This window comes from Acartia tonsa, chromosome 13, assembly GCF_053477335.1.
Source record: "Acartia tonsa isolate MP-2025a chromosome 13, ASM5347733v1, whole genome shotgun sequence".
Taxonomy (NCBI): Eukaryota; Metazoa; Arthropoda; class Copepoda; order Calanoida; family Acartiidae; genus Acartia; species Acartia tonsa.
Window position 1 is genome coordinate 33,160,023 of NC_137272.1, and position 213,924 is coordinate 33,373,946.

Below are 213,924 nucleotides of genomic sequence, written 5' to 3' on the forward strand. Positions count from 1 at the left end.
TTCCTCTTGTTTAAGGTGAAAATAGAATGGAACAGCAAAATTCAGATGTCGTTACAAACATCAAATTAATCAACTCAAAAGGTATATAGCTTATATTATACATAATTTCTATTATATAAAGAAGTATGGTTTTTTGTCTTTTATAACTATTGGGGAGGGGGGGGGGGACCACCACCTCCCCAAAAGAAATCGCAAAGATAAAAGAATGACCCCCCCACAACAAAATTTATTTACTTTTGAGTGCGTCCAAAAATGATGAGGGGGGGGGGATCAATACTCCCAAAAAAATTAGGTGAGCTAAATTTTAAAAATATATATAAAATACGCATCCCACCAAAAGTTGCAGGGGCCAAAAAAATATTGGGATTGACATAACCCCACCTTCCTTAAAAAATATTTTACTATTTAATAACACATTAGAAACTAAGTAAGTTCATAGAAAGATTTAATTATACACATTTAAAATAATCATCTTAATTAAACCTAAATGTCCTCTAAATTTACTTAACTAACCTACTAAATAAACACTTGATTGCCTAAAAATCAAACAGAGGTAAAATATCAATAACTATACCTACTATCCAAACCTATTTAATTTACAATTCTGAACCCCACCTAAACTAAAAATTTTATTAAAGAAATTAAAAAAATTACTTACAATTAGAGGCATTAATAAAAACATATATTTAAATACATTAACATATAGATAATTTTAAAAAAGAGAACATTACACAGACAGTTTTCAGTTTAAGCTAAAAAAAACTTTAATCAAAATACATTTTATAAAAATATGTATACAAAGTAATCTTTAAAACTTGTTATAGGGACAGTTTTCAGTTTAATTAAGCAAAAGTAATTTTTGCTGATTTTCAATAGATTAGATGTCATATATACAGTGTGTTTTTTTATGAGAACTTTTTTGAAAGCAATGTTACCTCACTCACAGTTATCAGAATTTAATGATTAATGGCTTATTTTCTTTGTTTTTTTAAGACCATTAATAGAACAACTACAAAATATTTCAGTTTTTAGTTAAAAAGTACAGTAAAATCAAAAATTCAAAACTTCTATATAAAAAACATCTAAAAAAGGTTTTAGCGCATTTTTCTTATGCTCAAATCTTCTACCCTCTGCAAGAATGGCTGCAAAACGCTTCAAAATCGTACTTTTAAAAGAAATGAATTATTTTTGTTGTTGTTCTATTAATGGTATTAAAAACAAAGAAAAAAAACCATTAATCATTAAATTCTAAAACTATAAGTGTGGTAAAATTGCTTTCAAAAAAGTTTTCTTAAAAAAAAACACACTGTATTTACGTTAATTCTTACCAACTGACCTAACCTATTCAATTAAAAATCATTACCTGACCTAACATAACTTAAACTACAAGTCTTATCTATAAAAGTAAACATTTTCATAATCTTAAAACATTGATGAACACATGTAGAATTCTAAGAATACAAGATGTAATAAAAGATTAAATTTCCTTTCCTTCACTTAGAGTGTTTATATTTCTATCTCTCCAAAAGTCTGTTTGTTTTTGTGTTTTTGCAACACTAATGAGTTTTGGTATCAATGAAAGTATTTTCTTTGCATTGCAGTGTAAAACTCCACCAGAGTATCAAAGATATTAAGAGCACTAAGACCAAGCCATAAGCCCAGAGAACTTCCCAAGTCAACCACAAGATTGAATATATCATATGAATATACATCAGTGTGAACTTTTATTTCATCTTTAACATTGAGATCAACAATTGCAGTGTCAACTCTATTTTTAATATGCATGACTTTATTCAGCTTGAAGTGCATAGTTACACATGGGGGCAAACATGGCTGTAAAATTTCCATTCTCAATTTTTTGATAAATTTTGTAAACTGATCCAGCATTGTCAAGTTAGCATCATCAATCTCCATGGCATCACTCTTTTGACAAGTAAGAGTACTGTTTTTAGGAAACCAGGGAGGTAAACATTTGAACCATTCAAGCAAAAATGTTTTCATCTCATTTTGAACACATGAATTATAGCTAGTACCCATTTTTTCATAGTTCATACAAGTCTTACCATCATGTATACTAAAATCATGGATTTTGACCTCAACCTCAAAGACCATACGATCATAGTAACCCACATCTGTTGGTCCAAAATTAATATTGGCATCATTTGATTCAAACATTCTCAATTTGTTAGCTCCAGCTGGATCCACAAGATAAAGTTCTGATTTTTCTGTGTTTTTAACAATGTTAAACTTTTTTGTTGGCATTATATTTATACAAAAACCAAATGGTACAAAATAAACCATTTCAGTAACAGCTATTTGAAAATCAGAAATGACCCCAGTTTTTGAATTCTCTACAACTACATTACTATAGTCAGTGTTGTAAATCCTATCTTGAATCTCATGATAAGAAATATTACCATATCTTCCATTCCAAGTATATTTGTTAGAATCAATAAGATTTCCCATTGAATAGTGTGTCATGGTCTTATATCCAATGTTTCTAGCCTCTGTGTAGTCAAACTGGTCTTCCTGGCACAGGTAAATCAGAGGTTTCTGGATCTTATCAAAAGTTGTGGTTGAAGTTTGTGTAGTTATTGGTCCTGTTATGTATTTGATGATAGAGTTTTGAAATTGATAAACAAACAGTCCTAGAGCCAATAGCTGAAACAATGTTCTTGAAGTTTCAAAGTTTCTCATTTTTAATTATTCTTTTCCAAAATAATGAAAAATATATTATATTCACGATTTTCAAATGATAATTTAATGAATCTTAGACTTTTTGCTTAACAAACTTTACTGAATAATTTTAGTGTAATTTCAGTTACAGGAAATAATTAATAATTATGCCATTTTACAAATTATGTGTAATATACACTTTCTTGTGAAAGGTTAAACGGTACTTGCTTACATGTGGTAGACTGGAGCACCGAAAACCCCCCCCCCCCGCTTATTTTTGACAAAAATCAAAAATAAGGGGGGGGTAGTTTTTTAATGTCTGGAAAACGGCAAGGAGGAAAAAAGCACGGCAAGGCAAAGAATTAACCCCCCGCTTATTTTTGACAAAAATCAAAAATAAGGGGGGGGTAGTTTTTTCACTGTACAACACGCCAGAAAGTTGAGTGAGGTAAATCAAGTAAATCCAGTATGCCAGAGGGGAAACCTTATTACGAGATATTCATGTTTTGGGGCATAATTTCCTTATTTATTGACTGATTTTAGTAATTGATGTATCCCTGAACAGGTAGTCTTAAGGAGAATATATCAGAAGTGTTTTCATGGGGACTGTCCCCATGAAAACACTTCTGATATATTCTCCTTAAGACTACCTGTTCAGGGATACATCAATTACTAAAATCAGTCAATAAATAAGGAAATTATGCTCCAAAACATGAATATCCCTGTTATAAGGTTTCCCCTCTGGTATACTGGATTTACTTGATTTACCTCACTCAACTTTCTGGCGTGTTGTGCAGTGAAAAAACTACCCCCCCCTTATTTTTGATTTTTGTCAAAAATAAGCGGGGGGTTAATTCTTTGCCTTGCCGTGCTTTTTCCTCCTTGCCGTTTTCCAGACATTAAAAAACTACCCCCCCCTTATTTTTGATTTTTGTCAAAAATAAGCGGGGGGGGGGGGTTTTCGGTGCTCCGGTCTTCACATGTAAGCAAGCACCATAGTTTTTTTCGTATAGATGAGAACCTTTCCACCGGATTCGAATGAATACTAGAAAACTATTTCTGTTTTCTAAAAATTTTCCAGAAAGAAAGGAAAAGGACTCCGAAAAATAAATTAATATCCTTTTAAACAATATATGTAATTAATTCATTATATGTTAGCAGAGAGAAAAGGGACAGTGGGGTATTTATTACACTAGTTTTCTTATTCGTTGGCTTAACAAATAAAGTAACTTTAGTGAATTTTGCTTGGTTAAGTAACTGATTTAAGTGTTCAAACGTTTCAATCACTAATTTTATCCAAAAGAAGGGTAAATTTGTGTATAATCATTGGGGATGTACATCATTTTATCGGGCAATATCTACGCATCTATGACCGTTTTCTGCCTTGTTTTTGTATAATCCACATTACTCTGCATAAAATATGTCAGAATGTAAAATATCTTTATTATTTATGTATTTTTTTTCTTGTGGTAATATCCAAGCAATCATTAGTGAAACAACAAATATTTTTTTTTATAAACGACAAGAACGATTACGTCCTATAGAGGCGAAGTAGTGTGAAATGATTAGCTTATTACAACAGGGAAGAAAATTAAATAAAGCAAGTGAGAACTGTATGTTAGTGAAAAGTATCAGAAAATAGTCTAAAACCACTCTAAGGGATTTATAAAGGTTCCTCGAAAACACAACCTATTAGACAAGTTATTAGCGTGATCTTAATTAGCTTAAACAGAACAAACAACCTTAGATACTAATTCTTATAATAATAGGATAATACATCTTTGGCAACCTTTTTAGTGCCAGATAAGAAGAATGACTATTTGAAATAGGTAAAATCGATAATGGCTGTTAAGAAGTTATAGACAAAGCCCAAATTGTGTCAAAAATGACCCATGTGACGTAATAAAAATGAGGGATTATCCATCTCTTTTTTAGGGTTTTTTCCCACTTCTCCTCTTATCTCCCTCATTTTATTACGTCACGTTTTGACACAAAGTTATAACCTATTAGAGAGCAACATCGCCAGGGAGGGAGAGGATATTGGACTTTAAATTACACTGGCCCCCAACGTTTTACACCCACGTTATCCCATTCGCTGGCTAAAAACTTTGGGTACATTTACTGAAATTGTTTGGGATTCTTTAAGGTCAGATTAAGGTTCTGATGGAGACCCAGGGGACTAAAAATAATTAGGGGGGGGGGGGAGGGGTTAACTTATCCACTAGTCATTCAAGAAATTCTACCATATTTGAGTTATAGAAGAAAAATTTTTAATCTTGAAATTCTTTTCTTCATGAATAATAATGTTTACTTTACAAATTTTTTTTATTGTGCTGGTAATTAATTAATTCGTAGAAATTTTAGAGTGATTTCCTTTAAACGTATTTTTGACCACAAACCTTTGTAAATTTTCAGGAGTAAAAAATATTTTTTTAGCAATTGCGGGTTCTTTTTACGTTTACTAAATCTAGCTTAACCTAAGATAAAAAATAGTTTTTTAAAACAAAAAACATTTGTGACATTAGGGAAATAGTAGGTAATAATTTTGGGGCAAAAAAATCTTTTCTTTTGCTCTAATTATTGAAAAAGCATTTCTGTCATAATTTTAAATCTACCCATCGCTTTCTTATTCTTTATTAATGTATTTCACTTTTTTGTATTTTATGTGATAACAGTTATTCATCGCGTGGTATTTTAGACAGCTTTTCACGGATATAAAAGATTAATAAGATTAATTCGAGTTTTTTAAGCTTCGAGTGACCGAAAGATCGATTTAACAAAACTGGTATTAGCTGTATGATTTTTAATTTATTATACTTGAAAAATTGTCTATAATACGATTCGATACATGATTTTTCAGTGTGGCTAAGAACCGGTTTTAATCTAGTGGGTATTGATCGGTTTCAAAGCCACAGTGAAAACAATTATATTTAAACAATGTCAGATTGTTGTAACTTAATGGTAAATAAATCTAAATTTATTATGTTCTATATTATTTTTTTAGCAAAGTTACTCTAGTAGGCTGAAACTTCTGTCTGTATATGGCCTTTTTCTTCAATTGACTACAACATAAAAATTTAGGCTATCCTAGGAGTTAGTATTTCTGAGCCTTACAAAGATATAAAGAGAAAAATAAGGCTTATGAAACTCTGACTCTCAGGCTAGCCTTAGAAAGGAAGAAGTAGCTTGTGTTTGTATTGCATAAAATCGGGAGTAAGCTTCAGTCAAAAGCCATTATTAAGTCTAACTGTTATGAAATATGCGTTTGATTATACTATGCGTTTTGTCAATATTAAGAACAGTTAGACTTAATAATCGCTTTTGACTGAAGCTTACTCCAGATTTTACGTACAAAATACAAGCACAAGCTACTTCACCCTTTGATATACTTTGGTCTAGCTAATGAATGCATGATTAAAAAATATGAAGATGAACAAAATCACTTTGTTTGCTTATCAATCATTTTTTTTCCTTTGACCATTAGAGTAAAACGCTAGAGAGGGAAAGTGTTAAATAATCTCCCCATCACACTGTCCTTGTGCCGTTGTTCAATTGGGTGTGTATTAACAAAGCCAAGTAGCAGGAAATAACTTGATAGCAGACGAATAAGGTCATTAAAATAGGAAGGGAGGTAGTTATCTGTATATATATATATTATCTATACTATAGATATGTTCTTTAACTAATATGATGGTAAAAATTGGGAAGTACCGATCAGGGGCGTCCAAGCTTTTTTTTTTAGGGGGGGTAAAAAATTTTAGGGGGGGGGTAATTCGTGTTTGGGGGGGGTAAAATGGCGCGCGAAGCGCGCCGAAATTTTTTTTTACCCCCCCCAAAATTTTTATCCCGGGGGTAAAATTTGATTGGGGGGGGTAATTACCCCCCCTAAAGTCTGTTGGGGGGGGTAAATACTCCCCCAAATCTGTTGGGGGGGGGTAATTACCCCCCCCAAACTAATTTACCCCGGGGGTAAAATTTTTGGGGGGGGTAATTTAATTATGTAAAAAAAGCACCTACCTAATCTATTAAGTTAATAATAAGTACTATCTTATAACATAAAGTAGTAAGTAAGGTTTATTTGACTATAGCTTCAGATTTCATTACTTTTAATACTGAGTTCTCCTTTTTAGGAAAGCTTCACATAGATCCCATGATGGTTCCACACTATTATAGGTCAATCCTTTGAGTGGTTTTAGGCTATTTTTCTCCTCCCTTTTTACCCTTTAGAAAACACGAGTTCTTAGATGCTAAGGGCGCCACTACTATTCAAATATATAGTAGTATCTCATTCTTTAGAACATAAAAATACAATAATTAACTCACTAACCAATGAACCAATATGATTTTACTTTAAAGTGAAGCGTCTTATAGGTCCTGGTAAGTTTTATAACTAGTTTTGAGACACCCTGACATCCTCCCAAAAGAAATCGCCTATAGAAATTCTTTTTCATTATTTAATGAAATATTTAATTTAGTTAGGTATCTATTTTATGGAATCTTCAGTGCTTTACAATTACATCATAGATCCCCGGGATGGTTTTAGCCCTTATAAAGGCCCAAGCAAATAAAACATGATCAAACTATTAAATTTTTTGTTATCATGGTTAAGAACTGTTTTAACTGGTTGGACAGTAAAATTTTTTTTTTAAGAACATTCAATTTGGGGGGGGTAAATACCCCCTCCAAAAAATTTTTTTTAAAGAACATTTATTTTGGGGGGGGTAATTACCCCCCCCAAAATCGTTTGGGGGGGGTAAATACCCCCCCCAAAATCGTTGGGGGTGCCTACGGCACCCCCAAGGTAGGGGTAATTTTTTTTTGGGGGGGGTATTGTTCACAAAATTTTGGGGGTGCCTACGGCACCCCCAAAATCGTTTGGGGGTGCCAAATGGCCCATTACCCCCCCCCTTGGACGCCTATGGTACCGATCCTCTTAGTTTACTTTTATATAAAGAATAATAACCTTTTACTTATTTAATACTTTAATAAGTGATATTTTTTTAGTTCTGATATTTTTATCCTGTACTTTTTAACATCAGAACTATAGTTTTTTATAATAAATAAAGAAAGTATAGATCCGTAATCTCTTAATTGGACCAATAGGATAACAGTGAAGAAACATACATACATAGAGAAAAAAAATAAAAGAGAGGAATCAAGGTATTTAGAAGACTAAAATAGGCAGTGGGCCCAGAGGCCTATATTGAGCTAATGCCACGCTGAATTTTTATTGTTATTCCACCACTTTTCAAAATGGGAATATTTTAAAATAAGATGTAATTTCCAGACAATTATAGTTGCTATTTGAATCATACGTCTGATTTTTATAGAATGATATAAAAATTTTTGAAAAATTATAAATTCTGATAAAACCTGATAAAAGAATATAAAATTATCATTATTAATTTCTCTTGAAACTTTGCTACTGACTTCAATCATTACACACATTATTAGTTTTTAAGATTTATATTGCAGTCAATCTAACTTTTATTTCTTAAAAAATAAACGTTTTTACAAATTAATATAAAAACTAGATTGCTCTGTTATTTTTATCCTATATACTTAAAACTTTAGTTCTATCTAATAATAAAAAAGTATGGATCTGTAATCTCTTAATTGGACCAATAGGATAACAGCGAAGAAACATTTAGACCATATTATTGGTTAGAAACAGAAAGTGTACAGTACATACTTTAGTATGAAAAGGCAGTTATTTTTTCATTCGTCCATTTAATATTAGGCAATCATAAATAGTTGAATTTCTTGGGTAAAGTTAAATCAAACGTCTGAAACTTTCCTCGCTCATATTATTGGAAAAATCCAGAGAGAGATGGGACAATGGGCTGTTTATTACACTTGTCCTCAAAGTTTTTAACTAATGTCTTCTTATTCGTTGGCTTAACAACTTTGGGGACTTTAGTGAATTTTGATTGATACATTCATAAAGTTGAGTGTTCAAACGATTCAAACACTAACTTTAATCTACAGAAGGGATAATTTTGTGTATCATCTAGGGTACTAAATCTATTATCTATTTATTTAACCTCTCTATTTCTTATTGCATATGTTACGTTCTCAAGAAGAGAAACATGGTTACCCAGTAGTCCTAGACTGTGCGCTAGCTTACAAAAGTAACAGGATGTCTATGTGTTAGTCCTCCTTTACAATAAAGCTTCTCATATGTCCAGGGAAGGTTTATATCTATGGTGGGGGAGGGTACCGTACACCCTCAAAAGAAATCACTCTGTCTGTCAGTAAAATATACATATCATTTTGATGAAATAAGACAAAAGATAAGAATGAATAGAGAATATGAAAAGAATATTTTTAATATACTTTCAATAAGAAAATATATGCATTAACATCAGGGAGGGAAGGGACATTTTACAGTTAATTTTACTGATACCAAAAGTTTGGCAAACATGTTCTTTAATTCGTTGGATTCGAAACTTTGGGTAATGTCATTGAACAGGTAGGTTGTGTATTTTAAGTTAAAAACAGTAGTAGAACAATAAAAATTTATGTTAACTTAAAAAAAAGATTTTGTCTATAGTTCTTTTCAATAAGAAATACACATATTTAGTGAATATTATCGTTCTACTACTATTTTGAAGCCTTAAAACACACACTTTTACGGATTTTACCCGCAACCTACCTTTCCCTTTTGATGGTTGCTTCATTCTTGAATTTTCATCTAAACGGAAGGGGTAGGATTGTTTATCCTAATTTGGAATGTATATCAATTTGTCGCCAACTATCTTGTTTCCTAAGATCACTGATTTACATAAAATAAAGCCCCCCCCCCACTTATTTTTTTTATTTCTAGGTGCAAAGCTACTCTATAGTCAGTGTGGTCCTAATGTTTTCCTATTATTTTAATATTATCTCTATAATTGTAGCGTTTTCTGCGTTTTACTATTATTAGATTATTAGAAAATTTACAGTTACTTTCACTGTTAAAGCAATTTGAAAAATTGTTTTATATTACGATCAGTGATTTATTTTTTTTCTTCAGTTCCGGAATCTCTGTCTAAGCAGGGAGGGAGGGGACATTGGACTGTAAATTACATTGATACCTAAACTTTTGGGTACGTGAATCTTAATTGGTTGATTCTAAAGCTAGTGCGTCTTAACATTTCAACCAAGCAGCGTTGCGGAGCCGTTTGATTTTGGTGCGGCTCCGGCTCCGCGGAGCCATCAGTGATGATGGCGGCTCCGGCCTAAGATCAAGAAAAACTCGACATATTTTTTCCCCCCATGTCTATTTTTGACTTTTGAAGGTTTTAAAAGTTCAATTTTTGATGAAAATGGACTAAAAGGGGCATTTGCACAATATGACAAAACAGAGTTACCAAATTTTAATTTATAAAAATGTCTTTTTTTATTTAGTCCGGAGCCGTTTTTTAACGAAAATTTCGTCTGGGTGAAGATTTGTATAAGTGTTGTTGAGAATAATGGATAGTATTCTCGTATTCATTCGAATCCGGTGTATAGGAACCGGTTCTCATCCATACGAAAAAACTATGTCTAGCATCGTATCATATCCAGCTTTTTTACGAATATAAAAATGTACAATCATAAGATTAAAACCAGTTTTTTTAGCCGGTGCCTTCGGCACCTAGGGGCTAAAAAACTAGTTTTCATCTTTTAATTGTACATTCTATATCCGCGGAAAGCCGTTTATAATACGATGCTAGAAATAACTATTATCTTATTCGTTGGTACAAAAATTATGACAACTTTTACTAAATCTTAATTAGTTGGTTATAAAAAAAGTGCGTCTTAACATTTCAACCAAAAAATTACAGAAGGTGTAATTTTGTTTATCAGCATTGAGTTTGTATATTATTTTATCGTCTATTGTCTTCTCCCTTAAGACTCCTGCGTATAAATTTGGATAAGTGTTGTTGAGAATAATGGATAACTGTATAGTAGTAGAGAGATGTATACTTGAATAGTAAACAGGGGTCAGCTGACTTTGAGTTGCCAAATGTGTACACAGTTTCCTTGGTGTTTCCTCATCCTATCTCAATATTTACTACTTGCTAGAAAAGCTTCATACTTAAAAAAAATACATATTTTAAAAATTTAAATTTTGAATGTATCCTTATATTAAAGTAACAGGATGTCTAACTGTCTGTACCGAAGGATCTCGCTAACCGCTGAACCGATCGGGTTCTCCTTTACAGGGTAGCTTCTCATAGGCGAAGCTAAAAAAATAATAATAATGCGGACAAAGTTATTTAAAGACAAAATGTTTAATGTCATAAATAAAGAATAAAGGGGGGGGGGGGGGGGTATTGCAACCATCTCGTAATCAATGTGCAAATGGCACAATGCATGAGTAATCCTGAATCGAAAAAAAGTTAGAAAAGTAACAACTAGAACCGGTTGAAAACGTCTGGGAGGTGCCAAAATAATCATGTGTAGATATAGCTTGCGACGGATTTGCCCTGAAAATAGCCGGAAAATGGCTAAACGGCTGAGCCGCCAGCCGTTCGCCTTTACTTTTCTAACGTTTTGTTCAATTTAGTGAAAATAGACCTACCAAAGATAACTCATGCCAAGTTTCATAATGAAATTTGGATTCTAAGTGTCATTTTCGCATTGATTACGAGATGGTTGCATTAACCTCCCCCTCCCCTTTAGAAAAAAAAACCTTTCATATGACTGACAGACCTATTACTATAGGCTTGATGCTCATTTGTATAGGGAATCTTCGCAAAAACCAGACGTCCGTCTCGAATAGCATTATAGACAGTCAAATTTCCCCTATAATAATTTTCAGCCTTCTACATTGAATAGCACACAAGAAAATAAGATTTCTCCCATAGCGTTTCGGACTGACGAACAGACAAAGTTAATTTTTGAAGAGCAAACAATTTTGCTTTGAAATAACCAAGCTATAGCAATCTTCCTTATAGAAATAAGTTTTATACAAAAGAAAAAAATTAAGATTTACAGCGTGTTTAAAAATTTAGGGCACTTTGGCGGACAAACGGATATTACCTAATAATATAAAAAACATCTATACTATCAGAACGTATAGCAACATAATAAAGTAAACACAATCATGTATAGCATTACTTATCCTTTTATATAAAGTAGTAAGCGTTTTTTGTTTTTACTGGATGATCTCGCTAACTGCTGAACCGATTTTGTTCTCCTTTACGGTGAAGCTTCTTATAGGTCCTTGGAAGGTTTTAAACTATTTTGGGGGAAGGTGTCTTTACCCCCTTCCCCCCAAAAAATATTTTTTTTATCTTTTTGAAACTCAAATTTTAAATGGGATGAGGTCGACTTTTCCTCCTCCTACCTTAAGTAAAGTGCCCCTAGATACTTCTAGGGGCGTAGCCGCTAGTCTTATGTATAAAGGCATAAGAAGGCAATTTCCCTTTACAATAGTAACAGGATGTCTATCTATCTCTTGAACTAAAGGATCTCCTTAGCAATCTCATTTACAGTGCAGCTTCTCATCAGTCCTGGGAGGGTTTATAAATATTTTTGGGGAGGGTACCACCACCCTTCCAGGAGAACTCGCCCCTAGAAATGATGCCCCCCCCACCCCAAGAAAAAAAGAAGAGATTACTTTTCATTTTAAAACTAAAATAAAAAAGGAAAGAGGCATAATAGATTTTGCCGAATATACCAAAAACGAAATTAGTTCGAAAAAAATCACGAAACCTATACTTGATTTAGCTATTGTTGGGCGTCAACACACAGAAAATTGACGACCTTTTTACCTGCCCCTCAAATATTATTTTAGATTTATTTCGCTTGACCTTATTCCTGACAAGTTTGTACATTAGAGTAAAACACTAGAGGGAGAAAGGGTTAAATAACTGTATCTCCCCATCACAATCGCCTTGTGCAACTTTTCTATTAGGCCATTGAAATCAACCAATGGTGTGGCTTATAACACAGTCAAGTAGCAGAAGATAGTTTAGAAGCGACAAAAGAGGTCTTTGAAAAAGGAAGGGAGGTAGTTGTCTGTACATACATCTATACTATAGATCTGTTGTTATGTATCCAAAGTAAAAGAACTCGCAAACCGCTAAACAGTACACAGATAAAATAAACACAAATATTTGACAAAATTCTATTAATATAATAAAATAATTACAATAAGTTAAGTAACTAATAATTATAAATTTATTAAATATGATTATTTCATAAACATTTATCACAATTAAGCAGAACGAATTTTTATTTTTCTACTGAAACTAATATGAAAAATTAAAAATCAATAACATCAGTCTTAGTAAAGCAATACTTTTGTTTATACCAGCTGATAAGCCCCTCTACCCCCCCCCCCCCCATTTCTAAATTCAATTTTTTTTACATAATTTTGTGTAGGGGTAATTTTTTTCTATAGGTGATTTCTCTTGGGAGGGTGTGGTGCTTCCCCAAAATAGTTATAAACCTCTCCAGGACCTATGTGAAGCTTCACTGTAAAACGGAGAACCATATCGGTTCAGCGGTTAGCGAGAACCTTCAGTACACACAGAGAACCTCTTACTTTATATAAAGATATAATAACTCTGCCATTTTTGTTTTAAATTTATAATTATATCCTTGAAGGGCTACACTTTTTAACATAACCAAGCCTAAGGTCAAACAACGAATGACTACATTCCCCTTTTTTCTGATTTATTTTAAAATAAGGGGGGTGGAGGCATAGACGTCCAAGGGGGGGGGGGGGTAAAGTGGGGTTTACCCCCCCCCCCCAAACGATTTTTTTTTACATTTCACCCCCCCCCCCCTCCATTTAAAATTTACCCTACCTTCGGGGTGCCTACAGTTTTGGGGGGTAAATACCCCCGCCTCCCAAACAGGAAGTGGTATTTCCCCCCCCAAACAGTTTTGGGGGGGAAATACCCCACCCCCCAAGCAAATTTCCCCCCCCCCTCAAAAAAAGCTTGGACGCCCCTGGGTGGAGAGGTGTTTTAGGTACTCGACTACACAAGACAGACACTGAGGGAAACCACCTAATATTAAAACAAACACTGCTTGTGAAAATTGTTAACATTATCTTATGCTATTCATTTGAATATGGACGGATTTATTTGATTATCAGTCTAACAATATTTTGTTTATCGCATCGTATTATAAACAGCTTCCCGCGGATATAAAAAGGCACAATTATTATATTAAAACTAGTTTTAATATTACTATTGTACATTTTTATATTCGTAGAAAACTGGATATAATACGATACGATGCATGGTTTTTCAGTAAGGCTTGGAACCGGTTCTAATCCAGCAGATATTAATCGGTTTCGAAGCCATACTGGAATAATATTCTCAATATAAAACAATTTCGAATACTACTTTTCAGTTAAAAATTTAATCCTATTTTAACTAGCTATAAAATAATATTACAATATTAAAATAATATCATTTTCAGCATGGTTCCGAATCCAAATTATTTATCCTTGGTTCAAACCGGTTATGACAAATACTGATAACATGTATAGTATCGTAATAAAGATAATAATCCGCGGATAGTACAGTGAAAAATCTAGTTTTGCCGGCAAAGGACTTAGGCCCCTAGAGCCAACAAAACAGGAATCTATCCTAAAATTTTCTAATTTAATATCTACGGAAAACTGTCTGTATATCAATGTGATAACTGATAATTAAACATTCCTTGCAGCAAAATAGATTTTCTATAGTTGAACTTCATTTATCCTTGGAAAAGATGAATTTGATCAGAGCTAAACTTGAAATCATCCTTCAATAGCCTAAAATAAAACTTTTCATCCTTAAAATAAAGAAACAGGATGTCTGTCTGTTTGTCTAGTTAAAATTATAATGATCTCCTATACGTAGTATATTTACTACTAGCGGCTACGCCCCTAGAGGCCTCTAGTGACACTTTAAATGTTTTTTTAAATATCTAAAATATGTCTATTGCGTTAGACGTTTATGTTTGCGTTGAACACTCTTTCTAAAATCGAGAACGTAAAAAAAATTCAATTTTAAAAAAAAATTTCTCTTGGGAGGGTGGTGGTACCCTCCCCCAAAATAGTTAAAAACCTTCCCGGGACATATGAGAATCTACCCTGTTAAGGAGAACCCGATCGGTTCAGCGGTTAGCGAGATCCTTCGGTACAGACACACTGACACACAAACAAACATCCTGTTACTTTAGTATAAGGATTCCAAAATGTTTCCTAGCTTAATTTTCTATAACAGTTAAAATTTAGAATGTTCATAGAAATTTTGGATCAAGTGCAGTTCACGGTAAAATGTTCCTAGTAACGAATATTTCTAAAATCAATGGATTTAAAGGCTTCTAGCGGCCAAACGGTGGAACGTATACATAGATTATGCGCGCACAAATTAAATATTAACCGACAAAAGAAGACCTGTAAATAATCTGAAATAGTCATTAATCAAATATACACACAGTTATCTCGCAGTGCACATAAATGCGCAAAATAGACTTCTTGTATGCATTCCTTGTGCATCATTGGATCTTGGCTAGTACAGATTATTCTTCTTATGCCGCTTTCCAGTGTGTAGGCTTGATATGTATGTTCAGCCGTTTGGCAGCTAGCAGCCTTTACAATTCATAGATTTTTGGGGATTTAGTTCTACAAACCTGTCGACAATTGAAAACTTATTATTTCCGCTATTTTTACCTTTCAGCTGTAGAAACAAAGCCTTTAGGACCACAAATACATGCTAATCTTGGGTCGTTCTGAAAATATTAGCAAAATTAAACATTAGATATTACTTATTGTAAATTTTTTTTTTTGATAGTAAGAGGGTCATTTTTTTCAAGTATTATTCACTAAGTTGTATGTTAGCGTTTAGTCAAATGCGCTGATTACGTCAAACTGTACTTAATTTTGACCATTTCATATATTATATACATATGGTCAAAATTAGGAACAGTTTAACTTAATAAGCGCATTTGATTAACCGCTTACACTAAACTTTACGAAAATACGCGAAAAAATTATCCTTTTAAGGCATACAAAACTAGTAGGTATATATTGGATATGTTAATATTAAAGGTTAGCTCATAAAGAAACATAATTTTTTAAGATCTTACAAATTGTTTCCAGTATGATTGCTCTCATATTGATATACTAGCAGCTACGCCCCCTAGAAGCCTCTAGGGGCACTTAAGGTAGGAGGGGAAAAAGTCGACCTCATCCCATTTTAAATTTGAGTTTCAAAAGAGTAAGTAAAATATTTTGGGGGGGAGGTGGGTGAATTCACCCTCCCCTAAAATAGTTAAAAACCTTCCCTGGACCTATAAGAAGCTTCACTATAAAAGAGAACGATATCGGTTCAGCGGTTAGCGAGATCCTAAGGGACAGACAAAAAACGCTTACTACTTTATATAATAGGATATCATTAAGTCCAATATCATCCATACAATATAGTAAAATGATCTGTGTGTGTGTGTCTGTCTGTTTGTACCGCATAGTCTCGCCAACCGCTCAACAAATATTGTTCTCTTTTACAGTCTAGCTTCTCATAGGTCCTAAGAAGGTTTAAAGCTATGTGGGGGGAAGAGAACCCGCCCCTAGAAAAAATGACCTCCCCCCCAATTTTCTTTAAAAACTACAAATGAAAATGGGAGATAGTCTCCCCCCCTCCCCTCTTCAAGCGTCCCTACACGCCTCTAGGGGGCGTAGCCGCTAGTAAACCAAAGACACTCTAACTTGTAATAAGACATAGAAACAACGAAGTTTGATTGTTCAAAGATTTTTTACTGTACCTGAGATGTTACTATCTTGGTCAAAAGATCTTTGCTGATTCGTCCAGTATATTCACTAAAAATAAAAATAAAAAGCTAGGGGGTGTTCATTTATTTAGAGATCTCTAAAAACATGATGTTTAGTATATTTAGAAACTTTCTACAAAGCTAATAAGTTAATAAGTTAACCTCCTTAACGGGTAAATCAAAGAAAAGATTTAAATTTTTAAAATAATTTTGGTCAATGTTTTGCTTTCTTCAATGCTCTCTATATTAATAAATGTATAAAATTGTCCAAAACATCGTGTTTTTAGGAATATCTCCAAATATAAATAAACCCCCTTTTGAACTATCTTTGTAGGTTATCTATAACTAGACAATATATTAAAAAGTTTTCATATTTAAGAGAGAAGGGGTAGGAAAATGGTCACGACAAAAGTCTAGGTACAAAATTTTGCTTATGATTAAAGTTTGGCTAAGTTTGGCATTAATAAAAACTAAGGGGGGGGGGGGAAGTTTGTACACTTATAGGAAATGAAATTTAGTACCAAAGTTTGGGAGGGTCGTATGGGCTTGTTTTTAAAGTTATCAACCTAATTCTTTTTGTAGGCTCTCTTACAAGACTTGATATACACGGAAAACTTTGAAAATTGAATTTCGGTACTTTCCTTCTAGGGGCTTGTGGAGCAAAAGACCCCCCAAAACACTAAAAATATGAGTTCTGACCTTATTTTTAAAGATATCGACCTGATTTTTTCTTTATAATACTTTTTTAACATACCCGAATCAACGAACCATTACAGATTTCATTTTTGGACTTTCCTTCTAGGGGCTTGTGGATCAAGAGACCCCCAAAACACAAAAATATGAGTACTTGGCTTATTTTTGAAGATATCGACCTGATTTTTTTTTATAATACTTTTTTAACATAACCGAGTTAACGAACCATTACAGATTTCATTTGGGACTTTCCTTCTAGAGGCTTGTGGAGCAAGATACCCCAAAATCACAAAAATATGAGTACTGGGCTTATTTTTGAAGATATCAACCTGCTTTTTTTATATAAAAATAATATTTTAACATACCCGAATCTACGAACCATTACAGATTTCATTTTGGGACTTTCCTTCTAGGGGCTTGTGGAGCAAGAGACCCCCAAAAATCATAAAAATATAAGTTGTGGGCTTCTTTTTTAAGATATCAACCTGATTTTTTATATAAAAATACTATTTTAACATAACCCAATCTACGAACCATTACAGATTTTATTTTGGGACCTTCCTTCTACGGGCTTGTGGAGCAAAAGACCCCAAAAACACTAAAAATATGAGTTCTGACCTTATTTTTAAATGTATCAACCAGATTTTTAGGAACACTTTTTTTTAACATAACCGAACTAAGAAACCATTACAGATTTCATTTTGGGACTTTCCTTCTAGAAGCTAGTGGGGCAAAAGACCCCCAAAAAATATTTTTAGAGATATTGAGCTGATTTTTTTTTCATGAAAACTTTTTTCACATGTTTGAACTAGGTAGCCACTAATAATTTCATTTTGGCACTTTCCTTTTAGGGGAAAGTAGGGTAAAACACCTCCAAACCAAAATAAATTGAGTTCTCAGGTAATCTTAAAAAATAAGCTCAGAACTCCGAACATAACCAAATTAAGAAAACATTACAGATTTCATTTTGGGACTTTCCTTCTAGGGGCTAGTGGAGCAAAGATTCCAAAACCACTAAAAATATGAGTTCTGAGCTTATTTTTAGAGATATCAACCTGATCTTTTTAAAATAATACTTTTTTAACATAACCGAACTAAGAAACCATTAATGATTTCATTTTGGGACTTTCCTTCTAGGGGCTTGTGGAGCAAAAGACCCCCAAAACACTAAAAATATGAGTTCTGAGCTTATTTTTTAAGATAACCTGAGAACTCATTTTATTTTGTTTTGGAGATGTTTTACCCTACTTTCCCCTAAAAGGAAAGTGCCAAAATGAAATTATTAGTGGCTACCTAGTTCAAACATGTGAAAAAAGTTTTCATGAAAAAAATCAGCTCAATATCTCTAAAAATATTTTTTTGGGGTCTTTTGCCCCACTAGCTTCTAGAAGGAAAGTCCCAAAATGCAATCTGTAATGGTTTCTTAGTTCGGTTATGTTAAAAAAAGTGTTCCTAAAAAAATCAGGTTGTTATATTTAAAAACAAGGATGACAACATCCATAAAAGCGAAGCTCTGAAACGGTAGGACAAACGGACATTAACACTTGTGTAATGTCAGAACTGAATAATCAGAATGCGAATGTATAAGAGTTAAAGCAAAATTGTAAGTAAATTTGTTGAAAAACTGCTTGATACAAGATAATGATTATGGACATACTTACATTTTTAGGACTTGATTATAGAGTTGCTTCGCTTATAATATTGTACTTTGTTGTCCCAGGAATCAGTATACCAAAAATCAGACCAATCGGATAATTAGGTCACATACAAATTTGTTGTTAAAAATGTAAAAAAAATCAACATGTTTAAAATGGACGTACGGACATTCTGGTAATGATTATAGAGTTGCTACGCTTTCTAACTCGTACCTAACTATTACAGGAATCACCATGCAAAATTTGAAATCGATAGGACAATTCTAACATGCATAAATTAACGAAAAAAAACTATTTAAAAAAGTAAAAAAATCAACATGTTTAAAATGGACGTACGGACATTTTGGTAATGATTATAGAGTTGCTACGCTTTCTAAATCGTACCTAACTACTAAAGGAATCACAGTGCAAAATTTGAAATCGATAGGACAATTCTAACATGTCTAAATTAACAAAAAAGCTATCCGTTACGGACGGACGGACGGACGGACGTACGGACGGACCGACCCTAATTATAGAAAAGCTTCGCTTTTAATAAGGTCAGAACTCAAATTTTTAGTGTTTTTGGGGTCTTTTGCTCCACAAGCCCCTAGAAAGAAAGTCCCAAAATGAAATCTGTAATGGTTCGCAGATTCGGTTATGTTAAAATAGTATTTTTTTATTATATAAAAAAATAAGGTTGATATCTTAAAAAAGAAGCCCACAACTCATATTTTTATAATTTTTGGGAGTGTCTTGCTCCACAAGCCCCTAGAAGGAAAGTCCCAAAATGAAATCTGTAAAGGTTCGTAGATTCGGTTATGTTAAAATAGTATTTTTATATAAAAAATCAGGTTGATATCTTTAAAAATAAGCTCAGAACTCATATTTTTAGTGTTTTTTTGGGGTCTTTTGCTCCACAAGCCCGTAGAAGGAAAGTCCCAAAATAAAATCTGTAATGGTTCGCAGATTCGGTTATGTTAAAATAGTATTTTTTTATTATATAAAAAAATAAGGTTGATATCTTAAAAAAGAAGCCCACAACTCATATTTTTATAATTTTTGGGAGTGTCTTGCTCCACAAGCCCCTAGAAGGAAAGTCCCAAAATGAAATCTGTAAAGGTTCGTAGATTCGGTTATGTTTTTAAATATTATTAAAATTTATTTTTGTGTTTTGGGGGTCTCTTGCTCCACAAGCCCCTAGAAGGAAAGTCCCAAAATGAAATCTGTATTGGTTCGTTAATTCGGTTATGTTAAAAAAGTATTATAAAAAAAATCAGGTCGATATCTTCAAAAATAAGCCCATTACTCATTTTTGTGTTTTGGGGGTCTCTTGCTCCACAAGCACCTAGAAGGAAAGTCCCAAAATGAAATATGTAATGGTTCGTTGATTCGGGTATGTTAAAAAAGTATTATAAAGAAAAAATCAGGTCGATATCTTTAAAAATAAGGTCAGAACTCATATTTTTAGTGTTTTGGGGGGTCTTTTGCTCCACAAGCCCCTAGAAGTAAAGTACCGAAATTCAATTTTCAAAGTTTTCCGTGTATATCAAGTCATATAAGAGAGCCTACAAAAAGAATTAGGTTGATAACTTTAAAAACAAGCCCATACGACCCTCCCAAACTTTGGTACTGAATTTCATTTCCTATAAGTGTACAAACTTCCCCCCCCCTTATCGCGTTCATAAGCAGAAATATAAAAGAATTAATGCGCTAAAGCCTGACTCACAAACAGAGAATCTAAGCTTTAAAAGATATACTAAACATGTTTTATAACAGGTCTGCTAAAACTGCCTAATTGTTAATAAAGAGGTATTTGCACGAAATGCATTTAAACTTTAATTAGTAAACTTAACTACATATTTAATGGTTTAAAATACATACATAGGCGTCCAAGGGGGGGGGGGGGGTAATGGGGCGATTATCCCCCCCAAACGAATTTTTTTCATTTTACCCCCCCATTTAAAATTTAGGAGGGGGTATTTACCCCCCCAAACAATTTTGGGGGGGTAAAATGTTAGAAAATTTCTAACAAAAAAAAATTTTGCGCGCTTCGCGCGCATTTTTAATACTAAATTTTTGATAAAATTTAACTTACCCCCCCCAAAAATTTTACCCCGGGGGTAAATTTTTTTTTGGGGGGGGGTAAACAAATTTTATCCCTGCCAACAGATTTCAGGAGGGGTAATTACCCCCCCAAGCAAATTTACCCCCGGCTTCGCGCGCCATTTTACCCCCCTCAAAACCGAATTAACCCTCCCTTTAAAAAATCTAACCCCCCCCCCAAAATAAAAAGCTTGGACGCCCCTGAATACATACATAGGTCATATATTTCAAAGAATTTCAATTTTCTACCACGTAGTTTTAAAAATATAGAGACTTGAAAATCGTTTTCGTATAATATATGCAACTTATATGGCTGTTTTTATTTTCATAAGAACAGTATGCCGGCTATTCTAGTGGTGCCTAATTATTAAATATTTATTGTAATACAATATTACATATGTTAGACTGTTATTATTTCAATCAGTTGTAATCTAAAATGCACCATGCAACTATCCCTTTTATAAGCATTTGTCTGCGAAGTTGGAAGTGTTGCTGAATATTTCAATTTACACATCATAACAATAATACTATATTAATGTCAAACTTTGTATGAAACCATTTTCCACGTATAATAAAATCGTTGCAACTGTACAACACAAAATAAACGATAGCCCTTAAAATGCATTGTTTTAAAATAAAGTGAAAATAAGGGGGGGAGGTTACTTTTAAGGTTAGGATATATTGGGTACTGGTTAGCTCCGCAGGTTTTACGAATGAGAAAAAATACCTAACCCCTTAGGCTTAGGTAATTCCAATTTACGTCAAAAAAAAAAAAAAAAAAATAAAAAAAAAAAATAAATAAATGGAGGGGGTTGGGGGGAATTCAGTAATCGATAGGCGTATTTTATTAAGAACATCCCTATGATACTTTGGCTACCGTGTTTATTCACAATTATTCAAACAATGCAGATGTAATAAAACATTGAAATCGCATCGAAAGGAACAGATTCTACGAGGAGTTTTATTTTATGTATTTTGGACTTGATAAAAGCTTTTGATTAAATTGAAAAATTAAAAAAAACATTATATCTCATTTAATTATTATTTAAATATAATATTACCTTTTTTCAGAAGACATATTTTCTTCGGAATAAATATTAATAAATTGACAAGAATTTTCTCTTTTGGCGAAAAAATGCTCCAACCTTTGTTTCCACATAACATCCTACATATTTTAATACACAATTGTAGTTATTTATCATATCCTATTATAGACAGCTTCCCAAGGATATTAAAATACAAAATATAAGATTAAGATCAGTTATGTTAGGCCCAAGGGGCCGAAGGCCTTTTCTAACAAAACTGGGATTTTATAATTTTTATTTCAATATTCATAAAATATTGTATGTAATACGAAGCTATACATGATTTTTCAATATGACTCAGTAACAGTTATTTATTGGATTCAAAGTCATACTTGAAAATAGATTCTGCCATTTAATCGATTTCAATTCTAGAATGTTTTTTTATGTGTTATATAAAGTGAATCTACTGTATGACTTACATGTCTATCCGTCCGTGAGTCTGTAACTGTTAGCAAATTTATTTACTTGAAAGCAAACCTTATATGAAAGTAACAGGAAAGTAACCTGGACCGATATGGTTTTCCTTTACAGTGAAGCTGGAATGTTTATAACTAAATTTGGGGATGGTACCTCAACCTCTTCAAGAGAAAACGCACCAACCCCCCTTATATGTAGTAAAACTTTTTCTATTGAACCCTCATCATTTAGGTCATGCACCTAACATACTATTGTAGTATATACCAGCCAATCAAACTTAATTGTGTATTTTTTGCCTGACTAGTCTTATTAAAGTTGAGAAGATAAATTTTGGTTGAACTTGAAATTTCTGGTAGGATGCTCATCATTGGGGTTATACCTGAAAAAAAAAACATTGATCTCAAGGGATAAAACAATATACGATATATTGATATTCATCCCCAATGATTATAAACAAAATTACCTACTCCTCTAAAATAATTATTGGTAAAAAAGTTTGAACATTGTAAGATTTATAATAAATCAATCTTTTACAAAATGCAGTATACAAAATTATTAATATTATAATAATGATAATTATCAGTTGTAACACAAAATAAAGCTTTAGGGAACCAGTGTATTTTACATTCCAGTATCCCCTCCCTTCCTCCCCTGGGTAATGTTAGTAATTCTCCCATTAAATTCAAAGCCAATGTTGTATGAAAAATTATATCACTATTTACTAGAGCGTAGGGCTAACCTAAACTAATCTATAATACAAAGTAGAATGATGTCTGTCCGGTAACCACTGAACCGATCGGATTCTACTCTTCAGGGAATATACCTACTGGTCCTGTGGTGGTTTTAGGCTATTTTCTTGGGGGGTGGGACACCCCCAACCTCCCCCCCAAAACTAAAAATTCCCCCCCCCATTTTTTTTTGCTGGTTTTTGATTTCCTTGGTCCTTTTACGAATTTTGCCTAATTTTTTTTTGATCTTCTCTTGGGGCAAAGTCCCTAGAGGATAGGGGCGAAGCCGCTAGTCTATCATAAACCAAACCAAACCTAATCTATGGCTATTTTCTAAAAAGGGACAATTCAACGCTTATTAATCTAAAAAGTATCTATTCTGTGTTGAAATATATTTTTTTCTTTTGTACCTAAATATCTTTATCTCCTAATAATGTAAATGTTTTAATATTTTTTAGTAAGCATCATGGAGGGAGGGGACATTGGAATGTTTAATACACTAGTCCCCAAAGTTTTATAATAAAGTTTTCTTATTCATTGCCTTAACAACTTTGAGGACATTAGTGAATTTTGATTGGTTTGTTCATTAAGTTGAGTGTCCAACGTTTCAACCACTAATTCTAATATACAGAAGAGGTAATTTTGTGTATCATCATTGGTGATATACATTTATTATTCAGCCATTGTCTTATCCCTTTAGATCCCTGTGAATGCTACTATTAAGATTATTGCCAGTATAATCTTATTAAAACCAAATACCAACAAATTGCACATAAAAACTCTTGGATAGTGGCATAGAAACAGGAATAGGGCAACCGAAAGAAAAAGAGTATCTCGTATCTACTTTTTTGATAGTTATCTTAGATAAGGGTCTTTTAACCCTTTACAGTCGGGCCCCTTGCCGCACCTTAATCAGTCGGGGGGGGGGGGTGGCGTTCAACGCCCCCCCCTATTATCTCAGTTCCTATTAGAGCTAGAGGGCTAAAATTTTTTGTGCAAGTCCCCTGTGTCATGATGAATTTTCGACCTTAAGTAAGTCAAGGTCAATTTTCGCTTCATTCACCCTTTTATTTAACAACCTTTGTTTTTAGGTCCTTTTTTACTTAAAAATTTCAAACGGCTGTAATTTTTTTATTTTTGAAGCTAGAAGAAAATTTTTTTTGCAGAAAATGTTTATTTTTATGTAAATTTTATGTTTGAAATATCAAAACATAAATTTCAGCGGCCGCAGCTGTACTTGGCAGCTGCCAGCCACCGCAGTCGGCGGTCGGCGGGAAAACGGCGGCGGATCTTTATGAAATTTAATACATTATGTAGACATGTAAGAAAAGCTTAAGTTTAAAATTTGAAGTCTCTAAGTCAAAAATTGCGGCCACAGGAGCCTTTTAAAGATTTCTGGAGACCTGGAGGATCAGGACCTGCAGGATCATACCTGGAACCTGAAATTGACTTGAACACCTGTATTTAATATGAGGATGTACTACTAGAGGATATTTTAGTATTTTGGTAAGATAAAATGCTTTGTTTAAGTCAAAAAAAATATTTTTGATCTTTACCTGGATGACCCTGCCAGGTTTGCTGGCATCCTGTGCCCGCCAGGATGGAGATATTCAAAAAATTCCAACTCTCAGTTATGTGTCATACCCAAACTTAAAAAGTCAAGCAGTTTGGGCTCTTTATCTTTCACACACATAAAATGAGATAGAAAAAACCGGAGGGGGGGGCGTTCAACGCCCCCCCCCCCCCGACCGTTAAGGGTTAAACATTGTCTGTCTGTGTATACCGAAGAATCTTGCTAACCGCTGAACCGATATAGTTCTCCTAAAATAGTGCTTCGCATGGGTCCTGGAAAAGTTTAAAACTAATTTGGAGAACATGTACCACCACCCTCCCAAGATAAATTAACCCTAACCCCCCCCCCCACACACACACAAAGTTGCGCTAAATGCCTCTATAGTTGTAACCGCAAGTGCAATAACAAAAGGTAATTATAATGATCTTTAATGACTAAACAGATAAAATACAAATGAATATTTTTAATTGCAAAAAGTGTTTTATTATTCTTAGAATCCCTCACATTATCTGTCTGTAATGCATTATATGTAATAAATGTTTATTTAGAAATTATGCTTTTTTTAAGTATAATTTTCCCTGACTACATGTTAGGTTTATACAGTTTTTGATATAACTACAATCATAAGCAATACTTTTCTGCCATAAGAATTTTATATTATAACCGTTTTATTTAAATTTTAGTTTAAAGCTAAACCAACATCTTACCATGCACACTACCCCGTCCCGGATTTTAAAAATTTTGTTAAAATTTTTGCCCCCAGCCAAAATATGGTTGATTTATGCATAAAAATGACCCATGCAAAATATTTTTTCTGTAATGCAAAAATTGCGACGGTACAAGCACTGCAAAGTTTTTAAAATCTGCAAAAAACCTTGTTTTTATGGCATTTTTGGGGCTTTTGTACCATCCCAATTTTAAAGATTTTTACAAAATTTCAATTCACGTGTGTTGATATATACCTGAAATTTACCAAAAAAAATGGGGGCAGTCTCAATTATAACATATGAAGGTGTAGCAAGTAATCTTCCAAATACAAAATTGTCAAATTGCATACATATATAATAGGGTTGGGCCGGATACTTTTTGGACGGATATTGGATATCTGGCTGATGTATAATGCTGGATATCCGACATCTGGCCAGATATATAGCAAATATCTGGTAATTTGGCCGGATATCTGGTTATTCGGCCGGATATCCGGTAATTTGCCGTATACCAAATATGTTGCATTATAAATCATCCGGCTAAAAAATTATCCGGCCTACCTCTATTATATAAGTATGAAATTTGTTTGATACACAAAACTATCCCTTCTGTAGATTAAACTTAGCGGTTGAAACGTTTATACACTTAACTTAATAAACCAACCAATTAAAATTCAATAAAATTCTCAAAAGTTATTAACCTAATGAATTAGAAAAACAATTATAAAACTTTGGGGACAAGTGAAATAAACAGTCCAATTTCCCCTCCCTCTCTGAATTATACCAGAGTGTACCAAAAGTCTAATAATAACTAGGGAGGCAGAGCACAATGGGCTGTTAATTACACTAGTCCCCAAAGTTTTAAAAACTTTTTCATTTGTTTGCTCAACAACTTTTTGATTGTTTGAATTTTTAATTGGTTTAATAAGACGTTCCAACCACCTATTGTAATCAACAGAAAGGGTAAGTTTGTGTATAATCATGGGGTATAAACGTCCATTTATCAACCATTGTCTTCTCTATCTAGATCCCTGTACCCAAAGTCTAATAATAACTGGAACACTTATATTTTTATTACATAACAAGAAATAACATGTTATTCAAGAATCTAAAGGGATAGGACAATGTCTAATAAATTGATGTACATCCCCAATAATGATACAAAAAATTATCCCTTCTGTAGATTAAGACTAGAAGTTGAAACTTTTAAACACTCAACTTAATAAATCAACCAAATAAAATTTACTGAATTTCCCCAATGTTTTAACCCAAATATAAGAACACCGTTATAACACTTTGGGGACTAATTTAATAAACAGCTCAAGGTCCCATCCCTCCCTGAACTATACAAGAGTGATCACATGTCTAATAATAACTAGGGAGGGAGTGGACATAAAGCTGTTTAATACACTAGTCCCGGAAGGTTTATAATAACATTTTTTTTTATTTCTTGGCTCAACAACTTTGGAGACTTTTATTGAATTTTAATTGGTTGGTTCATTAGGTTTAGTGATCAAACGTTTCAACCACTATGTAATCAACAAAAAAGGGTCTGTTTGTGTATCATCATGGGATATACAAATAAATTTATCACTCATTTTTATTACATAACAAGAAATAACATGTTACTGAAGGATCTAAGGGATAAGACTATGGCTAATGAATTGATGTACATCCCCATTAATAATACACAAAATTAACTTTTCTGTAGATTAAAATTAGTGGTAGAAACGATTGAACACTCAAATTAATAAACCAATCCATCAAAATTTATTGAAAGTCCCCAAAGTTATTAAGTCAACGAATAAGAAAAGGTTATTTTCAAACTTTTGGGACTAGTGTATTAAACGACCTATTTTATCCAACCTATTTCTGATACTTATTAAATGCAAATCTTTTCTATAATATGAGTCTGAACGAACTCCGTAAAGGTTAGCTCATTTATTTAATCTAAGCAAGTTGAAATTTTTTGATTGAAAACTTTGGTTGATGATTCCTGTAACAATAAGGGTTTAGAAAGTGTAGCAACTCTGCAATCGGTACTTCTGCTTTATAGCTTTAGTTTTTGATATATTAAGACGTAAGTTTAATGCAAATTATTGCCAGTTTCCCAAGTGCCAAGTCGAGCACATACAACCCCCCCCCCCCATCTCCCGACCTTGAAAAAAGGAAGGGATACTTTCTAGTTTGTTTCTTAATTATATAAGGTCAGGTTAGGATAGTTTATATTTGGTACCAGGGACCCTTGCAAGTTAATATAAGGAGGGAGGGGTTGTCAGTGATCAAAAGACACTTTGAGGGAAAGCACCGAACATCTTTTTTAAGCTAAGACATCTTTTTCCAAAATTAACAGAGATAAACTAAAATAAGTGGTAATAACTGAAACATTCCCTGGATCTATCAGTAACTTTACTGTAAAGAAGAAACAATTGCATACATATATAATAGGGTTGGGCCGATACTTTTTTGGCTGGATACCGGATATCCGGTTGATTTCTAATGACAGACAATCGTTATATGGCAAATTACTGGATATCTGGCCGAATAAAAAAACATCAGCCGAATGACCGGATATCTGTCCGAATAACCGGATATCCGGCCAAATAACCGGATATCCGGTCGAATAACTGGATATCCGGCCAAATAATATATATTTGCCGGATATCCGGCATTATAAATCAGCCAATTATCTAGTATCCGTCCAAAAAAGTATCCGGCCCAATCCTATTATATATGTATGCAATTTGACAATTTTGTATTTGGAAGATTACTTGCTACACCTTCATATGTTATAATTGAGACTTGTACCGTCGCAATTTTTGCATTACAGAAAAAATATTTTGCCTGGGTCATTTTTATGCATAAATCAACCATATTTTGGCTGGGGGCAAAAATTTTAACAAAATTTTTCAAATCCGGGACGGGGTAATGCACACCATTTTTTTTCTTTTTCTATCTTAATACATTCCCCCCCCCCCCCCCCCCCGGCTGTTTAGGGGTAGTGCATCAATGCGCTTATTTTTTTGCCAAGGGGTTGGCTATAACTCTATAGCTAGCTTAAACACTTTTGTGGTTTATTGATATGATTGGGAAAGGGTAGTTCAAACAAACAATGTCGAAACTGTAAATCTACAGAATAGATAATTTTGTTTATCATTAGGTATTAGGAATGAACATCATTTCATAGTCCATTATTTTATCCCTTAAGATCTCTAAAATTACTTCTAAAATTGTCATCCTTGTTTTGTATAATACAAGGGGGGGGGGGGGGGTTTTAACGCAACCATCTCGTAATCAATGTATAAATGGCACTTAGAATTCGAATTTCGATCTAAAATTTTGCATGAATAATCCTTGGTAGGTCTAGTTTCCCTAAATCGAACAAAAAATTGGAAAAGTAACGGCTAACGGCTGCCGGCTCAGCCGTTTAGCCGTTTTAAGGTTTTTTAAGGGCAAAATTATCGAAAATAACACCAATAAACTTTTTAAAAATTTTTTAGTACCAACTGTTTAACTGCTAGAATCGACTAAAAAAGGCTGGTAGAAGCTATAAAATGCCAAGAGTATCATTTTTAGACCGAATAATGTAATATTATCATTCAAAAAGTTGATTCCTCCGTATTTAATGATGGATTTGCCCTGAAAATAGCCGAAAACCGACTTAACGGCTGAGCCGCCAGTCGTTACTTTTTCCAACTTTTTATTCGATTTAGGGAAAATAGACCTACCAAGGATTACTCATGCAAAATTTCAGATCGAAATTCGAATTTAAGTGCCATTTATTTTATACATTGATTACGAGATGGTTGCATTAACCCCCCCCCCCCCTTACACAGAGACAATAATAAATAGGAATAGCTGTCTTATTATTGCAAATATTATACTAAATACTCTTAGCTAATAAAATTAAATATCAGGGATCTAAAGGGATAAGACAATGGCCGATAAATTTATGTACTTCAATAATGATGATACACAAAAGCATCTCTTTAAATGTTTAAACACTCAATTTAATGAATCATCCAATAAAAATTCACTGAAGTACCCAAAGTTGTTAAGCCAACGAATAAGAAAACGTTATTATAAAACTTTGGGGACTAATGTAATAAACAGTCCATTGTCAATAATAAAAAAAAACAATAGAGGGTCATTTTTTTGGAAGGCTTCACCCCAGAGTGTGTTGGGGGTTCCTCCCATAGCTTAAAACCACCGCCGCAAGACCAGTATAGTAGCTATATTCCCTGAAGTTGGTTTATGAGATCTAAACTTTCCTACAGACGGACAAACAGGCAGACATTATTCTTTTTTATATTATAGATCATAAAACAAACCTGTGCCCGCCGCCAAAAGATAGATTGTACTTGTTTCCAACTTTTCTGTTGTAAAATCTCCAGTGTAGTCGCTAATCTCCATTTCATCGCCTATATATATTTATTACACAACCTTTATCTAGAAGTCTTAACTAATTGCACAATAAGTAATAGTTATTTCTCGCATCGTATTGTAAACGGCTTTCCGCGGATATAGAATGTACAATTAATTATAAGATTAAAACTAGTTTTTTAGCCCCAAGGTGCCAAAGGCACCGGCTAAAAAACTGGTTTTAATCTTATAATTGTACATTTTTATATTCGTAGAAAGCTGGATATAATACGATGCTAGACATAGTTTTTTCGTATGGATGAGAACCGGTTCCTATCCACCGGATTCGAATGAATACGAAAAAGTTGTTTCCAGTATGGCTTCAAATGTGGTTAATTTTCACTGTATTAGACTACTGAAAAATCATGTGTTATATCGAATAAATAAAAACCCTAATCCCATAATATCAAGGACAGCTTTCCGCGAATCGTGAAATCAAAGTGTTTTAAAGATTAATTCCAGTTTTGTTGGCTCCTAGGTACGGGCCAACAGACTGATTGTATTATAATATCCGCGAAAAAATTCTCGGTAGCCGTCATGCACCTGATATAACAGCAGTATTTATAATTTCAAATTTCTTAATAAAGATAATGTCGTAATTTAATCTATTTGTCCTCGCTATCTTTGTAAAGAATTTGAGATTAAATTCTTGATAATAGGTAGTTTACTGGAAAATATTTTGTTCTAAAAAGCAGGGCTCGGCAGCCGCGCGTGAAAGAATGTTGATTTCTATGCAGCTAAATGGTTGTTTATGTGAGCTACCGAGCAAATTAAAATTGCTACTAAAAGATTTGTGTTAAAAAGCAAGGAATCTTTCTAAGTGAGAAACCTAAAATAAATGAAATTGAATAAATATTGAGACCTCTGGCGGCTCAATTTTTTAGTATTTTTTCTAGTAGTGATTTTCTTTGGAGGGTGAAAGTACCCTCTCCCAAAATCTTATAGTAATACCCTGGACCTACAAGTATCTTCACTGTAAAGGAGAACCATATCGGTTTAGCGGCTAGCGAGAACCTTGACTACAGACAGGCAGACATCATTCTGTTGCTTTTATATCAAGGTACTAGTTTATATAATACTTTAGTATAAGGATGACCAGTGGCTAGGCACCTAGAATCTAGGGGCTCTGTATTTGAAGATGAAGGAAAGAGCATCAAAAATAGCCTCAAACCTTCCAAGGCTTAAACAAAAACTCAATTAGTGAAGTGGTTAATCAGATCTTAAGCTACAGGCAAAAATTCTTGCTACTTTATATAATAGGATATAATATAAGTCAAACTTAATAGGATATAATATAAGTCAAACTTTACCAAGCATAAAATTACTTCTAATCACCTGAAGAAAAACGATTATTTCTCGGGCCAAAATCAAATCATACCTTTATTTAATTGATCAATTACAGGAGTAACGGCCCCGTCTTTGTAGATTTTTATCAGAAATTCTAAGCGTCTACCATTTTCATTTAAACCTTAAAAAAAAAAAAAAAGAAATCAATATTGACAGAAATACTGGGATCTTTATCCCTAAAACCATCCCTTCTATCTTTAGATTACAATCATTGGTCGACAAGTTTGGAACCATCCAAAAATATTTAATAACACGACCCAAAGTTTTGAGCAGACCCATTTATCACATGATTTAACTTTGGATACCAGAGTTTTTTACAGTCTGTTTACAATGTCTGCTTATGTCTGTCAAATAAGATCACTAAACTTTTATTTATATTACTTATTGTATGCTCCTAACATTAGATGACACAGTGATATGTCAATGTCACTAAAAAAGTATCAATAAACCTTCCCAAACAAAAACCAGTAAAACTGTTTAAATTGTTATACAAGCCCGACAGACTGACAAACGTATTATACAGTAGGTACACTCAAGAATCTAAAGGGATAAGAAAATGGCTGATAAATTGATGTAAATCCCCAATGATGATACACAAAATTACTTCTTGTGTAAAGTAAAATTAGTGGTTGAAATGTTTGGACACTTAACTTAATAAACCAAACAATCAAAATTCAATAATAGTCCCCAAAGTTGTTAAGCCAACGAACAAGAAAACGTTATAAAAAAACTTTGGGGACTTGTGTAATTAACAGCCCAATGTCCCCTCCCCCCTGAGCTATATTTCTAAAGTTTATAAAAACCTGAAAAGTTGGTGACAGGAGTGTAGCTTCTCGTTATTTCCATCCCTTCTAATATTTGCTTTATGTGAATATGTTGACCTAAAATAAAATGATGTAATTTTTTTGCGTATTTTCCATAAAGTTATGTGTTTGCTGTTCTTGTATGTTACATGAAATGTCATAATTTATAACAGTTTGACTTAATAAGCGCATTTAACTAAACACTAAACACACAACTTTACGTAAAATCCGCGAAAAAATGACCCATTTAGAAATGTTAGCACAATCACTGGAGCAGCCAAGAATATCCAAACTTATAAAACCAAAGAATAAAACAAAAATGTTTTAAAATAATTTTAAATCATTATATGTATCGAACAAAATAGTATAACTATGAATATTTTATTAAATAATTGTGTCTATTACCTAAAAAAAACATTCCATTGCAAAAAACGCGATATTGGGTTTGTTAAAATATCCATTTATTTGGCATTTTTCAAGAATGTCAAGCGTGGGAAAATTTTTCGAGTGTGGGAACCATTTAATTTGATTTAAATGGTACATATGATTTTCATTTAAATTCATTTTTAGGACCCGTGAGAAAATTTTTTTAACGTGAGAACCATTTAATTTTCATTGAATTTAATTTTTTGGAAGTGTGGGAAAAAACGGGAGAAAGAATATGTTTTAGTATAAAGAAATGTTCTATCAGTTTCAAACCTTTTCCATTCGATAGATCATACTGACTTTGGAAAAACTGTCAGACCGATTTTTGAAATTCAATCTGTGAAAAAAGATATTCAAGTTTTAATTTTTTGTTTTAAAAATATTATTTTACATGTATTGACGCCATCTTGGATTATGATAATTTTTTTTTGTTAGAAGATTTTTTTTCTAAAATATTTTTAAATAATTAACTTTTTACAATAAAAAAATCTTTGAACTTAAATTGACCAATAATTCAAAGATTTTTTCTCTATGATTTGGAAGATTTTTTATGATTTTTATTTTTAATGTCAAATAAAAACACAACAGTGAAAAAAATGAAAATTAAATGAAAAAACGTTTTATGATTTTATTCAAGAAATTATTTGCTAACATCACCTTTTTGTTGCAATAGAATGTTATTTAAGCAAACAAAATTTAGCATAAATGGATATTTAAATCCCTCGGTATTAAATGATGAGCTAACGCTCGATCATTTAATACCTTGGGATTTAAATATCCATTTATGCTAAATTTTGTTTGCTTAAATAACTCATTTAAAAATGTCGATTCAATCCAAATTTTAAAAAATAACCTTTTTATTATGCATGGAAAAAATGTTCATTTTAAAGGGGAAAATGTTATATATTTATCTGTTATAGTATAGCTTATCGGCCAAAAACTATAATTGCATCGTATTATAGACATCTTTCAACATATATCAAAATAAAACTTGTAAAACGGATATTAGTTTTATGATTTTTATTTTAATGTTCGTAGAACATTGTCTGTAATACGATGCTATATATGACTTTTTAATTCGAAGTCATACTGAAAAATTGTGTATCAACATTTTATTATATAGCAATTTTCTACTTTGGCAGATATGAGATAAGGAACACAACAAATTTCATAATTGCCTTGTTACCGACTGATTATCAAGATAAAAAATTATAGCTGCGATTTTCTAAAATATACTTTACCTGGTGGAACAATCATATGAGAATTATTTAGTGATGCTAACTGTAGGTATATAGTATCATGTGTAACTTTTTCTTTTACTTCTATCCTGTATTTTCTGTAGCTTACTTTCATATCCTTAATACAAAAAACAATATACTATTATAAATAGTATCATGTGTAGCTTTTTCTTTTACATCTATTCTGTATTTTCTGTAGACAACTTTCATATCCTTAAAACAAAAACAATATACTTTTTATATAAAGTAATAAGGTTTTTTTGTCTGTAGCGAAGAATTTTGCTAACCACAGTGTATTTTATAACTATTTTGGTGGAGGGTACCACTACCATTTCACCAAGAAAAAATTACCCCCTCCCATTTTTTGGGGGCAAGGGTCAATACCGACCAACCACCTCAGGTGCCACTAGAAGGCTCTAGGGCATGGCCGCTATTTCATATTAAAACATCATTAAAACAGACCATTATAATGGACCCAAAGGCAACAATGTCCCCAAAAATTAATGCAGACAACCAACCAGGGTAAACAATAGAAAAACATCAGGAGATTGAAATACAGAATAACTTTACTTATTTTCAGTTAACCTAGATTCCTTATTTGATTTGATTCTTTAGAGTTTAGATAACTACACTTCTTGAAACTAACCCTTTTATCACAGAAAATAGTTACCTTTACAAACCCAAACCAGTTGTGATCACTCTGAGGGACACCTAAAGACTGCCACCTTGCGGCAACATTCTTAACCAAACCAAGCTCCAACTTGCCCTGTCCGCTCAGCTTCATGCTATACTCGCTTGTGATTGGCTGATACAATTGATGATGGAATATGAAACCAGTTTTGTCAGAAAACAGACATATTACTCTGTTCAAAACATTCTCAGTTTCGATTTTTTAAAACTTACTAACTAGGTTGTCAACTGAGACTGTGGGGAAATAATTAGCGTAGGTGATCTCGTGGTATATCCCGTCCTAAAGGCTGTCAGTGTCCATGATATCAAATGCGATACTAAAGTCTAGAATATAGATGCTTCTAAGTACATCAAAAACTAAGCATAAACTATATTTATTTCAAAATTAATAAAAATATTTCTAATAGGTAGGTTATTACCTTTTTTTAAAATTATTTGAAATTAGTGGTGGCAGCTCCAGAGGTACTTAATTTTCTTTTAATTACCTTTTGGGGCAAGGCTTAGAGGCTAGGGGCAAAGTCGCTAGTTGTTATATAATACAATTGGAGAGGAAAAAGGAGTTAAATTATAAAAAGCTATATTAGTTTTGTAACGTTGCTAATAATCGAATTAAACAAAACATCCTTATTGAATACTAGTTGCTTCATCCCTAGCCTCTAGGGGAGTTGGGGGAGGCCAGGAAAATATCCTAACACCATCTGAAAAGTAAATCACATTCGTACAAGCAATTTCTAAGATCTTAAGCTGGGTTAGGATACAGAAAGCCCGACTCAGAAAGCCAGTAATAAACTTTTTGTTTCAAATTTCAGAAATCCCATAAATCTCAAGGCAAATTATTGGTAAAGATAATATTCAGTCAAAAATTAGCCGTCTATCATGAATAGCAGTAAAGAAATTTCCCCATACTGTTTCAATGGACAAAAAGACAGACAGACAAATGGAAAGATGGAAGGAGATTCTGTAACAGAAAGCAGCTTCGCTATTAAAACAAAGCCTTCGTTTCATCTATTATTATCTTTATACCATGCATAATAAAATATATGCTTTTACAACGTTATTGATGAATTAGTAACTTCTGTAACATAGAGCAGCTTTCCTATTAAATCAATGCCTTTATTTCATATTTTATAATCTTTAAACCATGCATAACATTAGTATTGCAGTTTCTACAGCAACATTTTTATATACACATTTTACATAATATTTATTTTTTTATAAAATATTTGTATTTTTTTTTGGCACAAAACAACATAACACATTTTGTACAAATTCTATCTATAATGCTTATGAGCGCTATTCCGGGTGTTCAACCCCAATAATTAGCCTTGAGACCTTCAAAATGAGGTGTGAAATTTAAGATCCCCTATTGCTGGGTAACTCAGGCCCGGGGTATCTGATATCTCGTTCCTTAAGCTTAAGACAAAAAAGAAACCTTACTGCTTTATATTATAGAATACTCAAACTAAGAATGTTCCTGAGATGTGTTGTAAAATTGTCTATAATAAAGTTATGCTTCTGTAGGCCTTTTCTGAAAAAATAACAGTTTTAGATTGTTGAAACCAAAACTAAAAATCAAAGGAACTCAATTAAAAAAAAAAGTTACATATATTTATTCTGTTTGCTAGTTTTTCTTTGTGTGTCAATAAATATAATATAATCTAATCTAATCCTCCCAATAATGATTCACATTTCTAACTCAACCATGGAACAAGAGACACATAAAAAAATTTGTGTATAGCTATCAGAAATCTTAAGGGATAAGACAATGGACGATAAAATGATATACATCTTCAATGATGATTAACATAATTACGCCATCTGTAGATTAAAACAATAAACTGAAAGGTTTAGACGCCGCTTAGAGAAACAAACACTCAAATCAAAAAAAAATTTTTTAGCAAACAAATCAGCTATCGTGGAAATACAAGGGGAGGGGGGGGGGAGGAGGGTTGTGCTAAAATTTCGTAAAGGTGCGAGTTTTAAGACTTAGAAACAGTGGTAGAGCGATTATATTCACTAAATATGTATAAATATATAATTTTTTTTGTCTATGGTTCAATTCAATAAGGAATACACATATTTAGTGAATAAATCGTTCTACTACTGTTTTACAGCCTCAAAACTCACACCACAAAACTCTCATAACTTATGGGCAGCACCAGGAATTTGTTTTTTTTTTGGGGGGGGGGAGGGGGATTTTCATGTTTGCTGGGGTGGGGGGTGTCTCACCCCCCAGGGAAATAGCTTAAAACCACCACAGGACCAATAGGTATATACCCTGAAGAGTAGAATCCGATCGGTTCAGTGTGGTTCCCGAGATCTTAAGGGATGGACGGACAGGCAGACAGACGGACAGATATCAAGCTACTTTGTATTATAGATGTCCCCTCACTCCCTAATAAGACATAAAAATTTGACACTTACCTTTTACAATAAATGTTAAGTGTGAGTTTGTCATCAGATTGAAAATAATCAAATGATGGTTTTTCTGGAGGCGCTGGTTGACATTTGCTCTGTTTGGTCACAGGACTTAGTTTGATTCATTATTGTAGAAAGATTCGAAACAGATCAATATCTGCTGGATTAAAAGCCGTGACGGAAAATAATTTATAGTATCGTTTTACAGAATTACATAATGTACAAAATCTCTTATTGTGCAATACCTTCTTTAATGGATTTCAAATGTATCAAAGTAATGGAAGTGTTTTTAATTTAATAATTAAACCTTTTTTGAAGATTTTTTTATATATTCCCAATACCTATTGGACGATTTTTTCATACAAAAACAATATTTAGATGTGTAGATACCTTTTTCAAACTAAGTTTTTCTATGGACAAGAAAGTCGTTGTTTAAAAGTAATTGGAGTAAAACATTAGAGGGAGAAATAACTGTATCTCCACATCACAATATCCTTGTGCCGACTCTCAATAGGGTCATTGAAAATCAACCAATAGTGTCGGGGATATTAACACATCCAAGTAGTAGAAAACAATTTGCTAGCCGACAAAAAATGTCATTGGAGAACGGAGGGAGGTATTTATCTGTATATACATCTATACTATAGATCTGCTGTTTAAAACAATAATCAATGAATCATGCCTAGTTGACACAGTAATCATCGTGCTAGAGTCATTTATTGGTGGTAAGCTCGTACTACTCGTTTCAGATGCGTCTAAAATAAGAAAATTTTGTAAATTTTGGATGTAAAAATCTATAATTGTTGTTTAATTTATTAGATTATTAGATGTGTATTTTTTAATTGAAGGATGTGTAACATTTAACATAAATTACAGGGATCTAAAGGGATAAGACAATGGCCGATAAATTGATGTACATTGTACATCCCCAAAGATGATACACAAAACTTACCCTATCTGTACATCTGTTTGACTTTCAAATTAATGAATCGACCAATTAAATTTAACTTAAGTCCCCAAAGTTGTTAACCCAACGAATAAAAAAACGTTATTGTAAAACTTTGGGGACTAGTGTAATAAACAGCCCATTGTCCCCTCTCTCTCTCTGCATAAATAGTGATTGCAAGTTAACAAGTATGATAACATCCATAAATGAGCTAGAAAAATTAGACGTAAAAACAAACATTGAGTGATGAATTTTCCTGTGAATTTTATAAGGGGGGGGGGGGTAGTTTTGACACATTTGCGTAAACCTGGTGTAAAGGCTTTATCTTTTGACTGAGAGGATAAGTTATTTAAGATAAAATCATTTTTATATGATGAATTTCCCCCAGATTTAAGATTTTTTGGATAGGCCTCCAGGTTTTTAAAAAATCTTTACCTGTCCAGAGACCACCTGGAAGCCTGGAGCTCCTCAACCTGGAGGCCTATCCAAAAAATCTTAAATCTCCTTATTTTTAAAAGTAACACATATTTTCATCTAATTATAACTGATACAATGTTGACAAAAATTAGATGCTTTTAAAGGTGCTTTCCCTGAATTTGCATATAGAGTACTGTACTATCTCCTTCTATTTCTAAATAAAATTGAAACTAAAGGTGGGGGGCGGACGTTTTTTTTCTATAGCTGACCTAACCTACATTAATAAACAAACAAAACACTAACCCCCCCCCCACACACACACACCTTATTTTCATTTAGATGGGGTTCTGTGCTCATTAAGGCGCTTTGAGGTTAATATCCCTTTGAACATTGATTGTGAGTTGCAATATGTGAACATGAAACAAACCCTGCATAGTACATCCAAAGAAAATAGAAGAGAAAACTTGTTTTAACATTCTTCGACCTGCATACAAATTTGGGTTGGGCCGGATACATATTTAGATGGAATCGGATACCGGATTTTCGGCCGGATAACCGGATATTGAAGAAACAAAAAAAGTTGCCTTCATAAAATGTTTTATTATGTAAAAAGGTTACAATTTTTACGACCGTCTATACGTCATATAAGTCCGTCAATCTGTAAAATTAATGAAGTGTTAATTATTTATTTTTGCTTCTAGTTTTTTTCTTCAATTTCAACATCAAAATTGTAGTTAAATTTTTTGTTTATAAAACCAAACCTTTTGATTGTGAAGATTTATTAAGGCTGGGGCCGGGTGGGGGTAACGGCGGGAGTAGCCTGGAGGCTGCAGCTGTCGGCGGCGGCAACAGATTGGCAGCTGCCGATGCTTTGGGCTGGCTGATGGTGGCGGGAATGCCCTCGACTAGTTTGCCGACTAGACACGCGGCCATAAGACTTTCATAGTTCACCCATCTACAAATAGATTATTATAAACTAGCGGATACGCCCATAGAATCAAGGTGTTCTGTATTCCAAGTAGGGTTGGGTCGGATATCCGGTCTGGCCGGTTATCCGGCCGGATATCCGGTAATTTTGGATATCCGGCCGGATACTAGATAATAAAACTATCCGGTTACATGATATCCGGCTGATTTTTGACGCCGGATATCCGGTAATTCGCCGGATATCGAACGTTGGCCAGATATCCGGACAGAACCGGATATCCGGGTTTAGAAATCAGCTGGATGTCCAGTATCCGGTATCCAGCCTAAAAAGTATCCGGCCCAACCCTAATTCTAAGGGGCAGAAAGAGGTTAGAAAAATATTTTAAAACCATCCAATGACTTAAATCTACAAATCAAATAGTCTAAAACCATCCTCGAACTTATGTGATGTTTTATTTAAATGGAGAACTAAATCGGTTTGGTAGTTCTTGAAATCCCAGGATTCAGACATAAAACCTTATTACTATTTTATTATAGAATAGGATATAAAAAAATAGTTGGATGTTGATTTTTGATAGATCTAGAGAAACACAGAAACAAACAATCAATTTCTTTAAGGTTTTATGTAAGAACCATACCTTATTAAATAAAGAGTAGCCACGGTTGCAATGTAAATATTCATTCTAGCAATGCCTAATTATTTATCAAATACTTTGTGCAGTATAATTACATAATTGAATGCATCTACACACATTAATTTATTACATTTAATTATTAATGTATTGGTTCTTTCACACAAACTTACTTTGACAAGGTAGGTAGATAATGTTTCTCCCCTATTTTTTTTTATTAAAAAAAAATATTTATTGCTCCAATGGGTGCTCTAACCCTGCGGGGGTCTATCCCTAAAGGACTCTTTTAACTTACACTTAAACTAACCTGAGGCGAATTCTTTTTAAAAAATTTGCCTCACTGAAATCAGTTTGCCTCACTAAAATCAATGAGGATCACTAAAAATTTAGAGGGAATAATTTTGTCTCAGTAAAATTTTAGTGAGGCAAACTGATTTTAGTGAGGCAAAAGTTTTTTTAAGAATTCACCTCTGAAAGAAAATAAGCATCAAACTGTGTTTATTCCCTAAAAGTTTTTTGTAATCCAATGCATTTTTATTTAGAGTTATAGAGATGTTTTTTGACATTTCAATCGAATAAGTTGATCAGAGTTCGAATTATATTTTGTGAAAAGAGCCGCAGATTGCCATCCCTGTTAAATTCTTTCCCCTCTTTCTCATTAAAATAATATTTTTACATCTTGCACTCTATTAAACCAACCAACACAATGTTCTTAAAGAAGTAGCTTTACTTCTACTAATATATTAAAGTTCATTAAAATATAATAATTTCAATTAATACGATACTTTTTCATTATAAATTGAAATAATACATCAGCAAAGTAAAAAACAATTAAACTTTTAATTAATGAGAGTAATTTCAGCAGAAATTTGGGAAAATACATCAAAGTAAAAGGCAATGGATACACGTCGGTTTCTTCTAGAGTGCCTAATAGAGCATAAAATCTCCCTATCTTTTTTCACAAAAAAATCGAAAATTAGGGAGAGGGGTTCATTTGTTTTCCTATAACTTAGGGTCAAGGTTAGGTTATGTTGGGTACTGGGTACTGAGTGGTCACCTGCTTGGGCGAGGCATAATAAAACATCACACCCCCCCCCCTTTATTTTCAATTTATTTTTGAAAAAGGGGGGGGGGCACTGTTCGACAAGGCCCTTTGAGGGAAAGTACCGAATACTCGATTTAATTTAATGCCTTTCATTTAAAATGTAAAGTTTAATAGAAATTTCTAGCGTTGCTCGACTAAAAAGTTTCAGCAAATCTATCGTAATCCTTATATAAAAGTAACAGAAGGTCTGTGTGTTAAGAAGACCCTTTAGTGCCGACTGAACGCAAGACAGACAGGGTTGATCCAGAAAGGGTGATACAGAAATAAAATAGGAAATACAATTTTACCTATGAACTTCATTAAATAAATCTGTTGCATCCATTCCAGCACCTCGAACTAAAAAAAATAAACATTTGTAACAACATTGAATTAATATTTAATATTAATATGAAAAAACAAAAACAGAGCTGGATCTTTAAATCCTTTTAATGGTGCGCTAGATCGGGGTGCGCCAAATTTAAGCAAATCACAGCGCGGCATTCCATACAATGCTGTGCTCTCATTGGTGGAAAGTTGGATCGCCCCGATCTGGCGCACCATTAAAAGGATTTAAAGATCCAGCTCTGAACTACATTGACTTATTGAAATTCATATTTTAGACGCAAAATTTTAAAGATCATATAAAATTATGACAGACAGACATACAGCTAAGTACTAAGGCCTCCTTGATTCTTTTGTTTGCAACTCTGCCTTTTAATATTGTTGACACTTATACTAAAGTAACAGGATGCCTGTTTGTCTGTGTGTTTGTACCGAAGGATCTCACTAACCGCTGAACCGATCAGGTTCTCCTTTACAGGGTAGATTCTCATAGGTCCCGGGAAGGTTTATAACTATTTTGGGGGAGGGAACCACCACCCTCTCAAGAGAAAACACCCCTAGAAAAAAATTACCCCTACTTAAAAAAGAGACTTGAACGAAACATAAACCAATTATTTCTCTAATTAAAAACATTCAAAGTGCCACTAGAGGCCTCTAGGGGCGTAGCCGCTAGTAAACTAAATAAACTGTCATTGTCCTATCCCTCCTTGTACAAATGTTTTACCTAGTTCATCCCATCCGCCAGGGTGGTAGTCCATGTATGGTGTCACATTGAATACAGCTCCGTTTATTGCCATCCATGCGTCCTTGTTGGAAAAAATTAACAATTACCTTTTCTGGGAATTTTGAATTCAAGACCCTTCGCTGGCAGCAAATATAGGTTCTTAGAAAAATCCAATAAATAAGTAACAGGATGTTTGCTTATCTAAGTGTATGTTGGTTTGTACAGAAGGATCTCGCTTACCAAAATAGTTTTCCTTTACCCTCCCAAGACAAATTACCCCTGGACTTCCCCCATCCGCCCCCAACAGATAAGTGCCCCTAAAGGCCTGTAAAGGCGCAGCCACTAGGAGTAATTTAATAAATAAACAATTAGAAATATTAATCAGTCAGATTGGGTGTTAAGAGATAGAATACGATTTTAAAAGCTTTAGGTATATATATATCAAGATTTGATTATCAATTAAAAAAAGCTTGAAAAACTACCTTTTTTGTTCCATGTTTCTTTAATTCAGATTTTGTTATTTCTCTTAGTTTTCCTTTCACCCTAGGACCTCCAACACCTTTGATAATAAAAATAAGAATACAAATAATTAAATGGAAGATTTTTCTTATTTGCACTTTAAATTCAAAGTTTACCTAACAGAGTTGAGGTACCTACTTGTTGTATTTGTGGCAAGATTTTTATTTTGATGTGTAGAAATTTTAAATTCTTACGAATATCACTAAATTATGTTCAGATGCATTCTGTAAAACTACATGATTACATCTTTTGAACAATTAAAATACCCTGTATGGAAACGACCAAAATGAAAACAATAGAACAATACCTACATATCGCTCCATCAATGCTTTGTAATACTAATAATAATTTCCAAGCTTTGTTATTCCCAGTTAAAAATGCGTGTATTCATAGAGTAGCTTCGATTCTAAAACAAACATTAACCTGTCAAGTCCTGTCCCGACTTTGTAAGCCTGACCCAATCCATTAATCCGAATCCTTTCTTCAGTCCAACTTTGTTTCGTGGATTTCCTAAAGGCAAAAATTCTAGTTAAGAAAGAGAGAAGGATTTCATCCAAATTATATTACAGGGGTGTATATTCAGCAATAGCATGGGATGGGATACAAAAATATATGAAAGGGGAAAAAATGAAAAAACAATGAGTTCAGAAATAATTTTTCCCTTACCTCCTTAAGGAAAAAACTCGAAAAATAAGTGGGAGGGGTAAAAAAAGGAATGATGTACTAAAAAAGTAAAAACATGTCAATTTTTTCTCCCTCCTTATGGTAAGGGGGGGGGGGGAATAAATGAAATATTTGCATTTTTGGGGGGTGCTGGAGGTGTCGACTTATTTTAAGATTAAAAAATATAAACCCTTACCTACTGACTTTTATAAAAATACAAACAAATGGCAATGTTAATGATAAAAAAATAATGTATAATATAAAACTACGACTGAATTTCTCTCAATTATACCTTCTCTGTATGAAGATCAAAATAAGGAACGTAAAGCTGCCTTACAAGTCATTGTTTCAATACCAAAACCAGTAAGTAATATAATATATTCAATTCAAGGTTCTGAAGGGATGAGACAATGAACGATAAATTATATATATCACAAATGACAAACAAAATTGACCCTTCTGTAAATTGAAACTTTAAAAATTCAAGTAACCAAAGTTTTGAGCTAAAGAATAAAAATAATGTCCCCTTCCTCCCTCCTTGAATATTTACTACCTGTAGCAGAGCCACTGGAGGCAATCTGTTGAGAGGCAGGCAGCGGGAACAATCCACCAGGGCTAGGTACACTGAAAACAATTATATTCTTAAAGCCATCTAAAATACCTGGGATGGATTTGAGATAGTTTCTTAGAAATTGGACACAAACACATGTGAAAATACCATCCATCCCCCCCCCCCTTAAAAATTATTTTTCCTTTTTTTCATAACAATCCCATCCTAAATAAAATCACCCTCTTTAAGTCTTCTTCCCTAGAGACTAGGGACAAAGCAAGAAGTATGCTAATATGTTGAGGACAATTAGTCAAAATTTAACCCAATGATGTTTTTTTTCTTCTCCCAAAATTCTAGTATTGAAAACATTGATAGTTAATGAAGCAGCCAATAAAAATTTATTAGTACTCAAAGTTTTTAAGCCAACGAATTTTAAAACGTGATTACAAAACTTTGGGTACTATTAATTTTTTTAGCAGTTCCATATCCCCTCCCTCACTAAAAATATTGCATTTAGACTCTTCCATCCATATCATAGAAAAAAACTTTTGATGTTATACAAACATTGAGCAAAGTCTCTGAAATTACCAGTAACCACCCTTGTCAACCATTTTTTATAATGAAAACTAAAGATAATTCTAAAAAGATAATTTAAGATTCAGATGATCACTGCAGTGATTTGGGGAGTTTAATTCTCTTATTTTGGCTCTAATGTATGCCCCCTTACAAGAGCTCTTAGATGGTAAGGGAGCAACCACTATTAGGAGGCTTAAAGTTTAAAACTTATTGAGGGGTTATCTGATTTTTTTTGTTTGCCCATAGAATCTCAGGTTGTAATACTTATAGATAGGTTTTTTTTAAAAATTCTGTAAATGGTTTTAGGCTTTTCTTTTTTCTTGCTTACTCAGTCTCCCTTTGAATTAGAGCTCTTTGAAGCTAAGGGGTGCAAACGATAAAACAAGATTTAGTGGAGGGGGGCAAGGGTAATCTGTTGGTTTAAGAGACTTACACCAGTGGGGAAAGTAATGTTTTATAAACATTGTGCACACACTATTTTACTCTTACACATATCATTTTCGGAAAGTATATACTTTCCGGAAGCCAATCTTTATGAGGAAGGTATTTTTAGAAAGCGGAAAATGTGTAGAAAACACCCATGTAAATTAGAAAATCCGCAGAAATCATTTTTAAAAGTTATTGGCAAACATTTGCAATGTTAATTTGCAAAATTAATTTTATGCCCTAAATAACATATTCTGAAATAAATCTTTTATGAAAGTTTATTATCTTTGAGTTTAGGACATGCTTAAGACGTAAAAAATATTTTCAGTGTTACTTTTTTTGCCCTGTGAAAAAAGGCATTTATCACATTTTATTATAGAAAATTGCATATAAACAAAATAATTATTTTTTTCTACAGTCAACACAAAAATTGGCATAAAATCTTTCATTTTAAATGTAAAAGTCAGATAAAGAATCCTTTTTAGAGCAAATATAGTGCAAAAAGTAACCAAGACGTTTTAGCAAAGTATGAATATCTAATGAAATAGATACTTTTAAATTTTGATATAAATATCAGATAAAAATATATAAAAAAAGAGATCAAAAACTATAAAACAAGGTATATATTTTTTTCACTCTCTCACTGAATAAAGAGCACTTTTAGGTTTGATTTTAACCAATGCAGCACTTAAAAACTCATTTTTCAAGGTAAATAAACAAAATAAATGCAATTATACAATTAAGTCAGTTTAATAATACAGTAAGCCTTTTTGTAGCAATTTTTTTTTGTTGAAATTATTCTTTATTTCTATAATAAATTGTATTAAAATCTAATGATTTGAAAATTCGTAATTAAGAACTTCATTTTTACACTGTTTTGGCATGTAAATTACAAAGAAAAAGATTAAATCCTTTAAGTTTGAATAATACTTTATATATTTACATAATAAAAACATTAAAATTGTTAAAGATTAAAAAAAAAGATAAAAATAAGTAATTTTTAAAATCATTTTGTGTTGCAGGGTTTCGGATCCGCATTGATTTTTTGCGGATCCGGATCCTCAAAATTTGGTCAGTGCGGATCCAGATCCAGATCCGGATTCGGATCCTACCGGATCAGATTCCGGATCCTTGACAATAAAAATAAAATCACCAAACCTTTTAAAAAATATTTATTCTTAATTCGAAGTCAAAAATACTTTTAATTTTCAAGTCTTACCCTAAACCTTAAAGATTGGCTCTCATCAAGAGAATGTCTGAGATTTTATATAAATTTAGGTAGATTTTTCCATTTTTTCCGCATTTTTTTGAGTCCAAGGATCCGGATCCGGATCGCATTTTTTTGCGGATCCGGATCCTTGGACTCGAAAATATGCGGATCCTTGCGGATCCGGATCCGAAACCCTGGTCGTCTTCATAAACTATTTCCACTTTATATTTTAGTCTGGTAGAATTCATAATTATAAATAACCTTTCTTGAGCATATATATGTTTTATTGAAATTAATTATAAGAATGTAAAACATTTTTTGATTGATTTAATATTAACAATTCACCTAACATTTTGTTATTTTACTTTTTTTTGAAACTCTTTTATTCTTATTAATAATTCTATTTAACACAAAAAGCTCATAGGGAGTTGATAACCTTTATTTCTTGCTTTGTATTCTAATCAGGTATTTTATTTGACTAATTTTTTTAAAACTATACAGCATGCATGTTTGTATCAATAATGAAGACATTACGGGTTTTTATGTACAAAAAGTTGTTTTACAGCAAGAAAAAAATATAATCTTTCTAGTAACTAATATACAATTTTGTAGTTTTATATATGTCTGTATTTTGGTTTCTAAAAAAAGTACTATACCACCAAACATGCATGCCTGAAAATTAGTTTCAATATTCGTATTAAACAGGAAAAAGAAACTAAGTCGTCGTTATAATTATTGTTTGTCATTTTTGGTGTAAGGTTTTTTTTAATGAAACTTTTTTTGATCTCGTGAATTCGATTTCTGCGGATTTTCTGGTTGCCAGAAATGAAATCTACGCATCTTTTTTAGCTAGATGGCATTTGTCTGGTTAAGATTGGATAAAAAATTCTTTGGTTGGTTAAATTTAATAAGTGTGCTTATACATATGTTTTACTCTTGTACATATGTAATAGATCTATCTGGTGGTCCATCATTCGAGTCAACTTTTAAAATAGCAAACATGTCAGTTCGTAAAAAAATCTGATATTTAATAAATTAATCTATATACATGTTAAAATTGCCCTCTCGATTCTAAACTTTGAATGATTCCTGTATTTAACTAGTCTTAGAAATTTAATTCCTATGACGAAAACGAGCATGAGCGAAGCATCTCCATAAACCAGTCATTCAATGTATGTAAGAATGTCCAATTCAAGCTTACCCAATGTCAAACTGTTTATTTTTTTTGAGCTTTACTTTAATGTCAAACTTATCATAAAAAAAAAGATTATAATATATTACATCAGCAAATTCTGTTTGTCACACATAAACTATATATAGAGAATCTGCACTAACATACCAGGGATCTAAAGGGATAAGACAATGGCCGATAAATTAATGTATATTCACCTATGATGATAAACAAAAATCCCTCTTCTCTAGATTACAAATGTTGGTTAAAACGTTTGGACAGTGAACTTAATGAAACAACCAATCAAAATTCATTAAAAGTCCCCAAAGTTGCTAAGCCAACGGGTAAAAAACATTACCCAAAACTTTGGGGACTGGTGTAATAAACAGCCCGTTGTCCCCTACTTTCCTGCTAACATATACAAGTATATGTAATCTTAGTTATGAGTTGTTGAAGCTATATTGAATTACATAGTTGTATTACACGGTATAAAAAGAGAATTAAGTGATGCATGATATTCTATACCAAGAAATATGGAAATATTATGTGCAAAAACCTTTTTCGGTTAGTGTACTCCTCCCCCCTCCCCCCCCCCCCCCTATTACAGGGAAATAAGAGCAAATCTGCTCTATATAAGCTACCCCGAGCACATAAAATAAGAAGAATAGAATTTAATCATAAAATATATGTTATTCTATAACAAGAAATATGGAAATATTACCTATGTGCAAAAACATATTTTTGTTATGTTTCAGCTTCCCCCCCAACTTTAACTGAAATAAAACAAAATTATGCAAAAGGGATTTCATCACCCCCCTTCCCTAAAAGTTTTCCAATACTCCCCTCTATTTATGGTTGCATTATTAAAACAATAGAGGGGAAAAGGGTTAAATAACTGTATGACCCCAACACGTGGACCCTGTGCCGACATTTAATCAGCCAATAGTGTCGGGAGTATTACCACAGCCAAGTCGCTACAAAAGAGCAGAACGTTACTTGCTAGCATACAAAAAAAAGGTACCCAACACTGGAACCAGGTGGTTGTCTGTCCAGGGTTATACATACATCTATACTTAATGCATTTATTGTTGAATTCAACTTAATGAAATAACTCAATAAGTCAAGCCATTCGGAAGAATAAGATAATGCTTTTGTGTATAAATAGAAGTAAATATTTTTTGTAGTTAAGTAAGACTACCTATATATCAATAGTTAGCATTGTGTTTAAGTCATGCATGCAATTTTTGTATAACAATCATATATTTAGGTTACGTAACAAGTAGAGTGATGACTGTCTGTAAATTCTATGGGTATTTATCCTTTTAGAAAAGTAACAGGTTGATTGTCTGTCTGTCCTTGTGTACCGATGGATTTCGCTAACCACTGGATGGACCAATAATGTTCTCCTTAACACGCTAGGCATCTCACACCCCCACAATTTTTTCAAATCTAAAATTTAATGTTGGGGAGGGTACGTTTCATCCTCCGTAGATGCCTATAGGGGAGTAGCCGCTAGTTAATCCTTATAATAATGTAAAAGGATGTTTGTTTGTACTAAAAAAATCTCACTAACCGCTGAACCGATCGGGTTCTCCTTAACGAGGTAGCTTCTCCGGGGAAGGTATTTTGGGGGAAGGTACCACCACCCTCCTAAAATAAATCGCCCCTAAAAAATTACCCCAAAAACACCGCCCCTCTTCCCCAATTTTTAAAAAATCTAAATTAAAAAAATGGATTTGGGGATTCACCTCCCCCTCATCAAGTGCCTCTAGAGGCCTCTAGGGGGCGTAGCCGCTAGTATTAAATATTTCAAGAGTAATTCTATCATTAAACAATAATTAATCGAGCAAAACAATTTGGTTAATTGCATCATTCAATTCATTAACACATGAATAAATACTTATATTGAAGATATAAAAATAAAAAAGAATATAAAAATACCAATGAGAGAAAGCTTAAAAATAAGACAAACCGACAAACAAACGTTAACAAATATTAAGAAGGCCTGTAGCTTTTTTATTGCTACGCCTACAAAATTTTTTTCTAGGAAAAATTACTACCTATTCAATCTAAAGTAATTCATAGCATTCTGACATTTAAAAAATATATCCTATAATGTAAAGTACCTAGTAAGGTTTTTTTGTTTGAAGCTTAAGATCTTGTAGATGTTGAAGGTTCTACTATTTTAAGATTATTCCTTATTGTTACAGGAATCATATTACAACGTTTTAAACTCAATATATTATCAGTGCTATCATGGCGCAAAACCATAAATGAAGAAAACATTTGTATATTTAACTAATTTTCAAATAAGGGAATAGTAGCTTATGCGTAAAGTTGTGAGTAGGACTCCAGTCAAATGCGCTTATTAGGTCAAACTGTTTTTAAATATGCATTTAATTATACTAACAACATTAAAAACAGTTAGACTTAATAAACGCATTTGACTGGAAGCTTGCTCACAATTTTACGGATTATTGCGTAAGCTACTATTCCCTTTTTTAGCATTAACTTAAATAAGATCGATATTCGATATATCTTTATAAATTAAAATGTTCATTATACCTCTTAACCAATTAGAATACCTTATCCGATATGACTGAGTTAAATCATAATGGAGATTTTCTTTCAAATATTACATAAACACGGGATAAATATTTTTTCCTAAAGAGTTAAACCAAGAATTTTTGTTTTAAATAGCGAGGCTTTTCTATTATCAGGGCATGTCTGATAGTTTATTTAGGTGTGATAGTATATCTTATCAATATCAAACTTTGTATGGTGATTCCTGTTACAGTTAGGAACACTTGATTTGTACTGAATGCAGAATAATGAAGCCGTTGCTACTTAATATTTGTCAATGTTCATTTACCCGTCTAATTTGTTAGGCTTTGCTTTTATGGACATTATCCCCATTGTTTTTGTTTTGTAATCATATTACGATGCATCACAAAATTATATCTGTATTTCAACCAAAGTTTTTAAACAAAATTAAGTTTATTCTAAACTTATTAAAATAAATTCAGTTACATTTAACTTTGAAATATAAAAGAACTATAAAAATAAATCATCTAAATAAAATAGTACCCAACTTAAATAGTGCCTAAGTTAAAATCTTTATAAAACAGTAACAGGAGTTCTATCTGTTTGTCTGTTTGTACTGAAGGATCTCGCTAACGGCTTTTACTTTTTCTTTTTAAATCTACAATAAAAAATTGGTTTATCGAATTCAACTCCCCCCTCCCCAAGTGCCCTTAGAGGCATCTATGATCGTAGCGGGCATTCTGTAGTATAATAAACTAGCCTCTAGGGGCTTTGCCCCATGAGGTTTAATCAAACCAATTTTTCGTATTTTAGATTTAAAAGAAATTTTTTTTTTAATTTGGGGGGGGAGGGAAATTTTTTTTTTTTGAGGGGGGGGTAGTAGACCCCACTATTTTAATTTTAGTTTTAAAAAGAAAAATTTTTTGGGGGGGTTATTTTTCATTTTTTGGGGGGGTTGGGGGTGTCCCACCCCCCAAGAAAATAGTTATAAACCTTCCCGGGACCTATGAGAAGCTACCCTGTAAAGGAGAACCCGATCGGTTCAGCGGTTAGCGAGATCCTTCGCTACAAACAAACAGACAAACAAACACACACACAAACAGACAGACATCGTTCTACTTTGTATTATAGATAATAAATAGATAATTATCCCTTCAGATATGTACATAGAAAAAGTTAAAGTATTCAGGGATATAAAGGAATAAGACAATGACAGATTAATTGATGTACTGTACATTCCCAGTGATGAAACACAAAATTACTCCTTCTATAGTTTAAAATCAGTGGTTGAAAAATTGGACACGCAACTTAATGAAAAATCCAATCAAAATTCAATAAGGTCCCCAAAGTTGTAAAGCCAACGAATAAGAAAACATTAAAAAACTTTGGGGACTTGAGTAATAAACAGCTCATCTATCTGAAAAGAGTTATATTCATCATTTTAACAGCGAAGCTTATCTATAATTAGGGCCAGTCCCTCCGTACGTCCGTAACGGATAGCATCATCATTAATATGGGCATGTTAGAATTATCCTATCTTTCAAACTTCAAACACGTAATGCTAGAAATACCTTGGCAAATAAGCAGGCCCACTCCTGTTTCGTAATTACTACCCCCCACAATAGACGTTCACGGGTGGGGTAAAGGGGTATTTACCCCCCCTTACCCCCTGAAACTCTAAAGCCCCTTAATTCCCCGGCATCCCGATTCTTAAAAAAAAATATATTAGAATCTCCCCTCCCCTCTCCTCCAAGCTATTAAAGCATTGAAGTCCCTGCCTCCAACTAGATCTAGATCAACAATGACACAAAAAATGAAGAAAAAAAATCTGAATTGTACAAATCCCTTTATTCCAATATATGAATATACAACCTAGGTCCTAGATATCGGGAAATCCGTCCAAAATGCAATGTAATGCTATAACATACTAAGCTACGTAAGATACTTTATGTTTCTACATTATCGCAAAATTAAGATTTGGATAAACTTAAATTTCATATATAGACTCTTTTAATTAAATAGATTAGGAAAAAATGTTAAAATTAATCAGAGTGAGGGGACAATAGGCTGTATTGTATATTACACTAGAAATATACAATATAAAATATAATACCGTTTTCTTATTCGTTGGCTTAACAACTTTGAGGACTTGGGAGAATTTTGATTGGTTGATTCAGTTGTGTACTCAAAAGTTTCAACGGCTAACTTTTACCTACAGAAGGGGTAATTATTTGTATCATCATTGGGGATATACATCAATTTATCGGCCATTGTCTTATCCCTTTAGATCCCTGAAATTAACACAAAAATTAATAAATGTCATGACTTTGCAAATTTTATTTTACTAATAGATATCATTTGCTAATGTATAATTTTAACATTTTTGTGTGATAAACTTGATACATGTATCTCATCTACATAATAAATCTCCTAATTGCCTGATATGAAATAATTCTTCTACCTAGTCTTTTTGGCGATTAAATATAGCAATAGAAGAAAGCTACCCCACCGAGATATTTTAATGTAAAAATTGGAGATTTCAAAACTCTTAAAACAATTTATTATTGCAAAAGAGCATTTTTAAATATATAAATACAGATGTACAAAACCAGACAACTACCTGGTTCCAGCATTGGGGACCTTTTCGTCTGCTAGCAAATTGCTTTCTACTCTTATGTAGCAACTTAACGGTGTTAATATTTCCGACGCTATAAGCCCAAATGAAAGTCAGCACAGGGTCCCCACCCCATGAACATGCAACTATTTAACCCAGGGAGTAAGGGAGGGGACAATGTATCGAATATTCAATTTTTAGGAGTCTCAGACTTTGGGTACTGGCTTAAAGGGAATGTGCACGAATACAGCAGATTTTGACTGACTTTGGGTACTTGCGCATCAATGCCCCGCTAACTAGCTGAGATAGTTCTGAATATGCAGACAGAAAAATTTGTTATTAATGGCTGGTTTTAACAAATATTTTTTCCCAAGAAAATGTCATTTCATGTATAGAAACTCTACTGTGATATTTATGTATTAAACAATCTAAGAACCGCTTGAATTTATGTGTCAGTTAAAAATATATAAGAAGGGTTGAGGTAGTTCTAAACAAGATTTTTCTAGTGATAAATTACAGAAAGTTTACTACATTGTGATGTAGGTATTAATAATTTAATTTTAAAGTAAATGATTTTTTTCTTAGAACTAATTTTGTTCTAAATTACATAGGTTACCATGATCCCTTTACAATTTTACAATTTTGGTAATATTTTCTCGATAAATCTGGTTTTCATTGCTTTTCAGCGAATGCTCTTAAATTGAATTAATTGCCCATTGTCCCCTCCCTTACTCCCTGTATTTAACCCCTGTCACCTCTATTCTTTTACTCTAATGTAGCATAAACCAATATTACTAGGGTCAGTCAGTTCGTTCGAGTAAGTTAACAAACGTTATATTTTCTCAAAAGCTTTGAAAGATAGAGTTATGATTACAACAATAGGGTATTTTAGACCATTGTATATAATATTGGCGGCCAGACTGCTCTATGGCCTTTTTTCTATTTTGTTTTCAGGGGTGTTGTATATTCTGCTCAAGATTTATTTATCCACCCGGCTAAGAAATATTCTATTTTTTCCCTAAATAGGGGTAAAAAAAGGAAAAATATATTTAGTAATCTAACTTTATTCTTTCAGTAGTAGATAATGTTTATCAGAGGGAATCTACTCAAGAAAGTTTAGAAGCCGTGTAAATTCTATCTATCCACTGAGCTTTACTGTTGTTTGTCAGAGAGAGAGAGAGAGAGAGAGAGAGGAGAATGGGCTGTTTATTAACCTAGTCTTTAAATTTTTATAATAATTTTTGTTATTCGTTGGCTTTACAAACTTGGAGACTTTTCCTGACTTTTGATTGGTTGGTTTATTAAGTTAAGTGTTCAAACGTTTCAACAACCATTAATTTCATCATTGGGGATGTACATCAATTTATCGGCCATTGTCTTATCCCTTTAGTTCCCTGGTTGGACGAACAGTATATAAGTCAGAAGTAAGATAAAATTTTGTGTCTGTAATAAGCTAATAGAATGTTGTACTGTATCAAATGCTTTGTCAATATCTAAAATACAATAAACATTGTATTGTTTAATGATGTGCTTATTGGCAGAGGATAATATAGTTCTTCAAACTTAAATGCACTACTACTATTGGGGATCTAAAGGGATAAGACAATTGCCGATTGATGTACATCCCCAATAATGATACACAAAATAACCCCTTAAGTAGATTATAATAAGTGGTTGAAAAGTTTGAACACTTATCTTAATGAGCCTATCAATCAAAAATATCTAAAGCTGTTAAGGCAACGAATAAGAAAACGTTATTATAAAATTTGGGGACTAGTGTAATAAACAGCCTATTGGCCCCTCTTTTTCTAACTTCTCTGCAAATAAAGTATGTCTGTCTGTTTAGACATCGTTCTACTTTGTATTATAGATGGAAACATAAACTTATCTTCAATTGAAATGGCCCTTGTTGTTTGCTTATAATTCATGTGCTTTTGACTATAAACTAAAGTTTAAAATTGGTAGGATGATTCCATTTTCATTACCTTAGATTTGACTTGTTGGCAGCTGGGGGTAGGGACAGGCAGGAAGCTCCAGGGACTGATAAACTGGATCCGCCACCTTTAAAATAATGTAGATGAAAAATAAAGAGGGGGAGAGTTTTTGAAGAGGTAGAGTTCAACTTATAAAACAAAACATGCATATTTTTTAATGTTATTTACATATTTAGAGATAAAAGATCCACATTTTGTTTTATAAGTTAAACTCTAACTCTTCAAAAATATTTTTTTCTTCATTTTTACCTGACCAGAAACAACCTGGAGGCAAATCCAATTTTTTTTTAAATATAGGGAAACTACACATCCCAAAAGGAAACTTTTTGTGAAATAACCTATTCTCTCACTCCAAAGACAAAGCCTATAATCACTGTTTTGTTTTCAGTTTACGCTAGAGTGTCAGAACTCCCCCCACCCCCTTACAGGGTTGTATTGTATATTCTGCACAAGATTCATTCCCCTCCTGCAAATTTTTTTATTTTTTTCCCCCTCCTAGTTTTTTTCCAGAAAGGAAGGGGATAAAATAAAAAAATAGTTTTAGAACTCTTTATTTTATTCATATCATGCCCCCTTTCACATATTTTTTAGTTTTTTTCACCAAAGATGGGAGAAAAAAAGAAAAATATGCTTTCAGTCCTCTTAATTTTTACATTTTTTCCCCCCCAACAACATATTCCCCCCCCCCCCCTCAGCCTGATCAAATTTGCAGAATATACACCCCTGCCCTCTTATTGATCTCTAAAATTAATGTCAAGGACAGACTATGTTTCAATATCTCATCTAATTTATATATATTGTTGAAATCGATAAATAATTACTTGGATAGTGCAACAGATTTTCGCTTACTCTAATAAATGAAACTTTCAACTGGCTATTATAACGATACCTTTCACCCCTCCTTCTCTTGTGAATTTACTCCATGGAGGTACGTATTGACCAAAAAGTAAGGGCAACCAAAATTGACGAAAAACTTTCCTCTGTCAAAATATCCATGTATATTAGGTATATCCATTATTGTAGTTTTGAAACGCTTGAAGTTGTCCCAAGGAACGAACATCTTTTGTATATTGTTTTCTTAGCCAGCTTTCCGAGGTTAGTAAGATAAATTGCAGTTGTACCTCCTGGGACTCCGAGGCTATTTGTTGATATTTTTGGTGGTGGTGCCATCTTATACTTTTCTTCTTTGTATGGAAACACTTTTTATAGGTATTATTTTAAAAGCTTTGCACCAGGGAGGAAGGGTAAAAAGTTTAGGTACTTCTTATGAATTTGGATTAGTTGGTTCTAAAACTAGTAGTAGTGTCTAATCTTTTCAACCAATATTAATCTAATTTGTTTTTCAACATTGGGGAAACCAATTCATGTCTTACCCTTACAACTGGCACTTGAAGATTTACAAAAAGAGTTAATAAACTTTGCAAAAGCACATACCTTCCTGATACAACCATTTTTCCCAATTCATATGTCGTTAAAAAAAGGCATTTTTTTTATTGATAAATCAATCCTATTCTTTTCATGCTTTCATTCTTTATGTCAACCTACTCACTTAGAGTATTAGTTTAAGTTTGGAATAAAGAGTGTCTCTTTTCCTTTGGTTTCGTCTTTAGAACTAAAATCATTGACATTCACTTCAATAACATTTTTATCCATTAGGTATTTTGTGGATTTTCTGCAACAAAAATATATAAAAAATATTACATTACAAAGATTTTCAACATTGTTAAAAAATATACAGGGATCTAAAGGGATAAGACAATGGCTGCATGATAAACTGATGTACATCTCCAATTATGATACACCAAATTGAAACGTTTGAACACTTAACTTAAATAACCAACCAATCAAAATTTACTTAAGTCCCCAGGGTTCTTAAAACAATGAATAAGGAAACGTTATTAAAGGACTTTGGGGACCAGAGTAGTAAACAGCCAATTGTTCCCCCTATCTCTGTAATATATACCCTTAATGGAAAATTATCTTTTAACAAACAAGTTCTCAAATAGACTGATAGCAAATACTTGTTATGGTAGACGAGAACTTAACTATCACACTGTATTATCACATTTTTAAAGCTTTAAGAATTCCATAAGAAATAAGTTACATAATGTGTTAGAAGATATAAAAAATTAATAACAAATACCATAAATTAGGTACCTTTATGATTTATAATACATAAGATAAATGAGAGAATAGATATGGCACTCAAAAAAAAATTTTCAGTAATTAAGTTAAGCTTTTAAATCTCTTTTTTTATAGATAAATAGGTACGTTTTTTGTCATTGAAAAACTCATTATCTATTCAAAAGTAAAAAGTAACAAAAAGTTCAAAAAAAAGTAAAACAAATTCCTTATATTGGTACATTTATGATTTATAATAAACAAGATAAACAAGAGACATGAATATAAAGATTTTCAGAAATGAGCTGTTAAGTACTTAATTTTTTTGTACGGCATATCTAAAAAATTGAGGTAGAATAAATGGAAAGCTCATGATCTATTAAAATTGTTTTGGAAGAAAAGCGTATTGTTTACAATAACAAAGTAACTTTTGGTAATTTTATACAAAATATGTATAGGATAATACAGGGGTGTATATTCTATATGGGATCCCCTGCTAAAGGTAGGGGGATAAAAAATATGTGAGAGGGGGACAAAATGAAAAAATAAAGAATACTGAAAATATGTGAAAGGGGTTGAAAATGAATAAAATAAAGAGTAGGTACCAGGGTTGGCAGATAAAAAACCCACCCCAAAACCCACCCGGGTTTTTTGCCCTTTAACCCACCTTTAAAAACCCATGGGGTTTTGTTTTTTTTGGGTTTTATTAAAAAAAAGTAAAATTGTTTCAAAAATAAGTTTATTTTTCATTGTTTATATAAAAAAAATATGTTTTTCATTGACCCCTTGCATGTATTTAACAAAGGAATAGACTGCTGTGCTTGATTTTGCAATTGTCACGGGCTCAAGAAGAGATATATCAGCAAGAAAAGCACATACAGTTTAAGGATCTTTAGATTTTTGCATTTTTTCTGTTTTTCCTGTAAATAGCAGCCAACTTTTCATCTTTCTTATGTCCTAGCCTGTTTCTAAATATTAAAAGAATGGACCTTATTAGTTTCATGGCACCGTGGTTTTCTTTGTAATTTTATAGTAGCTATTAATAGGTTATTTTAGGTTAGGTTAATTAAGGGGTAATAATTGCCCGCAGGGGAAGAAATAAGAGAAAAGCTACTGTGAAATTACTATGAAACTCGCTGCGCCATAGAAAGAATCGTCTACATACATATAATATATTATTCAAGCTTTTACAGTATAAAAACTATAAAAACCCAAAATACCCCAAAAAACCCTAAGAAACCCCTAAAACCCGGGTAAAAATTTTCCACGACCCCAGGGTATTTTTAAAAAAACCCGGGTTCTGCACCGCCCTGGTAGGTACTGAAAACATTTTGAAGAAAAAAACAACGGGGGGGGGGGGGGGGGGAGGAGGGGGGTGAGATTGATAAATCTTTCGCAGAAAATACATCCCTGTAAATCAGCTGATAATCACTTAAGATTTTATTACCAGGTCTTGAACTTCTTCAAACATCCAGAAAAAGTGAGACAAGCCAAGTACTCTGGCACTTTATCGTTAATCCTGGAAAAAACCTCCTTGTGTCGCAACATAAAGCTCATACACTAAACAATTTTATAATTAATCATTACCTACCTAGTCAATAGGAACCCTAAAACCTAACTGTTTTTTTTGGGTTGGGTTTTGATCCATTTTTGGGGTAAATTTTTCTAAGCTCGATTTTTATTCGGAGGGTGGTGGTTATAAAAAGTTATAAACCTTCCCAGGACCTATGAGAAGCAACCCTGTAAAGGAAAACTATATCAGTTCAGCGATCCTTTGATATTCAAAAACAGACAGACATACCTACATCCTGAAACTTTTTTATTAAGATTATGATTCATATGGAATCTAACAGTAATTCAGGAAAATCCAAAAACTATTACTCAAAATTAAAAGTGAAAGATATACCTAATAGATCAAGAACAAAATAACCTTGGTAATGGAGTCAATACAGGGGTGTATGTATATTCTGTACAAGATTCACATTTCCCCCCCCCCCCTCCCCAGTTTTAAACCTAGGAAGGAAGAAAAAATGGAAAAGTAATTGTAGTATGCTCTCTGTATTACCTAATTTTTTTAGCCCATCCAAATATTTTTCGAGTTTTTTTTGTAAAGAAGTGTTTTCAGAACTCTATTTTGTTTATCACCCTCCTTCTTTTTTTTTGATTCCCCCCTCCCCTCTTTAGAAGGGTAATTCATGCAGAATATACACCCCTGAATAAAAGGCTCACCCAATTATCATCTGGAACGTTGTTTTTGAAGCTTACAGACTGTATTGTTCTGCCCCTCGATTTCAGGAACCCCTTGACATAATCCTTAACTGTGTCTTTATCCACTGGCATATAACAGGTCTCGCCCGTATACCTGAAAATAAATCTATAAATATAGATGTATAACATTAACCAGACATTTACCTGGATCCCCATTTCACCTGTTAGGGACCTTTTTCATTTCATCTGCTTTCTGCTTTTTAATTTTTGTAGCGTCTTGGCTGCGTTAATATTTCCCACGCAATGGTTAATTTTCAAAGACCAATTGAAAGTCGGAACAGGGTCCTCGGGGTAAGGACATACAGTAATTTAACCCTTTCCCCCCCTCTTTTGTTTTACCCTTATTACCTCAACACTTTTATTATCTCAACTTCATCTTCATCGGATAATTCTCTTTCTCCTATTGGTAGTTTAAGTATTACTTTGTTTGCTGCGGCCTCTAGTGCTTTTCTACAGCGCATGCGCTCTACGAGATCTGTGTACGGTATTTTGTACTTGGCTGCTGCCTCACTGCAAACAAAAACATTGGATAATTTCAGGGGTCTAAAGGGATAAGACAATGGTCAATAAATTGATATACAATCACCAATATTGATGCACATAATTACCCCCCCTGTAGATTAAAAGTGGTTGAAATGTTTGAAACTCAACTAAATAAACCAACAAATCAAAATTCAATTAAAGCCCCCAAGGTTGAAAACCAATGAATAAGAAAATGTTATTATAAAACTTTAGGGACTACAGTGTGATAAACAGCGCAATGACCCCTACCTTCCTAACATAATGACTAATAGACACAGTTACATTTATAACATAAGAGGTTATCCAATGTGCCTGCAGGATAGACGTTCATATTTGACATCACAAATGGCCATGTCTAAGGTCTCTGGAGTGTAGGGTTCAAGTGTCTCTTTTAGAGCATTTTTGGTTATTCTCTTTTTCGGAGCATTTTTGGGTTTAACTGTTCTCTTTTTCTGAGCATTTTTGGGTTTAGGTATTTCCTTTTTCACAATGGTTTTCTTGGTCGCTTTGGCTTTGTTTTCATTGGCATTGTTTTTATTATTTTGGCTCCTAGTTTTTGCCATTACTAGGTATTAACTTTCTGAAAAAAATATAAAAAATAGTACATTATTATGATTTTCAGCAAAGTAATAACATATACCTTAAATGGAAAGATCATTGGATTATGGAAAGAAAACAAGGTAGCAGGTTTAGTTGTATTTTCTCAGTAGCTTTTGATAGGTTATTTTAGGTTAGGATAGGAAAATGGTAATGATTGCCCCATAGGCTTAGAGCACCCCGCAGGGCAGAAAAGCTATTGTGAAAATACGACAAAACCCACTACTTAATTTTCTTTCCATGATCAAGTTCTTTTTAACCAAATAAAAGCTTCTCTATCAACAACGTTTTCAAATAACTGATAACAAATACTTGTTATTTATAGGGTAGACAAGAACTTACCTATCACATAGGTAACATATCACTGTATTATCACATTTTTCAAAGCTTAAAATTAAATAAAAGTTACAGAAAATGCTAGAATGTAGGTACAAATAACTATATTATATATAGGTACATTTATGAATTATAATATTGCATAAGATAAACAAGAGAATGGATATGGCACTTAAAGAAAAGGGTTTTAAGTTTAAAGCTCTTTTTTGATGTATGTTTTATAGCATAAAAAAACCGATTGTTTTTCACTTCCGGAAAAACTTTCAACAGTAAAAAGTTACAAAAAAATTCCCTTCATTAGGAGCATTTTTAATTTATACTACATAAGATAAACAAGAGACTAGATTTTCAGTAATGAGCTGTTAAGTTTTTAAAACTCTTCTTTTTTTATGTATTTTTTTTTGTTTGAGGTTCAGTTGCTTATTGAAAAACTTATTCAAAAGAAGGTAAGAAGCTACAAAAAATGTAAAAAATATTCCAAATATCTTAAATTATGTACCTTAAGGATTCATAATACATAGGATAAACAAGGGACATGAATATTAAGATTTTCAGAAATAAGCTGTTAAGTTTTTAAAACTTTTTTTACAACAATGAATATTTGGTCCTGGGACCAACACAGGAGTCCCAAACGTCGGAGTGGAAAAATAACCTAACCCAACTTATTTTAAACGATCTTATAGGTTTTCAAATGCCTAACCCCTGCGGGGGGCTAATTTGTATATCTATATCTTAATCTAACCTTATACTTAATCAAATTAATATTTGTCCATTCCGACGTTTGGGACTCCAGCGTTTGTCCTGGAACCGAATAATTTTGTTTAGCATACTTAAAAAAATTAGGTTTAATGAGTTAAGCTCATGATCTGAAGCGCATTGTTTACAGTAATAAAGTACTAGAAATTATACGTAATTTTATAGTAATAGATATACGATGTATAAATCAGCTGAAAATAATCATTTTACAGTCACTTATAATTTGATTACCCAGGAATAAGGCGTAGCCAACAAGCGAATAAATCCAAAATAATGTTTGAGGGGGCAGGGTCATTAATTCTACTAAGTGATAATAATCAGCTGTATTGATTCCGTGATTTTATTTGAATTAATTTGGTTGTTGGTATGTGCTGTTGGTTATCAGGTCAAGCATGTTGAACTTTTTCAAATCTCCAATAACGATGTTACAAGTTTTGTTAGCTGGCACATTCCTGTTAATCCTGGAAAAAACCTCTTTGTGTCGAAACATGAAACTCGCACACTAAAAAATATTATAATTATTAGACAATAGAAACCCAGAAAACTTTAAACATGCCAGAATTAGTAAAATAAGCTATCCATTCCGGACAGACGGAACGATCTTAATTATAGAAAATCTTCGCTTTTAAAAAGGCTCACCCAATCATCATCTGGAATGTTATTTTTGAAGCTTTTGGACCGTATTGTTCTGCCCTTCGATTTCAGGAACCCCTTGACCATATCACTAACAGTGTCTACATACAAAGGCATATACCAGACCTCGCCCATATACCTCAACCTCTTTATTATTTCAACTTCATCTTCATCAGATAATGCTCTTTCTCCTTTCGGTTGTTTAAATATTTCTTCTACTACAGCGTCTAGTACTTTTCTATAACGCATGTGCTCATTGAGATCTGTGTACGGTATTTTGTACTTGGCGGCAGCCTCACTGCAAAAAAAACCTTGATAATCTCAGACATCTTAAGGGATAAGACAATGGCCAATAAAAACTATAATTCCCAATGATGATACACAAAATTACCCCTTTTGTGGATTATAATTAGTGGTTGATATGTTTGGACACTCAACTAAATGAACCAACAATTCAAAATTCAATTTAAGTCCTCAATAGTTGTTTGGCCAAGGAAGAAGAAATTGTTATAAAACTTTGGGGACTGGTGTAATAAACAGCGCAATTACCCCTACCTCACTGACTTTAGTGGCTTACAGAGGTTATACTTATCTCCTAGTCATAAGAGGTTATCCAAGTTTCCTGCAAGATAGATGTTCATATTTGATATCACAAATGGCCATGTCTAAGGTCTCATCAGTGTAGGGTTCAGGTGTCTTTTTCCGATCATTTTTGGGTTTAACTGTTCTCTTTTTCTGAGCATTTTTAGGTTTAGTTATTTTATTTTTCTCTACGGTTTTCTTGGTCGCTTTGGCTTTGTTTTCATTGGCATAGTTTTTATTATTTTGGCTTCTAGTTTTTGCCATTGTATTGTTGGTTAGGTACCTAGGGAATAGGTATAATTTATCTGAAAAATAACACTGGAATATAAAATGTATATTTCTTTGTTTAAGTACCTTGGAATCAACCAATAAATAAAAATACACACTTACTGTTATTGTGCCAACGAATATATTGTACAAGTGTAATTTACAGTCCAATGTCCTCTCCCTTCCTTACATTTCTAGAATGTTTTTTATCTGTCACCCCTCCAAAAAAACAGCTGATTTAAAACCCTCGTTTATTTTTATGTGAACTTATTTTTAAAATTGATTAACTTTTTAGATACAGCTTCATATAACATTTTTTTTACATAATAAATTTCTGAAATAAAAAAAATACATTATTCAAGCTTTTTTTATTAAATAGTGATCATATATTATATTCTATACAAAGACTTTTTAGTAACTAATTTCTTTTCGCTGGAACATTTCGTGTGAATTAATCTCCATACTATAAATAAATGAAATAGAGTTAAATAAAAGATAAGAAATATACGTCCCCAATGATGATAAACCAAAATACCTAGCTAATCCTTCTGGAGCTTAAAATTATAATATAAGATGAGGTAAAAATTTGGAAAATTAATTATCAATCAAAATTCAATATAAGTATCCAAGATTTTGAGCCAACGAATAACATATCTTATTGAAAACTTTGGGTACCAATGTAAATTACACTTTACAGTCTAATGTCCACTCCCTCCCTGCAATTTCCCTCTTTTATATATAAATGGTAATAATAAAAATAACAAAAGAGAGATATAAAAGACTATGCACGAACGAGACCAAGTGATTTAAGCCACAAAACATTTGATAATATTTCATCAAAAATGCTCACAATTTAAAAAAAAAAATCATATAAAACCATGGCGAAACTAAATATTTTTAATCTAAGTATATAACTATATTAGGCATAAACCTATTATATTCACCAACAAAAATTACTCAGGTTTACTGCTAGAAGGTGCTTCAAATAACTTGCTCTCGTTCATGCATAGTCCCCTTTACAAAAATTCAAACAAATCATTCTTTTTCAAAAATTTACTAAAACATTGATTTATCGAAGAATAACAACATAGAACAATATAACATATATTAAGCAAAATAGTACAAATTTAACATATTAAAAACACAGAACATATGTGACTATTCAGCATGTAATAGGAAAAATTTAGATTAGTAACAAAGAAGTGTTATCCACTAATATTTAAATAATAGTGCTTTATAAAAACTTGATTTTTCCCTTAAGAGAGCCTAGCGAGCACATAACCCAACTCTTTGAAAAAAAAGTGCAGGAGAGGGGTTCGTTTTTCATTTGTTGTTTTTTACCCTAGGTTAGGTTTTAATGGTAGCTCCGCAGAATTAGACCCACCCCCTCCCCCCCCACTGGGGAAAACCTTATTTTCAATTAATTAAAAAAAATAAAGAAATGGGGTTCAAATGTTCATTAAGCACTCTAAGGGGAAGCACCATAAAAAAACTTTATTTAAGACAAACTATTAAATAATATATGTGATTAAATAGGATTTTGAAGGTACTTTAAAACTTGTATATCTTGTGTTCAAGCCATTTTGGCGTTTAGTTCTGAGAACATTTTTATTGCCTTGCCCTTTCCTTTCTGCATTTTCTTCAGGTCTGATAACTTCATTCCTATAAAGATAGAAAATAGATATATAATTAAGATGTTGGATACCTAAATGGTTAGATGTATCCTCATTTAGCGAAGGATCTTACTAACCACTGGACCGATATGGTCCTCTTCTACAAATAAGCTTCTCAAAGGTATAGTGTAGAATTTTTTTTAAAACACTTTTGGGGAGGGTACCTCCCCCTCCTAAGATAAAAGGCCCCCGGAGAAAACTAATCATACTCACCCTCTAATTCTTTCCAAAATTTAAAGTTGGAGGGGGTCGACATTTTTCGTCCATTATCTTAAACCTTAAGATACCTGAGTAGACCGTTATTTTTATACAGGTGCTTCGCTAATAATATATGTTGTCATCCTTGTTTTTTTGATTACCTGGAACCATTTCTCCCATTCGCATGTTACTCCTTCCTTTAAAATGAATTCCAGTCTGAGGACGGGCAAAGAATTTATCATCAAGTTCCTTAATAGATAGATGAACTGATAGATGGATAGATAGTTGTATACATAGATAGATTGTTAGAAACGAGGTTGGATAAAAAGATAGAAGATGGTTAGATTAAAACTACCCAACCCTTATATTTAATAATAGGAAGAGGGGATTGGCGGAGTTATCATTGCTCAAGAGGATAATTGGTGTAATAGCACCTAGAAACTTCTGGTAGCAAGGACGTCCAAGCTATTTTTTTAGTGGGAGGGGGGATTCCTTCAAAGATGGGTAGATAGAAAAATTAATTGTGGTAGGAACCTTTTGAGGAAGTTTCTTAATCTGTTGTAATCTTCTAGCTTCTTGTTCCTTTGCATCTACTGAGCACCATTCCCTTCCCATGTTCCTTAACAAACAAAGATTATATCTGCAATGGGCCGGACAATAAACGATATACAATACATTTCCAATAAGGATACACAAAAATTATGCCTTCTGTAGATTACAATTAGTGGTTGAAATGTTGGAACAAACTAATCAAACCATTATTCACTGAATTGTATGTCAGTTGAAACAATAATATGTTCTATAATAATTTAAACATACAAAACTTCATTAAGATTCTTAAGATTTTGTCTTAGAGTATCGTAATAATATTGAGAGCAAGATCTCAATTTGTAAAAGGAGTAAAATAATATTTTATGTCCATGATTATCTAATATCTATAATACAAAGTAGCTTGATGTCTGTCCGTCTGTCTGTCTGTCGTCCGTCCGTTCGTCCGTCCCTCTGAAGCTTGAGATCTCGGTAACCACTTTACCGATCGGATTCTACTCTTCAGGGAATATACCTACTGGTCCTATGGTGGTTGGGACACCCCCAACCCCCCAAATAACAAAGAAATCCCTCCCCCATTTTTTTTTTGTAGGAGATATCCTTGGTCCTTTTTTTTGTAGAAGATTTTCTTGGTCCTTATTTTTTTTTATTAATTTCACCGTAACTTTTTTTATCATCTCTTGGGGCAAAGCCCCTAGAGGCTAGGGGCGAAGCCGCTAGTAATATTAAAAAGAATCCTTACCTTTCAAAAACATGAAATTCATCTTGTTTCAAAGTTGGAGGCGCTTTGCAGTACAACAATTTTCCCTTAAATTAAAATATTTAAAGATTTTGACAAATTGATTTTCTGTCTTTTTGCCTAAATATCTGTCATTCTGCTTTATAATCAAAGAGTAAATATAGATAAACAAAGATATTTTTAGCTGATAATGAGACTGGGACTTATTCTAGAATATTTCATTTATTTTCCGTGGAAAATTCTCTGTAATACGATACGATACATTATTTTTCAGTAAGGCTTAGTTGGAACCGGTTCTAATCCAGCGGATACTAACCGGATACCAAGCCATACTGGCTATAACTTACCGAAATGAATTCCTTGAGAATGATTCTTGCGGCTCTGGACTGGTCCGCGCGGCCGCCAACCGCCATATAGCCGCGCATAATGGCATACGCGGTCATCACCTGCTCGCAGCTCAGTATCTCCGGCTCCTATACAGATTATATTATGTACAATGTACATAGAATAATTGGGAAAATGGAAGGAAAGTGGGTAACCTATAGATTCGGACACCACGAAATTTTATTTTAGTGCATCACTGAACCAAATCTTGCATGTGATAGATTACAATATCAAACGACCTTTGTTTGTATGACCCTCGTTTTAAAGTCCTTAAAAAATAAAATACGTTGGGCCTGTTTTGGGACAATGCATTCCACATTCTTTAACTTTTTTTTCGCGCAACAGACATAACAGAAGCAATAAACATTTTTTAAGTTTTTGGTTCTGATGCTATGTTTGGCCGGGATTAGAACCCATCCCACTCCCACCGTCGAACTGATGCGCTACGTGTTATGCTACTACAGTCGCAGGTTAATATAATATGTAGACTGTAGTATATACAGATACTTATATATTGATGTAGGTAGATAGATAAGATTTAAATAGTCATACATTAAGATAAATAAATCAGGAAGAAAGGTGACATTGGGCTGTTTATTACACAAGTCCCCAAAATTTTAGATTAACGTTTTCTTATTCGTTGGCTTAACAACTTTGGGAACTTTTACCGAATTTTGAGTGTCGAAACATTTAACCACTACTCTTAATCTACAAAAGGGGTAATTTTGTGTATCATCATTAGAAATAATCAATTTATCGGCCATTGTCTTATCCCTTTAGCATCCCTGAGTTAATGTACCTGGGGAAGTACAAGGCCATATTTGTACTCCAGTACATGAGTGGGTATGTACTTCAGCATCAAGTTCACGCTTGGCACATGGTCTCGCAATTGGTCCACTGGTAATATTCCGTTCAAAACCATTTCAGGCTGAAAAAATAGTTGAATATTAAATTCATTTATTCATACATAATAAATAGCCTAAAACCGATCTTAGTGAAACTAAACTAAAGATTGTGGAACGATCGGTGCAGCTGTTTACGAGGGCTTAGCGAACACACATAGGGGCATACACCGTTGCTTTAAAAAAATAATAATCCCAGGAACTTGGAAGCATTCGTTACAAGCAATATTTCACCATGAACATCACTTAACCCAAAGATTGTTTTTGGAATTTCTCTAAATTAGAGTTTTCTTTTTGAAAACAGATATGTTCAAAGTTTATCAGGGTTGTATATTCTGCATGGGACCTCCTGCTAAAGGGGGGGGGGGGGGGGGGGAAAGAAAAATATCTGGGAGGGTTGGAAAAAATGAAGAAATAAACAGTCCTAAAACAATTTTCTCCTATTTGGGGACAAAAACAAGAAAAGTATGTGAGAGGGGGAAAATGATTAACATAAAGAGTAATAAAAATATTTTTTCATTTTTCTTTCTGCATGGGGTGTGGGGGAACTAAGGGAGGGGGGGGGGGGAATGAATCAAATATTTTGCAGCAGGGGAAAAGTGATCTTATGAATGTGCAGAATATATACCCCTGAAGGAGAAAAGTGTTTGTTTTCTAGTTGTTGATTAAATTAACTTAACTTAATTTGAGAAGTTTTCATCTTTTTACACTTAGGTATTCATTAAATTTATTAAAATACAGAATTTAAGAATTAAATTAAAACGTGTGCAGTAAAAATAATATCGCGTGGTTCTTTTTTATTAGAAAGTTAGTTGCTAGGTTTTGTGGTCATCGTTTCGAACCCATAACTTTCCCCAACGTTACTTGGATGCAATACGTGTTAAGTTGCATTCGACAAACCGAGTGAAATATTAATAGGATCATTAATATTATTACTAGGGTTGGGCCGAATATCCGGACAAGACCGGGCCAGTCAGTTGGTCCGTATCTTCATCTTTAATATTAATGAAGTGTTACTTACTTATTGCTGTAGTACCAAGAATTTAAGATATTATGCTTGTGACTGTTTGTTAACAGGATTTTTGTTGTATAATATAAAAAATTATACTGTCGGATATCCGGCCGGATATTAAAAAAATTGCCGGATATCCCTAATTATTACCTTACTAGATACAATGCTAGGCATAACTAGCCCAGGACAATCACACAGTGTAATATCTTCAGAATTAATAATATTATTACCTTACTAGATACAATACTAGGCATAACTAGACCAGGACAATCACACAGTGTAATATCTTCAGAAATAATAATATTATTACCTTACTAGATACAATACTAGGCATAACTAGACCAGGACAATCACACAGTGTAATATCTTCAGAATTAATAATATTATTACCTTGCTAGATACAATGCTAGGCATAACTAGACCAGGACAATCACACAGTGTAATATCTTCAGAATTAATAATATTATTACCTTACTAGATACAATACTAGGCATAACTAGACCAGGACAATCACACAGTGTAATATCTTCAGAATTAATAATATTATTACCTTACTAGATACAATACTAGGCATAACTAGACCAGGACAATCACACAGTGTAATATCCTCAGAATTAATAATATTATTACCTTACTAGATACAATACTAGGCATAACTAGACCAGGACAACCACACAGTGTAATATCCTCAGAAATAATAATATTATTACCTTACTAGATACAATACTAGGCATAACTAGACCAGGACAATCACACAGTGTAATATCTTCAGAATTAATAATATTATTACCTTACTAGATACAATACTAGGCATAACTAGACCAGGACAATCACACAGTGTAATATCTTCAGAATTAATAATATTATTACCTTACTAGATACAATACTAGGCATAACTAGACCAGGGCAATCACACAGTGTAATATCTTCAGAATTAATAATATTATTACCTTACTAGATACAATACTAGGCATAACTAGACCAGGACAACCACACAGTGTAATATCCTCAGAAATAATAATATTTAGTGATGGGAATCCGTATCTGGAATCCGAATCCGGAATCCGCCCAATTTTCGGCCAATTTTGGAATCCGAATCCGGAATCCGTTTTTTATAGCGGATTCCGGATTCTAAATTGGTAGGCTAAATTTAATTTAAATAGGTTAGAAAATACCAAGCACATTTTTGGGACATACGTAGCACTTAAATTTAAATTTACTAATGTGATGTAAATGTTTTAGTTATGCTGGAAGTCAACACTTTAAACAAATCAAGGCTTCAACCAAGTAACATAGTGATAAATTAACGAAAATTCTATCCCTCTGTGACGGACGGCCTTTTAAAATACTGCTAGAATCCGGAATCCGAATCCGGAATCCGCCAAAAATAAGAATCCGGAATCCGCAAGAATCCGTCACTTTTTTTGACGGATTCCTTCAGAATCCGGAATCCGAATCCGGCCCAAAAATTCGACGGATTCCCATCCCTAATAATATTATTACCTTACTAGATACAATACTAAGCATAACTAGACCAGGACAATCACACAGTGTAATATCTTCAGAAATAATAATATTATTACCTTACTAGATACAATACTAGGCATAACTAGACCAGGACAATCACACAGTGTAATATCTTCAGAAATAATAATATTATTACCTTGCTAGATACAATGCTAGGCATAACTAGACCAGGACAATCACACAGTGTAATATCTTCAGAAATAATAATATTATTACCTTACTAGATACAATGCTAGGCATAACTAGACCAGGACAATCACACAGTGTAATATCTTCAGAAATAATAATATTATTACCTTACTAGATACAATACTAGGCATAACTAGACCAGGACAATCACACAGTGTAATATCTTCAGAATTAATAATATTATTACCTTACTAGATACAATACTAGGCATAACTAGACCAGGACAATCACACAGTGTAATATCTTCAGAATTAATAATATTATTACCTTACTAGATACAATACTAGGATTAACTAGACCAGGACAATCACACAGTGTAATATCTTCAGAAATAATAATATTATTACCTTACTAGATACAATGCTAGGCATAACTAGACCAGGACAATCACACAGTGTAATATCTTCAGAAATAATAATATTATTACCTTACTAGATACAATACTAGGCATAACTAGACCAGGACAATCACACAGTGTAATATCTTCAGAATTAATAATATTATTACCTTACTAGATACAATACTAGGCATAACTAGACCAGGACAATCACACAGTGTAATATCTTCAGAATTAATAATATTATTACCTTACTAGATACAATACTAGGCATAACTAGACCAGGACAATCACACAGTGTAATATCTTCAGAAATAATAATATTATTACCTTACTAGATACAATGCTAGGCATAACTAGACCAGGACAATCACACAGTGTAATATCTTCAGAAAGAACAATTGTCTGAAAAAAATATAAAATATAAAGGGGGGGGGGGGGGGGGGCGAAAGTGACACTTTTTGAAACCAAAACTAAAAGTCAACAAAGGAACTCAACTAAAAAAAGAGTTACAGGTCTGAGATTTTGCATGACAGTTGCTTTATAGGGGTAAAATATGGAACTGTGAAGAAACGGCGGCGCAACCGCCAAAAACCGCCGTTTCCCGGCGAATTTTTTTTTGCCTTTTCTCGGCGGTTTTCGGCGGTTGCGGCGCCGTTTCTTCACAGTTCCATATTGTACCCCTATAAAGCAACTGCCATGCAAAATGTCAGACCTGTAACTCTTTTTTTTAGTTGAGTTCCTTTGACTTTTAGTTTTGGTTTCAAAAAGTGTCATTTTCGCCCCCCCCCCCCCCTTTTAACATCTTTAACAGAAATGTTTAACATTGTTCTTATTTACAGGGTGGCTCCTCATTACAGGTCCTTGGAAGGTTTATAATTATTTTGGTTGAGTGTACCACCACCCTCCCAAGAGAAATCGCCCCTAGAAAGAAATTATCCCCCCCCCCCAAAAAAAAAATACGCTTTAGAACTAATTTTTTTTTTTTTTTTTTTTAAATCTTAAATGTATATTAGATTATTGAATACAGTACCTAGCCAAAAACCAGGCATGTGAAAAAAACTTCACTCCTAATTTATATACCTAATTAAATCCTATATAAGACTAAAAAAGTACAATCATCTCAATCAGATTATAGAGTTGCTACGCTTGTTAACTAATGGTAATACATTACCTGAAAATGTTTAGTTTTGCCGGGAGTTTCTGAGACTCGAACTTTTTTAGAGTTGATAAGTTTGTTTATTGTGGAGCTCTTACCAACGTTGGGGTACCCAATAAAACCTAAAAAATAAAATGTTTGTTTCATACCTAGTACTAAATACTTTTGAGTTTTTTTTTTTGGTTGAAAAATCTCATCAGGATTTACGTATAATATAGAAAGTGCGAAACTAAAATAAATAAATAAGGCTTTTACTTAAGCATATATCTTCACCACTGAACTCCCCCCCCCCCCCTTTCATTTAAGATAACTTATTTCTAGCGAGGACTCGGAGGCATATCCTTTAGTAGTTCTATCCATGTGGGGCTCTTTTAAGTTCTAACCTCTACTTAACCTAACCTAAACTAATATAAGACAAAAAAACAGTTTTTTAAAAAGTTTATTTGTGGAAATAGCTACCTATCAGGTCAAAGTCGCAAAAATTTCATACATCAATTTGATATCTATCCATCTATCCTTACCGACAGTAATCTGTTCTGAATCATGCCTCTTAAACGATCTAAAAACATCCATCAATTCTTCCGAAGACATTACTTTGCTAACATCATCTATATTAGAATTATTTTCTTCATTTTTGTCGGTGGATTTTTCTTTGTTCTCGTTCGTGGATTTTTCTTCTGTTGAATGCTTTTCAGCCTTTTTATTTTTGAGATAAGTTAGATACCTATATTTAAAGCAAGGATACAAAATCCACAAGTTTCGAAGAACAAAAAAATAATAAAATAACTAAGTAAAATAATGAGTAGATGCTTAATACTTATCAAATCAGTAATAAACCTACCTATCCCATTCCTAGGATTTTACATTTCTTATCCAAAATATAAATTAAATTACTATTTTTAGAATCAGACAAATCCTTTCATCAATAGACACTTTTAAGTACATATTTAATTTTGATACTATAACCCTCAAAATTTCGAAAATAGGACCAAAACACCAAAAATATTTTGAAATTAGTTAAAATAAATGTTGCTAAAAAGCTTAGAAAATGAACTCCATGAATGTCTTATAATTAAAAATTATTAACAATAGGTACTGGGAATGTTGACAAGAAGTTTCAGCAGTCTATCTTTGATAGGCAATGAGAAAATCACGTTTCCCCAACAGTTTCAGACGGACATTATAAATATAGAGCAGCATTGCTACTAAAAATAGAGAGGAAAACGGTCCTACCCCAAACGTAGGAGTCCCAAACGTCGGAGTGGACAAACACAAGAGTCCCAAACGCAGGAGTCCCAAACGTCGGAGTGGACAAACATAGGAGTGGGAAAAACGTCGGAGTGGACAAACGTCGGAGTGGACATTGCTTAAGTAAAACGCAGGAGTGTCCGCTATTTAATAATATGACAATTTTGGAATTTGTTTATACCCCTGTCTACAAAATAATGATTTTGGCCGCAGCGCTCGGCCCCCTAGCCTGCCTAGCCGCAGCGCTCGGCCCCCTGGCCTATAACCTAACCTAACCTAACTAAGAAAAATAAGGGGACCGAATAAAAGGGGGGGGGGGGGGGTGTTGGATAAAAAAATTCAAAATTTAAAAAAAAAATCAAAAATGAAAGAAAAATTCAAAATTGAAAAAAAAATCAAAAATAAAAGAAAAATTCAAAATTTAAAAAAAAATCAAAAATAAAAGAAAAATTCAAAATTGAAAAAAATATTTTGGGACTCCTGCGTTTGTCCACTCCGACGTTTGTCCCAAAAATCCTGCGTTTGTCCACTCCGACGTTTGTCCCACTCCGACGTTTGGGACTCCTGCGTTTGTCCACTCCGATGTTTTTCCACTCCTACGTTTGGGACTCCTACGTTTGTCGTGGAACCAGGAAAACAACAAAATATGGTTATTAGACAAAGGAACATTGGAATAAAAACAGACAGTATGAAGAAAATGGTTGATTGCCTACAGGTCACATTGAAATTTCAATGTAAATGGCTTTGTAGAGCCTTAAGAAACCAATGGAATAGTTAATAATGTTGAAGTATATCATCAAAGTTATCTCAATTGCCTGTGCTGGTTCAATTTTACAATTATCAGCTAGCTCCTCTGTAACTTTATCAACTGTTGTTTGTTCATCATTCTCCACATTTTCATTTGAGGATTCTTTATCATTTTCACCAGGTTTGGAGTCATCTTCAATGTCTACAATTACAATCGATATATTATTACTTGGATGTTGCATCAGATTTTTATGTACTCTTATTTCATAAATTAATAATCGTAGCTTGCTAATATAAAACATTAGCTGACACTGTTTTCCAGAAATTTTTTGAAAATCAGACCAAAAACACTAAAGATATGGGAATATATTTGCAAATCAAAAAAAAGCTACAGACAAAAAAATCCCTTAGAATGATGGGAAATTTAATTTTAACTTGGGAGGAAAAATGAAATTTTTATTGGCAACTGGGAAAAAATGAAGTATTTTTTCAGCAGGGGGAAAAAGTGTAACTTTTGCAGAATATACACCATTGTTTTATATTTTTTTATGGTGCCTTAATTCACATTCAAAGCCAGGACGGACAAAATATACCTATACTTTTAGAGTAGATGTACTAAAAATATTATTGTGCTATAACCTTTTTCGGTATCTTCAGTAGGAGGAGTTTGCTCATTTTCTTCATCAATATTTTCAAGGTTATTATCTTCTTGAATGGCGGAGAAAAAGCGAAACTTTGTATCACCAATATGTTCCTAAACATTAGGGTGATATTGTCATACCAAAGACGTCAAAAAGTCTGCTGCTTCTGTAGATATATGATAGACTATGGTTAAAGGTCAATATATAGGATAATTCCCTACTAAATACACAAATAGGACATCTGAGGGATCTTAAGGGATAAGACAAGTCCAACGAATAAGATAACGCGATTAGAAGACTTTGGGTGCCATGTTTTGAAAATAATTATCCTATTTTATAAAGTAATAAGGGTTTCTTTTTCTGAAGCCTAAGATCTCAATCACTATAAAACTTATTGGGTTCTCTATTTTAGGTAAGCTTCACATAGGTCCCGATATGGTTTTAGGCTATTTCATTATTAGATTTCTTAGGATGGTTTAAGCTATTTATTTTAACAGCCTCTTTCTGCCTCTTTAAATACAGAGCTTCTAGATGAAAGAGGCGCAGCCGCTAAAAGATAATAAAAAAATATTTTGTACAAAAAATAAATAAAATTACCTTGAGATATTTAGCCCAGTCCAAACGTTGTTTTTCTGTAAGATAATCTGCTTTGTTTAACAAAATTAAATTCTGTTTTAGCGGATTCACTTCTTTAACATACTTTTCTAAATCCTAAAAATAATGTTTTTAAAGTTTAACCTATATTAATAAATATGCCTTGAATTTTATGTTAGTTTATTACAATATCTGTCTGTCAATCTGTCCTACTATCTAGCAATCTGTCCATTTGTCATATTGTCTATCTGTCTGTCTAACCAAACTAAGTTTTCAGATATCTCATTAAATATTTGTTCATTTCAATGTCTGTATGTCCTACTGTGTCTGTCTGTCGTTCTGTCTTAATTTCTTTATAATATCTGTTCTACTGTCCATTAGACTGTCCTACTGTCCATCTGTATGTCGATCTGTCCTAATTTCTTTTTGTCTGTCCATCTTTTCTACTGTATAACAGTCTGTCCATCTGTCATATTGTTTTGCTGTATGTTTAATGTTGATCTTTAACCCTGTTTACATATACAACTATCTCTTTGGTAAAAACTAATTTCTCTTTATTTTCAGAAACCTGTAAATAAAAATGTAAATGACTTCTACTGTTCACTAATTGAACTGCCTACTAATTTCCTAAGTTTGAAGACTATTCAATCCAGCAGCTATCTCATTGTTTTGGTAAAAAAGCTACCCTGTAATTAACTATGTCTGTTCTTCAGTCAGCGACGTCAAGGACGTCCAAGGGGGGGTAAAATGGTGATTATCCCCCCAAATTTTTTTTCATTTTAAGCCCCCTCCCCCCATATAAAAATTACCCTTTTAGGAGGGGGTATTTATCCTAATAAACATACTTATTCTAAAAGGCATATAGAATAAAACTTTGTCCGTTTGTCAATCTATGCTTTTTTTTTACTCCGCCACTTGTGAATGCTGTCATACTTTATTTTCTATCTATCAATCCCCCCTATCTAACTTACTCTAGATCGAAAAAGCAAAGGATTTCTACAATCCACAATTTGAACCACCAACTCACTGCGCTCAATAACTCTCCAAAGTTGCCTCCAAAATTCTAAAAGAAAATTATTTCAGGGATCTAAGGGATAAGACAACGGCCAATAAATTTATGTACATCCCCAAAGAGGATGCAAAAATTACCCCTTCTTTAGATTAAAATTAGTACTTGAAATGTTTGAACACTTAACTCAATTAACCAACCAATCAAAATACAATCAAAGTCCCCAAAGTATTTAAGCCAACGAATAAGAAAATGTTATTATAAAACTTTGAGGACTATTGTTATAAAAAGACCATTGTCGCCTCTCTCTCTCTCTCTCTCTCTCTGGAATGATTTACCTTAATCAAAATTATAGAGTAGCTACACTTAAACCTTTTGATGTAACAAATATAAAGGGGAGGGGATCAAAAAAGGAACAGAAAAATCATTGTTATTTTTTAAATGATTTTATATTATTAATTTTCCCAACAAAAAGGAATTGGCGGTTTCCCAAAAGTACCTAACCGAGCATACAACCCCCCTCCCCTAATGTCCCAGCTCTCTCTCTCCTTGATTTCAATAAGGGGGAGGGGAGGGGGGTCTATGCTCGCTAGGCACTTTCAGGGAATGCACGAATGAATATATTTTACCAAGATTTTTCTCGTATGGCGTAACAACTGTTTCTGTCTCTTCTTGAATTGCTGATAAATTCCTAAAGTAAAATATTAATGTTTTTCTTAAATATGCTTTCTATAAAAAAATTATATCAAATATTTGTTATGATATAGGCTGGACAGAAATAATGAATAAAAGATGAAATGCTCAAAAATAAAAATTAATAGGTATACAAAATATTTCAACTTTTTTCTGGTAAGAACTATAGAGTTGCTGCTATCTGGATTGCACCTAACCGTTACTGGAATCATCATTTTAAGTTTGAAATCGATAGAACTATTCTGACATTCTTAAATTTAAGATTAGACCTATCCGTTGTGGACGTATGGACCGACCCTGAATCATAAACAGCAAGTTAAACATTAAATGAAACTGTCTGACAAACAGACCAATCAAACAAATATTACTTTAACTTGAAGAGTTGCCTCGCTCAGAGGTCTAAAGGGATGACAATGGTCGATAAATTGATGTACAGCCCCAATGATGATAAACAAAATTCCCCCTTCTGTAGATTAGAATTAGTGGTAGAAACGCCCAACTAGATGAGCCAACCACTCAAAATTCAATAAAAAGTCCCCAAAATTATTAAGCCAACGAATAAGAAATAGTTTTTATAAAACTTTGAAGACCAGTGTAATAAACAGCCCATGTCCTCTCCCTTACTGAACTTCCCTACTGCTAAAAAGAGGTGTCTACCTTCTCCATTCCAGGAAAGCTTTATTTTCTTCTTCCTTGAGTTGAACAGGATTTAATCCGACCCACACTAATTACCAAACAGACACTTTAATTTACACCAACAAATAAAGAACGGGTCAGATATCTTTTTATTTGTTAACGTTGGGCGAAGGAATGGGTTGGGTATAAAGCACATAATAAAAATTGTTTGTTATAGTAAAAATCTAGGTACATTTTTTCCATTTTTCTCCCCTAGAAAATAGATCTTGTGCAGAATATACACCCCTGGTTTTAATGGCTTTTACAATATGCTTTTGGTGAAGGTATAAAAAATCAATTATGTTTAGATGTTTTTCGTCAGTCAATTGTCCTCTATTTTAATCTTCCAATTGGAATAAAACTCTAGGTGGTATAATAAGTAGTGCTACGAATCGAATTGAATTCTGATGGATATAATCCGGTCACATAGAATTTATTCACGAGGAATAGTTATTTATGATAGTTAAAATTTATCTCAGTAAAATTGCAAATTATCAAAGTTACGGCTCAGAACTGGATTTAATCCAGCGGAAAATAATCGGATTCTAGGGCATACTAGAAATATATTTAATAAGTGTCCGTTCCTGGTCTTCTAGGGATGGGTAGCTCCTTATCTTCTGGAAGGGCTGGTGCGGTTCTACCAGAGGTTTTAGATGTATCTATATACACCTAGATAGATAAGATAGGTATACATGCATGTAACAGGCTCTAATAAAAGATTGTAATATCTATTGGATATACAATACGTGGATATATTGTTACAGGGGATTTTTTGTCGTCAATTTAAGCTGTTAATATTATAGTTCCCAGAAATTGGCTTATACGTTCCTCCATGGTCAGGAGAAGGGAAAGTTATTGGGGGGTATCATTACATTTGCCAGCAGCAAGAAACATCTTATCAGGGTATGCGAGAATCTCTCACAATATCCACATATTCTATATCCATTCCTATAATCCTTATACTAAAGTAACAGGATGTTTGTCGGTGTATCTGTGTGTCTGTCCGAAGGATCTCGCTAACCGCTGAACCGATTGCAGGGGTGTATATTCTGCATGGGATCCCCGGCTAAGGGGGGGGGAAAAAAAATAAAAAATTTGTGGTTGGAGGGAAAAAAAATGTAAAAATTAAGAAAACTGAAAACATTTTTTCCATTTCCCCCCCCTCCTTGGAGAAAAAAACTAAAAAAATGTGTGGTATGAGGGATAAAATAAGTAAAATATAGAGTTCTTTAAATATTTTTTCATTTTCCCCCCTACTTGGAGAGAAAAAACTAGGGGGGGAAAAAAAATAAAAAATTTTGTAGCCGGGGAAAAAAAATAAATCTTGTGCAGAATATACACCCCTGACCGATTGGGTTCTCCTTAACAGGGTAGATTCTCATATGTCCCGGGAAGGTTTTTAACTATTTTGGGGGAGGGTACCACCACCCTCCCAAGAAAAATCACAATAAAATCGAAAAAAAAAAAATATTTCCGCCGCATAGTGTCGCTAGCGTAGTCGCGCTGCGTAGAAGCATGAATTTAACAGCTGATAACATAGACAAAATATTTCTCAAATTAGATATTTAAAATAAAACAAAAACATTTAAATGCCACTAGAAGCCTCTAGGGGCGTAGCCGCTAGTAGTAAACTAACCTGTCTGGTTTGCGCATCTAAAAGTTGAACATTCCATTTCTCTGCATCGAAATCTTTGCTGAATATCAAACACTGTTAGGCACTATAGATAGATTGATGGATAAATGCAAATAGATGGATAGATAGACAAACAAACAGATGGATGAACAAACAAAATTAAGATCCTTACTAAATGGTAAACATTGAATAGATAAAGAGAAAGATAGTTTGATGACACATGATAGATATGTAGAGTAGCAGTTAAAAAGACAGTTAAATACCTATAAAAATGGACACGGTAAGGTAATATAAATAGCTAAAGGAAACATATTGTTTTTTTTTGCTAAAATGCAATCGGATGTTTTTTAGTTTTAATTATGCCCCACAATGATGGGAATGTTGCCAAGAAGTTTCAGCATGCTATCTTTTATAGGAGCCGAGAAGATCACGTTTTCCCCTATCCGTGTCTGACGGACAGACGGACACTAGAAATTATAGAGTAGCATCGCTAATAATAATGGAACTGTCCTATCAAAAGAGGAGTATGCACGAATGAGAGCGAGTGATTCTAACCACCTTCCAGCAGTGATTCTAAATGTTCTTTTGGTGAATATACTATAAATGTGTATAATATCGATCTATAAATGTGTATAATATCGATATATAAATTTTTTTTAAAAGTTTAACATGGTTCTATTTGAAAAAAAAAGTAGACTTTTTCAATGAAAAATATTAATTTAGAAAAATAGATGGTAACTTGTAATATTGTAAACATGAGTTATATTAGTGTATTTTTGTAATATACAGCATTTGATTATGTTTTGGCGTGTTTTGTAATTTATTTGAACTTTTGAACTCAACAAAACATTTGATGATATTTCATTAAAAAATCCTTAGCATTTCAAAGCTTTATTCATAGCAAACCATAGTAAATCTTAATCTTTTAATAGTTATTTCTCGCATCGTATTATAATACGATGCTAAACATAGTTTTTTCGTATGGATGAGAACCGGTTCCTATCCACCGGATTCGAATAAATACGAGAAATGGTATTACTATATCATACACTAGCGGCTACGCCCCTAGAGGCCTCTAGTGGCACTTTAAATGTTTTTGCTTGTTAAAGTTTACGATAATTCTTTATGTTACGGATACCTCTTAATGTTACGTTGAAGTATCCCAGATTTTAAGAAAATTTTCAATTTTTTTTGTCATTTCTTTTGGGAGGGTGGTAGTACCCTCCCCCAAAATAGTTAAAAACCTTCCCAGGACATATGAGAATCTACCCTGTTAAGGAGAACCCGATCGGTTCAGCGGTTAGCGAGATCCTTCGGTACAGACACACAGACAGACAAACATCCTGTTACTTTAGTATAAGGATAACCCTAGTATATTCACAAAAAAATTAATTAGATTCACTGCTTGAAGTAAAGGTGCTTAGAATCGCTTGCTCTTGTTCGTGCCTAGTCCTCTTTAACAACAGACCAAATAAAGAAGGTTGTCTGTTGGCCTGGGTGTCACAGAAATATTTACCTGGCTTGCTCAGCTGTGTTGAGAAAATCAACGTAGGAAACTTCTTCTGTTACAGATTTAAAATTCATTCTACCCCAGTCATAGCCATCCTAGATAGACAGATATTGTAGTCAGGGATCTAGAGGGATAAGACAATGGTCGATAAATTGATACAAAAACTTTCCCCTGCTGTGGATTACAACAAATAGTAAAAACACTTGGACACTCTACTTATTGAATCAACCAATCAAAATTCAATAATAAAACCTAAAGCCAAGCCAACGAATAAGAAAACGTTTTTTTTTCAATTTTGGGAACTAGTGAAATGAACAGTCCATTGTCACCTCTCTCTGTATTATGTTTGTGTTTACCAAGGCATCTTAAGGGATAATTTAATGGACTATGATTATACACTATGCAACTCCAAAATTAGATTAAAATTATTGGTGGAAAGGTTTAGACATTGCTAGTCTGTACAACAACAAAAAATGTTTACAAAAGTCCCCAGAGTTATTAAGCTAACGAATAAAAAGAAATGTACCTGCATGTCAGCTGAATGCAAATAACCCTCGGCATTAGGTTTGGGACCCCTGCGGGCAGCTCTCTGCGTTTTAAGCAGCGCCTTTCCCAACCCCGATCCTCCATCGCCTTTCTTAACCATTTTTATGCTAAATCTTTTTATTCTGAAATGATGAAAAAAAATATGATTTAACAGTTGTTAAAATTTTCATGGATAAGAAATCTATGAAAATTTTTACAAAAAATCCACAAAATTTATTGAATAAAACAGCTGAAGTTGGAAAATCCTCGAAGAAATAGTAGTCCTTCAACAATTGACTGAGGTTTACTTGGACTGATCAGCTCAGATATCATCCCAGATTCCCGTGCTGCCGCGGATGTTGTCAGCTGTGTCTCTCCTCGATCTGGCCACAGATAAGTTTAATTAAGATCTCTGTAGACTGTAAAGTACCTCATCAATTACCTCATACGGGGATGCTGTCCATCACACACAAATACCAGGCCCAAATTATATACCCTGAATAACTAAGAGGAGCCAAATGTCTCCTTTTTTATCCAAACACTAAGGGTATTCGGTTAAGTAACACCCATCAGACCACCAACTTTTTGATTGCACGACCTTAGTGATTTGTCAGAGATGTTCATGGTAATTATTTGGCCAGTTTTGGGCCAAGGCATTCCCCCTACACTAACTATAAATGTCGCGCACTTAGTATAGTAGCAGAAGAGAAACCATTTTTTACGTCTTTAGTTGTGAGGCGTTGTTAAGCCGAGATTCTAACCTCCCCAATGAAGAGTCGTGGTAATATCTCTGTAACATGATTCTCTAAAGTTAGGATATGGTACCCACCAAGAATCATGGAAGTTTAAATTATATTGTCCTATTCCATTAGCTATGATTCTATAATGTTGGAATTTTACCTAACAAGGATCATGGGAGTTTAACTTTAAATTATCATTCATTGCCCTATTCCAGAAAAGTGTAACAACTGCATAAATAAAAATATCTGCCATTCCTTGTTTTTGCACTGGCTTCGCCCTTAGCCAATCTTCTTCTTGCCTGGCCCTTTCTTTCTTTTCTCTCTATGCTTGCTTTCACTCGGGCTTTTACAATCTAAAAGGGTAAATCCTATTGTATAAAGTAAAAAGCTTTATGTGTCTGTAGGGAAGGATCTCTCTAACTGCTGAACCGTTATGGTTCTCCTTTACAGTGATGCTTCTGTAGTTCCAGGGAAGGTTTACATATTTTTGTGTGTGCGAATGGGGCGTTTGTCCATATTTAGGTATGGAGACCGCTCTTCTATGAGTACTACTAAAACCTAATTTTAATGCAATACACATAGACATTCTCATCGTCGGTTCGCTTGTTTAGAATGCTTAACCCTCTATTCCCACAAGTATAATACGAATTTGGTTGAGCTGGTGGAAGCTCAACAAAAGACCCACGCGAAGTATTATGTTGCTTTAACCTAAGAATAAATGGTTGGTTTTGATATTCGATCAGAATCATATAAGTATATTAAGTATTAAGGAAGGAAAACGTTTTTATAAAGTGTATTTATATCACAAGTGCATAAGTTAAGTATGGAAATATTTACAGGATAAGTGTTAAAATTATAAGTAGAGTAGGACAGAAATATGCCCTAAGTCCCAAGCAGTGAATTGTGCTAAGTGTTAGAGTTCTAACATAAGGCCTGAGCTCAATTCATGCTAAGTACTAAGGGGCTTAAATTTAAACTACAATGCATGCCAAACAACTAAGTCATTACCTTTTAAAGCCAGAAAGAGAAGTTGATGGTAGGAGAGTTAGTAAATAACTGAATAAATTCAAGAGGTACATGCTATAACATTAGCTCTGGACCAGGATTTTAGTGTTTGTCTGTGCAATTAAATATCTGTGTGTTAATATGTGACGTAAATCAGGCATGGTTGTAGGCATACATATATGTACTGGTTGTTTATATGATTACATTAACTATAAACATAATATCTTTAATAAACATATACTATTAGCAAATCACATACAGATTACCATGAATAGGCTGTCGTTACCCGTATATGGTGTCATATAGGTAGAGACAGGCCTATGAATGCATAAATTGATACAAATAATGCCTTGGGCCTAGCTAAAGTAATTGTGTCTTGCCCCTGAGTGCTACTAGTTAATTGCAGGGCACGTGTCAATCAAAGGTTCATAATATGATCTATAAAGTGTTGATTTTATATCAAGCATAGATAGATAGTTGTGGATGCGAAGCATTTCTGTAAAAGTCTCATATGTACGTTCAAAGAATTTGAAAATTGAGGATCGCATCTCCAATGGGGGTAAGTTGTTAAAAAAGAAAAAAGAGAAAAAGAAAAAGTTTAGTAGTCCCAGTATATAGGCATATATAATAAACTATAATGTATTCCAAGCTAAGTTAAATACGCTTTCCATTAAGAAAGTATGCTTTGCGTATTTTCATAGCTGGGTATACAAGATGATAAACCTCCCAAATAGAATACATTCTTTTCTTGAGGGGTTTAGTTTTATCTAACATTGTCACATCAATAAATGTTTTTGCGTTGGTTGTTCTGGATAGTTCAGCTTCTTCTGATGATGAACTAGGTGGTGAAGTGCTCTCGTTCGAAGTGTAGGTTGAGGTTGGGGGTGAGGTAGATATGTAGCCAAGGGCGTCCACTTGTGCTACCTCGTTTCCATTCTCGTCCAAGGTGATTGAGTGATTTTCCAGGTCATAGTAGAGTTAGTTGAGGTCATTGGTAGAGAGGGACAGTGTGCTGCTGGAGTTAGTGTCACTATCGGTCTCCACTCTACTATCTTCTCTGGTAGTCAGGGCTGTATTTAACAAGAAATTCCTGATGGTGATGGACAGGTTCTCTGAGAATCCATTGTACTCTGGTGTGGTGATGATGTTGTTGTTCTCGTCTATAGTGTCAAGGTGTTGACAGGAACACAACCGCAATCCGTCCAAGGTAGGGTGGTGGTAGGGCTCCAATACTCCATGATCATCTAGGTTATCTCCAGGCTGGTCCATGGTAGATCCTAAAAAGAGTTAGTGCGCGTGCTCCATCCGGTTCCTTGGGGTATCCTGGCTATGGTAATCTAAACAAAAGAAGTTTTAATAATCTTTTATTAATCCTTTCATCCCTGGGATATTCTAGAAATTCTTTCGTTACAGATAGACCTATAATGGATTGGTTAGTTATTTCTATTTCTGTTAAATATAACTGTTTCCTGAATATAAACAATATTTTATATAAAATGTATAAGTACAATTAGTATTTACATATCGTATTATTTTCTTTGGTTACATTACTCGTATGTATGTAAAAATATAAGATTTTACTAACAATAGTTGCTAACCCTTTGTTTGTATATTTTGTATATGTACATATGGTTTATACCATTGTTGGCATTAGCTGTATTTATGTTATTTTTAACATGAATAAATTTTAATCATTTTAAAGACTAATATCTTACATTACGTCGCTATCAAGTGTACCTTTTAGACTTAATATCTACAAAATATATCGTTCGACGTCCGTAGTTAAATTTTACGTAACAATAAGTTGTCAACCCTTTGTTTATGTTTGGGCGGTCAAAAGTGATAGGGGTTGGATTTGAGCGAGGTTATAAAAAGCTGGCGGCCCAGTAATTATGCTCATTTATATAATAATTGTCTTTGCGAGCGGAGCTTGTGTTCGAGTGTTTAATTTTACCGCTAAATTCCAAGAGAGTTTATATAAAAGTGATAAAATATAGTAACCTGTTTGTTTTATATGAATGTTTTTATGTTATAGATTGTTGATATGCCCATTATTGCATTCGTTAGCCGCTATTTAAGACTCAAGAATCTTATTTTCTTCGTCGATAAGGCCTTTATCACTGTATTTTTAAACGAAAGTGGGTTAGAAGCAATATGGGTACATCTTCGATATATGACAATTTTGTTTTATATAATATTTGTAGTTTTGATAGGACATATCTGAGTCATCAGGTAAATTGACGTGCCTTGTTTTGTTTACGTTTTCCGTTTGCAAAAGTTAAATTCGTTCATCGTAAACAAAACTTATATTGACCCAGATATGTTCCATCATTCTATTCGTTTTAACTTTTGATTACAGCGTTCCCCTTTTATAATCAAAACTTATTGAGTCCTGATTCAAATCTTCTAAAACAATTTTACTATAGGTTTTAAAATAAGATTTTCTTCTTACTTAATTCAATTATAATGACGCTAATTGATAGGTTATTTACATTACGAGTAACTCAACCATATAAAAAAATGATCGCTTACAAAAATTATATTTAGCTAGCTTTATCGAAAGTGTTTTTAAAACATCATTGAAGATATTCAGATTTAGCTAGTATATAAGCTTTTTTTTTTTTTTTTTATTGCTTAATACATCATAATGAATATGTTTTTGATAGCTCAGCGACAGCTATTTTTTTTGCATTGAATCATGTAAAATTAATTACATACTCTTTAACTTAATTGAATCTAATAAAACAAAGTTTTAATGTTTGAATAGCTTAACGATAGCTATTTTTAAGCGTTGAATCATGTAAGATTAATTACATATTCTTTAACTTAAAGAATTTTACTTTTAGATGATAAATCAAAGTTTAATGGTTAGGAGGTTCAACCATAGTTGCTTAAAATACAAAAAAAAAAACATTCGTGTGTACAGTCTTTTTCATAAAATTAACTTTTCTATATTGCCTTTCAGAATCACTAGTCCTCTATTTTAAATTTACATTCGCTCATAATGTATGTGCCTGACAGCCTGGACGCGCATCAGAATATTAAGGAAAGATTCGAGGAATCAATGAGGGCGGCTGCGGCCACTCTTGCCAATTCCTCGTTTCTTGAAAACTCCTTAGACGACTCGAGTTCAGTGTACAGCGACCAGTCTGGGATGCCAAGCCTTGCTGATGTCGATGACTATGGGAGTACAAGTACTGTAGAGTCCGAAAGGGATCAAGGGGAGATGTTTGGCAATGAGCATCTCTCACTGATGCTTAGTAGAACGATACAAATCATCTGGTCTCTCCTCAATTCGGTGATGCAGAACTCCTGCGGTGACATTGGTGACGATGTTGCCGGAGGTGATTCTGGGTCTGCCGAGTCGAGGAGAGACCAGAAGACGAGTCTGGACACATTCAACATGGATGGCTTAATTAACATGTTGTTGGGTTTAGGCTTGTTTTCATGTGCTCTCATAGTGGTCTTCTTCGGTGCTGTAGGGCTTGAGACTCTAACACATATTGACAACACCTCAGACAGGTCGCTGGCTCGCTGGATAAGAGATGTATGTACGCGCCTCCGAAACATAGGCGTCAGGACCATTGAGCTTCTTCACTGCAGTAACAGGACCAACAGGACTAGATCTGGGGCTATGTCGCCAACTGCGGAGCCGTCGGACACCATGTATGAAGCCGCGTCCTCTGAGATTGATGATATTCTGTCGGATACACAGGTGAGTTTTCTTCTGTTGTATATTTCTTTTTTTTTGTTTTGTATAATTTTTTTTCTAGCCACCCGTTTTGTCTAATAAAGCATCATGTTGTTGCAGGGTTGTTCTGTCCTATTCTCACTTCCTCAACGTTGACTTTCGGCTCTTCCATATATATCGCTCACCGTTTGTCGTCGTTTTATGTCGCCAGAGAAATCCGCTCGGTTACCGCAATTAAGTTGAGATACCAGTTAACATTTATTAAAATCTTAAGTAGCAACCTAACATTATTTTCCTCTGGGAAGGTTAAGAGTTTGCTCGTGCCGTACGTTTCTCATTGGGGGTTTAAATGTTAGATCAAGACTTTAATGTTTTCCTTTTGTTTTAGGCTCCCTCTGCTAGTCCATCGACTCCAGCAGAAGTAAGGTCCAGAATTGGCCTGTTTGCCGTACACTGTCTGTCTGCCACTGAGGATCGGGTTACTGGAAGAAATGTGCCTGCGGGCTTGGAAACCTCGACGGGAAGTCCTGGCTTCCGTCCGTTGATCGTTGATCAAACAGAGCGTTTACATGTAAGTATCCATGCTTTAGTTTTCTATTAATTTTCAGAAAGAGGCTGTATATTTGTACACGTATCTAGAGGTATTTGCAACTAAAATTCTTTTATTGGTAGAATATTAATCTTAAAATGTATGGTTGCATAAGCATTTTTGAACCGATCTAAGATTTTAATTCTAGTATAAAGTGGGTTGAATTGCTACCTAATCATATAGCTTTACAGGATTTTAGGCATTCTCATTTCCTGATTTTCCTAGACTCGTTGTTGGCGTTGGGATTAAACTAATAAGATCTATTATATTTTAGGCGACCAACTCCATCCCCCTGGCACAGTTTTACACCAATATGGGGAGGTGTAATCGAGTCAGTTCTGAGAGGACAGCTGAGGGATCCAGCGACAGCTCTTCCTTGAGCTCTATTATGTGCCTAAGTCGCATTGAATCTCCCTCTGCAGCTGATTTGTCTGTGGTAAGTTTGATAAGCTCTTATAATATTTCTTCGTTGCAAAAATTACGTAACTTAGACTAGGCTGTTTAGCTCAGATAGCTATGCTTTTAGACAATAACTTTACTTTAACTATGGTGTAATTTCTTCCTAATAGTTAATAGCAAGATTCTAGATAAAGTATTAGTAAAAATTGACTCACAAACATATATGGATTAGCGTTGATAAATTTTCTTGTGAATATTTATTAACATGATTGTCTAATAATGTCCCTTTTCTTAATTTTAGGATGCGGCCAGTTTAGTCCCACTGGTTGACGATATCGAGGACCCCGATCTCCCGCCCATTAGATTTAATGCGGTGACTGATGAGATCGAGTACCCCACTCCACTGCGGGTCCTCAGTTTAGAACGTTTGCGCCGCTCCATGCGTACTCCAACGCCTGCTATCTTGGAAGAGATAACATCAGCGGAGAGTAGCTTCAACTCAGCTACGCACTCCTCAGATAATAACAGGACAGAGGATTCCGGCGTTGAGGGAGTCCCTCGACGTCGGGGTCCCACGTTCCCTAGACGTACGCCGTAAAGTGGCGCTGTTAGCTTGGTTGAAAATATGACATACAAATTTTAAGACAATGACCAGTTTTAGACAACATGTGACTAAATTTACAGATTTTCTATTCTTATGTAACTAGTCAAAATAGTAATCACTATGAAGTAAAGACTTTTGTTATTAGACATTATGACTTTTTTATACTGTACAAAGCCAAACATTAATTTACACTTCTGCCATTATATTATGTATATATATGTTTAGTCTGTAAGGATATTTAGTATGTAAGGAAATGATTATAAGGTTGTATTTTCTTTATGCCCATAATTTAAAACTTCATTCAATTCTTAATTACTTTCTTCGTAAGCGAACTAATCCTTTTTCTTTCTCAATAGTATATTAACAACTGTAATTACAGCCTTATGTCGCAGTTTATTCATTCTTATTAGCTTGTAAGGGTCATGTATATATAGATATTTAATCGAACTCGCAACTCAGTACCTTTTCTCTAAATTTCATTTATATCCATCCCTGTGCATTAATCGTGAATTTTAATTGTGCTGTGATATAGAGAGGACTTGTAAATAGCATATATATTTTTTTTGTAGCCAATATCTAAGTAGACCGAAAGACTGACGTTTAGACAAAATCATTTACATACGCTTATTCAAGTATTTTTAAGAAAACTCATGTAAAGACTGTTTGTAACTCAAGTAATTAAAGTAATATCATTGATTGGATGATCTCATTAAGGAAGTTTTATTTAATTAGTAAGGCTTAGAATAAATAGCGTTTCCCTTTTAAATTTCAATACAATAGTCATAAAGTTTAAAGTCTCAAGGTAAAATGTTCTTATGTCCCTTTAGATTTAAAACTAAGTCTTATTTCCAACAAGTAGAGTTAAATGTTTGGCTCCCGTTAGCTTGTTATTAGGCTATGTGCTTTTTATATGTATAAATTCAACATTTATGTATAAACTCAACATTTAGCAATCTCGAAGTTTTATTATGTGCCATTATACAGCTTATGTCCAAATTATATTAACTAAGATGTTAAATTGTCAGAAAACTTCTTACTATCATAATGTTTTTCAAATACTGTAAAAATAAAAGTTTATGTTCTGTTTTCAAAATTGATTTAATTTTAAGTTTTCACCAAAGAAAAATATTTGTCAAAATTTTTATACCTTTCTAAAGATTATTTACTTTTGTTTAAATAAATATAGCAATTTTAAGTAGCGTATACACTGTTATTTACTGATTTAGTATTTGTTGTGTACAACTCCCGTTTACGTAGCTACTCTATAAGTATTATTGTCTGTTCCTTAATTTAGTTAGATACATAATTAAAGTTTATTTTTGCAAGGTGCTTAGTTTAGCTTACATTCACTTGGTTTATGATAACTTGTATAAATAACAAAATTTCTTGTTATGTTTTTTTTTGATATCTCTACTATGATTTATGCGATTAATTTTCTATCGTTTTCAATAATTACATAGAGATATATGAGAATATAAGTATTTTACATCAATACACATATGTACAAGAGGTTTTATCATATGTAAAACTTTTATATCGTTAGGATACGTCCGTACGTCTTTGTTTAGAAATCAGATTATAAGAATCAGTTGTAATCTAGTTTACTCTTCGTGGATAGTGGGGAGAGTACAATGTCCAGAAATAAGAAGGACTGTGTCTCTCAGATTCTCTATTTGGCGTGCTACTGCCCGTAATTCGTCTGTTATAGTCTGTCGGTTTCTATACTCTTGCTGTCTATACCGTATAACCAAACGGTTGTATGCGTCTCTATAAGTGTTTCTAAGTATACGACAATGCAAGTATCCTACAATACGACTAGGTTGGCTGATTCCACAACTAATTTTAAACGCTAACATTTCTTTAATCATCGTAAGCAAGTTATAACAATATTCTACTAGGTTTGCGAAGGTCTCATGTAGAATTCGTTGTGATCTAGGCATAGGCTTTCGGAATCTAGTTTGCATTTTATAACTTTTGTAAAATATTCTGTTAAGACTTACGTGTTATGTGATAACTGTAGTACTTCACAAGGTTGGTGATTTCCTCACTTGTGGATATGTTATAGTAAACTGACTCAATTTCAGGATAAAATTTAAGTTATCGTTATTGTTTACTACTACTAGAATTCTGAGTGGGCCTTTCCTGTCCGAAGTTATAATTAAAGTTTTTGACATATTTTTTGTATGTAGAGTGGTTATAGTTTCTAATAACTAATCAACTCATCACAATTCAAGGCGTATATATATAGGTTGCCTATTAGTGCTGTTATGTTTGTACACTTTATACAATTTGTATTAAATGTTTTAAATAGTTTTTGTGTATATGTCAGGGTGCATATTTAACATTTGTAACATTCGTATTTTTGTACAATCTGTATCAATCGTTTGACTCTGTTTGCCTATACAGAATCAAAACTCTCTATATGCAAATTTTTATGTAAGTGTTTTTGAAGGGATCGACTCTTTAGTCGACGTATATTGCATATAGTTGGTCTCCCCTGCTGAAGAGAAAAGATGTATATTTTACCACTGGATATATAACCTTGAGTGGGAAAATTTACATGAATATGATAACTTAGTTATCAGATTAGAATAACATATTATCATATTGTTCACAAGTTTACAGGGTAAATGGAAATGTAAATTATGGTTGTGAACTTGTGCCATTCCGAAATCTGACATGTCTATCATTTATTTTCCTAAGTCGTCGACCTCCGGTAATAAATACGGAATCGAGTGTCATGTCCTCGTCGGCACTTGAGTCCTCTATGTCCGAATCAGAATCTAATGGTTTCTTATTTTGTGACGCTTCTTTTCGTGTTTCTAAGGGTGAGTGTGCGCGTATTCCTGGTTGTGGATCTTTTGAATTAACCGGAAATATAAGCGGAAGTGTGTCATTTTTAACTAATGTGGCTATCTCTTGATTTGTGAGTTTATTATAAGGCTTTGTGATAATATCCCTTATTTCCTCTGGGAGGGTGTCAAAATGTTCGTCAATTGGCTTGAACTTTTTGATTTCGTTGAAAGAGTATTTAAATATTTCAGTCTTCTTGTCAGAAATTCTTTCAAGCGTGCAACTGTTAGGGCTTACATCTAAAACTCTATAGGGTGAAATATGATAGATAGGTCTAAGATTGGGGTTAACACCAGGTGTAATAGTGTTATTTCTAACCAAGACAAGATCTCCTATATCAAATTGTTTGTGTATGCGGGTTTTGTTAATATATTTTAGTCTTGCCTCCCTTCCCTTTTCAATAGCTTTTGCTGAAATGTCCAAGTTTTCTTGTATACCGTCTGAGAGGTCTTGCACATAAGCTTCTGTGCGTGTTATTTCAGGGTGATATTCATCCGGTTTTATTGCTCCAAAGAACAATTTAGACAGGGAGCTACGTGTCCCGAATAATAATTCCATGGGTGAAAATCCAGTTTTTGGTATTTTAGTGCAATTATATTGTCGGACTATTAACGGTAGTAGATATAACCATGAGGTTGTTGAGTCTTGCGCTAAAATTTTAATGATTGGCCATTTTATTACTTTGTTGCTAGCTTCCACCAATCCTTTAGAGGGTGAAAAGTACGCAGTAGAATACAAAACTCGGATGCCAATAGAAGCAAAGAATATCAAATTTTGCTTTTCTAAAAATGATTTTGCATTGTCACACAATATTTGTCTGGGGGAGAAATTAGGATAGAAATAAAACATGAATTTGTCTTTAAATTCACGGGATGTGAGTGATTTCATGGGATATGCAAGAATCATTCCTGTTAGTTGGCAGACTATAGTGAGGATATGATTATAACTACGATAGGGGGGTAAGGATTGTATGTAGTCAATACTTACACATTCAAAAGGTCTTGAAATTGTACTATAAGTTCCTACTTGTTCTAGTTTTGTAGATGAATTTTGAAGTTGACAATTTAAACAAGATCTAGTGTAATTTCTAACATATTTCTTAAGATTAGGGTGGAAGAAATTTTGCATATTTAAAAGCATTTTAATTTCTCCACTATGTACTAACAAAAGATGAGTATAGCATACTAATACTGGTAGTAGTTTGGTTGGGAGATAAACTTTTAAATCTCCTTTTATTTTTGTAAACAGAATCGTGTCTTTAAGTTCGTAGTTCTGTCTTTTATAAGTGTAGGTGTTTGATTTAGAGGTTAGACAACGTGTGTAAATATCAGAGTATTCCTCTTTTTGGTTTGCAATTATATTTTCTATGCTAATCCTTTCTTTTAGGATTTCCAAAGGTCTTAGTACTTTGCCTATAACTTTATGTTCTGCGGCAAGTGAATTTATGGTGATTTTGGGTTTTTGTTGCTTTGGCTGTGGGGGTTGTTCATCATAACCCAAATAGTCGGGGTTATCCATAATGAACTGTGTCCATTCTTCAATAGTCCAAACTTTATATTGGGGTAAGTTATCTTCAAACCCAGACTTAACAAATTTAGGTAGGGCTACCTTTTTAATGCTTGGTAAAGTAGCCTTATATGCCCTTGTTAAGAAATCTGCCAAATTGTCTTCTCCTCTCAAGAAAGACATTGTTAGCTTTGGTATTAGAGTTAACAGAGTGGTATTCCACCTTTTCAACTTATTAACGGCTGTTAATGCTTTAGGATTGAAGAGATAGTAAGCACACTTTGCGTCTGTTAACAAAGTACATTCACAGCTTGGACCTATTAGAGTTCTAAACGAGTTTGCTGCATAAATAATTCCTAGGATTTCAATGTCTATGATATGTAATCTTGACTCAGCAACGGTAATTTTCTTTGAGGTGTATGCGATAATTTCAAACATAGACGCTAAAGATTTTAAATTAAAGCTATTGGTTGATGAGACCAGTGCGGGTCTTACTATGTGTTGCTCTTTGTGTCCATATAGTAAAAATACAAAAGGGGGTTTTGTTTTGTCTGAACAGTGTTGAGTGACAGGTTTGGCACCCTCTATATTTGTGATGACTATCACAGGACGGTACATAGCTACACTAAGAGCTTCAAATATGAGTTGTTGCGGATCTAGATATACATATCCATGCTCTAGTTTGCGAATAAATTCTAAGAATTTATCCCTATCATTATTAAATACAAATTGAATATACTTTTGTCTCAACATCGTAGAGTGTATAATTTTTGATGCTCTTTGCAGGATAGTGGTCAAAGGTGTTTGAACTTTATTTAGTTCTAGAAGCAATTGTAAAGATATCCCGAGACTATTGTGTACAGTGTCTTCAGGATAGCCCAAAGTTTTACTAGCCAAATATTCAAACTCAGGTGGTCCATCTTCAGACATACGCTTCGCATAATCCTTAATGTTTTCACCTTCGTTCTGCAAAGGTAGGGGTAAAATTGGTAACCTATTATCATAAATAACATGGTGTACAGGGTCATCGAAGTTTAGCCCAGGGGGTAGGGTTTTAGCCTGTAATTCTGGTGTCACTATTTGCGCTAAGACTGCCGAATATGAGCCAGTTGAAGTGCCGGCTGCGTCTGATAAGATAATCTTAGGTGCCGATAAGTTAACTAATTTGCTAAAAATTGGTCCTGAAGCTAAAGCTTTCTTAATGTCTTCGAATGCTTGTCTTTGTTCTGGAGTTGGGACAAAAGTTTTACCTATTCTAGTAGAAGTAAGTGAAGTTAGAATATGTGTAGGAGCCATAATATCAAATCTTAAATGTTTATGCATACTTTGTAGTACTCCCATAAAAGATCTCATTATAGTAATATCAGTAGGCATGGGAATATTTAGAAGTTTTTGTACTCGCCTTTGATCTACACAGCAATAATTATGTGAAATGAAGAACCCAAAGAAATTTACCCTACTTTTAAAAAGTTGTGATTTCTTTAAACTAATCTTTCCTTTATGCGTGTGTATTCTCCCCATAACTTTCTTCAAAATCTTAAAATGTATATTCATTGATTCTGATCTAGTTTTAGCTAGTTCAGTTGAGACAATGAAATCATCGTAAATGTGTTGGACTTCTGGGATAGGTGAGTATACCATATTGGCTAAATCACCGTCCATTACAACATTACCATTATCATCATAAACCAATTCCCAGTGTAATATCTTTTCCATAAAGCGTGATAGACTTTCAGGTGAAGTCTTAATGCCGGTTGGTAAGGATGCATGTCTAAAAGCTCCTAATGGGGTTGCAAACAATGTTAGGTCTCTGCAAGAAGGTTCTAGCGTTATACTATGAAAGGCGTTAGCCATGTCACTACTACTATGCACAAATTTATCCCTTAGTGACTGAATCAAATTTTCTGCTGTGGGTAGCAGTGCAGGTTCAGATTGCAGACAAGGATTCAATTGTTGAAAATTTACAATTAAACGAGGACAGCTCCCCTGATCCGACTTTGGAATCAGATAAGCTGGGCTTGCATAGTTGTTATAGGAATCCCCATCCAAATTAGCTCTTTCAATGGTCCCGTTCTTTAACAGAAACTCTAAGATAGATTGCATTTGCATTTTCTCTACGGGTGATAAATAATATAATTTCTTATGCTGGGGTAAAGTTTGACCAGGTTTTAGTCTAATTGTATAATTGCCCAGATATTTACTCATGTTACCTCTATCAGTAGAATGTGTAGATATGATATCGGGGTAAGATTTTAGGAATATGTCTTCTATATAATGTCTTACCTCTGGTGGATAGTCTGACAGCACCACAAGATCCTCTGGTTTAACAAACTGGTCCTTAGGCACACTGTAGCCAGTAGGTTCCGTTACATAGTCCATGAGGTTATCAGATTCAGCTATATGTTTTAAGCCAAGTTCAATAACGTCATCACTATTTTCAAAAAGTTTATTCTTTTCAGGATCTGGTGTAGTTAGAATTTCATCAATATTAGAACGGTAGTCAGATAAGGCTACTCCTGGTACTGGAGTGTCATTGTTTATAGCTGTAGGATTCGGTATATATCCATCAGCTAAAGGAAAAGATCGTTCTACCAGATTGATGGCGCTGTATTTTGGTAGCTATAAGAGTTGAACTGAGTTGTTTCTGGTGTCTAGTGAGATCTGATTGATGGCTGGAGTATTAGCTTTCTCTGCGTGTTGCTCCAGGGCTTGTACAATCTCATCTAGCTCAGTTGTCACAGATACATTGTGTAGGAATGATTGCGTAAAATCAAAGCCTGTGGTGATCTCCTTGACTACAAATTGGTTGCTTGGTTCCAAGTATCCGGTGATAACAGTGTTAGTGATTGCATGTTCAGTGACATTTGTTATCATTGCTCTTCCACTGAGTTGTCCTCGGTTGTTGACAGTCAGTTGCGTTTGTCCAGGCTGAATTTTGATTCCTCCATTTCTATCATTGGCAATGTGGTCATCGCTGAGAATGACTTTTGTTCCAGGAGCCAAGTTGAAGAAATGGTTGATGTTCATCTCTATAGTCTGAGTTTCATTAGAGTCAATTTTGTCAATTGTCCCCGTGCAGAGTTGTAACTCATAATCAGAACAGAGCAGGCTATCTAGTACTCTCCCAGGATGAAACATAGAGTATAGATATGGTGCTGGCGGGTGGTTGTCCGCAACGAAAGTCAACCCTAATTGGAGATCTCTAATGCCATTCATTCCGATGATCATAGGTGTGACATTCTTGTGTTCCTCAGGTACAATCATAAACGGTACTGGTCTATAGATGCCTGAGAACTGTGTGAGGCGAATCATGAGAGTTATTTCTCCAGCTACTGGGATTTTGTGTCCAGAATAGCTGACAAGAACCATGTCACTCTTTTCCAGATGGTTCTTAACCTCATTCTGTTGTACTCCAAATAACATACCAAAATAGCTGGTTGACATGATATTTCTGTCTGCTGCTGAGTCAAACAAAGCTGTCATGTATACATCGTAGTTTCCATTTGACATACAGCCGGAGCAGTTCAGGTACATTTTCCTGTTTTCATCCATGATAGCTGCCGAACTATCTACCGCTAAAATCTTGGGGTCATTAGGATCCATTCGAACGGTGATAGCGTTAACCCTACTTGTTCTGCCACGCTCCTTGGATTGTCCATTGGCTTTGGCCTCAACCCATTCTTCATATGCCTGTCTAAACACACCACCAGGTCTTACTTTACCACTATGGTACAGTTCCATCATTGCTGGTCGTCCAGGGCATAGGTGTTGAGCGTGGTATAGGTCTTTGCCATACTTCTTGTGACAGCTTGGGCAGTATCCGGATGTTAGTGCTGTTTGATATTGTCGTCCTTGGTCATCGCACAGTAGTCTGCATCCATCTGATATTTTGTGGGAATTTTGACCACATGCACCGCAGTAGCGCTTATTGGATGTACCATAGGAGATATGATAATCTTGTTTGGTGTTCTTTTGTGGTTGTCTATCTCTATTATCCCTGTTTTCTCTGTTGTAGGTTTTAGGATAGGCTGGTTTAGCAGTAACTTCTCTAACTGTTGGCCTTTTATAATAGCTCGACGTAGCGGCAACTTTAGCAGGCTGTTTGTCTCTGTTCATTCTTGTATCCCTGTCATGTGAGTAGTTGGTGTTGTTTGTCTTTTTATGAAGCGATAAGTCTCCATTGTAACTGGCTGATACACCATTCTGCTGTAGGTCCAGATCTAGGTCTTCAGTTCTAGGATACATGGAAGCGGTCAACTCATGATATGTAGGGGATCTTCCAAGATCATGTGTGAGATTGTGATGGTTTTCAGATGCTATATTGCGGCTATTTGTTGGTAAGCTACGTTTGAGTGCCTCCACTGCAGTTATGTTGAATACATTCTGTCTTTCCTTCTTGTCTGTATAATGAACAGCGGCTCTGCTGGCAAGATTCTGAATTGTACTGACAAGCTTAGGGAATGACATGGCTTTGGTTCCCTTAAAGGCTATCAGCTTAGCTTGAGCTTCCTGTGGGCTGATGAGTATATCATACTGTAGCAGTAAGCTATTGTAGACACTTTCAATAGATAGTCCAAGATTGAAACTCTGCTGGATAGTAGTATATGCTTCGCCAGTTGTAGTTCTAAGCATAAAGGTTTCAAATTCTGATCTTGAGAGGTTACATAACTCCTGAGCAGTGTTCATCTCTGATAGGTAATCAGTAATGTAGGGTGGTTTACCGTCTCCTTTGAAGCAATGCTTGAGAGGGAAGGTTCCATTGGCTAACTTAAGCTTTTGATCGTTGCTTAGGGTGCTCTTACTTGCATAGCTGCTTGGTGGTTTAATTCCAGTTTGGTTGGTGAAGTTACTAAAGTGTCGTTGAGTGCGTTTGTCATTCTCCTCTTGTACAATACGCTGGGCTTCTAACTCAACTTCACGTCTTTGTTCCTCTTTGTATTCCCTCATACTCTGTGTGTAGTTGGTACAGAAGTTCCTCATCATTTCTGAGTCCACACGTAGGTTGGGGTTACAAAGTCTTATTGTATCCAGGAATTGTGGGAACAGGAAATTTCCCAGAGGATCTGATAGTGTTGCTCTAACATATCGATCTCTGATCAGTGCGTCTGGTGAGTCCTCGCGCATGGGTATGGATCTTACAGATTCCCTGTCTGGTTCTGGCGTCTTGGTTCTCTCACCATTCTGTTCTGGTTCCTCCTGGTTGGGCATTGGTTCCTCTCTTCGTGTATCATCTCCTGCAGAAGCTGCATCAGCTGACGGAGTTCTTCTTCCAGGCGTCGTCGAGCGTCCTCGACGTGGAGTGTTCGCCTTTTCAGCGTTGTCATCTTTCTTACTTTTATTAAATAATGGCATTACAGCTAGCTTAAAGCTTTTAAACTTTCTATGAGTTCTTTAAAGAAGCTTATGAGATGTTGTACTATTTTAGGATTTAAATAGCAGAGGTACAAGAAGAAAACGACTAATGCGCTTAACGTTAAAACAATCAGGAATTGTTTACAATAACAAATTTTTCTTTTAAAAATGTTAAATATAGATGAGTATGTATTGTCTACTTCACCTACAGTTGTTTCTACGTCGTGAATGCTTGCGTGTGAGCTTGGAATCTTATTCTGGAGTGTGCGCTAATGCACTCTTATCCTTAATTAAGCTCAACTGTAGAAACACTTTTACTTAGATTTATTCTATATTTGCTTATAAAGCTAATGTGGGTTGGTTAGCTATACAAATTAGCTATAAAGTTAGATAGAATGTTAAAGTTTGCAGCGAAGTTAATTTGGGTATGCTAATATATTATCACAAATTAACTGTTATTTGCTTAGGCGTCGACTTTTCCTAGCAAATGTTATTGTTGAGAAAAACAGCAATTTATAATCCTTGTTGAATTCTTACTTCACTCTAAGGATATGTAGCTTACAATCTGCTTATTCCTGTAAGGCTTTATGAATATAACTTACTAAGGTTCACTCCCAAAGGATCGTCTATATTCTAATAGTATTGCAACAGTTTTGCCTGAATATCAAAGATCTCGCACCCAATACTTATAGATGTATTAGGGTATGCCTACCAATCCTACTAAGTATTATTCGCGAATTATTATGGGGCTTCACTTGTGATTTCAATCCTTATAACTATATTATTGAGACTCAAATTAGATTGTCCTATATATATATGAATATAATCAGTTTGTTTTCAAGGTTATTATAGACCGGATGTGCTCCACTTAATTAGTGAGAACACAATATTCTATGTGTCTTATTGAAGTGTGATATCCTACGCAAGGTGATCAATCTATACGCTGGAAGTTGTCAATCAAACTCTTTAAAGTAGACTACAAGGTTGGTGTTATTGCTTGGTCAAATATTATTGAAAATCAAATTAGCTGAATTAGTGCACTTTTTTTTTCTAAAAAGGTAACAATTTTAGATTATAACGATTATGAACTATATGTACACACTTTATTTTACTTGGTTATAGATTTTATACTAATAATCCTAAGTAAAATTAAATTTTCTCAATGGTATAAAAAGAAAATATTCTTTCTTTGTTTTAATCCGGATGTTTATAAAGACAGTAGAGTACTTCCAATATTACTTGCTACTTCTTTTAGAGACGTCCCAAGACTCCCAAGATAGGCTGCTGCAACCTTTTGCTGCGTTTGGTTACTAGAACTTTGTCTCTTATAAGTGTGCTTTCAAATTACATATAGGGCTTAGGTTGTTGACTATACTTTTAAATCACTAATATTCACTATCACTAATGATTGATGGTTTATAACTCTTCTCAAGTTGTCTGTTGAATTCTGGCGGCACATGAAATAGAAATTTTAGCATTAGCAAAGCAAGTAAAAATTTAGTTTCATGTCCTACTTATTGTTGAGTGAACTGTTTATTGTATTTATGTACGTGTTTGAAAGGAATCATACAAAAAAAATTTTCTAAGTTAAGATTGAATTAAAACTTTCTAAGTCAAAATAAAATAGAATCACTCTAAGTCCAAAGTTGGAAAATTTTGACTAAGTCCAAAAGTTTCTAATGAAATTATTCTAAGTACAAAATCAATAAATTTTGGCTTAGAAAAAAAAATCCAAAAATATCTTAAGTACAAGAATTAGCAAATTTTGACTAAGAAAAAAAATTTTCTTATTGAAATTATACCAAGTACAAAATTAGTGAATTTTGACTAAGTCCAAAAATTTTTTTTTTTTCCAATGAAATTATGCTAAGTACAAAATTAGTGAATTTTGACTAAGTCCAAACCTTTTAATGAAATTATGCTAAGTACAAAATTAGTGAAGTTTTCTTGAGACAAAAGAAATAGAATTACTCTAAGTCCAGACGTGGAATATTTTGTCCAAGATGAAATTTCCTAACAGTTCATTCACAAAGCTACTTTAGAGACTGCCTATAAGTCAAAAGAAATAGAATCACTCTAAGTCCACTATTGGAATATTTTGACTAAATGCAAATCTCGCTAAGTTAAGGATTTTAAAATTATAAAGTATTAGAGTGTTAGAATTATCCTTCACCAAAAGAAATAGAATCTCTCTAAGTCCATAATTGGAATATTTTGGCTAAGACAAAAATACTCTAAGACAAAATTTTCTTTTAAGTGTGGAAAGTGAAATTTGTTAATCTAGTTGGAAAAATCGTAATTATTACAAGTCCGAATTTTGGTAAATTTCCAACCAAGTTCACAATTTCATAGAAATTACTATAAGTCCAGAAATTCGAGATTCTCTCTGTAACAAAAGAAATAGAGACGGTGCTAAGTCCAAAAGTGGAATATTTTGCTCAGAGTCTCAGGAAGTCTCTGGAGTTATTTCTCTGATTGCATACAGCAATTTGTCTACACTTATATCATTCCAACCGATCGATGTTGAGAATATCTCTGAGACTTTGAAATATTTTGTTTAACTCAAAATTTTTGGAGGCTATAGTTATTTTGATACATCCGCGTATAAATCAGAATTGCATTAAGAATATAAGTCCTAGGCATGTATAAGTAAGTGCAAATCTCAGAAAATCGGTTCTAACGGCACCAAAGTATTAGTACAGTTTAACTTGAGTATAAATGCTACAAGTTTGTAATAATCTTTTGGCCCTTTACTACGACTCAAGAGTACTAACTGCTTTCGGCATATTGTTTCAGAAACATGGCTCCAAAGACAATATGTATCCCAACTAACAGCGTTTCCCGTGTTCTATAGGATTTGCTCCTAAGTTTTCATTTAATAAGGCAGTTCAAAATGGTCCTTTACAAATAGTATTTTGATAGCTTATAAATGAAAAGTTACTCCATGCTTGATTCTTAATAAGTTCTGGTTTAAGTATCAAAGATTCAAGTATTTCAACACTTAGAGAATTTCCGAATAAGTAAAAATCATACTAAGTCCGAAGATTTATATATATACTCCGCCACCTAGCACAACTCCTAAGTTTCAAAATTCTGACTAAGTCCAAAAAATCAAAATTTTGCACATAGCTCAATCATAGATTATTCCAACCCAAGTGTTTTACTAAAGAGAGGCGGACATGGAGGTGCCGGTGTGCTGGTATTCTCTAGGGCCTCTAGAGTGTCAACCAGTGCGAGTGTCCTTATAGGGCGGCGACCAATGGCCACAAATATGCTAGCATTCTCTAGGGCCTCTAGAGTGTCAGCTAGTGCAACTGCTCGTACACGAGGCTCTCAATTGCATTTGTGTCGTGCCTTTCAGTCCCTATCTCTTCAAACGCCTCATAGTCCTAACCTTGCTCTCAAATAGTATCATAGGTTTTGGTAAATCCGATTTTGCCATAGCTACAATTATTCGATTTTGGTAAAAATACCTGCCTTAGGCGGTTCGGGTACGGTAAGGAAAAAGAGAAAAAAAAATTATGAAGTAAAATTTTTCCAAGATACAACCGGTAAGTTGCACCATTGTGTGTGCGAATGGGGCGTTTGTCCATATTTAGGTATGGAGACCGCTCTTCTATGAGTACTACTAAAACCTAATTTTAATGCAATACACATAGACATTCTCATCGTCGGTTCGCTTGTTTAGAATGCTTAACCCTCTATTCCCACAAGTATAATACGAATTTGGTTGAGCTGGTGGAAGCTCAACAAAAGACCCACGCGAAGTATTATGTTGCTTTAACCTAAGAATAAATGGTTGGTTTTGATATTCGATCAGAATCATATAAGTATATTAAGTATTAAGGAAGGAAAACGTTTTTATAAAGTGTATTTATATCACAAGTGCATAAGTTAAGTATGGAAATATTTACAGGATAAGTGTTAAAATTATAAGTAGAGTAGGACAGAAATATGCCCTAAGTCCCAAGCAGTGAATTGTGCTAAGTGTTAGAGTTCTAACATAAGGCCTGAGCTCAATTCATGCTAAGTACTAAGGGGCCTAAATTTAAACTACAATGCATGCCAAACAACTAAGTCATTACCTTTTAAAGCCAGAAAGAGAAGTTGATGGTAGGAGAGTTAGTAAATAACTGAATAAATTCAAGAGGTACATGCTATAACATTAGCTCTGGACCAGGATTTTAGTGTTTGTCTGTGCAATTAAATATCTGTGTGTTAATATGTGACGTAAATCAGGCATGGTTGTAGGCATACATATATGTACTGGTTGTTTATATGATTACATTAACTATAAACATAATATCTTTAATAAACATATACTATTAGCAAATCACATACAGATTACCATGAATAGGCTGTCGTTACCCGTATATGGTGTCATATAGGTAGAGACAGGCCTATGAATGCATAAATTGATACAAATAATGCCTTGGGCCTAGCTAAAGTAATTGTGTCTTGCCCCTGAGTGCTACTAGTTAATTGCAGGGCACGTGTCAATCAAAGGTTCATAATATGATCTATAAAGTGTTGATTTTATATCAAGCATAGATAGATAGTTGTGGATGCGAAGCATTTCTGTAAAAGTCTCATATGTACGTTCAAAGAATTTGAAAATTGAGGATCGCATCTCCATTTTGGGTGCGAGAATCTCCACCTTCTCAAGAAAAGAAAATTTTAAAGGAAGGGGACGGGGATTAGTGTTTTTGATGGCACTTTGGGGGGATTATGCCAGATACGTAGGAACGAAAGCGACTAAACCTAGAGAGAGAGGGGACAATGGGCTGTTTATTACACTAGTCCCCAAAGTTTAATAATAAATTTTCTTATTCGTTGGCTTAAAAACTTTGGGGACTTTCAGAAAATTTGATTGGTTGATTCATTAATTTGAGTGTTAAAACGTTTCAACCACTAATTTAAATCTACAGGAGGGGTAATTTTGTGCATCACCAATCACCGATTAACCAGGGGGGTTGTACATCAATTTATCAGCTAATGTTTTATACCTGTCAACTTCCACTGCTGCTTTGTCGAGCGGTTGATATAAATTTTAGTAGCCTACCTCAGGTGCTATAGTAGAAGCTGTGGTAGAGGCACTGTAACTTGAATATCTATCAGAGTCCTAAAACAAATTTTATTAGATAATTATTGGATTTCCGTCAGTCATTTAGTAGCAAAGCTACTCTATAATTTACTGAAATGTCTTCCGCCCGGCAGTGTGATTTTCTCGGCTGCTATTCAAGACAATGTGCATTTTTTTGGTTAAGACACCCATTACAAAACAGAATACAGTATAATAATACAACGTACTTGGTCCGTTGATCTGACGGTCATGATACAAATGACATAAATATTTTTTTGATAGGAGAGGAAATTAGCGTCTTTTTCTATTGTTTGAAAATCAATTATTCTATATCCTTTTTTATGACTGCTGAACATCTGCTCTAAAACTTATTTTGACCCTTTGTCCATCTAGATTTTTTTTTAAGTTTCAAGGTGCGAGCAGAGGTTTAGAACACGACGCGACACTTAGCCCCCTATAAGTCATCAAATAGTAAATATATTAGGATTTTGGGATAGGCTTATAACGGAATAATGAACTCCAAGGCTTCATAATTATGTTCCAGATAGTGGATGCTTAATTCGACTTCCATTGACCCGGGAAAATATAAATACAGGGAGCAGGGTTGGCATAAAAAAAAACAAGTAAAAAATCCAAGTTGGGTTTTACTTTTATTGGGTTTTTGGTACTTGCTTACATGTGGTAGACTGGAGCACCGGAAACCCCCCCCCCCCCGCTTAGTTTTGCCAAAAATTAAAAATAAGGGGGGGGGGGTAGTTTTTTAATGTCTGGAAAACGGCAAGGAGGAAAAGTGCTCAGCAAGGCAAAGACTTAACGCAAAATTAAAACCTTTTACTAAAATCAGTCAATAAATAAGGAAATTATGCCCCAAAACATGAATATCCCTGTAATAAGGTTTCCCCTCTGGTATACTGGATTTACTTGATTTACCTCACTCAACTTTCTGGCGTGTTGTACAGTGAAAAAACTACCCCCCCCCCTTATTTTTGATTTTCTTCAAAATTAAGGGGGGGGGTTAAAAACTACCCCCCCCCCTTATTTTTGATTTTTGTCAAAACTAAGGGGGGGGGGTTAAAAAACTACCCCCCCCTTATTTTTGATTTTTGTCAAAACTAAGCGGGGGGGGGGGGGGGTTTCGGTGCTCCGGTCTTCACATGTAAGCAAGCACCGGGTTTTTTAACTCAAAAAACCCCCCAAAAAATTGGGTTTTTTTTAAATGTATCTTTTTTCGATTATGTTAACTCTTTTTTGACTCATAAGGAGTACTATTTTCAAACAAATAATATAAAGGGGGGGTTTTTTAATGCAACCATCTCGTAATCAATGTATAAATGGCACTTATGTTTGGAATTTTGATCTGAAATTTTGCATGAGTAATCCTTGGTAGGTCTATTTTCCCTAAATCGAACAAAAAGTTGGAAAAGTAGCGGCTAACGGCTGGCGGCTCATCCGTATAGCCATTTGTTGGGTATTTTCAAGCTAAATCCATCACGAAACCTCTCTCCACATAATGCTCTTTTCCGATCCAAAACGTTTTCAAACGGTTCTAGCCGGTAGTTGATGGTACTAGAAATCTAAAAAATGTCATTTTGTATCATTTCACATGATTTAAAGCAAAAATATTTTTCAAAAAGTTGATTTCTACGTAATTTATGACAGATTTGCCCTAAAAATAGCCAAAAAACGGCTGAGCCGTTAGCCGTTACTTTTTCAACTTTTTTTCGATTTAGGGAAAATAGACCTACCAAGGATTACTCATGCAAAATTATAGATCAAAATTCGAATTTTAAGTGCCATTTATACATTGATTACGAGATGGTTGCATTAAACCCCCCCCCCCCCCCTTATAAAAACATTTCATTTTAACTATTGTATAACTGCATTTTAACTGCTTATTTTTATATACAAGTAACGGAATGTCTTTCTATATGTACCAAAATAACTCCCTAACCACTAAACCGATATGGTTCTCAATTACAATTAGCTTCTCACAGGTTCACAGGTCCGTTGAAGATTTTTAACTACTTTGGGGGGGGGGGGGGGGGGGGGAAGATTTCTCTTAGAAGATATGTGGTGCCCTCACCCAAAATTGGAATAAACCTTCCCTGGACCTATAAAAAGCTACCCTGTACAGGAGAACCATACCGATTCAGCGGCGGTTAGCGAGATCCTATAGTAAAGACAAACATCCTGTTACTTTATAAAAATTATTTAACCTTATATCCTAAAATTCCTAGGTAATAATCTTTAGAAAACAATAAAACCCAAAAAACCCGGATTTTATTGATAAAACCCAATGGGTTGGGTTATTTTTAAAAAACCCGGGTTTTTACCAACCCTGACAGGGAGGGAGGTGAAATTGGGCAGTTTATTACACTAGTCCAAGTTTTAAAATAACATTTTCTTATTCGTTGGCTTAATAACATTGGGAACCAGGGTTCGGAAGCCGCGCGTAAGCCGCGTGTAAGCCTCAGTGAAATCTTCATTTTATCACTATTAAATTCAGCTGGATGTATAAAACTGCTCTTTAGCAGACAATCCTTCTTTCTGAAAATTTTTTTTCTGCTCACAACCAGGTTTAAAACTGAGGCTTATGCGCGGCTGAGGCGCGGCTTCCGAACCCTGTTGGGAACTCTTATTGGATTAGGTTGGTTCATAAAGTTGAGTTTTCAAACGTTTCAACCACTTATAGTAGTCTCCAGAAAGGGTAATTATGTGTATCATCATTGTTACTACCTGTCTTTGCCTGGGTACATTGTCTCTGAAGGGTTTGAAACGCGAGTTGAACTCTTTCAAATCTTCAACCTCGTCATTCTCAGATACACATCCTTCATCACTTCTATGTCCATCAATATCTTCTTTCAGGTCTTCAGTGGCTGCAAATAAAAAATATTGATTGACGTTTTCCCTGAAAAGTGCATAGTCGAGCAGAGAAGTTCCCCTTTTATTTTAAAATATACCTACAATGGTTAATGCAGGTTTAAGGACGATAACCTAAACCCCCCCCCCCCCCCCACCATTAACTAAAAATAGTATTTATCTATATGTCAGTTATGTTTGACTTAATCGTATCGCGAGAGAGAAAGAATCAATAAAAAGCCAGGAATAAGGTATAGCCAAGTAGCGAAATAAATCAAAAATAATATTTGGGGGGGGGGGGGGGGGGCAGATGGAAAGTTTATCAATTGTGTTGCCCCCCCCTATGACAGCTGAAATTCATGTATTATAGGTTTCGTAATTTCTTTCTTCGAATTAATTTCGTTATAGGTATAAGCAGACGAATAGCTCAGCACCTTACTTAATAATTTTTAGTAGCGAAGCTACTCTATAATTCACTTTGTCCGTCAGTCCGTCCGTAACGCTATGGGGGAAATGGGATTTACTCAGCTTTACTTACTCGATTTCCAAAATTTTTAAAAGCGAAGCTTTTCTATAATTAGGGTCGGTCCGTCCGTCCGAGATAGATAGCTTTTATTCGTTAATTTAGGCATGTTAGAATTGTCCTATCGATTTCAAACTTTGCATGATTATTCCTGTAGTAGTTGGGTACGATTTAGAAAGCGTAGCAACTCTATAATCATTACCAGAATGTCCGTACGTCCATTTTAAACATGTTGATTTTTCTACTTTTTTAACAACAAATTTTTAAGTGTTTTAATTATCCGTTTGATCTGATTTTTGGTATATTGATTCCTGGGACAACAAAGAACAATATTTTAAGCGAAGCAACTCTATAATCAAGTCCAAAAATGTAAGTATGTCCATAAACATTATCCTGTTTTTAAGCAGTTTTTCAACAAATTTACCTATAATTTTGATTCGACATTTATACATTTATGTTCCGATTTTTCAGTTCAGATACTATACAAGTGTTAATGTCCGTTTGTCCTACTGTTTCAGTGCTTCGCTTTTATGGATGTTGTCATCCTTGTTTTAGTTATAGATATCCTGTCCTTTTAAGAAAACAACTATGACGGTCAGACTGTCTTTCAGCAGGTTTTGGCTATTTTTATATTTTTTACATTTTCCCCCATATCTTTGGTGTTTATGGTCCGATTTTCAAACTTTTTTCAGTTAAAGATATCAAAAATAAATTTCCCATTGTTTGAAGACAACAATGACGGTCAGACTGCCTTTTTGCAAGTTTTTGGCTATTTTTTACATTTTCCCCCATTTTCTTTGGTTTTATTAATCGATTTTCAAAATTTTTTTAGTTAAAATCTAAATTAAATTTCCCGTCGTTTGAAGAAAACAACAATGACCGTCAGTCCCATCCACGAAATTTTGTGCTTCGCTACTTATGGATGTTGTCATCCTTGATGAGTTATAACTGCGCTTAAAGTACAGCGCAGTGTGCATAAAATAATTATAGTACTTGAAAGTACATGACTTCTATGTAAATAACAGAAAGTGGAAAAATATTTTTATTTGACTTAAAACAAAATACATAATGTTTATCTTTATAGGTATTGAATGATTCTAAAGATTATTAATTTTCAAAAACTTGGTTATATATAACTTACTATTTGTTTTGCTTTTCAGTGTTTCATTGACCATATTCTCTTATATTTTGAAATATTTAAAAATAATTTACAAAGCCTAGCGGAAAAATAATGAACTACATAAAATACATCTTTGGTAATAATAAGCCAACTTGTCTTTCCCATGATATAAAATAATAATGTTAAACAAATCAGGGATCTAAAGAGGTAAGACATTGGTCAATAAATTGATGTACATCCCAATGATGATAAACCAAATTACCCCTTCTGTAGATTAAACCATAGGTTGGAAAGTTTGGCAGGGTTGGAAAAAAAACGATTTAAAATTAAATCCTTATAATAAAATAACATGATGTTTATCTGTCCGTTTATTCTGTACTAAAGGATTTCGTTAATTGCTGAATCAGTATGGTTCACAGGGTAGCTTATCATAGGTCCTGGGTAGGTTTATAACTATTTTGGGGGAGGGTACCACCACCCTCCAAAGAGAAATCGCCTCTAGAACCCCCCTACTCCCCATTTTTTTAAAAACTGAAATTAAAAATGGGGGGAGGAGAGGTCGACACCCACGCCTCCCCCAAAAAAATCCTCCCAACCAAAAATTATTTTTTTCTTTTTAAATCTAAATTAAAAATTGGATTATCGAATTCAATTCCTCAGTCTTCAATTGCCCCCATAGGCCTCTATGGGCGTAGCCGTTAGTATTACATATTTTGGGTATAAATTTACATATTTTTAGGGTGGGAGGATTTTTCCCGTCATAATATCAATGCATTTCAATTTTAAACCTGACCTTTTGTCTTATGTTCATTGAATTCAACATTTTTAACTGCTTCCTCTACGTTTCTACGCAGCTCCTCTATTTCTTTCTCATTGGTAAAGTTGTCTTCTTTCTTGTTCTCTTCTAAATATATTGTATTGTAAGATTAATCCTTGTATATAAGTAATGGAATTTCTATCTGTCTCTGTCTGTATGAACCGAAGGATCTTGTTAATCTCTAAACCGATACGGTTCTCATCTACAGTGTAGGTTTTCACAGGTAATGAAAAAGTTTATAACTATTTTTGGAAAGAAAAATATTTTTTTTTGCTTTTTCCTTTTACAAACTAAAATTGAATTAGACAGAGGTCGACTTCCTACCCACCCCACCAACTAAAAGTGTCCCAAGAGGCCTCTAGGGACGTAGCCGCAAGTTTTAATTTAAGTAAAGGGGTAGTTATTAAACTTGAATATAGTGAACTGCATATTTTTTACTGTTCAATTGCTTAAACTACATTTATAGGGCATATATATAAAAGAATTTCAATTTTCTACCATGTAGTTTTAAAAATATCAAGACTTGAAAATCGTATTTTTAAACATATTCTATGAAAATAGCTGGGTTATTTTTCATGATGACTAATTTAGTGGTGTCAAATTGTTTATTTATAGTAATAAAAAGATATAGGTACATGTTTGATAGCATACTTTTAACATCTGCTTGAAATCATTTTTCTGTGATGCACTTCATGCAACTATCCCTTTAAATACTATTCACCTATCTTAAATTATTCCTTCATCAATCTACCTATCATCTTTTTACCTTCCCCCTCTTCTCCTTCCGACTCAGTAAGAATATCTTGAGGTTCCTCATCATCATTATTCTCATCTTCTCTATCATTGTCATCATCACTGTTCTCACTATCACTCTCATTTAGTCCCAACTCTTTCATTAGATCTTTCTCCATCTAAATATAGTATTAGTTATACAATAGATAGGTACCTAGGTAGATTTAATATTATAATAGATTGATAGTAATACAGGGGTGTATATTCTGCAAAATTGACCCTGCTAAAAGAGGGGGGGGGGGGTAATAAAAAGTATGTGGTTGGGGGAAAAAAATGTAAAAAATTAAGAGAAATGAAAACATTTTTCTTCTATTTTCTCCCCTCCTTGGTGAAAAATAACTAAAGGAATATGTGGGAGGGGGGATAATATGAATAAAATAAAGAGTTCTGAAAATATTTTTCCATTTTTTCCCCTTCCTTGCTGGAAAAAATTAAGAGGGAAAAAAATGAATCTTGTGCAGAATATACACCCCTGTAGTAATATAATATGTTTAGATAGATAGATCATAATAAATTGAAAGGTAATTCACATAAAAATATTCTCATATCAAATCAACAGGATGTGTGTTTGTATTATAAAATTGTAATATAGTTATTTAACGCATCGTATTATATTCAGTTTTCCGCGAAAATCAAATGAAAAATTATTAGATTAAAATAATTTTTCTTATTCCCGCGTGGCCGAAGGCCCAGCCTTAGAAAACTTGTTTTAATTTCATAATTTTTATTTTAATATTCGTGAAAAAATTGTCTGTTATATGATGCTATACATAATTTTACAGTATTGCTGGGAATATTTTCTATTATCTAATCCGGCGGATATCAATCGGTTTGGAAGCCATACTGTAAAATGCATACCTGTTTTGTCATACCACTGGCAGACACCTCAGCATCCAGTGCGTCCTGGCGCACCACGTCAGTAAAACAGGGAGCTAACTCTGATTCATAACCAAACCTTCAATTAACATTACATTATATGAATTCTGAATTCAAATAATGGCAGAAAATAGCCTTAAACCATTCCAAGACTAAAATCCAAAACATTAGCCTAAAACCATCACGGAAACTAAGTGAAGCTTCACTATACTGGCCTGGAGAACTGAATTAGTTTAGTGCCAGTAAATTATTAAGCTTCAGACAGATATTTTACTACTATACAGGATAAGGGATAAGACAATTGGCGATAAATTGATTTATATCCCCATGATGATTTGAATAACAAAAATACCCCTTTATTTAGGTGTCAACATTAACATCAATTAAATTTTTTTACGTTATTAGCAGAGTTGTCATATTGGGCATTTTTTTCGACAACGGGCCGCCCAATTGCCCAAAGGGGTTTTGGGCACCCTTTTTGGACAAATGTCGTGAAAAGCACATAAAAAGGATATAAAATAGCCTAAAACCATACCGAGACTTCTTATTAGAAATATCGATTCAGCGGTTAGCGAAATCCTTCTCTAGATACAAAAAAGCTTACTAAGTTATATATTAGTTAATATCACCTAAAAAATAGGCCCGCCCCCCCCCCCTCTTTTTTTACCCCCTCCCAAAACGGGGGGTGCCTATATCTGCCCAAAAGGACCGACAAATTTGACAACCCTGAATATCACCCAAAAAATAGGCCCGCCCCCCCCCCCCTCTTTTTTCAACCCCTCCCCTTTTTCTCACCCCCCAAAACGGGGGTGCCTATATCTGCCCAAAAACACCGACAAATTTGACAACTCTGAATATGACCCAAAAAAATAGGCCCGCCCCCCTCTTTTTCATCCCCTCCCTTTTTTCTCACCCCCCAAAACGGGGGGTGCTCAAATCTGCCCAAAAGGACCCGATAAAGGGCAGCCAAAAACCGCCCGCCCCAAAGCGCCTGGCCGATATGACAACCCTGGTTATTAGTTTAAACAAACGTATAAAACTTGTGTAAAAGTATAATAAGTGTTCTATCCAAAGCAATGAATGAGAAGATGTGTTGATAAAAAACTTTACAGTCTAATATCCAAATTCTATAGCGAGATGTAAAATACGCAAAAATAAGAAATCTTTTACCTTCTTCTAAAAAATTCTCTAATGCAAGTTACATCTCTGTCAAAATAATATTGAGCCTAAAAATAATTAAATATTAATTTCTTTTATTTTTTATAGCACTGCTACCAAGGCTGGATCTGAAGGGATAAGACAATAGCCAATAAATTGATGTACAATGTACATCCCTAATGATGATACACGAAATGACCGTATTAGAATTATCCTATAGATTTCAAACTTTGTTTTTTACAGGTTGAATGCGAACAAAAAACATGAAAGGTTTTTAAAAATATTTTAGGCTAACCCATGCAGAATAAAGTGTACTATATGTACATTATAAATGTTCTTATTTTAGATGACCAGAGGCACACCCATGAGAAGCAAAGCAAGCCTACATAAACTAATTTCATTCCTGAGCATACCCCCCCCCTAAATTTTTCTCAATTACTGAAAGTCTTGTACTTTCAGATAATAAATAATGTCAGATTCCTAAAGCTCAGGATTGGAACAGTTTTTTCATCTCCTCTATTACCACTCTACTATTACCCCACTATTACTCAATTAATCAACATTTTCTTATTATCATTAAGAACCTAACAATGGTAATATGTCGTGATTCTGCCCTATAAGAGCTTAAGAACTGTCAGTCATTTTCTCTTCCTAATGAGGTGAGACATTATCAGGAAATATACATCCCTGACATAAAGTACATTATACATACCTGGGGATGGGCTGTCGACACCATTTGTGGGAAATCAATGATGATGGGCTCCTGGTTGTCATCGATCATGATGTTGAACTCGTTGAAGTCACCGTGGATGACGCCGTGATTGGCGAACTTCAACAGCAGGTTCATCAGTTTGTCGTACAGTGCTAGGGTAAGTTGGATTGTCTTTAATTGGCTTTATAAAACAATAAACAAGGATAACAACATAAATTAAAAGTAAAGATCTAAAATTAAACGGTAGAACAAACGAATATCAACACTTGCAGAGTGTCAAAACTTAGTAAGCAGTTCATAGTTTATCGATGGAGTTATTTATTATTTTACTTATCTTCATCAGGCAATAAACAATAATTTATCCTTTGATTGCACGACTTTTTTCGTAATCCTATATATGGGCAATTAGTAGGTAATTTTCTCATTAATAATGATGTAAAACATTACATTTTTACTTCTTTAATGTCCTTCGTACGTCACGCTATGAGCTGCCAGACTGGGGCTATAGCACTTACACATCCAGCAAATTTACAGTTGATGTATTTATGGCAAAATGTTTTCTTACTTTTTCTCATGCCATAAATACATCCAACACAGGCAAAAATACATCCAATATTTTAATACACATGTCAAAATACATCTGACACTGGCATTTACACATCCATACTTTTTCAATTACATGTCATAAATACATCCAACACTGGCAAATATACATCTAGATTAATTTATAAGAATATTTATTTATTTACAATTAATTAGATTTTGTACAGTATGTATAGGTTTTACATTTTTGCCCTATTTTAGTTACTCTCCCCCTATTTACTTCCAGGGAGTAAGGGAGGGGACAATGGATCGAATATTCAATTTTTAGGAGTCTCAGACTTTGGGGACTGGCTTAAAGGGAATGTGCAAGAATTTAGCAGTTTCTGACTGAGTTTGGGGACTTGCGCATGAAATGCCGCTACTTGTTATATATGTTTTGAATATTGCAGACTGGGAGAAGGGATAAGGGAAGTGGGGGCAAGGAAAATAAACACTCGTTGTGTTAGTTTGGAATGTAGCAGACGGGGAGAAGGGAGAAGGGAGGTGGGGGCAAGGGAAATAAACATAATAAAAAGGGGCAGTCATATTCTTGCTAGCAGCTGGCCGGGTCCAATAATCTTTTAATATAAAAATCACACCAAAAAACCTCAATATATTTCATCAAAAAACAAGTTGTGATTTCACTTTACATGACGCTATGGAAATCTATTATTCAATTAACAATCCCTTTATAATTTCCTACAAATTTATTGGATTAAACTGGATTTCATGCCCTTTCTTTGATAACTCTTATATTGAATTAATTGCCCATTGTCCCCTCCCTTACTCCCTGATTTACTTCCCTTTTTCTCAAGATGCTCCCTACAAAACATCAATACATTTACGCCGCAGGTGGTCAAATTATTGTGGATAAAACCACTCAAGTACATTCCCTGCTATTTATTTTTTAGGATTTTTGGGAAACATACAAAAGGTTTTAATCTTTTCCACCAATAAATATGCAATTATCTTCAATTGATTCATGTTTAAAAGTTTGTTTATGTTTATTTTAAATATCTACTACACCCTTCGGCCTTCTTTCCTTTTTAGTTATAACAACAAGATGAACAACTTCGAGCTATATTGAAGTTTTGTTCTTTATTAGGTTTAGCTTAAAACATTTTAAGATTTAAATATATCAAGTTATGCTTTACTACATTATAAGTTCTTAGTTTCATTAAATTACAATTCAGCTAAATAACTAAAGATAAAATAACAGATTTCATTGTTTCAATAAATAAAATACAAACATTTGATAAAATAAATCTTAATTAAAATGTTGTAGTATGACTAAGCCTTGTCAATTTTCTAGAAAAATTATAAAATAGGGCTGTGAGATTTGGGTAGGGTAAGGTTTAAAAAAGGGATAAATAGTTTGAAAAACATAAAAAAATTTATTATGTTCAGAAGAATATATAAAATATTAAAATATAACTCTGCAGTGTATTTTAAATACAAGGATCAATATATATTGAATATTCATTATGCTTTTAAATAATCTGTCAAATATATTGTAACTCAAATAATATAAAAGTTGTTTTCTTATTATTTTAAATTAAATTTCTATGGATGTATAAATGTCAGTGTTGGATGTATTTATGACATATAATTGAAAACGTATGGATGTGTAAATGCCAGTGTCAGATGTATTTTTGACATATGTATAAAAATATTGGATGTATTTTTGCCAGTGTTGGATGTATTTATGGCATGAGAATCGATTTTACTGTCATTTATACAGTAAAAATTCAGTTTGTCATATATACATCCATTGCACTGGCGAAAACACATCCACTGTAAATTTGCTGGATGTGTAAATGGCAGTCCCCCGCCAGACTCTGACACAACCCAACTATGTTAGCTGACGCGTTACATTTTACGCTAGACAATCCATGATTAAAGACATCCCTGCTGGGTCTCCAACTTCATTGACATTCTGTAACGTGTACCCGTTCACCAGGTCCATTATAACACAATGTCTGGGTAGTAACATTTTCTTAATTACAGAGATATTAAGGGATAAGACAATGTATGATAAATTGATGTACATCCTCAATGTAGATTATTGGTAAGAAAATTATGGACTCTTAGATTGGAACTAAACAAAAAAAAATCAATGAAAGTAACCAAAGTTTATGGGCCAGAAAATGAGATAACACAGTTTTAAAACTTTTGGTACCTGTGTAATTTACAGCTCAATGTGCCCAGCTTATACCAACAACGAAATAAGTTCGGGAAAAAATCACTAAACCTATACGTGTTTTTTTAGATGTCGTTGGTGGGCAATACATCGTAAAATTGTCGACCTCTCCCATCTGCTCCCCAAATATTATTTCATATTTATTTCGTTTGTTGGTTATACCTTATACCTGAAATATGCCCTAATCTACAAAATGATCTCAGGATAAGAAAATAAATATAAATAAGGGGCGAAGCCACTAGTATATATTAAATGTATCATCTCACTACGCGATTAAGAAATGTTCCTGTTGAAATCAATTGGATTGGGAATAGGAAATCCTCTGTTCTTTAAAGCTTTCATGTAGGCAAACTCCTAAAATTAAACTCTATATTTAAATTAGGCCAGCAAAATTCTTTAAAACAATCATCTTTAATTTTATAAATCTTAGGTAGTTTGTAGGAAAGGTAGTACTAGGTAGTTAGTGTCAATAAATCATTAGAAATATTATCTAGATGATGAAGTTTAAAGCTATATTTCTGAGCTAGATGCTGCGCCCCGAGCACCTAGGAGCTCTATGTTCAAAGAGAAGAAAGGGGCTAGAAAAAAAGCTTCCAACAATCACAAGACTTAAATCTGATAATGAAAAACCTAAAACCATCTCGGGACCTATGTCAAGATTACCTTAAATATAGAAAACAATCAGTTTAGTAGTTGTTGAGATATTAAGCTTCAGACAAACAACCCTTACTTCTTTATATAATAGGATAACCAAACGTCAAATGGTACGTAAATTAACTTGTTATTAAAAATCTCTAAAACTGACTAACCTTGGTGGCAGAGATTCTTGACAGATAAATCCAAGACATTTGTTTTCTTCCCTTGTGATAATCTCGCTTCTCTCGAATTTTCCTAAACAGAAAATTGATTGACTTGAATCAAACAATTGAACAAAGGGGATCATTTATTTCGCGTATTTTCCGTAAAGGTGTGAGTTTTAAGACTTCAAAATAGAAGAAGAAATCTAAGATTTGGCATGTCAGTTGCTCTGTAAAAAAAACGCCGGCCGAAACTCCGCTCCCACCAAAAACCGTTGATTTTTTTCGCCTTTTCTCGCCAAATTACTAATTGTGAATCTGTTGTTATAAAAGAGAAGCGTTGATTTTTGTAGAGATCATCAAGATTGGATGAATAAAAGAGTAAAACACAAATAAGAGTAAAACACTGGATGGCCAGAGGAAAAAGGGGTTAAATAACTGCATGTCCCCAACTTGAGGACCCTGTGTCGGTCTTTAAAAATCAACCAATAGCGTCGGGAATATCAACACAGCCAAGTCGCTACCAAAGAGCAAAAAGCAATTTGTTAACAGTTGAAAAAGGTTGGAGACTAGGTTGGTAGTTGCTGTGAAACTATTCTGTGGTGTGCACAATTTAACCTAACCTAGCTTAATGTGAACACTAAATAAAGGAATAACACCTTGTACCATCTATACGTCAGTCAATGTCTGCCAGTCTGTCTGTTTATTCATTTTACCTAAATCCGGGATCCGGAGTCCGCCCAAATTTTGGCCAATTTTGAAATCTAGAATCCGAAATCAGTTTTTTTCTATAGCGGATTTGGAGTCCGGAATCCGCGGAGAATCCACTATTTTTTTGGACGGATTCTTGTTGTAAGAATCCGAATCCGGTCCGGATTGACATGCCTATTACCTACCTGAAACAAATTCTGCCCAGCCTATGAAGCTTGAGACAAAGTTGTTCTCCATTAGGACCTCCAACCACATAGATGTTGGATTCTTTGCCTTAATAAAATGCAATTCTATTAATTTTCTAATAAATGGAAATTTCATCTGAGTAAATATTGTCTTTATAGGGACAATTAAAAAATTAAAAACAAAGAGAGGGGGGTAAGTAGTCTAGAAGCGAATCCTTATTTGGCGATTGAGTTACACCCCCCCCCCCCCCCCACTTATGAGAAGCTAGACTGTAACGGAGAACCATATGATATCAGTATATTCTTCATGGGATCCCCGGTTAAAGGGGGAGGCGAGGAAGGGATAAAAAAAATATGTAAAAGGAGGGGAAAAATAAACAAATAAAGAGTTCCAAAAATATTTTCCATTATCCCCCTTCTTGGGTAAAAAAACTAGAGGGGGAAAATTACTTTTATTTCGGTATCAATATCCTTTAATGGAAGAACTATAAACATACCGACTCCAATCTGGTTGCCAAACGAGGCGACAACATCCCTAGAGGTGAGGCTCTTCAGGGCCAGGTAGTCGTAGCCAGCGTTGGTCAGGCGGTACCCGTCATAATTCTTACCTAGATATGCAATGACAATTATGTAAATTAGGGTTGGCAATCCGAATCCGCAATCCTCCCAATTTTTGGACCCAAAATCCGAATCGGCAATTAAAACTGCGGATTCGGATTGTTAATTTTATGAATTTTAGCACTTAATTCGGCCAAAAAATTGGACAGATTATCAAACCTAATGTAAATGCATAAGCGCAACATTGAAAGTTAACAATAGCAAATGTTGAAAAAGGAACCATTTTATAATCTTTTTTTTCTCACAATAACAGAAATTTATCATAAAAATAATGAAAAAAAAAACACAAACTATGTAAGCAAAAAAAACTTTTACGTTGTTTTTATCCTTTCATCTTACATGCATTTATTTAGCCCATGAAAGTTGACGCTTTCTTAAATCTAATTTCTCAAATTTACTGACTATATTAGGTATAGAGTAGTTGCGCTTCAAATAATCAGGAAGTTAGGGACATTGAAATAAAAATTACACTGGTGGTACCTAAAGTTTTATAACCACGTTCATAATTCTTTGGCTAAAAAACTTTGGGCACTTCTATTGAATTGTGATTGGTTGGTTCCTAATTGGTAGTGTTCTCACTTTGCAACCGATTAATAAATTTGAACGGAAGTGGTAATTTTGTTTATCATCATTGGGGATGTACAATATTATGATGTCCATTGTCTTATCCCTTAAGATTCAAGCAAATAACAAAACAACCTACCTCTGACATACTCGAGTAATCTATTTTTACACAGCTCCCTCAGAAGTTTGTGTACTCCTCCGTGTCGCAGGTTGGCGATTGAGGCCACTAGCATACCTAGAAAAAAAACAAGGATAACAACATCCTTAAATAGCGAAGCACAAAAAATAATGGATGAACATTGAACATAGGTGACATACACCAGAGGTCCAGTTGTAGAAAAAGATTATACGATAAATCATGAATAAAAATCGCGAAATCATTGTCTTTAGAATCTTCACCAGAAGACCGACGGGCCAAGTAAATTAAATACTGTATGCTCATTAAGAATTTCACCAATCAAAATTTTCAGTCGTTCATCTTAAAAAAACAGCCGAGATAGTCAGAGTTCACTCATAACTTTACTGAAAGACAGCCAACGTTAATTATAGATTTGCTTCTTTTTTTCTAAATCGTTATCTGTCTTTCTCCTTCTCTCTATCTATCTATCTACAAACCTGGTACAATTTCATGATTTTTCATTCCCATCTCGACAGCTGTGAGGACCCTAAAGTCCTCCCGTGTCAGATATCTCAACAAAGTGACGTTCAGCTTTCCCATTGCGGATTTGTTTTATTCTTATTTAATAATAAATACGACTATTTTATTCACTTCAAAGTCTTGGTTAATTTTTCATTTTTAAGATCTGAAAAAGGGATAAAATATGTGAATTGCATGTATATATTTAAAATATTAAAATGGCGTCCATAAAAGATAACTTTTTAATTTTACAAAAAATCCACAAAGAGAAATATTGAAAAATCGTCCAAAAATTACATCTATGAACGTCTATATACGGATTGTATAATTACAAAAGGGATAACAATTAAATGCCCATAATAACTATGTAATACTATGATTAAAAGTCTGACAAAAATAAAACATGTTCAAAACATTAAAATACAAATTGTGCTGTTTCTATTTTAATAAAATATTAAAATGAAGGTAGATTAGTAAAGTTAAAATAGTTGAGTATTTAAAGAGGATAACTTCGTTGCTTTGTGATGTTCTGTTTCTTTCTTCTTAAAACCTAAATAGTAAAACTTATTAATGCCTACAATATTAGGTTGATGTTAAAATAAACGATACTTTATGTCCCTATAATTGTTAAATCTTTATAAATCATGCCTCTCAATCTATTTCTTTATCTAGCTATAATTATAAATTAATCTTTGATGTATCTATTCTTCTTTGTAACATTCTACCTATCTTACTCATTTATTTAGCTCTATATTTATCTATATAGCTATCGATTCATTTTTTAATTTATTAATTCGTCTTTTCATTTATGAATTGATCTATCTATCCATTCAGCTTTGTATCTACCTATCCTATTCATCTTTCTAGCTTTTTATTTATCTTTTCATCTATCAATTCATCTATTTTAAATCTATTAATCAATTTATTTCTATCTATCAATTCATCTTTCCATCTATCTAATCATCTTTCTGAATTCATATTCATATTTTTATCTTTAAATTCATCGATCTAGCAATATTTTTACATTACTAGCTAGGTATCTATTTATCTTTCTAGCTATTTATGTATACCTATTTTTAGCTATATAATATATTTACTATTTATGTCTATCTATCTCTCCTACTTGATGGTCTGGATAGCAGTGTGGATAGAACATCCTAGGAGGGTCAGAAGTCCCAGGTATCCGAAAGCTCCCTTGACCCTTTTCTCCGGCAACCCAGTGCTGTAGCCGATGCCGTACACAATCCTAACAAAGTATAAATTAATTACATAATTGATATTTTTGTGTGTCATCCTTTTTTCTCTAAAAAAAAGCTATCAGTAATAATTTTTTCTGACGTTTACATTTTAGTTTTAAGAGGGGAGAGGGGACATTAGACTGTTCATTACTCTTTTCCCCAATTTATTATGATAACCTTTTCTTATTCGTAGGCTAACCATCTTTGGAAACTTTTCTTGAATTTTGATTGGTTGGGTTATTAAGTTGAGTGTTACTGTTCACTCCCGTTAAATGTTTCAACAACTAATTGTAATCTACAGATGAGGTAATTTTGTTATGACCATAGAGGTTGCATATCAATTTAGATCCTTTAATTTAAGTAGGTAGTCAAATAAACCTTAAAAGGCGATTTAATCATCATAGCATCTTTTAAAAATTGTGATTCTTGGTACAATTATTTTTTGTTATCAATATTGGGAGCATATTATAGAGTAAATTCACTGCTAAAAGTACCAACCTGCCAGCAATCCAGACCCAGCCAGCGGCGGCGGCCAGCCTGGGGTGGGAGAATCCGGCCATGGTGAGAAGGAACATGAACTGTGGCAGGTTCTCCAGGGTGTTCTGGTGGGAGCGCTGGATGCAGTTGAACACCTGCCATATATAAAGAGTTATTTGACAAAGTAAATTAAATTAAATCCTTAGTTGCCCATCGAGGACGAGATGCAATCACAAGATCTTATTTTGATGCATCTCTTAAATACATCTTGCTAGTAAAGTAGATGATTACGCGGCCAAACGTCTTAATACTACAAAGCCTTTGATGGCATGAATTCTAGAATTCCTAACTGTGCATGATAATGAGGTCCGTCAGATTTAGGACAAGGCGTTCCCCCTAATTTCAATATTAGGGTAATTAAGGTCATTTGCCAGGTTGTTGTTATAGGTGTACATTTTTAACGTCTCTAATATGACGGCGTGGACTAAACTCGAACCAGAACCTCCCCAGCATACAGTAAGCCGGAATGCCATCATTTACGCTAATGGCGCAGGTATGACTGATATTAAAACATACAGATAAATATTTGATTATATTGATATCTAATACGAGTCTTGATATAAGCTACATAAAGAATATAATAATTGTAAAAATTACCTTGTTATCATCGCTGTACATGGCTGGGTACTCGACTTTGTGCTCCTTCCTGGCCATCCCAACCTTGACTCCCTTCCACATGGCCATGAAGATGGCTCCAACACCTGCAGCAAACAACCAGATATAGGTGAGAAAAACAGGGATCTAAAGGGATAACACCTGGCCGATAAATGGATGTGAACCCCTTCTGCAGATTAAAATTAGTGCAGTGGTTGAAACGTTTGAACCCTAACACTGAACTTCATGAGCCAACCAATCAAAATTCGCTAAAGTTGTTAAAGTTGTCAATAATTTTGTTTATTATTGTTAAGAATTCAAATCAATTAATGGCCCACTGTCTTATCCCCTAAAAACACTGTAATGTTAATCAACCCACTCACTTAAAATACGTGATAAAGCAATACAAAAAAATAGAAGATTATTATTGAAGGTCAATTAAAGACAACAACAAAAGTGTCACCTGTCAAAATGACGTATCCGTAATCTTCAGGAAGTGAAAGAACAGCCATTTTAAACTTTTATGATTCTGAAAATAAATGCAAAAAGTAACAAAATGTATTTAAATATACCTATTAAATAAAATATCAAAATTGATAAATATAGAGCCACAAAATACCAAATATTTTTAAAGTAAAGAATTGGTCGGTGAATAAATACTATATTTTGAGTTGATAAATTCTTTTGTGATAAAAATAGTTTGGACAATGATATTCTCGTATTTGTTAAGTTTTTACACTCATCACCGTATAACGTTCTCCTCTAATGGATAAACTAACTTCTTTAATACCAGCATCCACAAGACTTATTTTCTTTCTTTTGGTATAATGTTCGAATCTGCTTGTTTTTACGTGTATAATGTCCATATAGAAACTTTTCCATCCTTGCTTCCTGCAGCGGTACAAACTTTGTTACTGTAAACACCAGTAGCGAGCAACCCTGATGTTAAACATTCAACAGCCTCCGAATGAAAATCAAGCACAGCTAAGGGTTTTAATTTAAATGGTTTCTCTTCGGAATTTATTAAGGCAAACAGTCTTAATCTATTATCCCAACCACCTGAGGTTAAGATAGGTTTATCTGTTCTAATGTAAAGATTACCAACTCCAGAATTTGTTATTTCATGTACCTTTATAATTTCAAATTCAGATTTAGTTACTTTTAGAACAACAATTTTATTCTCTGAACCTGCGACAACAACTATATTTGATAAGCTCTGCAATTTTGATGTACATAAACTCATAACTGTCCCACACTCTGGAATTGGAAACGTTGACAAAATCTCATTCCTCCTCCAGTGCCAGAGAATAATTTGACTATTTTCATATCCAGCTATTACACGATCTTCACTAAATATCTGGCAGGACATGACAGCTCCGTATTTAGTTGTCGAATTTTCTAATTCAGGATTTAGGCTGTGCAATGGTCTAATATATTTTTGTTTGAAAGTATGAATTCCCAATTTAGAGCCCTGGGCTGGAGTGAACAAATAGATTTCTGAGTTTTCCTCATGAGTAAATCCTAAAACAAACAATCTTTAAAAAAGTAAATTTTTATTTATTTCTCTTAAAATCATGACCAAAAAAAACAGTAGGTAATAATTTTAATAATAATAATTAAAGACAAAAACATTGTTCTTTCCTAGCCATCCAAATAACATGTATTAGAATTTGTACTTAATTTTTGTATCCCATGTTCAAAAAATCAGAGAGATCCCAATCCCAAAATTTTTACAATAGCATTTTCTTATTTGTTTGCTTAACAGCTCTATCTACAGAAAGAATAACTTTATGTACATCAATTAGTCGGTCATTGTCTTATCCCTTTAGATCCCTGTCTAATAATAGCTTTTCAGGAAAAATCGGTATTATCCTCTTAGAAATTTTTTTTTCAATATTGAAAATTTGAGTACCCCCCCCCCCCCCTTAGCCTTGAAAGAGAAATAAAATAATGATAAATAACAAAAATAAGCTCTTATTACTAACCTTTACAAAACCCTTCGTGAGGAATATAAAAATCCGCCGTCTTTTCAAACTCTAAAATCTCCGAATTTTTAAAGATTTTCGAGGTCATATTATAAACTTGGACCCCTTGAAATCTAGCTTGAGCAAATAAAGTAGCATTGCTATTTCCAATCCATAGTATTCCACTTTCACAAGCCTGAAATACAACGATTATATCAAGATGAAGTATAAGGAAGATATACACTATCAAAGTTCAGATTGTCATGAGTATTTGTTCTAAAAGTTACAACTATAAAATTAGGATAATTATAAAAAAAAATGACAATCAGATAAATGTGAGGGTTTTACCTAATATTTTTACATTAACTATTTATAAACTAAGCTAGCGGACGCGCCCTTACATCTAGAAGGGGAATAGAAGGGCAGAATTGTGGCTTAAAACCACATCTAGACCTAAATTTAAAAATGAAATAGCCTAAAACCATCGCGGAACCTATATGAAGCATCTCTAAAACAGAGGACTCTATAGGTTCAGTAGTTTTTAAGATCTTAAGCTTTAGATATGTATGTCATTGTCTATAAAAAAAAAGTATGACTTATCTATAGTATTTACCTTAATTTTATTATTTAACAGCCATCGTTCACAGTCATAGACATAAATACTTCCATACGCCAAACCACATAACAAATAATCCTAAACATACAGAAATATGACAAGTCTTATTGAAACCTTTCATATATAAAAATGTGAGGTTAACTAAATAAAAAGTGTTAACGGAGATTGTAGTGTTCTTCTAAATTAGGGTTGGGCCGGATATACGGCCATCTTCAATTTCTGGACAAACCCTATTCAAAATAATGGGTAGGGAGAATATAAATTAACGATTGATTGGCTAAATAAACTTTCTTCCCTATGAATAAAAAGAAATTAATGTTGTTGTTGTATTGGCTGCTCATAGTCCATATTCGTGTCCAGGTTGTCATCAGTAGGTGGGGGAGGGAAGGCTTATGGAGGGGGCTCTGGAGGGGGGCGTTGAAGAGGAGGGAGGCTGGTGAAACTGGGGTGTGATGATAGGAAGGCAGCTACGAGGGTGGGATTTTGCCAGAGGTCAATGGGATTTAGGTTGGTTGGGTTATTAGGGCAGGAAAAGAGGTGTTGGACTGTTTCAGGGGTAGGATTGTTGGGGCAGGATGGGCAGTTGGGTGAAAGAGAAGCGTTGATGGAATGCAGGTAACTTTGGAGCTTAGGACAATAATTGGATCTTAATTGGGAGAGGATGGTTCTGTAGTGCCTAGGAAGTTGGATCTCAGAGGGGTTGATGTTGGGAGGGGCATGATTAAGGACAGGATTAGGGGGGTAGGAGTTGATGGCTTGGGTAACTGCAGAGGTGTGGAGTCGGGAGATGGTGGATTTGTAATTTGCAGGGAGGAGAGTGTTATCAGGGGTGAGAAAAGGTTGGAGATTCGGGAGGAGCATGGATTGAAGGGTGGATTTCTTGGATCTAGGACCAGGAGGGGTTGTGACATTGGGGAAGGATGGGTGGGAAGGACGGAGGGAGGAGGCCAGGTACTGGGAGCATAAAAGGGAGAGGTGGTTCCGTACTGGTAGGATTTTAGTTTCTTGGTGGAGGTGGCTAATGGGGGATTTTTTGGTGGAACCAGTACAGATGCGGAGGGCTTGGTTTTGGAGGACTTGGAGTTTGTCAATGTTGTTTTTGGAGGTGTTAGGAAACCAGACAGGACAGGCATAGGTGGTAATGGGGCGGAGGAGGGTGTTGTAAGTGGTGAGGAGGGTCTCCTTCTGGTGGCCCCATTTGGTGCCAGCCAGACATTTAAGGATTCTGAGGCGGGAGGAAATTTTAGAGGAAATGGTGGAGACATGGGAACTGAAATTGAAAAAGGTGTCAAAGGTAACTCCAAGGATCTTAGGGGTTTTCTCAAGGGGGAGGATGGAGCCATTAATTTGGACTTGAGGATGGAGGTTGGATTGGTGCTTACGGTCAGGAGTGAAAAGGGTGACAGTGGATTTGTTGGGGGCGATGGAGAGGCCATTGGTGGAGGCCCAGTCAGCGATTGAGGAGAGGTGGGAGTTGATGGATTCAACTGACTGGGGGATGTCAGGAGAGGAGTGGAAGGAGTTGAGGTCGTCGGCATAGGAGGAGGTGGTGGCAGGGGGGATGTGGGGGGCATCTGCTATGTAGAAGTTGAAAAGGACGGGGGAAATAACAGAGCCTTGGGGGACACCAGTGTGGACAATTCTGGGGGAGGAGTTGGTATTTTGGTAGGAGCAGAAGGCCATTCTGCCACGCAGGTAGCAGGACAGCCATCTGATGATGTTTGGATGGAGGTTTGAAGAGGAGATTTTTTGGAGAAGGAGATGGATTGGGATGCAGTCGAAGGCTTTGGAAAGGTCAATGGAGGCTACGGTTGTGCGGCTGGGGGGGAGGTTTTGGTTGAAACCGTTAGCAATGGAGGTGGAAAGATTAAGGAGTGAGGATGTGGTGGAGTGGAGGGGTTTGAAGCCATGTTGAGAGGGGTGGGTGGAGAGGGATTGTTTAAGGTATGGGAGAAGGAGGCGTTCAAGGACTTTAGCTGCAGGACAGAGGAGGGAGATTGGGCGGTAGGAGGTGGAAAGGTCAGGGGGTTTACCAGGTTTGAGGAGGGCAATAATTTTGGAGAGCTTCCAAATGGCAGGGATATTAGCAGCGGAAATGGAGAGGTTGAAGAGTTTGGTAAGGTAGGAGATGCCATTTGGACCAAGGTGTTTGAGGTGGAGGATGTTGAGGTGATCAGGGCCAAGTGCAGATGAATTTGAGGAATTTTTAATAGCTTCAAGGACAAGGGCAGGTGTGAAAGGTTGGAAATCTCTATTGAGGCGGTGGCGGTGTCTAATTTTGCGGATAATTTTTCTGGAGAAAGGGTTGGAGGTGTGGCGGGAGACAGAGGTGAATTGTTTGGTGAAGGATTCAGCAATGTGGGCGTGGGAGGTGTGAACTTTGTTGTTGAAGGAAATGGGTTGGTTGGAAGGAGGGGAATTGTTTTTGCCAGAAAGGGATTTGAGGAGGGACCAGAATTTGGAAGGGTTGGTTCTATGGTCGGATTTGGAAAGAGTTTCTTGCCAATTTTTGTTGGAGTGTTGGTTTACTATTGAGGAAATTTGTTCATTGAGGATTTGGATTTGAGGATCATGGGGGTTAATTTCTCTTAAGGAGTCTCTTTGATGGATAAGGGGCTTAGCAGACTGGGGGAGGGAGGGATTGGAGTTTTTGATGAAGCCAGCGGGGACTGTGTGTTTGGAGGCAGTTTGGAGGATTTGGCGAAAAGTGGCTTCACCTTGGGAGCAGGAGGAGGGTTCAGGAAGATCTTCAAAGAGGGTTTCGGTTTCAAGGGTGAAGGTGTCCCAATCTGCTTTACGGAAGTTGTGGAAAGTTTTGACAGGGCGGGGGTTTCTGTTGATTTCAGGAAGGGAGAGGAGGATGGGGAGGTGATCAGAACGGAGGGTGGTGAGGGTGTGCCAGGAAAAGTCAAGGGCAAGGTGGGCAGAGCAAAGGGAAAGGTCGGGGGAGGTGGGTTGGCCGTTGGGGGGGAGGCGGGTGGGGTAGTCCTCGTTGAGGAGGCAGAGGCTGCTCTCATTGAGAGCTTCCAGCAGAGCCTCCCCACGATTCATGGCAGATTGGTCAAGGGTGATGGAGTTCCAGGCAGGGTTGTGGGCATTGAAATCACCGACTAGGATAAGGTCATTTGGGTTGTCAAAGAGGAGGTTAAAGTCAGGGGTGTATTGGGGGGGACAGGAAGAATGTGGAGGAAGGTAAAGGTTGATGATTTGTGTAGGAGAGCCATTGCGGGAAATTTGGATACCATCAATCTCTAGGGGGCCATTGGAAAGGTGATTGAGGTCAAGGTGGGTGAAGGGGATGTCATCGGCAATAAGGAAGGCTATTCCTCCACCAGGTCGGTCTTGACGATCCTTCCTGAGAAAGTTATAGCCAGGGAGGGGTTTAGGATTGGATTTGCTGGAGAGTTTGGTTTCTTGGAGGCAGGTGATGGGGATGTTATGGGTAGAAATAAGGTTGTGGAGTTCATCTTGGGTGGTAAGGAGGCCATTACAATTGAATTGAAGGACAAAAGGTTTACCAGGAGGTTTTCGGGGGGCGGGGGTGGGTGGAGGAGGGGGCGGGGGTGAAGGAGGAGCTGCAGGGGAAGGAGGGGTAGACGGGGAGCTAGGTGATGGGAGGGGTGTAGGGGGAGATAAGTTAGGAGAAAGTTTAAAGAAATTAATCATTCAACAATTTAAAATTTTTAATACACACAGTATAACAAGACATTAATATTGACCGGAAAATACCTTGTTTTCATGTTTAAGGAAGAAAACTGAGGAAACGGGTTGTCCTGTTGACAGATAGGTACTTGGATCTGGTACACCTGGCATGGAATAGATAGTATTAGTCGATCATTTTAAAGATTTATAAATCTCCTCTTTTTAAGTATAAAAGTGAATTTTTTTTATAATCATAAGATTTAAATAAAACTAGAGGCCACGGGGGAAACTTTTCAACTTTAAACTTGGCCGTTTATAATAAAAGTATAAAATGTTATTACCGGGATGAGGGAATTTCTTTTTCGAAGAATGATTTCTTATACGATAGTACATAGCCGGAGCAAGGTAACCTTCCATAAAATAGTTAGAAACCATCTCTGGAGAATAAAGGTACTAAGAAAGAGAGGTAATGTCTGATTGAGCCAATAAATGAATCGCATCGGAGCATACATGAAATCTCATTGGTTGAATTAAACTGAAGTTTTCTAGTTTTTTCATTAGAGTTAACTAGAGCTGTTCTTTCAACATTTAATCGAATCAAGTCCATCACATGAAGTACTGCCTTCATATTGTTGTTTCACATCTATGTTTTATCTGTGCATTAATAATAAAAATGCTTCATCTATTGCAATCGTTGTAAAATAATAAAAATCCCTTTATGAATTTAAGTTAATAAAATTATATTTTTTTCTTGAGTTTCTATTAAAACAAAAAAAAATATCTCGGACTTCAAATGTACATGATTTATAATCTTTAATTCGTAATTCGTATCTATTATAAACATTTAAAATACATAAATTCATAATTTGTTTGATGTTTACCTCGAAATAAATTATATAAAAATAAAATAACAACAAATAGCAATACAACAGTACGTTCGTTACGTTTTCAACAGGACTTAGCGTTGTACTGTGTATACACTGTACACACATGTGTAAGAGAAAAGGGCATATTTTTTTCATTTTGTTCATATAAAGAGTCAGCTGTAAATAGTCGCATTTCTTAAGATAAAGCTTTTCTCACGTCAATTATATCGTGTTAAAATTTATTTTCTAGTATAGTGTAAAGCATATTACAAATCCTTTAATAAGTTAGCTATGAATTGTTGAATTCCTTAATATAAAGTTAGCTTTCTAGAAATTATATATTTTAAAGTTTTTTGTCAGCTGGAGGAGTTCCTTTGTCAGATTTACGAAAAAGGGGTTCACAATATAGTTCTTCTCTCCTATTTCTATTCTCTGGAGTTAGATAGAAAATGGCAGACCAAGTAAATTCTGTGCTAACATTTATGATACAGGCCGCGCGGCGCCGGAAATCTTGACCTATATTTTATATTCAAGATAGACTGCTTAGAATTTCATGTTTCCACTAATTCATAAACGAATAGACATTTCTAATTGCAGAGTAGTCTTGCCACTAAAAATATATTATAATTTTCAAATTAAAATATTTATTTATGATGATGACGAAATCTAAAAGTAAAATAAAAAGTTACCTTTATTATTCATAATTAAATCCAAACAAATTCGCAATGACAATAAATAAAAGTAGCTTTTAAATCATTGTTTCATAATAAGTTTATATTTTTTTGAATTTTAAACTCATTTAATAACTTAATACGAATTTTAAACAAAAGAAATTGTGCTCCATGTCCGCATGTTTTGGTTTGACGCGCACTGATGTAGAAAATGCCGCGTTCAAAATTTTATGACGTAATGTTTTTAGGGAATAATTGGAAATATGCGATAAGGAATTATATAACAACTTTTGGGCCAATTTCAATGTTTTTTTTTATAAAAAAAGTATAAAAATATAGTAATATTATTTTTATCTATGAGAATAACATTTATAGTACATTTTTTTTACAGAAAAAAGCTTAATATGTGGTTAAATGCCTAACTTTATTCAATAATTTTTAAAAATAGTCTTATAAATTGTTTTTTTCCCCAAAAAATTAACAAAATTAACATTATATCTATTTTTACTTCTGATTTTACTCAACCTTTCTATTGTCCCTTTTATGAATCATTTGTTATGAAATAATAGTTTTTCAGTAACTTTTGTATTGCTTACAAAAGTCAAAACATGAAAGAAGTTTTCTATATTGTTTTTGTATTTGTATTTGTATTTTTTCTATCTACATTTTTAATTCTATGTACACTACCTAGCTTACATCTATGCTACCTTAGTACCTACTACTGTTTATCCTATCTATCTAATCATTTTCTATCTAGATATCAAGATATCAAATAGATTGAAATTGTGCGCAGTTTTAGCCAAGCAATCAGCTGTTGGAGATACGCAATTTCTGTGTTTACAATAATTCTCTATATATCAACATTTTGGGGAATAAAGAAAAAATGCGGGAGGAACTAAAAAGAAAAAGCACTGTAGACTATTTACGGAAGTTTAAAAATTAATAATGTAAAATATTTCAAAAATTGCATTAACTTTTTGTCTCTTGAAATTTGTATGAATTATTCATTTTCTAATTTTTAAGCTTATTTGAAAAGTCTTAAATATTTTTATTCAAAACTCCAAAACATATATTTTTTCCCATAGTTTCAGAAAAGACGGAGAACGATAAGGCAATGAAATTGACTCAAAAGCATAACAGAGAGAGAGAGAGAGAGAGAGAGAAAGAGGCCTCATGAAATTAGAGAGAGAAATAGAGAAAAGGAAAGAAACTTCGATAGGAAAGACTGACACTAGTATAAGTACGATTTACGCAGTTTAAGCATTGAGAAGAAAAACCGGCTGATTTGTTTTCCAAATTTTGACATCAAAACATAACAAAAACAAACAATTTTTGTTTGACAGTGATTTTAAGACATTAACCTTACATATAAGTGAATGTCTATAAAGTTTTGATCTGTTAATTTTTCCTAATAAAGGAAAAAAACTTTAGAATATTGTGAATTTTCTGGTTTTCTATGGATTTTGACTCTGTAACGTTTGAGGACCTTTTTCAGGTAATTTTTAAAAGCTTTAAAAGAATTGTCCTATCGATTTCAAACTTTACATGATGATTCCTATAACAGTTAGGTACAACTTAGAGGGCCCTGCAACACTCTAATCGTTACCAGAATGTCCGTGCATTTTCAACAAATTTACTTACAATTTTGTTTCGACCTTTATATATTTATATAATATGTATATTCTGATTATTCTGACACAGTGTTAATCTTCCCTTTTCCCTCGTTTCAGATCTTCGCTTTTATGTATGTTGTCATCCTTGTTATGTTAATATTTATGACAGTCCTTTGACTAGAATGTGTTTTCCTCAAGTCTTACTTATCAGAATATAGTTCTTTATTAGCAATAAGTGTGATAAAATGGTCTGATAGTCTTAAAACTATGCATATAGTTTGACAGAGGTCAAATATATAGAAATTTAATCAAATTAATTTGCTTATTTTTCTATTCTTTTATTCTTTATTTTATCATTGAGATTAAATTTCTCATAAATAAATATAAACAAGGTTGACAAAATCCATTATAGCGAAGCTTTGAAACGGTAGGACATACGAACATTAATACTTGTATAATTTCAGAACTGAATAAGCAGAATAAATGTGTAAGTCTAAATAAAATTCTAAGTAAATTTGTTGTAAAATTGCTTAAGTAAGGGATACTTTTTAAGGGCATACTTAAAACTTGATTATAGAGATGCTTTTCCTTTAATATTGTACTTTGTTGTCCAGAGACAAAAATCAGATGAATAGGATAATTATTTAACATGAAAAATATTTGTCTAAAAAGTTAAAAATCAACAAGCTTTAAATGGACGCACGGATAACGAATATAGAGTTGCTACGCTTTCTAAGTCGTACCCACCTACCAACGGAATCACATTGTCAAGTTTGAAATTGATAGGAAAACTCTAACACGATTAAATTAACGATAAGAGCTTTTATTTACGGACGGACGGATCGACCCTAATTATAAAAAAGCTTCTCCTTTAAAACATAAAAAAAAAACAAGACTGACTCCATACATATAAATTTATAAGTTCATATGAAAAGATATAACACATTCATGAAATTCATAATTTTGGGACAATTCTAATATATATATCACATATTAAACAAGGATGACAACATCCATAAAAGCGAAGCTCTAAAACGGTAGGACAAACGGACATTAACACTTGTATAATGTCAGAACTGAATAATCAGAATGCGAATGTATAAGAGTCAAAGCAAAATTGTAAGTGAATTTGTTGAAAAACTGCTTGATACAGGATAATGTTTATGGACATACTTACATTTTTAGGACTTGATTATAGAGTTGCTTCGCTTATAAAATTGTACTTTGTTGTCCCAGGAATCAGTATACCAAAAATCAGACCAATTAGATAATTAGGTCACATACAAGTTTGTTGTTAAAAATGTAAAAAAAATCAACATGTTTAAAATGGACGTACGGACATTCTGGTAATGATTATAGAGTTGCTACGCTTTCTAACTCGTACCTAACTATTACAGGAATCACCATGCAAAATTTGAAATCGATAGGACAATTCTAACATGCCTTAATTAACGAAAAAAGCTATTTAAAAAAGTAAAAAAATCAATATGTTAAAAATGGACGTACGGACATTTTGGTAATGATTATAGAGTTGCTACGCTTTCTAAATCGTACCTAACTACTAAAGTAATCACCATGCAAAATTTGAAATCGATAGGACAATTCTAACATGTCTAAATTAACGAAAAAAGCTATCCGTTACGGACGTACGGACGGACGGACGGACCGACCCTAATTATAGAAAAGCTTCGCTTTTAAAAATCAGCACTTGTCTATTCAAAATAGCAACCAAGTGAATCACATTTCTATCATATAGAATTGCAGACATTGTCAGTCATTGTCAGTCATGGAGAAGCATCGCCAGTAACAATAGATAGGAAAGATTAATTTGATTTATTGACAATACCTGCTAAAACTTTAATAATGTTTATTTGTAGTTCTCTCCTGAAAACTCTCAAACTTCAGAAGGCGACGAAGGCCAGGCAAATAATCAGAGGTAATTATATAGTAGCTACGCTACTCTACAAATAGTTATAGGCGTCTTCTTCTTGTAACAGCATTCCCAAAATTTTGTTGATTAGGATTTATTATTTCACCTTAAAATATTAGGATATTTCCCTTTAAGTTCTCTCCACCCCAACTTCCTCATTTCAAAATAAATAATAAATAAGGGGAGGTTTTGTTTCGTTTGTTTGTTTATTCCTTTAGGTAAGGTTAGGTTAAGTTATTCTTGTAGGTACTATTGCCCTGCAGGGTTAGGGCTACCCGCTGAGGTTATGTATGGGAAAAGAATACTCCCCCTCTCCATATTTTCAATTTATTAAAAGGGATCTTAATTTTGATGGGAAGAGTAGAGTACCCACCCACCGGAATTTTCAATTAAAGTTTTTATTTTAAAGTAAAAAAATTGGGGGGGGGGGGCATGTTTTATAGGGGTGATGCACTCCCCCAAAATAGTTATAAACCTTTCCTTGATCTATTAGAAGCTTTATGGTAAAGGTGAACTATACAAGTTGTGCAGCTATAGAGATCCTTAGCTACAGACAATAAAAAGCTTACTGCTTTATATGATAGGATATTTAACAATTCCCCACTCTGATTTCTATTTTCCTAGGAGTAGAGACTACAGCTATAACCAGGGTAACAACACTAGCACCTCTACAACTAGCGCTCTGGAGTCAGAGTTTCATGATTTACAGGTTTTAATCCATTTATTCTTTATATATCTATCTATTTATCTATATAACCAGGGTAACAATACTAGCACCTCTACAACTAGCGCTCTGGAGTCAGAGTTCCATGATTTACAGGTTTTAATCCATTTATTCTTTATATATCTATCTATTTATCTATATAACCAGGGTAACAATACTAGCACCTCTACAACTAGCGCTCTGGAGTCAGAGTTTCATGATTTACAGGTTTTAATCCATTTATCCCTTGTCTTTCTATCTATGTATCTATCTATTTATCTATATAACCAAGGTAACAACACTAGCTCCTCTACAACTAGCGCTCTGGAGTCAGAGTTTCATGATTTACAGGTTTTAATCCATTTATCCTTTGTCTATCTATCTATGTATCTATCTATTTATCTATATAACCAAGGTAACAACACTAGCTCCTCTACAACTAGCGCTCTGGAGTCAGAGTTCCATGATTTACAGGTTTTAATCCATTTATCCTTTCTGTCTTTTTATATACCTATCTATCTAAGCTCAGTTGGCTTAGCTAGAGCGAAGGCCAACATGCCGAGCCTCAGTACATACTATCTATCTGTCTATCTATTTATCTATATGTCTAGGCTCAGATGTCTAAGCTAGAGCGCAGTAGTGGCCAGCTATCATGCCGAGCCTCAGTACATACTATCTAACTTTCTGTATAATAATACTAGCGGCTTCGCCCTTAGCCTCTAGGGGCTTTACCCCAAGAGTTTTGATCAAACCAATTTTTCGTATTTTAGATATAAAAGAAAAAAAAATTTTAATTTTCTTTTTTTTTTTGGGGGGGGGTAATTTTTTATTTTGTTTTTAGGGGGGGGGGGAATGTCGACCCCACTATTTTAATTTTAGTTTAAATTTTTTTTTTTTTTTTTTTGGGGGGGGGGGGGTATTTTTCATTTTTGGGAGGGTTGGGGTGTCCCTCCCAAGAAAATAGTTATAAACCTTCCCGGGAACTATGAGAAGCTACCCTGTTAAGGAGAACCCGATTAGTTCAGCGGTTAGCGAGATCCTTCGCTACAAACAAACAGACAAACAAACAGACAGACAGACATCGTTTTACTTTGCATATATCTAATTATCTATCTATCTAGGCTCACTTGGCTAAGCTAGAGTGCAGTAGTGGCCATCATGCCGAGCCTCAGTATATACTATCTATCTATCTATCTATCTAGGCTCAGTTGGCTAAGCTAGAGCGAAGTAGTGGCCAGCATGCCGAGCCTCAGTACACACAACTACAAACAGCTCTGTCTGTCTATCTAATAATCTATATATCTATCTATCTATCTATCTAGGCTCAGTTGGCTAAGCTAGAGCGCAGTAGTGGCCATCATGCCAAGCCTCAGTACATACTATCTAACTTTCTGTCCAATAATCTATATATATCTAATTTTCTATCTATCTAGGCTCTGTTGGCTAAGCTAGAGCGTAGTAGTGGCTATCATGCCGAGCCTCAGTACATACTATCTATCTGTCCATCTAATAATGTATATATCTATCTGTCTAGGCTCAGTTGGCTAAGCTAGAGCGTAGTAGTGGCCAACATGCCGAGCCTCAGTACACACAACTACAAACTGCTCAACATATACAACAGAACACAGGGTAAGCTTCCCTATCGATAATAGTAATAAATTAAACAAAGACAATAATCCTACAATAAAGTAACAGGATGTTTATCTGTGTATACCGAAGGATCTTGCTAATTACTGAACCGATATGGTGTTCCTTTACAGGGTAGCTTCTCATAAGTCCTGAGAAGGATTATTAACTATTTGTTGGAAGGGTACCACCACCCTCCCAAGACAAATCCCCCCCCCCAATTTTTGTTAATTAAAAAAAATATAAAATACAAATTTTTAATCAACTTCCCCCTTCTCAAGTGCCCCTAGAGGCCTCTATGGGGCGTATTCACTAGTATCCTTAATAAGAGCAATTACAGGCAGCGTGACATCTAAAACAGCACATAGTGTAAACTGTCCTGTTAATATTAGAAAATTTTACAAGTTCAATTATGACTTTTAGAAGTAAAACATTCAAGCACAACTATAATAACAGCTCAACATATCCTCATACCAAAGTAACAGGATGTCTGTCTGTTTATCTGACTGTTTATCTGTCTGTTTGTCTGTGTGTTTGTACCGAAGGATCTCGCTGACCGCTGAACCGATCGGGTTCTCCTTAACAGGGTAGCTTCTCATAGGTCCCGGGAAGGTTTATAACTATTTTAGGGGAGGGTACCACCACCCTCTCAAGATAAATTTAAAAAATCTATTTTTTACGCTGAGAGATTTCAACGCAACATAGTTAATTATCGTAGAGACTTAAAAGCAACATAGATAGGTATCGTAGAGATTTGAACCAAAAAACAAACATTTAAAGAGCTACTAGAGGCCTCTAGCCGCTAGTACATATAATAGAACAGACGGTAAGCTCCCCAATTAAGAATATTAAATTCCAAGAGGAAATTTATGTCCACTGCACATGTAGCTCTGTATTGGTAGGGAGGGGACACAGAATAGATTAAACCATCCTAAGACTTTAATATTATAAAAAAAATATCCTTAAACCATCCCGGGTCCATTGAGGAGCTTCCGAAAATTGAGGACTCAATTGTTTCAAAAGTTTAGCTTAATACAAAAAAATCTTACTTCTTTGTTTTCTTTTAGATCTGGGTCCGTGGCACCGAACCTGCAACCCCCATACATAAACTATCCACAAGATGATATGATTAAGGAAATTGGTCTTATGCGTTAGCCATTTTTGAGATCTTAGTGGACAAGAAGACATACATATTGACAATTAATATAATTGAGATAAACTAATTAGAGGACAAATAATAACCGACAGACGAACATCTAACTACTTAAGAATATTGGGACTCTTTATTCCATCAGGAAGTGTAAGGGGTAGAAAAATAGCCTAAAACCATTTCATATCTTTTTAGCTTTAAGAGAACAGAATTATTAAGACCAATTACAAACAGAGTAAAAGCTGGATAGATGTGCCCAAACCAAGAACAAACCACAGCAATAGTGGCGGACTTCATGTTGGCAGTGATGGGAGCAGGAATAAATACTTTACATTTAAATTCTTTCGTTGCTTGTAGCATTTATAACTAAGGATCTAGAGGGATAAGACAATAGCCGATATGTTAATGTACATCCCTAAAGATATCAAAGAAAATTACCATTTCTCTAGATTAAAATTAGTAGTTGAAACGTTTGAACACTCATTAACTAACCAATCAAAAGTCCCCAAAGTTGTTAAGCCAACGGAAAAGAAAACGTTAATACAAAATTTTGGGGAATATTGTAATAAACAGCCCATTGTCCCATCTCTCTCTCTCTCTGATTTAAATACCTTTGCATTTTCGTACCCTGACGCAACTGCACAAAAAATGCGATTTTGTAGCTGATTTATCATCGAAAATCGTTATATTCCGTGCAAAAACAACTGATCTATTTACGAAATACAGAGAAACAGTGTATCCTAAGCTTTATAGAACAAGCTTTGCGTGTTTAAAAACAAGGATGTCAACACCAATAAAAATGCAAATGCAAATGTTATGCATAAAAATGACCCATTCAAAATATTTTTTCTGTAATGCAAAAACTGCGACGGTACAAGCACTTTGAAATTTTAAGGCCCCCCTTATGGAGGTCAAAAATTCATTGCATTAGAACTATGGCTTCATGGTGCTTCCAGGAAAGGCATTGAGGAGTAGTATCAGGAACTTTTGTCTGTTTTAAATTATCTCGTTCCTAGCCTGAAAAAACCTCTACAAATTTGACAATCCTCAATAAACTCTAAAAAATGGTGGTTTTTAGTCATTTCTAAGGCTAGAAGGCTAGATATTTTGAAACGGACAAAGTTTCATGATCCTGCATTATAGAAAAATTATTTTGCATGGGTCATTTCTTTGCATAAATCAACCATATTTTGGCTGGGGGCCAAAATTTTAACAAAATTTTTCTAATCCGGGACTCTGTAATCAACATATTAGACTTTTCGTTTATTAATACAACTTTGATCTAAAAGTATTTTACCTTCTACAGCGTTCTACATGTTGGGAGTGACGGAAGTACTATTTGTGTGGGGTCCAGTGGTTCTACAGCTAGTCTAGATGAACAATATCTACCAGGTAGTTTTTAATTTATGTATCCATCTATCTATCGGGGTCTGTCTATCTATCTATCTATGCAAGCACTATTTATTTTGGGTCCAATGGTTCTACAGCTAGTTTAGATGAGCAATATTTACCAGGTAGTTTTCAATTTATGTATCTATCAGTTTCTAAGTCTATCTTTCTGTCTATCTATTTGTTTGTCTATCTAACTGTCTGTGTGTCTATCTATCTATTCAACTTTTATCGTTTTATCTATCTAACTCTCTGTCTGTCTGTCTTTCTATCTTTGTAAGGGAGCACTATCTGTGTTGTCTCTAGTGGTTCTACAGCTAGTTTAGATGAGCAATATTTACCAGGTAGTTTTCAATTTATGTATCTTTCAGTTTCTAAGTCTATCTTTCTGTCTATCTATTTATTTGTCTATCTAATTATCTAACTGTCTGTGTGTCTATCTATCTATTCAACTTTTATCGTTTTATCTATCTAACTCTCTGTCTCTCTGTCTCTCTGTCTCTCTATCTTAGTATGCTAGCACTATTTGTGTTGGGTCCAATGGTTCTACAGCTAGTTTAGATGAGCAATATTTACCAGGTAGTTTTCAATTTATGTATCCATCTATCTATCGGTCTGTCTATCTATCTATCTATGCAAGCACTATTTATTTTGGGTCGAGTGGTTCTACAGCTAGTTTAGATGAGCAATATCTACCAGGTAGTTTTCAATTTATGTACCTTTCAGTTTCTAAGTCTATCTTTCTGTCTATCTATTTGTTTGTCTATCTAACTATCTAACTGTCTATCTATCTATTCAACTTTTATCGTTTTATCTATCTGACTCTCTGTCTGTCTGTCATTCTATTTTTGTAAGGGAGCACTATCTGTGTGGGGTCCAGTGGCTCTACAGCCAATTTAGATGTGCAATATTTACCAGGTAGTTTTATTTACTTATCAGTATATCTGTCTGTTTATATTTCTGCCCCTGTCTGTTTATCTGTCTTTTTATCCGTCTGTATATTTTTCTGCCTATTTGACTGTCTGTCAGTCTATCAAATGTCTTTCTATCATTATCTCTGTCTGTCTATCTTCTGCCCTAGAATGCAGGATCTTATTTTTTTTTTTTTTGGGGGGGGGGAGGGGGCGGGGAGAGTAGGTCAGTCCCTTCTCTCATATATCCCTGGTATAGATGAGTGGATCAACCACTTATCACTTATTTCAAAACTATTTTTCTATTTATAGGGAGTGGCGGTAGTGACTCGCAGCAGCCGCAAGCGGTCAGACGGAGGCGCGGTGGGCGGGGAGGCGGCCAACCTCCTGACGAGACTTACAAACTAGAGCGGAGCAGACAAAGCGCGCGCGAATGCCGCGCACGGAAAAAGTTGCGTTACCAGTACCTGGATGATATTATACTTGAGCGGGAGCGGGTAATTTTCTATTATTTCATTTATCTATATCTATACCTATATTTTATTTTTAACTGCAACCTATTTATTTGTTCATTTATTTGTTTATTTATCCATTTATTTGTCTATTTATCCATTAATTGGTCTACATATTCATTTATCTGTCTATCTATCAATTTATCTATCCATCCATTTATTTGTCTACCTATTCAAATATCTGTCTATCTATCCATTTATTTCTTTATTTATCCTGTCATCTATCTATCTATCAATACATTTATACATCCTTTATCTGTCTTTCTATCTAATTATCTTATTATCAATCTACCCATTAATAAATTATTTATCTATATCTATCTAGGCAAATAAATATAGTGCTAAATCAATAGTTATTTAGCTTATACTCATTTAGCCATTTATCTATATATCCGTCTATTTATTTCTCTATATTCTCCTATATTATATAAAGACGTAAGCGTTTTTTGTCTGTCCCGAAGGATCTCGCTAACCGCTGAACCGATATTGTTTTCCTTTACAGTGAAGCTTCTTATGGGTCCTGGGAAGGTTTTAAACTATTTTTTGTGTGGGTGTCTTTACCCCCCTCCCTCCAAAAAATATTTTTTTACTTTTTTGAACTCAAATTTAAAATGCTATGAGGTCTACTTTTCCCCCTCCTACCTTCAGTGCCCCTAGAGGCTTCTAGGGGGCGTAGCAGCTAGTATCTATATGTTTCTGTATCTATCTATCCAGGCAAATATGGTGCTAAAGCAAGAATTAGAAAAATATGTTTCCTGGTGTAGAGAATTAGATAGAGGTAATACAAGAATTTAAAAGTAATAATATGACGTATGTCTGTCAGTATGTCAGTACTGAAAGATCTTGCTAACCGCTGAACCGATATGATTCTTCCTTACAATGTAGCTTCTCATATGTCATGGGAAGCTTTATAACTTTTGTGGAGGAGGGAATGACCACCCTCCCAATAGAAATCTTCCCTAGAAAAAATGACTTGCAACCCCCAAAAATTCTTTTGCCGTATCTTTTTAGGTTCTAATTCATTCCCCCCTCCCCTATCAAGTGCCCACAGGGGTTTTTAAGATCTTAACATACAGAGAAAAACCTTATTCATATAAATGAATTATTTTATGAAAGTTTAGGTTAAATTCTTTGCTTTTATTTTGATTTAGGCAATCCTATTATGTAATTATGTAAGTTTTTTTTGTCTGAAGCTTAAGATATCAATAACTGATCTGATTGACTTTACCTTTTGGAGGAAGCATCACTTATGTCACTTAGAGACACAGCCTCTTGTATATAAAAAACTATAGGTAACATTATTATTTGGGTTTTTAGTCCCTTTCGTAACATCGCACCTTATGGGGCGATTTTCGTATTATTCACAGTAGCCTTTCTCCAATTTCTAGCCCCTGCTGGGGGCTCTAACCCTGCGGAGAAAATTACCTAACCCTGTGGGGCAATCACCTAACCCAATATAACCTAACCTAACCTAAAATAACTTATAAAAAGCCATTTTAAAAATACGACGAATCGCCTCTTATGGGGCGATGTTACGAAAGAGACTATTTCCAAAATCTGTTTTCTGAGTAATTATTTCTTTGTTTTTCAGGAAGGCTTCCCAATGGTTGGGACGAGTTCATAAAAGCATCAGAAGTAAAGCAAGAAATTAATACTGAAGAATATTAAAATTATATAGAAATTTAATAATGATAATAACAAAACTACCCCTTTCATAGAATAAAATTATTGGTTGAAAAGTTTTGACACCAATAGATTAGAACCAACTAATAAAAATTCATAAAGTATTCAAAGTTTTTTGGCCAATAAATAATATAATTTGAAGTTATAAAACTTTGGGTACCAGTATATTTATAAGTCAAATATCCCCTATAAATGGAATAAATGTCCTCAAATAGATACAAAAAATAAACATTTTTCTAAAATTTGAATCATATTATATTAGTGAAAAACTTCATAGAAATTGGACATATAAAAAAAAACTTGAAAAAGTGAAATAGAATAAATGTGGAAAAAATAATATAACATGGCAATTTTAATAAAAATATATATACTTTTAAATCAGTAATATCTGTAAAACTTAAATATATTTTAGTATGGCTATGAATCTTATTTCATTTCCACTGGATTAAAACCAGTTCTAAGCCGTACTGAAAAAACATGGCTTATCGTTTTATAAACTATTTTCCTCCAAAAATATTATTTAAATCATTTATGTTACTATCTAAAGGAAAGTGTGTTTAAAGTGATGCGATAAGCATAAATAATCAACAATTATAATATGTTGTAGAAAAAAAGTAAAATAGTCACAAAATATCACAAAAATACCTTGCATAATTTTTTATGATAATAATCACGCAACCTTAAACCATATTCAAAAACTTTTTTATTATAAATTTTTAAGTTTTTAATAAAGCTAGGATGTATATATATATTTTTAAAAAACACTATGCTACACTATTTACCAAAAAAACGTATACTTTTGTTCAAAATTTTTTAATACTAGGTATTTTTAAACAATTTTGTTTTGTACAAATATTATTGACATAATAGACATTCTATTTTTATTGTTTTAGACAGGCTTAAATTAACAAGTAGAATATACCCCAAATTATTTATGAAAAAAACTGTTTCTCCGACCGATTAAAATACAAATTTGTTTTATATTTAACTTAACTTTTTATATTTTTTGTGTATTTCTATTGTTTGAAAGATTTATGAATCAGTGCATTATGTATTATTGTGTGTTATTACTTCTGCAAAAATTTGAAGCAGCTTAGAATGCATAATAAAATATGACGTCATACAATACAAATGACCAATGACAGGCCAGTATACATTTTTATTGACCAATGGTAAATTATACTGGCATTTCATTTGTATTGTATGACGTCATTTTATATTAGGCACTCCAAGCTGCTTTTAAAAATTCTATTTTTGATGACTTTTAGATGAAAAGGCATGTAGTTTTTACTTCTTCCACCTATTCAAAATTTTAGTAAAGCTTTCTCCTTTATATGGCCCTAGAGACCTTCAAAACAATGACCTACAAAATCTTATCTATTTGTTTGTTTTATAGCGGATTTTTTATTTTTATTGAACTTTTTACTAGAGTAATAGGCTGTTTAAATAAAATTTGCGTATCTTTGCCATTTTTCATCAGATCTGACTGAAAAGGCATCAGATTTCATAAAAACTAATCTTGTTTTCATCTTGCTAGTTTCAACCAACTAATCAAGATTCAATAAAATTATTAAAAGTTTACAAGCTAATAAATGAGAAAAAATGTTTCGAACATAATTTACAGTCCAATGTCCCCTCCCTCCTGGTAAAAACACTAGCGGAAATGATAGTTCACTTTGAATATGATTTATATATAATCGAATGCAATGATAGGATATTTACTCGACTGTTGCTAAAGTTGGCGATTTATTGATTATACCTACTAGTGAAGCGTTCAGAGATAGTTAAGATTTTTTTTAAATTACTATTTTGCTAATTCTCTTATAGGGGGTAATTATTATTTTCCAATGATGTTCCCCTGTTATTATAATGTGTTCCTTTTTCAATTTGGATGAACCAGGGCTCGGCAGACGCACCCCAGCCACGCAAGAGACTCAAACTAAAACCCACTTCTGTTTAAAAATTAATTTTCTGTAAAGATATATTGTATGTTTAAGAACAGTTTTTTACATTCAGCTGATTTTTAGAATAATAATGTGACAATTTCACTGAGGCATACACGCGGCTGACGCGCGGCAACCGAGCCCTGGCATTAACATATCAGCTTGTATTACTCTAATTGTAACTAAATCTACTATTCTAAACCATGAATAATGTACATGTATTTCTTTTAGTACAGTGTAGCTACTCTGCAACTTAAGAATAGTTTCCGGTTGCAAAATCACTTCCCGCATTTCTAAATAAGTATATTCTTTTGTTCCTACAATATATTCACTAAAACGATTTTGTATTGACTATGGATTAAAATTTTCAGGGAGATTTCAAGCATTTATATGCACTTAAAGTAGGGGGGGGGGGGGGGGTGTTGTCCCACTTATTGAATTTTAGAGAAGAGGAAAATTATTTTCTTGGAGCGATTTCTCTCGGAAAGGGTAGAGGTACCCATCCTTCATTATAAGAAGCTTCATTTAAAAGGAGGGCCATATCAGTCAAGCGCCACTACTTTCCTACCTGGCATTTAGTAAATTTTGGAGCAGATTATAGTGTCAAATTTAATATATTTTTTTTGTGTGTTGATTCACTTAATCAATTGGACACTCCAAACAAGATATTTCCCGTCGGCTGAGGCGCGGCTGCCGAACCCTGCCCGTCGGAAAATTTCTTGATTGCTGTTCGTTGGTCGGTATATTTTTTCAAAAATATGTATAATGTACATATATCATCGTGTTGTATCCAGTTTTCTGGGAATATAAAAATGTACAATCAGAATATTAAAACCAGTTTTGTCAAGTCGTGCAGCTTCGGCATCTCGGGGCCAACAAAATTGGTTTAATCTTGTAATTGTATATTTTTTTATCCGCGGAAAACTGTTTATGCGATAAATAACTATTAAAGCTGCGCTACTTATGAATACAATACTTGTAGCTCTATATCCTCTAACATTCAGGGATTGAAAGTGATAAGACAATGGCCGATAAATTAATGTACATTCCCAATGATAATACAAAAAGTACCCCTTGTTAGACTACAACTAGTGGTTGAAACGTTTTGACACTCAACTTAATGAACCAACCAAACAAAATTGACGAAGCCCATTTTGTTCCGAATTTGTATCACTTTTGAAAAGTGCGACTCCAGTTACGTCATATTTTTCTTTCCCGAAAAAGGGAAGGGGGGAAGAAAATCTCTTCAAAAGAGATGGGGAAAACCCCCTTTTCTCTCATCTCTTTTTTCTTCCCCCCTTCCCTTTTTTTCTTCTTTCCCCCTTCCCTTTTTCGGGAAAGAAAAATATGACGTAACTGGAGTCGCACTTTTCAAAAGTGATACAAATTCGGAACAAAATGGGCTTCGTCAACAAAATTCAATAAAATCCCCCAAAATTTTTAAGCCACCTAATAAGAAAACGTTATTATAAAACTTTGGGGACTAGTGTAGCCAAATGTCCACTCCCTCCCTGTATAATATCTATCATTATAACGAAAACAATTGATGTATGAAAAGTAGTATCATTATTATTATAACTGTAAATCTATTTTTAGTAGTATTATAAATTCAATTTCAGGAGCTAAGCTACTCTTTATGGTGCATTGGTAGCATTTAATCATTAAATTTGAGCATGGAAATCGTGGAGTTTGAAATTGATACCCAAGTTTACATTAAATACAAATAAGTAAAAGTATAATAGTTTATTTTCTTCAGAATCTTAAATAAATAGAAAATATCTACTTTAAATTACTTAGATATTGTCAAATAAGGATATTTGGTGAGAACATAACATTACCCTATGTTTATTACAATACAATACAATACTAATGACCAATGATAGGCTAGTATACATTTTAATTGACAAATGTTGAAATTTATACTGGCTTATCATTTGTTATTTGTATTGTTTGACGTCATCTTTTATTATGCACTATTTGCTGCTTCTTTTTTCTAAACTAGCGGCTACGCCCCTAGAGGCCTCTAGTTGCATTTAAATGTTCTTTTTTTATTTTAAATATCTAATTTGAGAAATAATTTGTCTATGTTACGATCAGGTGTTAAATTCATGTCTCTACGCAGCGCCACTACGCTAGCGACACTATGCAGCGGGAATATTTAAATTTTTTCGATTTTATTGTTATTTCTCTTGGGAGGGTGGTGGTACTCTCCCCCAAAATAGTAATAAACCTTCCCGGGACCTATGAGAAGCTACCCTGTTAAAGAGAACCCGATCGGTTCAGCGGTTAGCGAGATCCTTCGGTACAAACACATAAACATCCTGTTACTTTAGTATAAGGACTAGCGGCTACGCCCCTAGAGGCCTCTAGTGGCATTTAAATGTTTTTAATTTATTTTAAATATCTAATATTAGAAATAATTTGTCTATGTTATCAGCTCTTAAATTCATTCTTCTACGCAGCGCGACTAAGCTAGCGAGACTACGGTAGCGACACTATGCGGCGAAAATATTTTAAAAATTTTGATTTTATTGTGATTTCTCTTGGGAGGGTGGTGGTACCCTCCCCCAAAATAGTTAAAAACCTTCCCGGGACATATGAGAATCTACCCTGTTAAGGAGAACCCAATCGGTTCAGCGGTTAGCGAGATCCTTCGGTACAGACACACAAATACACACACAGACAAACAAACATCCTGTTACTTTAGTATAAGGATTAAAAATATGAAATTTCTTTATGGTTAAAGCCTGCGGGGCCTACACCTGCGGCGGTGTTAGAACCCTCAGGTCTACCCTATATAACCTAACTTTTAATTGCTTTTTTATTTATTTCTAAACAAGGTGAGGGGTTTCTATGCTCTACTAGGGACTTTGAGGGGAAACGCCGGTTAATTAATTATTTCCCAAAATGAACAGCGTGACAGTTTAGAAAACAAATACGTAGAGACCAACCATTTAATTCTAACATTTATAGAGAAGATTTGCTACTTAAAAGGATCGAATCATAGAAAAAGTAGCGGGTCTCGTCGTATTTTCACATTAGCTTTTCTCCTTTTTCTAGCCCATGCAGGGGTTCTAACATTTGCCTAACCTAACCTAAATTAACCATCAAATATTGCTGTGAAAATTCGTCGAAACCCGCTACTTCGTTTTCTTTCCATGATCCATAAAATCATTATTGAATAACGAAGAAAAAGTAAAATGTATATTTTTTGAGGATTGTATATAAATGTTATTAACTCTCATATAATGTAAAATTAATTACCAAATTTAATGTAAAATATGATAATACTTGTAATAATCTATGTAAAACTAAATATATATTCAATATGTAAAAAGAAATATATTTTTTTGTTTTTATTAACCCTTAACAGTCGGGCCCCTTGCCGCACCTTAATCAGTCGGGGGGGGGGGGGGCGTTCAACGCCCCCCCATATTATCTCAGTTCCTATTAGAGCTAGAGGGCTAATTTTTTTGTACAAGTCCCCTGTGTTATGATGAATTTCCGACCTTAAGTAAGTAACTTTTTTGACAACAAATTTTTGTATGTTAAATTATCCGATTCTTCTGATTTTTTGAAAACTGATTCCTTGATGTTGAAAGGTACAATGTTATAAACGAAGCATCTCTATAAACAAGTCCCAATAATGTAAGTATGTCCTTAAACATTATCATCTATTTATGCAGTTTTGCAACAAATTTTCTTAAAATATTGTTTGTTCTGATGCATCAATATTCTGCTAATTCAGTTCTGACAATCTACAAGTGTTAATGTTCGTTTGTCCTTCCACATCAGAGCTCCGCTTTTACGGATGTTGTCATCCTTGTTTTTGCAAAAACTGTTGCAGGCGTCAAAACGGATTAATATCCACTGGCTTTAAGCCATATTGAAAATCAGGTATATCATGTACAGACAATTTTCCACGAATATGAAAGTATAAATCATAAAATTATTTTAAATAAAGTTTCCTCAAATACCTATACTTTTTTATTTACTAGCGGCTTCGCCTCTAGCCTCTAGGGGCTTTACCCCCAAGAGGTTTGATCAAACCAATTTTTTGTAATTTAGATTTTTAAAAATAAATCTAAAAATAATTTTTCTTTGGGGGGGGGGGGGAGGAAGTCTTCCGCACTATTTTGATTTTAGTTTTAAAAAGAAAAAAAAAAAATTTTTTTTGGGGGGGGCATTTTTAATTTTTTTGGTGTCCCACTCCCCAAGAAAATAGTTATAAACCTTCCCGGAACCTATGAGAAGCTACCCTGTAAAGGAGAACCAGATCGGTTCAGCGGCTAGCGAGATCCTTCGCTACAAACAAACAAACAGACACACAGACAGACATCGTTCTACTTTGTATTATAGATATTCTATTCAACTAGAATAAAACTATGTTCAATTTCTTTTCGTTCAAAAAAGAAAATAATATTTTTATTTTTTTATCAATAAAAAACATGTTTTCAAAGCGTTTTTCAACAAAACGTACACATTTATTTTCTATTATTTCCACAAGAAATATTTTTTTTATTTTTTTGTCTGGTGCAAAATAACTGAATAACAAGTGACAAACTTCAGCTTTTCAGGAATGCTGTTTTGTTTTTTCTTATATATATTAGTAGTAGGGTCTTTGTGTGTGTCTATCTGTCTGTACCAAAGGATTTCTGCAACCGCTGAACCGCTATGGTTCTTCTTTACAGCGTAGCTTCTCTTAGATCCTGCGAAGGATTATAACTTGTTTTGGGGAGATAAAATTAAAAATGGAGGACGGGTCGTCGGTCCCCACCCAAGAATATCCTCCTGTCAAATTTTTTTCTAAAGGCCTCTAGGGGCTTAGCCGCTGGTTGGATGATAATTATCCAATTAACCAAAATTATCAAAGTTATCTGTCCGTCCGTCCGCCTGTCTGAAGCTTGAGATCTCAGTAACTACCGAACCAATTGGGCTCTACTCTTCATAGAATATAGCTATTGGTCCTGCAGGGATTTTATCATATTTTCTTGAGGGTTGGGATAACCCAATCCCCCGGCCAAAAGAAAAATCCCCTGCCCCTCAAAAAAATGTTTCTTTTAAAGAAAAAAAAGAATGGGATGCGAAGACCCCCCCCCCCCAACACCTAGGGGCAAAGCCCAAATGACAAAATATGATACTTCCACCCCCCCCCCCCTGCTTACCTCGGTCCAGAATTGTTGATTAAATAATTATCAAACATTGTCCCTGGAAAAAGTACTTATTCAAAACCCCTCATCATTTTTACATCTAATTCCACAAAAAAAGTTTTCACACAAATTTACACCAAATGTTTTTTTTGTTGTTGACATATTTGTTTTGGTCAGCATATACCAACAACGAATTTAATTCGAAAAAAACACGAAACCTATAAGTAATTTCAGCTGTCGTTGAGGGACAACACATAGTAAAATGGACGAACTTTACATCTGCCCACCTTATTAGTATTCTAGATTTATTTCGCTTATTGGTTTTACCTTATTCCTGGGATTTGGTAATGGCAATATACTTTTTGTGTTTTTGATGGATTTTAAAATCAATAATAAGACATGTAATTGGGAAGTTTAATGATTTATTGAAATTAACTTCAAAAATTTTATTCTTGTTGTAAAATTTCTTTAAAAGTAAAGTAAAATTGTAATTGAAGCGCTACTCAAAGACATTCTAAATTATTCGTTGGTTTGTTTGGACGTTTAGTTAGAGAACGTAATTACCCCGCTGACCCCCTAATTTTTTTTTGTGAGTTTCGCCCCTAGCAATATTATATAGTAGGGCGTTGGGTGGTTAGGTAAATTTCACCTACATTTAACGACAGGACATAAGGATTGGGATGTGTATTTTGAAATATAAATAAAGGAACAGAAATCTTCTTTTTTCAAGTGCAAAACTCTTTGTGGAGTATTACAGTACAGAATTGGATGTCGTTGGATGAAAGATTTATGATTATGCCTATCCTATCATATAAAGCAGTTAGGTATTTTTTGTCTGAAGCTTAAGATTTCAATGATTACTGAAGTTAATCTTCATATAGAATCTGTGATGATTATAGGCTATTTTGTTTAGATTCAAAAGTATTGATTTGTCTGAAGCTTAAGATTTCAATGATTACTGAATTGATTGAGTTCTCCTCTCTAGGGATTCTTCATATAGAATCTCTGATGATTTTAGGCTATTTTGTTTTTAGATTCAAGAATAAGGATGGTCTTAAATACAGAGCCCCTAGATGCTAGGGGCGCAGCTGCTCAGGGGCGTCCAAGCTTTTTATTTTGGGGGGGGGTAAAATTTTTTTAAGGGGGGAGTAATTCGGTTTTAGGGGGGGGGGTAAAATGGCGCGCAAAGCGCGCCGCAAATTTTTTTTTACCCCCCCAAATTCGTTTGGAGGGGGGGGTAATCGCCCCATTACCCCCCCCCCCTTGGACGTCTATGCAGCTGCTAGTTATAAATATATTTTACTAGGGGAGAGTGAATTAGATAACCCATTTATTATTTTATATTTCAAAAGAAAAAGTAAAAAAAAATTTTTTTTAGGTGGGGGAGGAAATTTTTTTTTTGCCCCCCCCCCTCCCTCATTTTTGATTTAAGTCATAAAAAAAATAATTTTTTGGGGGGAGGATAATTTTTTTCTAGGGGCGATTTCTCCTGGGAGGGTGGTGGTACCCTCCATCAAAATAATTATAAACCTTCCTGAGACTTATGAGAAGCTTCCCTCTAAAGTAGAACCCGTTAGGTTCAACGGTTAGCGAGATCCTTCGCTACAAACAAACAGACAGAAAACATCGTTCTACTTTGTATTAAAGATAGCGGATTAGCCTAAAGACGTGAGGGGAAGTACATCCCCCTTCCCCTGTTGTTCTGTGTGCAGTCATAATTAGCATAGTATATCATTTTTTGGCGACAACTTCAACATCACATAAACTGTAATTTTTAATTCAATATTCTAACGCCCACTGGTGGATATTAGGTTGAATATCAGACAACCCAACTCTTTATTGCACTAACTTTGTCTGAGAATGGCAATGAGTTGCACCTGTTTATGGGTCAAGGTATTTTATTTCTATTATGTCGGCACCTGACATAGCAGCAATATGAGCCATTTTTGACGTCTCTGATTATGATGCGGTTTTGGGCAGAGATTTGAACCACCTCCCCGACGTCGTGCAGATGCGCTATGAATTGAGCCATGGTCGCGAGTTGAAGAATTCAAAAAATTACTAAACAAATCTTAATAATAGTTTGTTCTGTTTTTAAGCATTTACATTTTGGAATAAATATCCCTGTCTACGATTTTGTCAATATTTAAAGATGGGTATAAAAACTGATTTAAGGGTTGAGTTGAGTAATAGAAATATAAGAATAGAAGCATATTCTGAACCCTTTTTTCGTCAAATCTAAGAAGGAACATTTCTAGCAGACAAAAGTATTGTTTACTTTCGACTCAAGCTGATTTTGATAGTGAGGCAAAATTATTTTTGTGAAAAATCATCCAAAAGCACATTAAAAATCTACAAAAATTAAACAAAGTCATATATTAATAACCCTTTTAAGATTTTATTTAATTTTTGTAAATTTCTTTATTCGATTTTGGAGGGTTTTTTACAAAAATTATTTTGCTTCACCAGCAAGTAGCCAGCCTAACTTTTTAAAAAAGAATCTACCCCTGTTTGAAGCTTTCAAATTTAAGACGAATTTTTTTGGGCAATTAATTCTGATTCCGCAAAGCTTTCTACTAAGAAAATATACTGTTTACAGCTGACTTTTATCTATGTATGAAATGAAAAAAAAACATGCCTTCGTAACAAAATGTGTACACAATATCAACCAATGAAATTAAATGTATGTACTGATGCGGTTCTCCTATTGGCTCAATCAGACATTACCTCTTTTCTTAGTACCTTTATTAGTTGAGTAATAGTTGTAGTAGTGAAGCTACTATACGCGTTACCGTGTCTGTCCGTATTTGATTCCATATAGTGTTAGTTAAACCCAGGGATCTAAAGGGATAAGACAATGGCCGATAAATTAATGTACACCCTGAATGATGGTACACATAATTACCCCTTCTGAAGATTAAAATTAGTGGTTAATATGATTAACCCTTAACGGTCTGGAAGGCCCCCCCATCCGGTTTTTTCCATCTCATTTTCTGTGTGTGAAAGAAAAAGAGCCCAAACTGCTTGACTTTTTAAGTATGGGTATGACACATAACTGAGAGTTGGAATTTTTTGAATATCTCCATCCTAGCGGGCACAGGATGCCAGCAAACCTGGCAGGGTCATCCAGGTAAAGAGCAAACATATTTTTTTTGACTAAAACAAAGCATTTTATCATAGCAAAATACTAAAAATCCTCTAGTAGTACATCCTTATATGAAATACAGGTGTTTGAGTCACTTTCAGATTCCAGGTATGATCCTGCAGGTCTCCAGAAATCTTTAAAAGGCTCCTGTGGCCGCAATTTTTGACTTAGAGACTTCAAATTTTAAACTTAAGCTTTTCTTACATGTCTACATAACGTATTAAAATTTCATGAAGATCCGCCGACCGCCGACTGCGGCGACTGGCAGCTGCCAAGTACAGCTGCGGCCGCTGAAATTTATATTTTGATATTTCTAATGTAAAATTTACATAAAGATAAACATTTTCTGGATAAAAAATTTTCTTATAGCTTCAAAAATAAGAAAATTACAGCCATTTGAAATTTTTAAGTAAAAAAAGACCTAAAAACAAAGGTTGTTAAATAAAAGGGTGAAGGAAGCGAAAATTGACTTAGACTTAAGGTCGGAAATTCATTATTAAACAGGGCACTTGCACAAAAAAATATAGCCCTCTAGCTCTAATAGCGCCCCCCCCCCCCCCCCCCCCGACCGATTAAGGTGCGACAAGGGGCCCGACTGTAAAGGGTTAAACACTAATGAACCAATGAAAAATTACTATAGTCCCCAAAATTGTTGAGCCAAAGAATAAGAAAACGTTATTATAAAACTTTGGGGACTAGTGTTTTAAACAGCCTTATCTCTCTGATAATTATTACTCACGGAAAAAATACCGAGAACCATACAAGAAATATATAATAGTTATTCATCGCATCGTAGTATAGACAGCTTTCCACGGTTTTTAAATAGAAAAATTATAAAACTGTTATTAATTTTATGATTTTTATTTTAATATTCGTGGGAATTGCCTGTAATATGATAATATACATAATTTTTCAGTATGTCTGAGAACCGGTTCTAATCCACCGGATATTCATCGGATTCGAAGACTTACTGAAATTGAGGGAGCGTTTATTTTTCACTGGCCTATCCTTAAGTTGCGGACAATCAAGATACAAACTCTTACTTTTGTCTCTAGTAAAACCAAGTAAAACAGGTTGTCCCAGTAAAACTGCAAAATAAACCAGCAAAATTAGCGAATTAAAGTCGGCTTGCTGTCGGGGAGGTGTCGGTGCGGGTCATACTTGAGACATTACGAATTTTAGGCATCTTGTACTGCAGCAGCTATGTATGGGTAAGGTTATGGTGTTTTCTTACATATAATACCCTGAGTGTTTAGACAGAAAGGGAAATATTGTTCCTGTGTTTGGACAGAAAGGGAGATATTGTTCCTGTGTTTGGACAGAAAGGGAGATATTGTTCCTGTGTTTGGACAGAAAGGGAGATATTGTTCATGTGTTTGGACAGAAAGGGTGATATTGTTCCTGTGTCTGGACAGAAAGGGAGATATTGTTCCTGTGTTTGGACAGAAAGGGAGATATTGTTCCTGTGTTTGGACAGAAAGGGAGATATTGTTCCTGTGTTTGGACAGAAAGGGAGATATTGTTCCTGTGTATGGACAGAAAGGGGATATTGTTCCTGTGTTTGGACAGAAAGGGAGATATTGTTCCTGTGTTTGGACAGAAAGGGAGATATTGTTCCTGTGTATGGACAGAAAGGGAGATATTGTTCCTGTGTTTGGACAGAAAGGGAGATATTGTTCCTGTGTTTGGACAGAAAGGGAGATATTGTTCCTGTGTTTGGACAGAAAGGGAGATATTGTTCCTGTGTTTGGACAGAAAGGGAGATATTGTTTCTGTGTTTGGACAGAAAAAGAGATATTGTTCCTGTGTTTGGACAGAAATGGAGATATTGTGCCTGTGTTTGGACAGAAAGGGAGATATTGTTTCTGTGTTTGGACAGAAAAAGAGATATTGTTCCTGTGTTTGGACAGAATGGGAGATATTGTGCCTGTGTTTGGACAGAAAGGGAGATATTGTTCCTGTGTTTGGACAGAAAAAGAGATATTGTTCCTGTGTTTGGACAGAATGGGAGATATTGTGCCTGTGTTTGGACAGAAAGGGAGATATTGTTCCTGTGTTTGGACAGAAAAAGAGATATTGTTCCTGTGTTTGGACAGAATGGGAGATATTGTTTCTGTGTTTGGACAGAAAAGGAGATATTGTTCCTGTGTTTGGACAGAAAGGGAGATATTGTTCCTGTGTTTGGACAGAAAGGGAGATATTGTTCCTGTGTTTGGACAGAAAGGGAGATATTGTTCCTGTGTTTGGACAGAAAGGGAGATATTGTTCCTATTTTTTACCCTTGTTTTCTGGACCTGACCAGGGATCTAAAGGGATACAACAATTGGCGATAAACTGCAGTACATCCCCAATGATGATACACAAAATACCCCCTTCTGTATATTACAATTAGTGGTTGAAAGGTTTGGACAATAAATGAAATGAACTAACCAATCAAAATTGAATAAAAGTCCCCAAGTTTGTTAAGCCAGTGAATAAGAAAACGTTATAAAAAGACTCTGGGGACTAGTATAATAAACATCCCAATGTCACCTCCCTCCCAGGGACCTGACAGTGAATTACATTGTCAAGACTGCAACCTCGCCCACATATAGAGGTAATATCGGCAGTACTACAACTATATACTATTTCATGGCGTAACCACCCTAAAAGAAAGCTATAAAAGCCAAGTTTGTTTACCTTGCATTTGTTTTTATGTTTTATATTGTTAGTAACTTAACTACTCTATTAGTGTTCAAAATGGAAGCTTTACAAAGTGTCTCAAAAATCAGCCATGTGACGTCATAAATATAAGGGAATATCCATCTCTTTTTTCCCACTTCTCCCATCTCTTTCTCATTTTTATGACGTCACATGGCTTATTTTTGAGACACTTTGCAAAGCTTCTTCCAAATGTCCAAATGCCCGGCCTTCTCTAATACCAGTGTAGCCCAATACATTATAATACATTTTACACTTCAACATACAAACAATGTATAAATAAGAACAAAATTGTTTGTATTTTTGAGTTAAAAATGGTTAAATACTGGATACTGTTTAAGGACATACTTTTATTTTAAGGACTTGATTACAAAAAAAGAATTCCAAATCTTAGATGAAGAGGATAATTAAAACACTTAAAAAATTGTTGTTAAAAAGGTTAAAAATCAACATGTTTTAAATGGACGCACAGACTTTTTGTTAACGATTACAGAGTTGCTATGCTTCCTAAGTCGTACCTAACTGTTACAGGAATCATATTTCAAAGTATGAAAAACATAAGACAATTTTAACATATATAAATTAATGGAAAAAGATAACCGTTACGGACGGACAGCCCGACCCTAATTATAGAAAAGCTTTGCTTTTAAAAGGATAAAAATTGAAATTTTCCAAATTATTAATATCAAAACAATATATTTTTTGTTTTATCACCTCACTTTATTTTCTGAATTTTAAAAACAAAAAAATAGTATTATTGTACAAACGCGGTGTTGAGGTAAATGTTCTAAATATTTCAAGTGAAAGTTTTATGCAACTTGAATTTTATAATTCTTCTAAACAGTAAATTTTGTTTGGTTGGTGCATTAAGTTGAATGTTCAAACGTTACAACCGGTAATTTTAATCTACAGAAGGGGTAATCGTCATTGGGGACGTACTTCAATTTATCGGCCATTGTCTTATCTCTTTAGATCCCTGGTTAATTTTTCATATGATGATTAGCAGCGGCAGCTTTAAATGATTGGACTGCTCTGTCGTATATAATTCAGCTGTAACCGTATTTGCAGGGATCTTAAAAGATAAGACAACTAATAATAAATTAATGTACGGTAGTAAGACAGTTGTTTATCGAATAGTAGGCATCTTTCTGCCGAGCTGGATCTTTAAATCATTTTAGTGGTGAGCCAGATCGGGGTGAGCCGAATTTCAGCCAATCACAGTGCAGCATGCATTAGAACTTTTGGTGGGCACTGCTAGTTTGTACAACCCAATCAAGATATATTAAAAGTCTAGTTAATAAATTAGCTATGGCACCCAAAATGTAGGGATCTAAAGGTATAGACAATGGCCGATAATAAGTTGATGTAATTCCCCAATGATTTTACACAATATAACTTGACTTAATTATCCAACCAATCAAAAAGTCCCCACAGTTATTAAGCCAGCAAATAAGAAAACAACATTATAAAACTTTGAAGCCTAGTGTAATAAACATCCCAATGTCCCCTGGCCCTCCCTACCAAAAATAACTTTTACTTTCCTAAGAAATGTCCCATCAAGGATGAGAAAGTTTTGTACAGAAAGTTTGGCCTGACAATGAAAGTAAAATTTAGAAGAATGCTGGGATGTAGGGATGGAATAATTAAATCCAGATTTATCTAGAAAATATTTACAGTTTGACAAGTGCAAATCTTATCAAATTGAGAAAAGAAAAAAGTTATTTTGAAAATTCTTATTATTGTCTACTACTTTTTGAGTACACTAGCGGCTACACCCCTAGAGGACTCTAGTGGCACTTTAAATGTTTTTTTTTTATTTTTTGTTCAAGTCTCTACAATACCTAGCTATGTTGCTTTCAAGTCTCTTTTCAAGTCACTGCGATACCTCACAATGTTGTGAAGGAGTCTCTATACTTAACATAAAATTTTTGATTTATTGTGATTTCTCTTGGAAGGGTGGTGGTACCATCCCAAAAAATAGTTATAAACCTTCCTGGGATCTATGAGAAGCTACCCTGTTAAGGAGAACCCGATTGGTTCAGCAGTTAACAATATCTTTCGGTTCACACAAACAAACAGACAAACAGATAGACATCCTGTTACTTTATTATAAGGATTATGTTCCGTAAGATTCGTCTGCTTTGAGAAAACTTTCAGCGGCATTATATGCGCAACTCCCCCAAAGTTTTCAAAATAAGCCACAATAAGAAAAGTTGCATTAGTTCCAGTACCCAGAGTCCAAAACAGCTGAGAAAATGAATTTTAGATCCATTGCCCGATCCCTAAATCTCTGATAAGAATGGCTCTACAGGTACATCCATCCTTCTATCTGACCCAATCTTTTATATATACACAGAAAAGGGGACTTTTAAATTGGCCAATTTTTACATATCTTTTCGCGCACTTAAATTTATATGAGAAAATAGTGACTACTTCGAAATTATATTAGATTTTTTTAGTAGTGAAGCTACTTCATAGTTAATATTTCTATAAGATAATGTGTTTTTTTCTCTTCTGATATTTGATATGGAAGGCTTATTATTGATTTTGTCACACTTGTTTTGAATTATTTAGCCATCCTATTATATAAAGCAGTAAACTTTTTTGTCTGTAGCGAAGAATCTTGCTAAGCGCTGAACCGATATGTTTCTCCTTAACAGTGAAGCTTCTTATAGGTCCAGGGAAGGTTTTTAACTATTTTTTAACCGCCACCCCCCCCCTACTCATGTTTCTCTAGAGGCCTCTAGGGGCGTAGCCGCTAGTATTATATAAAGCAGTAAACTTTTTTGTCTGTAGCGAAGGATCTTGCTAAGCGCTGAACCGATATGGTTCTCATTTACAGTGAAGCATTTTATTTGTTCAGGGAGAGTTTTCAAATTTTCTGGGGAAGGGTATCTCCACCCTTCCCAAAAATACCAAGCCCCTTGAAAATGCCGCTAGTTTGGTTTCACGTTATTTACTTTTCCTTTAATCCCATAGCCACCACCCACCCGTCCCTCCCCCCACCCACTGTGTCATGATTGAAAATTTTGCCAGAGGCCAAACTACAATACAACTATAATTTTAATTTTCAATTCTGGGGGAAATTCCTGTATACTTATCCCCCCCATAACATCAAACCCTTTCACATAATGAGTCTAAAAGAGAGAAAGGACTATGGAAGATAAATCTACAGGGATCTTAATGGATTAGACAAGCGCCGATACATTGATGTACATCCCTAATGATGATACTCAAAATTACCAAAATGAATCAACAAATTAAAATTTACTAGAGTACCTAAAGTTTTTAAGCCAGCGATTAAGAAAACGTTATCATAAAACTTTTGGGATTAGATAATAAACAGTCCATTGTCCACTCTCTCCCTGCAAAGAGAGAAAGGACAATGGGAGATAAATCTAACTTACTCCAAGCTCATTGTAACATCATTATTTATTGAAAATGGTTGAAAGTGTTCAAACGTTTAACCTTTAATCTTAATCTACAGAAGGGATAATTTTGTGTATCATTATTGGGGTGTACAATGCACTAACTTTTTCGGCCCTAGCCTCTAGGGGCGTTGTCCCAAGAGGTAAAAGCTAGGGCATCTTAGTCAAATTGAGAATATTTATTACTAGACCCATCTTTACATATATACTATATTTGTGAAATTTTTTTATGATGATTTTAAAAATTGAGGAGGATTTTTTTTTATTTGGGGTGTCCTACCTCCAAGAAAATAGCTTAAAACCATCACAGGACCAGTAAATATAGTCCCTGAAGATTCCAATCGGTTCACTGGTTACCGAGATCTTAAGCTTTTTTGGCCATGACTTTTTATTATAGATATCTGAGAACTACAGTGTGTTTTTTTAAGAGAACTTTTTCGAAAGCAATTTTGCCCCACTTATAGTGATCAGAATTTAATGATTGATAGCTTTTACTGTACTTTTTAAATAATAACTTAAATTTTTTTAAATGTCCTATTAATTGTCTTAAAAAACGAAGAAAATGAGCCATTAATCATTAACTTCTGATAACTATAAATGGGGTAAAATTGCTTTCAAAAAATTCTATTAAAAAAAACACACTGTATAAAAGTCAAAGTACAACTTAAAAATGACAAAAAAGTTAATTTCAAACATAAAATTTAAACCACTGCACCTAATACTATTAATTAAATTTCAAATGAATTGTTTGAACTCTTATATCGTCACGAAAAATTTCATAAATTCATCTAAAACTATCAAAATAAAATAATTTAATTTCTAAAATTGTTGTTTAATTTGCATAGAGCTCAGATAAACTTTTATAAAAGTATGACAACATCAATAAAAACAAAACTTAACTAATTAGAAACATTAACAACGAATTAATATTCATTATAATCTAAAAGTTTAAAGAAATTTCGCTGAATTTTATACTAGAATCAGTTAAATACAGGATGCTAGTTACATAACACAATTGATTACAGAGATGCTTCGCATCAAACAATTTTCTTGTGGAACTTTTCTTTTCTTATCTTACTTATCCTGTAAACTTTAAGGGATAAAAGAATCCCGTTTGCAATTATCTTTTTTACATTGATATTTAAGAGCTTCACTTGTTATGGTCTTATTATTTTTTCCTTTCATGTATGTTGCCATCCTTGTTTTAAAATTAAAATTAACCAAATGGCAAAACCTCGAACAACTAAGTATTTCCGTGTATGTAGTCTAGCTTACAAATTTATGTTATGGATTTAGAACAAGGATGACAACATCATTAAAAGCATGAACTAAAGTTTTTTTTATCTCAATCCTTATATTAAAGAAAAAGGGTGTCTGTCTGTGCCGAATGATCTCGCTAACCACTGAACCGAAAGGGTTCTCCTTGAAAAAAATAGGGTTATCTAATTCAACCCCACCCTCCTCAAGTTGCCCTAGAGGTGCGTAGGCGCCAGCATGTTATACACTTATTAAAAGCGAAGCTTTTCTATAATTAGGGTCGGTCCGTCTGTCCGTCCGAGATAGATAGCTTTTATTCGTTAATTTAGGCATGTTAGAATTGTCCTATCGATTTCAAACTTTGCATGGTGATTCCTGTATTAGTTAGGTACGATTTAGAAGGCGTAGCAACTCTATAATCATTACCAGAATGTCCGTACGTCCATTTTAAACATGTTGATTTTTCTACTTTAAAAACAAATTTTTATGTGATCTAATTATCCGTTTGATCTGATTTTTGGCATATTGATTCCTGGGACGACAAAGAACAATATTTATGCTAAGCAACTCTATAATTAAGTCCTAAAAATGTAAGTATGTCCATAAACATTATCCTGTATCAAGCAGTTTTTCAACATTGTTATTTAAAATTTTGTTTTGACTCTTATACTTTTATATTCTGATTATTTAGTTTAGACACTATACAAGTGTTAATGTCCGTTTGTCCTACCGTTTCAGTGCTTCGCTTTTATGGATGTTGTCATCCTTGTTAACTAACAAATACGTGCAAAGCCTAGTTATAGAAAAGCTTTTATATTTATTTCAATTAAACTCTAATGCAGTACACATACAATACGGTTTTGTAATAAAGCAAGGGTGACAACATCCATAAAGGCGAAGCTCTTAAAAAGTAGGACAAACGAAAATATCAACACATGTAGAGTGTCAGAACTTACATAATAAGCAGAACATTAATTTCTAAGTCTAACGAAATTGTACATAAATTTGTTGCAAAATTGTGTAAATGTAGGAGACAGTAAAAGGATATACTTTCAATTTTAGGATTTGATCATAGAGTTGCCTCTGTTATAATACTTTACCTTGTTGTTCTAAGAATCATTATTCCAAAAACTGCGTTAATGTACATGATGACTTTAGAAAGTCTAGATGAACAATGCTTCAATTTAACCAATAGAAATATATTGTAGCAACAATCCGACCATATCAATGGTTAAAATCGCCTCTTGGAAATTATATGTATTATATGTAAAATTTCGTCGCTAGTATTGTGGATTTTAATCATCCCATTATGAAAAAAAGTAAGCTCCTGTGATGGTTTTAGAAGGTACTAAAATTTATAGTTTTTCTTTTCTCTGATTGATCATCTAGGGTAATAAATGTATTTATACAATTATACGGTTATTAAGTGGTTACCTTATATACTATTGTCTACTCCTGTATATCATAAAATTAGTTTAGTTAGACAATATGTTAGATTCAGAGATTAATTGTTAAATAGAATCTCTATAACATAAAACTTTCAATAAAATTTAGTTCATAGAATAATTATGAAATAGAATCACAATATTGTCTACTCCTGTATATCATAAAATTAGTTTAGTTAGACAATATGTTAGATTCATAGAATAATTGTTAAATAGAATCTCTATAACATAAAACTTTCAATAAAATTTAGTTCATAGAATAATTATGAAATAGAATCACAATATTGTCTACCCCTATACATCATAAAATTAGTTTAGTTAGACAATATGTTAGATTCATAGAATAATTGGTAAATAGAATCTCTCTATAACGTAAAACTTTCGATAAAATTTAGTTCATAGAATAATTATGAAACAGAATCACAATATTGTCTACTCCTATACATCATAAAATTAGTTTAGTTAGAAAATATGTTAGATTCATAGAATAATTGGTAAATAGAATCTCTATAACGTAAAACTTTCAATAAAATTTAGTTCATAGAATAATTATGAAATAGAATCACAATATTGTCTACTCCTATACATCATAAAATTAGTTTAGTTAGACAATATGTTAGATTCATAGAATAATTGGTAAATAGAATCTATATATAGTATACTTTGAAATTAGTTATTATATTAAATTCATAGAATAATGTTAGATAGAATCAATATCCTAGATTGGATAATATGTTATATTCATAGAATAATTGTTGAAGAGAATAACTGTATTGTCCACTACACTGTAAAGGAGAAACATATCAGTTCAGCGTTTAGCAAGATCCTTTGCTACAGACAAAGTAAAACCTTACTACTCTATATGATAGGATAGTAATTGGAATCTGCACCATAAAAATCAGACTTTTAAGAATGGCGTCTGAAGAATTTTTTGTGTGAACTTATTCAGACCCTAATTATAGAGTATCTTGCGATTCTAAAAAGGATTAAAAAGCAGGGCTCTAAAGGGATAAGACAAAGGCTGATAAACTGATGTACGTTTCCAATGATGAAAAAAAATTACTCCTACAGCACATTAGAATTAGTGGTTGAAATGATTCAACACTCCAATTAATGAATTAACCGATTAAAATTAAATAAAGTCCCAAAAGTTGTTAATCCAACGAATAAGAAAACGTTATTATAAAACTTTGGGAACTAGTGTAATAAACAGCCCATTGTCCCCTTTCTCTCCGATTAGAAAAATGTCATACTGACAAACGGAAGTTCTAGGTACATTTTTCTATGGAGTTTAAGGACCCTTGACGGAATCATTCATCAGTAAATTTGTTTGCGTATGCGTACATAAATCAAAGGTGAGGGGAAATGCGTACACACAACCAAAAAAGGGAAGGAGAAATATCCAAATGCATGTTAACAAGTTATTAAGAGCGAAGCTGCTGTGTAATTTGATTATTTATTTCTAATTCATTTTCACACAGGAAGCAATAGATATAAAGGGGTGGGTTCCCTCAAAGTGTCTTGTCGAGCACAGAACTGCCATCCTTGTTTTCGTAGTTTTACTTTAGGTTAGGTTATTATGGGTAAAGGAAGCCTGGTAGGGTTTAAACCACGCAAATAATAGGCTATCATATTTTTAGAATTGGGGGAATCATAAAGAATTATCCGTCTGATTTGAAACTCATTTCTTTCGATATTTTCTGATTGTTCGAAATATTTTTTCTTATAAAGCTTCACCTTTTATGGATATTGTCATCATTGTTATTTTTTGCCTATCGGCTTACTGTAGTGGTTATTATAATTATCATATTTACTTTAATTTTAACTATTTCCTTTATAGTTCTTTAAGTCAATAATATATTTAAATATGTTCAGCAAAAAATCCGTAATGTAGTTCGAGTTTTATACTTACTTGCCTACTCCCCTAGAGGCTTCTAAGAACACTTTAGAGAAGCGGGTAAATCAACCCTCCACTTTGAATTAAACTATTTTTCTAGGGGTGATTTCTCATGGGATTATGTAGGTAATCCTCCCTCAATATAGTAATTAACCTTTTCTGGACCTATAAGAAGCTTCACTGTATAGGAGAAACAATCAATTATTAACTTATGTTTTTTTCCATTTTCATGTGTGCATCGAATTATATTTTTTGTGCAAAAGCCAAGAAAGGGATTGAATATAAAATAAGGAAGTGGTGGGTTCCTATGCCTCACTCATGCGAGGATAACTAACCCTGCGGGGCCTGTACCTGTGGTGCAATAAGCCTTTAGAGTTACTACCTAATATAACCTAACAACCAGGCCTAAATTAAAACACAAAATTAAAAACTACCCCCCCCCCCCTTATCTTTATTTATTTCCAAAATATTGAGGGGAGGGGGTTTTGTGCCCGACTATGCACTTTGAGGGAAACCAACGCACTGTAATGAATTAAATTGACTGCCTTTTTTGTATCAATACGACTTTTACCCTTATAATAAAGTAACAGGATGTGATTTTGTCTGTGTGTCTGTTTGTTTGTACCAAGGGATCTCGCTAACTGCTGAACCGATCGGATTCTTCTTTACAGGGTTGCTTATCATAGGTCCCGAGAAGATTTATAACTATTTTGGGGGGAGGGTACCACCACAATCACAGGAAAAATCGCCCCTTAAAAAGTTTACCCCCACCCCAAAAAAAATATGTTTTAAAAAGAACTAAAATAAAAATACATTCCCCCCCCCCCAATTTTTTGTTACTTCTTTAAAAAATTTCGGGATTCAACTCCCCCCTCCTCAATTTCCCTTAGATGCCTCTAGGGGCGTAGCCGCTAGTAGTCTATACTGTGCAAGGTTATTGTCCATGAATAACCAATTATAAATTATGATAACTGATTCCTGGGAATACAATTTTACATATCATTAGATAACAATAATAGTTGTGGGTTGTTTTCAATTCACTTGTTATTAATAAAAAGCAGAATCACAGTTTATTTAATCACTAGCAGCTACGCCCCTAAGGCCTTTAGGGGCACTTGAGAGAGAGCATTCCCCTCCACAAAAATTGTTTTAAACCTTCCCTAAAGCTTTACTGCAAAGGGTAACCCAATCGGTCCAGCGGTTTGCAAGATTCTTTAGTACAAATATACAGATGAACATTGAACATCCTGTTGCTTTTATGTGAGGATATATTCAAAATTTTATATACCAGCGGCTGTGACCTTTGTCTCTAGGTGTATAATATTTAAATGAATTGGTTTATGATCTTGTTCCTATACTAAGTCCTATACTAAGCTTCTCTGAAAAGCACAACTTTAATCACTCTCCTCAGTAATGTTTCAGATCCTTTGCTTTAAACAAAAAAAATTAAGTAAGAAGAAATTCCTTTCCTTTTTTCTACCCCCTCCCCCAGGAATTATCTGTACACGCACCTTATAAAGCGCGCATAGATAATCTTTTTTTGTGAAAAGAAAAATATTTGAACTGCACAACTGGAAGAATAACAATCACCAGATCTTGATAACTTTTACAGTAATAACCAGGGATCAAAAGGGATGAGGCAATGGCCGATATATTGATGTACATCCAATATAATGACACACAAAAATACCTCTTCTGAAGATTAGAATTAGTGGTTGTAAGTTTTAACACTCCGCATAATAAACCAACCAATAAAAATTCATTAAAAGTCTCCAAAGTTGTTAATCTATCGAATAATAAAACTTTGGGGACTAGTGTAATAAGCAGCCCATAATCCTCTATCTTTCTGGTAATAACATATGGCATACTACTTGCTTTACCCCTAGCTTTTAGTGGAGGAAAGGAAAATAGCTTAAAACTACACCAAGACATATATAAAGTTTTCCCTAAAATTACATTAAATTGAAAAAACTTAAAAAATCTTTGCTGCTGATTAATTCAGACTAATAGGCTTTTTGATTTATACTATGGTAACAAGGATGACAACATCCACAGGTAGCAAAGCTCGGAAAAATAACTGACAGACAAAGAGTCAAATAAGTATAATAAATAGCAACCGAGGAGTTTTTTTTAAAAAGTTACAGGCAAACCAACAATCGGATATTATCTATATCCTTTTACTAAAGTAACAGGATGTCTCTGTGTTTGTCTGCGTGTGTGTTTGTATGTTTGTAACGAAGGATCTCGCTAACCGCTGAACCGATTGGGTTCTCCTTAACAGGGTAGCTTCTCAAGGTAGGGAAGGTTTATAACTATTTTAGGGGAGGATATCACCACCCCCCCAAGAGAAATCCTAAAAGAATCGAATTTTTAAAATTATTTTTGAAAGATTCCGCAACATAGCTAGGTATCGTAGAGACTTTAACCAAAAAACCAAAAGTGCCACTAGAGGTTTCTTGTGCTTTGATCTAAATAACCACTGAACCGATTGGGTTCTCTGTTTTGAGTAAGCTTTACATCGGTCCTTTGATGGGTTTAGGCTATTTTATTTTCATAATTAAGTCTAAGGATAGCTTTAAGCCTATTTTAATCCTTAGTATACAGATACTAGGGATGCTAGGGATGTATTCGCTAGGGTAATTATAAAGTAGCTTTGCTATTTAGTATTAACAAGGAACATACAATCCTTGAAGTGAAAGTTATTGTTGCTAACCAAAGATTTGTAATCACATCATGACTATCCAACATCTTAGGGTTAAGCATAATTTTCAGGGATCTAAAGGGATATAAGACAATGGCCGATAAATTGATATATATCCCATGATGATACACAAAATTACCCCTTCTGTAGATTACATTTTGGACACTCAACTTTATGAACCAACAAATCAAAATTCAATAAAAGCTTTAAAAGTTATTAGGCCTACGAATAAGAAACCGTTATCATAAAACTTTGGGAACTAGTGTAATAAACAGCCCAATGTCCCCTCATACCCTGAATAATTTTACTTAGAAAGTTAGGCACTTTCACTTATACATATTTCTTTATCAACGAACTTCTCCCTTCCCCATATTTCAAATATTTAAAGAGACACATTACACTAGTTCCCAAAGTTTTATAACAACGTTTTCTTATTCTTTGGGCTAACAACTTGAATTGTGATTGGTTGGTTCATTAACTTGATTGTCTAAACATTTCAATCAATAAACGTAATCTACAAGAAGGGGCAATTTTATGTATCATCATTGGGGAAATGAATCAATTCATATATCATATTTCTTCCTTATTTTTAATCTAATTAACAATAAATGGCGGAAGATGCTCTATGGTCGCTAGGCAGTTTTAGGGAAATCACCTAACTGATTTGATATTGATTTTTTTGAAATTTTGGATAAAAATTCCCGTAACAGCGTAGCAACTCTTTAATAGTTAGCAAAAAGTCTGTATGGACATTTAAACCATGCTAATTCTTAACATCTGTAACAACAATTATTCATCTGATTAAAATAACATAGACCCCTAGGAAAACGAAGTAAAATATTGAAGCGAAGCATCTTATTGATCAAGTCCTGAAATAAGTTACTGAACAGAATTATGTAATTACTTAATTCCACAAGTGTTAATGCTCTTTTATTCTACCGATTGATTTCAGAGCTTTGTTTTTATGGATATTGTCATCCTTTTTGTTGATTCAAAGAGGTAGTTTGTTTGTTAATGTTCTTTAGTTCTAACGTTTGATTTCAGAGCTTTACTTTTATAGATGTTGTCATCCTTGTTATTAATTAAAAGAGGTAGTTAGCTTGTTGATGATCTTTATCTATAACGTTTGATTTAAGAGCTTTACTTTTATAGATGTTGTCATCCTTGTTATTAATTAAAAGAGGTAGTTAGCTTGTTGATGATCTTTATCTATAACGTTTGATTTAAGAGCTTCGCTTTTATGGATGTTGTCATCATTGATTTCAATTCATTATTTATTGATTGTAAAATTTGTAGTTAAAACATCTTCCTGTCTATCCTTTGCTTTTTCTTCAAATTAAACAAAGCTAGTTAACAAAACCTTCTTTAAAAAGATATTTTTCTTAAACCATTTGTCCCATAGAGAGTTGACAATTATGAAGTTATGTGATGAAAGTCGGACATAAAGACAGACGGACAAACAGACAGGCGGACGGATAGACGTACGGTCAGGTCAGACCCTAATTATAGAAAAATAGAAGTAAATTTTTTACTAATAAATCTTTTAGTTTTTAGAATAAAATGACAAAATAGTTATTTATCACATTGTATTATGACCAGCTTTCCGCGGATAGTAAAATAAAAAATTATAAGATTAATTCCAGTTTTGTTTTGGAAAATTGTCTTCAATACGATACGATACATGATTTTTCAGTAAGGCTTAAAACTAGTTTTACACCACCGGATATTTATCGGTTTGGAAGCCATACTGGAATACTAAAATGTGAAACAGCTGAGCTGTAAAATAATATTCGCAGAAGTTGAAGGTAAAGAATAAATCTCCGCTGTTTAATGTGTGCTACATGCAAAATAAGATGATCAACAACTGGCCTCCACTATTTGTATGTTTTATTCTAAAACGACCAAGCTAATATTGCTTGATTCACTTCCACAAGAGGTGCGATAGATGATGAAGATTTTTTTTTCTTTGAAATATATTTCGTTATGAAGCAGCAGTTGTTACAAATTTAAGCTGGGGTGAAAGCTTTTCAATGGTAAATAAATGTAAAAGTATAAATGTATAACCCAGACAACTATCTGGTCCCTGTCTTGGGGAACTTTTTCGTCTTCTGCCTTCTGCTCTTTTGTAGCGACTTGGCTGTCTTTATATTTAGGACACCATTGGCTGATATTCAGATGTCCAATGGAAGGTTGGCACAGGGTTCACAGGGGTGGGGACATATATTTAACCCCTTTCTCACTCTATAATTTTACTATAATGGTTAGAGGAAAGAAAGAAAGAAAGAACTTATTTGTGGGACAAAAAGTATAGGTTATTATGACTAGGTAATGGTCATTACAAAATTTACCCCCTTAACAAAAAGTATAGAATATTATGACCTAGCAATGGTTAGTTAAAAATATACCCCCTTGACAAAAAGTATAGAATATTATGACCTAGCAATGGTCAATGCAAAATATTCCTCCTTGACAAAAAGTATAGAATATTATGACCTAGCAATGGTCAATGCAAAATATACCTCCTTGACAAAAAGTATAGAATATTATGACTTAGCAATGGTCAATGCAAAATATTCCTCCTTGACAAAAAGTATAGAATATTATGACCTAGCAATGGTCAATGCAAAATATTCCTCCTTGACAAAAAAGTATAGAATATTATGACCCAGTGATGGTCTGTATAAAATATACCTCCTTGACAAAAAGTATAGAATATTATGACCTAGCAATGGTCAATGCAAAATATACCTCATTGACAAAAAGCATAGAATATTATGACCCAATGAGGGTCTGTATAAAATATACCTCCGTGACAAAAAGTATAGAATATTATGACCCAGTGATGGTCTGTTTAAAATATACCTCCTTGACAAAAAGTATAGAATATTATGACCTAGCAATGGTCAGTGCGAAATATACCTCATTGACAAAAAGTATAGAATGTTATGACCTAGTATTGGTCAGTTCAAAATATACCTTCTCGACAAAAAAGTATAGAATATTATGACCCAATGTTGGTCAGTACAAAATATACCTCCTTGACAAAAAGTATATAATGTTATGACCCAGTGTTGGTCAGTGCAAAATGTTATGATTCTGAATATTGTTAATTTAATATTTTCTTCTTCCTACTTTTTTAACACGTAGCTTTTCTGTAGTTTGTTTGCCTGTCTGTATGTCAGTCAGTCCGTTTTACAAAATTATAATCAGAATAAGATTATAATTGTGATTATAATATATTTAAGCAATGCTTTTAAAGAATAGTTATTTATCGCATCGTTTTATAGACAGCTTTCCCCTTATATTAAAATGAAATATTTTGAGATTAAAGCCAGTTTTGTTAGCACCGAGGGGCCGAAGTCCAAAAACTGGTATTAATTTTATGATTTATTTTAATGTTCGTCGAAAATTGTCTGTAATATGATGCTATACTTGGTTTTTCGTTATGGCTTAGAACTGGTATTAATCCAGCGAATATTAATCGGTTTTTCATACTGTAAAATATTTTATTGGTGATTTGGGGAGGGGAGTCATTGATGAAAATAAGATTGTAATAATAATAGCTGCAAAATAATTTTTAGTGAAGATACAGTAGCTATGGACGAAACTAGAAAAAGTGTCTGACTCTGATTATGACGTAAAAACAAAATTAGCCAATGAGAGGCCACTATAAATTTTACCATTGGTCAATTACAGTGTATACTAGCCTCTCATTGGCATTTTTTTACGTCATAATCAGAGTCAGACACTTTTACTAGGTTCGCTATGGACAATTTGCGTTCCTGTAGAAATATTTCTTCCGGTTTTGACCATACGTTCTTGCTATAACCATATATTTTGGAGAAATATATTTGCGGTGGTCATTTAATACCACATAGTTTAACATGCATAAAGGTTTATTTAACTAGGGGGAGGGGGGGGGGGGTAGGCCAATTTAAAAAGTTGTGAAACGCATCGTATTATAGATACTTTTCCGCGGATAGTAAAAAATATATGGTTTATTCTATTTTTATTAACCTCGAGGGGCGAAGGCACGGATCAATAAAATAGGGATTCTATGTTTTTTTTTATTATTAGTACAAATTCTTTATGATATGAGGCGACACGTGATTCTTCAGTTTGACTTAAAACCGGTTCTAATCCAGTGGTTATGAATCCCATTCTGAGCTAAATTTGAATTATATTATCATGAATTATCTCATATGTCTTATTTGAGTAATTTAAAGACCTGTTTATGGGCCAAGGCATTTACTATTATAAGCCGCTATGTTGTTTTAAGAGAGCTATATCCGATGAAGAAATAGGTAACAGAAAAAATATTAAACCATCATAATTTTCAAATGAAATAGCCTAAAACTCTCCTAGGAAATATGTTAATCATCTCTAAATCTATTAAAATATATAAATCATCATGATTAGAGCTACATGATTGAATAACAAATTATAAATAAAACAAGGATGACAACATCTATAAAAGCTAAGCTCTGAAACGGTAGGACAAACGAACATTAACACTTGTAGAGTATCAGAACTGTATAATCAGAATATTGATGTATAAAATCGAAACAAATTGTGAGTGAATTTGTTGAAAAACTGCTTAAATACAGGATATTGTTTAAGGACACACCTACATTATTAGGACTTGATTATAGAGATCCTTGGCTTCTAACATTGTACTTTGTAGGAATCAGTATTTTAAAAATCAGATCAATCGGATAATTTTATCACATAAAAATTTGTTGTTAAAAAAGTAAAAAATTAACGTACGGACTTTCTTGAAACGATTATAGAGTTGCTACGCTTTCTAAATCGCAAAGTTTGGAAGATAGGACAATTCTAACCCAAGAGCTAACTGTCTATGACGTACGGACGAACCAACCCTAATTATAGAAAAGCTTCGCTTAAAAAAAGTATTGGGCTTAAGGTGAGGGTGGGGGCCGTCAATCATCGGTTAGAGATATTAAACCAATTTTGCTGTTTCAACACTTTTTTAAATTTGTTGTTTTTTTTGCCTAGAAACATATTTAAATGGCAGACAAGATATATAACACATTTTTTATTCGCATTCTAAGTCAAAGCAATTGTAGGACACTTTATGTCTGTTGTGTCCTTCCTTAACCATAAAATATCGGGGGTGGGGGGGGGGGGGCAAAAAGCTACCCATCTATTTTCTCGACTCTCACTTCTATCTTTTACAAACACAAAAATGTATCAAGAAAAAAACTGATGGGGGGGGGGTGGCGGAGGGTGGTATGAACTCCCACCCCGATCATTTGGGGTTAATAGTTAGATGGATCATAGTTTTTTTTATCGCATCTTATTTTATACAGCTTTTTGAAGAATTTTAAGATACAAAACAAATTTTGTTAGCCCTGAGGGGCTGAAGGTCTAGTTTAGCAAACCTAGTATTAATTTTATGATTTTTATTTTAATTTTCGATGAAAATTGTATGTAATACGATGCAATACATAATTTTTTAGTATGGCCGAGAACCGGTTCTATTCCAGCGGTTTCAAAGCCATACTGGAAAAGTTTTTGTTTTGTTAAATTAAAACACGATCTTATATTCTCTTCCTTGCGTTTTTTTATTAAAATTTGGGATTAGAAGTAAATTAAATACATTCTGCATAGGAAATTAATTTTAATGTTTCGTACATTTATTTAAATTAATATGTAAACTAAAATAAAAATATCATTTTAGTTTAATTATATAACAATAATTATTATTACGTTACCGCATGTAGTTTATTTTTAGTAGCGAAGCTACTCTATAAATTCCTTTGTCCGTATGACCGTATGTACATTAAGAGATATAAGTTTTCCGGAATTTTAATGTAGGGAGTAGATTTGAAATCTGCATCAAATTTTAAGGATTTTTTATAAAATTCGTTTTTTGTAAAATTCTTTATCTAAAAGCGGAAATACATTTTAAGTAAATTAATTTTGACCAATAGGATAGGTGGATTTTAAACTACCTGCGCTCTAATTGGTTGAATGATGTACGACATCCAATCAGAGCGCAGATTTTTTAAATCCACCAATCACGGATGCCAAAATTAATTAACTTAATTTGTATTTCCGCTTTTAGATAAAGAATTATACAAAAAACGAATTTTATAAAAAATCCTTAAAATTTGATGCAGATTTCAAATCTACTCCCTACATTACAATTCCGGAAAACTTATATCTCTTAATGTACATCCGTTCGTCTTTTTGTTCGTCTGTATGTTGCGTAAAAGTATCTTTCTACGATACCTCGCAATGTTACGTAGGAGTCTCTATACTTAAAATAATAATTTCGATTTATTATTATTTATCTTATTATTATGGTGGTACCCTCCCCCAAAATAGTTATAAACCTTCCCGGGACCTATGAGAAGTTACCCTGTTAAGGAGAACCCGATCGGTTCAGCGGTTAGCGAGACCCTTCGGTACAAACAAACACACAAACACACAGACACACAAACATCCTGTTACTTTATTATAAGGATAGGAAGCTTCACTGTAAATTATAACCATAGCGGTTAACAAGATCCTAAGACACATACACACACACATAAACAGACAGATAAACAAACAGTCAGACTGACAGACATCCCATTACTTTCACACAAGAATAAATTGCCATACTTTGACTTTGGCTGTTATGAACACATTGTTTCTTGTTTATTAACCAACTAGTTAAATTTAATCATGCATATAAATAATGTATGAACGAATAAACTCAGGAAGGGAGGGGTCATTGAGCTGTTTAATACACTAGTCCCCAAATTCTTATAATAATATTTTCATGCTTAACAACCTTGGGTACTTTTATTGAATTCTGATTGGTTGATTCATTAGGTGGATTGTACAAACGTTTCAACCAATAAATGTAATCTACAAAAAGGGTAATTTTGTCTTTCATCATTGGGGATGTACATCAATCTATCGGCCATTGTCTTATCCCTTTATCTTACAGTATTCAAAGTACATTTTTTTAAACGGTAGTTTTTTTGGAGTTAAAGTAAATATGTAATGCGTTGGTTTCCCTGAAAGTGCTTAGTCAAGCACAGAAAGCCCTTCTTTCCTTGTTAGATTTGAAGCACTTTATAGTGCCTATAAAAAATCACCAAATAAGGCCAATACACAGACTAAATTACCAAAAGTAGGACAGTATACATTTTAATTGACAAATGGTAGGACAGTTTGACGTCATTTTTTATAGGCATTATATAGCTTTGGTAGTTTTTTGTGTTGCGTTTCATATTTAGGCCAAGATAAGCCAACCCCCATTACTTAAAAAATTTAATCATTGTATTGTATTTTATTTTAGGGATCTAAAGGGATAAGACAATAGCCTATAATTTGATGTACATCCCCAGAGATGATACACAAAATTATCCCTTCTGTAGATTAAAAATAGTGGTTGAAACGTTTGAACACTCAACTTAATAAACAAACCAATAAAAATTCACTAAATGGTCCTAAAGTTGTTAAGCTAACGAATCAGAAAACTTTACTATATACTTATATGGGAACTAGTGTAATAAACAGCCGATTGTCCCCTCTCTCTCTCTGTTATTATAGATTAGCCACCAAAAAATATGTTTGATTAAGCTAAGATGACTATTTTTGAAGAAGCTAATTTTATCAAACAAAAGATTTTTTTCCTTAATAATGTAAATAATTAATCATTAATAATTACCTTATTGGGCTAGTGTACAATAATCTTAGTAGCGAGGCTTCTATATAAATAGAAATGTCCGTCTGTCTGTCCGTGTGTAACGTTTTGGGGGAAACGTGATTTGTTTTAGTAGCAAAGGTACTTTCACTTAGTTAAGTTTTGTTTAATTATAGTTCTTCTTTGTCTTTTTATTTTCTTTTTTTTATCCTCCTATTTTATTTTTGAATATTTTTCTATCTTGATTTATTTTAAATCTTACCAAAGCTAAGGGTTAATATAACCTTTAAATAGATGTTTATTCTTCATTTTTTAAAGTTTCGCTTCTTTTGAAGCCATCAACCCTGTTATAACTTTAATATTGGTTTTCATAAGGACATTTTTCAAGGGTTCTTTGATTAAAATATCTATCTATCAACCTATGTATCTGTTCTCTGTCTATTTGTCTATCTATTTGTCTGTCTATTTGTCTATCTATCTATCTATCTATCTAACCATGAAATGACTAAAATATATATTTCCGGAAAAGTAGATTCCAAATGATATATTTATAGATTTTCGGACAGACGGACAAACATACGTTGTTCTGCTTTGAAGATGATTAAAGTCCCTCAACAGATTATGACGTCATACGATAGAATAGCCAACGAGAGGCCAGTATACTCTGTAATTGGCCAATGGTAAAATATATACTGGCCTTTCAGTGGTTATTTTATCGTATGATGTCATAATCTGTTGAGAGACTTTCATCATCTTCTTCTGCTTTATAATTCAAACATTCGTTTATTTTAGGATCTTTTCTACATTGGACCTTTTTATGGAAATACTTTAACACAAATTGATAGGTATTTTTTTAATAAAGTTTTAAAACAATAGAACAATTTTATATGGATAAGTCAATTCTATTATTGTATGTCTGAAATATAATTGTCAGATAGTCTGGATATCAGGCTTCAAATAACATTAAAATTAAAATAACCTCACAAAATACAAAATACCTCTCTTTAAATTTGTCAATCGGGAATCTTTTATTTGAGAGATCGAGAGGGGACATTGGGTTTTTTTATTACACTTGGCCCCAAATTTTATAATACAGTTTTTTATACGTTGGCTTATTAACCTTGGGCACTTTCATTGAATTTTGGTTAATTTATAAAGATTAGTGTTCAATTGTTTCGACCAATAATTTAATCTAAAGAAGAGGTAATTTTGTGCATCATCATTGGGGATGTACATCAATTCATCGGCCATTGTCTTATTATTTAGAGCCCTGGTTTTTCTACAATTTATTTTTTTAGGTTAATAATGTTTGACGCGGATTTGTTTGTGAAGAAGGATTTATCATATCTTGACTCTTATTTTGATTCTATGAACAGGTTAGTTAATGTCTATCTATCTTTGTCTGTCTATCTATCTATCTATTTATCCATGTCTATCTATCTATTTCTCCTTGTCTATCTATCTATCTATTTGTTTGTGAAGAAGGATTTATCATATCTTGACTCTTATTTTGATTCTATGAACAGGTTAGAAAATATCCATCTATCTATCTGTGACTATCTATCTATCTATCCATGTCAATCTATCTATTTCTCCTTGTCTATCTATCTATCTATTTGTTTGTGAAGAAAGATTTATCATATCTTGACTCTTATTTTGATTCTATGAACAGGTTAGTAAATATCCATCTATCTATCTGTGACTATCTATCTATCCTTGTCTATATATTTATCATATCTTGATTCTTATTTGATTCAATGAACAGGTTAGTTATTGTCTATCTATCTATCCATGTCTATCTATCTATCCTTGTCTATCTATCTATCTATTTGTTTGTGAAAAAAGATTTATCATATCTTGACTCTTATTTTGATTCTAAGAACAGGTTAGAAAATGTCTATCTAACTATATATCCTTGTCTATCTATCTATCTATCTATCTATCTATCTATCTATCTATCTATCTACCTCTCTATCTATCTATCTATATATCTATCTATCTATCTATCTATCTATCTATCTATCTATCTATCTATCTATCTATCTATCTATCTATCTATCTATCTATCTATCTATCTATCTATCTATCTATCTAGTAAATGGATATAGAATTGCACCAAAACATAAAGATATACATTAAAAAATGAATTGGTACATTTTTAGACACCCTGGCTATATTTTTTGTTTGTTTTTTATTATACGTTGGCTTAACAACTTTGGGGACTAGTATTGAATTTTATTGGTTAATCTATAAAGCTAAGTGTCCAAACGTAACGTCACAACCACTTAAATAATCTACAGAACGGGTTATTTTATGTATTACCATTGCATTGTAAAACAATTCATCGGCCATAGTCTTATTTAGACACTGTGAACATCCATATGGGGAGTGCAGTCATTTCCGCATATCACATTATTTCTATATTTTAAAGCGCTGGAAAGTGTCATGTGTGACGGACAAACCCCAAACTGTCCCAGTTTTGAGCAAGACGATTCCTGTGACGTCATATAAAAAGGGAGGGGGGGGGGGGAGAAAATCTCTTCCCTTTTCTCCCATCTCTTTTGAAGAGATTTTCTTACCCCCATCCCTTTTTCTTTCCCGAAACGTATATGACGTAACTGGAATCGTCTTCCTTAAAACTGGGACAGTTTGGGGTTTGTCTGTGTGACGTCATAAAAATACGTCCAGCGCTTTTATTTTTTCCTAAATTCACCCTTATATAAAAGTAACAGGATGTCTGTTTGTGTGTATTTTAATACCTCACTAACCGCAGAACCCATATGGTTCTCCTTTACAGTGAAGCTTCTTATAAAAGCAGGGAAGGTTCTTAACTATTTTGGAGTGGGTACCTACAACCTCCCAAGATTAATCGGCCCTAGAAAAATTAAAAGTCTATTTCCCCTTCATTCAAGTGCCCCTAGAGGACTGTTGTTGATGTTCTGGCTATTTAAAAATATGAATTATTTGCAGAAGTGAATGTACACCTCCATATGCAAGCATAATGTAAAGTATCACAGAGAAATGCATAAATTAACCCAGTAGGTTTTTTTCTAAAACTTAACTTAACCTAACATTGTAAACACAGCTTTTACTTTTAATTTACTTTTCAACCACTAATTGTAATCTACAGAAAAGGGTAATTTTGTGTATCATCATTGGAAATGTACATCAATTTATCGGCCATTGTCTTATCCCTGTGATACCTGATACCTAGATACCTGAGAACCATATGCGTACATAGTGACATGTGTTTAGACCTCCTTAAAATATGATTATTTGAGGTCCCTAAAATTTCACCCCCCCCCCCTCCCATGGCAAAACCCTGTGCACACCACTGGATGTAAAAACGATCAGTTAAGCCTCCGTTTACCTCTGGAAATATGCGTAACCATCCCAGAGAACATATGTGAATATTTCTCTTTGCGTCAGTCTATCTCTGTTTGTGTGCGTAATGCATCAGTGTGTGTGTGTGCGTCAGGTTGTGCGTGAGAAAGGGAAGGGGGCAGGGGGAAAGGAAGGCGAAATATTCATGTAAAGTGAGGTTTAACAAGCATATAAATGACCAAAATTTTTTCGTTTAGCCTAAATGTGAGTAATGAAATACTTAAATAGTTATTAATCGCATCGTATTGTAAACAGCTTTCCGCGGATATCAAATGTACAATTATAAGATTAATACTAGTTTTGTTTGCACCGAGATGTACAAGTCCTGGGCTAACAAAACTGGTTTTAGTATTATGATTGTACATTTTTCTGAACGTATAAAACTGGATATAATACGATACGATACAGGTTTTTTTTAGTATGGCTTAGATCCGTTTCTAATCTAGCGGATAATCATCGGTTTTGAGATAATACTGGAAAGTAGATTATCACTGATGGGTATTCGCGCGGCTGAAAGCGTGGATGAATTCAGATTTGCTGGCTGCGGCTTGGAGTAACTGATTCTTACATAAAGCCGCCAAGATTTCTTGGTTGCCTGCTATGTACTGTATCACGGGTTTTGAGGTGAAGGACCAATAGTCTAGCCTTAAGTTGACAAGTTGACTGTTCAGTCCAGGCTATTTTTCTACTCTTCCAAATCTCTTTGTAAATAACAAATACAAGTACTAAACATACAAAGTCTTCCAATTTCGCCAGTAAACCCGCAAAGAATATCTACATTAAGAATTAAGATCCTGCAGGGCTTTTTGGGACATTACCTAATCTAGTCTTACTAAAAATGGAATGGAAAAGAGGGGGGTGTTATGTTGTTTAAATAAAAGAGGAATTATACCCAACTCCATAATAGTTCATATTGTAAACTGTACTTTCCTCAAAAACAAGCAAAGGTCTACTTTTGACAGAAACCTGCAAAAAAATGAAAAAAAGTCGTTTAAGTAGTTGATTTCAGGGAGGGAGGGGCCATTGGACTATAAATTACACTGGTACCCAACAAGTTTATATATTAGTTTGCTTTGTGTACTAGAATTTTGATTGGTTGGTTCCAAACTACTAATGTCAAAACTGTTCAACCAATAATCGGAACCTAGAGAAATAGTTCTTTGTTTATAATCATTTGGGAAGCATAATGTATAATATATCGTCCATTGTCTTATCTCTTTAGATCCCTGGGTTTATAATGGCTTTTTAACCATTAAAAGTGTTGGTTTACATAAAGTATTTCACCAAATAAAAACACATTAGTGTAAAGAAGATTCGCTTTGTGAAATATATTTGATGTAACCAGAATTCATATTAAATAAATGTCCTTCTTAAAATTCTTTACCCTCCCTTCCTCTTATTTTACCTCAACAAGCCGAGCACCCCCTTTTGTTCTTACAAAAATTGTGAATTGAAATATTTAGGTGCTTTCCTTTAAAAAGCCTAGTCGAGGACAGAACCCCCACTTTTTTTTTTGAAATTAGCACATAGGAGTAGAGTAGGTTTTCGTTTGTTGGTTATTATTTCACTTTAGGATAGGTTATTTTGGGTAGTTCTGAAGGGTTAGAGTATCACAAGACTAGGCTCCCCGCACAGGTTTAGGCCTAGAAAAAAACTAACACCCCCAAAGTTTTCAATTTATTTAAGATTGTAGGTTATAGAGGGGGGGGGGGGGATGGTCCGTGCTCTACAGGTATTTTAAGTGAAAAGCACCAAATATTTAGTTCAAGAATATCTTTAGACTCTTTCCTTTTTTCTTCCCAATCTCTGATTATTTCCCTTTTCTTTCCCATTACTCCTGTCTTCTCTTTCCCCTAACTGCCCCTTCCCTTTTCTCTTTTCAACTCACTTACTTCCCCTTCTCTGTCTGCATGTGTGTAACTCCGGGAGTAGAGTTTGTGTGTGTGTGAGTGTGTGTGTAATATCTTCCAAGCAATTAGTTTACGCTACAAGATCCGCCAAACTGACGCATTATTCACACAATCTCCTCCCGTACACTGTGAGGCCATATTTGTCCAGCGACGTTTTGGCTGACGCAATTTTTCGGTGCTTGAACAAATCACTGTTTGGCCATTTTTGATCTTTTATTGGTTTCATAGAATTCACTATGGAGACGTTCAAATGAAGCTTGCAAATCCTTACCCCTTTTTCAACATTTTTTGTATGATATAATTATTAAAACAGACATGTTAGGATTATCATATTGATTTCAAACTTTGCATGATAATTCCTATGACAGTTAGGTACAGTTTTAAAAGCGTAGTACCTCTATAATTGTTATCAGAAAGTCCATATGTCCTTTTAAAATATGCTGGATTTTTAACATCTTGACAACATTTTTATGATTATTTATCTATTCTATTATCCTATATTTTGCAACAAATTTACGTACAATTTTGTTTAGACTTAGAAATTAATGATTAATTAAGTTCTGACACTATACAATAATCCTTCCAAGTTCCAACTTGTTTCGATTTTATGGATGTTATCAACCTTGTTCCTTCTATTTTTACCTTATACAGGGTGGGCCAGATAAATCCGGACTTTTTCTTATTTTTAAACAAATGAACATAAAATCGTCAATTTTAAAGATTTTATTGAATTTTAAAAACTGGGAAGTAAACTAGGTATATGACTATTAAATTATTCAATAAAATCGCCGCCAGTCTCCATCACCGCCTTGACCCGCCCCCTAAACCGCCCCCCAACCCTGGTCACCATGTCCCTGTCCAAGATGGCAAAGTTCTGCTTGATAGTGGCAATGAGGGAGGTCTTTGTGGTATAGGCGCGTCTATTGGTTCATGCTTTAATGGCGCTCCAGGCCCATAAGTCAATTGTATGAAGATCGGGGCTGCTGGGAGGCCACATCTCCTTAGGGACGTGAGTAACCGCAGGATCCAGATATACCCATCTTTCAAGATACCATTCGACACGGCGGCTCTCATTTTGGCCACAATTAAGCTAGAACAACGTTTTATACCTTTTTGGAAATGGCATGAAGATTAAGCTATGGTTATCATCGTAACACATAGTCTAATACGATTTTTAAGGTTCCAAATGGGCCCATGTAGTCGAGAACCGAGAAATTTTCAAGATTTTTTTACATTTTTGACACCCTAAAATCTGCCACGTTTCACTTTGCCGGAGTACTACGGCCAAAGCAGATGGGATAGAGCGCTCTAGTCTTTTCTAGTGTCTTCTTTAAGTATCTAACAGTATATCCAGCAAGTTTCATAAGTCTATCTCAGCTACAGATGGTCTGAGATTAGATTTAGTGGGCCCATATTGAGAATCTAGGGTAAACTAGCGCTCATTTCGAATCTGCCATGTTGAACATAAGCGCTGCCAGTACACGTCCTCCATCCTCCAAAATTTTTTATGGGCAAAAAGGTAATGACCTAAGCTTTTTATAGTGTGGTCAAACGTCCTGATTGGTCAAGTAGTTTTGGAGCTATGGCCTTGTGAAAAAAGTCCGGATTTATGTGGCCCACCCTGTATCTAGTTTTATTACTTGAAAGAATTGTTCTACTTGCAGAAAAAATACAAATTTTCTTTTTTACACATATCTCTAAAAATAAGTTTTGCCCAACTGATACTGTTTATACTGTTAAGTCTAGTATATTCAGGAATCTAAAGGGATAAGATAATGTCCAATAAATTGATGTACATCCCCCCAATGATGATACACAAAATTATACCTTCTGTAGAATACAATTAGCAATTGAAATGTCCAGACTAACAACTTAATAAACAAATTAATCCAAATAAAAGTTCCCAAAGCTGTTAAGCCAACCAATAAGAAAACCTTGCTATAAAACTATGAGGACTAGTGTAATATACAGCCCAATATCCCCCTGCTACCTGAGTATATTTCATGAATGTTTGTATTGATCTTGAATTAATGATTGCATCTAAATGCACAATCCTGTCTTGTTATGCTTGCTATCCATATTAATGACAAGATTAAATCAAGAGTGAGAGGGGACTATGGGCTGTTTATTACGCCAGTCCCAAAAGTTTTAGCATAATGTTTTCTTATTTGTTGGCTTAACAACTTTGGGGACTGGATTGATTGGTTTATTAAGTTGTTAGTCCAGATATTTCAACTGAATTTTGTTTGGTTGATTCATTAAGTTAAATGTTTAACATTTTAATCAAAAAATCTAATTTACAGAAGGGGTGATTTTGTGTATTATTGTTGAGGATGTATATCAATTTATCAGCCAATGTCTTATCCCTTTAGATTCTTGAGACAAAACATTGTTTTATATGAATTTTTGGTACATTTAGATTTTTACAGAATGACTACAAAAAGCACTTCTGTAATCTTTTTTTAATGTTTGATTTTAGAATTTTTTTTGAAGAACTAAAGTTAAGTGTATAAAAATTGCAAACACTTTTAACAATTATATCTATAATAGGATGTGTGTAAAAAGATTTAGATCATTTTTTACCACACTTAAACACTAACATGGACCTTCAAACACCATTTTTAATCACTTTAATTCATTTCATAATTGTATTTATTCATTTATTTATATAAGTAGACATTTTTTTAGGGGTGATGTTTTTTAGTATACCTAATCAAAAGATTCATTATTCCCAGGGATCTTAAGGGATAAGACAATGGATGATAAAATGTTATTCACCCTCATTGATGAAGAACATAATAATCCCTTTTCTAGATCAAAATTATTGGTTCAAATGTTTGGACACTACTTGTTTGAACCAATCAATCAAATTACAATTAAAGTTCCTAACGTTTTTGAGCCAACAAATAAGATACCGAGGTTACAAAACTTTGGGTACCTGTGTAATCTACAGTCCAATGTCCCCTCCCTCCCTCCCAAACATTTTATTCTTGAAATGAATAAATGGATGTCTCTTTCCTAGCCCACAGTATGCTTTACCATATTTATATGTTACATATATAAAATATATATGAATATATAATACAAGGTAAGTTGTAAATATGCTACTTCTTGCAGAAAAAAAAAAGATGTTTTGTCCAAAATCACAACCAACCCCCACAGTGCTACTTTAGTCATCCCATACCCTTTTCCCAACCTTCCCCCCGCCGCCTTCCCCTTTTGCTCTGGCCCGCTCTCCCGGAGGACAGTGTGTACATATGTATTTATTAAGGACCATTATATGCGCTGAACAAAATCCGCCAACGCTACTCTTCTTTCGCGCGTTTATTTCTCTGGGCAGTTAGTCTAGTTCTTACACTCGTTCAAGTAACACGTAAAGTGTCCCTCACTCTCCTCCGTCCAGCACAAATTTTTAAAACTCAGGTGTGTGACAATTTATAATAATAATACAAAACTTTAAAAATTTGTGTTTAGTAATTATATTTATATACTAAATTTAATGTGGCTGATTTTATGGGCTCATAGCCGCCATCGTCGCTAATTATGTTAATTTTAAAATTTTAAGGATTTTCTATTGTGTGTGTGTGTGTGTGTGTGCGCGCGCCAATGCCGCTATACATATGAGTGAGTGGTCGAGCATGATTCAGCATATTTTATATCCCATGTTGTAATATATATGTGTCTGGCCATTTATACATATATATACATATGTATATGTATACCAATAATTTATACTAATATATCCTTCTGGCTTCCTTATACACCCATACTACATCCAGGACATACCCACCTTAAAGCCATTTATAACAGGATTTTTATGCGTTGCAGCCCCCCCCCTCCCAATATCCCTTTTTTTACACTTTTGACATTGATCAACATAATTTTGATACAACCAAAATAAATAAAAACTATTCTAGATATATTATTAGTTTGTATATGCATGATTATGAGTTTAGGAAAAGATTTTTTTTATATTTTAATCATTTAATTTTAAGTAATGAGCTAACGATGCATTATTGTTTTATTTTTTAATACTCTTTTTTTTAGGTTTAGTTAACCAAATTAAATTATATTAAACCAATATAATCTTTCTATGCATTTAAATTATTTTTGAAATCAATGTAAAATATATCATTTCAAAAATTCAAATTTGCTGAGAACTTAGAATTGACCTAATTTTTATTTCCAAGAATAATTTCTCAAAAGTACAAGTCGGCAAATTTTTTAAATTTTCTTTTGGCACCGTTATAATAAATTTAAAAAAGGTTTGAGATGGGGGTGGGGGAGAGGAATTGGGGATTAATCTACTTTTTACTAAACATAGAAATGGTCAATATGTTCCTTTTTCTCTAAAGAATTGGGGGGGGGGGGGGGGTATGAGTAATAGTGTAAGAATGAGTTTTATAAAAATCTGTCATTTTTTTCAATAAGGGAGGAAAATGGGTAATTTAGATTTTTTCCAGTTCAATGCTTTTTAATGATCTAACATTTTTTAGGAAACTTAACTTTTATGTCATATTTCCTAAGAATTTCTTTTTTTTAAGGAAGCAATTTTGAAATTGATATTTCCTTATGTTAAAGTATATATTTTTTAAAGTAATATATCAAAACTGTCGGAATCAATAACTTTCTACGCGAATGGGATGTTATTAATGTCACTAAAATGATCTCAAATTGGGGGTTAGTTGATGTTTTGGGTTTCTTTAAATTATACCATTTCAAAAGTATCATTTGTCTTCATTTTGATTTATTGTAAAAGGGTATTTTTTCTCTCTATCATGTCATAATCTTAATTTTTTTTATCTAAGCTTTGAAAGTCCCAATTTTTTCACAGGATGTTGTTTAAATTACATGTTATTAAGGCCTTAAAATGTCCTTTAATAAATAATATTGTTGGACAATGGCGCCTGAAATTAAAGTGTAGGTTGCCGGGGGCTATTTAATTGTTCTGTAAGATCCTTCTTAAAATTTTGACTTGTCCTTGAAAATCAGTTAAAACCAATAAACCAAATTAAATTACTGTTATGTTACCCTTGATGCACCCCCCCCCCCTGCACCCCCTCCCCTAAAACCATCCCTAGGGCAATTCCTTCATGTTTATTATATTAAAAACCACCAGACCCCCCTCCTTTTTTCCTTCTCTATCCCTTCACAGATTTGTTATCCCGGGGGTATTTCACCCCCAACCCCCCCAACCCTAAGCCCCCGGCAAGTCCTCATGTCTTGAAAATTTTGACACATATGCCACAATTACATGTAATAACCCTCGCGGTATAGCCGTAAAAATAACAATAGATGAATAACTTTTTTAGGTCCTTTCAAAACAGGATAATTTTTTATATTAGCCAAATTTTTTAGTATTAAAATTTTCTCAAAGCATAAATATTTATTTTACAAATTTTTCGAAATAATTTTGAAGATTTTTATACATATTTTTTGGTGGATTTTTTTTGACAGTTACGTGTGAACAGCGGATAACTTTTCCACTTCCTGTCTTTTTATTTCTTAATTGTTTGTTCTAAGCAATCAATTTTTAAGACAATAGAAGATTCCAATATTGGTATCCTTGCTATCCGACCTTGGACAACCATTTCATTATCGCCAGCTAGCTCCTGGATAGCTAGATAGATAGTTGCTGTACTGTTTTCAAAATGCCATACTTTCAGCTTATTCATTGAAAATAAAACAATAGCTTGTGAAAAATTCAAATATTTTAAATCAATGTCAATTAAAACTTTAACTTTCATTCAAATTTAAATTGTCTCAAGGTGTTTTGAATTTAATTAAACTTATATTAAAATACTCTGAAAATATAACAATAAAATAAGATTAATTTGAAGAAATTTTTTACAACTTTTAAATGATTTTTAAGTTTTTTTTATATATAGCTTTCCTATGACTAGCAAATAAAAACTTTACATGACAATTCTCTTTATTATATCTCATAATAACTTTTTTAGCGGTAAATAATTTTGTAAATCATTTCATGCCTCTTTTCTTTTTAAAACACGTTGTATTTCTTTTTCTTTTTACATAAAATAATATTAATATATTGGAAAGGTTATTCAGCCATAGACTTTGTGATAAACATGTTAGATTTTAAAATTCCTCTGATTTGACCTCTAAACGCTCTGTTTTTTGAATAAGTTAAAATTCTTATGGTTTGATTCTGCTTTCCTATGACTTGCATATTTGTGTTATGTAACACATTTCCTCATATCATATATCCACCCAAAACTTTGCTTTTTGGTATACCGTTTTTTTTTTTACTAATTTAGACGTTAAATTAGGGCAAAAAATGTGGATTTTTTTGCATGTCTGTTTAGGGGGGGGGGGGTGGAATGTGTATTTTTTGAATTAAGGAATTGTTTGATGGTGCACCGCCACATAAGTTTTTTTTAACACATATTTCAAGTATCAACATTTGACCTACTTTAAACAAACTATGTGTAATCTGTATGTGAGTGCGTGTGTGTACTCTTCCTTAAGTATTGGTCCGTCTGTCCTGTATGTCTGTCAGTCTGTCTGTCCATATCTGAAGGCCATAGTGTTGATATTGTGTAGATATTACCAATTTCTTATTTAATTAGTAAACATATATCTGACCAAGCTATGACCTTCCCTCCCCCCCCCCTCCCAAATCCTCTTGACACACCCCCTCTCAGCATGTCTTAAGAATTGCATATGTTATGCCATTACATTTAACCTCCCCCCCCCGAACTCTTCCTGGGTATAGATTACATTATATTCTATCATACATGTTAACCCCCCTGCCCCCCCGTTCCCCCCCTTCCCCCCCTTGGGGGAGAATATTACGTACATATGGCATTTGAAGAAGGTGGTAGGGGTAAGGGGGGGAATAAAGGGGGACAGGACATTAAAGTGCTTAAGGTAAACTAAATACTTCATATGCGACCTTCCCAATCCTATCATACACACACACACACACACACTCACACACACACAATAACTTGACTTGTTCTCAGGAGGCAATTTATGAATGAAAATTTTATATGACCTTGTATACTTGTGTGTGTGTGTGTGTGTTTGTGTGTAAGGGGGTAGTTGTAGTACTTACATGCCTGATCATACATATATAAATACATATAAATGCTGGCATATGTTATTGTAACTTCCTTGTGTATTTTTTTCACCCCGCCACTTTAGCCTTTTAGCTACAATTAGTCACTATTAGCCACCATTAGCACGCTTTACAGTGCATTTTTTATTTCTTCTCTTACATAATAGGTGTCTAGCACTTAAGTGCCTGCACTTATAAACTTTTTAGCTTCACACATGCATACATTTACTTTTAGATACCTGTTTATATATAAGTTAGGTAGCCTTATCTTACATAGTCATACCTATATGTATAGGCTTAGATTAATAGTTGTATCTTTTAAATTGTTATAGCTATGTATCATTTATTGATAGGTTTACCTAACTGTAAATAATTCAACATACAATTTTAATGTAACATTCCACGTAAGATTGAAAATTATGATAATATGATGGCATAATCCCACAGTTTGGGTCAGGTTAAGATTATTATGCCCCAACTATTATTCACCTATCAATCTATCTAATCTGGTATTTCCCCTGGGGCAAAACAGAACCTATACTTTACCCCTTTCCCAACCACTTTCCCTCTCTCTCTCACTCTCTCTTTCTTCCAACCTCTCACTCACTCTCTCTCTCTCTCTCTCTTACTTATCATTTCTTACATCAAAATTCCTCCTTCCAAATCAGATTCTCACCCCCCCTCTCTCCCCCCAACTTGAGCACCACATGCAAAATTCCAGGAACATTTTCCCTTTCATTTAGTTAACCTAGTTTAGAGGTCTACAATATATATCTATCTATCTATTTCATATATAATATGTTTTGGTTAGTAGTCAACCATATGGAAAATGAATTTTGTTTTGTATTTTCTTATTTAAAAAAATTAAGAAATCCACACACACACACACAGACATATTTAATATTAATAACATATGGCATAATTTGTTTAAGCAATTTTCAATTAATCTTTCTATTGAAAAAAATATTAATTATTTTCTCTCACAATGCCATTGGCTTTATAATTTGAAAATTAGCAAATAACTTGAACGCTTTAAGTAAAGGTATCGCAACAGATCTATAGTATAGATGTATATGCATATAACTACCTGCTCCTCTTTTTCAAATACATTTTTCGTCTGCTAGCAAATTGTTTTCTGCTACTTGGCTGTTTTAATATTCCTGACACTATTGGTTGATTTTTAAATACCCAATTAAGAGTCGGCACAGGGTCGTTGGGATGGGGACATACAGTTTTTTAACCCCATCTCCCTCTAGTGTTTTACTCTAATCTAATATTAATCTTTAATTTCAGTCACAATGAACAAGTCTATCGCCGCTCTGTGCTTCGTTCTTTTCGCCGGTCAGGCTTTCGCCGCCGACACCGCCGTCGAGGGCCAGGAGGAGGGCAGACTGTACTTCACCGGTCCCGGCTACACCATCAACCTGATCCCTCAGGCCATCCTCCTGGGTCTCCTGTCCTTCTTGGCCGTCTACTTCCTTGGCATTGACCTCTTCGGAACCGGTAAGTTCATTTTTATTCACAATGCTAGCGACATCTATTGATATATATTAACACTAAATTTAGTTCTTAACTTTTCAATACTTAAAAAATAATTTTTATTAAAAAATTTCAGGAGCTGCTGCTACCGCCAGCGGATATGGTGCCCCCGAGCCCAGCTATGGTGCCCCCGCTCCTTCCTACAGCGCCCCCGCTGCCAGCTATGATGCCCCCGCCACTGGATACTCCGCTGCCGGCAGGTAAAGTCGACTTTTGATATCTTTCTATCTATCTATCTTTCTATATATCTGTCTATCTTTCTATCTATTTTTTTTTATCTATCTATCTTTTTATTTATATATCTTTTATCTATCTACCTTTCTTTCTATCTATGTATCTTTCTATCTATATTTCTATCTACCTTTCTATTTATCTTACTATCTATATTTCTTTTCATCTTTCTATCTATCTATTTGATATATTACTATCCCTCTTGCTTGCTACAATGCTCTCTGTCTATCTTTCTTATATTGACTTCCTATATATCTTACTTTTAATTCAAATATTCATATTTTATTTGTATTTTTACTTTTCTTTCAATCTATTTCAAACAAATGCAAGAGTCAAACGCTTGTCTTCAGTCCAAAAACGCCAATGAAAATTAACCCTTTCTCCATTTGCAGGTACTACGACACCTACAACGCTGAGCAGGCCCAGTACGAGGAGGCCAGAAAGAAGAGATCCGCTTTCTAAGTTAATCAATCAATCAATCACAACCTGGTTTGTTGAATGACTCCCCCCCCCCCCTTACAGACGACCTAACCCGCGCAGAATTGGACTGGAAACCAAACGGTGCCGTTGACTTCTGAGGAACATCATTTTTGTGTGTTTTTTATTGTAGTCATGGCCCGCGTCGAATATGCCATAATTAATTTGTTATTTGTTACTTGTTACAAATTTGTTACTATTTTTATTTATTTTTGTTATACCTTACAACTTAATTAACAAAATATTTTGACAAGGTGGTGAGCTTTTTTCGCCGCTGTAATGATCAAAAATGAGAAATGAAAGACTTTACACAGCAAATTTTAAAGCATTTTTGCTTGACAAAAAACTAGATTTTTTAGCTTAAATTTTTATAAATTTACGATAAACATTGCATTTTAGCATAATGTTTATAAACTTTTTTGACTTAAAAATTTTAGACAATTGACTGCTTGATAAAAGTAAGTTTTTTTATCCAAAAAAAAAACTGAAAAAAAGCAATATTTTTTTTCCTGACTTTGGTTGCATTTTGCTGCAACGTGTACTTTTAGAAATGCATTTGAAAACGGAACTAAAAAGTATGATACGGACCTCATTACCTTACATTAATATCCATCTATTATAATATATTTATCTATCTATTATAGTAGTGTTGAAACAATACTCGTATTGTTAGTTGTGTGCGTGTGTATTACATATGAAATAACCAGATGACTGTTTATTATATTGTATTAGTTTATAGCAGAAGGAGAGAGGGAGATAATTATATTTCTTTCTCTGACTGTCATTAGCTAATATTAGACTATTAAGACTTTTTTTTCAATACTTAAAACCACATCTGACTTTAAAATACTGACGCAAAAATTGACTTTGGTTTAAAAGTCACTTTTTATTTACAAAACAAAACAAAGCTTAGATTTTAAGGAACAACCTAACTTAGGCTTTGAAAAAGTGTCGATATTTTAGCTTGGGTATATGATTATACCCTTGCGGGAAACTTCACTTTTTTGGCCTGACTGACCGTTGTTATTAGTTTGTTAAGGGAATAATTAAGCCGTCAGCTTATGAACTACTTACAATTGTTGTTCCCAAGCTGGGGTCTTAGTTTTATATTAGTTCTTGTTAATTTGTTATTTGTTATATTGTTATTAACTTGATATCACATCAGAAATTAGATTTTAATAAAATTGAAACAGAATTTTATTTGTTTTTATTCTACCGCTGCGTATTGACATATTTGTCCTTGCTCTCAGGGATCTAAAGGGATAAGACAATGGCCGATAAATTTATGTAATCCCCAATGATGATATACAAAATTGCACCATCTTTAGATTACAATTATTGGTCAAAATTAACTTCAGAAGTTCCTAAAGTTGTTGAGCCAATGAATAAGAAAACATTATTATAAAACTTTGGGAACTAGTGTAATAAATAGCCCAATATACCATCCTTCCCTGCTTTGTTTTACTGTTGTTTTAGATTATTTATGACTTGCTTTAAAAAGGTTGTTTTACAATATAATATGTTCGTTTTACTTTTCTAATAAGGATAGAACTTGAAGCTTTTCGTAAAAGCATTAATCAAATGAAATACGTGTTTGAGAAAAATTAACATTTTTGAAACACCCTGAAACAAATTTATGACAAAATAATTTAAGGATTAAGTATAATATGTTAATTATGGTAACACATTGGTGGAAAAACCAACCAACCAATTAAATTTGGTTCCCGGGATATTTTACAACAAAAATATCACAATAAAGTTAGAATCTGGCGCAGGCAAAAGACTAGTGTTATATTAAAGATTCTAAAAAGCATAAATCAAATTAAATAGACATGCAGTTAAAACAAAGTAAAACATAAATTTGATTAAAAAATGACAAATGTTATTATAAATATCCAGTTAAAATAACATTATTATAAAATAATCACTAAAAAAAGAATTGTAACGGAATAACAAACGGCCGTACGGCCAAGGTTTGCACTTAATTTAGATCCTAGCCTAAAACCTAGTTGTAAGTAATTTATAAAGTCATAAAACTTTTCTTTAGATTATACATTTTAGTTTCATTTTTTTGAGGGATAAAATTAAACAAGGATGACAACATCCAAAAAAGCGAAGCGCTGAAACCGTAGGACAAATAGACATTAACACTTGTATAGTGTCAGAACTGAATAATCAGAATTTATGTAAATGTATAGGAGTCGAAGCAAAATTGTGAGTAAATTTGTAAAAATAACTGCTGGATACAGGATAATGTTTGTGGACATACTTACATTTTTAGGACTTGATTTTAGAGTTGCTTCGCTTATAATATTGTACTTTGTTGTCCCAGGAATCAATATACCAAAAACAGATCAATCGGATAATTAGAAAATTTGTTCTTAAAAAAGTCAAAAAATCAACATACTTAAAATGGACATATGGACATTCTGATAATGATTATAGAGTTGCTACGCTTTCTCAATCGTACATAACTACTACAGGAATCACCATGCAAAGTTTGAAATCGATAGGACAATTCTAACATGCATAAAATTTGATTTTTTCCTCGACCAATATCCAATTGACTACCCTACCCTAAAAAGGGATAAAAACTTTTTTTTTCTGGCCAAATTGAAACTTCTCTATTATAATAATAAGAGATACAGAAAGTGTCATGTGTGACGTCATAAAAATACGTCTAAACCGATCCCTTTTTTAGTTATCCTTTCCCACTTCTCCTCTCATCTTTCCTTTTAGACGAATTTTTATGACGTCACACATAACACTTTCCGTATCTCATACTAATCTGTAAAACTTAAAGAAACGGCCTTCAGATATATTAAATTATTAATAAAGCCTGGAACTTCGCTGGTAACGGATATTAATGTTATTGTTTTGGTATAATAATATTGTAGACATGCGAGTCAATTAAGACATCTGCATAGAAACTTAACAAGAACAACTATGTTCGTAGCTAGTTAATTAAAATATCTACATAGAAACTTAACAAGAACATCTTTGTCCATAGCAAACATAGTCGTTGCTAGTTAATTGAACTATCTACATAGAAACTTAACAAGAACAACTATGTTCGTAACATAGTCGTAGCTAATTAATTAAAATATCTACATAGAAACTTAACAAGAACATCTTTGTCCATAGCAAACATAGTCGTTGCTAGTTAATTGAACTATCTACATAGAAACTTAACAAGAACAACTATGTTCGTAGCTAGTTAATTAAAATATCTACATAGAAACTTAGCTAGTTAATTAAGATATCTACTTAGAAACTTAACAAGAACAACTAAGTTCGTAGCTAGTTATTTAAAATATCTACAGTTTAGTTCAGAGAGTCGGGCTGAGAACACGCATTTAGCAAGCTCTCCCCCGCCCTACCCCATGTGTTAAGCTCAGTTCTACCTTCCCCCTCTCTCTCAACTAGTTCCCCTCTCCCCACTGCCCGTGGTCACTCCGCAGTTGGAGGAAAGGGAAGACACTGTAGCCAGAGGGCACCTCGTATTTAGGCCTGGCAATGTGTATGTGTTAACGTATCGGTCAATTGTTAACACAAAAAAAGTGAAAATAAAACATTAATGAATTAAAAGTTTTTTTTTAACTTATGTGTAACCTAATCGCTTTAACTTAATGAACAATTTTTTGGTGAAAACACTCTCAAATTTTTTTGATAATTTTATGATAATTTATCGGTCTGGCAACATTTTACCGGCGCAAAGTACTCCCGACAAATAAGCTCTCCCATTGGCTAACATTTTTTCGCGTCCCACCATTGGTCAGCTGACCCACACTCACTCAGCACCCTCGGTTCCGCCATCTTCACTTCATCATGGCCTGTAGTACGTGTGACAACCCAGAATATTGGTCAAAGTTTAAAACAAATTTGGACGCTGCTTTGGATGTTAAGTTTAAAGAATACGATGCGAATATAGCTAAGGTAAGGGATGAGCTTATTCATAGTACTTTTGCCAGTCATAAAACCGAAATAAACGATATTAAATTGAGAGTCTCAGATTTAAATGTTAAAATTCAATCTATCGAAGGTATAGAAAATTTCGTAGATGCTAAATCTGTTGCAAGTGAACAAAAAGCGATTAGGACCACGATTACACAACAAAAAGACTATCTAAACTCTGTCGAATCGTCGAGAGAAAATTTCGTCAAATTTCAACTTCTACAAAACTCGATAAGAGAGCAAAGGTGCCGCGATTGGAGTTGTAGAATAGTGAATTTTCAGCAGCCGTGGAGCCGTGAAAATATTACAGAGTTTATCATATTTAGAAACATTATAAGGCCCACCCTTGAAGCCGCACTTAAACGTGGGGAATTAGAATATATTCCCTCACATTTTTGTGATATCGTCGAGCGTGCCCATATGCTCCCATATACAAAGGGCCAGATCCCCGTTTTTATTTTTCGTTTTATGTCTAGATCCTACCTCGACGCGTGGATGAACAATAAGAAGGCTGTGCTTGACCGTTACAACGCCGAGATCAAGAGGTTCAATCCCAGGAACAACGCGTCACCGGTCCCGTTCTTCCCCAATAGGTTAGTCCAGGCGAAGCAAGATATGTCCGACCTCAACAGGAAGACCATGACCTTTGTATATGCCACAAACCAGATTTCGAGGGCCAAAGTCGCTGGCCAACATGTCCAATTTCAGCTCAAGAACGGCAGCCGCTGGATACGCTGCCTTAACCCGTTTGGCAAAGACCTGAAGGAAATGGCCCAACCCATACCTGGAAGCGAGGATTTTTTTCTGTCAGAGGCACCGCCTATCCTTTGTTTCAACAAGCTAGCGCCTGAGGAAAGGAAAACATTCTTCTCTAATCAGGCTGACTTAACAGAGGATGACTTCCCAAGACAGTTTAGTACGATCACAGCCCACCCTTCCAGCACGATTCAACATAATTTAACGTCTGCCCCTGTCCCAGCTCTTGGGGACCTAGCTGTGTTTCCTCCCATAGACTCTGCCGCAACCGTCGCAACCGCCGCACATACAGCCGTTGCACCAGCCGCACAGCCCACACAGTCAGTACCTGCCGCCGTCGCATCCGCAGCCGCCGCTACCGCTGATTACACTGCCGCACCTGCCGCCGCGCTCACCGCCGCACCTGCCGCCGTGACCGCCGCCGCATCTGCCGCCACGTCTGCCGCACTTGCCGCCGTGTCTGTCGCCGTACCTGCGGCATCTACTGCCGTACCTACCGCCACACACACCGCCGCACTTGCCGCCACGTCTGCCGCATCTGCCGCATCTACACCTGTCGTTGACTCAGCACCTTCTGATCCTGTTGCCCCTGTCGTTGACTCAGCACCTTCTGATCCTGTGGCCACGAGGGCCAAAGCTAGAGACACCGCCAACAAAGCTAAGCAAAGCAAAGCTACAAAGGCGGTAATCACATCATGAGGTTAAGTATCTTATACGACGGAAAAAAAAGGTACCTAACAAAAAATTATTATCATCATTTTTAAATTCACTTCCAAAGTGATTTATTTCGAAAAACTGAATGTTTTATATCCACGTAAACTCTATATTATTATAATATTATTATTATATATTACCTAACTTGTTAGAACGCCCACATAGCATATTAATTTCAATCTATTTTCTTATTTTTCTTTTCTGCTGATTAGCATATAAAATACTTGGAACTTGTATGAAAATGAGTAGGGGGAACTAAACTAGCTTGAAATGTGTTGCCACCCCCAACACACACATAAACTAAACGCTATCGGAATAACCATAGTAAATATGGTAATTTTTTTCGCTTTAACGATAATATATTGTATATTACCTATTTTTATTTGTCCACTAATATCTACTGTGTTTCAGATGTCCATACTTGATGTTAAGACGATTCCTCCTGCGGTGCTCCTGGACCAGCTCTGCTATGACAAACCTCCCTAATGATCAGATTAACCAGGATTACGGTAACTTAAACGATAACATTGGTCTAAATCTTATGAATCCGATTTACGGCGACTACTTTAACGATTTTGAGAATGAATTCGGAATAAATTGCGTTTTTTCAAGTGAACAAGGTATCGTACAGAAACTGAAAACATTCAATGAAAACCTTCTCAATATTTTTAGTATTAATTGTCAGTCATTACATTCTAAATACAATGATATTGTCTCCACTGTAGACTTCTTTAGGCAACATGATATCCACTTAAATGTTCTGTGTTTTCAAGAATTATGGCTAAATAAGGATGTAAATATGGATTGCTATGGAATTAATAATTACGATTGGCATGTTAAACTCCGCACAAAAAGTAGGGGGGGAGGGGTGGGTATTCTAGTAAGCAAATACTATAAAGTAGATAAACTATTTGATAAATTTTCATTTAAAGAAAATATTCTTGAATCTATTTGCTTAAAAATTTCCCACAATGGACTAAAGTTTTGCTTACTAAACTGTTATCGGCCACCCAATCAGAGTAGTGCTGAAATAGAAGAATTTTTTGAACTTTTTTTGGACCTGATTGATAGAATAGCAGCTTTAAGCATACCATACTTCATTGTGGGAGATTTCAATTTTGATCTTTTCAAAATAAATAATATAAATAGCAACTCCATGAGAATTATTGAGTCTTTTTCTTTTAACGGTATCATAAATACCGTTACCAGAGCTACTAGAGTAACTAGAACCACAGCAACCCTTCTTGATTTATTCGGGGTAGGTAACTTTATTCAAAACCTAATGTCTTCCTTTGTTTTAACTTCAAAAATCTCCGATCACTTGCCAATTATTAATTCATTCCGAATAGACAGAGTAAATAAACCCAAACCTCCAGATTTCTTTGAAAAAAGAGAATTGAATGATGAAAACTTTGATGCCTTAAACTATGCACTCTACCACACTAACTGGAATCACGTTTTAAGTCAAGACAACACAAACATTGCTTATGATAACTTTATTTCAACCTTTTTGAGACTTTATAATGAAAAGTGTCCAGTTAGGAAAAAACGAAAAAACAAACGTACCCAGCCTCAGCAGCCTTTCATGTCAGACTTTTTATTGCGTTGTAGATTGCATAGAGATATTTTGTACAGCAACTTTTTAAAAGACAAAACAATTGAAAATGAAAGTATTTACAATGTCTATAGGAATAATTACAATAGGCAAGTGAGAAGAGCAAAGATTGAATATTACAGAAAACAAATAAGAGATGCAAACGGGGATGGGAAAAAACTCTGGAAAACCCTAAAGGAAGTCATTGGGTTTAGTAAATCTTCCCCTGAGTGCACATACCTTCAAGTAGGCCCAAACAAAATTGAAAATGACCAAGAAATAGCTAATGAATTTAATCGTTATTTTAGTCAGATTGGGTCTTCCCTAAGGCCTGAAATTCCTTCCACCCCCAAAAATTTTTTTGAATATTTACCACCCCCATGTCAAGATTCCCTCTTCTTTGAGCCATTGTATCCCTTCAAGGTTATTAATATCATTCGTAGTATTAAACCTAAGCGTTCCACAGACATAAATGATGTCTCGATGTATGTTCTGTCTCGCTGTGCTGATACCATTGCCACTCCCCTAACACATGTTTATAATTTATCACTTCAAAATGGCACTTTTCCTGAAAAAATGAAAACTTCCAAAATAGTTGTCCTTCACAAATCAGGTTCACTCAGCGAGGCAGATAATCATCGAGGAATTTCACTCATTGATAACTTTTCCAAACCCATTGAAAAATATGTCTGTGAAACGCTGGTTAAGTTCTTGGAAGATCGGTCTTTTTTTAGCAACCGCCAGTTTGGCTTCATGAAAGGGATCTCAACCTTTCACAATGTATTGAACTTAAGCACATTGATCACCCAAGCACTCAGTCGAGACACTTCCTGTATGGCCATATTTTTGGACATAAGGAAGTGTTTCGACATGATAAATAGGGACATCCTTTTTAGCAAACTGGAGAATTCAGGGATAAGGGGGGTTGCACTTGATTGGTTCCGTAGTTATTATGCAAATAGAAAACAGCGTGTATTTTTTAAGGGCCTTTTCTCCTCCACAATTGAATTCATTATCATTGGCGTACTTCAGGGGTCAGTCCTGGGACCAATTCTTTTTTTGATTTTTATCAATGACCTTGTTTCATGCAGTGAAGAGATCCTAATCAATCTCTTTGCTGATGACGCAGTGGGTTTCATTGAAAAGCAGAATATTATACAATTGATCAACCTTGCAAAGGAGCTTGTCCCCAGACTGACCCAATGGTACAATGCCAATAAACTTCTTATTCACCCCCGCAAGACCAAATGTATGGTCTTTTCCTCCCCCCGTGAGATACTCACCCCCGCTGAGCTCGCCGCTAAGACCAACTTTGAAGTCTATGTAAACATGAATAATCATAATGAAAATGATGAGTCAAAAATCACTAAGTTGGATCTTGTGAGCGGTACCAATGAGGGTAGTATCAAACACTTGGGAATTCAATTGGACGAGAAAATGAAGTTTTCTTATCATCTTGAAAAAGTCTATAGCAAAGTCTCTAAAATAATTTATAGTATGAAAGTAATGCGTCATTTGTTGGACAAGAAACACTTAAAGCTACTCTATTCTTCTTATATTAAGTCGAATATCGAATATTGTTGTCTCCTGTTCACTGCCTGTCCTATGTATCTGTTAGCACCAATCATTAAGTTGCAGAAGCAGGCCATTAGAATAATCGAAAATTTACCTAGCAGAGCTCACACAGCTGAATTCTTTAAATCTAATGGCATACTTCCATTTAACCTGTTAATTGAATTCAATGTTTGTAAATTTATGCACGCCTATAAATTAGGCAATTTTCCCAAAATCTTTGAAAACACCTGGAATTTTGTTCAAGACAGACATACGTATGGCACTAGGAACAGGAACAACTTTGCTTACGAACCGGGCACCAATAGAAACTTTCTCCTGCACGCCCCTCTTAACTCTTTCCCAACTATATTCAACAACCTTCCACTTGAAATTAAACTAATTGATAATAAAAATACTTTTAAGAAAAAATGTTTTACTTATTACCTAAACAAGATTGAGTTTTAAAAAAAGCAAATATTTTATTTTTGAAATTAAACTGATTGATAATAAAAATATTTTCAAGAAAGATATTTTACTTATTACTTACTATCTTAAAAAAAGCAAATACTTTATTTTTTCTCTTCCTTTATTTAACAATTTTTTTTGTTCTAACTAAGTTTCTATTCGTATCTTTAGCCCTCGACTTTTTGTAAGCACTTAATTTCTATATTAAAAAAATAATAAAACAGCATTTCTTTAACCTCAAATCTCAACGAGTAGGTTCCGTAGGAACCGACATACATACCTATGTATAGAGTAGCTTTAGCATAGTTTGTTTCTTATCCATTTTATTCATTTTACATTTTATATTTTGACTTTAACTTCTTCCATTATATTATATATTTTTTATCAAGCAGCTAACGAATCGCGCAACCTCTACCTCTATTTTATCTAATAAAAAAATAACAAAGTTTTTTCATAATTTTGACCAAAAATATATTTATTTATTCAAATTTAGATATCAAAAATTTTGTTTAATATATGACTATCGCTGACTGGTTAAGCTCATGTAGTGGGCATAGCCATCTACTCGTCGTAGTCGCTGGAGTCGCCGATGTCGTCGGGTTCCTGTTGGAGGAGCTCCTCCACAAGGTCCTGCTGGACGGTGACCAGGCGGTCCATGGCGGCGATGGAATCCATGTTGGCCTGGAAGGAGCGGGCGTACGTGGGCATTACTGATATTAACCTCACGACTAACCCATAGTTGGAATACATCATGCGGAGGATCTCCTCATCGATGGCGTCGTTGCGGAATCTCCTCCACATCAACATGTCGCCCTCGTGCACAACGCCCAACAACCTCCTCTTGACCATAAACCAGAGGTCCAGACAGCGCCTGTCTACCCCCGGAAATGGGAGTAGATCAGGCACTGCCGCGAGGTTCAGCAGCTGCTGGACGCCGTGCACGGGTACAGGATCATCGACTTCATCGCTAGAATTTAACATAGCGATGAGCTCCTGCACCTGGTCATGGAGGGGAACATCTTCCTCACCTCCAGCCTCCTCCGGAACTTCCGGCGCCCCGTCTGGTAGAGCACCTTGGCCTTGTCCTACTTCCTCTTCTTGATCTGACATCTTGGAGACAATTGAAATTTGACCTTACCTACCCCATATTTATACCCCCCTTGTGTTTTAATACCATGCATTATGCAATCTTAATTTATCTTATTAATTAGTAAATAACTTTCCCCACTTCCGATTTCCCGCGTATTTCCCCTATGCTTTACAACCAATTGTCTCCCTCCCGCCCCTTTTTCCTTTATTCTACTGTGCTTTACCGGAAAACCACTCATCCCCCCACCCCCTACTTTTTCTCCCCCCCTAGCATATACCAAACAATAAGCGCCGCTCTGTCTGTCTGGCTGGTAGCCACGACCGCGCACAAACCATTCACCACGCCCCATTTTATCCCCCCCGTTTTCCTCCCCTCCTCCCCCATACCTGTTCAATTCCTCGACCCATCTCCCTTATTCTATCTAGCCTCTCACTTCATCAACTTACATTTCTTATCCTTACTTTTTTTATGCTAATACTAAATTAATCCATAGCAAAATATTAATTAACAGACATCCTATTACTTTGTACATCTTTCAAATAAAAAAACAAAAGTTCATAGCAAGATATCTAGGATTTATTAAAAAACAAATCAATGAATTTATGGTAAATTATTTTTAAAAAAATTATATTTAGCTACTTTTTTCAAAAAACTAAACTGTATTATTTATTTCTCTCTTTGCAGATTTTTTTCTGTTGCCTCACTGTTGTTTTTTGTGAACGTCTTGCGGATAATTCCGCGGTTGTTTTTGCGGATATTTTGCGGATATCTTGTATATAAAGTCGTAGAGAACTTGACCATAACTGGTCCTGACCAGAAATGGCCAACTTCTGGAGCTATAGTTGGAGACAAGCCCCCTCTTGTGCAGTTATCCGCTCAGCAATTTCACCTAATTTAGTTTCATGATACTCCATATCCTTGTTTGGGTTGTATAGTGTGAGTGCCAACTCGGTTTCTAAATAACCCTGATGGTATAGTAGACGGGCTACCTCACGACGTACTTCCTCACTGACATTGTCACCATTAACTATATTGAGAAGTCGTTGATATGTTATTGTCAGTCTATTGCGTAGCGGCTGCCACATTTGTTGGTACTCTTCCTCTCCGAACATTTTCGTGCCTAAACAACAGAAAGATTTAAACTCCACTAAAGCAAAGCTATAACAAATTGTGCGCGCAATAGCACGCCACAGCCTTTTTTTTAACATGACCCACTTTCACCCTTTACTTTCAAAAAGAGTGAGATCAATGGATTAATGTAAACGTTTTCTAGCACAAACCACTCTCCTCTCACCTTCCCTCACCTCACCCTCCCCCATATTGTTGCCCCATTCACAGCCATGCTGTGACCAGTTCTCAAAACACAAAAATCAGATTCCGGAGGAATCGAACCTTACATATTTAGGGACACACTCCCATTATCAAAAAACCAAAATCAGATTCCGTAGGAATCGCACATGACCTATTCTTTATTCTGTACAATTATACAATTGTACATCATAGGATTATTATATCCATTCTCAAGAAATAAAAATCAGATTCCGTAGGAATCGAAACCAACCATTACACCTTGTTCACTTAGTACATGATACGATTATATATTAGGATATCTTATTCATTTTTTGGATTTTGGATTTTTGGATTGGACCAAGTGTTATCGCGTGATTTGCCGTCATCCTGTAATTATTGGTGTGGAGATGTCCTTAGACCCGGACAAAACTCCACTCTATAATGAAAATAATTTGTTATAAAGGAAACTGTCTATGTAGAGCTGAAAAGGGATCACAACGGGAATAGCGACTCCTGGTGGAGGTTTTGGTTCCTTAATTGTTCCGAATTTACGCTTGGAGAAGTTGCAACTGATAGTAGGAGGATGTCTGAAATACACAGCAAGATATTTTTGTTCTTTCATTGTTAAGATTATTATTTATTTGCACATATAACATTGTACCGGCTTAGCAAGCGTCAAAGTACACCAGTGGCTCCACAACCCTTAAAGGGTTATGCTAACTATCTGGTACAATGTTGCATGGAATTTTTTTCTGTAAAATGTTATCTTCATCTTATTCGAACTGGCCTGGTAACTAGGTGGAGACGAAGTTCGGCCAATTCCATGCTAGGTACTTAATAATAGTTATTATGTATATTATTATATTACCAAACCTGCATCAAACAAACCAGAAGAATCAAACAGATCAAAGCATAGTAACATAATGTATGATATATATCTAATAAAATATGTTGTACCTTTGAGGAAAATAAATCTTATCTTATCTTATCTTACATAGAAACTTAACAAAAACAACTATGTTCGTAGCTAGTTAATTAAAATATCTACATAGAAACTTAACAAGAACAACTAAGTTCGTAGCTAGTTAATTAAGATATCTACTTAGAAACTTAACAAGAACAACAATGTTCGTAGCTAGTCAATTAAAATATCTACATAGAAACTTAACAAGAACAACTATGTTCGTAGCTAGTTAATTAAAATATCTACATAGAAACTTAAAAAGAACAACTATGTTCGTAGCTAGTTAATTAAATATCTACATAGAATCTTAACAAGAACAACAATGTTCGTAGCTAGTTAATTAAAATATCTACATAGAATCTTAACAAGAACAACAATGTTCGTAGCTAGTTAATTAAAATATCTACATAGAAACTTAACAAGAACAACAATGTTCGTAGCTAATTAATTAAAATATCTACATAGAAACTTAACAAGAACAACTATGTTCGTAGCTAGTTAATTAAAATATCTACATAGAAACTTAACAAGAACAACTAAGTTCGTAGCTAGTTAATTAAGATATCTACTTAGAAACTTAACAAGAACAACAATGTTCGTAGCTAGTTAATTAAAATATCTACATAGAAACTTAACAAGAACAACAATGTTCGTAGCTAGTCAATTAAAATATCTACATAGAAACTTAACAAGAACAACTATGTTCGTAGCTAGTTAATTAAAATATCTACATAGAAACTTAAAAAGAACAACTATGTTCGTAGCTAGTTAATTAAATATCTACATAGAATCTTAACAAGAACAACAATGTTCGTAGCTAGTTAATTAAAATATCTACATAGAATCTTAACAAGAACAACAATGTTCGTAGCTAGTTAATTAAAATATCTACATAGAAACTTAACAAGAACAACAATGTTCGTAGCTAGTTAATTAAAATATCTACATAGAAACTTAACAAGAACAAATATGTTCGTAGCTAGTTAATTAAAATATCTACATAGAAACTTAACAAGAACAACAATGTTCGTAGCTAGTCAATTAAAATATCTACATAGAAACTTAACAAGAACAACTATGTTCGTAGCTAGTTAATTAAAATATCTACATAGAAACTTAACAAGAACAACAATGTTTGTAGGTAGTTAATTAAAATATCTACATAGAAACTTAACAAGAACAACAATGTTTGTAGGTAGTTAATTAAAATATCTACATAGAAACTTAACAAGAACAACTATGTTCGTAGCTAGTTAATTAAAATATCTACATAGAAACTTAAAAAGAACAATTATGTTCGTAGCTAGTTAATTAAATATCTACATAGAATCTTAACAAGAACAAATATGTTCGTAGCTAGTTAATTAAAATATCTACATAGAATCTTAACAAGAACAACAATGTTCGTAGCTAGTTAATTAAAATATCTACATAGAAACTTAACAAGAACAACAATGTTCGTAGCTAGTTAATTAAAATATCTACATAGAAACTTAACAAGAACAAATATGTTCGTAGCTAGTTAATTAAAATATCTACATAGAAACTTAACAAGAACAACAATGTTCGTAGCTAGTTAATTAAAATATCTACATAGAAACTTAACAAGAACAACTATGTCCATAGGAAACATAGTCGTAGCTAATTAATTAAAATATCTACATAGAAACTTAACAAAAACATCTTTGTCCATAGCAAACATAGTCGTTGCTAGTTAATTGAACTATCTACATAGAAACTTAACAAGAACAACTATGTTTGTAGCTAGTTAATTAAAATATCTACATAGAAACTTAACAAGAACAACTAAGTTCGTAGCTAGTTAATTAAGATATCTACTTAGAAACTTAACAAGAACAACAATGTTCGTAGCTAGTTAATTAAAATATCTACATAGAAACTTAACAAGAACAACAATGTTCGTAGCTAGTTAATTAAAATATCTACAGAGAAACTTAACAAGAACAACAATGTTCGTAGCTAGTTAATTAAAATATCTACATAGAAACTTAACAAGAACAACTATGTCCATAGGAAACATAGTCGTAGCTAATTAATTAAAATATCTACATAGAAACTTAACAAGAACATCTTTGTCCATAGCAAACATAGTCGTTGCTAGTTAATTGAACTATCTATATAGAAACTTAACAAGAACAACTATGTTCGTAGCTAGTTAATTAAAATATCTACATAGAAACTTAACAAGAACAACTAAGTTCGTAGCTAGTTTATTAAGATATCTACTTAGAAACTTAACAAGAACAACAATGTTCGTAGCTAGTTATTTAAAATATCTACATAGAAACTTAACAAAAACAACTATGTTCGTAGCTAGTTAATTAAAATATCTACATAGAAACTTAACAAGAACAACTAAGTTCGTAGCTAGTTAATTAAGATATCTACTTAGAAACTTAACAAGAACAACTATGTTCGTAGCTAGTTAATTAAAATATATACATAGAAACTTAACAAGAACAACTAAGTTCGTAGCTAGTGAATTAAAATATCTACATAGAAACTTAACAAGAACAACTATGTTTGGAGCTAGTTAATTAAAATGTCTACTTAGAAACTTAACAAGATTAACTATGACCAGAGGAAACCTAAGCGTAGCCTTTAACCAAAATTTAAATACATAAAAAGTCCGATTATCTATTTATCATTCGTCGATTATATTATTTTTTATTCTAGAGTGGTTCCAGGCTATTTTCATGTGGATTCTAGAGTCTGGAAGAGAAACACAGGTTTTATGATATAATGGTAGAGTTGAATATAAAATATAAGATACATAAAGACTATCATTTATACTTATATAGAGCTTCGCTACTAAATCAAAAGCACATCCCTCGGACGAACATACATTCTTAACGTGTAATATAGAGTATCTTAATGTAACGTTATTACATTTCTACGGTCCATCAGACTCCATTTAAAGAGAATATGTACTGCAGGACTTACTATTTTTTGATTTAAATGCTTACAATCTTAGCATAAGAAATAACCCGTGGAAAAGATACACCACCCCCAAAAATCTTTTTTTTTACTTTTGATATATACTAGCGGCTACGCCCCTAGAGGCCTCTAGTGGCACTTTAAGTGTTTTTTTTTTGTTCAATTCTCTACGATACCTCTTCATGTTGCGTAGAAGTCTTTAGGCAAAAATTCGTTTAAATATTTTTTTTTGTGATTTCTCTTGGAAGGGTGGTGGTACTCTCCCCTTAAACAGTTATAAACCTTCCTGGGACCTATCAGGAGCTACCCTGTTAAGGAGAGCTCGATATGTTCAGCGGTTAGCGAGATCCTTGGGTACAAACAAACAAATAGACAAACATCATTTAACTTTGTATTATAGATTATTTGAAGACACTAAAACACATGTCATAAAAACGTACTGACGTACATACCCTGCAGTTGAATTAAAAGCTTCGCGACTTACATAAAGTTAACATATGTACTCTAACTAATATATTTGAAACAATACATTTAACTATGATTTGTTTCATACCCTTGGCCTTCAAGGGTATTCAAGAAGTTACAATTATTATTAAAACAAGGATTACAGCGTCTATAAGTAGCCAGGGATCTAAAGGCACAGGACAATGGCCGAAAAATTGATATACGTCCCCAATGATGATACAAAAAATTACCCCTTCTATGTAGAATAAAATTAGTGGTTGAAACGTTTGAACACTCAACTTAAAAACATAAAACTCAAATTGAATGTTTTCATTTTATGAATTTTAGTTATGGAATTATTAATAATGGCCAATAAAAAAGGCAGAAACAGTTACAGACGTACGGCCAAATCTAATTCCAGAGTAGCTACGCTACTAATTATTATTACAAATACCACAAAAAAAAGGTTTTGTGATATACTTTTTGTTGGAAATATTCATTAGAATAGGTTTCAAGTTTACATTAATAAATTTAAAATTTTAATTTTTATCTTCATATGTTTTACTTTAATTTGGACATGATAGAAGCTAATTTAGATCTTTTAAAAAACAAACAATTTAACAATTTTGGTGTTTAACAATAAAAGTTGTCATAAAATTAAATTTAAGTTTACATTTTATTACAAACTATAACATTTACAAATTATATTAAATGACAAGTACCGTAATAATTAACCCGCTACCGTGGCTCAACAGTAACACGTAGTGCATCCGGCCGTCGTCGGGAGGTGATTGGTTCGAATCTCGGCCCGACAACGCGTCATAGCTAAAGACGTTAAGAATGGTTCCTACTGCTGCTATTTTAGCGACGTAAACGGTTATGGAGAATGCCTTGGCCCAAAACAGGCGCACCTCATTACCATGATTGGTTGTCTGTTGGATGTTACTGAACCCCCAAAAGCGAAGCGCAAAAAAGAGTAAAAGTTCTTTAATATTGAACAGACTCTAAAATCTAAGATGGATTCTTAAAAAAAATTTGCCCCAATAATCGCTTAGTGGGGCAAAATTGTTTTCGTGAAAAATCCACCAAAATCACATAAAAAAATCTACAAAAATTAAATAAAATCTTATGGTAATAACCCTTCTATGATTTTGTTTAATTTTTGTAGATTTTTAATGTGATTTTGGTGGATTTTTTTAAAGAATCCACCTCTGAACAAAACCTCGATGTTTTGATGTTTAAAATAGACGTAGAAATTTTATTGGTTTGATATTTAGTTGTAATAAAGTTGTTACAGGAATCATCATGCAAGTCTTAAAATCGATAGAACGATGCTAACTTGAATGAATTAAAAGGACTCTCCACAGAAAAATCAACTTTGGATTTTTGAAAATCTAACCTGAAACTATTATTCTCTGTTCAATTTTAGGCATTTTTTGTTTTTGTGGCATCGCGATCGAAGCCCTTTGAAAATTTTGTCCGCCGCCTATTTGTACTGCCGCTATAACAATATATACTACACTTTCCTCCACTCAATATATGTTCGCCGCTAAAGAACATTTGCTCCATTGCAACCGGCCGCTCTACGATTTATCCTCTTCCTTGACTGGACAATCCTACCACCTCCATTTTGAGTTCGCCTCCGCCAAATATAACCATCTTTTGCCGCAGTTGCCGCATTCATCGCCCTTCTCCGCCGCTACTCCGCTATACATTGCGTACGTAGCTATACACAACACCCCCAGCCTCCATTTAATTTCAGAACAAGGGAGAGGGGAGCATGTATTAAAAAGCGACGTACAGCGGAGTAGCGGCGGAGAAGGGCGATGAATGCGGCAACGGCGGCAAAAATAGAAGCTAAAAATCACTAAAGCAGCACAAATTAAATGGCGGGAGGATTCACTTAAAGGAGGTAAAAAATTTCAAAGGGCTTCGATCGCGATGCCACAAAAACAAAAAATGCCTAAAATTGAACAGAGAATAATAATTTCAGGTTAGATTTTCAAAAATCCAAAGTTGATTTTTCTGTGGAGAGTCCTTTTAAAGATCTATGCTGCCTAAAATGGACAGACGGACGTACAGAAACACTATAAATATAGAAAATCTTTGCTTATAAAGAGATAAAGAAGACATAATTAAAGAGTTTAAAAATTATCGTCAAAATGCATTCTATTTTGGCTAACTTTTTATGTTAATAACATAATAATAATAATATTTTAAAACAAGTTTTAGACTAAAATTAAATAATAATCATTGATTCAATAAAAGTTTTTTTTAAAGTCCTCATTTTATTATCATTCTGTCAGTTCATTTCTTTCTCTGTTTTTTAGTCTGTCTGTCTGTCTGTTTGTCTGTATGTTTATTGTTTGTCTATCTGTCTGTCTATTGCTTTTTTTTGTCTGTTTGTTTGTCTGTATGTTTGTCTATCTGTCGGTTTGTTTTTATGTATGTTTGTCTGTCTGTTTATTTATCTGTTTGTCTGTTTTTTAGTCTGTCTTTTTGTTTGTTTGTCTGTTTTTTTATCTGTTTTTCTGTTTTTTAGTCTGTCTTCTTGTTTGTCCGTCTGTTTGTCTGTCTGTTTGTCCGCCTACTTGTCTGTCTGTCTGTCTGTTTGTATGTCTGTCTGTTTGTATGTCTGTCTGTCTGTCTGTTTGTTTGTCTGTCAACCTGTCTGTCTGTCTGTTTGTTTGTCTGTCTCTTTGTTTATCTGTTAATCTGTCTGTTTGTTTGTTTGTCTGTCTGTTGGTCTATCCGTTTGTCTGTCTGTTTGTCTTTTCTCACGTCCGAGATCATTGCTTTTCAGTGAAGATTCGTAAATGTCCTTGAAGCTTTTTCTTTGCCTGTAGCAAGGTTAATTATGGAGTAGAGGTTCTATTATAAACAAATGTTATTTAATTAAACAAAAATTACTTTAACTATCGTACTTTAATAAAGTTATGTTAGCAAAGAAAAATCAAAAATAACATTATCAATGAAATAAAGGCTAGATAGATAGATAACTTAATAGGTGGATGGATAGATAGATAGATAAATAGATAGATATATAGACAGATAGATAGATAGAAAGATATATAGATAGAAAGATAGATAGATAGATAGATTGATAGATATAGTCCACATAGAATGAACAAAAGTTTATTTGTAAAACATAGATAGATAGATATAAATAGATAGATAGATAGATATATAGATAAATAGATAGATACATAGATAAGTACATAGATAGATAGATAGATAGATATAAAGATAGATAGATAGATAGATAGATAGATAGATAGATAGATAGATAGATAGATAGATAGATAGATAGATAGATAGATATAAAGATAGATAGATAGATAGATAGATAGATAGATAGATAGATAGATATATAGATATATAGATAGATAGATAGATAGATAGATAGATAGATAGATAGATAGATAGATAGATAGATAGATAGATAGATAGATAGATAGATAGATAGATATATAGATAGATACATACATAGATAGATAGATAGATACATAGATAAGTACATAGATAGATAGATAGATAATTGTGTAATTAATATTTCACGTATGAAACAAGAAAAAAAGTTTTGCATGATTCAATAAAATTTAGACCTTGGATTTCTTAAATTTTATCAATTTTCACACACAAACTCTCACACACATACATACACACACACACTATATCAAAATCACACAAACACACACACACACACACATAAAAACACACATTTACTTGTATTTGAAACAATTGGCCTAGGCCAAAACTCAAGCCGAAACTTAACCAACAAACATAACCTTGGCTAGCTATGCGGTTGAGTAACTGTTATATAAGATCTCACTAACCGATTGGTAAAGCTTCAAACTAGCATTTTTTCATCCATTTGATTTTAAGTAACCCTCAAAAATTTTTTTTTGTAAGCTATCACTAAACGCTAAAGACGCAACCGTAATTCATAATATAAAACTAGTTCAGCTTGTCAATTACATTATTTTCAAACTTTTTTTGATATACAATTAATTATGTTATGTTATAACTAAATGTGAATTTCTTTCAGTAATTTGATTCAATATGAAGTACACATTTTTAAAGGCAAAACTTTTCAATATTTAAGCTTTGTCCGTTAATTTGGGCCTTTAAGAATTTATTTATTATTCTAAAACTTTGCATAATGACTATTATTTTAAAGCTTTTTAAATCTATTCCATATATGTTGAAATGTTTTTATTCGATACATTTAAAATAAATAATTCCACTAACGACAAGGTACAGTGAAAAAAAGTATTTTAAATCAAGTCTTAATCATTTCCATATTAAGTATCCTGTAGTTAAGTAAAATTTAAAGAAAATTTTGTTTAAACTTCAACATAATGTCTAAAAATCAAATGCGTTCTTACTCTATATTTGTTGATATTCGTTTGTTTGACCGTCTCATTTATTGAGCTTTGCTGTTATGGATGTTGTCATCCTTGTATAGATCTAAATTTTGATTCATTCAGCTAAAAAAGAGTATATTGAATTAATAGCGACAACCTATCATTTAATAATTTACATTGAAAATTTTAAGTTTTTTCCATTATAATTAAGGCTTTTTAGCTTAATGATATACTTTTGCCTCGCCCCTAGTCCTTACGTATGTTATGTCGCCCTGAAAAGAAAAAAAACAGGATAGACAAACGGACAGACAACAGATCATTAGAATGTATATACAGACAACTACCTCCCTTCCTTGTTCAAAGACCTCTTTCGTCTGCTTCTAAATTATTTTCTGCTACTTGGCTGTGTAAATATTGGTTGATTTGCAATGACCCAATAGAAAGGTTGCACAAGGCGGTTGCGATGGGGAGATACAGTTATTTAACCCTTTCTCCCTCTAGTGTTTTACTCTAATGGACAGACATTCTTCTACTTTGTATTATACACTATTTTAATTTTATTCGTGTTATCATGTTATGTAATGTTGGGTTAGGTAGAACTATAACAAGGTTACCTCCCCACAAGGTTATATGATAACAAAGCTGGCAAATTATCTATCCATCTATCTGTCTGTCTGTGTATATCCTATGGAGTATTGTATTTAGCAATATTTGTTAATAATTTAATTCGTGTAAAACAATATGTTTTACTATGCATACTCCAAATATATTCTTCCAAACTAGCAAAAAGTAACTGAAAATAAGACTTTTTTGATGATTTGTTGAAACGACAAAAAATATAAATACAGCCTTTATAAATGTTTTGTTTGTAATTTATATTTTTTTAATAATTCAATTTTTTCATCCTATTTTATAATACTAATCTAGGCGCTCTGCATTCAGGGGTTCAAAAGGAAGCACAAAAACAGCCTAAAACTTGCCCAAAAACTTGAAATCTTACACTAGATTAGAAACCCTTACTTCTTAGGAAAAACCGCTGTTTAACTATAAGTATATTTTTCTTTTTTTGTGTGTGAATAATATATAGATGTCGGAATATATAGCTTTGAATATGTTATGTGAGTGAATATTACAATAAGGTATAATATAGGTAGCGCAAGAACTCTAAAATTAAATTGCTGATAGCCAGTACGTCCATTTTAGTTGTTTTTTTTAGCTGTTTTGAAGTATCATAAATCTTCCTATTAATTTGAAAGAATAACCAATAATTCACAATATTATAAGTACTGCAACTCTATATTTGTTAATGTTCGTTTGTCCTATCATCTGATTTGTTTAGCTTCGCTTTTAAGGATGTATTCCCATCCTTGTTAATATTTGAATTGCTCTCTTTTGTCTCAAATTTATTTGTATCCAGGGATGGAGGGAGGGAGGGGAAATTGCACTGTTAATTAGTAACCAAAGTTTTTTTTATAACATCTTTATCTTAGATGTTGGCTAAAAATCTTTGGGAACTTTTATTTAATTTTTTTTTGAGTTGCTCCGAAATTGCTTTGTCCAAACTTTTTAACCAATAATTGTAATCTACAGGAGAGGAAATTTTTTTTATCATCATTGAGTATATACATCAATTTATCATCCATTGTCTTATCCTCTAAGATCCCTGGTATCTTACATATCTTGTAAGTACCGTAATAATCCAAATTTAAGTTTTAGATCCTTATTATCTATAATTAGTATAGGGACTACTCCATTATCAGTTGGTCTGTCTGTCTGTCCGCCCTACAAGAAAGGGTTTAACTTGTCTGCTATAAATGATAGACGTCAAAAATTTTATGCGATCAAAATGCAATTTGCTAAGCTGTTAATAAAGATTTTTAGGAAAAAAAACATTTTTATTTTCTCCTGTGATATTAAATATATTTAAACGGCTTAAACTTAAGTTTTAATAAATATTTATTTGTAAGATTATTCCATTAGTCAAAAGATTTACTTCTTCTTAGGGATATTGTCATCCTTGTTTTCTTTTATTATATAATTGTGGATTTAAAATAAATTCAGTTTTGGGGCAATTAGAAATAATAAAATGTGACCGTTACTTTAAGTTATTTGGGAAAAAATATAACATTTTTATGACTTACATTAAGGTATCCTAATTGTCTATTTCACTATATGTGTAACTAGCAGCTGTGCCCCTAGCATCTAGGGGCTCTATATTCGAAGGGATATGGAAGGGTAGAAAAATAGCCATACTTATTTATCAAAATAAAAAAACCTGAAACCATCTCAGAACATATGGGAAGCTTCTCTGTAAAGGAGAACCATATCGGTAAGCATGATCCAGACAAAAAAAGCTTACTACTTTATATAATAGGATGTGTATCTATCTATCTACCCATTCATTCTGTTACGTGTGGCTACGCCCCTAGAGATCTTTAGAGCCACTAGCGTGAAGGGGGGGGGGGGGTGGTTGGAAGTAGCTTCCCAAAAAATAGTTATAAACATTTCTTAGATCTATAAAAATCTTCATTTTAAAGGACACCCATATCGGATTAGCTGTTAGCGAGATCTTTTGATACAGACAGTCACAAATCCTTTTACTTTTATAGTATGATATTGATTATTGATATTTTTAAAGACGTTAAAACAAAATATAATGCTTTTTTTCTGATATAATATTTTAAACAAAGTCTTTCTAAACAGATGAATATGTATCAAATCAAAAAAATATTTCATCTTATAAAGGGGTATAACTGCCTTGCTATGAAAGCATTTTTGTATCTATCTGATTTTTTTACCCTCTCACTATCTATCCATCAATCAATCAATTCTTCTTTAGATATTGCCTGTCTCTCCTTATCTATATAACTATATGATTTTTTTTTCAATCTATCTTTCTCTTATCTATCTGTATACATATTCATCTATCTATCCATAAATCCATCCATTCATCTATCTATCTATCAATTTATCTATATATATTTTTATCAATCAATCCATTCATTCATCTATCCATACATCAATCTATCTACCCATCATCTATCCATTCATCTATCTATCTAACCATCTTTCTACCCATCATCCATCCATTCATCTATCCATCTATCTATCTATCTAACTATATAATTTATGAATCCATCTTTCTATATATCAGTAAATTTATCTATTTATCTAAAATCTATTCATCCATCTATATATATTTAATATTTATTTATCTTACCATTCATCTATCCATACATCTAACTAAAATCTATCCATACATCTAAAATCTATCAATCTATCTAAAATCTATCGATCTATCTATCTACGTATCCATCAATCCATTCATCCATCCATCCATCTATCTATCTGTCTATCCATCATATTATCCTATCTATCTATCTATCTATCCATCATCCATCCATCCATCTATCTATCTGTCTATCCATCATATTATCCTATCTATCTATCTATCTAAAAGCGTCATACTGTCTTAAGCGTACAATACTTGACGGAATTGTAACTTAACCACCACATCCTTATACATATTCACACATACACACACACACACACACACACACACACACACACATATATATATCAAGTTGTTGTAATTGTTTCAGTTCTACTTTAGTCAATATTCACCCCCTGCCCCCTGCCCTCCATAAAACATTCCCTTTCTTCGACGTGAAGCCTCCCCTTTTCAGCCCATATTCTCTCGGAGATGCTCCTTACGGAAAAGTTGGTTCCTTGAATGGGAATATTCATGGTTTTATCACAGTATATAGTGATGGTTCCCTAGGCTTGAAGTTAATTGTAACAACAGATAATTATTGTATTATTAGACCGCGGGCCACAAATATATGTATCTGGATTACGCTTCACCAAATTCCGCAAAAACAACTCTTCTTTGGAGCGTTGGAATCTCTTAGCAATCAGTTGAATTCAGGTTCTTGTACTATCAACATCTTCTAATCATGCCCTCCTCCTCCTCCTAGCTCCTCAAGTGGGAGTGGGTGGGCACAGCATATGTATATGCATATAGTATAAAAATCGCCAAGTCATGGCATAGTGCCCGCAGCGATATTAAGGAGCGCTTCAAGTGAGAGAAGGCGGTGTTCACAATGTGATTGTCCTAGATAACTTAGCATAGTTTGCGGGGCGGGGAGGGGGCACAGGGGTGGCGTACTTTAGCCTCATTTCCCGACTTGGCGTCTTATAAGACGCTTGTCACTTTTGCTTTCATTCATGGTCCAACTTCCTTCACTCTCACTTATATAGCTACTATGCTAAGTTTTTTTTCTTCTCAAAAGTGATAAAAGTTAAAACAGCGTTCATTCAATGGTGAACAACAAAATATTCTTCAACTTAAATTTTTTTTTGCACATTTTGTGATAAGCAATATTAACTTATCATTTAATACCTATATTTGCGACAACTTTTACGATTCTTTCAGTTTTTAACATTTACAAAACGGCTTGTATCTAACATTATCATAATCTAATTTATATGATTATTTTCAGACAAAATGAACAAATCCATAGCCGCACTTTGCTTTGTCCTGTTGGCCGGTTCCGCCATGGCCCTAGAGACCAAGGACGTGTCTGAGCAGGGAGAGGGCAGACTGTACTTCACTGGTCCCGGCTACACCATCAACCTGATCCCCCAGGCCATCCTCCTCGGTATCCTTGCCTTCCTCGCTGTTTACTTCCTTGGCATCGGAGAGCCTGGTAATTTTTTTCAAAACTTTCCAAAAATTTTTCAATTGTCCCCCCCCCCAAATCTTTTTTTTACAATTTTTGCTAACAAAAATAATTTTTTTTTGTAGCCGCTGTTGAGAGTGGATATGGTGCCCCCGCCACTGGATATGGTGCCCCCGCCGCTGAGTATGGAGCTCCCTCCTCCTACAATGCCGCCAACAGGTAAAAAATCAGCAAAGATATTTTTTGAAAATTCAAATATTTTTTATAATTTTCAGTTTTTTTTTTTGGAAAAATCTCTTTTTTTGTTGAAAAATAACCCAATTATTTGCAGGTACTACGAGACCTACGAGAACGCCCAGGCTCAGTATGACGAGACTAGAAAGTAAATGGCTGACGAACAAGTTGCTGGCTGCAACCACTGGACCGAACGAACATGGAAATCAAACTCACTACTGCCTCTAGTCACCACGAATCAAATCTAATTTTTTTTAACATGCCATACTTGTTCAAAATTGTTAATTGTTCATTGTTAAATCATAATTGTTAATTTTTTATATTTTTTTTCATTTTGCCAAAAAAAATGATTAGACATGGTGTTAAACTTCACCAACAATGATCAAAAAATTGAGAAATGAAAGACTTTTGAAATCAAATTTTTGCAAGATTTTTAAAAACTACTGTTTTGACTTTAAAAACCATCAGACTTTTGACTTTATGTTTAAGTAAGTTTTTTCTTCAAAAAAAACTGAAAAAAGCATTATTTGACTAAAATAGCCTCAAAGTACCATGGATTTAAAGCATTTTAAACAACGGACCTCATAATCATATAATATTTAGCCTTATTATAAGTTGGAAAATACTTATGATCTAAGACTTTTATTACCATAATTTCATTATTAATTTAAGACAGACTGTGAAAAGTCCACCATAAGTTGGTAATGAAACAACTGACGTGAAAATTGACCTAGATACACAACAAAATTGACTTTTTAAATCAAAAAAAGCTTAGATTTAAGGGAACCAACTTTGCCTGCCGACTTCAAAATTGTGGCCAATATTTTGTCTTTTTGATAAATATTTAGAAATGTTCTTTAATATTTTCATTTAGGTGAAATAGGTCACTTTTTTAGTCGTCAGCTGAAGTTGGATAATTAGTTAGAATTATTGTTCTTGTTATTTAATTGTTATGTTGTTAAAATATCACATCAGTTCTGGAAAAAATTTAAATTAAAAAAAAAACTAATAAAATTTTAAAAATATTAAATTGTGTTATTTTATAAGATTATAAAAATAAATAAAGCTATAAAAAACTTATGAAGAAAAAAGAAAAAAATGTAACAGACTTAAACAATAAGGATATGGTTTAAGTTTATTAATGGTTAGGCAACTTTATTAACGCGTTGTAAAATAAATAATCAAAAATACAAACAAAATTTAAGTAAAAAAATAACTTATTCATTAAGATATTCTTTAAACTAAAGAGTTTGATGGTTCGGCAGCCGCTGCAGTCATTTTTCAGCAAGTCACAGCCGTTTCCCATCTTCTATAGGACAATCTGCAGTTAAATAAGGCCAGCCACAGCCGTTTAACAATCCACTATCGCAGTTTGACCGCACAATCCTATTATTTAAAGTATTCAGCTTTTTTGTCTGTAGCAAAGGATCTAACAAACTGCTTAACCGATATAGTTCCAGTTTCCAGTAAAGCTTCTTATAGGTCCAAAGATCGTTTTAGGCCATTTTATTCTTATGAAAGGTCTAGGAAAGGTTTACGGCTATTTATTCATAAAATCGCTAACCATAGCGGCTGGCAACGAAAAATAAATCTTAATATGCTTCTTCCGCTAAGATTCTCTTTAAAAAATATATCTAATCTGCAGCCAAAAAAAAAATTACATCCGCCTAGCCATGCAGTTTTATGTAGCTCGACAAAGTGTCTAAAGTATCAGCCATGTGTCGTCATAAAAATGAGGGAGATAAGAGAATAAGTGGGAAAGAAAACCCCTAAGAAGAGATGGATAATCCCTCATTTTTATGACGTTACATGAATGATTTTGAGTCAGTTTGTCCAGCTACATAGTTTTATTGCGGATGTTTGGTGATTTTTAAAATGAATTTTTATTCTACACTTTTGACATCACTTTTTTTTAGATGTATGGTTAGTAGACTGGCCCAAAAAAAACATGAATTTTTAAATCTTTACCATATCAATTTGCGGTTACCTTGAAGTTGTTACCGGCTCAAATGTAGACCTTTTAGTGAAAACTAGACCTCTCTACAATGAAAATTGATCTCGAAATTTCAATCATAAGCTATGAAGTCGCCTCCCCAAATTTAATTTTAGTTTTAAATTAAAATATAAAAATTTTGAAGGGGTAATTTTTTTCTTGGAGGCTATTTATTTGGGTTTGTGGTTGTACCCTCGCCCGAAATAGTTATAAACCTTCGCAGGATCTATGAGAAGCTACGCTGTAAAAAAGAAACATAGAGGTTCAGTGGTTGCAGAAATCCTTCGGTACAGACAGACACGCATACACAGATCAGGTTACTTTTACATAAAAAAAAACATAAATAATTATTCCTGAAAAGCTAAAGTCCATTTGTTATTTAGTTAATTTTTATCAGACAACAAAAATTTTTACTCATGGAAATAAATGTGTACGTTTTGTTAAAAAACAAGGATGACAACATCCATTAAAGCAAAACTCTAAAATGGAAAGGCAAACGAAATTAACACCTGTAGAGTGTCAGAACTCAATAATCAGAATATAAATGTATAACAGTCGAAGCAAAATTATAAGTAAATTTGTTGAAAAACTGCTTAAATACATGATATTGTTTAAGGACATACTTACATGTTTAATACTTGATTATAAAGATGCTTCGCTTATAAAATTGTACTTTTTTGTCCTAGGATTTAGTATTTAAAAATAATGTTACTTTGTCCTACCATTTCATAGCTTCGCTTTTAAGGATTTGGCATCCTTGTTTAATAGTAAGAAATTGAACAAAGAATTATTCTAGGTTAATAGTTTTTGATAAAAACAAAGCTTGATTAATAAATATCCTACATTCTGTAACTTATCTTGCCTATAATTTTGTTTATATTTATACAATTATAATCTAATTTTTTAGTTTGATATGAAGTCCGAACGAAAACTAAAGGTATCTTACCGAAATCACTTTAAAAAAGGATACATTATGAACAGATCTATAGTATAGATTTATATACAGACAACTACCTCCCATTCTTTTTCCAAGACCTCTTTCTTCTGCTTCTAAATTATTTTCTGCTACTTGGCTGGGTAATATAAGCGACACCATTGGTTGATTTTCAATGACCTAATAGAAGGGTTGTACAAGGTGGTAGCGATTGGGAGATACAGTTAGTTAACCCTTTCTCCCTCTAGTGTTTTACTCTATTAAATTATGTGAAAATATCTTCTAGACCTAATTATACAGATGCATCGCTGTTATGCAAAAACGTACAAAGAGTCAATTTAAAAAAAAGCAATTTTTATATAAAAGCTAATATACTATCTAACTTTGATAATACTATTATTTTATACCTTTACTAGCGGCTACTAAGCCCCTAAAGGCCTCTAGGGGACACATAAAATTGTTTTGTCAATCTATGTTAAAATCCGCTATTTACCAAAAATATTTTTTTCTCCGCTAGTACTTAATATTTTTTTTATACTTTTTGCGATTTCTATTGGTAGGGTGGTGATACCTTCCCCCAAAATAGCCTACCCAGGATCCATGAGAAGCTACCCTGTAAAGGAAAACCATATCAGTTCAGCGGTTAGCGAGATCCTTTGGTACAAACAGACACACAGACAAGCAAACAAACATCATGTTACTTTATTATAAGGATTGGCTAAGCTTAGATACAAAAACCAGTATATAAATAACTTATTTCGTCAGTCATGCTTCAAAAGATGTAAAACTTTTATTATTTCATGAATTTATCATTTATCGCATATTCTCTCTCTTTTTTTCTTTCTTTTGTGTGAACTGAACATCTGTTTTATAAATCACTTAGTCCGTTTGTACCTTCATGTGTTTATTGTGCTTTTACTTTTATTAAAATTTGATTGGTTGGTTTATTAAGTTGAGTGTTCAAACGTTTTAACCACTAATTCTAATCTACAGAGGGGGTAATTTTAAGAATCATCATTGGGAATATACATAATTTTTCGGCCATTGTCTTATCCCTTTAGATGCCTGCATAATTGCCCTAGGTAAGTATGTACTTGAATAAATTTGATGGAGTGTCTCTTCCAATTCAAACTCTTATTAATCTATGTAAAAATTTTAATTTAAACTTTATTGTAAAACACAGAGATAAAGACATAGGTAGATTGGTTTTGGTTTTACCATATTTTTAAGCATGACTGACGGACGGATTATTATGGAATGGACAATTGGATTGGGGGGGGGGGGGGGGGCT

At 33.8% G+C, this 213,924-nt stretch overlaps 13 protein-coding genes across 23 annotated transcripts; 5 read left to right on the plus strand and 8 right to left on the minus strand.

The window, feature by feature from the left end:
• Window positions 1–13,602: 13,602 nt before the first annotated feature.
• Window positions 13,603–36,816, minus strand: LOC145303853 (cytochrome b5 reductase 4-like). Its single transcript, XM_080145505.1, has 12 exons — window positions 36,713–36,816; window positions 35,763–35,816; window positions 34,269–34,461; window positions 33,602–33,716; window positions 31,935–32,012; window positions 31,163–31,252; window positions 29,694–29,783; window positions 22,651–22,733; window positions 21,914–22,017; window positions 16,414–16,468; window positions 15,323–15,381; window positions 13,603–14,419 (listed from the first exon to the last, which is right to left on the minus strand). The coding sequence occupies exons 3-12, from the start codon at window positions 34,380–34,382 to the stop codon at window positions 14,362–14,364; spliced, it is 846 nt and encodes a 281-aa protein (XP_080001631.1). The 5' UTR covers window positions 34,383–34,461; window positions 35,763–35,816; window positions 36,713–36,816; the 3' UTR covers window positions 13,603–14,361.
• A 526-nt stretch (window positions 36,817–37,342) lies between these two features.
• Window positions 37,343–55,258, minus strand: LOC145335261 (cytochrome b5 reductase 4-like). Its single transcript, XM_080180999.1, has 9 exons — window positions 55,167–55,258; window positions 54,037–54,112; window positions 43,514–43,584; window positions 42,721–42,807; window positions 42,261–42,337; window positions 41,779–41,860; window positions 41,021–41,069; window positions 38,831–39,024; window positions 37,343–37,461 (listed from the first exon to the last, which is right to left on the minus strand). The coding sequence occupies exons 1-9, from the start codon at window positions 55,213–55,215 to the stop codon at window positions 37,343–37,345; spliced, it is 804 nt and encodes a 267-aa protein (XP_080037125.1). The 5' UTR covers window positions 55,216–55,258.
• A 1,046-nt stretch (window positions 55,259–56,304) lies between these two features.
• LOC145334921 (uncharacterized) lies at window positions 56,305–59,534 on the minus strand. The gene is made up of 4 exons (XM_080180551.1): window positions 59,269–59,534; window positions 58,783–58,944; window positions 58,396–58,528; window positions 56,305–57,726 (listed from the first exon to the last, which is right to left on the minus strand). Exons 1-4 carry the CDS (start codon window positions 59,517–59,519, stop codon window positions 57,610–57,612), a joined length of 663 nt encoding a protein of 220 aa, XP_080036677.1. The 5' UTR covers window positions 59,520–59,534; the 3' UTR covers window positions 56,305–57,609.
• On the minus strand, window positions 59,534–63,074 carry LOC145334920 (uncharacterized). Its single transcript, XM_080180550.1, has 4 exons — window positions 62,251–63,074; window positions 61,901–62,143; window positions 61,285–61,576; window positions 59,534–61,147 (listed from the first exon to the last, which is right to left on the minus strand). Exons 2-4 carry the CDS (start codon window positions 62,122–62,124, stop codon window positions 60,995–60,997), a joined length of 669 nt encoding a protein of 222 aa, XP_080036676.1. The 5' UTR covers window positions 62,125–62,143; window positions 62,251–63,074; the 3' UTR covers window positions 59,534–60,994.
• Window positions 63,075–63,215: 141 nt separating this feature from the next.
• Ns3 (nucleostemin 3) lies at window positions 63,216–80,247 on the minus strand. Of its 9 annotated transcripts, none has more exons than XR_013885056.1 (20): window positions 80,073–80,247; window positions 79,553–79,641; window positions 78,040–78,097; window positions 76,988–77,072; window positions 76,386–76,452; window positions 75,665–75,726; window positions 74,998–75,089; window positions 74,030–74,143; window positions 73,431–73,545; window positions 72,860–72,993; window positions 71,318–71,492; window positions 70,812–70,918; window positions 69,968–70,042; window positions 66,470–66,598; window positions 65,634–65,759; window positions 65,290–65,354; window positions 64,533–64,617; window positions 64,160–64,247; window positions 63,610–63,789; window positions 63,216–63,339 (listed from the first exon to the last, which is right to left on the minus strand). XR_013885056.1 is itself a non-coding variant. In XM_080180546.1 (19 exons), exons 1-19 carry the CDS (start codon window positions 80,190–80,192, stop codon window positions 63,701–63,703), a joined length of 1,875 nt encoding a protein of 624 aa, XP_080036672.1. In that variant the 5' UTR covers window positions 80,193–80,247; the 3' UTR covers window positions 63,216–63,700. The 9 variants fall into 9 exon arrangements, 1 of the variants encoding a protein (XP_080036672.1); XR_013885055.1 differs by having other exon boundaries at window positions 63,216–63,359; XR_013885053.1 differs by having other exon boundaries at window positions 63,216–63,370.
• Window positions 80,248–80,265: 18 nt separating this feature from the next.
• On the minus strand, window positions 80,266–117,196 carry RIOK2 (RIO kinase 2). The gene is made up of 16 exons (XM_080180548.1): window positions 117,023–117,196; window positions 116,547–116,642; window positions 115,723–115,833; window positions 115,226–115,313; window positions 114,342–114,423; window positions 113,819–113,886; window positions 113,241–113,311; window positions 110,751–110,902; window positions 110,051–110,106; window positions 108,863–108,959; window positions 107,979–108,123; window positions 107,189–107,299; window positions 104,630–104,769; window positions 101,873–101,932; window positions 81,067–81,164; window positions 80,266–80,454 (listed from the first exon to the last, which is right to left on the minus strand). The coding sequence occupies exons 1-16, from the start codon at window positions 117,123–117,125 to the stop codon at window positions 80,394–80,396; spliced, it is 1,539 nt and encodes a 512-aa protein (XP_080036674.1). The 5' UTR covers window positions 117,126–117,196; the 3' UTR covers window positions 80,266–80,393.
• A 13-nt stretch (window positions 117,197–117,209) lies between these two features.
• Window positions 117,210–119,998, minus strand: LOC145334922 (glutathione S-transferase 3, mitochondrial-like). The gene is made up of 5 exons (XM_080180552.1): window positions 119,877–119,998; window positions 119,417–119,520; window positions 118,781–118,914; window positions 118,168–118,290; window positions 117,210–117,594 (listed from the first exon to the last, which is right to left on the minus strand). Exons 1-5 carry the CDS (start codon window positions 119,923–119,925, stop codon window positions 117,588–117,590), a joined length of 417 nt encoding a protein of 138 aa, XP_080036678.1. The 5' UTR covers window positions 119,926–119,998; the 3' UTR covers window positions 117,210–117,587.
• A 148-nt stretch (window positions 119,999–120,146) lies between these two features.
• On the minus strand, window positions 120,147–127,390 carry LOC145334919 (guanine nucleotide-binding protein subunit beta-like protein 1 homolog). The gene is made up of 5 exons (XM_080180549.1): window positions 127,191–127,390; window positions 125,723–125,799; window positions 121,991–122,071; window positions 121,399–121,573; window positions 120,147–120,934 (listed from the first exon to the last, which is right to left on the minus strand). The coding sequence occupies exons 1-5, from the start codon at window positions 127,201–127,203 to the stop codon at window positions 120,261–120,263; spliced, it is 1,020 nt and encodes a 339-aa protein (XP_080036675.1). The 5' UTR covers window positions 127,204–127,390; the 3' UTR covers window positions 120,147–120,260.
• Window positions 127,391–128,340: 950 nt separating this feature from the next.
• LOC145304659 (uncharacterized) lies at window positions 128,341–134,575 on the plus strand. Of its 3 annotated transcripts, none has more exons than XM_080146594.1 (7): window positions 128,341–128,667; window positions 130,663–130,721; window positions 131,340–131,365; window positions 131,834–131,892; window positions 132,953–133,047; window positions 134,112–134,176; window positions 134,427–134,575. In XM_080146594.1, the coding sequence occupies exons 1-7, from the start codon at window positions 128,629–128,631 to the stop codon at window positions 134,549–134,551; spliced, it is 468 nt and encodes a 155-aa protein (XP_080002720.1). In that variant the 5' UTR covers window positions 128,341–128,628; the 3' UTR covers window positions 134,552–134,575. The 3 variants fall into 3 exon arrangements, with proteins under 3 accessions (XP_080002720.1, XP_080002718.1, XP_080002717.1); XM_080146592.1 differs by lacking the exon at window positions 131,834–131,892 and adding an exon at window positions 131,711–131,769 and having other exon boundaries at window positions 128,345–128,667; XM_080146591.1 differs by lacking the exon at window positions 131,834–131,892 and having other exon boundaries at window positions 128,349–128,667; window positions 131,340–131,424.
• A 683-nt stretch (window positions 134,576–135,258) lies between these two features.
• LOC145335262 (cAMP-responsive element-binding protein-like 2) lies at window positions 135,259–143,552 on the plus strand. Its single transcript, XM_080181000.1, has 5 exons — window positions 135,259–135,264; window positions 135,484–135,586; window positions 136,807–136,991; window positions 137,721–137,784; window positions 138,598–143,552. Exons 1-5 carry the CDS (start codon window positions 135,259–135,261, stop codon window positions 138,672–138,674), a joined length of 435 nt encoding a protein of 144 aa, XP_080037126.1. The 3' UTR covers window positions 138,675–143,552.
• A 20,694-nt stretch (window positions 143,553–164,246) lies between these two features.
• Window positions 164,247–210,736, plus strand: LOC145334937 (uncharacterized). Its single transcript, XM_080180575.1, has 4 exons — window positions 164,247–164,291; window positions 209,293–209,499; window positions 209,598–209,691; window positions 209,804–210,736. The coding sequence occupies exons 2-4, from the start codon at window positions 209,298–209,300 to the stop codon at window positions 209,856–209,858; spliced, it is 351 nt and encodes a 116-aa protein (XP_080036701.1). The 5' UTR covers window positions 164,247–164,291; window positions 209,293–209,297; the 3' UTR covers window positions 209,859–210,736.
• LOC145304179 (uncharacterized) lies at window positions 178,610–185,835 on the plus strand. The gene is made up of 4 exons (XM_080145997.1): window positions 178,610–178,735; window positions 183,687–183,896; window positions 184,009–184,132; window positions 184,556–185,835. Exons 2-4 carry the CDS (start codon window positions 183,692–183,694, stop codon window positions 184,623–184,625), a joined length of 399 nt encoding a protein of 132 aa, XP_080002123.1. The 5' UTR covers window positions 178,610–178,735; window positions 183,687–183,691; the 3' UTR covers window positions 184,626–185,835.
• On the plus strand, window positions 188,280–193,694 carry LOC145304580 (uncharacterized). Its single transcript, XM_080146497.1, has 2 exons — window positions 188,280–188,576; window positions 189,071–193,694. The coding sequence occupies exon 2, from the start codon at window positions 189,090–189,092 to the stop codon at window positions 190,047–190,049; it is 960 nt and encodes a 319-aa protein (XP_080002623.1). The 5' UTR covers window positions 188,280–188,576; window positions 189,071–189,089; the 3' UTR covers window positions 190,050–193,694.
• Window positions 210,737–213,924: the final 3,188 nt, after the last annotated feature.

Excerpts from the sequence above, each read along its gene's own strand:
- Ns3 (XM_080180546.1), bottom strand. The coding sequence starts at position 80,192 with ATGGTTAAGAAAGGCGATGGAGGATCGGGGTTGGGAAAGGCGCTGCTT. Across the intron at positions 77,073-78,039 it reads TAGATGCGCAAACCAGACAG|GTGTATATAGATACATCTAA; the intron begins GTTAGTTTACTA and ends TTATCTATCTAG. Across the intron at positions 64,618-65,289 it reads GAATTTCATGTTTTTGAAAG|GAACATGGGAAGGGAATGGT; the intron begins GTAAGGATTCTT and ends TTGTTTGTTAAG.
- LOC145334937 (XM_080180575.1), top strand. The coding sequence starts at position 209,298 with ATGAACAAATCCATAGCCGCACTTTGCTTTGTCCTGTTGGCCGGTTCC. Across the intron at positions 209,500-209,597 it reads CCTTGGCATCGGAGAGCCTG|CCGCTGTTGAGAGTGGATAT; the intron begins GTAATTTTTTTC and ends TTTTTTTTGTAG. Across the intron at positions 209,692-209,803 it reads TCCTACAATGCCGCCAACAG|GTACTACGAGACCTACGAGA; the intron begins GTAAAAAATCAG and ends AATTATTTGCAG.
- LOC145334921 (XM_080180551.1), bottom strand. The coding sequence starts at position 59,519 with ATGGCAAAAACTAGGAGCCAAAATAATAAAAACAATGCCAATGAAAAC. Across the intron at positions 58,945-59,268 it reads TATGAACGTCTATCCTGCAG|TGAGGCAGCAGCCAAGTACA; the intron begins GCACATTGGATA and ends TTTTGTTTGCAG. Across the intron at positions 58,529-58,782 it reads GAGATAATAAAAGTGTTGAG|GTATACGGGCGAGACCTGTT; the intron begins GTAATAAGGGTA and ends ATTTATTTTCAG.
- LOC145334919 (XM_080180549.1), bottom strand. Across the intron at positions 122,072-125,722 it reads TCCTTAAACATGAAAACAAG|GATTATTTGTTATGTGGTTT; the intron begins GTATTTTCCGGT and ends CTGTATGTTTAG. Across the intron at positions 120,935-121,398 it reads TCACGAAGGGTTTTGTAAAG|GATTTACTCATGAGGAAAAC; the intron begins GTTAGTAATAAG and ends TGTTTGTTTTAG.
- LOC145335262 (XM_080181000.1), top strand. Across the intron at positions 136,992-137,720 it reads TTATACTTGAGCGGGAGCGG|GCAAATATGGTGCTAAAGCA; the intron begins GTAATTTTCTAT and ends CTATCTATCCAG. Across the intron at positions 137,785-138,597 it reads GTGTAGAGAATTAGATAGAG|GAAGGCTTCCCAATGGTTGG; the intron begins GTAATACAAGAA and ends TTTGTTTTTCAG.
- LOC145303853 (XM_080145505.1), bottom strand. The coding sequence starts at position 34,382 with ATGAAGCTGAGCGGACAGGGCAAGTTGGAGCTTGGTTTGGTTAAGAAT. Across the intron at positions 16,469-21,913 it reads AATATGTCTTCTGAAAAAAG|TGAATATACTGGACGAATCA; the intron begins GTAATATTATAT and ends TTTTATTTTTAG. Across the intron at positions 15,382-16,413 it reads CCAAGATAGTAACATCTCAG|AACGACCCAAGATTAGCATG; the intron begins GTACAGTAAAAA and ends TAATATTTTCAG.
- LOC145334922 (XM_080180552.1), bottom strand. The coding sequence starts at position 119,925 with ATGGCTGTTCTTTCACTTCCTGAAGATTACGGATACGTCATTTTGACA. Across the intron at positions 118,915-119,416 it reads TGTACAGCGATGATAACAAG|GTGTTCAACTGCATCCAGCG; the intron begins GTAATTTTTACA and ends TATATATGGCAG. Across the intron at positions 118,291-118,780 it reads TGGGTCTGGATTGCTGGCAG|GATTGTGTACGGCATCGGCT; the intron begins GTTGGTACTTTT and ends ATACTTTGTTAG.
- LOC145304659 (XM_080146594.1), top strand. The coding sequence starts at position 128,629 with ATGGATTTTGACTCTGTAACGTTTGAGGACCTTTTTCAG. Across the intron at positions 131,893-132,952 it reads CAGAGTTCCATGATTTACAG|GCTCAGTTGGCTAAGCTAGA; the intron begins GTTTTAATCCAT and ends CTATCTGTCTAG. Across the intron at positions 134,177-134,426 it reads TCCACAAGATGATATGATTA|AGAGTAAAAGCTGGATAGAT; the intron begins AGGAAATTGGTC and ends CCAATTACAAAC.
- LOC145304580 (XM_080146497.1), top strand. The coding sequence starts at position 189,090 with ATGAACAATAAGAAGGCTGTGCTTGACCGTTACAACGCCGAGATCAAG.
- LOC145304179 (XM_080145997.1), top strand. The coding sequence starts at position 183,692 with ATGAACAAGTCTATCGCCGCTCTGTGCTTCGTTCTTTTCGCCGGTCAG. Across the intron at positions 183,897-184,008 it reads CATTGACCTCTTCGGAACCG|GAGCTGCTGCTACCGCCAGC; the intron begins GTAAGTTCATTT and ends AAAAAATTTCAG. Across the intron at positions 184,133-184,555 it reads GGATACTCCGCTGCCGGCAG|GTACTACGACACCTACAACG; the intron begins GTAAAGTCGACT and ends CTCCATTTGCAG.
- RIOK2 (XM_080180548.1), bottom strand. The coding sequence starts at position 117,125 with ATGGGAAAGCTGAACGTCACTTTGTTGAGATATCTGACACGGGAGGAC. Across the intron at positions 115,314-115,722 it reads TGGCAACCAGATTGGAGTCG|GCAAAGAATCCAACATCTAT; the intron begins GTATGTTTATAG and ends CATTTTATTAAG. Across the intron at positions 113,312-113,818 it reads AATCCAATTGATTTCAACAG|ACATTGTGTTATAATGGACC; the intron begins GAACATTTCTTA and ends GTTACTACCCAG.
- LOC145334920 (XM_080180550.1), bottom strand. The coding sequence starts at position 62,124 with ATGGCAAAAACTAGAAGCCAAAATAATAAAAACTATGCCAATGAAAAC. Across the intron at positions 61,577-61,900 it reads TATGAACATCTATCTTGCAG|TGAGGCTGCCGCCAAGTACA; the intron begins GAAACTTGGATA and ends TTTTTTTTGCAG. Across the intron at positions 61,148-61,284 it reads ACATTCCAGATGATGATTGG|TGTGCGAGTTTCATGTTTCG; the intron begins GTGAGCCTTTTT and ends AATATTTTTTAG.
- LOC145335261 (XM_080180999.1), bottom strand. The coding sequence starts at position 55,215 with ATGGCACCACCACCAAAAATATCAACAAATAGCCTCGGAGTCCCAGGA. Across the intron at positions 54,113-55,166 it reads TAGCCTCGGAGTCCCAGGAG|GTGGCGGATCCAGTTTATCA; the intron begins GTACAACTGCAA and ends ATTATTTTAAAG. Across the intron at positions 39,025-41,020 it reads TTATTTAATGAAGTTCATAG|ATGGGTGAACTATGAAAGTC; the intron begins GTAAAATTGTAT and ends ATCTATTTGTAG.